Source organism: Patagioenas fasciata, chromosome 5, assembly GCF_037038585.1.
Source record: "Patagioenas fasciata isolate bPatFas1 chromosome 5, bPatFas1.hap1, whole genome shotgun sequence".
In the NCBI taxonomy this organism is placed as follows: domain Eukaryota; kingdom Metazoa; phylum Chordata; class Aves; order Columbiformes; family Columbidae; genus Patagioenas; species Patagioenas fasciata.
In genome coordinates, this window is record NC_092524.1 from 26,586,318 (window position 1) to 26,874,675 (window position 288,358).

General features: G+C 44.1%; 3 protein-coding genes across 8 annotated transcripts; 2 read left to right on the forward strand and 1 right to left on the reverse strand.

Annotated features, from left to right (window-relative positions):
• Positions 1-14,387: 14,387 nt before the first annotated feature.
• ACCS (1-aminocyclopropane-1-carboxylate synthase homolog (inactive)) lies at positions 14,388-76,384 on the forward strand. 4 transcript variants are annotated; one of them, XM_065839148.2, is made up of 16 exons: positions 14,388-14,823; positions 47,605-47,880; positions 63,462-64,075; positions 65,397-65,456; positions 68,127-68,197; positions 68,721-68,790; positions 69,930-69,996; positions 70,455-70,552; positions 71,097-71,174; positions 72,158-72,258; positions 72,944-73,033; positions 74,044-74,089; positions 74,239-74,380; positions 74,937-75,079; positions 75,463-75,616; positions 75,793-76,384. In XM_065839148.2, the coding sequence occupies exons 3-16, from the start codon at positions 63,479-63,481 to the stop codon at positions 76,089-76,091; spliced, it is 2,016 nt and encodes a 671-aa protein (XP_065695220.1). In that variant the 5' UTR covers positions 14,388-14,823; positions 47,605-47,880; positions 63,462-63,478; the 3' UTR covers positions 76,092-76,384. The 4 variants fall into 4 exon arrangements, with proteins under 4 accessions (XP_065695220.1, XP_065695219.1, XP_065695222.1 ...); XM_065839147.2 differs by lacking the exons at positions 14,388-14,823; positions 47,605-47,880 and adding an exon at positions 61,119-62,336; XM_065839150.2 differs by lacking the exons at positions 14,388-14,823; positions 47,605-47,880 and adding an exon at positions 62,378-62,790.
• An 8,591-nt stretch (positions 76,385-84,975) lies between these two features.
• EXT2 (exostosin glycosyltransferase 2) lies at positions 84,976-162,148 on the forward strand. 2 transcript variants are annotated; one of them, XM_065838615.2, is made up of 14 exons: positions 84,976-85,087; positions 86,994-87,553; positions 87,728-87,817; positions 92,715-92,831; positions 94,737-94,932; positions 98,289-98,428; positions 99,260-99,353; positions 118,802-118,933; positions 130,373-130,562; positions 142,490-142,656; positions 151,012-151,155; positions 151,679-151,807; positions 152,977-153,059; positions 159,313-162,148. In XM_065838615.2, the coding sequence occupies exons 2-14, from the start codon at positions 87,018-87,020 to the stop codon at positions 159,449-159,451; spliced, it is 2,157 nt and encodes a 718-aa protein (XP_065694687.1). In that variant the 5' UTR covers positions 84,976-85,087; positions 86,994-87,017; the 3' UTR covers positions 159,452-162,148. The 2 variants fall into 2 exon arrangements, with proteins under 2 accessions (XP_065694687.1, XP_071665211.1); XM_071809110.1 differs by lacking the exons at positions 152,977-153,059; positions 159,313-162,148 and adding an exon at positions 152,759-152,923.
• A 5,169-nt stretch (positions 162,149-167,317) lies between these two features.
• Positions 167,318-214,030, reverse strand: ALX4 (ALX homeobox 4). 2 transcript variants are annotated; one of them, XM_065839626.2, is made up of 5 exons: positions 213,960-214,030; positions 212,311-212,715; positions 182,336-182,646; positions 174,985-175,113; positions 167,318-172,860 (listed from the first exon to the last, which is right to left on the reverse strand). In XM_065839626.2, the coding sequence occupies exons 2-5, from the start codon at positions 212,711-212,713 to the stop codon at positions 172,537-172,539; spliced, it is 1,167 nt and encodes a 388-aa protein (XP_065695698.1). In that variant the 5' UTR covers positions 212,714-212,715; positions 213,960-214,030; the 3' UTR covers positions 167,318-172,536. The 2 variants fall into 2 exon arrangements, with proteins under 2 accessions (XP_065695698.1, XP_065695699.1); XM_065839627.2 differs by lacking the exons at positions 212,311-212,715; positions 213,960-214,030 and adding an exon at positions 207,247-207,469.
• Between the last annotated feature and the right edge of the window lie 74,328 nt (positions 214,031-288,358).

The following is a 288,358-nucleotide window of genomic DNA, read 5'->3' on the forward strand; positions in this document are numbered from 1 at the left end:
CTAACTAACATTTCTGTGGTACAGTTTTCTGAGGATTTACAATTTTTTCTTATGTTCTGGCTCGAAGTGTGATCATACTGATAAACAAGGATAAACATTATTCTGTGAATTTTTCAGGGGAGGTTAGGGCTGGGGCAGAGGAAAAAGATGAACGTGATGCAGATGGAGAACAGGGTGCCTAGTTAGGGCTGGCAGCTATGGACTGGCACCCTTTGGGCACTGAAGTACAGCGGATGAGCTGTGTGAGGAGCCCAGTGCTGGCTCCTGGCTCTGGACACAACTAATGCTTGTCTCTCTCTACCTTAAATCTGAGGAGAATAAGGATGGGGTGCTTGGTTTTGGACAGTTCCTTTGCCAACATTCGTAAGTACAGGAAGAGATTTTAAAGCTCCCTTGCAGTAGGAGAGCCAGCTGACCTCTAGCATCAGGGGAGAGTTGTGCACACGATTCAGCAGGTAAGGAAACAGGTCTGAGCTCTGACCTGATGTCCTTGTAAACAAAGCATTTAAACCATCCCATCCTCCCCCCTGCATACAGTCTGTGAAACAGCTTGTCTCACTTTGCTGTTAGACCCCGATGTCTGCTTTCTGTGTAGACTGAGTACAAACATAAACAATATCCACATGCAAACCATCTTGATCTCCAGAACAGCTTTTGGCCAGGCAAACTGGACCTGGTAAGAAATAATAGGTTACCAGCAGCTGGGCTTGTTTTTCTCAACAAATTCCTAATGTTGTTACAAATCTTGAAGTTTTGGGTTTTGAAAAGTTTTGAAACGTTTTGAAACATCTATAGGAACTCTGTACCATTGTGCCTAAATGTCGAATAATGTACACAGTGGACTAATGAGCTTCATAAGATTTCCGGAGGTTGTATAGCATCCTCCCCATGCTGCAGGTTTCAGTCTTGATTTGCTTTCAGCTCTGAGCTTCAAGAGGCTGTGAGCACACAATCTCCTTCCCTGCTCATCATTTCTGTTTGGCGGCCGGGATTAATAGCAGCCCATTTACCATTGCCCTTAGCACCCCTGCTTTAGCATACAGCTGTGTTGCCACTATGCAGGAGGCAGAGGAGGCTGTGCTATGCCAGCCAGCAGCAGCACACAGGGAAACCGCTTCCTGGAAGGGAGAAATACCCATATTCCCTTTTCTCCTCTGAGAGACAAGTGTGGATATTAACACAGAGAACAAAGAGGGTTTGAGAATCTGTTGTAGCATAATATTGGAGAAAAAGCCATATTCCTGTGGTTAGGCTGAATAAATAAGTTTCCCTTTGACTGTTCTTTGTTAACATTTTTCTGCTCCATCTTAAAGTGAATAACATGGGAGATGCCAGCGCTAAAGATAGGCTAGCATTTTTCTTCCAGACAGTTACAATTGAGGCAAAAGGGTGAAAAGCCAGAGTGTTTTAGCTCTGTACTGGAAAGGCCCCCCCGAATGCAGCTGGAAAAATAAATCTCCCTTCCATTCCTCCTGTGCTGCTGATTTTGAAGGTTTCTCTTGCAATGGTTTTTAGCACCGTAGACATCTTTCCTGTAAGGATTTCAGGAAGACCTAACAAATTCAATTTACTGAGGGTAATGACTGTATCAATAGTTTTGAGTCTGTCACCCACTACCCAGGCTTGAGATGTGGGCTGTGTGTGTATTTCCCTTCAGCAGTTGCCACTTATGGTGATGCTCAGGATGCCAGTGAGTGGGCACAAGCATCCTACGTCTGCACAGGAAGGAGCTGGGAGCCAAATGCTCACGGAGCAGCAGGATGGGTCTCAGGGCAGAGGGGCAACTGAGCACCCCAGGGTTGCCTTCTGCCCTATTTCTCACAGGAAATCACACAGCAGAATTTGTCTTTAATGCAACCTGTGTTTTATTCTTGTATCACTTCATATGTAAATCATCCTGTCCTCTCTGGTGAGAGGCACACCTGGTGGGGTAAGTACATGCTCCAACTTGAAATCAGTTATTTAATTCTATTCCTTATTTGTGTCCAGTCCTTTTCAAGCTCATCACCGTTTTTCCTCTGTGCTCATGTTGAAATTCTGTGTTAGCATAACGCTACTTGCGCTGGTGTGGCAGAGCTGTAACCCCCATGCCTTGTGTTGACCTGATGTGCCTAGAGGGGATTTGAAGGTGCAATATCATTGCTCTCCTTGCTTCAGGAAAAAGAGTCCTCTCTGTGCATCTTATGGGTAAGCTTTTCCTCCTTTTTTTTTTTTTTTCCCCCAAACATTTTAGTTATATTTGGTTTAATAAATTCATGGAGGATTTCTGGTTGCAATTTAGTGTCCACCCCAAGGGGCTGAGGACAGTCTACTCTCCTAGTGGCATGTGCACTGTTTCTGCTGTTGGGTGACTTCTGTCATCTCTGGGTTTCCAGTGACTCACCGGGAACACTTCAGAGTGGAGATGTCAGGAATGAATATGAGAAGGTGCTTGTCATTCCTGAAGGTTTCTGTGCTGGCATCCTGCAAATTAGTTTGTTTTAGGAGCTGGTTTATGATGACATGTCTTCTGATCCTTACCAGTTTTGTGGGTCTGATCCTCCAGAAGTGTGGTGGATGGGCTGTGGGAGACAGCCCTGGGTAAGAAACACCACACAACCATCGTTATCTACCCTCCAAAGCAACAGCAGAGCCGTGGGACAAAACAAAACTGAGGCATCTATTTAGCTGCCAGGCTGACGGTGAACAAATTGCTATGTAACAGGCTGACAGGCGAGCTCTTGCAAATCTGGTTGCTGTGGTTTATCAAACGTTAGCAGTGCTGGCGGTTTGCTGGCTGCTCTCCGAGGGGCTGGAGCTTCCCGGCAGTGTTAGCAGAGCACAGTGTGTGCATGAACGTCAGACTCTGTGTCTCCTGTCTTAGGTGTGGGCTTTTGAAGCCAGGATCAGCTTGGTTCTCCAGGCTGCATCTAGCCTTGCTTGAACCGCATCTCCCATGGCACGGCTCAGACTGAGCTGTCTTTTGTATATGTGCAAGATGGACATGGGGCTTGCATTTCTGTGGTGGAAAAAGCCTTGGGGAGGTGCAGATAGCTTGAAATCCCTGAGCAGCACTCAGGCTGCCTGTGCAGTGATGCACCTGTGCCCTGGATTTGCAGTTTAGCATCTCACAGCCGTCTTAAATATGCAGCGCTTCAGCAAGCTTGGCTCCTAACTTTAGGGATATTTTATAAGCTGTAAAGATGCAAGATTACATCCTGAGCAGGAAATAATCCATTAATAGCACAAGCAAGGGGAACTCACCTTCTTCTGAAGTAGGAGGCCATGGCACAGTATGGAGAGGTTGCCAGCTCAGCCCTTCAGGCTTTGTCAAGAAGTGGTATGTGGTCTTACACTTTAACTTGAGCAGCCACCTGAACTTGGCAGAATAATTAGTTGGGGGAATGAATTAACTCCCAAACAGCATTTCATCACATGTATGCGTGTATGTGTCCCTGTGCCTGGGCTGCCTAGTCTAGAGTGAGTGCTGTGAACAGAGCAGCCCAGCTCTTGACTGTAGAGCAAAGCAGCTCCACATATTTAATTGACGGTGCAATTAGTTTGACTGGTGCCAGGGGAGAAGGAAAAACTTCTTGCATAACCAATAACTGTGTTGTCAGAGTCATGTAACCATTTCTTCTGCCAGAGCATCAGCTTTAAGCGTATTAAATGTGTGAACTCATTAATTATGCACTTAAAACTAATGTGTTAGAAAAGGTCATGATATGCTATAAATAACATAGGATCAGATCCTGATTTTGGCTGCACTGGTGTCAGGCTGGCTTTGGTCCAACTGTACTCTGGAGCTGATCTGGATTTGCCCCGTGAGAATTCATGCTACTTGCCGATTTCACTGAGCACGTTTCTGGACTGGCTTGAAATGTATCCCCTGCTTTGTCATGCCCAGGATGCTTGGAGGCTTCACACAACCCTACACAAGTTTAACCAGCCTTGTGCTTTGGAAGCAGGGTGGATGATGTGTGCCCACCTGGCTGGGGCATTTGGTCCCTGCTCCCAGACAGAGTGGGAGCTGGCGGCAGTGATGGGGAGAGGCTTTGGGAGCTGGGACAAGAGGGAAGGGGCTTTGCCTTGCCATACTGATGTGAGACTGTGGAAGACTTTCTTTGAAAGCAAACCAAGATTTGCCTGTATCCAATTTCAAACAAAACAAAGCCACCATGATAATTTATGACTCTGTCTTGAACAGAGATTCTTTGTTTGGAAATATTTGCATTGAAGAGGTTGAAGTTATTTATTAGGAACTGGTGAAAGGGAAGTTTTCTTCCTTGGCTTGATTTAAAACCCTGTTGTTGTGGAAGATTTTTTTTTTTTTCCTTGTGAAGAAAATGACCTTTCTTGGGCAGGAGGGAAGGGGACTGGCGAGAAGGAAGAGAGGGAGGGAGAGAACACAGCTCGCTTGTGAAATGGCTCTTGGCTAATAGAAAACCATGTGAAGGATGTTTATGTGCTTGTTACTTTTATTCTTGGGTTCTGGCAAGGCAGTGTTTTCCCTTTGAGAAGTATTTGGAGGTCCTGACCGTGATCATTAAAGACCCATTTTTGTCTCTTTTCGCAACAACTTCTGATGTCTGAGAGAGCCTGCACTCTGCTGAATCTTTCAGGGAAATTCAGTGAGATGACATGGTTTTTCCACCATTCCTTCTGTAAAAGTAAACAGAAGGAAAGCAGCTTTGGAAACATAGGTTGTCACTTGTGCTTACTGTTAAACATTTGTTGTTAAGCTGAGTTGGTTGCATTTCAACCATATGTGGCTGGCATTTATCAGCTGGGAATGTATGTAAGCGGGTTTCACAGAGGCATGGATGTGATATCATGGTGACTCACACAGCTTCAAGTTACCCTGTGTTTTGGAGGGAGGCTGGATGGTTGGGTTTTGAAGAGTGGAAAGATGTAGAAGCACCAAACCCTGGAAGGACATTGCTCTGTCACTTTGCAGAGAGGCAGTTAAAGCAGGAATTGAGCTGCTGGAGCAGAACCAAATGGTGCAGGGAGAAGGGAGAGGCAGAAAGGAAAGAAACACCCAACTTCAGAGTGAAACTGGATGCACCCCACCTGCCTAAGGCGGCAAACAAGAGAGCCTGTTTTTAATCTACTTCCATTAGTAGCACCCCTGAGTTTACCCACCCTTGGGATCCAATGAAATGAAATGAAGCTTTGCCTGCTGCTTCTAGTTCTGAAGCATATTGACATTTTTATGTGACATTTTTGTTTGTTTCTCAAAATAAATATGAGAGTTATCAACCAACTTCTCCTTTCCCAGAAAAACAACCTAAAATAACCAATCCACTAGCTTTAGGAGTTTAATTTTATGACTGTATCTATGTGTGGTCGCACTAGGGAGGGTGACGACCTGTCCTGCTCCTCTGAGGCTGCAAGTTTCTGCTAAAGCACAAGGAAACCACAGGCACAGGTCTCCTGGGGAGCTGAGCAAGGAGGGGACTTGGAAAGCTCTGAGAAGGGAGGGTCCAATACTCTCAGCAACACCGGGACCTTCTCCGGCGTTTCACTGGCCTCATCCAAACTCAGCAGATAAGCAGTAGGAAACATCCTGAGCCATGAGGATCAGCCAAGACCTTGCACACATGTATGAGTGTGTTTCTGTAGGAAGCAAGGGTATCACATGGTGACAAGACCTTTCAGCCCATCGTACGTGAGCTAGGAACGTACTTGATAAAAATAGGCACTGCACATTTGGTAACAGCAGGGAAAGGTACAATCCCGGCTTTTCATGTACAATCCCAGTCTACCTATTAGTGTTGTCTGGGCTCCAGCAATGAACCTTGAGCCAAATTCTGGGGAGATTTATTCCTCACTCAGTATAATTCCATTTATTGAGTGGAGCTGCTTAGTCATTGCAAAATGTGGCCCAATTGTTTTTATTTAGACATTAATTTTGTTTTTCTAATCCTGCCCCTTGAAATGTTAACCCTACAGCCTATAAAAATAACCCTTTTCTCAGGCAGGACCAATATGGCATTTGGAAAGGAACCATATGCTGGCACTCGACTTCTGCTTTATTTAGATATGTTCTGGAGGTGGTGTTGATGCTCACTTGAAGATTAGTCTCCAAGTGCCTATGCAGGAATTAAGGAATTAAGGGTAGGAGATATAGCACACGTCCATAGAGACACGGACATGGGAGGACAAGCACGGAAAGCATGGGGACATGCAGCCTTTTGCCTCAGCCCACCTGCCTGTGGTGCCCGGGGGTCCTGCCTGACTCCTACCAAAAATTTCCATCAGTCTTTGTCTCAAGATTTGTGCAGCAAACACCACAGCCTTGAATGCTTCCCTCCACACCAGTGCTTGCTTCCCAATGGAGACCTGAGGCTGCTGGGGAAGCCTCTGTCCCCTATCCCCACGCAATTGTTACTAGATCTGCATAAACTTTTCTCCTAGGAATGTGCCAAATTGCTTTTTGGGCAGGCTAGAACTTCTGGCATCCACAGTATCCTTTGACAGTGAGTTGTGTGGTTCTGTTATTCCCTGTGCAAGAAAAATATTTCCTTTATTTTTCTTAAACCTGCTGTCCAATAACTTATATACTGCTCCAGCTCTTGTATTGTCAGAAATAATTAAGAAGTTCCTCATTGATCTTTGCAAACTATTCATGAACCTCCCTCCTATCTTCCTTTTTTCTTATCTTCCAAACCATAAGGTCCTGCTCTATTAAATTTCTGTTCAATGGCAGGAAATATAGATACCTTTTTTGATTTTTTGCTTTTTAATAACTAGACCTAAACAGAATACTCAAGATACCCGAGCACTGTCATTTTAGACAGTTGCCAGATTAGGATTTTTGTTTCGCTCTTGATTTCTTTCCTAGTAATTGTCAACTTTCTTATAACTTGATAATTACTGAGTAGCAAGTTGACTTAAGACTATCCCAAATTACTCCAGCATCTCTTTTACTCTCAGTAATTGCTGCTTTAGAGTACTTTATATTGAATATATAGTGAAGTATACGTAGTTTACAGTGTTGCAGGGAACAGACTTCATTTTCTGATATTGCCATATCCTGCTTGACTGTTCACTCTAGTCTCTGTTCAGCCAGAGGGCCAAAGACTTTCTAGCGAGCTTCCTTCTTCCAATGTGTTTGCAAAAGTTTATAGCGGAAGCTTCTAGTCTTTTAAAAGCCATTCTCCAGAATACTTTTTAAAGCATGTCCTATTATGATTTAACATCCCAGCATTTATGATCCTTTCTGTTTTCCCCCTTTGGACATGACTTATGCTTTTTTCAGGATATCTTTTTACTTATAATAATATTATTTAATCTACTATTTAACTATGCTAGCCATTTTTATTATTTTTGAAAAGTCTTTCTGGTAGTTAAATTTATCATGGACTGCTAATATCCGAAGAGTCTAGATATCTGCAATCCTTTTTTACTCTATAGACTTCTTTTAATTTTCTTCCTTGAAGCTAAGGCTTTACTGTAGAGTATGTGGGGATGAAGTTTCACCCTACAGAGCCATGAAATTTGAATGCTTGATTATCTCTGTTACAAATTGTTTCCTGATTGCATCTGTATACTCCTTGAGCTAAATCAACAGCCCCCTGAGGCTTCTGGGTGCTCAGACTTGCTGCTCTGGACAGCACTGTTTATAGTACCAAAACGTAGCATCCCCATCAGGCCTTTTCATAATATTTACCTGACCTGTATGAGGTTAGGTGAAATTTCTCATTATTGCTTTATTGACTACCTTTGTACACTCTTTTTCCATCAGAATGGTTCATCCATTGCAGCATCCCCTCTGGGCGCTCTGGATCACCACCCTAGTCATATACTGATCCTATGGAGGTGTGACATCTCCATCTGCAAGGATTTTATGGTAATTGCTGAAACTGTTTACTTAGCTATGTTGTTCAGCTCAGGGTTTTTTTCACATAAAGTATTGCTCCTCTCTTGGTTGTTCTACTCAGCCATCATGTACTTTGATGTCTTGTTGGTCAGCTCCTTTTCACTAGGCTCCTGAAGCAACCATGTTTCAGCTCAAATATCATGCCACCCTCTTCTCTGGGATGCTCACATTAAGCTCTCTTACCTCCCTGATCCAAAGACATATTCATGCTGACAAAATAAGTCCTTTCCTAAGGCAGAAACAACATGAGATCCCTGTATGGCAGAGGGAGGACAGCCACCAGGCTCAGGTTGCTGAGCAAGGGGATGGGACACCTGAGGCCATGTGCAAGGCTGGCAACATGTAAATATTATTCATCAGCTTTCTCAGCCTGAAATCCTAGCACAATTCACCAGCAAGTGGCAGGACAATTTTTTCTCCACAGTTCCCAAAAGTATCCACTGAGCAGCAGAAAGCATGTGCATGTCCCTGAAGGGGAGGTACCTGTGGTCAGCCAGGGTCTGCACACAGCCTCCGATGGGTGACATGGGGAGTTGGGACCAGAGGGTCTCGTGCTCTGGGCAAGGCTCTCCAGCAAAGCAAATCCTCCTTCTTTGGCGCAGGTGACCTCACCGTGCAACTGTGCATTTTATAATCCATAACATCACATTGCTGGGCATTTGTCCTCTGAATAAATTCATTCACCAATCAAACGCATCTCCCATGGCTGCAAACCAACAGACCTCCATCTGCAGGAATTAATGGACCAAGCCTTATCAATTTCCAGCTCTCCTACAGGGAAACTGAGGTCCGGAGAGAAGCAGCTTGCTCAGGGCCGTGCAGTGCACCAACAGCACTCTGTCCCCTAACTCTTCATCTCTCCTGTGAGCACAGCAGCATTTTCTGTCCCCAAACAAGTAGTAAACCCCAGGAACCCCAACCTCCAGTGGCCCTGTTCTGAGCCCTGGACCACCTTCACATCTAAAGCTGAGCAGAAATCAGCAATCCTGCCCCTTCCCCTGCTCTATCCTCTTGCTTGCTTTACCTGTACTGTAAAAACACACAGGGACACTTTATCCAGGTCACCCCTATTCTGGGGCTTGAAGCCTGTGACATGCTGCCATGTCCTCTGTGAACATCTTAGGACTGTCCTGGACCTGAGGGGCATAAGGAAAACACACCAGGTCACACTGCAGTGAGCTGGCTCCTCTGGGCTTTGCTGGGCTCACTGCAGACTGGGAGCTACATGCCAGGCTCCTCCTGGACTGCTTCAGGTCGTTCCCTGCACCTCTGCTGTGTGGAAAAGGAGGGCAGTGCCACTGCGCAGCCTCATCTAAGTGTTCCTGCTCCAGCAGGGGGATTGGACTAGATGATCTTTGAGGTCCCTTCCAATCCCTAACATTCTGTGATTCTGTGGCAGGACTCAGGACCTTTGAGGGTTATTTTCTTGCACCCCTAGTGATTGTGTCCCTGTGAAACACCAGTTTTGGATCACTTAAGGAGTCTGGCCCACAGCAAGCTACCTCTTTCACTGTGTTCCTCCAAATATAAATAGGGTTGACATAATGTTTAGCTCGGCCTTCCCCAAGTACATTTTTGTTTTGTGAAGCTCTGGTTTGTTAGTGCTCCCAGCTGAATAAAACCTGCCCCAAGGAAGCAGTGCTGTGCCCGCAGAGCACCCCTTTCCTACTGCCATGCACCCCATCCATCACACAGTGCTCTGCTCTTTTGCCATCATGCTGAAGTAAACAAACTTCACTGAAAGCTGTAACTGTACTTACTGTTTGTGCTGCCTGCCTGCTGCTCCCTAGTCTTCCCTGTGCTTGCAACTTTGATTTACAGCCCGGTGACTGCTTGTCTCTGTAACCTCAGCAGATTCACATTTTCCATTTTGCTATATCTCTCAGCATGATGTGCGCTCAAGTGGGACAGCACGTCAGACTCGGCCTCCTTAACAGCTTGTAAAGTACATCATGGTTCTCAAAGTGAGTGTTATTTTTACTGTCTCCCTCTGCTTGCTGGTGGCACTGATCTGAAGGGAACTCTCACAGCTGTGTCCTGGCTACCCCAGGCTTTGGTCAACAGCTTCCATCACACCTAATGAGGTGATGGCATCACGTAGGCTGCCTGGGTGAGGGATGCCTGCGCCCCGGAGTGGGACGAGGCTTCTCTGTCCATCCTCAGCCTTGTTTCATGGTTCCCTGGACACGGCCCCAGCCAGAATCAGGCTTTCCACATGTTTCACTTTGTGCATGCCTGCAAAAACCTCTGTGTTGGATTCATTATGGAGATCTCTCCTCCTACCTCTGAGTGCCACAGCATGTAGAATAATTAATTAAAAATATTAATAAATATTTCCTGTCGAAATGTTGTGAGGTTGTTTTTGTGGGGTTTTTTTTGTTTGTTTGTGTTTTTTTTGGCCAGGAAATTGCTTGCTTATTTTTTGTGCTGTGTTGTTTTTTCTGTGCCCAGCTTAAATACTTGTTCTTGATTAAAACTGGAAAACTCTGAGTTTGTCTCTCATGCAGAGATGCCTCACAGGAGGCACAGCTCAGCAGCCTGACACTGCCCTTTTCTCAGCTGGGGTGGGTGAAGGCATCTCCCTGCTCGCCCTGGGGCTGTGCCAGCCCCCTGAGGCAGGGCTGCTAGGATGGGTGCTGGCAAGGCAGGGAGGGCGCTGGTACCATTTTGGGGGGACTCAGGCAGAAGGGAAGGGAGAGATGCCCAAGCAATAGCTAAAGTAAACATTTCAAAATGCTCTGCTTTTGTTTCTTTTACTAGACAGAGAGCCATTTCTGCCTCTTTTTCAGTCTGACTCTAAGAGCTGCCGTTGATTTCAGACCCAGCCAACAGAGCCGGGTACGGAGGCAGAGGGCTGGAAGAAAACGCGTCCTGCCGCACATCAGCCGCGGACCGAGGTAACCTTTTCAGTCGCTCCTGTAAAAACTGTTCAAGTGCCTCTGTCAGAGTCTTCAGACTTCAAAAACATTGTTAAGACTTTTTAGTTAATGATGCTATAATAGGAAAGCATTAAGGCTCCCTTGTTATCAGCAAAAGGCTTCTTGAGGACAGTTGTGTGTGAGCATGGGAGCAGCCCATGGCACAGGCACTCGCCTGTCCCAAGGGCACACGTTGTTCACTCACAAGCTGTGGGACCACGGCTCTGGTTAAAGTTTTCTAGTGCAGACAGCTAAGCCCAGCGTGCCTCAGCCCTGCCTGCCTTTGAGGATGCTTTAACCTGATTAAAACTCAGGAAGAGCTCTGACCTTTTTGTGTTGCTCATCTAGCATGGTTAATACAATCCCAGCCTCAGCTGCTCTCACTGTGTTGCAGCTCCTTGGAGATCTTCCAGCCACCTGCAAACATGCCCTAACACCCACACACAACACTTGTAAAAGAGGGGATACAGCCTACCCGTGATTACCTGAAGAAATCTGATTTTATCTGTGATTCACAGATGTGTGTGCTAAACACAAACCCAGCAGATCATGTGTACCTCCTGCTCGAGTGCACCAAACACAAACTCACAGTTTTGTTTACCTTGGCACTGCACGCATATACTGAATGCAAAATGTGTTGTCACAGCACAGGGTTAGTCTTTCAAGCAATACAACTCTCCTGTGTGTGCAGTAAAAGACAAACTGGACAAGTAGCTCTGTGAGAGAAGCGGCAGAGGCCGAGAGCTGCCTCCAGCACAGTGTTGCTGCTGGGTGGCAGTGCTGCTGAAGCATCTTCAGCTGGCCCCCGCACAGCCAGAGCTGCGAGCGGAACACAAAGACTCCTTGTGGTCTGGGGCTGTTGTGGTCCGACTGAACTGCAGAGAAAACTGTTACATTAATATTTACCTGAACCACAAGCACAGCTCCATGTGCTGCCCAGTAATGCATGTGCTTAGCGTATGTCCTGCATGCAGATTTCTGTGTGTTTCCGTATGTAAATCCCTAAGAGTATGCATGCACTATGCAGCACCCATAAAGACACATGCAAACTCTGACGTGCCTCACACACCTGTGTGCCCACACTACACTTCACATTGAAAACTTCACTACGCGGAGGAAACTGCAGTCTCTGGCACTGGCTGGAACGCAGGAGCGGGCAAGGGTCTTAGGGATGGCCAGTGTATAGAAGGCAGATTTCGAACTGAAATGCCACTGGGATTTGAAAGGTGAGACTTCATGACACTTTGGTGGCTAACAAGTGTGTTAGTTTCTGGTTTCTTGGTTTCATAGTTTCTGGTTTCTCGGTATCTGAATACTGTATATACATCCACTAGTAAGTGACAATTACCATAGGATATTAGCTGGCCAGCACAGGACAACTAGAGGGAAAAGGTGATTGCCATTAATGGCGGTGGCACTGAGAGTCACTTCTGACAAGTCAAAGCCAGCCCTTGGCTTGCTGGGAAAGGGCCTATGAATAACACACAATGCAAGTGCTTGTTGTCCGTAAAACCGAAATCCATAAAAAGAGCACCAGTAACTCTCAAATTATGACTGCTTGTTCTTGGATCATGCTCACTGTGTTTCAGCTGCAGTCTCACAAGGACATAGCCTAAGGCTCTGGTTTAATGTCTACCCAGGAGTTTGCAGTGACCATGTAATAAGCTGAGGGTTTTGCTAAGGCACAGCATTACAAGCAAGCTGGGCTACTGCTAGCTTAGCTGCTGTCATGGTTGTGCCCAAAGATGCTGAGGCAGGAGGTTTGGGCTCCTCTTGACTTGCAGAGCCACTGTGTCAGCCTGTGAGCCAAGGTTTCACCTCAGGCTTCTCATTCGTTATGTACATGCTGGGGCAGGGGAATGACAAGCAAGTCCAGGACAAGGCTGAGTGTGCCAGGGGCTGTTAGTAGCCCTCTAAATCCTTGGAGGAAGCTTGCAGATGTGAGTTAATGCATTTATTGGAAATAAAACATTTACTAGAAAATAAATAACAGGAACCTCAGTTGTGATGTTGTAAGCATAATCACACAGGTACCACTCTGGCCCTCTCCCATGAAACAAAATCAGAGCAGGATTACTTTATTGTATTTTGTGGTGCTGACTGCTGGTGCTCAAATATTTGAGGTTGGAAGGGCCAGCTGAAGTGCTATTTGTTCCCCAAAATCTTGAGCATTTTGAGGAGGATTCTTGCTGGAGGCAACATGAATATATCAGAGCTGTCTTTTCTGTCTCCCATCAGGAAAGCTGAGGCAGAAGAAATAGTGTAAGATTAGAGGAAAACAGGGGTGAGTGTTGAAAGGCTTGGACACCATGGAAATCTTTGTTGACACTTGACACCCAGCAATGCTGAGCGTGTGACAAGCTGTGCAAGTTGGTACCGCTCTGGATCCTAGGGAAGCCAGAGATGACACTGAAAAAAGATTATGCCTGATAGCGTCAGGATGCAGAAGAACTAGGAAGGGCAGGCTGGGCCCTGGAAGTCTTGTTGTGCAGATGGGCAGCATGGTAATAAACATGGTGAGGCCGCACTTCAAATATTGTGTTCAGTTTTGAGCCTGTCACTGCAAGAAAGACATTGAGGTGCTGGAGAGAGTTCAGAGAAGGGCAACGAAGGTGGTGAGGGGTCTGGAGCACAAGTCTGATGAGGAGTGGCTGAGAGAACTGGGGCTGTTTAGCCTGGAGAAAAGGAGGCTGAGGGGAGACCTTATTGCTGTCTACAACTACTTGAAAGGAGGTTGTAGCATGGAGGATGTTGGTCTGTTCTCCCAAGTAACAAGTGATAGGACAAGAGGAAATGGCCTCAAGTTGCACTAGGGGAGGTTTAGATTAGATATTAGGAAAAAAAATATTCACTGAAAGGGTTGTGAAGCAGTAGAACAGGCTGTCCAGCGAAATGGTGGAGCCACCATCTCTGGAAGTGTTTAGAAGATGCATAGCTGAGGTCCTTAGGGACTTGGTTTAGAGGTGGACTTGACAGTGCTAGGTTAATGGTTGGACTTGATGGTCTTAAAGGTCTTTTCCAACCAAAACAATTCTATGGTTCTATGAAAGAGTGTTCTCTGTTATCTGTTTTGCCCTCAGTCGTACCACTGAGCCTGCTGTAAGCTCCCCTTTGTGCTCCCCGTGCTTTCTGCAGGGCTGTATCTGAGCTGAGGTCAGGCTTTCTTTGCAGTTAACTGTCCTGGGACAAAGAGACACCAAATAAAATCCAAAAGATAAACGATGCCTGTTAATCCGTTCTGTGTGTCCCAGCCACCTGGCTTTGTTGTTTCATGGCCAGCAGCTTTCCCTCTGTGCGATGTTCCCTGGAGACCAAATGCATAAACCCTCAGCTCCTCACATATCAGGTTCCAGCAGACAGAGATCCAAAAAGGCTTTTAGAAGAGGGATTTCTGCTAGCTTGCTGACTATTGATCAGTGCAAAGAACAAAATGCTCTTCATGCAGTGGAACCCTCCTATCTCTATATCTTTAGCAATAAAACCAAATACTAGCTTCTGAAGTGCAAAGTACAGCCAGGGCACTGCATGGCCAACCTAAGGCTGCTGCTTTTCACTGGCGCCTTGCTTCTGACTTCTGCTTCTAACAAGTGAGTCAGCAGAGAAGATTTTGTGATGAAATGTGGGATGCAGTTAATATTTTTTTGTTGATTCTGCAAAAGTCTCTGCGTGAGTGGGAAGCACACCCCTCCCTGCCTGCATGCTTCCTTTCCCAACAGCCTCGTGCCTAACTGTAGTAATGTGTGCCCTTGATGCACCTCAGTGTCCTGTCTGTAGGACATCAACCTAGGTGAGCAGGCTGGGGCTGGATGTAATTCTTCTTCCATGAGTCTGATCCAGGGCTTTTTTCCTGGGTAGGAAGACAGTCATGGAAACAACTCATAGGAGGTGCTGATATTCAACAAGTAGGTGATGTGGTTGGAAGCATGTTGCACTCTCCATAGGGGACCGGCTTGCAGCAGAAGAGCTTTACTCCGGACTGGTGTGACAGGGTGTCCCAGCCCAGACAGGATGAATCTACCCATGGATCAGCACAACCTTCAGGTAAGAAAGTCATCTGTCTGGATCAGTGTACCTTGCCTGGATAACCAGCAAAGGGGAAGTGTGCTGGGCATTAGGGATTTATTCTGTGCTATCCTGGTTCTCTTACACATGAATGTATGGCACATGAGGGTGCAGCAGTTGTTTGCACAGCTGTGCAGAGCAGCAGAAGCTTTCAGTGTGGCTCTGGGGCTTCCACAGACCTCTTTGGGCTACTGTGGTCAAACAAGAGTGGCTTTTGCTTGCCTGGGACCAACTGGCAGGGCTGTACCAAAGCCACACTGCAGGTGAGGGACACTCCAGCTTGCTCAGCTCTGGGCAGGTGTATTATTTAGGCCATAGCTTCAGAAAATAGGATTGCAGAACCAGCTGTATCCAGGAGATGTTATTTAGTAACTTATTTAATTATTTATTGTAGGTCTATATTAATTTATGCATTTATTTTTAATACATTTTCCTTTTTATTTTATTTATGCATTTTATATTCCGGTATCTGCTTACTGCAGGAGTAGAGTTAGTCATGTCAATACCAGATATTGAATCTGTTGTACTGCCAGATCTCAGAAGACAAAGCCAAGGCTGAACATTCACCCCAAAGTCAGCACTTCCTAGTCCTGAAGACCTAAATCCAAACCAGGACTCACCATATCTTTAGGAACCCGTACCTAACTTTTCAGTGTCACAATCACTCCAGTTTAAACCTACAGATGCTCAGCTATTTGTAGAAATCAAGTTTCTGGTTGTCTGCCCAACAGTGCTGGCTGAAGTCTCAGAGAGGACTGGCCTGACCCCATAACTGTCCTCAGATCAGGTCTCCTAGAATAGACCTCAGATAAATGTCAACAAACAATGGCATTTATGTGTTACTTTATCCACCATACAGCCGATAGAGCATTAACTTTTGGTAGGACAGAAACCAAGGCTTATGTCCGTCCTTACTCTGCCTGATTTGACTCTGGGAATCAACCTAATTTCTCCACATCTTGGAGGACAGCGTGGCTAGGGGCGTCTGCAAAGCCCCTGGCCACAGCTCTGTGGCTGGTTTTGTCACCCTAGGCAGGGTCTCAGACTTCACAGTCCTGAGGACAGAGCTGCTGCTCTTAGCCAGGAAGCTGTCATCCAAGCCATTCTCCTTGGCCACTCATGTTGGCTACTTTAGCCGATTTCCAGCTTGCTCTGCTGCTACCTTAACAACCTAAGAACCTCCCCACCTTGTAAAGTAAGCCCTGAGAACCTAATTGTAGGCTGTTCCTGTTCGTGGGTGGGAAGATGCCTGCAAGCCTGGCATTGCCATGCAACTGGGCCTTTTTGTGAGTGTAGCCCTGCTTGCTGCCAGCTGCAACCATGTCTTAGCACAGCAGCAGCATGTGGGGAGCTGGTGGTGAGGCAGCAGTGTGCAACTATTCAACACTCTCATGCCTGCTCAAAGCATCTCAGAGAGCGGAGATGATTTCAAAAACATCTTCAGATCCCAGAGCTCACAAGCATCTCAGGAGACGCTTACAAGACCAGTTCTGGTTTCAATCAGTGGAGGTCTATGGTATACACCTTATGGGGAAGGTGCTCTTGAAGGAAAGGGTACAGAGTTTTGAGTTGCTCTTTGAGATTTATAATCCTAGCAGTTTTTAAAAGCAGATCTTCAGGTGTGTTTAATACCATGGACACACAGAGGGCTCAAGGTGCCTAAGGCAAGAGTGAGAGGATTACTCTTTACATATAGGTTCATTAGAACAGTGTTCTGATGTAACAGAATCAGATACTGATTCTCTTCTGGACAGAGGACTTGGTGGCAATCTGTGCCACTCACCTCTACCTGCTCAACCATGACTCCAGGCTTTGAAAAACACGAATTATGTGCAGAAAAAGTTTTGCGACTAAACAAAGAATGCGTATTGGTTCCTTTTCCTTGTTTTCAGATACAGCCTGTATCCTATTGGGTACAATTAGGTCAGTAGTCTCAAGCACTTTTCTATACACAGGAGGAGTAGAAACATGTTTTCTTTCCTGAACAGAAACTGAGAGTCTTGTGCAAAACCAAAAGCCAGGGTTTAAAGATAGTGATAAATGTATCTTGGTAACGATAAAATCTGAAACAACAGAGGACTGGATGAAGTGCCAGATGGGAGTGTGAGCATTTTGTGGCTGAGTGGTGAAAGGAAAGGGTTTGCTTGTGTCCAGACCAGGTGTAAGCCATAAGCCAGAATTCTTGTGCTTGGAGTTGTCATCCCTGTTGCAAGGCCTATAACTTCCACCTTCCTCTACGCAGCACCGTACCTTCTTTCCCACTCTGCAGCTGCTCCTAATGGGCTCTCATGGATGCTATGCAAGCCCTGTGCTGGAGGAGTCCTGGCAGAAGTTACCTCTCCAGCTGTAGCCCTGAGCTGTTGTTGCTCCCCCATGTTGTAGATTCATCACCTGTCATGCATCTTGATGTGGTTTCATCTGATGTCCTGCAGAAGAAGGCACCTGCAGGGCTGTTGAGGTGGGAGCTGCGTGTGCTGTGACTTCATGCTCTGGGCCAGGGTCTGCCACCTCTGCCCACAGGGTGGCCGTGCTTGCTGCCCCTCTGCCTCTGGGAGCTGCTGTTTTGGGGCTGCCTGGCAGCTGCACCCAGCAATTTTTCTCTTTTAGCTTTCCCCTCTCTGTGCGCATCGCAGGGACGTCTTTGCCCCTATGCTGACTTACTGCCAACAAGTGTACGTATAGACCTCGCTATATATAAACAAGCAGGGTCAGAACTCTATTTTTAGTCTATCTCAAAATATTTCCCTTGCTGTGCACTTCTTGCCACTGATTTCTAGTCCTGTCTCCTTGCTGCAAAAAACTCCATGAGGTGAGTGAGGTCTGTCAGCCCCGCGATCAGGGTGAGGGTACTGGGGAGAAAACAGGGCTATGGGACATGCCCAGCACCAGGCTTCCCATGACCACAAGCTCAGGGTCAATTCTGCTAAAACATCCCCTTGGCATTTCAGGTGAGGAAGTCTTCAGAACAATTTTTAGCATTCAGAGTTAACACACTGTGAAACGAAAGCCCAGCAGCTCACCTATACTGGAGCCAGCTGTGTGCACAGGCAGGGAGTATTGGGATGAGTTGGGCACTGCAGGACACTTGCCCCACCACTGTAAGTCTCTCCTGCAGTACTGGGTAGACACAGTTTTTGCCCTCTCTAGGACTGAGCTTTGCTTCCTCTTATAGCAGGTAGGGTTGGGTTAGTACAGAGAAAGAGCAGTTCATTTATCTTGTGCTGGTACGTGATGTGTTTGGTGCTGTGCGGTGGCTCCTGTCATGCCTCAGACATTTTCTGAGAGCCATCACAGCAGTAATGAATGAAGTGCTGCCTCTGGGCTGCAGACCAGGGGGATTTTTGGGAATTTCCTTTCTGCATTGGCTTTTTATCTTCCTGAAGCTTCCTTAGGAGTTGTTTGCAGTACAGCTGGTGTGTCACTGCTGCTGTTTAACCTGGCTGCATGGAGACAGGCAGGCAGTTGACCTAAAGCTGGAGAGGGAATGTTTTTGTGGATGGAAACAGATGAGCATAAAAGGGAGGGCTTGGCTGTGAGTGGTATGGGAAGGGGATGGAGGAGACGTGTGAGAAGGCAGAAGGGGTGAACCCTGGGGACTATGACTACTCCTCTTGCAGTGACAGCTCTTTCCCCTAGCTGCATGCTCCCCCTGCCACCACAGCCCCTCTCCTCTGGCTCCTTGGGGCACCAGTTTGAGGGGTGCACACCCAGCCTGCTCTGGGAAGGCCCAGCAGTATCATGTGGTCATCTCTCCTACCTCGGTCACTCAGTCTGACACCCAGCGACAAGGACATCCCTGTGGGATGGTTTGCTTTGAAGGGCTCCAGGTTGTGAAGAGCTCCCCTTTTCCATAGCTTTGCTAAGCCATTGCAAGCTATGGTGATGCTGCTGAGCTGGGGCAGCTGCCTGTGTGTACGTGCTGCAGCCCAGGATGAACTGATCATCTTTTATTATGGGCTGAGCTCAATTTCATTTGTCTTGCAAAAGTCCTAGCTCATCCTGTGTGCATGGTCACTTACTCATGGTAACTCATGTCACTGTAGCTCAGCTCCAAGTCCCAGCTCTGACTGTAAATCCTTTTTTAAGGATTTTTTTTTTCTTACTATCTTGGCTCCTGGAAGCCTCTGGTCTGGCAAAAATCTCTGCTTTTGCTTTTATAACACTTTCCGTACTTCCTGTCTATGGAAAGAAAAAGCTTGAAAGTGGGATTCCGGTATTCTCAGTAGGCTTGGAAAAGAGAGGGGAAATGTATCAACTATTAAGAAATAATAATGACTTTCTTGCAGCTTCATATCAGGAGTTGATTTGAGAAAACAAGGGCCTCACTGAAAGAGGAACACCATAGCTTTTTTCTCATGGTGGTAGCTGTTGTTTGGTGTTGTTGTTTTGGTTTTTTTGTTTGTTTTGTTTGTGGTTTTGTTTGTTTGTTTGTTTTTAATGTGTGACAATCTTGTGCTTGAGAAGATTTTCCTAGAAGCTCCACCATGAAAATCAGGTGCCACAACATAATTTTAGTTTGTCTGCCTATTTACATGTTCTTATTTACATGGCTTCAGCTATTTTTAGTGCCAGTCACAACACGAAGTTTATTATCGGTGATGTGAAACCGCAGTGTCACTTTTTTTTTCCAGCTAAACCTTAAGGAGAAGCAGGAGCAAGTGCTCTCCCCTGGGAGCAGAAGATGCACGTGGAAATCACACATCCACGGTAGTTCCTTATAGTTACCACTGATGCTTTCAAGGGAGAATATTGTACATTCATTTATAATTCATTACTTACACAGGTGTAATTTGTTAATTTCTTATTTGTTACATGAATCTCTTTCTGAGTAATGAATGTGTAAAGCAGAAGTATTTCAATACAAAAATATATTTACATGGAGGCAGAAAGCTGTTGCTATTAAGCAGTAGAATACTTGCCACCTTAGGTGCAGTATTAGTATCAGCAATAACCAAATTCTTTATTCATGGCTTGCCAATTATCAGAATATCAACTAGGAGAAGAAAAGGCTGGTCATGTAGGCTTGCTACAGTCCCCTGTAGCCTAGAAAGAGTCTGGAGACTGTTCAAAAGTGGGAAAGAGAGCAAAGCTCTTGAGTCATGGTGCACCTTATTGCCATTGAGTGGGATACCCTAAAGTCTGGAAGGGCACATAAGAATTCCCTGCCTGCACCCTGTGTCCCTCCCACCGTGGATCATGGAGCACTCTCTGCCCACAATGCTTTTATATTGAAGTAGCTTCAGACCTGCAGCACAGAGGACCAAAAGTCACAACAGCTTTGAGATGCTGCAGGAACAGGACATGAGAGACACTAGGACATTCCCGTTGTCCTAATTCCTTGCTGCAGACGGGAATTTCTTAGTACAAAACTCTGAGCTGATTCTAAGAAACAGACCCTAACTCACCTCTCTGTGAAGTCTGAATATTGCTTTGTGCGAGGATGCTGTGGCCTCTGACAAGGTACCCTAACCCCCAGGAGATGGGGAAGAGTTAACCAGCAGTTTGCTGGGAGTGTAATGGGCACCTGACCTACAGGCGGGGGAGATCTGTGGTGGTGACAAGGTGTGGTCACAGACCAATCACCTCAGGAAATGAAGGCAGGATCCCTATCTTCCTCTTTTTAGGCCTATCTGGGGTCTGGTGGAGTTGTCCCATCTGAGAATCATTAATTTGCAGAGCTGAGCTGTGACAGCTAACCATGGTGACTGTGAAAGCATTTGTGGTGGACATTGGGTGCAGAGACTGGCTCTGTTCCCAGTGCAATTCGTGGCAAAACCCCCTCTGTTGCTGTCAGCTTTTGGGATGAGCTTTTGGAAATCCTGCCCTGCTGCTGCCACCCAGCTCATCTTCTAAGACCACAGGCTCTGTTTTTTTCACCAAGCACCTGGCTCCTAGCAGCCACAGCTCACCTCTCCCTCCTGGTTTAACCATTTAATTGCATATGACTATTTAGTGATTGAAAATGATAGGAATCTTGAGTTTGAATTTTGGCCAGGGCCTGTTTCTGCTCCCATCAACAGTGCCCCAAGTGCTAATTATAAACTCTTTATTCTGCATTGGTCAGGGCAAATGACAAAGTGGGGTGAAACCCAAAAATAAGCAGCCCTCAGAATAGCCCTCTCCACATCTTTCTGCTAATGGCATCTCTGAACAAGACTGCTTGTTCCCTTTCAGACAAGCTTTCAGAGGCTATTTTAATCCATTTTTAGTTGCAAATAGCATTTATCAGAATAAGAGTGGGCTGGTCGCCAACTCCTTCAGATCTTTGACAGCCAAGAGGGGAAAGTCTCTGAAAAATAACGGAGTGTGCTTCTACTGCTTGTTCTCCTGCCCAGGGGATTTTGGGGACACAGTAAGGAAACATTCATCTGATAGAGCAGAGCCCAGGAACCAGCACCTTGTTAAGCCAGCGATTACCCTGTCATCAACACTTGTTCCCTGGAATCAGAGCTCTTGTTCCTGTCATCAGTATGGATGTTTTCAGATTCAATTTAGCAATCGTTAGGAGGCAAGAAGCAAGGTTGGCAAAAAGGTTAGAGAGACACTCATTTCTCAGTCACTGCTTAGAGCGTGACCATGGCTAATTGTGTCCAGAAATCCTCGCTGACAGTCATCTCATGGCCACTCAGTGGTCTCTGGTGAGTTCACAATCTTCACTGAGTTCATAAACTGTTCAAAATACATTTTAGAAAATGCCATACTGAACACTAATTGGCATTCCCAGGAAAGCAAACATGGAGCAGGCCTCGAAGATTAAATTCCACCTTTCCCTGAAGGCATTTTGATAACGGGAAGTATCTGGGCAGCTTGCCCTGCTGCTCTATCTTAGTGATCTGTCTCAGGCTCTGGGGCTGTCATCTTTCACCAGTTCTAAATCAGTTTTAAAATATCTTGGGAATAATATGTGTGGTGACCTTCTGCCTGATTTTCCTGGGCAAGGTGTGTCAGGCAAGACAGAATGAACTGACAGAAAGATGGAGGGCATCATGAGAGATCTTGGGGTCTGATACAAATTGACTTAGGAGAAATTTAGGAAAATCTTGCTACATTCATGGTGTCTTGCTGTCCTCTAGCATTTGTCAGTGGTTTTGAAGACCACTTGATCTGGTCTTAATCTGTTGATATCTCTTGTATTCAAAACCAGGCATCTGAAATGTAGATCAGAAGGAGTTCATGAGCAAGTACTATTCAGAAGACCTCTTGAGTGTGTGATACCTGAGGCAGTTTTGGGTCCATGATCCTGGCCAAACATCAGCATAATAATGATAAATTATTTGCTGTGCTGAGGGAGATGGTTGCACATCACCCATTCATTTTTCTCTCCCTCCTGCCACCTGAGGCCCAATTATATATTTTCTCATGCAAAATCATGTGTTTTGCCCATCACATTAAACATTTCAGGGTGATATGGGAAATGACATAAAACTGCTAAATTCTGTTTTCTTCATTATTTAGTATGGTAAAGCCTGATAGTAACAGAACTGGTCAGATATGTTAACATGTAGATGGAAACAAGCTTTTAGGGAATATTAGCCAATCTTATTCTCCCTATTTAATTTCACTGGTTCTGTGAGAGGAAAGGAGACTCAATTGGAGGCAAGCAGGTAGCACATGTTTCTAATTATTACAAGTTTGAAGGCTGACTACACCATCCTATGGCTTTTGTCGAGCTCCGTCAGAGTGCTGTTAGGGTCTTGTGACCTGTGCGCTTGCTGCCTGAAAAATGCCAATAAATGTGACTTAGCGGTTGTGTGATATCCACTCAACACCAGTAAGGCAATTACACTTTTCCAATGAAATACAGTTCCTTTGACTCATTTGCATAAGGATACCAGCAAAAACTAAAGAGCAGCCCTTACCTACCAGCATCTGTCAAGTTTGTTTCACTCTGTTTCAACAGGCGTTTGGCTGTTGAGTGGGGAAGTTTTTAAACTTTGCTATGGGAAGAGTATATGATGATTCACTCTGTTGCAGGGAGCTGGGATGCTCGCTGCCTCTAGACTAATTCATTCATCATGAAGGTGTAAGAGTTTTAGTCTGCTGAATATCACCATGCTTGTTTTCCCTGCCTGGGCTTCCTCCATTATTTCTAGATGGATCTTTAATGGAAAAATCTGATCTGTCCCCTGTAAACGCACCCATTTTTGTGCTGATGCTGCAGTCCCAGGTGGGAAACCCCAGCAGCATCTTCCCTTGTACGCCATGATGGCAGCACACCCGGCACACTGCAGGGCCCAGGCTGCTGAGAGGAAGCGGCGTCGGTACCTGCAGTCCCATGGAGGGGGCAGCTGCCTCTGACTCACTGCCCCGCTTTCTCGGCTGCTCACGCCTTGGTGCCTTGCCTGTTGTGCCAGCTGGAGCCTTGGGGAAGCTGCTGCTGATTTGCTAGTTCAATAAATATCCTTGATGCGAATGGAGCTCAAAGTTGCTCCATCTCAGGTAGGGCTGATGCCAAGAGTGCAGAGAGCAGTCCAAATGGTGGCAGGAGGAGCTGAAAAAGCCATTTCATGTCCTAGCAACAGGTTTGAATCACAGAGATGCCCTTCTACCCATGCACTCCTGCGTTCACGGCCTGAAGTGCCAACTGCCTTTTCACAGCCATTCCTCCCCACTACACAGATGAATTTACTCTGATGCAGGTTTGCCATGAAGGCCATTTGATAGGTGTGTTATGTTGTAAAGTTTGGGCACCCTCAGTATTACTAAAAGCACCACAGTACTTTTGACTGGGAGAATAAACCCACCTTGTCATCTTGGCTCAGCTGTGTTCTCTCACCTGTATTTTCATGGATAGACGTTACTCCTCACTTTGTGATGGGGCATTTATGACACTGAATTTATGTAGTGTATTTAACATTTAGAGTTAAAGGTGGTTTGCATCTCTGCACATTTAAAAGCAACAGCTGATGAATTAAAATCAAGTACTTGTGGGAAAACTCTTTATAGGCCAAGTGAGCAGAGGATGAACTTTGCCAGAGTTCACACTTGACAGCACCATTTTCTGATGGACACTGATTTTGTTGTTGTGTTGAGGAAGTGCTGAGAGCAGACTGTGAGAAGGAAGGAGGAATCAAGCAGCGGCTTAAGGAATAAAGGGAGAGAAAACCAGAAATGAGGCTTGAAAACAGGAGACTGATGCAGAATGTCAATTAATTACACCCACAGGATTGCAGAAACAAAGGGTTGGTCTTACCTAAGCAACCAGAGGAGCAATGTCTGTGTATCTGGGGGTTGTGTTGTTGTGTGGTTTCTTTTGTTTGTTTTTGTTTGTTTGTGAGTTGTTGGTTGGTTGGTTTGTTTTTTGGTTTGTTTTTGTTTGTTTTATTTTTTTGCAAATGCACTTAAGATTTGGTTTTGTCTTTGGACACTTACACAAAACCAAAGACAGAACTTCTCTAGAGAAACTTACATTACAGTCTAGCAAGCAAAGATTCCTCATCATAATTTCCCGCAATTCCCTTGGTGGAAATCAGTTCCCAAGGCAGAGGCAGTACATGGTGTGCGCACGTACCGCGGGTGGTAGTACAGAAATGAGTAAGCAAAGGGTTGCCTCTTGCCCTGAGCCCAAAGCACTTGAACATGCCGTCTCGGTGGCAGGCACAGCTCAGAGGTGGGGGGCAAACTTTGCTCTTGCCCCACAGGCCAGAGTTGCTTTTAGCATCTGCTTTCCCACCCTCTTTCCTCCGCCCTCTTGTACAGGACACTTGGACAGAACACTGTTTTGGATGAGCTTCAAGAGACCTTTTAAGGCTGTGGGGTTTTTTCTTTATTATAGCTCCAATTTGCTGGTAAAACTTGTCTGAATTATGCAGGCTTTTTACAGTGAAACTGGTTCAAGAACCTCTATTTTTAGTCCAGCTCTAAACAAGTGCAAGAATTACTCTCTGCTCCTTCTGCAGCCCTCTGTGCCCCCCTCCATCACTAGGCTTGTCAGCTTTCCATGCCAGGTAGCTGTTTGATGGCAGGAACAGTCAGAAAACGAGACTATTTAGTATCAAAAAACCCCATAACCTGCTTTTCCAGAATCATAAAAAGCTAATCGATGATCTTGATTTTTCACAAGATGATGTGCCATTAACTAGCAAGTCCAGGCTGCTGTTGGAACAGCATGCAGGCTTTTAGAAGTTTGTTTACCAGGAGAGAGCATGAGGTAAATGTAACCAGGAAATGCAGGAGTGTTGAGGGGGGTGTATGTATGTATGTCTGTACTGTTTACAGTGATGTATTTGTGAACAATACGTTACAGATATTTAAAATGCACATTCCTTGTTGTGAAGAACTGTACTTGAGAAATCACTTGCAATCATAACAAGGACTCTGGTTGACCTGTGGATATGTTAACCGCAGCAGAGTTTCTTACTCCTGTATCTGTTTATATAAAGCACATATGTACTCTCCCTCTGTTTTATATACAAATTCACGTGGCGTCCATCCCAGGAAGCTTATGATTTAAGCTTAGCACTAAATGATGCTGACTGTGGCATGGGTACAGCACACAGGAGCCTGCCCTTATGAGAGACGGTGATTACCACACACCTACTGTGCTAATCCCTACCCTCGTGGCCTGTCCTCATTCGATGCCAGGTTCAGCAGTGATCAAACAATCCTGCAGCACCCCTAAGAGCTGGCTGCCCCAGGAAGAGTCCCATGAAACAGGAACGTCAGGCTACACTTCAGAAAGGAAAAGGTTACCTCTACAGCATGCACACACACACGTGCCCCATCCCAACCCACCTGTGACCTCCTCCTCCTCAAGGGCTGAAGGAAACAAAGGCCCTGCTGTAACTAATTGGCTTGTGCAGCTTCCTTGTATTCACCCCCTTAGAGAGAGAATTTGGCATGCTCTTCAAAAGTCATGAAAGCAATTCCAGCCTCTAGGTCCGCTTTTTGGCCCAGGAGTGGTCCCTGGGTATGCAGGAAATGTGCAGCCATTTTGCAAAACCAATTTACTACTTGCTTCACTTCCTGCTGCTGCCTTCATGGCTGAAGCTCCCTGGGCTGCTGCTCCTCTGGGCAGATCTCCATGGCAGACGATGGTGGCTTGAGAAGCTGTAAGTCCTGGGCAGGGGGTGATTTGCTTTGGCTGACTGGACTGTGTCCAGGGCTTTTGTGTGTCACTTGATGTAACTCAAACCCTTGTGGTTCAAAAAGCAACTAGAGCAGGGCCTGTGCATTGTCGGTCTTGGGGGGTGCTCCCTCCTTTTTCTGAGAAAGGGAGGTTTTAGCACATGGAGGAAGGTGTATGTGGAGGCTGGCTGCACTTGGAGGTAGATGGTGTGCTTCCTGAGAGCCTATGGCACTCACCTGTTTCCCCTTATGTGTAAGTTGTGAAAAAGTTCAGAGGGTTGAGTAGGTAAAACCTGTAACTGGCAAAACAGCTTTGCTTTCTGTCTCTGAGAGCCCAGCATGGGTCCTGTTCTCCCTTTTGCAAGGGGACCTGTAAAAGGTTTGTCTCCTGTTGCTGTCCCAAGCCAGCTCTCTTTTTGTGCCTCACTCTGCTCTTGGGCTCACCAGCAGCTCCAAGGCTGTGAAAGGAAACGACAGCCTTTTCTTCCAGCTCCCACAGCCCAACCATGTCCTGTGTCCCCCCAGAGGGATGCACACAGTGGCTGGGAAAGAACCAGCAACAGGCATCGGCAGGGTGCAGCTTCCCTGCCTCGGGGCCAGCTTGACATGACCACAATCTCCTGGGTTAGAAGCCCCAGGGGTGAGTCCAGTGTGACAGCTGTCTTTCTGCTTCCTTCCTGTATGAAGGCATCTGTTGCTGCTTTTCTGCTTGAAATCTATTAATCTGCAGGCTGCAATGAGAACCAGCTGGTGGTTGTTTGGGATTTATTTTAGAAAAAAAGTCTTCTGTAAAGCATTATGCTGTTTAGAGTTCCTATTTCCTTTCCCATCTGTCTGAGCAACTGAGTTTGTAAATCTCCCACTGTCCGTGTGTCCTCACTCACAGCATGGCTCCTCTGCTCTGGGTCCCAATGTGGCTCCAGTGGGCAGGCGTGAGGGTACATTTCTCCCCAGACTGTGTTCAGGGGGCTTTTGCAAACTGTTTGTTAGTTGGGTGTGTTTTCATCTGCTTATGGTTTCTGTTCTCCTGAGATTCCCAGATTTGAGTGAACCCAGAAATCTCAAAGCAAAACACCTCTGAAATGCCATCTGGTTTCACATCAAAACAGCACGCTTCCCAGCCATTTCTCTGCCAGCCCACTTGACTCTTCCTTGCAGGCTGCAACTGTGAGTTATCACTGGCATCAGCACAAAGTGGCTGTTTTGGTGGTATTCTGCACCCACAAAGCCTCTGCAAAGATGCAGAAACACAAAGCAGAAGGCCAGATCTCGAAAACGAGGCAGAGCATACCCAAAAACATGTAGCAATCTCTAGACTGTAGTTTTTACACCTTTCTTTGCTTTCTGTATTTGATTTTATGAGATTACAAAATTCTACCACATTTGTTTAAAAGGAGAGGCCAGATGGTGCTCTCAGTTGCACCAAAATTAATCTGGATTTACTTACTTTTGGATTTATGTTCAAGTTTTGCAGACAAGGAATACTACTTTGTGTCTTCTTTTTTGATTTTCTACAAATGTCCTTTCTCTTTCCCTGAGTTGTTGGCAGTTACATGAAGGATTGTCTCACTGTATTTTTATCTTTATTAAAGAAACTGCGGCTTTTAAAAAATGATTTCACTTCCGTTTGTAACTTCTAAGAGTAATTAAAATGTCTTCTGTAACAAAACACAATTTGGTCTGACTTTCAGTACTTTTCAGTACTTTCAGTACTTTACCATTCTTCCTGGTCACTTTTCATATTTTGAAGACTAGAGGGAACTTTATCTGTTCTGACAGTGAATCTTGTCCAATAATTTCTGCTTCAGCATTTCTTGAGATACAATGTGTCTGCGAAAACAGGCTGTTTAGCCTTACAGTTCAAGACCTTGAACTGTGGAAGCTCTACCCCTAGATAAATTTACTCTAGGTAAATTGTTCTAATCGTTAATGGATTTTGTTAAACAGTGCTCCCTACAGCTCATCTGAATTTGCTTGGCTTCTGTTTCCAACCACCACATCAAATTATATTGCTGTTTTTTTTCCTCTCTGCCTGATTAAAGAGCCCTAATACTAATAATTTCTTCTGTGCTGGTAATTATAGATGGTGCTCTAGTCATCGTTTGACCTTTTGTTGGATAAACTTGGATTGACCTTCTTAAGTTTCTTGCCAGAAGTATGTTTTCCAGATGCTGAATTTTTCTTGAAGCTCTTTCTTGAACTCACGACAATGTTTGTGTTGTTTTTAAACTATGAACACTGACATACAAACACACGTTTCTCTTTTGATGTAGTGTAGCAGTTTCTGTTGTTGTTTCAATGGCACTGTGTACTGAGGTAATGCCACCTCTCTGCTATTACATGATACTCTCCTGCTTATATGTCCAAGAATCACATTTGTCCTAGTGACAGTATCATGTTAAGGGTGTGTTTAACTGACTACATACCATGACCCTGGGGTAGAGTCAGATTTGTAATGATTATATGGAGATGCTACTTTGCAAGTGACTGTCTTCCACTGTACATATGTAACCATCACCATCCTTTTCTACTGTATGAATGATCCCAATTTGGATATATTAACCACCATGTTGTACAAATCAATTTGTCATGTTGGGCAGTCTTCTAGGTGGGAGATTTCTAGCATGCTCCTTGTCTTTCTAAGGCCACCATTCTTGTCTCAATGCTACCTGCTTTCTACGAGCAATACTAATTTACAGTTTACTGTTGTTATATGAGAATGCAGAGCCAGGCTGTAAAATGCCTCCAGATGTATACATACTGATATAGTTATCTACGTTAAATAAACTAGACATCTTGCCAAATATGGGATCAAGTATGTTTTAATAAGGCCTCTTCCCATAAAAAGATATGCACATTTCCCAGAATGGGGAACTTCTGTCTCTGCAGACACTAAAATCTGAACCAGACAAGTCTCTGAGCAAACTGACCACCTAATCACACCTGTTTTGGGCAGGAGCTTGGATGAGATAACTTCCAGAGGTCCCTTCCAACCCCAATTTTTCTGTATTTACATAATTATGTGACTAATTAGGTTACTATTTTTAATAACTGTCACTCTTCTTTACAGTCACCTTTCTGTGTTTCACCCTGCTCCAATTACAGGTTAACTGGAGTAGGCCCTGCAGATTTAAATATCTTTTATATCAACATCTACTTAAAAAAAAAATTTGGATAAAATAGAGAGCACTTCATCATCAGGTAGTCCTACTGGTGCCAAATACAAAGCAAGTGTGCTTGCAGAAGATGTCTTTCTCCACAGGCTGATGACATTACAGAGAGTGTCTGTTATGAGGTGTGTTTCTTGGGGAACATGCCTGGCACTGGGGTACCTGCAGAGATTTGCTGGCAACCTGTTTTGTGTGCTCTGGGCAAACAGAAGCAACCAAGCCAGTGGCTGGGCTTCTGCTGTCCCTGGAGTGGGACTACTGGGCTGGCAGTCCCCAGGAGAGGTCACTCCTGTCTGCCAGAACTTGCCCATGGGGAGCTGTTTCCTCTCAGAGTGGGTCCTTTCCTTCACCTCCTGGATGTGTAGCAGTTTGATAGGAAGAGAAGTCAACTCTTGAAGGTGGAGAAAGTTGCTGCTCCTTTTCTCCCCAGTCTACCTTTCCCATCCTGGATGCATCCAGCAATACTAGGAATGTCAGGCATGTGACTGGCCTGTAATTTCAATAAGACCTATTTGATCATGTTTATTTTAATAATGAATTATTTCCAGGTCTTCCTGCTTTCGATTTCTTTACCTGGATCACAGTTCCCTTCCTAAATACTGTAAATAGCCATTCCCAAGCTTCTGGTTTATTCAAATGCTTAATGGTAACTTGTGATCAAACACAGTTGTAGAATCTAACTTAGGTTGGAAATGGTCTCTGAAGATCACCTGGTCCTTCCATCCACTCAAAGCAGGACCAACTTCAAAGCCACATTGCATTGCTCAGGGCCATATCTAGTCGATTATTGAATATCTCCATGAATGGCAATTTCACAGCCTCTCCAGGTGCCTGTTGCACTGCTTGACCACCCTCATCAGGATTTGGGTCTTGGCTTAATGGAAATTTCCTTTCTTTGTCCTGTGTTGATGCACTTAATCCTGTTGTTGTACCTTTTATTGAGATCTTCTATTCTATTTCTGTCCAAGCCTTCTCTTCCATTTCCCAGATCAGTCTTGCTGCCCTTCATGAAGTGCCTAAATTAAAACGTGCCAAGTGTGTACTTACAGGACTTGAAGGAGCCTGGGGGCACTGCATCTTTGCAAGTGTGCTTTATGTTGAAAAATGTGCTCTGGTGCTAGAGAAGAGAAATGTGACAGAGGCATGAGGCAGCTGGGACCCCTGTCATTGCCCAGAGGGACCTCTAGGGTGGCCCAGGGACCACATGCCCAGGTCTGTGTCTGGGCAGCCCTTGGCCCACCTCTGTGATACAGCTACCACTGCTGCCTGAGCCAGACATTGTGCTCTGGCCGCTCTCTGTGTTGGTTCAGTTGTTTTGTATCTGCAAGGTTGAGTGGGTGGTTTGTAGTTTCTGTACACTCTGTTCTTTTGGTGGGTTTAGTTTAGCTTCTGTGTTTAAATGCAGGTTGTGCTTTGCAAAAGGGACATTTCTGTCATTGAATGGCATCATCCATCTAAATATCTAGTTTAGCTTTTACACTAGAAAGATCTGATAAGATGCAAGCTGACATCTTCTTTTCTTCATCTAGTTAGAGGAAGTCACGATGTTTTTTTTCAGGGAAATCTTTATTCGAAGATCTGAAAGTGTATAAACAAGTAGATACTTCCTCTGCTTTCCTTGTCAAACTGTCAAAATTTTCCCAGGCCACCCTGGTTTGTGGTTTTCACTTGTTATTCCTTCTTTTGGATGACAACAGAAAAATGAGTTGACAGGCGTGGTGTCTGAGGCAGGGAGTTGCTCTGGGGAGAGAAACGCTTGTCTTTAAAGAGAACTTTGCTGTGGTTTTGGCAAAGCTGGATCAGTGACCCTGACACAGAGCAATGGCGACTTACTGGCAAGGATACTCATATTGCTAAAAGAGACAAAATGCCTGAAATAGCTGCTCTCTGGGACTGTCCTTTGTGGCTGGGAAGGTGTGCATGGATTTTATCCAAGGGATATAGGCTATGCTTAAACCTGTAAACACAAGCATGTGCTGGCTTATTTATAAAGTCAGTTTCCTGCCAACAGTACAAATAGCATATAGCTTTCCAGACACCTAAGTATAGGTCCATACCTTTATTCTGCTCTCACTTAGCTTTTATTTCAGAACTGTAAAGTGTTGAGTCAGTAAAAGTGCAGGCTCAAGTCCAAGGTTGCTCATCAGTTTGTTATATTTGGACCCAGTCAGCAGCTTGAAGGCTGGGTGCAGGGAGATGTTTAGGAGACCTGAAGTCTGTATGGTCTTTGACTTTTAGGATCAGGCCTTAGCAAATCACAGCAGCTAATAAGAGGGAAGAAGGAGGGTATGCCTGAGACTTGCCTGGTTGTATTTTGTTGAAGCTTAAAACAGTGAAGTGTGGGGAGCAGTGGCTAGTGGTGGTTGTACTGGTGTGTAATATGTCCATGCTGGCTGGAGTGGGTGCTGGAGGCAGCAGTCAGTGGGGAAAGGGACTTTTCTGGGTTCATGAGAGAGGAGCAGGGAGAGCCTTAGCCATGTGATGGAAAGCGCTTGACTCAGATGTAACTGGTCCCTACATTTCGAAAGTCTATTTGGTGAGTTGGGAGAGGTACAAGCTGTGAAAAGAGAGGAGGGTGGGGAGTATCAGAACATGAGGGCAGTGAAAAGGGAGTGGGAAAGCAGGATGGGAAAAGCTGGAGTGGTGTGGCCTCCCTGCAAAGGGAGAGGTCAAGTTGGTGAAAGATTGCCTGTGTCGCTTGTTGAAAATTGTGACAGCATCCAAGTTCTTCTAAATATTTGTTGTTCATTCAGACACAAGGGAACATGCAAAGAAGCTCAGGTCTGAGAGTTATGACTTGTCCACATATGTTGTCTCTTCTGCTTTCCTTCCTTCATCTGTCAGCATCACACTATGGTTGAACAAAGCTGGATCTTTCCAAACTGCTGCACCCAGTCCTGTGTAGAGCAGAGAGCAGGGGAAGAGCTGTGCTACTGGCAGCCACTTTGCCTGCAGCTTCCCCTCCTTGTTCCCATGAAAGAACCCACCATTGCCATGAGATACATGAGAACACAGGCATGCTGGAGCAGCCAGGCGTCCTCTGATCCAGGCAGTGGCTGATCAGTTATGTGTATGAGAAACCGGTGAATGAGAAAGGGTGGGAAAGAATGGATATCAGGAGCAGGGAGAGACAGCGGTGCATTGTGTGGTTTTAGTTTCTTGAGGTAGCCGGTGAAGTGCTCAGCAAAGTGCTATTGACACTGCTTTGCCAACATCCACGATAGATGCCAGTGTTGCCTGGGAATCATAGGCATGGCCATTCCTCTGTTGACCTTCATCATCCTTTATGGGATTATGTATGGGAGGGAATAAAAGTCAAAGGTGCACATGTTCTCCTGTGGTGGACGTGAAGTTACAGATAAATGTTCTGTAGCCTCATAAGTTTACCTGGCAGCTACCTGACAGCATTTCGTCCCCGTAAAGGCAGGTGTTGGGTTGAAACTCCAAAGGCAGAGTAATGCTCTATTAAGCACCTGTACTGGTGGTCCTGGACACCCCATGCCCTGCTGAGCCCAGGCTGCATGGAGTGGGAAGTCCAGTGTGTCTAATGTCCCAGTCTAATGTCCCTCTGGAGTCTGTACAGAGAGCCTAGCTGTTGATCCCTGGGGGCAGCGGCTGCTATTTGGTAGTGGGTCCTTTAAAAGGGGCACCCTGCTCCCTTTGGTGCACCAGCAATCAGCACTGCATTTCTGTAATGCCCAGGTGAATCTTTCACGGACTTTTTTCTTTCCATGCACGAAGAGACACCTTCCTGGTATAGACTCACAGCCAGTTGTAGTTTGCAGCATGCATCAGCCTGTTATAGTTGTAACACTGCTCATGCATTTCCTCCTGTCACCCACTGCATTTCCAAGGGGAAGCTGTGATAATGACAGGACTTCTCGTTCTTTGTCAAAGAAATTGGGTGTAATTGCTCCATTTCAGCAGCTTTAAGAAGTGCAACAAGGGAACAGGCTGGATTCTTTCTTAAGATATCTGTCATCTGAAGCATTTGGTAGATGGCACATCAGGGCTGGGAAATGACTCAGCTGTCTTTGTAAAAGCAATCTTTGGGCTCTGGGAATAAAATTAGAGGGAGAGAGCTGAAGGAGGATGTGGGAGGGGAAAGGAGACTGGAGCAGCGGAGACACTGTGTTCTGTGCTGCTGTTGTAGCATGAGGGTTTCCTCTCACCAGAGCTGTATCTGAATCATCCCTTCAGTCAAGAAGCTATTCATCAGCCAGCCTCCCCACAGTATAAAGGCCAAGGTGTCCCAGAGGGGAGAGGTGGCTGGTGGGTGCAGGTGGGCTCCGCACAGCCACGCTGCCATGGTCAGCAGCACAAGGCTGCAGGGCTGCAGCTTCTCCAAGTGTGTGAGGGTGCTGAGGAAAGCCTAGATCTCTGTTCTAGACCTCTAGGATCCCTTAAAGAAGTGTGGTGAGGTGAGCACTCTGACATCTGCTAGGTCTCATATACCTCTTGCTTTCAGCTTAGTGTTGAGCTCAGCAGAAGAATCCAACTTCCCAGCATTGTCAGAGCCCCAGATGGGTTGTTATTAGAGGAAAGCCTCTTTGAGAGGTGTGAGGATTGCCATGAATTTGCACAATCTGATTAAACTAGCTCGCTGTTCTCAACTGACACGGTGTAGAGGAACCAGAGTGGCCTTCAGGTGAGACTTCTGCCCAAGGTCAGGAACATCTCCATGCTGGTGAGCTGCCTGGACTGGCCGCAGCCTTGCTTTCCTGTCGCAACGCTGGGAACATCCAGCTGGAGATAATACTAGCCAGGAGCCATTTCTCCTCCTGGCTGGTCTCACAAAAACCTTGTTGTGTTGGTCTTGCCTGCTTGTGAGTCTTTGCAGGTCTTGTGTGACAAACTGCTGATGGCAAAACAAGCTGCCTCTCAGTGGGTGTAGCAGGGACTGGCTTTGTTTGTTTTTCCTGCTGCCAAGGCCTTGCTTATCTAACCTCCGTTTCAGTCCTGTACTGTGTGGAGATATTCTTATTTATGCAGCTGGGGCAGAGGCCCTTTTTGTTTTAACTCTTCTATGATTGAAGTTGTGAAAGAGAAAATCTCTCCTAGTGGCTGTCCTGCTGGATGAAATGTGGTGCCTGATACAAGGACTGTACAGACAAGCATGGGTCAGTAAAGCCTGCTGTTCCCTGGTCACTAATGAGCCATGGTAATATCTTCAGTGCCTTTACACATCTACTTAAAAGCATCTAGTACAACTAATCCAGGCCTTCTTGATCCAAGAATCACCCCAATGATAACATCCAGAGGCTTCAAGCCTGATACAAGCCAATAGCAAGAAACAATCCCTGCTCCAAAGAGCACTCAGAGGTATTAGTGCCACCATGTCTGGAGGACTCTTTCAGGAGTCCTTGGATGTGATCTTGGAGTGTGTCTAGAGGCCGTCTCCTGGGATGTTACCTGCTTGGGCACATTTTTTAGGCTACTCTGCAATCAGGCTGGGGCTGTGTGTGAGGGGACAGGTCACCAAGCAGGATGTGCTCACAGCTGCTCTGATACCATGTGTGAAGATGTAGCTATGCATCTAGGAGGCCCTATCACTTTGTCCTGCTGTTTCTACCTTTACTTTTGGTACCAGCACCCCTGATTACCAGCAATGACTATTGTGACAGTGGAGGTCTTCAAGCACTGATGTGACCTCTTTGATCGTGGGAAGCAAGGTGACTGTTTTTTCTGTTGGGTCATTTGCAGAGCAACTTATGCCTCTTAGGATGCCTACTGCAGTGTGAGAGCTCAGTGGCCCCAGTACTGTGGCTGTACCAAGTACTGTGCATTCCTTGACAGTACTGTAAAAGGATACAGAAATAAGATTTCTTAAATATTGCTTCTTTTTATAGTCTCTCAATGCACTACTTTGTGCTTTTGTTTAAATACTTCAGGCTCTAGGTGTGTTTTGTTCAGCACAATTTGACACAAAGGCAAGTCAGTCATCAGTGGTTAGTTGAAATGTGGTTTTCTTTCTTAGCTGTTCTGTGCTTTTATGGACTATCCAGGTGTCTGTTTCCAAAACAAAATTGATCTTTGTGCCTCTCCTCTGAAAAACATATGCTATGTTATGACCCCTCAGTAGTTAATGAAGTATTGTAGATCTGTCCAATGCTGTCTATTTAGTGTAGCCCAGTGTGTTTACAAGTACCATGACAAATTGGTTAAGGGAGCACGTGTGCATGATTTGCTGCAGCTGATGCAACTGGTGACAGAATTAGACTGTCCACCTGCATGCTCAAAGGATCTGCATTGATAATGTCCCCATGACAGCTCTCATGAATCCTGTAGGAGGAGAAATTGTAATTTTGCAGGTATGCAGAACTGGATAGAGCTTGTTAAGAATGTTTCAACAATGATGATGCAGTTAAAAAATGTGCATGTGCTGAAGTAGAAGTGTTTCATGGAAACGTATGAGCTTTCACAAACTGTAGTTGTCAGTCTTCAGTTGGATAACTAGCCTGTTGTATCATGTGTTTGATTGTAGCATTGCACAGACACACACCTTCCAAGGTTTGCCCTGCAGTCACAGCCCTGGCATCCTCTGGCTGGCTGAGATGGGATTTCTCTTGTCTGGTAGAAGCTGGAAACTTGGCTGTTGAGTGAAACTGAGTGACTCTTCAGTTTAATTGTTGCTCGCTCCAAATAAATTTGCTGTCCCTAGCCAGTGATGAGCAGCAGTGATATTGGAGAAAAAAAAAAAAAAAAAAACAAACCAAAAAAACAACTATGGTAATTTTATTCAACAAGTTACTGAAGTCCTGGGTTACATTTACTATTTTGGAAACACTGTGTATCAGTGATTCTGAAATTAAATCTTACAGGATTTCTGTCTGGTAGGAAACTTGCAGATCTTTTGTGTGTCTATTTGAAATTACATTTCAAGCTATTGAAAATTTCTACAGAAGAGGAATCCTATTTTTCAGCTAGCCTGAGATTGCACTTCCACATTATTGTTACTGAGATTTTGAGTAGATGTGGCTGGAGACATCGTGACAACCACTGCACTCCTGGATAGTAGTTGCTTTTATTGCTGCATAAAATACAGTATATACTGAGTCTTACTTGCACATAGGCTCTGGAGACTCATTCAATGGAGACTAAGCACAGAACGTATTTGGCCCTTTCTAAAACTCTCACAAGAAAGAAAATTGTTTTACAGGCTCTGGCTAGATATTGCTGTGTTCTGTCTCTACAGAATGAGTTTGAATCTCAACAGCAAAAACAACAAAAGTTAATATTTTCTACATTCAGGAGATGTTACTTTCTTGAGAGTTTGATCACAGGTATATTTAGTGCTTAAAGGAAACCTGCCCCAGAGAATCCAAACCTCTAAGGAAGTTTGACTATTGCTTAGACATCCTATGGCCCAATTCTATGCAGTTTTATCCTGTTATGAACAGAAATCAAAGCTGAAATATTATGACTTTAAAGCCATGGCATGCCTACCATCTTCATTTCCAAGTGGCTTCACAGGATATTAAAATTATAGTAGCTGTGGGATGCTTAGTTTCTGTGCCAAATTTTTGCTGCCCATAAGAAAACAGAGACCAAGATCTTAATGACATGAATTCCAAGAACTGCAATCCTCCAAGATAAATGCAAAGCTCACCCACATCCATCAGTGCTTACCTTCTAGATCAAATCTTGGGTCAAGCTGAGAGGAAGTGTTAAGGATTAAAGTCCTGACCTAGGGATAGGCCAACTGAGTTTGAGTTAGCTGCTCTGCTATCAGTTTTATGTGCAAATTTGGGCAAGCAGTTTTTTGTCACTTATTCTTGGCTCCTTTTTCAAAGCGGGAGCGGTAATACCTTTCTGTCTCAGGGGTGGGAATACAATACGGCTTGTAAGGCACTCGGTCATCACTGGTTTGGAAGTACAATAAATCCACTGGTTCTCCTGACTACACAGATGGTAAAGGAAACACGGTGAGTCGGCTTTGTCTGGAGCTGTGATTGAAATGATGGACTAGTCAGTCTAATCTAAGAACAACATGTTCTGATGCCAGATCCCTGCTTTGGCCATCCTGTTGCTGTCTCTGCTATACTTGGCTTTGCATCTGGAGTGCAGATAATTTCCACCTAAGGGGGTAACTGGAGGTAGAAACCTCTAGTTTCTCTCCTTTACCAGCTGCAATTTGTTCTGGACCTGTTTCAGACTAGTTTAGACATTAGACTCTCTAATTCCTTCCAAAAAGCTTTGTTTTTGCTTTCACATACTGACAACATGCTGATGCTTGTCACTCGACTTGGCTGCATAGCACTTCCCATGACCCCAGTAAAATATTTTGGAAAGAATATTAAAACAAGCATAAACTGGCCCTGAAAGAAAGCATGTTTCAGTAAGCATGTGTTGCAAGCACTTACGTCAAGGAAGCTAGAAATCTGTGCAGAACTTTTCTCTCCAAAAAAAACCTTGTCACGAGGTAATTTTCTGAGGTTCTGACTGCTGACACAAAAGGACCTTGATGCTGCTTATGCAAGATCTGGTTGGACATTCTGCTAGTATTTACAGCACCTTCATTGATCCCACATATCAGTGGAACAGAGGAATCTTTGCTCCCATCTCTGGGAGCATTGCACATCTGCCTGGTACTGCACAACTTAAGGTTCTGCCACACAGTTGATCTGTCAGGTTCAAAGGTTACTGGCAAAGTTGCATATGGTCAACAAGCTGCGCATCCACCTTGATCACTGAGCAAAGGAAAGAATAATTAATGCAAAGCTATGAGAGAAAGAAAAACAAGAAATATGTGCATTTTCCTGTTTCGTCCATCTTAGCAATTTTATTTTTCAAAGATTGCAGTACCCAATTGCTCAAAATGATTGATTAGTTTAGGTAAAAATAAGCACATAGTTTCAGCTATCTACGGCTGAAATGTAGACTGACCTATTTTTTATCTTTCTGTAACAAGATGTTTCATATTGTTCAGGTTGGGATCCATAGCAGAGCTGGCTACCAATTGCTGTCAGGGTTTCCAGTCCACTCACTAGGGCAGCAAAGCCTTTAGTGTGAGAGACCCATGTCCAAGCCTCCTTCTGCAAAGGCTGATGCTCACGCAGCTCAGTCACCAGGCTCTTGTGCTATGCTGTCTCCTTCACATGCTGTGATAGAAATGGTGGTTTGGTTTCAAAAGAGAAGCCTGAGAGACACATGTAGCAAATCTGACTCTTCGGTGACTGGGACCGTCTTATGGGAAGGGTAATGGAAGCAGAAAAAGTACATGTTCTGGCTCACATATATATAAGATTTGAACTTGGGATTCCCTCAGACACAATAAACAACCAGTCCTGGGGCTGCTCTGCCCTGTGTAACAGGGCCCTTTGGACATCTCTAGTGAAGCTGCCCTACTTCATTTCTAGTAACACCTGAGGTCAGAGTAAGTGTGGTTCCCCAGCCAGCTGCCGAATGCAGCCCATGCAGTACCACTTTTCTTCTGCAGCCCTGGGAACAGTCCCCAAACCCTTGGGAATCCCGCCATTTCATCTGATTCTTTTGGCTTTTGTAGCAAATGCCCCTCACGGGAAATTATTAGTTTTCCACCTAATAAAACATTTCACTTAATTTGAAGCCAAATGTTTTCAATTTGCGATATATTTGAAAATATGTCAGTCTCTGGGGGATCCACAACATTGCTTTCCTTTTTTTTTTTCCTGTTCCAATACAGAATTAATTAATTAGTGCCTCAGCCCACCTCTGCTTATGCTAAAGGCAAGGTGGAGGAAGTATGACAGCGCTATCTCCCTTTCTCAGTGCAGAGAGCTGTGCAAAATGCGCTCAGGCTGAGGGCACCATCGTGTCTGGAGGCCAGTGACAGAGGAGCATCCACTAAAACCCCAAGGGCTGCCTGTTTGCTTCCCAGGGAAAAACAGTCACCCTGCAAAATGAGAGGTGAGCAGTTCACCATCTATCCTTTGGGCACCTTCCTCTCTACCCACTGACGGCCGAACTCTTTAGATCACGCATCCTGAGGCTGCTGAGGTGCTGCTTCTTGAGAGGTATCTGTCTTGCTTGAACAGTATGGATGATCACAGTTCCTACTGTCATGACAGTGACATTCCTTTAGGCACCAAAGAAAATGTCCAAGGAAGGACATGGTGAGGCTGTGGCCTTGGTTACTTTCCTGCCCTGGCGGCCACTGCCTCTGGCTCTCTTGTTTCCCAGCTACTCTGCCTGCAGGCATGATGCCAGTGTGTTATGGGGACACCTTCACCTCCACCTCCAGTGTCAAATCTCCGCTTTTACTCATTGGTCTTTTCCCTCCTCATCTGGTCCATGATAACGCCTCTACCCTCCTCATGAAGGTGAGACAGAGGGAAGGAGGAACAAGCTGTCTTCTAGAAATGCACGAACATAAAGCTGCAGCCAAAATTGCTGTTTCCAAGGGCATAAAAGCTGTAATTTCTTTGCCAGTGCACAGTCCCCATCCAGAGACAAAGCCTCTGCAAAGCCCTGCTGGCAACCACCCCAGCCAGAGACATCTGCGTGGCACATCCCTGCGGGGGGGTAGAGCGGAGGGGATGGTACATCTTTACTCTGCAATTAAGGCTCTAATTTTCTCATTTTTATCCTCTTCTTGTGGAAGCTGGCAAAGCGCTTTGCTTCTTCCCATCTCCCACCCCCTCTGCAGTGCTTTACAGAGCTTGGGCACTCCCTCTCCCCTCTGCAGAGCAGCTGTCACTGTGTCCCCCTGTCCCCAGCTGCTCCAGCAGGGCTGGGTGACCTGCCACCCTGCCTGCCTGCAGGTGAGTGATGTTTTCCTTGCTTTCCCAACCGCTGCTGGGAGGCACTATTCAGCACAGGACCCTGCTGCTGGGAAAGCCGTGCGTGCAGCCCTGCTCTGGGGCATAATGTGAAGGCTTCAGTATGTTTGTTTGCTTTGTGGTTTCAGAAGGGCTGCTTTTCCCCACTGAGCAGCTCAGCTGTTGTGTACAGGCAAATGTTGCTTTTGGGATATTACTGATCTGGTGTGATCGAATGATTTCACAGAGAATGAAATCTGGACAGACCCTGGGAAGAAGTCAGATCTGCTGCACTTTGCTGTCCCATTACACCAATGTGCATTGCAGTTTTTCTCTCTTTTTGTCTGAGGGATAATGTCGTACATCCTTCTTCCTAACGCATTCACGTGCAAAGATCATCTCCAAGCAGAGCTGTACTTCTCAGTGTCCTAAACAAGGAGTCACCAGCAGAATGAGTCACTAGTGCAATTTTCCATAGTTTAATCTAGACTTTTAGAGCCTGATTTCATGATTGTTCCTTACACTGAGTGGCTTCTTCCTGCATGCTGAAGTCAGCAGTATTACTTGTGTCACTTGGGTGGAAGATTTTTTTAAAAACACAGGTTGTTTTAGGTCAGGATTCAATTGCGGGAGTGAAGTACAGAGAGAAGTGCTGGACAGGTAAACAGAGCTGGTGATGGAAGATGCCTTCACGCAACCTTTCCCCTTTGTGTGTAATTTTATGTTACTTAAGCACTTTTAGGAACTTCTGCAAGCTCCAGGCTGGAGCAGATGGGCTGGAGCAGACGGGCTGGAGCAGACGGGCTGGTGTGGAGTGGAGAGGTGGGATTCAGTGGGCAGCTGAGAAATGTCATGTCTCTCATGGAAACATGCAGTTTTTCAGAGAGCAGTGAGTTGGATGCAGTGCTGTTCTTTACATTTTCTTTCCTAATAAATCCTTGCTCAAGAAATGGAATAACTTCCCCAGACCATCAGAGATGAGTACTCCAGGTCTTTGAAATTACCCAAGAACCCGAGTCCTTACCTCACATGCCCCAAAACAGAACTTTGATACTTCCCAGAATCACAGATTGTTCCTTTTGTCTCCTTTCTTTTCTTCTGCTAAAACAAACCCAGTCCTGCTGCAGGATTTCTTAGCATCTTGGCCAGTCTAACTCAAAAAATATTATTGTACTGAAGCTTTCAGTCTTACCGTATTATATGATTTTTCTTTAGTCATATCTTTTCTTTTTCTTCCTAGTTAAGTCACTTTCACATGCGTATTTTTGCCATATTTGCAGACTTGCTAGCATATCTGTTTTGTCTCTCAGCCAAATGGCAGACACAGCTCAGTTCTGACAGTCTAACTTAGTCCTCTCCCATTTGTTTTTCTTCTCTGAATTCCCACTTTGACAATGCCTTACTGGTAACAAGCTACCCATAATAGCATGAGAGTATCCCAGAGGACATCATCCACAGATCTTATCCAGAAAGATTGTCCCTTCTCTCCTTTAAGACTTGATATATTTTCTTAGATTCTGTCAAAAATCTTTTGCAGAATAGCATCCCTACCCTCACTACTGCAGATTTGACTTCTTCAGAATTTGCTGAGGAAGGTTTTGACCTGGCCAGATGTAGGGTAAGAGACCCCAGGGACAGCAAATCGGGTCCTGGACCCCTGCTGCACTTGTGCCAGAGTACTGGCAAGTCAGGTTGGCTGCTGTGCTCCCCAGTGAGCTCTGTCCTACTTCTTTTCCTTCCTTTATCCCTTTTTCTCTGTTCTTTTTCTCATGGCAAAAGTGGTTCAGCCCCTTTTTCTTGAGTCAGTAACTTTTTTTTTTCTTTTAATTCAATTCCATCTTCCCACGCTGCAGAGATTTTTTTTTCCCCCATGCTGGCTGTGATATCATTCTATACGGAGACCTTTCTTTTCTTGTAACCCCTGAAAGTGTGGGTGAAAACTATAGCATATATTGGAATATTTTTCTAAAGCATATAATAATAAAAAACTGACAAATTATTACGAGAGGCTTCAATGTTCTAATTTTCAAAGCAATTAGATAATAGTGTAGGTCAAGAATATTCCTGTCCCACTTCTTCATTTTCTACTTTCCTTACATCCTATTTTTGTAGCTTTTAATTCTCATAACAGATACTCCATTGGGATTAACGATGAATCCCTTGAAACTAGTGTACTTGGAAGAACTGGAGTAGAGTTTCCCTCCACAAGCACTAGCTTCACCAAACTGCAAAATCTGTGTGAATATTCTCTCTGGCAGCCTATCTGACCCATAGGACTTCTCAGTGTCTTATTTGCAGTAGAAACTGGGGAGTCTAAAGCCTGCATTTCAGATTGAATGAGTCCTAGTCGTTAAGCTGAGGCACAGGGGTGATACATAAGAATTGCCCTTGCACATTATCCCCGCTACTTACAAACACAGAGTGGTATTTTCTGTGAGGCATCTCACATCAAGGTGAAATCCAGAGTGAAGGGAAGGAGAGCAGAAGTCATTCAGGGGAGAGACTGGGTCATCAAGAATAGATTAGAAAAGGGAAAACTCCCACCTGGATCAGCACAGAGCAAACAAGGGATGATGAGGGGGATGAGCTCCTCTTCCCAGGTCTGTGGGCAGAGCAGTGGTGCCTGGGGCTTGGGCAGGTCCCCTGGGGAGAGCAGCTGTCACTGCTTCCTCTTTGGGTCTCTGTGGACTCACAGCTGGAAAAGTCTACAAGCTTTTCAGGCTCAATCTGCTCTCTGTTTATGCCGCGATATGCTCCTCAGGGCCATACACACAATGCATCCATTGAAACACAGGGTCTTCTGCAGAGCAGATATATGCTGTGCTACACGGGACAGGCAAAAAGCTGCCATCTCCTGCCAGGATGTCTGCTGCCTCAGAGCATCCCTGAAAATGCAAAAAGCTCAGGTCAGGGGGTTGTTCTTGTTGTGGGTTTGAAAAAATGTTTGTTCTTCACAGTGTCTTGTGTCTTCAGGGATATCACACAAAGCTGTGAAGCTGTACATGGTGCAGCACCGTCTACAATATTTACCAGGCTATAGAAAGCTCAAAGGGTTATACAGAGCAAATATTCCAGGCCAGGCAGGTCCCTGAGACGAGGCTGAGCTCGGTGAGTTCAAACCCTGATCCGAGGCTTCAATTGGCTTCGTTGTCACTCTGACACAGTTGTATCTGGAAGGGGGCTTTGGGCAGATCCTCCTTGCTTGTTCTTACAGAGATCAAGACTTTCAGGTGCCTGTCTGAACTGTGACCTGAAATTGTGGGTCAGAGCCTGCCTAACGACCCAGACCACCCATGGAACTGGGAGTGAAATTCCTGATACCTCTGTCTGTTTGAGCTGCCTGAATATTTACCAAGTTCTCCCACACAAAATCCTCTGAGAAACAAATTAAAAAAAGGCTCCGGATCTCTCTGGTCTGCACGTTTTTCACTCTCAAAACAGTCAGACTTGATCAAAGCATAACACAGTTTGACAAAACATTTGTCAACTTCAGCAGACCTGGCCTTCACTGCTGCTTGTAATGCACCCTGAAAGCAGTGGTGCCTCAGCTGGTTCCAGGCTGGGTTTGCTCAGTTGCTGGGTTCAGAACAGCCTAAGCCAGTTGGGTTTAATTGCTACAGACGCCATACTCTGTGCAGTGGGACACAAAGTGGAAATCAGGCTTTCACTCCCTCATACTCTGAGCAGACGAACATGAGAGGAGTCCAGTATTGCCAGAGGGCAGAGGGTTCGGATGGGAGTGTCATGGAATTTGCAGGGGGAATTCTGGGGGAACTGGGTTTGCACAGGGCCCAAGCACATTCCTGGTACAACGCTGTTGACGTCAGTGCACCGTGCCTTGTTCAGCCTTGGATCCTCATTAGTTTTTTCTCCTAAGATCATATCGCCTGGCATCTGGTTTGTGCTTTTGTTACTGCAGCTGCTTATTGGTCTGACTGCTTCAATAATCCCCCCTGGTTCCTGGAAAACCCACCCGCAAGCCTGTCTCTAGAGATCATGTGATTGCTCTGTTAAATACATGCTTCCCAGATTGGCTCCTTCTCCCCAGACTAATTCATCTCAATAATTATCCCCTTCATTGGTGCTAGTTTGTCATGAATGCAGAAATTTGGTCATTACAATTTGTTCTATTCTTGAAAATTCCATAGTCGTTGAATAACGATGAATAGAAAAAGTGTTTTGTTAATTCAAATTCGGCAGTGAATAGTAGCAGCCCTTCTGATGGACCCGGAATGTGAGGCTGTCTCTCCCAAAAATGTGAGAATGCAGCAGCAGAAAATTTATCTGCTTTGGGGAAGTTCGGGGTGAGCCTGCCCCATTGTCCCCTGCTGCAGCAGGTACCGCTCACAGGTACTTTCCTGAGCAAAATATTGAGGAGTCCTTGGCAGATTTTTCTAGTGAGAAGGATGACAGAAAACCACAGGGATCTAAAAAGTTAAAAAAAAAAAAAAAGATTTCACTTAGTATAAGTGGTTTAGAAAATGAAATGTCTGCCAAGGTGTACTGCACCTTCTCAGTGCAGTGTCAGTCCAGCAGGACTCAAAGGCAGGAATTGCCACACGGGCTTAGACCAACACCTCATCTCTGCCCACATCCTCTTGCTTCAGAGGACAGCATGTTATTAAAATGGACACTGGGTAGCACCATGTTAATAAACATTTTTAACTACGGAGATTACTTCTGCTGCTTGCATAAGTTTCCACTGGATTTTTTGCATTCTCACAAGCACTTTGTCTCAAGTGAGTTCTCAAGACAAGGGCCGTGTCTTTCAAGTTCCTGTGGAGCCATCTGTGCAACTGTGCTCTGCACATCGTAACTCAAAATACTTTGCTTCAGCTCTGTTATACTAGTGAGTGGCAAGTTCTGTGGGTGAGTGGGACAGTTTTACACTTGGAACTGCTTTAACTGGTTGCTCTCTGGGTCTTATATTTTAAAGTGAGGCCGTTAGGTATGCCTAAATGATCTCTTCCACAGTTACGCATGTCTGACCTCTCATATCCCTGCTTACCTGCTTTCTTTCTCTTCTAAAAAAACACACAACATTTATTTGGATCCCTCTATGTTTTTATACGGAAAATTTTCCAATCTTCCTAGTGCCTCCTTTGTCCTTTTCTGTTTTGAATTGGCTTCCTGTTTTGAAAAAGAAAACTGAACACAGTTTTTTCAGAGGATGGACTACTATAATTCCTGTAATTCTATTGTATTTTCAGTATTATCTTTTTGATCTTTTCAGCATGCCTTGAGATTGACTGGTTTTGGTCACTGCTGAAACTTGAGCAATATTTTTACTGAATAATTTGTAAGTGGTTTAATTTTGGTTTTAAATCACCAGTAAAGGCAGTTTGCCTGTTCTCCCATTGCTTGGTTCTTTCTGCAAGTTAGGGCCTTCTGAGACTCTTACAGTTGCCTTTTCTTGATGTCAGGGATAAATAATGCCAGCTCTAGTTCAGATACTTCCATGCCAAAAATAATTACTTATGCCAGATTTCTATCTGCTGCCTTTTTGATGAAAGGGATATTTTGAATTTATCTGGATTAGTATTCCCTTCCCAATACCACATAATTATGGGGAAACTGAAAAAAAAAAAAAAAAAAAATCAGCACCTATTTATGCATCTCTGAGAGCCACCCCTACAGCCACTCATAGACATTCCTGCTTTCTAGAAGGAATATGGTTACAGTGAGGTTTTGGTTTCATGGAAAGTTAAAGGTATAATTCCCTGAAAGAACACAGCACATTGACTCCAAGTCTGTGAAAGCATTGTTATCTTAGGATGCCTCTGGAACAAGAGCAGATCCTTTTTCTTCTGCCATCTAGACTCTTTCTTGAGGCCTCAGTGATCGAGTTTTCACGTGCTGCTCTTTCATGGCAGATCTTAATCATGTTCTTAGAGGACAGTTCTGCTCCACCCAGAAACCACCACCAGTGCTGATGTCTCCTTGACCATGTCAGAAAGAAAAGTGAAACTTTAAAGAGAAATGGGGTTAACTCCCTCTGATCTGTAGATGAAAGGTTGCTTCCTCTTCCACTTGCCTTAAACACTCAGGATTAAAAGAGATCATTTTGTTATTAAAGCAAAGCTATTAACTTTGGGGCTTCTCTTGGTAGGTCTCTGTTAGGTTTCTTCTCCAATATTGTGTGAGATGCAAAGTAATTTTTGCTAAAAATATTTGCTGTGGTTAACTGTAGACAGGATCTGTGAAACCAGAGTCAGCCAATGGTGGGAAAAAAGACCAGTGAGAAGGTGGTCATGCAGAAATGAAAAGAATTCCTATGAATGGAACATTTCCCATAAAAGGCCACACACTCTTACCTGCTTATTCCCATTGGTTTCCCTGGTAGGCTTGAGGCTGTGCTGAAACGTACAGCATTTTCACATTTTTTTCTCTGTATCGTTTTCTCCTCTTCCTCTGTCCCTTCCCCCAACTTTAATATTTGGATTTGAGTTAAAGCTGGACACAGTGAGAGAGAAATGTGGGTTCCCCCCGCTCTTTCCCTCTGATCTCTCATCACTTATTTATGTCTGTAAATGTTTTGTTTTATTTGATGTACGTTTGCCAAATAAATGCTGGGCCCAGCTCCAGGCAGTCTCACTTCACTCTTCCATCTTGAGACATTCCAGACCTGAACAGCATGAGCTTTCATAGCTAAATATTTAGGAGACAGTGATGAAACTGTGTCACCAAAAAGCTCTGGATATCCCTCAGAACAAAATGAGATTATTTAGAATGTTCAGTAAAAGGTGTATCACATCTTTTATTATGAAGTTTTGGAGCAGACTGGGAAAGGCCTGTGCTTAAAACATCAACCATTGTGATGAACACAGCGTCTCACTTGAGTGTCCTATCAGGAGTAAGGTAACACCATGCTCAACTCATCTTGAAATGGTTTGGGAGAGGGAGGACAAACACTGCACACCTGCTTCCAGCCTCTGCCCAAGACATGAGCTCAGCAACATCAAGCATTCCTGCCACTTGTTTCTGGGTTACAAGCAAGTATCAAAATAGGGCTAGTAGCTACACAGACATTCAACATCTTCGCACCAGCCTAGGCCCAACATTTTACCTGTTAGCTCATCAGTCTTATAGGAAACATCTGAGGCCTGGTCATATGTGAATAAATATTCCCACTGGATGAGAGGGAGGGAATGGGAGAGAGCTAAGCCAACATCTTGACTGAATGGAAATGCAAAAGTGAACCTGGTCTGCATTGCCAAAGTCTGGAATTTTATGTCAACCATGAGATCGCTTTTGCTTTTCTTAATGCCCCAACTCCATGGAAATCAGTGTTTATTCATTCATAACTAAATAATGCATTCCTAGCTTTTGTGTTTGTAGAGTGAAGCTAGAAGTAGAGTGAATCTAAACTTGCTAACATCCTGAAAAAGAACACCCATTTTATTATTATTTCTCAAAAATTGTAGCTTTAAGGCAAGTCTCCTGGAAAAGGGGAAGTCACGATGACTGTTTTTTGAATGTTTGCTAACTCAGAATACTGATAATACAATCTTTGGTGGAAAACAGATGCTGGTTTTAATTTCTGGTTTTATTAATTGGAATGGGGGATACACAGACATCAAGGAATTGCATATTTTAATATATGTTAATATACACATTTTTCCTTAATTGAGCAGCTGATGGAGAAAAATCTATGAAAGCTGTAAATTAAACTTCTTTTCTCCCTCCCTTATTGCAAATTTTTCTGTAAATAACTACAATTTGTTTTGGATCAGAGGTCAGGCCTTGACCACTTAATCAATGGATCACCTGTGCTTTTTCCTCAGCATCACTTGGAAGCATCTGGCGGGTTCTCCACATGGGACAGGCACGTGGCTGGTACCTGAGTTTCGAAGGGAGACAGCAACGATCTCTCGCTTCCAGTGGTTTGGAGCACAAGAGACAGCCTGGTGAGACAGCACAGTTCAGAGCTGACTCTTGCTTTGGAACAGGAGGTCTTCCACATCAGTGCCTTCCACTCCTGGAGACATATAAGTGACCGGTGATGCTGCCTCCTGGGTACCAAACAACTGCTGCCATTTAGCAAAGCCCCTGCCTCAAAGGTTGGTAACACAAATGAGATTTGGGATGGTTTAGAACTAGCTACTACTGTTAAAGAAGATTAATGGTAACTTAGAATCTGCTGCTTTCTGAAAGAAGTATCCTTTGGTCTGCAAAGAGGTTCGTTGTATGCTAACAGGGAGAGCTGGTCTGGGTATCTGTCTCTCTGAACATAACTGTATTCTGATTTCTCTCTTTCTGTATGTTTGAGTTTGGTGAAGTTTAAGGAGTTTCATGGAGATAGAGTGAATGGAATCCTATCTGTCAGACTTGAAGTAGCCTGGGCACAGGCAGAAAGCACTTCCACATATGCTGCCCCTGCTTGCCGAAACATTTCTTGCTTTCAATTGGAAAGAGGCAGGTTTCCTTGTGTGACAAATAGCCTGCTTCAGTCATGACCATTGGGCAGGCAACAGTCTTAACGTTTGGGTGTGGGTGGTGGTTTTTTTATGTTTTTGTTTGTTTGTTTGTGGGTTTTTGTTTGTTTGTTTGTTTCCTGTCAGGTATTAATAATTTCTAAATAACTGGCTTGAAATTTGACTAATTTCCTTCATAAAAGTTACTGTAATTTTGGTCATTTCTGAACCAAAGTGGTTTCAGCCAAACTGAAAATGGGAAAGCAGAGGGAAGAAGATGCTGATAACACACACATTTCAAAGGGAAGCTTTGTGTGCGTCATCCTTAACAATTACCCTATCCAGTTGCAACGGTTCTAAAATTGCAGAGGAGAAGTGGTGAACGGACATGGAATAAATCTGGCCAGTAAGATAACTTTTTAAAAGTAGACTCAAATCTTGGTTAAATTAAAGCACAGTCTCTTAAGGGTGGGGAAGATACTCCTAGAGTGTACAGTCAGGAAATAACAGGGCAGACTGAAAGTCTGAGAAATTGGGAATGGGATGTGAAACCTTTTTTTTTGTAAGTCTTTGATAGTACTGTGGGTGAGATCATGTTTCCTCTCTCCCACCTGTCCTTGATTTACAAAGGATGGAGGCTGCCACTACAGTCTTAGTTCTAGACACCTGACTCAAGTTCAAGCCAAAAAGCTCACGTCTTTAATACTGGCGATCTCCATTTCCTTTCCTGTGTCAGCTAGGCTGGTGATGAGCCTGGACACATTCCAGTAGTCTGGATGAGAGTTTTGGGTGAAACTGGCCTCTGCTCAGTTTCTGCTGCTCAACTCCCATGGCACAAAAGCAGTTCCCTTTCTGAAGTCTTGCCAGATGCATCGAAGACTAAAATAGAGGTTGAAAAAATTTCTTTCATCTCTTGTAGTTACCCACCAGTTTCAAGCTGTGCAATGATGGCAGGGCAGCATGGGGAAAGTTCCCTTGGTCAACTGAGCATGACATGCTCCTTCTAGGATGTGTTCAGGGCATGAGTACCCTGACTCAATTCACTGACACTACACTTACCAACTATTTCTAAAAATTATTTACAAAACTAGAATAGATTTTATTGCTCCCATCACGTATCATATTTGGAAAATGATGTCAGCAGCAGAAACTGGCTTTCAGCAGACTTGACAGTCCCTGCAAAGGGTGACCAGCCTCAACTTGCCAGAGAGTTATTAGCATTGGAAAGAGGGATCCCAAGTATTCCCTTGGGTTCTAGGATGGGAATTTACTGTGACAGGTTAGGAGGCGATCTCTGCAGAAACCCTCTAGTCTCTGCAAATCTGAAAGCAAGGGGTGACATACTTTCTTAGCATTGGCGTTCTGCAGGGCACTGACATCTGATTGTTATTGACATCTGGACCAGTGAGTAGCTGAACAGCTTGTCACTTGAAGATCTAGGAATATTTTCGTAAATGTCTTTAAAACCTTTTGTGAAGTTCCCTAGAATGAATCACTGTTTAACAACAGCTCAGTAAATATCATCATTAAAATGACTGAACAGAATACAGTTTGAACTGAGATTGAGTTCTCGAATAAAAGATTTGCCAAAACCTGCAAAACAAACTCTGTTTGTAATGCATTAAAAACCCCCTGTCAGCCTCTAGGGAATCAGATTTTCAGAAATTTCTAGCAATAGCTGTAATTTCTGAGTGTTCTCTTCCACCCCAGAAGGCTCATGCCTGATGACCAGTGGACATGCTGCTCTTTAAATACTGCAAGGAGGGCATATGACCCCAGCCAGGGGTGCAAGGACATGGCCTCTGATCAGGAAAACCTTGCAAGGGGGGGTGTGATTCTCACACATGCTTTTCTGAGAGCTCCTTGATGCAATCTGAGTCTAATGAACACACCTGACAAAGTATACAAACACAAAATAGAGTGCTTCCTCAGCCTTTTTACAAGAGTTATAACTGCAGCTGTGCCCAGGATCGTAAGGCAAAATCTGATTGACTGTCCCCCAGCCCATTTCTATTTCTGCCCTCTAAGTCCATAGGTAAGAGCAAAATATTAGTGTCTTACTCCAATTGTGTTTTGCTTCAGTTGTAAGGTATGGAGAAATATTTTTGTTTGCTTTAGATGATGGATGTGTTTCATTTCTCAATTATCCTAGTTCTGGATAAACAATGCTGCTGTCATTGTGGGACACTGAACTCTGAAGACAGCCAGCACCTCTCGTTGGTACTTCTCTGCACATGTTCTTTTTGACTTGTGACCAAATTGCTCTTTGCCTGTCTTTCCTAGATGTAAAGTGAGAGCCAGCTGTATGACTGTGTGGTAAGGTTACAGTCATAAACATGCATGAGACACTTGTCTGTTCTACAATAGAAAACAGGATTGGGATGACCAAAAGCTACCTTTTTAAGAGTAAGTTTTTTCTCTCTGCCAACTTTGTTGGAACTGGACCAGTGTACTGGGATGACTGTTAGTCAACTCACCATTATTTGGCTGGTAGGTGAGAATATGCTGGATATTGGGATGGAGAAGCTGCATGCTGGACCAAACCAGCTCAGGACTAGTAGATCTAATTAGCTTTGTGGCAGTCTCCTGGATGGGTGTGCACTACTGTGATGCACGGTAATGCAGGGAGTGAGAAGAAGCTGTGGGGTCTGTCTGGCAGAGATGACGAAGTCAGATCCGGCATTGCACAGATGTGATTATTGTGCTTTGGGGACTGGGTGGGCTCAGTAGCAGCACTGGAGGGAACAGACCTCTGGCAGATTGGAGCTGGCTTTGTGTATTACCTCTCGGCACACAGCGCAATCCTGAGACTGCTCAGGCACTGCTTAGATATGTGTCTTCATGTTCATTTGATGAAGTCCAGCATTGAGGGAACTGGTTGAGACAGCTGCAGAAGTGTCAGGAATTGCTTCTGAGATATCTTGGGAAATGGATGAGATCCCAAAATGTAGGAAAAGGGTGCAGATAATGATGGTCTTTGAAGAAAGGAGAGAAAGAGATGAAAATAACTGGTTAGTAGTCACTCCAGTTTGAATTCCTGGAAAAAGTGGAATAAATGAGCTGTGCATAAGTATATAGAAGATAAAAAGATGATAAGTCACAGACATGCAGGCCTGTCAGGAATAAATCCTGTCAGAGCAGTCTGCCCTCTTTTTCCTGACAAAGTAACCAACCAGCGAAGAAAAAGCAGATGCCTTATATTCCAAGTTGGGTAAGGTTTTTCCATGCTCCTTCACTCGATACTCATAAGGCAGCTATGGGTATACAACTTAGATGAAACTCATGGAATACAGGTGCACAGCCCTATGGAAAAGCCTATTCACTGAACAGCCCTCGGAGCTTGGCACCAAATGGGAAGGGAGCAATGAGGGGGCTGCAGGGTCTCTCCCCGGTCAGTTACTCTAGTCATTAATGGCTTTGTAGGTGCAACAGAGATAATGCTTATCAAATGTGATGACAGTGTCATGCTAGGGGGCATGAAAGCACACAGGAGAACAGGGTCAGAATTCAAAGGGGTCTTTAGGTGCTGGATGACCAATTGAAAAATTATTTTATACAGACAGGAACAAAAGAGGAATGAATGATCCACTGCACAAATGCAAGGCAGGCAACAGTTTGCAGGACAGCAGTTAGGAAAGGTTTTAAAGGTTATAAGGGATCACAAAACAAATGTTTCAAATGCTTTGCTACTATTGAGAGACCAACATCATACTAGGACGAAAAGTCACGAGAACAGTCTCTGAAAGAGTCTCCTTTGTATACTTAGCACTGGTGGGGTTTTGGCTCAAATGTTACGCCTAATTGTGGGTACCACATTTCCCAAAATTTAAAGAGAATTGACAGAAGAAAAAAACAATGAGAAGCCTAAATAAGATATTCTCAACATTTTTTTTTGAGTTTGTTGAAAAGAGAAAGCTGTATGCTAACCTCTCAGCTTGCTGCAAAAGAAAGAAGACAGGTTTTTTGTGTCAGGGGTAGATAGGACAAGAATTCTTTCGTACAACTTATATTGTAGCAGGGGAGATAAGGGTTAGGCAGTAGAAATCCCTTCTTATGTCAAATGCAGTGAAGCACTGAATAGGTTGCTTAGGGAGTCTTTTATGGGAGACTTCAAAAACTTTGCATCCTCCAGGGGTTACGTTGCAGTAGTGCTGCCACAGGTAGAGATGGAAATAACAAAAGAGAACAACACAGGACCCCGATAGTATAGCTGTGAAAACCAGATAAACCTTTGGGCAAATGAGTTTCTCTTCCAGTCTCTAGCTATTGGTAATCTTGCTGTGGAACAGATCAAACAATGCCCCTGCCAGCCTGGGCCAGACAAGTGGCAGAGGCAGGAGAAATTGCCCAATAAGAAGAAAATAATTGCTTGGCAGCCCTTTTAGGAACAAAGGTAGCAGCATCACCTGCACAATTTTGATTACTCTTTCTGCCTTATTTTATTCTCCAAATACTAATGACAGGTTGCAAAACTGTCAGGACAAGAGGATCCTCTCTCCAGCTTCAATTTATGTGTCTGGGGGCCACCGGCTTTAAAGGAATTTCAGGTTCTGGTTCTGAGTCCATGTGGGGAATTGGAAGGATTTCTAGGCTTGGGAGAACTGACTTTCACCTCGACCACTTCCATGTTTATTTCCCTGACCATTTTTTTTCATACATACAGTGCTCTGAAGAGAAGATACTCTTAGCAGCATCGACAGATAACTACTTAAAGGTATCAGATCCTTGTGCCATTCTAACTTCTGGTTATGTCTCCTTTCCAGACTACAATCAGTCCAATGGGGTTGTTTGAATTCAAATGTTAGCACAAAATTTCTGCTAGCCTTACTTAAAAATTTATTTCAGGCATCTCAAAAACCTCCCTGTCATTCACTCCCTTGCACAGCCAGACAGTGATGATTTCCCCAGCCTGTTCTCAGGAAATTTGTATTAAAATAGTACTTAATAATTGGAATTTCTTTTCTGGGCCACATCAAGTTCAGATAAACATAACTTAGCTGAATAAGGCACCAATGAGTTGTACAGGTCAGGCAGCTGGTGTTACACAGTTCAGCAGGACTGATGTTGTCCCACAGAATCTCAGGTTGTCTCCTGAGTATGCTGTTAGTTACACAAGGGCAATCAATGTTCCTAGGAGCAACTACTGACTTTTTAAGCGCAATGTCACTGAAGCTCTAGCAGAAGATGGGGAGAATGAAGGAAGGAGAACAGAAAGGTCTCCAGCTGTCCTGAACTGACTGAAAAAAACCTGCCAAGTTACTAAGAAATGATAGATAGCACTGACAATATGTGAGGGGAATATTCCCTTCTGAGGATTATACTTGGTTCAGGAAAGCAGCAGCTGAGCACAGCTGAGCTGGATGGGTGCTTTGTTGCTGCCTTCATGGCTCTCTGTTCAAGGCAAGCAGTGACATGAGTTTTGTGGCCTCAGACACAAGGCTACCAGTAAATGTTAGCATCATTTGTTATTCTCAGGCCTGGCAGAGCAGAAAAGAAGGTCAGGATGAGGACGACGATCTGCTGTCAGTGCAGCAAGGCTGGAGCAGAATAGCTGCGGGGCTCCAGCATGTCAGGATTGAGTTGTGCTGGCAGAGCCCCGTGAAACCCAAGGACACCCATAGCAGCGGGTGCTGCAGGCCAGCATGACAGCTCTGTGGGAGTCTTCTTTGCGTACATGGTTTCCAACTCTATATAAGTACTTAAATTCTCCTGTAATTGCAAAAAACTATGCTGATGCATCCCCTTCCTTCCAACCCCTCTCTCAGTTAGAAGAGACTCTCTGAATGAACAAGTGTTTCTGGGGGCATGTTGGAAGCATCTTGCTTGGGTTCTAGTGATGCTAGAGGAAATCAGATCTCATTTTCGGCTGATGTAGTTATTTCAGGCAAAAGCAGTGTAAACTGATTACTATTATAAATGAAAATACAGAAGAATTCTCACCCATGCTTTAATCTAGAAATTTAATCTCGGCTGTTTTCTGCATCAGACCAAATATGGAGGTCTCTGTGTCTATATTTAGCATCAGATAAGGGCCAGTTAGCTGCTCTTTTCCTTGCCTTTGACTTTTCTCTTGTGAGGCAAATGGTGACAGATGCTGAATATGCCTTATTTAAAACTGCAGGGACAAAAACTTGTAGCAACTGAAGGGTGCAGTATGGCTAGCCACAGAAGGGGAAAGGGGGTGATACCGAGTTTTATGGTGTCATTACTTGGGGCATTTTTATCTTTAGTGTTAACCTTGGTGATGCAATCTTGGTGTTAGCATGTCCTGATTTTGTAGAGCAATATAGCAACGCATACATCCCTGCAGGTTTTTACTGTGTTCCCAGGCATATGAGCTACTGTTTTAATGTTTCTTTCAGGATAAAGAATAATACCATCAAAATGTGCAACTTTCTGTAATAAAACCTGTAACTTTACCTTATCAAGCTGAGATTTTTGTGGTCTGCAGATGTGAGTTCAGAGGCCATAAAAGGGCCAGAGCGGTTCTTGGACCAGTGTCTCTGGATTCTGAAATGACCCATGTTGTTTCCTGGCAGCAGAGAAGGAGAAAACATTTGCATGTCTCCTTGCAAAGAACTTGCAGTACTGACCAGAGCCAGCCCCAGAAGAAGCAGTGGCCAAAAAAGAAAGAAACCAGAACAAAAAAAGTATGATTGGCTCATATAAATAGCATGTCAAGGGGGAAACAACTGAGTGCTCATTTTCCAGCTAGAGCCAGTACCTTCTCTTTGCATCTACTCTGTTTAACATGGCTTCTACCTGCAGCCCTCTTCCAGTGTCAGTGACTGTGAAGAAGCTGCAAGCAGAGGTCCCTTTGTCAGCTGCCACACTGTGTGTCCTTCATGGTGAGGCCTCCCAGGGTTTCTTTCTCTAGGGCAAGCCAGAATCTCTGTGTTTTGGGGAGCAGAAAGGGAAGGTTCAACCAGCCCTGCAAGGAAATACAGTGTACAAGTGAATCTGCAAGTGACGAGTGCCTTTACTTGCTGTTGCCATCAGGTGCATGGTAAGCTTTAGTAGAAGGATGCACAGAACATGAAGCACCATGAGAACTTTCTCATATAGTATGACAAGTGTCAGTGTCATGTGAAAAATTAAATTTACTTGCCCTAATGGATGTATTTGGTTTGACTTTTTGCCCAGAGCATCAACCACTGATACTTCAGACTGAAGAAGAAATCATAAACCCCATCACTCCCTAGTTAACTGTAGGGTGTTCATCAGTTTAGCAGAAGTGTAATCCACTCCTACTCTGAAATTTGTCACCATCTGTAGCATAGACACTTCTTCAGTCACAACTTACAGAATTATTATGACAGCTGAATCTACAAGAATGTAGGTATCTCTGAAGAAGAGAATGGGTCCCTCTTCATTTTAGTCTGTCCAGACCTGAAATTGCAGAAGTAGGCTTGGTCACAGGAATCTGGATCCATTCCCTTTCTCGAATTCCTCCAACATAACGATTTAGACACTCATTAACTTTGTCTGTTTTTAATCACAGGATTAGCTGGTACTTAAAGCACACCCCCAACCCCATCATTGTTTCCTGCTCCCGGGAACACCAGTAACCAGCTGCATGGGAGGAGTGAGCCAGCCTGGCTCTTATCAAAGTAATTTGCACGGAAAGTAGGAAAACCACAGTTTCTCAATTGTGTGGATGTTACACTGACTGCGAGTGTGCAAAACACTCAGCATCCAATAGCTCTCTCTGTCTGCAATGGGACAGGTCCTGTGGGTCTGCTCAGAGTTTCACAGAAAACGCGATGTGCTGTTACATCAGTTACAAAATTGACACACACATACACACACTACCCTGAAAAGAGAAAGGCAGTCTCAGAAAATCTATGTGCTTCTTCTGCAGTTTGCCTTAAACAGCTCTGCTTCACAAAAGATTTTTGAAGACTGTCCTGCTGCCATCTGGGGGCTTTTCTGTAAAGTACGTTAAACAACCTTTTGGATATGTGTTGGGAGCATGAGTCCCTCAGAAACTTTAGCTTATTTTCTCTCATCTTCATGTGCTGAAACTGCTTATTAAAATGATATCTCAATTTAACAAGGCAAACTGTACCCCCACGCTGGCTACCAGTGCAGTAACAAGCCTAAGAGAAGGCACCTGTTACGGTTGTTGGAGCTTGCTTCCTCTGAAAGCCAGTGAGATATAAATTTGCCTCTAAAGAAGGAGAGAGAGATGGAAAAAAAAGTAATGAGTTAGGAAAGAAGACCCTGGTACATATGAGGTTTGATGCTTTATTTCAGTGATCATTTTGTGTTTTTCAAGGGCTGGGCTGAGGGTTTTTACAGGAGGATTGAGTGTATAATCAATATTACTAGTAAGATCTATACATCAAAAACTCTTTGTGAAGCAGAAAGGGTGTTTTCCAGCACTTCTCTACAATGGTCAGTTTTAAAAGAGTGTAAAAACTGCTGCTTGATGTTTTCAGCTGCTCGGTGCCCCTTGGTAATCTGGGAAATGAAATGCAGAACAGGCAGGGCCCAGGTATGGTCTTCTGTACCGCCTCTGGCAGGGCAGTGGCTCAGATCCAGAGAAACTAACAGAATTAAGAGAGTTAATTAATTTGTTGTTGTTTGTCCAAAAATATGCCAAAATCTGATACTTGCTTATACTATCTACCAAGCTAGGGAGATGTAAGAATGTTTTTGTCTCAATGGTCTATTTGGACTTTAATTTCTAAACTCCAGTTATTGCAAAGAATTTTCACCAGAGTAATCTCTTACGAACTAAACCCAAGTCTGCTCAACTCATCTGCCTCTGAGTCAGTATGTTTGGGCGGCGGAGGAACACGCAGGTCGACTCAATATGAGTGATAAAGCATAGTTCGATTTATTAGCCCGAATAGCATATAGTTATACAGTTCACGATAATTATCCATACCTGTCACCTACTAATTGGCTTAAGCTCTAACAGTACATTTGCATGGTCCTCCTACTTGCAGCTGCTAGCTACGCTTATTCTACATTCTTGTGCTCTTGAAAGCTGTTTGTGAAACTCTGCCAAGGTCTCAGTGACCTTGCTGATTTTACTGAAACAGTCAGCAGTTCCCACTGCGGCCTAGTTTTGCTACTTATGCTAAGGCCTTCAGAATAGGCTCTGCTCGTACAACTGCTCAGCCATTCTCCAACAAGTATGAAAACAGGCATCATGTGGTTTCAGCCACAGTGCTGCTGACCTTCACCTAAAGCTCTGCCAGCAGCCACTACGTATCCCAGGAAAGTAACCTCCCTCTGATCTACAGCATTGCAAAAGCCAAACCAGTGTCCTGTTCCATGTCAGATGATGTCGAAAAGAGTTGTGTTTTACCCAACTGCAGCAGAAACTTCCTTTTGTAACAAACTGGAGAGCTATGTACTGAGCTTCTGGAAAACAGGCCTGCCGGGCAACTACCTCTCCCGTTAAACCTCTTGCTGATGCATTGCTGGCCTGCCAAGGGCCCCCTGCTTGCATGTGCTCCTTCCCACCTGTGGATTTCCACGAAGTCCCACAGAAGGTTGCAGACCTGGTGTGCTCTGTGCCAGCTGGAGGTGCAGCCGGGGTGCAGAGGGGAGGCGGGTCCCAGCAGAGGCTGCTCCTGCCCTGGCTGCCCAGGCAAGGGGCCTGCCAGAAACACCTCCATCCCACCTCCTCTGCTCCCACAGGGTCCAGGGCATGAGCCAAAAGGCCAGAGAGGTTTTGCTTTGCAAAGCTTCAGCTCAGGGTGTGTCAGCAGCGGGAACTGCTAAATGGCCTCTCTGCTGGGAGAGGATGCAAACAACTCTCTGGGAGTGGGGTAGAGAGCAGAATGACTGTGAAGTTGCTAATGCAAACTGCTGCGTGAAGGCCTCTCTGATTTTAAGGGTTTTTCTAATTATTAAAAAAGGCTGCTATAGTTACAACAAAACAATTTATTGTTACCATCTGACATTTAACTGAGTTGCAAGGTCTTGATTTGCTTTTGTGAAAGTTTTCCCAATCAAAACCACTGTGATGGTTATCACATTTCCAAGCTGAAGGCCTTCTTTTCAACACACCACAGCTTGTAAATGCGCTGTAAATAAACAGAAATTTTGACTTCCAGGGCTTTCATTTCAGTGCTGTCTGTGACCATGCCATTGAGCTAGATTCCAAATTTAATGAAAATTTATTTTGAATATCATTGCTTATGGGCACTGGCAGGAGAGCACAGTCCCCTGCTCCGATACCCTGCAATGTGTAGGGCAAACACTGTTGCCTAAGATTTAGCTGATCGTTGACTAGTTGCATCATTGACTTGGAGGCCTATAATCAACTAAACTTAGCAAAATAGTGAAGCTTAACAACATTTTTAAAGGGAGCATTTTCAGGATCACATGTCACATCTTGTTAGAAAAACAGTTGTGGCGCGCAGTTCATTCAGGGAAGGAATGCCCTGTAACTGCGGCACTTGGCTGTCGTCTGCTGAGACAAAACCGAGGCATGAAATTATCTGACAATAAGGAAGGTATTCTATGACAACATTCCTGAGCTTGAAAAGGAGAGAGGGATTTTTGTGAAATGAGTGTCTGTCTTAGATACACCAAGCTAGGTGGCACCTACACTTCTATCACCAAAATAGGTGTACAAAAAAGTTCAGAAAATAGTGTCGGTCTTTTTAGTTTTGCAGTTCTCAGTGGCTTGCACTGTGTACATTTCAACACCGTCACTCCCTGTGCTTTGGGAACACAGCCTCTGTTAGTCCTCTTTTCTATCTGAATTGGAAAATCAGCTCAAACAACTGGCAGCTGAATTATCTCAGCAATATAAGGCCCTGTGATATGTTTGTTCTTGATGCCATACATGCCTGACTTACATGATTGCAAGGGAAGCTCTGTTTAAATTTTAAAAATCAAGTTTCCACTTCATACGGCGTAAAAAGGTGGAAACAACTGAACCATGAACAGTAGTTCAAGACATTATTATTGTTTTACATAACAAATCTAGGTTCCATCCTTTTTAATGCTTGCATTTTGAAATGCTGGTTCTGCCTGAAGCCAAGGCAAATGTTGAGTGACTTTTGAGAATGTTCTACTGCTGCCTGGCTAAGCTATGGCCCTCGGGTATAACAGGCTGCAGGCAGGCTCTTAGGCTTCTTTGAAAAGCTTTTTAAAAAGACTAATCCATGCTGCCTTTAACCTATTTGTATTTACTACTATACTTCTATTATCAGTGTCTTTATTCATTGTTGCCTTGGTCTTTGTGTACTCCAGTACTGAGTCAATGTAAATGTCCTTATATAATTAAGTCTGCATTCTTAGAACATAGAGTGCCGTTCCCATAAAAAGCTCACACATACACGCAAAGAATCACAGAATGTTAGGGACTGGAAGGGACCTCAAAAGATCATCTAATCCAATCCCCCTGCTGGAGCAGGAACACCTAGATGAGGTTACACAGGAATGTGTCCAGGTGGGTTTTGAATCTAGGAAGGTAAAAGCACATCTTTCTTATAAGGGTTTGGAAGTACAAACTCTAGTTAAACAGACGTCTGGAAAAAATCCAAAATACTATCTGATCGTAAGTTGTTAGGAAAGGTAGCATCATTTTTAAAGCTGTCTTGTCTCGTCACCCTCCCCCCCACACCCCCAACAGCATTCAAAGTATTTCACAAAATATAATAAAGCTCAATATTTTTATTTCCGTTCCACAGACTGAGGAATGGGATCATAGAGGCTGTGAATGACTTGTTAACAACCAGAGGCAAGTTTGTGAGAGTTAGATTAAAAGATAGCTTCATCACAGCACTGTGTGGTTTTTATCCAAAGGGAAAATGCCCAACCTAGTGTGTGCTTCACAACCTGCACATTCGTCATGAGAACTGTGATACAGGATAGGGAGACACTGTGGTTTTTTTGTTCTGGTTTTCTCATCCATTACCGTTTTATGTTTATACTTGCTGCCCTAGGGCTCAGTCTTTATCCTGCCAGCGTCAGGTCCAGACTGAAATTTCCAAAACCATGGGCTACGCTGAAAAACACTCTGTCCTGCAGCACGGCTTGAGGCCATCTTCATGGCTGATGTGGCAGGACAGCTCTGTGAAGACTTGAGTTCTGCAATTACAGATGTCTCTAGGGAATTTGACCTCATGATATCAAGTGAAAGGAAGAAGTCCTGCATCCGCTCCCTGAACCCTCCACCTCATTAAGGGGTGTTGCTGTGGATGAGGGGTACTTGGAAAGATTTGAACCACGCAACTAACAAATGCGGGTAGTAAATAGAGGAGTGAACTTATGTCATGTCTGGTCCTTCCATACTTGCTGCTTGGTAAGCTCTCTGGGTGTGGGAGGCAGGACAGCCAACCTGGATGCAAAAGTCCTTCTCTGGTGTCCAGGGACTGCAGGCAGCAACTTGTCCCCGTGCCTGTCCCCAAGCCCCGCCTGAGTGACCCAAGGGGGTGCTGGGGACAGCCGCTACCACCACCGGCTGATGCTTCTTACCCCTCATGCCACGCAGCTCTACCCAAGTCGGGGGCACGCCCGCACAGACCGCCCATCACACACCAGCCGCCACAGATTCCCCCAACCGCTCCGTCAGTGAACCGGGCCCGGGGAAGCAGCTCTGCGGGGGCAGCGTGCGCGGGGTCGGCCTCTTCGCCGGCGGGGAGGTACCCTGCCCCGCCAGCACCGCTCCCGAGGGCTCCCGCCTCGCCCTGTGCGGCAGCCCGAGGGATGAATGCGGGCGAGGCGGTGCCGAGCCGTGCCTGGCAGCGCTGGGCAGGGACGGACGGGCGGGCGGTGAGGGGCGGCGCGGCTGTGGCACAGCTCAGCTCGGCGTGGTACGGGACGGCACATCACAGCACGGCACGGCACGGCACGGCACGGTGCTGCCTGCCTGCCGCCGCGCCGGGGGCGGGCGGAGGGGCGGGGCAGGAACCGCGCGGCGCTGCGCGGAGCGCGGCGCGGACCCGGGAGCGCAGCCAGTGCCCGGCACGGACTAAAGTTATCCCGGAATAAGGCTGCACGCATGTGCGTCACCCCGGATGTGAACATGGGGCCCGGCTCCCCGCTAGCTCGCTCCGCCCGGCTCTAGCGGATGGGCTAAGCCGTGCCGTGCCGTGCCGTGCCGGGCCGGCGGCCGTACAGCCCGCTAGGGGCGGGGACGAGCAGGGTCGCCCGGGCGCTCTCGAGGGCCAAGGTGCGAGAGCCCCGTCCCGGCGGGGGGCCTGGCCCCCCGGGCGGGGGTGGGCCGGGGACCGGGGCAGGGGCAGGGGCAGGTGCGCCGCCCGGGCGGGGCCGGGCCGGGCCGAGCGGCGGACGGAACTCCCGGTGCAGCCCGCCCCTGGCGTCCCCGCCGTGCCGCCGCCTCTCCCTAGCCCCCGGGATCCCTCGGCGTCCCTTCCCGCCGCTGGCCCGGCGGGGCTCGGTCCGGGGGGGCTGGGCAGCGCGGGGGCTGCGCCCCCGGCCCGCCAGCGCCCCCGGACTCGTCCCGCCGCCCGGCGGCCGGGACCCGGGAGCGATGGATTTTCGGGGCAAGAAGTATGAGCGCGGCAGTAACTGGTCGGACCCCGAGGTGGTGGAGCTGCTGCAGCTCTGGGCCGACGAGTCGGTGCAGATGGAGCTGGAGAGCTGCTTGCGCAACCAGCACGTCTTCAACCGCATCGCCGAGGTGCTGCGGGAGAAGGGCATCCACCGGACGGGCGACCAGTGCCGGGAGAAGATCAAGAAGATGAAGCTGGAGTACCGGCGAATCAAGGACAACAGCAAGGCCCCGCGAGGCGGGCGGACGTGGAAGTTCTATGAGGTGATGGACCGAGTGCTGACCAGCCGGCCAGCCCTGGCCTACAGCTCCCTGAGTGGCAGCATGATGGCTCAGCAGGTGCTGCAGGGCACCATGGTGGAGAGCTACCACCACCAGTTTCCCTCCTCGACCCTGCCCTTTGGACACTCCCAGCACCCTGAACTGATGGAAATCAAATGTGAGGAGGTGAACTCTGATGAACACTGCTTGACCCCAGAGCCCCCACCGTCCATGTCTTACCAGCAGGGCTCCCCTGAAGAGCATGAGATGGAGAGAGCGTTTTTGGAGAGGGCCCAGAATGACTCTCCCATCTCCAGGGTGGAGATTCCCATTGAAACCAGTGTTTCACCTTCAGGTAGGGCTAGCCTTTTGCATTCCAGCATAAGGTTTCTGCCTGGTTTCCCAGAAAGAGAGGTTATTTCTGGTGCAGAGATAGACACCTGGTTTTTGCACTGGTGTTTGGATCCTTATTTTTCAATGTCCCAAAAAGCTTTAAAGGAGAAGGCTGGTATCTGCAGTTGTAGTCTTCTGACCATTCCCGAAACATATCTTGCTGCAGATAAATAACATCTAAAATTACTGCACCAGGCTAAATATTGTGTATGAAGTCCAAAGGGATCCTAAATTCTGGCATGTCTGCCATAAGCCAGCCTAGGCATTTGTGCTACATTTCTGCAAATAATGCTGAGAGTGGAAAAAAAATGCATGCTTTTTGGTATTATTCTAATATCAACAGGGCTGTCTGAGGTCCTCATGCTGAGTTGTATCAGGAGACCTTCTTCTGCCATGGCTACACTATAAACCTGCAGGTGAAACTTTCATTTCGTTCTTTTAAAATATTTTCAGGATCTAATCTTCTGGGACACTCAGCAATGAAGACTATTTGGGAATCATCATTTCCTGTTTTTCTAAGCATTCATTAGGACTTGGAAAGAAGATGGTTTTGAAAGCCACTGTCGGAAACAGCTTATTGGTGTACAGGAGATGAGACTCCTGCACTGAAAGTGCAGTTGGTGGTTGCTTGGCTGCCACAAAGGGTACAGTCTGGAAATCCTGGGGATTTCAGACTAGTCTAGTACAGGTTGATGGAGGATAATGGCATGATGGGGAAGAAAAGAGACAATAGCCAGTGTGAGGTTAATGTCTGAGATCCAGAAGAAATGCTATGTCCTCTTTGCTGTGGTGGTCTCCTTGCTACTCCAGTGGAGGGAACTGACGATCATTCAGGTTAATTCAGAGGCCGAGTACAGAGCCAGGGCTGGGGCTGGCAGTGTAAGGAGGAGCCCAATGTGTGAAGTTAAAAACAAGCTTCAAACAAAGTTACAAACTTCAAGATGACAGGTTTTAGTTTGGTTTTCCTGTAAAAGCCTGCAGTAGATTGGTGTTCTCTAGGAAAGGCAGGAGGAGGCAGCAGAGCAAGTCCACGCCACCTTGCTGGCTTCATGTTTAATTTTTCTTCCTTGCTTCTGCATGTTGACAGGTTTCAGTGAGCCAAACATGGCAAACTCATCACGGATCCAGAATGTTGTTCCCCGGCCTGGCTTCTCTGCCTTGCATCGGCTGAGAAAAAAGCGGAAAGGCCAGCGCGTGAAGGACCCACTGGATGATCTCTTGCTGAAGACCCTGACATCTCAGCGGGCCATGGAAGAACGCTTTTTGCAGATGGAAGAACGCCGATTTCAGCGAGATTTGGATGTGGAGGAGCGTCGGATGCAGCTGGAGCAGCGCCGGTTTGAACTGGAGCGGGAGCATGAGTTCCGCATGTTCAATGTCTTTGCTCAGATGCTCAGCATCCTAAAGCAGAGCCATAGCGGCTCCTCCTCCTCCGCTGCGATTCCTCCGGGCTTGGACTTCAGCCAGGCACTGTCTGAAATGACTGGAATGGGAGGAGGAGGGGGCAGCCTACAAGAGATGAGGGCTCGGCTGCTTCCGGAGAGGAGGGTTGACATGCACGGCCTCTGTAACCCCAGCGATTTCCACAGAAGCCCCTACCTCTCTGCTCGTGGCAACATTGCCAACCTTTTTTGTGGCTCCACTGAGGAAGGGTACAAAGCTTATCATGCTGACAAGTATGATGAAGACAAGAACCCCAATGTGAGTGAGAGCCTCAAAGTGTTTTTCCTGGTTTTGTTGCTAGGAAAAAAAACTTTCATAGAGATTTGCTGACAGATCTGCTAAAGGTATGAGTTTTTTTTGACCTCACCTTGTACACGGTGGGTCAAGTTGTTTGAGGAAGAGAAATAAAAAGTAGCTTTGCAGATCATCGGTATATCAAAGATGAATGCCACATTCAGCTCAGGTTTGCATGCTCTGTATTCCGTATCAGGCACCAGTAGCAGTAGTAGACCTTGAAAGATGGAAGAAATCTGCAGGAACAGAGGTCCTGTTCCTCCTTTCACCTCATCACCTCTGTTGCTCACTGAAGACCATCTCTGATTCTGATCTCATTATTGCAAGTAATGGATGCAGGAGAACAAATAAGTAGTAGACTATTTCTTGTTTGGTTGTGGTTTTTTTGTTTTGTTTAAATTACTTTTAACTAATGCTCAGCACTTTTTCTGCCTGTTTATGCTGGGCTGTTCAGTTATAAGTAGCTCGTCAGACCCCTCTTGTGGCACAAAGGCTGAGTGTTAATACTTCATGGCATTTTATTACGGAGTAGCAAGTATAACAAATATAAGTAATGATTTATATGTGGATTACTTTTAAATAGATCCCACATTCAGACACTGAACTACTTGAAACTTTAAAAATATTATATTATTAGCCCTGACTTTAGTCACACTGTGTTGGGAGGTGAAAACTAGGTTTAAAATAGAAAAACGCAGTGAAGTTTTTGATACAAGGAGCATTATGAGGAACAAACTGCCTCTTCTACCAAATGTTGTCTATGTAGGAGGTAGCTTTCTTACAGAAATAACCTAAAATTGTACTTGTGCTTTAGTAACATCGTAAACGTACAATTGCTTAGATTTCCTTTCTTATTTAAAAAAATAATATTTACCCAGCCTCTTCCAATAAAGAAAATCTGGTAGTAGATTTGAACTCTTCAAGATCTAATGGATTGCTAAATAAGCCTCTGTTTTATCAGAATTGTTTTAGAGTTTCTTTTGTAGTTAGATATATACTGGTGAGTGAATTCAAGATTAGGTAAACATATTCTGTAAAGAAGTATAAACTGTTGGTACACATTCATTTACAGACAGTTTCTTGACTAAGAAGCTGAGGGCCTGGTGTATATGTATAAACACACGCACATAGATACACCTTGAGTTATATATGGTGAGGTTTATGTGAGCTGTGTTTTGACTTTTTCTGGGTAAGCTTTTGGGAGGCAATTTAGTGAAGTGATAGCTAAGGTGATGTATGCACATGTTTTTTGTGTCTATAAACAATAAATTATCTATTTTTCTAGGGTATAATAAACTTCGGCACCAGTGAGAATAAACTGTGCTTTGACCTAATGTCCAAGCGGGTAAGTCCTATTCCAGAAAGAAATACTGAATTTAGTGCATAGTTCCTCCTTGGTGCTTGCACTTCCCTGCAGTTATTGCTGTTGCTCAGTTTTCTCTGGTAAAGTTTTTCAGTGTGAGTTTTTTATTTGTTGGAAGTCAATTTTTGATCTGGCTATTTGTATATTTATTGATGTTATTTTTCCGGGAGGATAGGAGCAAGGGTGTTTTTCTGTTTCTCTTCACGATGTGTTTCCCTTTGAGGGTGTACTTGGCTCAGAAAACTAAATTAAAATAGGATGCATTTTATTTTCTCCTGCTGACAGTAGTTAGTTTAATACAGAAGTTTTGAAATGAGTTTTGAACTTTGCTTGATTTCAAGGATCTTCACATCTGTCCATTATAAAGTCACATGGTTGGGACACCCAGTTCTGAACTCACCTGCAGTGTGAGGGTGACAGCAGTGAACGGTGGCAACTCTTGACATCTCTCGAAATCAGACTGGGTCAGCTGCCACCTGCTCACTTGGTTCAGTTGCACCGAGGCATGAAACGTGGCACAACTCAAAAAGTAGTAAAAGTCAAAAAAATGCAACAGAACAGTGCTGTAGAGGAATGTTTCATGGTTTCCATTAGGCCCAGTGTGCAGGTGCAGCCTGTGAGGCAGGCAGGTGGGTTTTTCTCCCACCTGGAGATGTCTGTGGGGAGGGAAGGTGGCTCAGGGTTGGACAGTCAGCATTTGCAGTTTGAAGTTTGTGGTTGCTCCCATTCCACCAATTCCCACCCTCAAGATGTTCCTTGTTTTATTTCTGCCTGCCACTCCACTGCCTCGGGGGGACGCTACCCCACCACTCCACCTTCCAGATAAAAGAACAGGTAAGGCAGGGCTACTGCCTGCACAAAAAAGACACCTTCTAGGCTGTGTAGGTGGTGCCTTCCTTCCTTCACTGTCCTTTTCCCTTAGAACTAACACCAAGCCTGCAGTAAGTAGTGCAGAGGGAGATGGTAGTCAGATGCAGCTTAATTAGCCTTATTATGAAAATGAGCTAAGACTTCATCAGCTGTAGTGAGAGGAGCCATCACGCTTGTGGCATCATGTTGAACAAATACATTGTTACCACCTTCTCAGTCATCACAGCCTGGAGTTACAGTGTGGACTCACTGAGTGCAGGGCCAGGTGGGATTGTAGGGAGATAATTTGTTGCTATTTGGGACCACAAATACTGTTTCCATTGGATAAAGTAATATATCAGATTTCTGTCTTCAACTGTTGACGCTTAAATTACAGAATATTTTGTGGTGTGAGATCTCAGATGGTCTTAGTTTCAGTTGGCCCATCTGGTTTCCTTAGCCCTTAATGCATTACCTCTGAGGGTTTTTCTGTTTATTATTGTATAGTCATTTTTGGCCGGGTCTGCTTACGTTTTATGTTGCATCCTCTAGAAAAGTTTAGGAGAGAGATCTAAAGAGGCAAAGTTCTGTGCTACATAGGCTTCAAGAACATCTACAGCTGAATAAAGAAACTTTAGTTTTATAATATCAGGTTGTAATTCTGCATGGGATAAGGACAATGTCGTTAAACCCCAGAGCTTGGCTCCAGTTATTAAAACACCAATACAGAACATTTTGGTTTTGTTATTATGTAAGAAACTCACACTGCATGTTGCATTTCCCTCTTCCCTTTCACTATCACCTACTTGTCGTGTCCTCCCACCCTCACCTTTTTTAATATTGACTCAAAGATATGATTGCCATTAAATAGTTGGAAGGTATATTGTGTGTAATATTTGTTTATTCCATTACTGTTTATGTAAAATGTCCTCTCTGCTAATATCACAGCTGTGCTTTCCCATGCAACTTCATAGAACTGGATTATGTGAAACACTGATATTTACAACCTTGAAAATTTTGAGATAAAAGCAGTGTGCATACTTTATCTAAATATAAACATTTAGAAGGGCTCCACAGTTCAGGTGATTTTGACTTTGAGATCAGAATGAACTTCCAATAAGGAACAAGGTGCCTGCCCTGGGGAAGAACTATGAAGAAGATAATTTCATTTTTCTCCTGCCTTTTGAAAGCTCCCATTACGCTTTAATACTTATCAAAACTTATCTGAGTTATAGATCCAAATGAGCTGCAGTAACCTGGAACTGAGATGTAAACCAAAGCTAGAATTCATTTAAAAGTTAGTATACTGAAAGTTTATTAAAGAAAATATGTGTCTGACTGTGATTCAAAATGCTTTCTATCTCTTTCTGACAGTCTAGACCTGAGCTTTCATAATTGGGACTTCCCAGCTGAAAGCTGTTGTCACCAGAGCTGAGGCAAAACTCTCTTTGAGACTCTTTGCGTTGCTTCATTTGCTGAGAAAGTCTTCTGCAGGCATCTTGGTCATGGGCATTGTGTGTATTGCCTGTAGATCTCCATGCAGCGAAATTTTGTCTTCAATGACTTAGCAGAAGCCCATACTTCACATAACCTGAAGTTATCGCTGATCAATTTGCTGGTCTTTGCTTCTCCAAGGTGCATTCGTTTAGATGGTCAGTGGCTTTCTCAATCCAGTTTTACAGCTGTTGAAGTTGCATGTGTGTGTGTGTCTATGCAGGTGTGTGCCTGTACTTGGATCCAGTCTATCTCTATGCTTCCAATATGAGTGACTGTGCTTTTAATGGTTCTTCTTGTTGCTCACAGCTGACACAGGCTGATATGAATCTGATGGAGCCTCTACTGCTTCAGTATCCCGACTGGAAGGGACATATGTTGTAAGTCTTCTCTTTTCTTTGGTGCTTCTCTTTTTGACTACTTACCTGATAAGCAGAATGGATGAATACAAATCGCTTCTGCGACACTCACTAGTTAAAACTTTTATAGGTAATTTAATAATATTTTTCTTTGCAGAACTGTAAATCAGCTGCCCTAGCAGTTCATCAAGTTAAAAATCCTGCTGTGTGAGAGAAGATGCAAATTTTCTAAAGCAAACACAGTTTAAAAAGCACTCTATACTTTACCAAATCAGATAACTCCAAACAGTTCTCGAAGCACAGTGAATGCTTGAGGACTTCAATCCTTCTCTTCCGTGCCTTGATTAAAGCTCATCAGAAATATGTACACCTTTGCTGTGTGTAAAAGTCATGTCTTCAGCATGGGCCTGAGTTATCCTGTTTTCTAGCTATTTTCACCAGACTTTACTGTGTCCTGACTTTATTTTTCTGAGATGTGCACATGGGGAAGCCCAGCCTCTTGGAGAATAAGCTGAATCAATATTTACTTTTGTGTCTTTCTCAGTTTACGGGAGGAGGTGGCTCGATTTTTGACCTATTACTGCAAGGCCCCTGCACCTCTTAAGGCAGAAAATGTGGGTAACCCACTTTCCATTGGTGTCTATTCTAATGTATTGCCATTTCATGTCAAACAGTTTCATGTTTGGTTTTTTTTTTTTTTTAACAAATTATTTATTAAGATTTTGTCACGCAAATGGGATTGATTCATAGCTGTTTCAGTAGCTCTTGATGTACACTTCAGCCAAAATACTTTGAGTCTACTGTATAATTGCCTCACTTTGTTTTATATGTCAACTCCTCATGCTTGTGCTCTCAGTGGGGCTTTATGTTTTCATCTCTTTATTCGGCTGTGGGACCTACTGTGCCTGTATCCCTCAGCCTTGACAAAGAGTGCCCATTGTTTCAGTCGAGTTTGATTTCATCCCGTTCTACTATTACACCTCAGGACAAAAATCTGTAATTGAGCGAGAGTAGTTTTAGCCCGTAAAAGCAGACCTTTTCAAACTTTGCAGCAGTGTTGTAAGGAAGGCATCGAGACTCAAAACTCTGCAGGACTTGTTGGCATGGAAAGGATGTGGTCTGGGCACAGGTGGCTGTGGAGCTCAGAGACTCACTCCTGCCTCTGTCGAGTGCTGGAGGCAGCAGGAGCTGGTGCAGATGTTGCTTTTCCGGCTGCAATAATTCAGCAGAAGCCCATAGTTCACGTGAACTGAAGTTACCACTGATCAGCTTGCTGATCACTGCTTCTCCAAGGCAGCAGATTCTGCCCAGTACTTGGAGTGAAACTCAATGGACCTGTGAGCATCTGTCTTGTAGAAGCAGGAATCAAACCTGCTCCTGTACAAGAAAGTGGTTGCCACTTTCACACTAATTCGGCAGGAGGTTGGAGCTGCTGTTACCACAAAAAGACAACAACATATATTAACTGATGAAAAGTAGTTTGCTTTTCTAGCAGTTCAGGACTGCTCCTGAATATTTTTCTAAATTGCTTATTAAAATCAAGAACAGCGCCCAGACAAAGTGTCTCTGAAGCAAAGAACAGGATTTAAGTTATTTCTGGCAGAAATGGCATTTCAGCAGTAGAATTCTGTGAACATCCATGCTAGAAAATTGGGGAGAAAATATATTTCAGTTATATGGTCAGAAATTATTATTTTATAGCATTTTCTTTCTATGGACAGATTTATCACTAGCCTCTCTCTTTCTTCTGTAGGTCATTGTTTTAAATGGTTGTGGCTCTTTATTTTCTGCATTAGCTACAGTTCTTTGTGATCCAGGGGGTAAGTGGATGGTTGGGAGATATTTTTAATGTTTATTTTTACTGGGAAATTGTGTGTTACTCTGTTTAAATATTATTTGACAGAAGTGAGGTAGTGCAATTGGCATTGGCCTACTGCAAAGTTCTTGTTTCCTGCAAGACCGTTCTGTGAAATTCATCATTGCCATGGTCTGCAGGTGTCACGCACTCACGTTTGGTGTCTTGCCCGGTCTGCCTTCACTGATTTCATGGGGTCCTATTTTAGTTTGTTAGGTTAAATGTGGACTATACTGATGTCACTTGGGTTCTTGCAGAAGATTAAAGAATTAATGTAAAAATAAGGTGTAGGAAAAGGCAGTAACATTATGGTGTTTCCGAAGGGCAGAGCTGTAAAAAAGCTTTCATGTTTAGCTGAAGTACATTAGAAGAGAGAGAAGGACTGTGGCCTGTTCGTAACCACGTTTGTTTTCTCGGTTCCAGAAGCTGTTCTGATTGCTACTCCCTTTTATGGTGGTATCATTCAGAGTGTCTTCCTCTATGGTAATGTCAAGCTGGTGTATGCCTATTTAGACAGTAAGGTAAGATGTGAGGGAAGGGAATGCCAACCTCTGTAGTTAAAATATAATTGATACTGGAAAGTGCCAAGCTTTGGGAACCTCTGAAAGCCGTCCTCAGAACAGGCATAGGCTGCAGCCCATGGGCATCTTCCCTGTTTATCGCTGAAAAACTGGACACACAATTTGCAAGAAAGTTGTTCAAGACCATAAATCTGGATTCCAGTCTTGTATTTTACTCTGAATAACTGTTCTTGAGAGGAAAAAAAAATAGCCATTTTGAACCTTGGAGACAGAATGTACTGTCCTGCTTAAGATGGTTCCAGGTGTGGAAGAGCAGATGGAGATCTTGCATTGGTTTAGTTATTCAAGGATAACCGGAGAATTCTCTGTGTGTGGCCAGCCTGTGATGAACATTTCTTCAATTTTATTTATTTATTTATTCTCTCTGTAGTTTTTATTCTCTCTGGGTTTTTATTTTTTTGGGGGGAACATTCCTCAAGGGATTGGCTCAAGGCAGATTCTATTGAAATAACTTAGCCTTTTTTATCTTTGTGATGTCTTTCAGATAACTGGAACAAGTACTCGGCCTTTTCAGCTTACAGTGGAAAAACTGGAAAAGGCCTTGCAGGATGCCAGAGCAGAGGTGAGTGTAGCTGAGCTTCATATGGCCAGTTAAGTCTACAATATGTTTGAAATGGCAGGTCCCAGAAGTTGCCCAAAGATCAAGACATTTTCAAAACCTAGCACCTGGCTTTCTGATTGTCCTTGTAGACCACCTGAGGTTAGGCTGCTTGCAAACTCAGGGGCAATCTTAGGGGGAAACTCTTGCTGTTGTGTCCATCCAGTTTTGGTCACAGCAGAAAGGATGAACTGGGAAACAGTGTACAAAACACTGGACCTCATTCATATCACACAAACAAAAGTACTTGGGCTTGCATTGAAAGGTAGGGACTACTCAGGGTTTCTCCTTCAGGAAGGCCAGCTGAGTTACCTGAAAAGTGACTGCTCTACACAGTAGTGCAGCTGAATCCAGTAAGACCACCAAGAGTTTTTGCAGGAGGGAGAGAGCTGCAAATCTAGAGGACAAATGCAGATGAATATTGCCTTTCTGAAGAGTTAGTCTGTAAGTTTGACATTTTCCTAAGCCCTATGTGTGTTTAGCTGCATATTTAGATCATTACTGGCTCTGAATTCTCCAGCCGAGTGTACTCTCAGTGAGAACAGTTTGCATCCATGTCACCTAAATTCCTGTCTTTCTTCACTCATTGTTACTCCCAAATTACTGATACGGCTCTGAGAAAGCTCTCTTCCATGCTGAGGATATGTGAGAGCATCTTTCTCATTAATCGGTTGACTGGATGGCAGTGGTTGGACCAGACTCCCTCTTTTCAAAATCATAGATTCATTCTATAATCTTTTCCTCAGTTTACTTTGCAAATTATATAATTGTTAAAAAATCTTAGTTTGTGGTTAAAAGTTTTCCCATACAAATCTAATCCTTGAGGTGAAAACTGAAGGTGGAAGCTTAAGGGGAATCTTGTATCACACTCACTGCTGAAGCAGAGTGGCTGATAGTTTATCCCATGATGGGTACTCTCTTAATACTGCATTACTTGTGTTCTGCAGGGTGTCACTGTAAGGGCCCTAATTCTTCTGAATCCCCAAAATCCCCTTGGGGACATCTACTCCTTGTCAGAGCTACGGGATTACCTGGAATTTGCCAAAAGGTATGTTGGTTTGGAAGGCTGAGGCATCCTGAGTCAAATACAGCTTTCAGAATCTCGTAAATTGCTCGCTGTTCCTGAATTTATCTGTAAATATCTTCTAATTCAGGCAGTCTGTTCTTCACATACAGTGGTGGGCTTAAGAGAGGAGAGGGAAATGGTGGGAACAAGGGAGTGTGGACCATACAGCCATCTGTAGTGGCAAAGCAGCTTGCATCAAGGAATGCAAGCTTTATTTATTGGTAGTCCTAGCAAACACCATTGTGCTCTGCTTCTTTGGTAGGAAACTGAGCTCCTTTCCTTGCAATTTCTCTATATGTGCAGAGAAGAAGAAATAGATGAATATGGGCTTCCAGCATGGTTTGTGCATACTCTCTGAAATTTGTCAATTCTGAGCAGATGATGGTACAACTTATTCTAGATGGGTAGTACATGCAGGAGTTAGCTTTCACTAGTGCATTGAGAATGATTGAATGTTAATATTATTGTATGGTTGCAATGTGTGACATGTGCATATATCTCAGTGTACACATAATAGACCTTATGAGTTGTGAAAGAAATGCTTCTGTTGTGCAAAACTTGATGTCCCTCTTCTGTGTATAATGGAAGTCTTTGCAGTCCAGAATTTCTCTCTGCTTCTAAATCAGAAGCAGCCTTCTTTTGTAATCTTCATTTTGTCCTTCTGCAGACATGAATTGCATGTGATAGTAGATGAGATCTACATGCTGTCAGTTTTCGATGAATCAGCTACGTTTCACAGTGTCCTAGGCATGGACAGGTAAAATCAGCTCCTCCTACTTCCCTGGCCATCTTCTAGTGACGGTTCAACATGATGCCTTGCTGAGCACTTGTGACTGGAAGTTAAGTCATGAGCTAGCAAATTCTGAATCTGCCTTAGGCTGATTTATTTTTTTTTGTAATTTCTGAATGGCAAATGCATTTTGTCAAGTGCAATCCAGCAAGTAAAAGTGGTAGTTGTGGTACACTTTTCAATGTGTGCTTTGGTATTTGCTTGTGACAGTTCCCTGAACTGGAAATAGATGTTTCATTTGTTAAGAATGAGGCTTTTCTTCCTACCTAAACATTGTTGCCTTGTTCCCACATTTCTGTTGGTGCCTGTGAAGACTTTCTGTTGCTGTTTACTTTCTGGTTTTTTGTATCATAGTCATGGATCAGAGCACTATTACAGACTGGAGAATGGGTTTTATTAGGTATAAATGTAACGAGATGAAAAATTATACAAATCTCACCTTTAAAAAATATGGTGTGGTTATTTTTTATTTTTTTTTAATTTTTAAATTGCTAGTTTATACCAGTGGTACTATCTCTTTTTCTTCTATCTTGCAAGAAAATAAAATACACTTGATTAAGTGTTAGCTCAGTGTTGCTGGGCTTGCATGTACAACATTGTGAGAGAAGAATTTTGTCTCCTGCAAAATATTGGGGTTTGAAAGAAAGAAAATGACTTTAAATTCTTGGCAAATACATTGGCACAGGTCTGCTTTCTAGCATTATATGTGAAAGCTTCATAAGTGGAGGAAATCTGTATATGAAATATAGCACTTGTCAGTATCTGTATATCTGAAATATTTAAAGGTCCCATCTAAAACTACTTCCTAGCTTCTAAAGTTAGGTTGGATTTGAATTTTCCCTGCTTGATTGATGTTCCATGCTGCACTGTCTGTCGTCGTGTAATGCTGCCTCTCTGTTTCTGCAATGCTGCACTGGTGATCCAAAAGCTTCAGCACCTATGACACTAACTGCCCATCTGCATCCTTCTACATACAGATTGCCTGATCCACAGCGGACTCATGTGATGTGGGGAATAACCAAGGTGAGCGCTGGTTGCCCGCGTGCCACAGCTTCCTGGCTGGCATGGCTGGCCTGGTGTCCTCAGGTTCCTCGTGCTGGAAAGAACAAGGCAGCAGTAATACGATCCTGGTCTTCCTGTGCAATAAGGTCATCTCTTTGTGCCTCCTGCAGGATTTTGCTGTCTCTGGGATTCGTTTCGGTACTTTATATACAGAGAATCAAGATGTTGCTAATGCAGTGGCTTCTTTGTGTTATTTCCATGGGGTTTGTGGACCTGTCCAGCACAAAGTTGCACAGCTGCTTAGAGACAGAGGTGAGTCAGTAGCTTCATGTATGATCCTCTGCTGTTGTCTGTATTTTGGTATCTGGGGGATCTCCTCTTCTTACTTTCCTCAATGTTTGTACAGCTTAATTGACACTCTTTCGTAATCCTGAAGCTACCCATGTAACACGTGGCTGACAATTCTACAAAAAAGGAACATTTCTGCAGAGCTCCTGATCAGCAGAATTAGAGGAACAGCTTTGAAGAGGTGTGATAGCTATTTGTATAGAAATAGACAGTGTTGCATAGAACCAGCTGGATTTCTAACTTTGCCCTGGATGGAATGCTACTAGTCCACAACAACTAAGAGCTTTGAATGTAGGGAAGCTTCCTCAGAAAGGTAAAAAAGATATTATTCTGTATAGACGAGAAACTGCTATATGGTTCTTGCCCCCCTTTTTTGCTTTTTGAGGAAAGAGAAAACAAAAATAGGAGGTGAAGGGTGAAATGGAAAAAGGCATTGTGAGTGTTTTGGAATCTTTGACAGATCCAATTTCTTTGTGAATTTGTGATTTGTTTTTTTTTTTTTTCTTCTCCTTCTGGTCAGATTGGATCAACCAAGTCTACCTGAGGGCCAACCACGCTCGCCTAAAAGCTGCCCATACATATGTGACAGATGAGCTGAAGACACTTGGGGTTCCTTTTCTCAACCGCAATGCAGGCTTCTTTGTCTGGATTGATTTCCGAAAGGTTGGTAGTCTTAGGAAGGGCGGCTTCTCCGGGGATGAGGGCAGGCACATGGTGCAACTGCATCTAGAGGAGAGTTTCGTATCGTGATAAGGGTCTTGTTAAAGCCCCACCTGTTTTCTGATAAACAGAGGGAAGGGCTGCCTGGTATTTCTGTCCATTCTTTGCCTTTCGTCTGTCTGTGCATTTCCCTTCTTGCAGGAATCTTACTGCTCTCAAGCCACTTTCCTCCCCATTTCTTCCTTTATATCACAACTGCTGTACTTCAGAGGTAAAACGTGTCTCCCCTGGCCTTTGCAGACCTCATGGGAATCACAAGTTCGTGAGGATCTCAGTGAGTTAGCCTAGGTGTTACTAACCTCTGACCCTTCTGCTGACTCTCCTAGTACCTTAGGACAGGCACATTTGAGGAGGAGATGCTGCTCTGGAGGCGTTTTCTGGATAACAAGGTCCTCTTGTCCTGTGGTAAAGCCTTTGAATGCAGTGAACCTGGATGGTTCCGCATCATCTTTGCTGACAAGACCCACCGGCTACAGTTAGGTGAGTAGTGTTTTCTTCTCTTTTTCCTCCCACAGGAATTTCTGCAGCACTGTTTCCTCCTCTCCGTTTTTCCTCCCTTTCCTTCCGTGCTCCAATTTTTTCTGGATCTGACAGATTTGGGGACACTTGTGGCTTAAACTAATCCACTAGCATTTCTCCTCTTTATACTACTGCAGGTATGCAACGGATCCGCAAGGTTTTGGAAGAGCGGGAGCAGGAGATACTGGCTGAGGAGAAGGAGCAGCCTTGTCAGTCAGATCAGGATGGCAAAGCAGACAGCACAAATGAAGTCATTTTTGTGTCCCGCCACCAGGAACCTACCTGCGCTGGTAGCTCCAACCTTGGTGACCTCATTGGCCTTCTGCAGCAACAAATGCGTTCATCTGACTGGCTACAGAAAAATACAGCCGAGCAGTTTGCACAGGAAAAGCCAGAGATCTACGATGTGTTCAGCAAACTGGTGGGGAAGCAGTAGGGTTCAGTGTGCCCTCAGGGGGTTTCCTGAACAGTGACTGATCCTGGGCCCTAACAGCTCAGCAGTGACTTCCGGCAAATAATATATTTTCTGTAAAGCAAGAAAATAACTTTGTAAAACCCCTCTTCTCCCTCTGGTTTGAGATCTCTAATTTGTATTATATAGGTGCATTCCTTGGACTGGGGTGAGGGTAGGGAATGGTGGGGATCATGTTCACCTGCTGCCCCCTGTCCTGCGGCATCATTGTATTTTGTATTTCATTTCTAATGAATATGCTCTTAACTCTCTTATAAGGTCCCATGGTGTCATTTTTATGCTTCTTATTTCAGTCCTTCCAGGGAGAAACTTGAAGTTGTTAAAATGTGTAAAGTCTCCCTTTTCCTGAATGATGATCAGATGTAACCAACTATTTCAGGGCCAGAGGATGATGACCGCTTTCACAAAGAGATGTTTGTAGGAGATAGAACCTGGTGTCAGTTCTAACGTAGCCTCAGCTACGGGTGAATAAGTATGTGTATGGGTTCACCTGCATACATGAGACTCTTAGGACTGCGGTCATCTAGTCTGAGTTCTGTAAAACTTTTCATTTTGAGTTGCTTTCCAAGTCTAACCTCAGATTAGACAGTATCCAACATCCTCAGTTGGTGAAATGCCCGTTTTGTTTCTATCCTTCTTCTTTTGTATTCCTATAAATAAAGAGCATCTGTTTGCCTCTTGGCACAGTGTCCTCAAAAGAACTAAGAATGGAGAGGCCATTGAAAGTAGATGTTCTTTCTGCAGCCTTCCTATTCCTGGAAGTCCATCCCTTCTGGTTAGCAGTGAGGTGTATTAGCACTACAATGCAGAGAATGCTGCTTCTACCACCATGCTAGGTCTGCCTACTTTAAGGGTTTAAGGTAATACCTTCCACTGTTATCAGGGTAATTAAGGTATTTTTTTGGCTATGTTTGTCAATTTGCAGGGTAGTTTTTTGACTAAACAGTGTTCTTCAGTTTCCTCCCTCTCTTTTCCGTTTTAAAAGACACTGTTTCTTGTATGATGAAGTATTTACGTTGGAAAGCTTCTTTGACAGATACAAAGCTCTTTAACATCTGGTACTGTAAAATTTTAGGTACATCTTAAAGGAATTTAAGCAGCGTTTTTCTGCATGTGTATTAATCCAGAGTTCAAGGACATTGCCCATGAAAGCTGATTGGAAGTCTGCCTTTCTCCTCCTGTGATTTGTTCTAATAGTAACCAAGTTTCATCCTGAAAACATTATGGAATCTGTTTATTTAATGAGTTAAGAGAGGTGAAATATATTAGGCTAAATTCTGTGCTAAATTCTGTGCTGTTCAAGCAGTTGGAATTTGCTGATCACAAGTGAAGAACTGTTACTACTCTTCTGATCAAGCCTCCAATATGAAATTGGAAAGGCAGGAAAAAATACTTGGTCCCATGAAATACATGCATCTTGCTTAGATTTCTTCTCTGTAGATCATGTAGGAGAAGTGTAGTGTTGAGAGTTAACAGGAAATTAAAATTATTTTTTGGTTCAATCTTCAAGTAAAATAGCTTTCATTGTATAGTTACTTTGTGAGGTGGGATGTCAGTGACTGGAGGCTCACAATGGTACTGTTGTAACTCTGTTGGTTTTGTCCTTAGGCATTGTAGATTTGGGCAGACGGGTGTGCCCTGGTAAGTGCCAAAAGCATATGTCTTTATCATAAAGCAAATTACCAAGGCATACATAGCAAATAATTAATGTGAGTGCACTTGGGTGAGGTGACGGTGAAGAATTGCCTGGACAGTGAGAAGGAGAGTCTGACCAGTGGCCGAGGAGAAGATGGTGCCACATGTGGCAGCTGTTAGAAGCAATCAGTCCCTCTTTGACACCAGCGATGAGGCAAGTGTTGGGGAGATGATTACTAAGATCAGTGTAAGAGGTAGTTACAAGCATCATATTTGCTTATGAGTTGGCACTTGTCTGTGTACAGTATTTTTAAGTGCATTCTTTGATTATTATAATTTATTTTCCATTTACTATTGGGTGTCCACAAATAAAACTATAGCACAAGATAGTTCTCCTTAATGGAAGATGAGGTGAGATGTACAGCCAAAACACAAATGGATTTACTGGCTTGCCCTTGCTTAATTATGTATCCTAAGGAAAGCTCTTCAAAATTAAGAACCAGGTAACACTGTGCAGGCATTGTTTTTTTTCGGGGGATTCCTATAACAACCCATTAATTACTCATTTTCTTTTGGTGTTCTGGTCACTCCTATAGTTGGAGTATGTTAATATACAATAATATATACAATAATAATGATTAGTATAATATGTTTTTCACCCACGTATATTTACTGCTCAGAAAGCGGGTTTATTGTACTGTCTCTGTGGAAGCAGCTACTAATGCACACCTCTCTGTAGGAAAGAGGGTGAAATACACTTTCAGAATCCTCACAGCTAATATAACATGGCCCGCACTTCCATCTGAGCTTGCTGTAACTCAAAATAACAGGACAAACACACATTTTGTTGCATGGAATATTTTCCATGTTATTTTTCAGGTTTAACACCCATCTGAGGAGCTCTCCTCTGAGGAACATTAGCTTGGTCACAGAAACTCAAAATATTACTGGAAATGAGGCTAGAGAGTAATGTGATGTTAGGAGTCTGCTGTTGGAATAAGCAACATTTGTTTTGACCGCACAAACCCCATAAATTTTGAAAATGGCCTTTACTGGTTGAAAAGAATTGGTAAACATTTAGAAAGTCTTCTGTGTATCTATAAAGAAGTTAGATTGACTCATTTGCTGTAAGAACACCCCGACAGAAAAAATGCAGGCTCTGCCTGTACAAATTGTTTGTTCCTTCTGCTGTATCCCTGTTAGATGTTTTCTCTGCTCACTGTTTCTCATCATTATTATTAATAGTCTTTCAATGTTTATTTGTATTTCTGTATGGCAAATCTCTACAGGAAACCAAAACAGGTAGAGAATTTATTAAGGACTCTGTCTCTCACCCTCCCCCACACCCCAATTTATTCCTTTTACCAGTTTGTCAAGTGATAGACAAACAGGGCAGTACCTGAAATGATGAAGCCAGTCAGATCTATATTTTTAAAAATTGATGCACTTTGTCTAAGACAAGAAATGCCATCAAAGATCAGTATAACACTGTCCCTTCATTGCTTGTGCCTATTGTAATTAAACAAGATGATAAAATCTACCTTGCATGCAATTTGTGTGTTCAGGTTATCATTCGGTTGAACACAGAGAGGATCCTAGATGATTTCATGATCATTGCCATGTTCCAGTCTCTCTTTTCCCGCCCCCTCCTTCTCTCTTGACTCCGGAGAAATGATCAGCGTTTTCAGGTTAAAAGTGGGAATTCCAGCACATCACAGCTCTCAGTCATAGAAACTCCCCTAACATACATTTCAGGTCTACCATTGCTGTGTGCATGCTTGTGGAAGGTGAGAATCTGTGAATCTCCAAATTATTAACCTGTGTTATGCCACAGTTAAACGAACAGCATAGGTGAGGCCTATTCTAGATAAATAGTTATGAAGGATCATGCACACTTCAGGAATTAATCTGTAAAAATGAGTTTTCCCTTACAGAAATTTAATATATCCCAAGCAAAATATCTGTAAGGGAAAATATTCACTGAAAATTCAATAGTTCTCCACCTTAACTGAGGAAGGGCAGCTGCTCAAATGTACTGTATGATAGATTTTTCTCTAAATAAATGCTAATACCTTGGTTGTTCTCTTTCTCTATTAGAATGCATCCAACAGACCATACAGCCGGGCTGACTGCTGTGTGCTCCCCTCGCCCCCGCCACCTCCCAGTTTCTTAAAACCGGCCTTGGGCTCAAATTATCATTTATATTGACAATTTCTCTGCAGTCCTCCTCCAGTTACTTGGTTACAGAATCCCTCTCGCTCTTGTGCTGCTGGCAGAATGGTGACTTCATTTCATCAGAGACATGGTGGCACACGAGAGCTGGATAAAAAAACCTTCTCATGGAGGAAGGTACATGAATCATCCCCCAAAAATTTCTGAATCTGAAGTATCAGGCATGCAAAAGGGTAAAGCTGCTTTTGCACTTTTAATTGCATATGCATATATTTTTGTAACATTGACTGACCTAACAGAGGACTGTTTTGGTTCTTTCTGAAGCAACTCAGACCATACCATGAAGAACAGGGCAAGATAACCTGCAAGAATACGCATACAAAAATACGCGTATTCCATCTGGGAAAAGCAGAGTGGCAAGATACACTCGTTCTTCATTCCAATTAATGCTTTGTTTGTTACAGACTTACATAAAACACTGGCAACTGTCCAATGACAAGATCCTAGATTATGTGCAGCTGAGAAACGTACTAAAGAGTCTGAGATGGTTATAAATACTCTACTCTTTGTCCTCAGTTTGCCAGGATCGGTTATTTTTAGCAAATAGCCAGTTGACCTTATCAAAATGAAGAATCAAAAATAGTCTGGAAAAACACTGCAAGGAAAGGCTATTTTTAGCTCTCTGTCTATTCCCTACTGTGACCCAGCAAGATCTAATGGCACAGCTCATGCACGAGTGCTCAGTTATTCTAGGCAAATGCTTGTCGTGACCTGTTCTTTCCCTGAATACCTCACTGCAGAAAGCGTTCAATTGATTAAAGATTAATGCATCTGCAAACTGTGACAGCTGAAAGCTTTAGAGAGAGGAGAATGTGCATTGACAGAGCGGTTTTATCTGCACGTCTCTGCCACATTGTAGTTTCTTTGAAGGGAACACTTGCCTATCGCATTCTCCTCATGTCTCACATCCTCCAGTGGGAGCTGCAGCAACAGACCTCCAAAGTATATTTACATTTCTTTTCCCTTTCAATTCAGGAAGGCAACAAGGGAAGTAGAGTTACATCATGCAGACCACCGTATTGACCAGCACCACCAGTAACAAATCAGCAGCACTGGAGGAGTACAATGGACCGTCTCAAGAGATCAAACCATGCAATTGGCTGCTAGATAAAGTTTATTGATCAGAGTAATTATAAATTCAACTGATACAAATAAGGCTATCATTTGGTTATAAGACATAAATCAGCAAAGTGAACCAAGGCAATGATCTGGTTGTTACATTATCCTGCTTTCTCTTATACCGGAAACGCTTTCATCTAGTCCAGTACCTTATATGTTGGTAGGAGCCATTAACAATTTTTTCAGAAGAAAACACTGAACTATGATATTTTAGTTATGTTATGCCATACCTTGAAAATAAGGTGGAAAAGATGTCCCCAAGACATTAGTTTCCCCCTTCATATTTGCATTTTAAATTTTTCTCCTCTTGTTATAAAGGCATTTTCAGAATATGCTGCTTCCAGCACTGACTGCATAAGGTGTAGCATAATTTCACATGCAGCTGCTTTACATGTCTGGAGACATAGTAGGAAAAGGCTCTCTGAGTGTTTCTTTCTCTTCTGTATAATGATCATCCCAGCAGAAAATACATGATGCTGTATGCGACAGCAGGGAAATGTATGATGTGATGGTAAAGCCCTTAAAAAGAAATTCCCATATGACCCCCAATGAATCATCTAAGGCTGGATGTAAAAGGGCAAAGTAAAGAGTGGTAAAATATCTGATTTCTCTTATGCCTTTATAGAAATTGATAGCCTGTTATCCAGTTGCTGATGAATATTTTTACAAGCTATAAATGGCAACCAGGAGTCTAAAAATAGATGCTGCACTGCAGACTTGTCTGGCTTAGCTACATCACTAGAATATAAACAGGCTCCCTGATGTAGTTTCAGGGAAATCTCTATCAAAATAGACTACATCCTCCGTTTTTCTTGCTATTTTGAAATAAAATAGCTGATGCTGCTTGCACTTCTTTAATTCTAGCTTTTAATTGTATTGCACTGCTCTCCAAATTTTCCTATAGGGATGAAACCACCATGAAGCCTCTGTGAATGTTGCAGCTGCAATTGATGCGATGCCCTTTCTTCTCCTCGGCAGAGCAGGGAGGCAGAGGAAGCGCCTGCGGGCTCTGCCTGGGCTGGCTCAGGCTGCGCTCGGTGGCCCCCGGCCCCACGTGGACCTGCCAGTGTCCCCGTCACGCGGGGCGGCTGCAGACCCCCCTCCCCGGCCCGGTCACATCCAGGCACGGCCCAGGCTGATGAGCCCCATAGCTGCAGAGATCTGGCGCTCATCCCAGCAGCCCCAGAATGAGAACAGTGGCCCTTCTGATTCACAAAATGGGACATGGTCCGTTCACCCTCCAGAAGGAGAGTTCCTGCCTCTGATTTATGAATGGGGCTGCTCACAGCGTTTTCTAGTTAATGAGTTAAGACCAGAAACATCATGTGCTCTAACAAACCCTAGTAACTTGCCCTAGGGAGGAAGAAAAAGCTAGTACCAGTGCTCAGAAAGGATGCTTTAAGATCTATGAGTCCTTTCTGGTTTTGGCTTTGAATGTCATAGACAGGATGAAGAAGGTAACAGTGAATCTGAGGAGCATCCTACATCACCTGCATCACATGTGAGAAGAAGTTGGGAGAAACAAGAGAAAGCACTGCAGTGACAGCGTTTCTCCTTGCTTGTGGGAGTTCTGAGCTGTCTGTGCGTGCGCATGTGGACAGCATTGCAGAAAGCGGGTTTCCCAAGGGCAGGTGAAGTGAAAGAGGATCACTGCTGACAGCCAGGACAGCTTAAGGGCACTGTACTCTGTGTGTAAGACAGTGGGAGAGGGGGAGAGAGAGAGAGAGAGACTCATTTTGGAGGTTTAGAGCAGGGATTGGCACAAGCCCCTCATCCTTTCACAAACACACATTATAGGATAGTACACCATCATCTCACCACTGGACGTAAGATACAAATATATAAAAATGGGTACAAGAAAAACAGAAGAGGCGAATTATACATTTCAGGCCAGCAAAATCTGGCACTGTGAGACACGTGGTGAAAGTCTTTTAAAAAACTCAGGATCACAGAACAGTACCAGAGCTGGCCTGTCTTGTACCCCAGGCAGCAGCAGAAAGCAGGCAGCAGCCTGGTGATGCTTCTGGCCCAGAAATCATGCGACTGAAGGGGCTGCAGCAGGAGAAGTTAGCATGACAGGATGTCACCGAGCTCTGGTAGCTCAATGGCTGTTGCAAAGTTCCCTGGAGACCTGCAGTTTTAAAACCAGAACACTTGCTCCTCAAACAGCCCATATCTGTCCTCAGACTAGCAAGAGGACAGCAAATAAACAGGTGAGAACTGTTTACAGGTGAGAGATGTAAAGTCAGCCTTGTTCCCACCTCAGTGGCACTGCTGGTATCAGCCCAGAGGGCAGGGAGAGGTGGAGAACATGGGTGCTCTGTGCAAGAACACTACACTGCTACTACTGAAACAACTCTGCTGCACGGTTGCCATGTGTGTGGTTCAGCTGTAGCATCTTACTTTATTTTTGCAAATGGTCAGTTTGCCTACAGACCAAGTCACCCCCTGTTCTTGAGAATGAAGCCAGTTGTCTGTGATTCCTGCATAGCTGGAGTTCTGTGCCATATGTTTGTCCTGCTCTGCCTTCTGTCAGAAGAGACGTTGGTTCAAGTAACTCTTGAGAAGGATTTGGGGAAGGTGTGGGGTTTTTTGCCTCACTGAAGTAGTGGGATCCAGCAGGCTGGGAGGTGACACATGACCTAAAAGGGTCTGTGAGAAAGCCCAAAATAGTTTTGGAAAAGATGCACAGAACTGAAAGGGACCCAAGAGTGCAAACACATGGAAAAACAGGGCAGTGGTGGCTCATCAGTACAAACGTTGCACCCCCAGATAAACACTGACGTTGTCCCAGCACCCTTCTGAATGGAGAAGTGTCTTGTCAGCAGGGAGAGGCCTTTCCAAACCCTGCAGCCAGGCTTCAGTCACTGAGGGGGGCTAAATGCTGTGCAGTGTTGAAAGCAAAGTGACTGACAGTCAAGAAATCTCCCCAAAACATAAATCAGGCTTGGGCAGGGAGCTGGGGCGAGGAGGCTGTGCCGTGTGCGGGGCTATACGTGGGTGCTGAGGCTGCAATGTGAGTTTGGGGAGGAGTAGAGGGCACAGCCTTCATAGGATCATAGAATGTCCTGAGTTGGAAGGGACCCACAAGGATCATCAAGTCCAGCTCCTGTCCCTGCATGTGACAACCCCACCTTCACTCCATGTGTCTGAGGGTGTTGTCCAGTCTCTTCTTGAACACTGTCAGGCCTGGGGCTGTGAGACCTCCCCACAGAGCCTGTTCCAGTGCTCCACCACCCTCTGGGTGAAGAACCTTTTCCTAATGTCCAACCTAAACATCCCCTGGCACATCTTCCTGACATACTCTTGAGTTCTGTCATTGGTCACCAGAGAGAAGAGAGCAGCGCCTGTCCCTGCTCCTCTCCTTGTGATGAAGCTGTAGACCACGATGGGGTCTCTCAGTGTCCTCCAGGCTGAACAAACCAAGTGACTTTAGCCGCTCCTCATACAGCTTGCCCTCCAAACCCTTCACCAACTTCGTAGCCTTCTTCTGGACACCCTCCAGTAGCTTTATATTTTTTTTAATACTGTGGCGGCCAGAACTGCACACAGTTTGAAAATGCTATTTTTCTTCCCCTAAAAGGGCTAAAGCCGCAGGTGAATTCAAACGGGTGTCACACCCCGGCCCCGCCCCGCCCCGCCCCGCCCCGCCCCGCCCCGCCCCGCCCCGCCCCGCCCCGCCCCGCCCCGCCCCGCCCCGCCCCGCCCCGCCCCGCCCCGCCCCGGAGCCTCCGGGGCCGCCCCCTCCCCCTTGCAGACGCGCCCTCCCGCCGCAGGGGGGCGCTCTCCGCGGTGCCGGGGCCGGACGGCGCCTCTCTCCGGCCCGGCGGGTGGGGCTGCCTGGGCCGCGCGTGCGCACGCCGCGCCTAGGGCCGGGCGGGGCAGCAGCAGCAGCGGCCGGGAGACCCACGCTCGGTGGGGCCGCCTACGAGCTGGCGGCGCGGGCCGGAGGGCCCGAGCGACTGCGGGCGGAGGTGAGTTTGGGCGGCAGGTGCTGTGCGGGGAGGCTGAGCTGGGCTGGAATGTGATGTGCTGTGATGTGCTGTGACGGGCGTTGCTGGCAGCCCCGGCCGTGCCGCCGCTCCGGCGGGCCGTGTCTCCTGCGGTCCCGGCGCTTCAGGTGGCACGGCAAGCAGGAGGCGAGGCTGGCGGGAGCCCGGGGGCCTGGCTGCTGCCGGTGGTGTCCCGGGCAGTGCGGAGCCGGGGCAGCCCGCACCTCCCGCGACAGGCGGCTGGTTCCGCCGCTGTTACCTCCCGGAGGTTTTCTGCCACCTGTTATCTGCTGCTTAGTCTTGTACCTCTTGCTTCTCATCCCCAAGTGCTAGCAGACCTCCCCTTGTGCCTGCAGGTAGCCCAGGAGGGTTGTGTGCAGTGTGGAAGGTGTGAAGCGGTTCCGTGGATGAAGGGTTACGTCTCATTGAGGTTCCCCCCCCCGGCTCAGGTCTAGACAGCTGTCCTGAGTGACTCAAGTGCTTGCAGCAAATGCATGATCTTTGTCGTAATGCAAGTGGCTCTGGTGCTCTGTCAGAAAGAGGAAATAACATGGTTAACTATCAGAAATGTATGGAAAGTTTTTAGTTATGAAACGGATACTAGTGTAGCATTCTGGCATCTGCCCTGATAACAGCATCACACCTGAATTGTCTTGTACCATACGTTTTAAAAGCTGTCTCCAGAATCCATAGGAGGGACTGATAGAAGTGGAATATTTATTGGTGTCTGAGATTATTTTTGTGCTGCTCTAAGTACAGTCACTTCATGCATTAGCCACCCCATCCTAACAGTCTTTTGTCAATAACTCCCATATAAACATAACCTAATTTGTTATGAAGACCATTTAATGCTTCATTGATACTTCTTTTATTCATATTTGTTGTCTACTGTACAGTTGACTGTCAAAGCAAGAAAACATCCTGTTTGTCCAAAGGGAAAACACATTATTATGCCATCCACATTCTTCTTCAGGAAAAACATGCTTACTAGATTTAAAAAGCTCCCACTATGGAGAGTTCAGGTTGGATTAGTTGCAAACCTAAGCAGGTTTTTGCATGCAACAAGTAAGTGATTCTTCAGTCTGTAGTTAGTATAAATTGCCTCTTGCTGCAGCCACAATTATGTGTATTAAAACCTTTTAAGAAGCATCAAAGATGATGGCAGTTGTGTGATTTTATGATACTTCATATTACGTTGTGGTTTTCACTACAGGTGTTATTCAGACTACAGTGAACTATTATTTAAGTGCTTAATGTGGCTGCAGTGGCAGCTCATAAAACGCTTTTTTGCCCCAAAAGACATATTGACAGAGATGACAAATTAATTCTTTTTTCCGGCCAGAAGCAGTTTAGTATCGTTCTAGTTGGATATGGTGGGGCTTCTGTAAAATTGTGTTTGAAAGCACCTTTACATTAGAAGTGGTGTCATGATCCTAAGTTCTCTATGGTGCCTCATGATAAGCCCATTGCAGGGTATCCATGTTGTTTGTCTTTACTTATAGATGAGCATTTTATTTTTTTATTAGTATTCACTATGAATACACTTAGATGGAGTGGCACCTATGAGGACTCATAACGTCTGTAGTGTTTGAGATTTCTTCTTCCCTCGCCTCACTGCCCAAGCCATGTCCTTTTGTCACTTGTTAACTGGCCAACATAATTCTATTACAGCCAGGCCCATCAGATCAACTTCATGTTGTCCTTGCTAAGTGGCAGTTCCAGTTGGCATCTTATGTTCCAGCGGCACATGTGAGCATCTGAAGAAATTTTGCTGTAATCCGCCGAGGCAAAAATCCTTGAAAAGGCTAACTGGATGTTTCTCTGCGTTGTGATAACGATGTATCTCTTCCAGAGTTGATCCTAAAACCTCTCTGTTTCTGTTTTGTAGAGACAAGAGATAATTGATTCAATTATGTGTGCGTCAGCCAAATATAACACACGGGGTCCAGCCCTCATCCCAAGGATGAAAACCAAGCATCGCATCTACTACATCACTCTCTTTTCCATAGTTCTGCTTGGCCTAATTGCCACAGGAATGTTCCAGTTCTGGCCTCACTCCATTGAGTCGTCCAGTGACTGGACCATTGAAAAACGCAGTGTCCATGATGTGCCTGTGGTCAAGCTTCCTGCTGATAGCCCCATTCCTGAGCGGGGAGACCTCAGCTGCAGGATGCACACCTGCTTCGATGTCTATCGATGTGGCTTCAATCCCAAAAACAAAATCAAGGTATATATCTACTCACTGAAAAATTACGTGGATGAATACGGGACGTCAGTGAGCAACACCATTTCCAGGGAATACAATGAGCTGCTAACTGCCATCTCTGACAGTGAATTCTACACTGACGATGTCAACCGGGCCTGCCTTTTTGTGCCATCCATAGATGTCCTCAATCAGAACGCGCTCCGTATCAAGGAGACAGCTCAGGCTTTGGCACAGTTATCCAGGTACTTGTTGAAACTTCAGTGTGTGAATTTAAAGAACACAAAGTGGAAGAAACAAAGGTTAATGCTGGAGGGGAAGACACAGCAAGTCAATGTAGAGCTAGACTTTGATGGAATTTACCGTCTGTGTGTAGAGAATGCCTTTCTAATTGTTGTCTATTTCTTCTTTTGCCTTAGGTGGGATCGAGGCACAAATCACTTGCTCTTCAATATGCTGCCTGGAGGACCACCAGATTATAACACTGCCCTAGATGTTCCTAGAGATAGGTATGTGTTTTGTGGTGTTTGAGTGCACAGGTCTGGGTTTAAATGCCATTGAAGAAACAACAAGCTCAGAAGTATAGGTGATAACAAAGAATGTGCTCCTTAACCTTTACAAAGCTGGAATACAACTTCATTCCTTCTCAAAAAAGGGAAGTAGAAAAGTCCCTGTCTTGTATAGGATAAGTGTTTGCTCCTGAAATCTGATGGTTTACCCCGTCCTTAATTTTGTACGGGATGTGGCTGGCAGAGTTTGCTCTTAACTGTTGGGCTTGCTGTAAGGATGGAGAGTCTTGAGGTTAGATTTGTATCTTGTGTGTTACCAAACCTGAATGCTTCACAAAACATCTCACTGGATGCAAATTAGAAGTTCAAAGATTGATTGTAGCTGCAACTTTTTGATGATACTTCAAGGGCATCTTAATGTAGTTGCTATGCTTAACAAAACTGTGGTGAATTTCAATAGTTTTTGTTATCTGAACAATTACACTGTATTAGTAATTGGACAAATGCTCTTAGTTACTCTCTGGCAAGTGTGTTTTGAAATTATTTGTCGGAAACTTAAAAGGTGTGAATCTTGAGCTTTATTTTCACTTGCAGAATAGTTTACTTTTGGAAGAGAAAAGGAGGTTATAAGGCAAAGGAAATTGTCATAAGAGTAAGACAAACTTATTTAGCTTGGATACTGTTACTGAATGTGTTTCTACTAGATTAGCCTATATGTGCGTGATTTTGCTGAGTAGCCAGTGTAACCAGTCACTACCTTGAAGATCGAGGTTAACTTCTGCCAAATGTCAACAGAATCTTGCCTGAGGTATGGGATCTTTGCTAAAATGATTTTGTATGAAGTGTTTCTTGATTTCTTTGCACCAGAGACAATTTAAAATGTTCTTCACTGCCAGAGCAGAGCATGCTTTTTCTGTACATGTTCAAAGAGTAAGTTTACTGACTGTAATTACATCACTGACCGTGAAGTAAGGCTTTAGCGTTTTACTTAGAATCATAGAATAGTTTGGGTTGGAAGGGACCTTTAGAGGTCATCTAGTCCAACCCCCCTGCAATGAGGAGGGACATCTTCAACTAGATCAGGTTGCTCAGAGCCCCATCCAGCCTGGCCTTGAATGTTTCCAGAGATGGGGCATCTACCACTTCTCTGGGCAACCTGTGCTGGTGTTTTACTACCCTCATTGTAAAAAATTTCTTCCTCATGTCTAGTCTGAATACTTCATCTCTATATGAAATATGTTATAGGCATGTGGGTTAGCCGAAAGAGGGCAGTCAAGCATCATTTTTGTGTAACCAAACCTGTTAATGTGTTAGTAAATACTTGTATTTGATATCTTAAGATTTATGCTTCTTAAGGAGAATTTTCACTTGACAATGCTGTTTTATGGAATGGACTCGTCTGGGGCTGTGTGTTTGTGGATTTGTGTGTCTATCAAAGAAATAGATTTATTAATTGAATGCAGTAGATTTCTTACACTGCACAACTTTATTCTTTTTTGTCAAATGTTTATTTATATTTGGCCTTATGTGTCTTAGCTTAGCATGCAGGAAATACATTATTTTGGTAGGTGTTTGTTCTAAGTGTTTGTCATGCTAACATGGAAAGCCGAGTAATTTGAATTAAAAATCAAATTTTTTTTGGCAAACGGCTGCTGCTGCCGTAGCTTGCCAAACTGACTCACCCTGCAGCTGTGCAATCACCAGCTGTAAGACAGAAGAGAGGCAATAACAGTGCTTGGGACAGAGAAAAGGTAGAAACTTTTTTTTGTAGGCAGCAACAATTAGACTGTACTCAGTGTAGTACAGAACTTGTACTACAGGTCACAGGTGTAAACACTGTGAATCTGTGAAAACATCAGTAATGTGGACCTACTCCTGGAAGGGCCTGAGTCGTGCAATATGAGCTTACAGGATGATTTTGGAGTCCTCTGGAGATCTTAGTTCATGTCCAACAGAATAAGTGAGCTGGGTGTGTTTTCTCAATATGAGAATGTCTGCACATGTTACAAATGGGTGAAGGACAGTTGTAGCATCGTGTAGCGAGAGTCTGCAGGCCAAGAAAAAGATGTGCTGTCAGAGTTCAACTGCTTTTGAATAACTGGTCCAAACTGTACAAATACCCCACCAGCAGGACTGGATTGTTGGTGAACTACACAGGTAATATTTGTGAAGTTTGCACAGGGAATGTGACCTGCTTTCTCTGTTTGGTACATATCAGAGATCATACATAGCTGAATGACAGTGAGTCATGGGCTTTGATAGAGTTGTGTTCTGTTGATTTGCTGTAGCACATTAATCCAGGTAAAATAAGACTTTATGCTCAAGGAGGAGTTCAGTTATAAGGTATTTTTACATCTGGAAAAATCTTTAGTGAACTTACCTCGCTAAAGGGTTGTTTGTTCATGAGATCTTTAAATCCAGTTTTCAAAAAGAGTATAAAAGCTTTTTATTCCATTTTTTCAGAGATGGAAGTCTGCCTTGTGGGCGCGGAGGCTACATTGCTGGTATTAGCTGCCAAAACATATGTAACCTCCTGACATAAAACTTGAAAAAAAACCCCCTTTGTTATATGTTAATTTAGTGCTATTGAATTTGGTACAATAATGAGGATGAAAGGATTTCTTTTGCAAAGCTGCTCTGTAGCTCTAGAATGAAATGTATGAATTATGATACTTTTTCGTTCTGGTTCAGTTGGTGAATTGGGTTTCAGTGACTTGTGAAGTTTGGCAGAAAGCTGCTGCTGATGGAAGCTGGGCAGAAACATTTGGAGTACAGACCAGTTGGGGCACTATCTGGAGAAAAAGAAGGATCAATATCTGTAGGAAAAAAAAAAAATCTGTGAAGTGGTGAAAAGTTGCTCAGGAACAGGCTCATTCCTCACTGATCAGTGCAATTTAAAGATTGTTTGTCTTGAGTACATTAGGAGATAATATCTCTACTCTGTTACTGCCCCAAACAATGAAAATCTGAGTGGAGTTATTTAACTGGTGTTGGTTCCCTGTGGGTTTATTTCAGTAGAAGTCTGCATGACACACACCTGCTTTCTGTAGGCTGATGAGGTGCTGTCATGTTTTCACCAGATCCAATTAAAACAATCTGGTTGTAGTTTCCCAGTTAGGGGGGGGAATAAAAAAAGAGGAAGGGGATATGAAGTGCAAGAACAACAACACCCAAGCCAGCTTTTTTTCCCTGCTTGTGACTGAATTAATATGGGTAAGACATGGAATATGCAGCTTCAAGGGTGAGACTGAGTCATAGCATTGTACGTGTCACCAAAGGGGAGGTATTGGAAGGGAATCCAAAATAATCACTTGATTGGGAACATAAATTCTCACTCAGCACACACTTGATTTATCATCCTGTTCTTGAGTTGATTTCTGCTCCTACCATAGTTTGTGTTCTGAGTGAAGAGTGATAAAGGGCAAGTTGTTTTGATTTTGTAATTGTCATCAAGGGGGAACGTGTCTGTAATGCAGACTCTGAGATTTTCAAAGAGCTTCTTAAATGACATGACTGCTTATTTGACTACTTGGGAGAAGTCATGTGTATAGCAAAGTGGGATTGTGGTGTTTGAACACTGAACAACTGTGCTACAGGTCAGAGCAGGAAGCAAAGTACCCATGGGACATCTGATGGGGGTTAGAACAGGCAGAACATACAGGTGTTTATCTGGGGTGTCGTGTTCTGATGGGAAAAAATGATAGGTCTTGCATGATAATTAGGTATAACAATAAACTCTTGTATAACAGCTGTGGAAAAGCTGCTTCTGCAAACACTATTCTAAGGATTTCATTCAGTGATACCTGAAAACAAGCATATCAGCTCGTGGATTGTCAGTGCCTCTTCCAGTCTTGCCTTAACTTTTTGCTCTGATGTGTCTGTTCTGATTACTAATGAGACATGTCTGCCTTGATCTGAACTGTGACAGTATGCAAGCTTGGGTTAATAAGGTTTTTGGCTATAATCATACCTGCTACAGTGGGTACACCTTCTCAAGATCCTTTCTGTAGGGCCTAGTGTAGTGGTTTGTCTGTGTTCTGCTTCTTCCCACAGAAAAGGAGAGAAACTGGAATTGGAGAAATATTTTTCTCCAAATTGCTTTGTATGGTACCTTAAGCAGACCCATCCCTGGGGCAATTTAAAGTACAGCACGGCCTGCTGTTTGGTGACAAAAGACTGAAAGTTTGTTCATCTGTTTGAGAAGTCTCACTAAAGCAGCTGAATCCAAGCTTCTTTTCAAAATAGGATTATGTGTTCATGGTGCCACTTGGTCACTGGAGATGAAATGGCAACTAAAAAGCTGGTGTCCTCTACTATCATATTTCAAAGAAGCCTGATTTTGGATAGGAGATAGTAACAAGCCATTTTTTTTTTCTGGCATTGTGAATGATGAATTGCTTTCTTCTGTACATGTTGCTGTTTTCTGTTTCTTAAAGCTCTTGTGTGTGGCAAAAGGTTGTCCCATCTAGAAAAAGCCACAGACAATCAGTATCATCTTGTTTGCATCTTAATTTATCTATCTTGATTCCCCATGCTTTCTAGCCCATACTGTCCCAAGCAGCCTCTATGGTTGGAAGTTAGCTTCAGAACATATGGAGTTCTTGTTGTCATGTGTTATGTTTGTAGTATTTCTTATGTAATATAAAAATGAAATAAATTTCACTAGTTTGTATGATCACTTTGAAAATACAGTTGCAAATGACTCCATTTTATTATCCAGTTCATGAAGAGTAAAGTGAACCGAAAAACTGCATGAGAAATGTCACCAACAAAAGCTGAGGGGAAAACCTCAGTGCATGCATCTTCTTGATGTTCTGGTAATGACAATCATTAAATCGCACTCAGAGTCTGAATGGTGTATGTACTCTGTTTAAAATTGCTTTCTGATATTTTTCAGAGCTCTGCTGGCTGGTGGAGGCTTCTCCACATGGACTTACCGACAAGGCTACGATGTCAGTATTCCTGTTTACAGCCCATTGTCGGGGGAAGTGGATCTGCCAGAAAGAGGACCAGGGTAATACAGTTCCCATGAATTGGGCAAGCTATATTCAATATTGTGTTTGTGATTGCCGATGAAATATAAATATAGCTGCTAACTTGATGGTGGTCTTGGGCAATTTTGTAACAGTTGCTGTGATCATACCTGGCTTGTGCTATTAAAATTTATGAAGATTCCGATGCTAACAGCCTTGGCTTGTCTGCCAATGTGTGTTTTAGCTATGAACTGAGGATTTTTTGGGGAGTAATTCTGTTTTTTTCCTGTGTGAAATATGACAGCATGACAATGTTTCTAGTAGAGTTAGATTCAATATTTCCAGTTAGCTGACAAGATATTTCGGGTATAAATAAAACTAGGTGTTAATATGTTTGGTTTCTCTAAAGTAAGACAGGGCAGTAATTCAAAGCAATATAGATTCCCTAATAAAAGATTGCTTTGGACAATTTATTTTAGGATGCTTAAAAACAAACTGATAGCAGAAGATCACTATTGCAATGATAAAAGAAGCGTGCTGTGCCTCTGTTGTGACTTTAAAAGAGACAGAAGGGATCATGGGGATCAACACAAGTGCCTCAGATGGTATCAGCCACCAGTGCCTCTTCCAGTGCAAACTTTGAGTAACAGGAGCGAGGATGTGATCTTTACCTCTGTATGTCTTATGGCTACATTCTGTGTAAATCAGTTTAGATGTTTTTGTGATTCTGAAGTCCTTTCAGAATGACATTGAGAGTTTGGAACAGTAGAAGCCTGTACATACAGCTCTGAAAGGAAGAAGTTCTTGCAGAATGAATCTTAAGGAGGTTAGTGTGGTTAGCTCATGAAAAAGAAAAACAAGAGGTGATTTGATTATGAGAATAGTTGTACCCAGGGCTTAGAACACTGACTTTATTTTTTCTTTTTTAAAGTAATGGAGCAAGACATAAACACTAACAACCCCTGCACCCTTGTAGTTGGAAGTAAAGCAAGACAAGTAGGAAAAAACCCACCAATTTCAACAAGGAATGTAATTAGCCATTAAAATGAGCTACATGGGAAAGTGCTGGTTTCTCTAGTCCATTTGTATCTTCAGAACAAGAGTCGGTAGAAGTCTGGAAGACATGTTTTAATTGATTATGGAAGACTGCTCTTTTAATATTTCATGAGTCTCTTAATTACATAGCTGCAAATATTTCACTGGAGCAAAGTCTTACCTCTGTGATGGTTTAAAAAATAGGCAGACTGAGGCAATGGGGGTAAATTACTTGTGTGCTGATTGTGAAGGTAAATTTAGAAGCGCAGAAGCTTTAGGTCCTCTTTTCTGACTGGGACTTAAGAGTGAACGGGAAGATGGACTTTCAACTTTGTCCTGAAAATGTTGCTTTATGTTGTCCAAAAGGGACAGGACTGAATCAGAGATAGTGAGGTGAGCTTGTCCTGTTGTTGCTGTCACCATATCAAAACTAAAGAAGCACAGGGTAGCTGAGTTGTCAGTTCAGTGTCTTTTTTCAATTAAAATTGATGAGAAAATATGTGGGAGGAGAAACTAACAGCAGCATTCAGTGTCCTGTCTACTTTGTTATAGTACACAAACACCAAACACAAGGACAAATAATCCTGGCATCAGTAGCAAGTTGTTTTAATATGTAGCTAAATAATGTTTATTTCAGTCTATAACAGAGGTTGTAGTGCAAGTGTGTATTCTAATGTAATAAGCACTCTTTTCAAGTACAAATTTATTTGAAATCGTAAGTAACGCTGAGCCACTTACTATCCAAGATTTAATTACAATGCATCATTGCCCTTTCCAGCTCTTTCTGAAAATATGATCTTAGCAGTGTGTCCACATTTAGTTAGTCTGGCGCTGCTTTCCTGGATGGAAGGAAATGTGTTCTAGACCATCTTGGAATTAAACTCACAGGTAACCTTGCTGTGGGATTTCAGTCCTCGCAGGTATTTCATTCTGTCATCTCAAATGGCTCTGCACCCAGAGTACCGTTCTGAATTGGAAGCTCTTCAAGCTGAGAATGGGGAATCAGTGTTGATCCTAGACAAATGTACCAATCTGTCAGATGGGGTCCCTGCTGTTCGCAAGCGCTGTCACAAGAATCAAGTCTTTGATTATCCTCAAGTGCTCCAGGTAAGGCTGTCTCTCCTGCAAACTTCTCTTCCCCTTTGTGATTGCCTTAGCAGCAGAATGGCTCCTCTTCAGCCCTGGTAGGGTACTTCCTTGTGTTTAGTTAGGGTGCTGGCTATGTTTTGAAATGGTGTAATTCATTATGTTAGCTTGGATACTATATTCTAACTTTATTATTTTTAAGAGGGCCAAGAACTATGTACTGAAACTTTTATACAGACTACACTGCAGTTTGAAAACACTGCTTATATATAGATCAACTTAATAAGATTGGTCATCATAGACTTCTAGCTATACATGAAAATGTCATGTAAACTTAAAGAATGATACAAAGATACTACCAAATCCAGCTGCAATGGGAGGAGAAACTTTTGGAGGCCAGACAAAATTGCTTACTTTAAATGGAGGAAGAACATTGGAATCTACAGCCTCCAGAATAACTGGAAAAATGACCTTCCATAGACATGAATTTGGAATTGATTTCTTACAGTCCAAGCCTTGCTAGGTGGAGCTTGGAACAGAGGATGGCTTTGTCAATTGGAGGGAAGATTAAAATGAACTTTAAAGACTTTATGCCTGGACTTATTTGGGGACAAAAAAGAGTGCTACATTTAAGGAGAGTTGGTCAGATTATATTTTTTATATGCAGCTTAGTAGTTAAACCCTACAAAATTCTCTGTATAGACATGACAGACTGAGCTAGAAGACTTGTCAGCATACAGCTATGAAAACATTTAGGTGAAATGTCTTTCATGGCCTTGGCCCAACTTCCAGAGTCTTTCTGATGTGTGAGTGAAGATAAAACTAGGTAGCGTTCTCAGACCCCTGTGTCTCTTGGCAATTCACTGAGAGAGAGGTGCTTTGGCATGCACTATGGTGAAGGGAGTTATGCCATAGGCCACTGTGCTCTGTCTGTGGCCACCAGCACATAATCTGTCTTTGAACTTCGCCAAATGATGATAAAATAACAAACAAGCTGAGGAAAGGCCAAGTTTCCACCCCTTCTGTTATGTTTTGTAGGAAATATGTTTAAAATTCCTTGTGGAGGAGGGGGAGAGGGAGGAAAGGGTCACTCCGAGTCCTAAACTTCTAGCTGAAAGAAATATTTGCTTTATTTCTTTAAATACAGACTAGATTGCTCAAGGATAGCAAGTCACGGAATCTATATCTATATCTTGCTATATATGATTTTATAACTCAGAAGAGAGCTGGCACATGCCGAGATTGTTAAAATACTTTCCTTTGCAGAGCCCCGCATCTCCCTTTGGAATGTCTGGCTGATAACAGTGGTGATGTGAGGAGATGTATTTATAGTAACCTTTGTCTAGACAGGAAAAATGGTTATCTGGGCAGATGAGCATGTGTGTCCACATCTGGGCTTCTGTTTTTTTTCTCTCCCAGGCTAGAGACTGAAGTCTCTTCCACCTGCTGCTGTGTGATCTAGTGAGTCAGTGGTTAAAATATGTGTTCATTCTCTCTGCTCCTTCCATTCCCTGCACCCTCTTTTCCTTCTCTTCCTGTCAGAGTGGGGGAAGGGGGACTGTGATCCCAGTTCAGACTTTCCAGCACTGCCTTTGCAGACTTCCTCGTAGCCAGGCTCTGGGGCTTCTAGGTTGTTAAGTCTTCCTGTTCACAGTCTTACCTTGGAGCCTTTTAGTGCTCTATGAGTATGAACACAGCTCTCACAGTTGCTTTAGGAAACAAGTGAAGAGCCAGAAAACCCTCTTGTGTTTCCTAGTTCCATTTTGATGTTTTGCTGCCTGCTGAGCCTCCTGGCTCCTTTTCCTCAGGCCACAGAACACAAGTGGGAAAGATGTTTTCTTATCTGTAGGAGTGCCTGCATCAACTTTAGAATTTCTTTCTTAGACCTAGGGATAATAGTGACTTGGGCTTCTTCCTTGTTTGTGTAGCTGAACTCTACAAGCATTTATTTTGCAATCTTGAATCTGTAGCAAGGTTCCTCGGTGGCAGTGAGTACTGAAGTCGTTATTTACAGGGTGAGTGCAGCATAATCAAGAAGTCTGCTGCAGTTTAAACTCATGACTGTTTGTCTCGTTTGTTGTGGACATGAGTAGGCAGATTATATTCTTTCTTTTTGCATCAACTTTTTATATCTTTGGTGCTCCCTTTAGCCAACTTCCTCCTGCCCTCACCCCTTCAGAATAAGTAGTATCAATATAGTCAGTCTTTCCTTGTAGATCATACTTTCAAGGTAAGTAATCATCCTTTTTTTTTTAACCCCTGGAAGTGCATTGCCCAAGACTGAAGACAATACTCTGATGTCTTTTATTGCTGAGAAGAGTGAGTGATTTCTTCAGCTCTCTTATATTGTACTTTTTTTTTTTTTTTTTGCATTCTAATACAACCTGTGGGTGGAGTGGTTTGTTTTTTCAACAACACAACATTGCCGACACATGAATATCCTTTATTTTTTCTGTCGTTTTGTAGGAAATGTCCTCTTCTGCAAAGTGCAAAATCCAGCCAGTTACTTCATGCTTTATATTTGTGCAGTTGGTTATTTTTATTGGTGTTGAACACTACATGTATTGATAATTTTTTAGTCAATTTGTGCATATAATGTCAAACTAATCATGTTATCCATTATGCTTGTTAATCCTACAAAAGCCTAGGTATTTGATCTAATAAGAACGGTCTTAATTCTGCTCCTTGATTAACTGGGGGATCTACTGGATACTGTTGTACCTAGGAAAGGATATTTGGCCATCACTGTTTTACCTGTGAGCCACTGCTAACTGCTTTATACTTAGAGTTCTATAACTATAATTTATGTAACTACGAAGCCTATAACAGCTTTATCTAGCCCATTCTGTCTGAATTTGCCTATGAAAATGTTGTCAAAGATGATGTCAGAGGCCTTTTGAAGTTGAGATATGAAATCTGTTACTTGCTATCCTGGAGTTGGATTGCCCTATAAAGGAAGAAAATCAGGTTGACTGTATACAGTTTGTACTCAATAAGTTCATATTGATAGTCGCTCCTCTTGTTAGGCCAAACTTTCAAAATGTTTAACTTATTTTTACCCTGGAATTTTTTCAGGTAGAGAAATCGGCCATTAAAGCAAAGCATAGAATAGCCCCTTTAGCCGATTTCTCATCTCTCCACTCATATTTTTGAGCATCTGAAAGATAAAGTTGCGCAATTATGTTGACTTAGCTAATAATTCAGAATACGTTGCTTGCACAGAGCAAGCCAGTTTTTCTTTTGACTTTTTTTTTTTTTTTTTTACGAGGGAGCTGGCAGGAAAGCATAATGCATACACGCACACACACACACTTCTAATACAAATCTAACATTTTCTTGTTTTCCTCATCTGTGTGTTGGATACCATCTGCTGACAGGAGTCTACGTTCTGTGTTGTTCTACGTGGAGCCCGCCTGGGGCAGGCTGTGCTCAGCGATGTTCTTCAGGCTGGATGTGTCCCCGTCATCATTGCTGACTCCTACATTTTACCTTTCTCTGAGGTTCTGGACTGGAAGAGGTCTGTATCTTCACTATGGTACATCAAACCGCTACATAAGAGACTTCATTGCATTCAGCGATTTGAATAAAATCTGTGTGGTGCATCAAGAGTACTGGGGGTTACAGGGGATAGAATATAGAGTAAGATACATGCAGTGTTTGCCCTTAATATATTACGCATCGAAAATCGGAGAGGAAAACAAGTGAGTCAGAGATGACAGCGCATTTGGTTATCCTGTAGCCAATTATATTTCTTCTAAAACAGACTTGCTTTATACTGTATTTGAATTCAGTGGGGGCTGGTCTGCATTCAGGCTGTTTTAAGAAAAGTATATGCTAGAAATTGCATCATGTAAACGCTAAATTCTCTATATTGTATCATGATTTCTAAGTTCATCTGAGACCGAAAGGTAAATTATTTATAACTGAGTACACTGTTACTTGATCTTAGGTTAATACGTACAAAAATTACTAGTTTGTATGCGTAGCACTGTATATTCTGTTGCTGTTTGGTCACTCCAAACATTCAGCTAGCAGCAAGTCATTGGCAATCCAGATATGAGAATTCAGGATTTCTGGATCTCCTTGTCTTCCATATTTATTAAATTGTCTGTACAGATGAGTTTAGGCTTTCATGGCGTTATCTGTGGTCAGACTGGCTGGTGTTGTGAAGGAACTGCTACAGAATAATTAATTACACTGACAGAAGACTGTTTCTTTTTGCTAATATCTTCTGAATGTGTCTTATTGCAATAGGACAAAATTCTGAGTTTGAAAAGCTGTCGACATCTTTTATTGCAGAACTTCTTTCTTCCCATCTTATCATTTGTTTTCTGATGTTTGTGTATAGGGCCTCTGTTGTCATCCCTGAAGAAAAGATGCCTGAGATGTACAGTATTCTGCAAAGTGTCCCTCAGCGACAGATTGAAGAGATGCAAAGACAGGTAAAATAATGTACTATATTTAAATTGTTTTCCTTTATTTATGGTTGGAGTGTAGATTCACACACCTGCCTTACTGTGAAATTGGTTGGAATGCAGAAGCATCCATTGTACTCTCACGTTGATATTTTGGTAACTCAACCCTCTTCTTTCTTTATGCTAAACACACTGATTCACCCTTACTTTTCAATGTTGTGTCTCTACCCATCACTGGTGCAGCTAAATGTGTTGAACAGCAGCTGTTGGTCGGTACTACAGTACCCATCAAGTCAGGAAGTTAAGAATATTCTGTATGATTGCAATTGCAGGAGAATGCTTCAGTTGGCACATTTCAGTTACTCTGAGTGAATTTTCTCCCAGCTGCTATGTTAATATACGTGCTATTGGGAAATGTATTACAGGATCTTTAGCATCCACAGTCAGCAGCAGCTCTCCTGAAATGTGAAACTGAGTTTTTGACTATCTGCTTTTTCATATAAAGATCATATGGTATTTGCGATGAGTGGAGACTGACGGTTTCTACCAATGTAGTCAAACTCCACTTTCATTAATTTCACTTTTTCTTGTGTCACCTCTGCTTTCTTAACATACCGTGGGATGGAATCTCTCCCTGAATGCAGGTGTACTGCCTGCTGTCATATATTAACACGTTTCTAATGAAATCACTGTGTATTTTTGATTCTTTTTATTCTACGTGGTATTTAAATTGTATGAAAGAAGTTCAGGAGTCTGGCTTTATCTCAAGAGCAGCTTTGGTTTGTAGATAAATTTTAATACCTCAAAACGTGAGAGAAGCATTAAGCGGAAAAATGTTTTAAATATTTTAATTAAGTTGACAATTCCTGTGAGAGGGAAATTTTACTTATTTGGTGACTGAAAGAGTTGATACCATGAACTGTCCGAACTCGTGAATGATGTCTGTATGGGCTGGGTGTATCGTCAAAAGTAAATGTCTTCTAGTTCACTCCAGTTGGTGCCGATTCCTGTGTATTAACTTCGCTGTTATGGACTCTGTCATCATCAGTTGCTTTAGTTCTAGAGCTCACATGTAAAGTGCAAGCTCAGCAGATAAGGATCGTTATCCATGTGAGGATTTTCACAAAGTATGAAGAGTTTTGTTCTCAGGTTAGGACACAGGATTCAACCATGTTGTTGTTTTGGTGTCTGGAATATATAGGTGATGTTTTTAGGCTGGAGAAGAAGAAAGATGTCAACATAGGTTGTAAACTTGTATCTAGGATGTTTCATCCTTGTCACCTTATTGTACCTGACCAAATATCGCTATAAGGTAGGGAGATACTGTTATTGTTTTTCGTGATGAGTAACTGAGGCATAGAGAAAGTAAGAGCTAGGTATGGAGGGAAAAAGTAAATTATCTGATCTCAGGTGACTTTTCAAAACACATGGTATTTCTGTCATTGAATTTCTGCAAAAATTATCAAGACATGTTTCTGAAATGCCCTCATACAACCTTAGTGACAAAGTCATCTTTTGTGTAGTCCTTACAAAAAAAAACAAGCCTACAACACTCTAGTTATTTCTACCTAGACAGTGCAAAAGCTGCACAGTGTATATTAATGCTGGGTACGTGTGGAGAAAATACTATCAAATTTACGGGTAAACCTTTTCGTGCCTGAGCTGGGTTGCCAGCTTCACTTCATTCTCTATACAGAGAGTCTGCAAGTATCACAGCAACCATCAGGGGTCTCCTTTCTCTTTAAGTCCGTTCACCAAATGCACTACTGTATTTTGGTGAGGCCCACTGGCAGCATCAAGTTGCCACCAGGGATGGCAAGTGAGAAAGTATCTTTGTTGTTACAGCTCCTAGAAACATGATTTTTTTTTTTTTCTTCTTCCTTTTTTTTTTTTTTTTCCCTCTGACATGAATGTAGAAATGTTAACAGTAGGGAGCTTTGCTTAATAAAGCTTTAAAGCTGACATTAATAGTCTGTTAAAGTGTATATTGATTTTTCTTGTTGTTTGTTTCACTAATATAATGAAATAATCAATTCAGAATAGTGTTCTCCTTCTGCAGAGGATGCACTTGACAAAAAAATGCAAACAGAAACAGACAAAGAAAACCTCAAACATTCACAGTGAAACAAACCAACAAAAACCCCCTTTGATTCAGGTGATCTATAAATTACCTATATTATCTATAACTCCATAATACTAAATTAAAATAGAAGAATATTTTAATACCAAAACGTAATTCTAGTCTGTGTCTGCAGTGAATTTTTGTGGCGCATGGAATTCTGTGAGGGGAGACAATATGTTTTCGATAAAGACTTGTGAAACACACTTTGTCAGTACCTGCTGATTAACATACTTTTTCAGTAAATTAAGAAACCAGTTGACATATTCTGACATGAGTGTGTTTGAGATCATCTTCTTTTTAGCCAAATAGAACAGGTCCTTGCTCTAAATTTCTCCTGGTTTTTAGTAAGTTGAAACATGCATTCATCATACCAATCAGACTTTCTGGGTCTGATAACCTTTGAGGGATTGGAGCCTTGCTGTCCCACTACTGTGGTTTCAGTGGTTGTCTTGATTATGACATAATTCTTATCCTTAGTTGGAAAACCTCGTAATTAAAACAAATTTTATTGTGAATGTTAACTTGCCAGTTTTCTTTGTTGATAAGGTACTCTTTTTGTATAGTATTTTGTTGCAGCTGATTCTCTGGAGATCAGGTGTCAAGGTTAATGTGTGTGTGTATAAATATATACACATATATAGGTATATATAATTTTTTCCAGGTTGAAAAAGATTATGTGTGTTTAATGAATAAACTTTTCTCTATGCTTAATTTTTGCTTTGTTTCTGGAAGTACTTCTAGCCATACATCTGCTGGAGAAGAGAGGAAGGGTCTTAAAGAGAAGTTGTTACATTTAAAATACGTAAGAACCTGTATTTGAAAATACAGCTTGTATATTTGAAAATATAGTTTGTGCACTGATCATGAGCATCGCACAATACTGTAATGAAGAGGATGAAATACAAGTGCTTTAGCTTTGAAGTTATCATCTGCTTGGATCTACAGCTGGTATGACCTGGGCTGTGATTTCCTATGATGCAACTTTGTTTTGCATGATTGTTTTGTCAGATAGTACATGGTATAAATCAGGAAAGAGGTTTATTGGTTTAAGCAGAGCTGGAATGTGGGAAACCAAAATTAATTTCTGCTGTCCTGAATTACGCCTGATTGTGCTGAGATCTCTGGAGATTAGCCATATTACCTTATTTATGCTTTTATTGTTCAAACCTGCAGAACACTTTCCCCTCAGCAATTCCTGGTTCAGGTCCCTGTATTTTGTCATAAGAACGAATAGTTTCTGTGCTCATGGCCTAGTTGTGAGAAATGGTTACGTATTTCCAAAACTACATGTACAGGCTATGTCAATGAGAACTGTAGACTAGCATATGATAGCTCTTATAAACTCCAACATACTGACCATCACAAAGAGCCTCTGCTAGTTGAGCTGCTAAAATTAATAGCAGTCTGGATGAAACTTATGCATTTCTGGGATTGCTGTCTTGTCTGTTTTCTACAGTAATGTTGTCATTCTCATTTTCTTTGAAGCTTCCTTGAACCATCCCCCTCTCACAAATAGTTCCATATGGTGTCTGAAACCCTGGCCGAAGCTCCCCGAGGCGAGTTGATAAGCAGCTTAGCTGTACAGCTACTGATCAAGCAGACTTGATGCTTTACCCTTATTCTTTCATTTTCTCTGCACCACAAAGTAGCACCCAGGTAATAGCAAAGTTGTAGAAGTGGAGGGACACAAAATAGCAGTAAGTGTAGTAGACCTCTGATAGAGTGAAATTTGAGATTTCCTCTTGCTCCTGAAGAAGAATAAAATAGGTAAAGAAAGAAAGGAAACAAAACGAAGCTTTGCCAGTATCTGTTTATCCCATGCCTTGTATAGTTTCCTTCCCAACAGAGTTTTTCAAGTGCTTTGCTTTGAAAGCCTGTTAATCTCTGGAAACATATATCACTGCTGTAGCTGATACATAAATGTCTTTAACTTGTATGAAAGTTTTTCACAACTTATATCTGAGTCTCTGTGTCTTTTTTCCTTTCTTTTAATGAAATGAAGCTGTCTATCTGAATATACAGACATTTTATAAATGCTTTTCCTCACTAAGTATCAACAACTTGGAAGTCTTCACACAGATAGGCTTGTAAAGGCATAGGATCAGAGTACGAAAGTACTCTGCTATGGGAATAGAAAAGTTATTCCTCTGTTTATTTAGGCATTCTTTCTCACTGAATGGATTTTAGGTAAGGAGTTTATTTTCAAAAGAAGGTTTTGTGTGCCTGTTCCATTTTGACTTTATAACACTCCCCACCTCCCAAAAATAAAAATTTGGGTTGATACCTAGTCTGAAAGACTCTATGACTTTGTGAGCTCTGATAGTACAAGAATGAAGAGCTAGTGTTCTTGGGTGCAGGAATTCTTTTCATCCTAGTTTCCTAGGGAAACAGGGGTATGATCACATCAAACATACATGCTCTTTTCTCTTCTGGTTTCTGTTATTGTCCAGTTTTGACCCAACTTACAGAGAGATGTAGCTCTTGGAGATAAGAAATTCCATAAAATTAAGTAGCTGTGTGGAAGATGAGCACCCCAGAAGCGCATGGTTTTGAAGGAAGAAGTTGCAGCTTCACCTAACATTAATAGAAAAACCCCTTGCAGCTACCCCTTATGAATGATTCTGCTTTGGCAAAGGTTTTGTTTGGAACTGGCACATCTTAGGCCAAACAAATTCAGATGTAGCATGACCAAATGGTAAAGTGGCAAGGGGATATTTGAAAGGAAAACCAGCTTTCTCATAGGCAGTGATGTCTTGTCAGCTAGGTACGGTCGTTGGAAAAGAATTCTTAGAGCTGTAATTAATAGTTATGTGGAAAAAGAAATTTAATGGTCAGTCATGGTCAAAAAAAAGTAAAATAAAGAATTTTTAGGGAAGTAGTGGAGAACAAATGGAAAATACTGTGCCACTGCACAAGTCTGTTGTATGTCTGCACTCTGAATACAATTCATAGTTACAGTGCTCCCATCTTAAAAAAGGTATAATAGATGAGGGTGATCAAAGATTTCAAAAGCAGAGTGATTGAACATGAATACTCTCCATCTTGAAGATGAATGATTTGGGATAAAATGAGGAGCAAGAATATGATACATAGGTATAAAATAAGAAGGTCATGAAGAACACATAGAAACGTGACTGTACATTGTTTGAAATTGTGTAGGAATTGTGTAATTGGGAATCTGGTCTAAAAAATAAAGGAGATGATCTTTTCCCAGAACTCTTAGTAGGTAGTCTGTCGGACTCACTGCTTCAGCATTTGGTATGGGTGAAGAGTTTTTATTGGTGTAAATAGTAAATGAAGAAATCCAGAGAAGCAAAATCTGTCAGAGATGAATGCAAAGGCATCCCTCTGGCTTAGGAAGTGCCCGAGTTGCAGACTCCCAAAGGCGCCAGAGGACTTCGGGGCAGTGATGCAGCTTCAGGACTCAGGTTTGATATTATAATGCCTTGGGAAATAATCATGTCAGATCATCAGTGTTGTTTTAAATGCATCTTAACTTCAGTGGTTGCCAAACACTTAAATGAGAGAACGTTGACCCTGGTGTAAAGTTTCCTCCTTTGTATGAATGGACAACTCACTTTCCTGAAGCCCCACAAGATACTCTTGTCAAATAGTGGCCACGCAGCATTCTTGATTTAGATAATCACGATCTCTCATTGTTTCAACCCATGTGGACAATTAAAAGCTGAAAAGGGAGGTAAATGAAGTTTAAAAAAATGTGGATAGAAAACATGTAGTTTGCAATGTTTGTTCCCACAGTCGGAATACCTAGACAAGCTATTGTGGTTTTTCTAGTGCATGTCCCATGTGCCTCAGCCCTGACCTGACAAAACGTTTGGACTCTGGGTCAAACAGAGCTGAAGACACATGCATAAATCAATGACTTGTTTTAGTGCCACGTTAAAACAACATGAGTGGCTGGCTTTTCTGACCCCTCCTCTCTTTCATTTAATGTGCTGCTTTGGCTCTTCTTTAAAGAGGGCTCTGTAGAGTAATTTCAACTCTTATCAGCTTGCTGACAGCTATATGAGCCTTTCTTCTGGCTCCAGGCAATCGCTGCCGGCGTGTGAAACATCCAATTCTTACAGCGGAATGGTCCTGGCTAGAGTTAAAGCAAATGGGTGGTGGACTTTTCCTGTGGGTGGTGCAGCTCACATGAAAGGGATGGGATTTAGTTCTTGTTAGCCAATTAAACAGAACTTCATTTCAATATCTGGACACTGGGAGCTCTTTGAGCATGGTTAGATTTTTACAAGTGCTTTTAATGAGAATATTCAACTTTCAGCTGCAGTTCTTGCCCTGATGGGGAAGAGCTTCTGTCTTGGGGTTTTTTAGACTCATCATTATCAAATTTAAATGAACTTTCATCTGTCTGCCATTTGTAGCATTTTAAGGAGTGTGATTGGAGAGGCTAACCCTGCTTTAATCCTCCCAGAGTGCTTCAGTGGAGCTCTGGGTCCTCCATAAATGTCAGGCCTGGACAATTTGCTGTCTTATCAGATGCAGTGAAGTTAGTTCCAACCCTCTCACCCCTCCCCCAGAGGAAAGATTTGTTGCTGCAAACAGCAAAGGGAAGAGAAAATTTTTTCCTGGCTTATTGCCAGGATCACCAGGGGAGTTGCAGAATCCTTGGCATTTATATATGAGACTTTCATTGCTCTCCCTCCTTCATTTGTTGCAGAGAGTATCCTTATCCTATATTTTTTTTTTTTCTTTCCTATTGTCTGTCGTGCCCTGTTACTTTCCAGGATCAAGAAAACTGGTTTTGTGCCTCTCGTATTACAGAGTGGTCTGCATGTCATTTCTGAGAGCTCAGAAGTTTGAGAGCAGTCAGCAACTCAATTAGTAATTTTTATTGGATGCAGTTGTCCTGCCTTTGTATCTAGATTTGCATCCTCTAAACAACAAAAGGATAAACTTCAAGTCTAAGAGGGAAATTACGCTATTTTAAGACAAAATTATTTTCTGGTTAAGATTAGATTTTAAGAGTCTGTATGTTGTTGCAAAGTGGGCTTTTGGTGCTTATCCTTTGCAGATTGCTATGCATAGCTTGGATATAGTACGGATAGATCCAGATGATCCAAAAATTGGAAAGGCGTGTACTTCTTTTAGAAAGAATGTTTGAAAATATTTTGCCATGCATGTGAAGCAGTTAGCTGCAGATAAGTGGATGATTAAGCATCTCTCCTGGTATGTCACTCATTCTTTGTTACTCTGTGCTCTCCCTCTGCTGCTGCTTAGTCTTTACCACATCACGTTTCTGTATAAAATTCACTTACCCCTTCATTACTGAAAGTGTTACAACTTTAGCATTTATGAATATAATATAAATACTCTGCACTGCTCTGGTAATTGGCATGTGAGTATATTAAATATTAGTAGTAAATACACCTTGGTCTTGTATTCATTTTACTGATGCATGGATAGAGATATAATTAATTTGTACAAGGTTAATAATATTAGTAATGGAATTTAGAACTCCTGGATCCTGTTTCAGTGACTAAATCAAATGTATCTTACAACAGAGTAGGAAAGTTTGGCTTTTAAGTTGCAAAGGTTTTACATGTTCTATAGAAACAGTCTGCTGCCAGATAACCTTTAGATGGCTTTTCTTTTAATCTTTGTCTGTAAGTTGTGCAGAAATATCTAACAGTTTCTTGGATCCCTGTCTATAGGAAAATTATGTAAGTTTGTTACAAATGGAAAAGTGGGCTGTGCTAGGGATATACTGTAATGCGCTATGGCTTGCAAATGGTGTAACTTGCATCTGGGGGTTGGCTCTTTCTTTTCCTCTCTGCTCCTCTTTTTTTTTTTTTTCTCCCCATTACCTGACAATTTTGAATGCTCTTTAGAAATGAAAATGGCACCTGACGTATTAGTTGTTTTTGAATACTTATTCTGTGTTGGTGACTTAGACCTATACAGATATTCTGGAGAGGAGGATTATAGAGGGTGTGCATATTCCAGGGTACTAATAGTGGAGTAGGGAATTATGGATAGAAGTTGTTAGGTTATGGTTAAGCTTAAGAAATACGGTTTCCTGCAACTGGACCTAGCCAGTAATGGAATTCTGGTCTCAGGGTGTCCACAAAATTCTTCATCTGGGTTCCCCCACACAACACCATTAAGTGCTTCCCGATGCTGTAGGAAGCAAAAGCAAAAAATATCAGTGGTGCCTGTTGAGACACAGGGAAGAACTCTCCTGATCCTCAGTTTGGTGATTGGGTTAAGCCTTAGTGTGAATGCAACAGCCATCTACCAGCTGTCTGAAATGCTGCAGTCAGCCGGCAGTGCCAAGGCCGGGCTCTGCGCTCTGCCTCTTGCCGCTATTTCGTTTCTGGACTGATTCCACCTGTGTTTAGTAGCCAGTTCTTCAGGGAATCTCCCAACACGCGAGTTCCCTCTGTTGCAGAGGCCATGTTATCTGTGAGTTGAGGGGAGAGGGAAAACAACTCCTTCCTCATGTTTTCAATTACTTAGGTGAAGCAAAAGTTTAATACAGAATAAATATGCAAATGATGATCACTGATGTACTTTCCATCTTTTTTTGGGGGATAGCAAGAGCTTCTTTAATAAGCTTTATCTTTGAGATTACTATATGAAGGCAAATTTTGTAAATAAGAAAAGCAAAGAATATTCCTCTTCAGCATGCTATTTCAGTTGTTTGGCAAGATAAAATAAATAACCCTTGTTGATGTCTACCTATTATTTTGTCCATGTAAAATTATTTTCAACCCTATTCCTTTTCAGTGTGACCAACACATAGTATTATCACAACCAGCAATTATCAGTTAACTTCCCTACTTCATCAGACAGTCATACAGCCATGCAGTTTGAGTCATGAAGGATGAGGTATTTTTACATAGCTTGAGCTTACATCACTTATTTTTAAGGTGGGGAACTAAAAAGCAGCACCATGTCCTAAATGGTGTTTTCCCAATAGATACTAAAAAACCCCCAAACACTTCAAACAACAAAACACCACTGCCAGTCGTTCAGCTTTTATCCTCATAGAAGTCAGCAAGATATATCTCTGTTCAAGCAATGCTGACAGTAACATCTGTGGTTAAAATTGTCCAGTGTTGAGAACTCTGTGTATGGGAGTATGTGTATGTTTATGTTTATATGAAATAGAACTATATAGCTTACAGGAAATGGAGTAAAACATCTCTTCATCAAAAGGGCAAGTTCTTCCTGAAGTTGAGGGATGTAGTGATTTTTAACTACTGTAATATGGTGGTAACCCTACCTAGATTTTTCTTTTGCTTATTTCAAAAAGCTGTCCTTTCATGTGTGTGACTGGCACTACGCTTGCTTTGTGTTTAACTTCTCTAATCAAGGGAATTTAAGCTTCTGTTCTCCCAGCATTAGTACAGCAGTCATGGGAAATCTCAAACAAGACAGATCTTGTTGCAGCAGTTGACACAAATAAGAGCAGTTGTGCTTTTATTTATTTATTTTTGATGCTGGATGCTGATTAAAAGTTTCCAAGCATCCTTTAGCCATGTCATAAAGCCAACCAGCAGAGAGCAGGGCAGCTGCTGAGGAAAGGAGATGCCAGCAGACATAGGACAAGATCACAGTGGGAAGCATCAGTGTGTGTAACTCAGAAAGCTGGGAAAGGTGTAAACAGATCCCCAGTTTATCTGTAGAGTGGGCTCTCCAAACACTGTTTTATTGGCCAGTGGCTCCTGCTTTACTAACCTCTAACCTCTGCAAAACTCAGAGGTGCTGCCCACCAGCCAGCCTTGTCTTTGAACCCCCCTTGGCTCCTGCCACCTCAAAGGCTTGCAGTCAGATTCCTCTGTTTTGCTTGGGACCTCGCCTCTCAGCAGGATGCCCGCAGCAGGGAAAACTGATCTACCCTGAGAACATAGACATATTTGAAGGCAATACCCCTGGGACTAGAAACCTATTGCTTTCAGTTTCAGGAGCTGTCCATCATTTGTCAAGAAATGTGGCTAAAACATCCCCCCACCTGCCAGCTTGTGGTCATACAGTAGTTGAATGTTCCCTGCAGTTACATACATGTATTTGTTTTCTATGATTTTCTAGACTGCTGTTGAATCAGTGATAACATAAGTCTAGCCCACTGTAGGTCTGTTTTCATGTTGTTAACAGGGAGTGTGTAAAGGACAAACATCATAGAAAGGGTGATACAGATCCAAGTAATTTTGGTGACACCTCAGGTTAGGTGTGCCTGCCCCTTCACAGCAACAGCCTGGAGTAACTGGATTAATTTGGGAGCCCTGCAAACTCCTGGGAACTGGAGAGAAGAGAGTGGGCTATTTTTTGTGTCTTTACATCGTTGTCAGTGATGATTATGTAGGTACAACTATCTGGAAGCCACAATAGGATCTATATTACTCTTACAGCTGTGTTATTTCTGTGGTGTCAACATGTCATTTGCCTCCAAGTAGGAAGACAGAACTGAAAGCTCTTTCGGAGTGAAGGAAATTCAGTAAATGGTAGCCATTTTTACATTACCTGTTTTTAAAGCTCTAAGTGCTTTATGAAACTTAGCTTTTTTTCCCCATTCTGCTGTTTTCTTTGCTGACCCTGTCTCAGTGCTTTGTAATAGTTTTCCCAGCTGCAGCTGAGAATTGGGGCAGGTCCTTGCTGCTCGTAGTGTTGCTATCTGCTTGTTGGCTCCATCACTGAAGTGTATTTTGGCAGTGAATTTGTAGGGTGCCAGGGCAGAAAGTCAGGTTTCCTGGCTGGTGCAATGTTACCTTCTGCAATAGAGTTGTGAGGTTGACACACTCGTTAATCAAAGAAGCGAGTCTGAGGTGCAGAAATATATGGAGGAAGGGGAGAACACCAGTGTTAAGTGGTATTTTTATCTCTTTAAGTCTTGTGTTCTTGCTATCTTTAAAGCTAAGGACAAGGAATAGTGGAAGTCTGTATTTTAGGGGTCAAGATAATGCAGGATTTCAAAACCATATAAAATGTTACCATTTCATGAGAGAGAACTAGAACTTGTCTGTTGAAAACAGCTTCTTCTATGTCATATATTTGAGCCATATTTTAAGCAGAACAAGGCTCTTAAAAAAAAAAAAACCAAAAAAACAAAAAAAACCACCCACCAACCAATCAAAAAACAACCAAAAACCAAAACAGCATCCCCCAAACAAAAAAAATCAAACCCCCATAAATTATCTGAAAGTATGGAAGCAAGACTCAAAATGTTGACTTTGACAGATATGCTTCAAAGAACCATTGCCATATATGCATGGTATGTGTTGTTGTACATATGGATTGCTATAATTTATACAAGTGGTTCTTTTCAAAGTACGAAAGAGGAGAATCTGAGGAAAACTGCAGTGCAAGAGGCTTAAGATTAATATCTGAGCTTGCACTAACATTTTCTTTTACCTTTAGCTCTTATGAGTCAGCATTTGTCAAGTGGTTCACTGCAATAAAACTGAGAGCCGGTAGAAGTGAGTTACTCCCAAGTGGCTGGTATCTGAAGAGTAAGATTAGCATTTTGAACTCTGACCTCTATCCCCTTATGAATCGGCAGCTTCAAAAAGAAAAAGAAATTTGAATAGTGGAAAGATTTAGTTTTCACTCTCTGTAGCTGAAGTAGGCAAATGTGCTTGTTTCATGGCTGAAATTACTATGGTGGAGAATATTGACCCAGGTGATTAAATCTACCTACTGCTTTACTTCTGAAGGGATTTTTTTTTTTGAGGCTGAATTATAGTAAAAATTTGCACCACCAAATGTCTGTCTAGAATCTCTTTCTTAAAATATAGCACTGACATGATACACATTATTGTTTTACTTGCTCATCCTGCAGAAACATCTTGTCATTAAGGAATATTCCTCTATAGGCCACTCCTATAGATTAAGAGAATATTTTCAAGGCTTTATGTGGGGATCATGCATACGTCAGAAACAGGAGTCAAAAAATGGAATGAAAATTCAGAAACAATATTAAAAGAACAGCTCTATATACCCTGCATTGTGTTCTACTGTTCTTCCCTTGTAGAGAAACTTCTAGTTTGAGGTTTGGGAAAACCTGATGTTAGATTATGGATTAGTCTTCATATGAAGTGATCAGACACCCACAAAGGTGCAGTTCCTTGCTGCTCCCATTTTTTAGCTTTAAAGGTGGCATGCTAATGTTATAAGCACTCTTCATAGAATTCCTCCACTGCTGCTTTGCTTGGATAGGTCCTCACTGACAAACAGACATAATACAACCAGTTTAGGATGAATTTGAAATGTGCTTTTAATCTACTCTTCTATAAAGCATGAAAATAATTCAGAAAACTTTTGGTTTTAGGCAAGTTAGCATGATTTTACCAGTATTCAATTGATTTAATGGATTAACTCTTAAAATTCATGCATAGTAGTCTGTGTATGGGGACAAGAATCTAATTTTTACTTTGATTGTGATTTTCTCCAGTTTGGGGTAGTTGTATTGGCAGCCCAAAAGTAAGCCAACTTTTCAGAGCATGGCTGTCATTTTTTTGTAGCCTAAAACACATGAATTTTTTAAATGTAGCCTACATTCTTGTTTGTTCTTATTTCAAATCTTTGTGCCTCTCTGGGAAAATGAGAGGGCCCTCAGGTTAATTTTGAAGATGGGGCTTTCAGGGACAGAAGGATCATGGCCCACAGCTGGCCACTTACTGTGGCCTCTCATGCTCCCTTAATAAGAGAGGAACAGATTGTTCAGGAAGTATTTTAAGGTACTAGAGCTCTAAATTTCTCTCCCTATTGTTTTTACCCGCTGATTACAGAGAGAAGATTGGGCCAGCCAGCCTTAGGTGTATTGGACTTGATTGTGTGATATCGGGTCCTATACCAAATAAACACCTTTTTTTTTTTTTTAACCTAAATTCTTATCACTTTCTAGAAACAATAAATTACTGTCTAATTCTTAATAGTATAAAGTGTTCTGAAGGTTTCTTGTAAGCCTGTGTAAAGAAACAAAGGTGCACTGGTTTTAGCTGGGCCAACTGGTATCATCTTTGCTGAAGAACTGTGTACTAGAAGGGATATGTATGACCAGCAAGGAAGTTGTTGGAACAGGGAACGAGCTGTAGAAATGGTAAGGTGGTTCAGAAAGAAGGGGCGGTTTACAATTCATAGGCAGAAAAATGTGGGAATTTGGAGTTAGAGGGGCCTCAGTCTGAACCCAGAATTTGTTTTGGGGAACTTTTTATAAAATGCTTGTTTCTCCAAAAGGGGAACTTATGCTCTCTTGAGTCCTATTTTACCTTGGGGTGGGGGGGGAGTAGGGGACTTAAGAGTTCAAGCTTGCTATCTGATTATTATATATCATCAGCTATCCTCTTATGCGTCTTTAGTATGGGGCAAATAAAAAATAATTCTGTTTACCTTGAACCTGAGTAGCCCATCTAATCCTACTGCACAATGGAAAGAGGTTATGGGGGGGTGTTGCCTGTGACCAATCATAGTAGGTTGCTTGATGGCCAATAACTTGTTAGGTCTCAGTAACTTTAAAAACATTTGGTTATATTACTGTATTGTGTACTTTAAGAGCCTGAAGGTCTTAGTGGACAAACGTCAATGCCCAGAGCTATTAGATAGTGAAGGTACACATTTTAGCAAAGTGTTGCCACAGTCAGTTACTTTGGTAGCATTGATTAGCTATTAGTTTTTTTATGTTAAGGTTTCTTTTTACAAATAACAGGAGGATAAAGTTAATTTTTTTCATGTTTTTCTAGAATGGTTAAGTCTCACAGCATCTTTGTGAGTTGAATATTACACATATTGCTGCAAGGCTGAAGTAGAAGCAAGAAATCAAATGCAGCAGCTAGGCCCCACTCTTTTTTTCAGCAAAATTCCCTAACCTAGCTGCTCAGGGAGTAAAAATCAGGAGCACCAAGAGCCATTGAGGAGGAAAGGCATTTGAGTGTGAAAGTAGTTATATTTCAAGGCCTTGTAAACCTTTTCAAGGCATTTTGGAAACACTGAACTCCTGCAGTGGGGTAAAATCTGACAGCATCATGGCACCTGACCTAAAAGCTGAGAAAAGTGGTAGTGTATGGGCAGTTAACTTTTAGTATACTTTTTGCAAATCTTGTTGCTTTTTTCCCTTTTTGCTAGCTTTACCAACTCTTACCAAATCCTGGGCTTTCAAACGACATGAGGCTAGAAAGTTCCTTTCATGGACTGTTTTCCCCTTGATGTAACTGTTACAGAACGTATTCCTTTCCTTGCCTCATGCCCCGTGTTTTTCTTTTCACAAACTAATCAAAAGATTTACGTTGATCTGTCTTGCACTCTACACTGGAGCACCATTAGTGGCATTAACACTGGAACTTATAAACATTATATGAATGGACTTTGTAACCTGATGCTATGCTGGCTTGTAAAGAGCTTATAAAGAGATGCTAGGCCCCCGAGTGTATTTATTTCTAAGGAAAATAACACCTTACCTAAATAAATGTTACTTTCTGTGAGTAGGCTACCCTGTTGCTGTGTACTGCTGCCTGTTGTCTCCTATGAAAATAACTCCAAATGCTTCCATTGCAAGCTCTTGCCTATACCAGTGTGTGCTGAATATTGTCAGTTTAGTTTCTTCATAGTCCACCTAAACAAAATCCTGGAACTGTAAGCAAGTGGAATTGAACTTTTGGGTTGTATGCTTGCTTACTTGGTTGAAGGAATGCAAATTTCCCAATCCATCTACAATTTTGAGGAAGAAAACTACACAGTTTCTGAACTTTTTCTTTTTTTCTTACAGATGTTGCTAGTGTTCCTTGAAGTGTGCATATGTATTTGTAGAAATAAATTAATACCTCTGCATTTTATTAAGTGATTTTAGCCTTTATATAAAGTGGTAGGTTTTCATAGCTGATCTCATGAGGATGCAGCAGTTGAAACTGGGGTTTGGAGTAAGGAAGAGAAACAACTTAGAGCTACCTACTGGTATGCCCAGGTTGGTGACCTTGGTCTGCAGAGCTCATCTCTTGGAGGGAGAGTTTGCTCTCTGATTCCATCAGTCTTTGGCTTTTGTGGTGAGGCTGTCTTGACTTTGTAAAATTTTCTGCAGACACTGAATTCAGGGAAATTAGTTTCATGGGGAATCTGTTGTATTTTAAGAGATTCCAGCCACTTCCAACCCATTGGGCAACTCAATAATATGTATTTCTCATTCCCAGTCAAGTCATTCAGTACTCTACATTTGACTCTTCCACACCTTGGGAAAATTTATCTAGACATTTAGAAGCTGTATTTCTTAAATACTTGCTCGCAGTTCCTGGTAAGCCATACACCCAGATCCCATAGGTTAACATGTTCATCTGTGTCGTTTTGGCAGTTGTACAAAGTACATGTTTGATCTTCGTTTACAATTTAGAGTGCCTGCAACCTGAGCAATATTTAGATGTATACAAAGTTAGCATTCTCTACAAGTCTGTGGTTCACATAATGTGTTTCCTTAGAACATTCTGAAACCTCATCAAATAGACTAGTAGAGTAGTAGGAGTTAGTTTCAGTTCAAGTTGAACAGAATGGTAGCTTGACCATATCATAGTTGTAGGCTGGATAATCAATGCCTGTGAAAGACAAGATCTGTAATTATGGATCATTTATTTCAAGATCCTGAAAGGCTTTCGAGTAGCTTTAGTTAGTATGTTACAGTTGCAATACCTTACAAACATTACCCACTGTATTAAAGCTACTCTCAAGTATATAACCGTTAATCTTCTGAATTCATGGATATTGAAAAGAGAAATGAACAGCTCAGAAAAAACTGTGTAAGAATACTAAATAAGTTGGCAGAGGAGTCAGGAACTGATCTCTCTCTGTCTTTTTTTTTTTCCTTTCTTTCCTTAGTTGTTGTTTCTCCTGTATCTCGAACGTGTTCACAGGATTCTTATCCCTCCGAGGTATTTGTTACATTCCAACATAAGCTTTTCAACCACACCAAGTAGAACAGAAAATACATTTCAAATGGAATCGACATAGATCTTCCTAATAGAAAACTTTCCCAAAATATTTAGTAACTTAGCATGCTGAGCAGCCGACACTAGCAAGCCATGTTAATCAGTTCTGCTTTATAAAAGCAAACAAGGTGGGGAGGAAGTAATGAGACCCTGAAACATCTGTTCAGAGACTTTGAATCCCCTTAGAAGGTTTTGAGTTCTGCCTTAAAGAAACACAACTCCAAAAAATTACAACCAACTGTGGGAACATTTTCTAGCTCTTTACAAAAAATTAATTACATAAATATTAGTCTATAAAAAGTAAATTCCCTCTGCCCTCTTCTCCAGTTTTGCTTCTAGTATAAAGGGGTAATCTTGCCTGACATTGCAAACATTCTTTCAGCAAAGAGAAGCTAGATCAGATCCATTCTAGTTTTGCCAAAGGAGGAAAAATAGCTTTGATTGCTATGAAGCTAGATAATCATAGCTATTACCATATTAATAAACAATCAAAGTTAGAACAGTGGAATCTAGAATGCTGTCATTTAATAACAATGAAATACACATTTCTTTGTTTGTTTGACTCAACTAATAGCTACGTAATTGCTTTATAAAGTTATATGGTAAAATATTTTCTCCTTCCTTCTTAGTGCCACTTACAGCAGTGGTTCTGTTGTGGTTTACCCGTGACTGGCAGCTGCTCACCACACAGCGCTGGCTCGATTCCACCCTGCATCCCCGGTGGAGCCGGGGAGAGAATTGAAGAGTGAAGTGAGGAGGCTCATGGGTTGAGATGAGAACAGATTAATAATTTAAGTAAAAAATAATAATGATAAAAGAACATACAAAACAAGTGATGCATAATGCAATTGCCAACCTTCCACTGGCCAATGCCCAGCTGGTTCCCAAGCAGCAGCCCCTTGGCCAGCTTTTCCTTAGTTTATATATGAAGTGTGTGGTTGTATGGTGTGGAATATCCCTTTGGGCAGCTGTCCCCTCCCAGTGCCTGGTGTGCCTCTCAGAGCATGGGAAGCTTGACTTAGCATAAGCACTACTTAGTAAGGACTAAAACAGCCCTGTGTTATCAACATTATTCTCATGCTAAACCAAAAACACAGCACTATACCAGCTACTAGGAAGAAAATTAACTCTGTCCCAGCTGAAACCAGCACAGGTTCCAAACTGTTACCCAGTGTGAAAATGAAATTTGAAATCTGTGTTCTTATTCTTGTTTATTTAGGATACTTTAATAGAGAGGTTTAGTGTTCTGCTCAATTTTAATTCTTGATCTACTTATGGTTTTCTTTTTAAATCAGTTGTTGCTGAGTTCTAGGGCATAGGAAAAGGAACACTTAAGTCTTTTCTTAGCACATGTTGTTTGCTTTATTTAATGTATTAGTGGAACTTTTAGAAGGCAGACATTATTTATGCTTACCTGTTCATAGATTTTGTTCTATGTTCTTGGTCATCAGCCTGTTATCCAGCTATAAAGTCATACCAGAGAGAGAAATAAGGAGAGAGAAGTGATTCTTTTCTACAGTGGAATTGCTTTATGCTTTCTCTGGATAACAGGCTCCAAAGAAGTATAACTTTTGGACATACTTATCAGTGTTCCTTAACAAAATTTTGAAATACTTCAAAGTAGTAAGGCTTACGGTTGTTACTGTTTTCACGTAATGAAAGTAGTGCTCCAGAGAGCACTTGTCGCTTTCCTACTTTGCTTCTTTAATTATAACATGGATTTTTTTATCTTAAAGATTTACAGAACTATTCTGATAAACCTGTTTTATAAACTACACACAGAATAGTGTTTTAGGGCCAATGTTTCAGCACCAGGTCTTTAGTTCGGAATCCCATAGGTTACTCTCAGGGTAAAGTACAAGGTGGCATATGCATGAATATGAGCACGTTTGCTTGTGAATGTGCGTTTTCCCTACTTGCAATCTTTCCTGTATACTGTTATTTAACCTAGAGTGCTGCAGCATGAAGTGTACACGTAGGAATCACTCTCTGTTGTCTGTTTAAAAATGACCTGCGGGGTGAGACACACTGGCAACTTGTTATCAACAGCTAAATGAAAGTTATTTTTGGTTCATCTTAAAGTCTGTACCTCTGAAAGCTTGGTATTCTTCAGTAATTTAATAGTCTATATTATATTATTTCCTATTCTAATAGCATGTGATTAAGACCAGCCTGTCTGTAGAGCCTTTTTACTGTTAAGGAGTCATAGCAAGTGTAGAATAGCACTTGCCCAAATTTGTAGGTTGTCTTCAGTTGTATTCTAGCTCTGAAAGCTTCTTAAGCTTCCAATTATTGAAAAAATGTCTTTTATTATAATTGTGCCACAACTTACATGCAAACACCCATTCTCATAGTTGATCCTGAACCATAGGGACACCGCAAATTACATTATCTTATGTGCACTTCAAGGTGCTGGCATTTCCTGGAGAAAAATTAAGTTGGAAAAAATTAATATCTCCTGGGCCGAAACACTCAAACTACATTTATTGGCAAAGCGTGTTTTCTTCTGGATTGGCTGGGGCTCTACAGGATCATTTGATAGTTGTAGGCATTTTAAAAGTATGTTCAGGTCTCTAACAGAGAATCGGATAAGTCAGTGTTTTCATTTCCAAAACCCTACCTTTCTTCCAGCATTTCTGTCTTATGTAGAAACTGGGACAAGATTAAGACTTGCCATACAAGACCTTAACTTGAAAGTGACTCATCTGTGAAAATCAATGCATCTGTGTATAAGAGAATCTCAAGCTTAATTTCAGCAGTTTTACACTGCCTGCCTTGTAAATCAGCCTAGATTAACAGTTATAACAAATTCACCTATGCGTGTACTTTTATGTAAAAATCTTAATATTTACATGAATAAATAGTATTTGTTTTCTGGAAGACTGAAGAAGCTTGTAGTTTGGTAGGGTTCATGAGTACTGAAATTCTCTAGCTGATCAGCTGTCTCTAATACTGATGTAAAAAGGTGACTTTCAAGTTCCACTTTTGAGGCTGCATGCTGTTATTTGGCTATTTAGCTGCACTGTGGTTTCCTTTGCGTTGGAAAAAACGAGTATAACAGCAATTTTTTCGGTTCTATGGCCAAACAGCTTTTGACATTTTTCAACAGGAAAACTTATGATAAAAGCTTGAAAGTAACTGTTTCCTTCAAATATTCTGTTCAATCTATTGCAAAGTAATGCTGCTGCTTCTTTTTATTGGCCATAAATCAGGTTGTTTTGTTTTTTTTTTTTTTTTTTGAGGATTAGGGTTGAGTTTGAAGCCTTCAGACTCTATGGAAATATCCTAGCCACAATAAGCATGCCTCCTAATTTAATTTCCACCTGACTTGTAGGCTGCACAGGGCAGCTTGTGCATGGCAAGCCAAAATTTATTATTAAGCACTGGATCTGTGCAATATGAAAGTGAACTTATTCTCTTTACAGGCGAGGTGGTTCTGGGAAGCATATTTTCGATCAATGAAGGCAATTGCTCTTGCTACTCTTCAGATTATCAATGATAGAATTTACCCATATGCTGCCATTTCTTATGAAGAATGGAATGATCCCCCAGCTGTGGTAAGTAAATTCGTTTGATTCACTCACAAAACAAATTGTGTGTTTGGTTTTTTTCTCATATAAAAGGTATGTGCAGTGAAAGTTGGTAATAATTCTGTGTACGTGTGTGTGTGTGTATGTGTTGTGTTGGTAACTTGCAATACATTTTATGACAACTGGCAAAATAACTAGCAGTTCATTTTATGTCCTGGCAGTGAAATATGAACTTTTAGCTTTTGCTGTAGCACACACTAAATTGCTTGCCTGTTTATATATTTATTTATTTTTATGCAAGCGCGCATACACACACACACAGATTTCTTTATGCCTGTTGACTTTAGTGTTAGTTTAGTGCTCTTAAAAATGAATAACTGTAGTGGAAATAGTGAAAATACTGAAGATCTTAAACAATCTGCAGGGCTCTTCCATGTAATTCTGATGAAATAGATAATTATTGCTGTGCCTACAATTTTCTCCATGTTATTTCTACATAATTTCTCTTACACAGAAACTGGTGATCAAAGTTTTGCTGTGGTATTTTTTTTTATTTTAAAAAAAGAAAAAGGTTTCACCAGTTGAACCCACCTCTGTTAAGAAGAAACACTGGAGTATTAATTAACCTTCTGCACCAGGCAGCTGGTTCTGATTTTTTTACTATATAAGAGACTGTGGATGATTTTCACTCATAATCAGGTAATTTTCTCTGTGTCAAAATATAAAAAATAGTTTTGTTTTAATAATAAAACCAACCTTGTTAACTGTGTCACTTCATGATGGTTTAGAGAGAGTTTCTCTGAAAGTTAGACAGAAGTGTGTTCTACTTCAAACTTCTTGGGCCAAAAGAATGTGAACATTTGCTGACAAAGAGTTAGAAGCTCATTGCTGGGTTTCAGGAGATGATTTTTCCATTGCCTGCCCAAAGGCATTAGTAGTCTGCTGTTGTCATTGCCTAGAGAGCAAACATGGCACATGTCAATATTTGAGGAAGAAATTAAGCTGCACAAGAAGTAATGTGGAGCAGAACATCGTAACACTTTCAGATTATGCTAGCAAAACAAGCACCTTGAAACACCTATTAAAATGAAGAAAATGGCTTTAGGATTGCTCAGTCTTCAAAGGGGATGCCAAAACATCTTTTCCTGAGTTCCCTCCTATACTGGAAACTCATCCATTTCTAGGGAAGCTAATCTTACTGTGAGCAACAAACAGCACCTCGCTCCCCCCTTTTTTTTTTAATATATATGTGGAAAAAGAAGTTATATTAGTCGTTCAACCTAGAGGTCCTTAAGCAGAAGGTTTATGATCACAGACACAGCAGCATACAGAACAGAGCTCTGGAACTGCGGAGGAACACGTAACAGCGGTGCCGTGCTGGGGCAGTGCAAGGAGCAGGCAGGAATATTGTCTTAATGTGCCATTGCAAGGAGAAGCGAGAAGGCTGACTGCAGCCAGACGAGTTGGAATTTGTCCAGGACGTTGGAGTTAACACCTCGTATTGTGCCTCTCTCATGCCATGAACGGTCAGTTCCTTGGTGGTTTTGTGTCTCAGTTGAAAGAATTTGATGTTTATCCTAGTCTATGAAAATTGCTTAATATGTGCATGAATTCATTTCTTGCTTCAATATGAAACAGAAATATCATTAAAAGTTCCTTTATGGGCTGTGTAAGCTCCATATTAGCCAGCAATGCAGAGTGCTTGTGACCCTTTCTCAGAGGGTCAGTTAAAGAAAATAGAACTTGGATTGGGAATTGTTCAAGAGCAGTTAAATTTGTAGAACAGCAGTACACAACCCTGTGCTATCTTTAACTGGGGATTTTGATAGCTACTCTGAGCATGTAAGCAAATTTCCTTCCATGAGGCTCCTTTTTTTTTTTTAAGCCAGCTAATACTGCTTGGTTTCAATCCTTTTTCTTTCATTTGAAGCAAATAATGGGAGCCTTCTCCAATTTATCTTTGAGGGTTTTTTTTGTTTGTTTTTTTGTTTGAATGTATTTTATCTCTTTGAGATGAGAGCATATTACAGCTGTGGTCTATAGAGGAACATATTTTTCAGGACTGAGCTAATTTCTAGCTTCAGACAATTTAGAAGGTGATGATATGTACAGTATTTGCTAGGAAATTTAATAAGTCGATAAATTTAATAACAGTTATTTTACTGTTGTTGCTTTGTTAAATAATTTTGCTAGTTGAAATTCCATAGTTAGTGTCCGCTTGTCAGGGGAATAATGATGCACTTGAGCCTGAGTATGTTTCTCATCTAAGCTCATGCCTAATGTCCACTCATAGCAGTGTAATGATTTCTAGTAAGCCTGGATGAAACATCCAGGAAAAGATGGAAAGTAGGTATATATTTGAGGTAGCGGAAGATGGCAACTGTATCCTTTAACTCTGATAGGAAGACAAAATAACTAAAGATGACTAGAATGTGTTCCTCATTTACAAGAAAATCACCATATTCTTCTCTAAATAAAGTCCTCCAAGACCAAAGCATTTGAAGCGAATTCTTTCAGGTTGGCCTCAGGGCCGGGGTATTGGTAACTGTTAAAATGAAGCACCTGTGAGTTAACATTAGTACCACAGTGAAATGTGTGAGTAACTGGCTGTCGTAAAAGCTTATGTTCTTGGCTAGAACCGTACCTCCAGAACTTGCCATGTGTGTTCTGCCTTCAAACTCACCTGGCTCAGCATCTGCCTCTGCTTGTTGTTCCTCGTGATGTTGTGGTCAGTTGAATTAAATGCAGTGCTCCTCTATACGCCCTCTTTCCCCTTACTCACTTTAGGTAGGACTGCAGACCTGCAGAAAGAGGATGTAGAAGCTGCAGGCAGGTGACCAGAAGGTGCAGAGGTGCAATCACCATTTTAAGACAAGGTACTTACTGCAGTTAACCAGTGATTTCTTTAATCAGTACAAGGCTGTAAATAGAGCTCAGACCCCTGTGTTCTGAATAGTAAGGTTTTGAAAATGAGAGCATTGGTTTACCTGCTGAACATTTATACAGAAAAGCCAGCTTTAATGGTTTTACGAGCTTACTTGCTCAAATACAAAATACTTGCTAACAGATAAAGAGCTTGCTGTCTGTGCAGGGTCATCATGCAGAGAAGAATCCTTAGCTAGAGAAGTTCCTTGACCGTAGTTGGTTACCTGCCTGTTTCCTTGGTTTAAAGTTTCTTTTTCTTTGTGTACTTACAGGAGTTAGTTTTGCTTAGTGTGTCAGTAGGATCCTGGGAAGTAGTAGAAAAACAGAGCTTGATAAAATGTCTTTGTTGTTAATTGTTTTGCTGCCCAATTGTTACAACTGCACCAGCTGTAAAATAAAGCAGTAAAAACATTATTTCTACTTTGACAATTAGGGTAGCTCATAACTCTCTCAGGCATGCATTTTGCTCTGCTTTTGGTTGAGCTGTTGAAGCCTCATGAGTTTGCTTCCAGTTTTAAGATTCATCATCTAATTCCAGTCTATTTCCTATGATTTTTGTAATATTGACTTTTATTATTTTGATTATAGTGCAGTAGAATTGAATGTGTTTTGAGTTAGCAAACATTTAACAGATTACAGCCTGTAAGTATGGTAGATAAAAGAGATTTTTAGGACCCTCATATATATGATTAAGAAAGTTTGTAAGAACAGCGCCTATGAAGAGTAAAGCTGCATCTTTCACAAAAGGCTGCCTCAAGTTTGATGTCACTTGCAAAGCAGGACCGGTAGGGACTTATGGCTATTTTCTGAAGATTTTCTCTTTGCTTTATTTTGAACTCTGATACTGCAGTGCAGGAATTAAGACATATCTGCAAACATAATAATGTTTATTCTCTTTTGAGCAATGTTACATTGATGTTTGTATCTGAGGAGATGACTATTGTCTTGGACAGTCAGCATGCAAGTGATATTAATGCATTTAAAAGCAGTGAGGCATGCTCATGGCTAGATCTGCATATAGATAAGCTTTATTCCTATTCCCCAGATATTCCTCAAGTCTCAACACAAAGAAACACCTTGTGTTGAGTCTGTGGTTTCCCAAACATTTGAAACCACTATAAGCAGGTACTCTTGCCAAAAGAAACAGTTCTGCACTCTTCTACAGCTGGATGACGGTTTCTGTCTCTGTGTGCTGCCTTCTTTTTGAATTTTCTAATTCACTTGTGGTGATTTAACTGAAATAATTTTCCTCATGTAGAACTTACCCAGCAAAAGAAAAAAAATAAGGGGTTTGGGGAAAGAAGGGGAGAAAGGGAGGGACTGGATGGCTGGAAAGCTGCTTTTTTTGGCGTTAGTTTGGCTTATATTGGCTCAAAATATTAGTGAGAATGTTGCCTGAGTATCTTCACCACAGTGTGGATACAGCAGCAGTGCAGAAGGGCGTTTTTCCAGCAGGGAGGAGTATAAGGTACACAGAAGATAAATGCATATGCAGTTAACTCCGTACTTAGTACATTACATTGAGGAAGCGATCCAAAAATGTAATGTGTTTGTGTGGGTTGACTGAAAACTCTTGGCTTTTTCCAAAGAAAAAAATTACTTTATAAAATGGATTATTTTCCTACTCATCCATTATCCCGTTGAGGAACTGGAAGAATAGGATGATATAACATGCTAGTATGTTATGGTATAGTACTTCCAATAAAAATGCACTTCAAGATATTTCTTCCTTTTAATGAAGAGGGGCAAATGGTATTTTTGGTGCCTGAAAGCAATTCCTGGACCTCTTGAGTCCTTTATGTCTCAGACAGTCTTTTGCTGCAGGCATGAGAGTTTAATGCCTTTTGTGTTTCTTGGCCCAGCCATTACCCATTAGGCAGAGACAATCAGTTACGTTCAAGTAAGCCAGAAAATGACCACTTTGACAGTGTGCATTCCCATGGCTACCAGTTTGGGCTGGAGTCGAACTAATGACCTGGGTTTGATGGTATCTTCAATTAAAGACTTTGTTATACTCTAATAGACATAAATTGCTTTCTCACTTGTGCTTTTTAGTTATTTAAATTCTCCTCTTACTCTGCCTTATACCTTGCTAACATGTACATGGGTTTCTGAAAAATGAGTGAGACAGGGCTTTTTCCAGATTTCTGTAGTTGCTTTGGTTGAAATTCTTTCAAGCCTGTTTATATGTAGAGCTATAAAACATTAGAGGTGTGTTTTTTTTTTTTTTGTCAGGGGCTGCTTTTGAGCTTTGACCTTGGATGATACAGACCATAGTTTAATAATCACTTGAGAATATCACTATGCCGAACAATAAACATACCAGATTTCATTTCTCCCAGTGAGGCAGAAAACAGCACTGTCATTTGGTTTAAACTAAAATAGCCAAATTAACTTAGTGTAAAAGTGCCTTTCATTTAATGAAGCCTAAGTAGGATGTTCAGTTATAGAATACTTCATGGGCTTCTGCCAATTAGCAGGCAATTGACACTTGTTAAACAATTAAACTATTTCTAAGCTCTTTGACTAGTATTTTACAACCCTCAGTCTCCAGATAATGCCACTGTTGTAACAGTACTTCCATCCTAGTACCATTCATCGTCTTTAAAGCATTAAACAAGTATCAGCATACACTTTTTTATTTACCTGTAAATGTGAACAAGTTAGCACTTTTTTGGGCAATGCACAGCTGGTATTTTTTTCCATTGAACAGCATAAATTTCTGTTCCTGCTGTGTTTACAGCCACCCTGTGTGATGGTTCGAATCAGCTGGGTGAAATTTTGCTTTATTTACTGTGTTGGAATATAGATATTATTTTTTATGCTAAATAAATTTCAGTTTATGGTTATGCTTTTCCAGTGTTGATATTACAGACAAGTAGAGTATACCACATGTATTCAGCTATAAATATTGGTTGGTGTGCACGCACGTAACATGATTTAACAGTTGGTTATTTAGCTTATCTGCCCAGAGATAAGGATTCTTCTCGCACGCAGTGGTAGCTAGCTTCACAGTTATATGCTGTGTGGCTAGTATCTTGTGTGTAGGTTTATTTCCATTGTAAATTATATCCTTTGAGGCATGAACAACAAATTTTTGGCTTTGGTTGACAGAATCGGAAACTGAATTTCATGTATTTCGCTTGAATGACATTTTAGTTCTTAAGACTAGATCTAACCATTTAATACTGTTAGATTTTATTTTCTCTATGAGATTTTTGCTTTGTCTTTAGCTTGGAAGTAGATACCTAAACATACAAGTGAGAGACACATTTTTAATCTTAGCAAAGCTGGTTTTGAGATGCACCCAAAGAAACTGTACAGCTTTGCTGGCCAAAGGCAAGGCTTTCATTGCTATTGTTCTAACCTTGTTTGTTGCACTGCCTGATGCCTCCTGTGCCTTCATAACTGTGCAGCTATATTTTATGTAATGGGCATCATTAACTTAAAAAAAGAAAAAATATAGGACCTTTTTGCTTTGGATTCCACAAGTCAGCTTTTCAATGCTGCCTGTCCTTTCTGGCTTTGGGAGCATGAAAGGTATGGTAACCTCCATTTTCCCAATTCAGATTATGTCATATCCAGAGTGTTTTGGGTCAGGAGCTGCTATGTTGACTTACAGCAGGGGAAGGAAAAAAAAAACCACACGGAGGAAAATATGAATCTTTTTCCTGGTTCTCTTTCCAATTATTTGAATGTTCTTTTTAAGGTTATAATATTATTACTATTATTCTTACAAAAGAATGGCAATAAAATTGATGGAAGGATTAAAAAAGTGTAAATATTGTGGCACCTGTAAATATGAACTCAGTTCTTGATAAGTCTCCTCACTGCAAATTAATTTCTTTGACAAGTTACTGAAATTAAAGAGTTGAAGAGATGAGCCTGAAGCTGAGTTTTTTTGTCTAAGAATGTGTTCAGCCGATAGATTCTGCCAGAAGGGCTCGGACAGCTGATTAGATTTAAGTGGCTAAAAAAAAGAACGTGCTGAATAACTTAGTTACATGATGTATTTTGGCAATCAAAATTCATGATTCATGGCAGTATCAGATTTCATCACTCAAGAAGGAATAGGTAGAAACTCCTGTTTGTCCTGTGGCTAAAATGTTTTTGAGGACGGTTTATAATATTAATGGAAACATGGAATGCTGGCCACTGCAGCTTGGCTTGTGATTCTGCAGAATGTGAGCGCTGTGGCCGGCGCTGGAGAAGCAGAGAGGGTTAATTCCTTTGCTTTTGCCCTATGACCACTTGAGGATGGGAAGCATGATGAAATACTTTCTCAAAGTATTCAATAGAAACTTATCATGAATAATTGGAGCAAAATAGAATAAATCAAGGCTTTTTTTGGTCTGGTAATTCATAATTGAAACCACATTGAGGTTAGGTTAATATTCAGAACAACCCAGCTGAAAAAGCCTTACCCGCAGAGGAAGGGGATATACATCCCTGCTTAGCTTGGATGTGTAGAAGAACTGCTTAGCTACTGTTTTAAGTTCAACACACTGTTGTTCTTACCTCTGTGCTTTTAAAAGTCAGTGGGTTGTTGTTGTTCCAACAATGTGTTTTCACTAATATGATTGTTAGAAAAAGCACTGAGTCTAGTTGTTGGAAGTAAAATAGACAGGGAGGAAAGTCCATGGTCGTCTTCAGGGGAGCAGTGAAATGTTATTCTTCTGAAGTGCTGTTGCTGAGTTTTCCCACTGAATGAAAGCTGGGATTTTTTTTTGCTCGCTTCTATGATATGGAACATCTTACACAGCCTTGTTTCCTGGAGATCATTCTGGGATGCAGTTTGTAGTGTGTCTGCTGTGTCTTCAAGTCTCTTTCAGTGGTACTTAGTGTACACCCAAATGAGAAGTTTTGGAGTAGGACCCTGTCTTAGTTATGTCTGATATTTTTCCAGTACCTTCCATGCTCTGTAGCGTTTATAATGATTGGCCAGTTCTCAGGTCAGTTGTGTTCATTGATGCCGTGAAGCTCCCATCTATCTCACTTCTGTATCCTGTGAAGAATAGTCTGTTTAAAACTTCTCTGCTAACTTGTACCTGAAAACTCCACATCAAGCCCTGTCTTAAGTGTTCCACATAATGAGAATCCAGCTCCCTTGATAAATTATCCTTAATGTATTAACTTTTTCTAAAATAGAATAAAGTTGGTTTTAATAACCAAGAGGAGAGCAATATGTGATATATGTATAGCAAAGTGTCTTATTTCTAAGACATTATTACACATGCACCCTTGTGGAAAGCATGCACAGGACAACTGCAGCAGTCTGAATCCTTTCCTGTTCACGTGCCGATTCCTGAATTCTCTTTTCTCCCCAGCGTCAGGCTAGCCCTGAGTTCTCACTGTCATTCAGGTCTCACTACTTTGACTTCTCATGTGAGCTGCAAAGAGCTGTCAGACAACTGAGACTTCAAGACTTAAGTGACATGAGATTACTCTTAGGAAACTGGCATTTGAACTTGATCCTTTTTGCACATAAAAATGATTCACAGCAAACTGCCTATTAATCTTAGATTAATTATCCTGCCTTCTCTAATGGTATTAGCTGGAGGGCAAGAGCAAAGGGTTCTCTTATCCGCAGCTGAAGTGTCACCACTTTGTCAAAGAAAGCTAATGGATGATCAGTCTAGTGCTGCTGTTTGCTCTTCTTTCTGAGAGTGAAAGTTCCTGTGAATTTCCATCAAGAATGTTAATAAAGATGGGACTGGAGCAAATATTCCTTCATCACTTGGTTTCTTGAGCAGTGACTGGGAGAACCCATCCTTATGTCATTATCCATTTCATGCTTTGCTGCCATAATGGAGATTTAATTAGGTTGCTGTTGAATTAATTGCCTGTATGGTTTGCTTTTCCCAAGCAGAAATCTGGAAGACTTTAGCAAATTATGGAGGCTTGAATTTGCCCGATTTCCTGCAGAAAGTGGGGTCAATAGGTCTCAGACTGTAGACACACTCTTCAGGCAGGCAGCAGGGGGTTGGCTCTTAATGGCACTTGAGAGATGCTTAATTGCCTTTTTCAAATGTTTTTCTCAAATGAGAGGCTTGGTTCTCCCATCCGTTAGTGAGTGTCTACAGGCTTTTCCCTCCCTCCATCATCCTTTAGTAGATGCATGAGCAGAAACACCCCAAAAGATGCCTTGTTTTTCCTAAGTTACAACCAGCGAGGGAGAATTTTCGTGCCTTTCTGAAAGCAGTAAAAGTTGGAATTTAAGTCATGTGCCTAAAATAGTTGTAGATGGTAGGAAAGGAATAATCGTTTTCTGAGAATATTATAACAAGTAATTTGTTAGGAAATGCTGTGAGCAGAGAGAAAAGGTTGCTAGATAAACTTCAAGTGGGAGCCATTCATTTAGGCGGCAGTACTCACCTGTAAGTACTAAATACAGCGTTGCCCATAGGTTACTCTGTTATTTTTTTCTTTTGGGGCAGAAACGTAAGGTTTTATTGGCACTCTGCTGAGTATGATGTTAAACCTCTGCTTCAAGTGTTAACGTGAAGAGGTTTCTGAAAGTTGTTTTAAGAAGCTGCTCGACATTATTACAAGGGTCATTTGGGTAATAACAGTTTTGGGGTGGGGATTGTGTGGAAATGAGTCTGTGAAGCTTTAATGAGATGGATTGTGCTCTGATAACACTTAGATTGTGATTTGCTGTAGGAATTATTGAAGCTGGAGCAAAATCAGAGGACTGTCTCAGTCTAGTACTGGTCTTCTTGTAAAATTAGCAGAAGTATGTATAAAAGCTTTAATTTTAGAAAATGGAGTAATCTGAAAGCAGATTTATCTCTGCACATATCAGTTGCTGAAGTAATAGATATATATTTTCTGAATGTGTAGTCCTCTGCTATAGCAGCTATATCCCTTCCATGAACCGAAGTTCCATATTATGCTGTTACTATTTCTACATTATCCTATTACTCCTGTTGGATAAAAACTAGAACTTTATGCTTCCCATTAGAAACCTCACAAACAGTTTAAGTTGTACTGGACTTGATAAAGTACGTGTAGCTGAAGACTAGTCCCTCTTTCCAACTATTTCAGGAAGTCTACTGAAGAGTATTACTCCTGCTGACAGATTCCTGCCTGGAACATACCCTTAGACTATCCTGGATAAAACAGTGTGCCAGTGCTGTGCTTAACTTCAAGTGTCCCTTTTTCACCTCACATATTTATTCCCTTTTCGGTGTTGATGTGTTTGTAGAAGGAAATAATATATCTTTTTTTTTTTTCCTTTACCAAAATGGTCAAAATGTTATGTTCTCTTTTAGTAAACAGGCTCTCTATTCACCTCATCCTATAAATTATTCTAGTAAGAGGTGTCTAACCACTAAACACGAGGAGGGTGATTGGTGTATAAAGTAACCCAAAGACTAAATCAATAAAAGGAAAATAGCAAATATGAGATGATAACTTTGAGTCTGCAAAACTTACTTTCCTCCTGATACAAACAGGCTCGTGGTATGAGTTTAGCTGGAGATTCTCACAGTAGTTCTGTAAACAGCTGGCAGTTACTAACCTCTTCAGAGTGTTCCTAGTTTTTACAGGCTAGGATTCAAGACTTTCCTGCAAAACAGCATCACTCTGTTTCTGCTTTCCCAACTCCCGTTTTCACTTCATCCCAAAATGTCTTGTTTTTCCCTTTGCTTCTCTGTCCGACCCTGCTCAGAACATTACCTGGAATGGAAAAGTTGGGACTGAAATGCCGGCGCTTTCAGTCCTGTTGAATGGTCCCTTCTCTGCTTTCTCCCCTGCGTTGTTGGCTCCAAAGGAGGTTGGCACAGTCAGTGAGAATTTAGTTGTCTGTCTTGCCTTTTGCCAGCTGAGCTGGCTTCCTTATTCTGGCAGTGTATCAAAGTAGGACCTTTAAAGTCTCAAAAGAGATGCCCTAGTTAAAACTCACAAGGAGCAGATAACTCTCTGAAGTTCATATTTGCATCTCATGCCTTTTTTTTTTTTTTTTTTTTTTTTAATGCAATAGGTGCTATTTCTACCATAGAACCAACACAGTTTTGTGGAAACTAGTACATTATTCCTTTTAGTGCCCGCTTTTACCTTTTTTTTTTTTGCTTGGGTACACATTTTATGTCAGGTTTATGTTTTTGCTGCTTTGGTTTTGTTGTTAACTCTTTTTCACTTCTGAAGTTTTACTGCTGGTTTCTCTGTATTTGTTGAGTCCTGACTATCAATATAAATGTCTCGAAACAATGACTAGTAAATGAGAATTGAGTCATGCTAGCTGGGTTCAAAATTCACCATGGTTTTCCTTCTCTACAAATCTATCTGGCTTTTCCACTTTATTTTTTACCTAAAACCCCTCTTGTTTGCAATGTTGCAGCGAGGCAAAAGTTATTTAAGAAAGAGACTGGAATAAAGTTTTTGAGAAGTTACTGGAGTCCAGTTTTGCCAGTATTGGAGAGTCAGCCTGCTTGATTTGAACCTGACTAGGTTAATTACTCACTGCTGTAATAATTACTCCCTACTTTGAGAATTCACTTTAATTGAATTGTTTTCCTTTTTTCTTGTTTTCTTTCACAGAAATGGAGCAGCGTGAGCAACCCACTCTTCCTGCCACTGATCCCACCTCAGTCCCAAGGTTTCACAGCCATAGTCCTGACCTATGACCGGGTGGAGAGCCTTTTCCGAGTCATCACAGAGGTGTCTAAAGTGCCGAGTCTGTCCAAACTGTTAGTTGTCTGGAACAACCAGAATAAGAATCCACCAGAAGGTAATACCTCGTGGTAGGTGTGGTGAAGGAAGATATAACTGAGGATAGCATGCCTACTTGCATCTGTTACAGAATGACCTCTTTTCTAATTCATTAATATGTCTTTGAAAACTATTTCATGGCTACTTCAAAATAATAAATTTCAGAGGGGCTTTTTTATGATGTTTTTTTGTTTGTTTGTGGGGCTGGTGGTTTTTTTTTTTTTTGTGGCAATGTTTTTGAAAGCGAAATGAGAAAAGCCAAAGTAGATTAAAAGAAAAAAGCGAAGCATACCAGTTGTTTTGCTGCTAAATTCTGAATCAAAGGTAGCAGATACAATAGTTACAGCAGCATTTCTGTACTTTATTTTGGGGAGTGGTAAGGAGAGACCCATCTTTGATTCATCAGTGCTTGGTTTTATTTCTCTATAGACACTCTCATATTGCATTGAACACTGCTTCTACTAGACTGTTTTCTAGGACAAATGAGGTTCAAAGCAGCAAAGTAGTTTGAAGCTGTTTGAGCTATAAAACAAGTAAATATTCTAACTGATTAAATGAAAAATTTGGACATTTTGAGTGTCTGAAAAGAAGGTCCCACACCACTAGACTATCTTGTGAAAATACTAGCCCAGTAAAACAAGACCAAGTGCCTGTGTAATCCTCTCCAGTGCCAGGCAGCCACTCCAACACTGCTCATTTTATTTCCATACTTATTGCTTCCTAGGATGAGCTTCTTCCAAGTTCCAAACACAAATACTAAAATCCTGAGCATTATTCTGGGCAAGTAAAGCCTCCTCTTCATATTCTTGATTAAATACTGTAGCGGCAGTAGCTGTAAACGAGTTTGTTTCCTGTATGCTGTGCATACGTATGTGTCATTCTCATCTGAAAACATGGTGATTTTGTGGAAGAATAAATGTTGCCTTCTAGAAATATGAGTTCAAAAAATTGCTATTTTTGGTGGTACAGAACCTTGTGGATTCTTCTGTAGTGAATGAAGCATGTCTTTAAGACTCTTTGCTTTGTAATTCTCTCTTCACAGGCCTCAGCTGCTGTCCTTTTCCACTCTTCGAAGTTAGCTATTCTTTATAGTGGAAAGATGCAATGTGCAAATTAATCCCTGACCACTTGTCTCGATTAACCATCTTCTAACAGCTTCTCAGAGCCAAGCTACTGCTATCGTTCACTTGGCTCATTTGCCATTTTGGCAAATTCCTCCAGCTTAAAGCAGAGTAGTTTTATTGTTGGCTTTAAAAAGTATTCTGTAACACTGCTGTACTAAATACCTTTAGTGGGTTTATTAAATGTTTTGCAGTCCTTTAGAGTAAGAAGTGTTGCATATAAATTGGTGATAACTGAAATTTTTGCACCAATAAGTTTTTTCTAAAAGCTGAATTGCTTAGTGTTCTATTTAGTTATGTGAGCACTGAATTCAAATCGATTAAACCCAAATGATTTGCTTCCACATTTCCCTTGAGGGGGTCTGAGATATAGGAGAGTCAAAGCAAATAAATCATTAGAACGATGTTTTTTTGTTAAATCATTCTATTAATCTTGCATTTAAAATTCTTGAAAAATGAAGTGTGTTTAATTTTTTTTCTGCCTCGATTGCCACTAAGTCATAAACTAGGTGTTTTTTAAAACAAACCTAAAATCTTTTACTTGAAGAGCATAACATTGTGGATTTAAAAGCAGTTGAACTGCAGTTGAAAGCACAGGCAGTTTTGCATTGAAACAAATAACTATTTGTTTCTAGTGTCCCTTGTGCCTTTATTACTGCCATAACCATTGTAATCTCTCGGCTAAAGAGAGGTCAGTTTGATTAAATTAACTTGTTTTATTCCAGACCCATGCAGGGCATTCCACTTGGCTCTTCAGCCAGTCTCTCATTCAGTCTGTCTATTAGTGATCCTAATCCTTGGACTTCAAAGCTTCTGCTGTTTATAGCCTGTTAAAGCCAGGAAGTTTCTGATGGATTAGAGCAAGGAATGAGTTTGAAGTTTGTAATGTGCACCACTGTCACTGATAAAGTCTGGTTTATTACCCTACAGTAGGATCTGTACTTCTATGGCTATTCACTTTTAATTGGTTATAGTGAAGCTGAGGTGCTTAACCTCATAGAGCATCAAGTGCTGGATTTCCCAGCCCTGTCCATGTAAGGAACACGTTTCTGTACAGAAGCACATCTTGGCTTTTGTTGTTGCAACCCTTTGTGTGTTTGTTTTGTTTTGCATGTGTAAGTGGGAGGGCTGGGTCAAGGACATCCAAGTTGTCTTCCTTAGTGGTTATGTATGGTAAATGGAGAACTTGATTTAGGTCTCCTGAGATGTAGCTGCCGTAATGCCACACAAATATGACATGTGGCTGCTCCTTTCTTTCCTCTGCCGATGCCAGAAAAATATTATAATTGAAAATGATGATGTCCTTGAAGCAATATGTATTGGAAACACAGGGAATCTCTCCCTAGAAATGGAAAGTTTTGAAGTACATGCAAACTCTCAAATTAATGTTGTTGGTTTTTTTTTTTTTTTTTGGGGGGGGTGGGGGAGGTGTTTTTGTTTTTTGTTTTATTTTAATGAATGCTTATGTACTTGTGATAATGTTTTTGTTTAATGAACTCAGCAAACTCAGGACTTAGGAGGAAAACAGAGTAAAAATGAAATATTCTATTCTAAATATTGTACAAAATTTGAGATGCTGCACCCCTCATCAAATGTAACATTCCATAAGATAATACTCCTTTTTTGCTTGTCCTCAGCATTTGGTAAAGTTTGAGTGAAAAGATATTTGTGAACATGACCTGAAAATGACCTAATGGTGGTTTTTGTCAGATGAGTGACAGGACTGAATGGTGGTCACTGTGCCACCAGTGCTGCTGAGCATCACTCAGTGACGGTGAGAGGCTGTCGCTGGGCTGGTGTGCTGCAGAATGGTGACAGATGTGGAGGGTGTGCAAGGTGCATGGACAATAAACTCCTTGACAGTCTAGATCTGTCAAGACAGATGCAGCCCTGATACAACCAACAGTTTTTTGGCACATTGCCTGATAATAAATAAACAGCTAAGAGGGCAACTGATTAAATGAACACCTGACTGGAAAATTTTCAGCTATATAATGTACAAAAATATAAAGTTGTTGAAAAAGTAGCTACATGTATATGGGCTAGAGATCAGTAGCAATTTAAGGAGTATTTTTCCCTTTGTCTTATGAGTTTGCAAGGACCACTATTGTAACTTAAAATGTTTGCAAGCTGCTTGTGCAAGTCTGAGCTCATCACTCTGCATTTCCTTTAGTCGTCGAAAAGAAACAAGCACCTCAATCTAACCTGCATTAGGTATTCATTTTAGTGTGAACTAAATAATCCCTCCAGAAATACCCTTTTTTCCTTCATTGAGTATGCAGGAAACACAAGGTGACAAGTACCAGTTTAAATAACTGATCTTTAGTTACTTGTCTGCTCCGAGTTCCTACTTGTTTTGCCACACTGGTACCTGAACACAGTAGAGGACACACAGGCTATCTCATAAGATTCTTGAGAAATAAACAAAAATTAATGAGAACTAAAAAATGCAATATTTCAATTATTTTTCTTGGGCAGACAGTTCTTATAGCTAGGGCACTACAACACATAAATCTGTGAGCAACACAGATATCTTGTGCACACGTTTTGAAGCTTTCACAATGCTTATGATGGTAAAAATGTTTGATCTCATATGTGAAATAGCAGAGAGAAAATACCACATATGATGATGATTTTAATCTGGAACCTTAAAGCTTTATAGAATAGTCTTGCTGATCTCAAGTGCTCTATAGATTTAGGGGATGTGATCTCTGCTCTGTGTCTTTGGCTGAGTTTTGCACATAGTCTCAGCCGTACAGGGTATGCAAGGAGCCTGTCAACCCAGCAGTAATATCAGCAGGCACGTGACTGCATGTATAATATTAATACAAAGATTAGAAGCTTTGAAACATTGTAGGGAAAGAAAACCACAATTTTTTTTCTCACTCACTCTGCATCCATTAAAATAAACATTGTGGTCCAAGTGTCTACTGCTGGGAATATTTGTGTAGACAGGATGTTTTTTCATTTTCTCCATCAGCCAAGTACTTTTGCTCTGTCATTTGTAGTTGTATAAATTGGTGGTTCTGAAATTCAGGAACATAGTCTGTGATAGAAATTTCCACTGACATTTTATCATGTTTCAGTCACTTGAAGAAAACATTTTGTCTACCGCAAAAATGGCATAAAGATTTGTAAATGCACTACTGTTAGTAAATATGCAACAAGCGAGAAGCGTGTGGTAGCTTGATTCCTTTTTAGGTTCAGTTTTATAAAAATGAAAAGTGTATTTTAAAGAATGTGTACTTTCTCTGTAGTTGTATCTGTTCCTTGGAGCTGTGTTGCTGCTAAATTCAGAATAAGATACAGACTATAATGCTTATGGGTATTACTGCAATAATCACCTTTTTTCAATTTGGTGCTATTAGTGGACAACGTTGCTATAAAACACTGGGAATAAGGAACCTGAGTGTCCTATGGATTACTGTATCTTAAGAAAGTATTAACTTAAAAAAAAATCTTCAGTGGCAGGTTTCTTTTTTTTACATATTGTGCTTTTAATAGCACTGGTAGGAATGTTTTTTTTTTAACTTCTCTTTAGGTTTTGAATTAATTTGGTGTCTTAATGATGGATTAAATGCCATTTTCGTTTATTTACTAGAGGACTAATTAATGATGATTTTAGTCTTACATGAATCATCTTACGAACATTTTGCAATCTTTTTTTCCTAAGGAGGTCTAGGAACTTATCTTAACAAACCCAGCTTAACAAAACTAGGCTCTAAATAATGTCATAGAAAACAGTATTCTATTTTGTTCTGTATAAGAGGAGTTCTGTGCATTACTGTAGACCAAGAAACATTGTAATATAAGCAGAAAGCGCCTGTTTTGAACAAGTAGATCTAAGTTGAAGCAGTTGAAATGCCTGGACAGACATTTTCAGTCAGCCATTGTTGAAGTAATTCTGGTAGTAGATGTAACAGGATTGATGATGTTGTTTCTGAAGCTTCAGATTCCAGTTAAGTTCTGCCATTCAGTCTTCGAGACTGAAAAAGTACTTGTTAGGCTTCCATCATCCGTGTTCAGTTACTTAAATTCACACAGACCACTACAGACCAATTAGAATGAGCAGCAAATAAAGGATTTTATAAAAGATCAGGTATGAGAGTTGAGTGTGGTGTATGCGATTCTGTGCAACTGCAGGTACATACAGAGGAGCATGTTTAGAGATGTTTTCTGCCAGTTTTTTAATTGATCTTAATCTATCTTCCACAACTTCTAGAAAGGTTTTTCATTTTTACAGTTCCAAGTGTGCTCCATAGAAGTCTGAACTTATTATGAATTGATACTCTTGTGCCAGGTTATCAGCAGTCATGAGATATTCCTAGCTGTTAGTACTGAGGAAGTAAAACAGGAGAAGCATGTTAGTGTGAGAGTCTTTGTATGAACCATTGGAATGCCATTATTTTAGCCAATAAGTGGATTTTTTTTTAATTTGTCATATTGCTCATAAAACTGGCAAGCATCCAGTTCTTGCCATCAAGAGTGTACACTGTATTTCCAGCTCCTGCTCATGATCTTCACCTTCTGCTTCCAATTGCAAATTCAACAAACCATCTGCATTCAAGTATCACTTGCTATTTTTGATCTTATTACTACTTAGAATGGGTGTCCCAAGAATACTGGTTAGCTCTGTACAGCAGCTGTATTGATTCTCACTTTCCCTAGGTTGAAATGCTGAAACTGGAAGTGAATGGTGAATAATTAGAGCAAGTAATTTCCCATGTAAATACACTTCTGTGTGCTGACTAGATAGATAATAATGCATCTGTTGCTACAGGACCCCTTCAGATGCTATTAACTTGCCTGTTTCTCAGAAGCAAGGATACAGAGAATGGTGCTATTTAACAACATGATGGTGTGGTTTCTCTTTGAAAAGAGATAATACACTCCATAGAAATATTACTCTAGTATTTTTAGTGAGAACTCTTTTATGTATGATTCAACAGTTAATTTAGAGCTGAGAAGTAGGGCTGGATTTCAGACTAAGAATTCTTTCTCATATATAAGCATTTTGCAAGCGTATGTTACTTACCTTTTTGTTACAAACATCTGATGGCAAGCCTAGGAAGGTGTGGAAAGTGAGAGGCTTTTTTGGTGTGAGAGGGTATTCCTTTGGGTTATAATGGGGTCGCCTCTTTCTCATGTCTTTCATGTAATCCACTGCGAATTGTAGCTGAGAAATGCATATTTCTAAGATGTGGTTTCTTGCTGCTCTTCTGTATATGAGTGTTTTAAATGGGAATGTAATTACAGGGCTTCAATCCTGCAGTTTGTGGAAGTCATCATGCTTGAAAAATCTGCTGTGAGATGTGCACTTGCAGGAATAATGGTAGGATTGTGGCCTGACCTGAAATACAGCTATCTGTGTGGTTGGTGGGGATTGTAAGCCCATTGAAGTGAGAGCTGCATTTGGAAAAGCTGGGAAACTGCTGATTTTGTGTTTAGAAGACCATGTGCTGTTTTCTGTGGGCAGTGCCAAGAATGCCCTGAATCTTCTTGCCAAAGAGCAAGTGTGTCACTCAAACACTCTTCTCTTGCAGTTGTTTCAGTACAATGTGCGATAGGAGGTGCATGTAATTATTTTCAGACTTTGTATATACATAGGCTTTTATACCCTCCAGAAGGCTTTATTTTCATGTTTTACCTCTGTCTTCTGCTGCATCACAGAAAGTCCTCCCTGGTTTTAAAAGATGTAAGAATAATTCCCAGTCCAGACACAGATTTTTACCTTTGTGTGGTTAAAAGTTCTCCTTCTGTCTTGTGAGCCTTCATCTGCCTTCTTGTCTTTGGCTCATTTCATCTTTGTCATACTCTGTTAAATGATGCAGTGCCCTCCTACTGTGAGATTGAAGCATGTGCTTTTACCTTGGTTGTAGTAGAGTCTGCTAAACTGAGAATTTCCCCCAAATAAGTTTTGGTAGTGCTGAGGTTTCTCATAAAATTACAGTATCTGTTAATTCAAACTGTGGTATTACAGAAGTGGCAGACTCTCATGATCCTTTAAAATAGACTGTTTTAGCTTTCCTGATGAATTCTAAAACCTTGAATTCTGAAGTAGCTGTTGTCTTTTTTGATTGACTACATATTTCTTTTGAAGTTCCTGCAGCAGGGCTAATTTAGAATACTTGGAAAAAGCCTTGCTTTTCTGAATTATTATTCTTCAATCCTAGTGACTTTTCAGTTCCAACTTTTGTTTTAGTGTATTCCTGTACTGAAATAAGATATTTGTTGCACTTTGGTTGTCTTTTTTTTTTTTTTTAATGTGTAGCAGACATGGAAGAAAATAAAGCCCAAATAAATAAGTACTCAACATGTATAAAATGTAAGATTTGTTGATACTGATCAATACAAATTTACAAATGCATAGATATCTATGGCAATTCTGATTGCTACTGAAACACTTGTGACAGTAGAGTCTTTTGGGGATCTAGCATGCTGCCTAAAATTATTTTATACTAACACTGGGATTATAATTGGATAATCCTAGGCAGTTAGCCTAAGGTCTTTAAGTAGCTTGCAAATGTTAAGCGATCTGCAGTCTTTATGAAGCCATGGTATGTGTCTTTGTGAGGTACCTGTAACTATCTTATAAATAGGGATACTTGCATGTGGTATGGTAAACCAGTAAGAAAGCAGGGAGTTGACCTGAGAGTACTAATTTGCAATAAACAGTTTCAGTCATTTAGTGTTACTGCCTTCTGGGGTTAGGAGGACTAGTAAGATGAAAATTTTGGAATTCCAGTAGTGTCCTACTGGAATCATTGTTCCAGATTGTTTCATGACTCAAGCAGGGGATTTCAAAGACCTTATAATGCTGAGAATAAAATGAGCTCATTGCACTGTAGTTGTAATCTGTTGCTCTTGAACACTTTTGTGTGGCCCCAAGGCACTTGCTGTGTCTCCTCAGCTGCTGGCTGATTGTGACTTCCATTGCAGCCCATCAGTAGCACAGTTGAATCCTTCCAGCTGACTGCTAATCAATATCACAAGCCACTCAAGTGTGCATTGGTGTTTGGGGTGATGCCTCTTGCCTTCTACTGTAAGGAAAAGAGGTGAGCAAAACTGGATGGGAACCTACCTACATGTCAAATACAGGCCATGGTCTACAAGACCACTCAGGTAAAGGTAGATTTTACAGTCACTTTTGACTCTCGCAGGAAAAGCCTTGGGATAGGAAACTTAATACAAATTTTGCCAGTAAATATTCTGTATTTCTTCTCCTTTCTTTTGGCCAGCCATACATACCAATCCATCTTTCTAAAATAGAGCTCAAAGAAAAACAGGCTGTTGAAGACTTACTGTGGTTTGGAAATACTGCTTTGTTTTCCCAGTGAAGCAGTGTTTGGACTCGGGTGTCTTTAAGAAATGTGCAACTCTGTGTTTTATTTGAGGGTGTAGTGTGAGCTGTTAAATCTGAGAGGCCCAGTGGCAATGAGAACATGGACACTCCTTCCTGGGAGCAAGTTTTACTTGTACGTGTTCATAGGTTCACAGAGTTTGAGGCAGAAGGGACGGTAAGAGCCTTTGGGTTGACCTGTAAGTCCTGAGTCACCACATCATCTTTCTTTTCAATCCAGTGACTTCTATCTAACTTGAGCACATCTTCTATAATAATACCTAGTCTTTTTCAAAGACAAGATGTACAGAATCAGCTGCTGTCCTTGTTAACTTCCTCCAGAGGTTAACCATTGTTATTATTTAAAATGTCTGCCTTATATTTTGAATTTGCCTGGCTTCGGATTCCAGTAATTGCTTTTTGTTATATCTTTCTCTAACTGATTGAAGATATGTGGCATTTTACTTCCTGTGTAGATACTTGTGCATGTTAATCAAATCCACTTTTTGTTCCTTCTTTTAATAAGCTAAGCAGATTGATCTCCAAGTTCCACCATAATGCATTTTCTCCTGCTGTCAAATAACTTAAATGGTTCTTTCTTCACTGTTTCCAGTGTTTTAACATGCTTTAAAAAATACAAATACCAGAATCAAACAGTATTTTAGCATCTATCTGACTGTGTCTGCATACAGGGAAAATTTCCCTCCACTCCCCACCCCATTTCTTACTACTTACCCATCTACATACACAAGAATTACATTAATTCATTTTGCCCCAGCAGCATGACGAGAACTAAGACCTACTCTGACCCCTTTGTCCTTTTCAGCAGCTGCTTTTAGGGAAGAAATTGTCTTGTTCCTAGTATTTAACTGCGTGTTGTGTTGAGTCAGTCTGTTTTTTGTTCAGGTGCACCTAGTTTTACTAAGCAGTCCAGAGTGCTCTGTAGGACCTTATTGTCCTCACTGTTTTTCATGTCTCCAGACTTTGTGTCACTTGAAAATTGCACTGGCAACTTATATGTATTTCTCATCACTGGTGAAAATTTCACTGGCTTCAGGCCCAGTGTCAGTTCTCATAGACTCTGCCTGCCACAGTATCACAGAATGGCTGAGCTTGGAAGGGACCTCTGGAGATCATCCTGTCCAAGCCCCCTGCACAAGCAGGGTCACCTGGAGCAGGTTGCATAAGACCATCTTCAGATGGCTTTGATTATCTCCAAGCATGGAGACTCCACAACCTCCCTGGGCAGCCTGTGCCAGTGCTCAGTCCCCCTCACAGAGAAAAAAGTGTTTCCTGATGTTTTGAGGGAACCTCCCGTGTTTCAGTTTGTGCCTGTTGCCTGTGGTCCTGTCACTGGGCACCAGTGAAAAGAGCCTGGCTCTGTCTTCTTTATATTTTCCTTTCAGGTATTTGTACATATTGATGAGACTGTCTCTGAACCTTCTCTTCTCCAGGCTAAACAGTCCCAGCTCTTTCAGCCTTTCCTCATAGTGTTGGCCCAAAACCGGAGTTCTGCCACCTAGTGCACAATTAAGCCAAATTTTAGCACACAGTGATCCAATATTGTTTATTACAGAGTTGCACAAGCCTGGATGCTGGAATAAAGCCAGCACACCAGAAAGCAGCCATTATATACATTCACACCCTAAAGAGCCAACTGATGACACATTTGCATATTTGCTACATAATAATTTTAGCATATAATGAGCAATGTTCAGCTAAGGGACACTTTACTGAACAGTCTTGAGATGTATGTTAAAGCAAGACAATTGTGCAGGCTTCAAAATGTCTAAAGCCGCAAGGTCAGTAGTCTCTTAGTTTCTTGTTAGGTGTTTTGCAAGTCACTCTCATCTTTGTTAGAACAGCAGACTGACCTAAAACTGAAAGGATTTATGTATCTTTAGGTTAGCAACTGCCAATAGGATTCATTCTTTTAAGAGGTAATGACAACAATAGGAGAGATGCTTCAGTCCCTTCATCATCTTTGTGGCTCTTTGCTGTACTGTCTCCAGCATGTCCATGTGTCTCTTGTACTGTGGAGCCCAGAATTGGGCAAAGTACTTCAGGTGTGGCCTCATCAGTGCTGAGTAGAGGGGAAGGATCACCTCCCTCAAGGTGGATCCTTATATATGTTTTCATTTGACATGGAGAACAACTTACAAATTCTCTGAGCAGTCACTTTGTAGTTGATTTAATTTATTTTTGCTTATTTTTCTTAACATATACTATTGCCATCCCCTCCATTTCACCAGTGTAAGAAAGCTCAAGTGTCCATCTATCTACTGTTCACAGGGTACTTAGAGTCATCTTACAATGTTCTTTTTCCCCTCAAATTTTCATTAAAATGTGTGTTTATTGTGAAAGGTGGGAGAAACCAACAGATCGCATTTGTACTTGTTTAGCAACTTGTTAAGATATTAATTAAACTACTTTTTGATGAACTGGTGCTTTTGGGATGCACTGTACTGTAATGATGGCTACTTTTAAGCTTTGTGCTAGAAAACAGATATGGTAGAATATGTGCATTTAGAATAAATGTTTTATATTAATTCCTTAGTTGTGTTTCTTTTATCTTAGTGCTCTATAGTTATGCCTGCCATTACACTTTTGTAAGAATAGAATAGGATTTTCAAAATTTTTGAATAAATGCAAAAATCTGCTGAAACTGATAATGTGACACTTGGGGTGCTACATTTTAAACACATAGTAAGGAATGGTAACCAAATCCAGTTGTAGGGTGAATTGAATTGGGTTTTCTATCTTCAGTTTTTTTCATTACTATTTAAAGAATCATTTGACTTGTGAATTTTCATTAGTATGTACTCCAGGACTCTGTTCTATGTGTAAGGATGATGTAGGGCACAAGTAGAATTCTTTTGTATTTATGTATCTTAATTTATCAGTGTCACTTAAGACTTTGAAGATGGAAGAAATGACTCATATGCAGAATCTACTTCTTAACTGTCAGTAGTGATTAACGTTGTGAGTGTGTCTAAATTTGTAATGGATATAATAAAATCCATTTTTCTCAGCACTTGAGGGAAGTATAATAACTTTCTGTTCCAAATTCTTTATGGCCCTAGACTTACTGTCAGTGATTGTATACTGCTGCTTCAAATTCTTTCAAATAGTTGTAGTTGAGTCAAGTATCTTTTCTTGCTGTATGTCCTAAACCAATACATAGTATTGCTGACTCTTGTCATGTGATTATTGCAGACTGCTGTTTTGAGCGAGTTGTCCCCCATACAGCTGTCTGTGAAGCTCTCTGTAGAGAGTAACAGAGGGAAGTGTAGCTGGAATTCTGTCTATTACCTTCATATTCATACATGTTTGCCTAACTAAAAGTCAGGTGTAAATTTGCCATCAAGAAGCTTTTGTTTAAGATGTGAAGAAGAAGAGAGTAAAGAGAAGCAAAAACAGATGTGCAGACTTGTTCAAAAGTGAAGTATAATATTGAATTCCATTTCTTTTAATTTTTCTCTCTAGATTCCCTCTGGCCAAAGATTCGTGTTCCCCTGAAAGTTGTTAGAACTGCAGAAAACAAACTTAGTAATCGCTTCTTCCCCTATGATGAGATTGAAACAGAAGCAGTGTTGGCTATTGATGATGATATCATTATGCTAACCTCAGATGAACTCCAGTTTGGCTATGAGGTAAGAGAATTGGTTTTTTTCCTGTCTCTTAGGCTGTTCACTTCAACATTGCATGTGTTTATAAAGTGGAAGAATCACTGCACAGTCTGCTGATTCATATTGTTGCATCTCTCTTTACCGTAACAGTTCAGTGCTGACTGAAATATTTTTTACAGATAGTCATTACTTCATGGAAAGAACTACCAACTAACAGAGAATTTTCAGTAACTGGAACAGTAACGCCAAGAGACTCCAGAAAATATTGTGTAACTGGTGTAATGGAGGCAGTCTGGAGACTGTCAGTTGCGTTCTTAACAGTTTCAAACAGTTTTCAGACAAATCAGAAGTGCTATCCAAGTTAATGTGTCTTGATGGACAAGACAAGTTTCAGAGATTAAGTGTTGAGAACAGAGGAGGCCTCTTGAGGACATGCCGCAGTAAGGTGGAGTGCAATGAAAAGAGGAACTGAAGAATGTCAGGGAGGGGACGCATGTGTCATATACTTGAAATGGCAAAGCTTCAACAGCTGCCATTGCAGTGAGCGACACAAAGAAAGTTTGTCCAAATCAGTTACCCGTGGCAGTGTGAAGAGGTGAAAGTCTTCATAGGCGTTTGAGTTTTGTTAAAAAGTGCACTTAAAGTAACGTCGTTGTCTTCCTTCCAAAACTTTGGTTTGAATGAGTTAATTTTTGTCTTCCGTTTGTATTTGAATGTATGACACAGTTCATAATCTGACATTACCGTTATATGTGTGTATTTAAGACAAGCATGCTATATTTCCAAATAAATCAGAAACATTAGGAAAGGTAATATCATATTTTAAGAAAGGTTTGAATCATTTATTTGCACCTGTACCTGCAGTATCAAGAGCAAAACAACACTGGGCTTCATACCTAAATTGAGTGGAAAAAATTAAAACCATTTTTGTAGAGGGTAGAAAGCAAATGTGATAGTTGTCTCATTTTTAACAGTATTAAGTGTAGTTGTTAACAAAAGAAGATATTTTTTTAAGAGATGTTGGAAGTATTTGTTTAGTGTGAATACATATGTGGTAAAATACAGCTCTCCCTCACAAGGGAGAGAGACTGTTAGTGAGTAACGAGCTTTTGGACTCAAGAAATGGCTTGCGGTAATGTAGGTATGCTGATGTAATAACAAAGATGTTAAGTAGTGGAGACAGAGGTTTAATCTATCATGTGTATCTCCGGAAAGGAAATATTCCCTTGCCAGTTTAAGAATAACGGCTTGGTACATGAAGTGTGAAAGATGGAATAAAGAGAAGACAACTGAAGGAAGGGGTTTTCTGGCGGCATATGCCTTCTCTATACTCTGTTGTCTGCGCTGAATGCTTTAAACCAGGGATGTTAAACTCATTTTTCACTGGGGACCACATCAACCTCACGCTTGCCTTCAAAGGGCCGAATGTAATTTTAGGCCTGCATAAATGTAGAACACAGGCCTAAAATTACATTCGGCCTTTTGAAGGCAAGTGTGAGGTTGCTGTGGCCCCGGGTGAAAGTGACTTTGACACCCCTGTTTTAAGCACTGCACCAGAAGAGCAATCAAGTGTTGGCAGTTCCGCAAGCTGGCTTACTTCTTTTCTGTGTTGGTGCTTATAACTATTGGTTTTGAGGGTGAACTGAAAGGATGAAAGAGAGCAAATCCATAATGTGCGTGCCATGTAAATTCTGGCTCCATTTGCAGTTTGATCACAGAATCACAGAATGTTAGGGATTGAAAGGGACCTCAAAAGATCATCCAGTCCAATACCCCTGCCAGAGCAGGAACACCTAGATGAGGTTACACAGGAAGGTGTCCAGTTGGGTTTTGAATGTCTCCAGAGAAGGAGACTCCACAGTCTCCCTGGGCAGCCTGTTACTGTGTTCTGTCACCCTCACTGTGAAGAAGTTTCTTCTCATATATAAGAGAAATCTCTTGTGTTCCAGTTTGAACCCGTTGCCCCTTGTCCTGTCATTGGTTGTCACCGAGAAGAGCCTGGCTCTATCCTCGTGACACTCACCCTTTAAATATTTATAAACATTAATAAGGTCACCCCTCAGTCTCCTCCAAGCTAAAGAGCCCCAGCTCCCTCAGCCTTTCCTCATAAGGGAGATGCTCCACTCCCTTCATCATCTTTGTTGCCCTGCGCTGGACTCTCTCCAGCAGTTCCCTGTCCTTCTTGAACTGAGGGGCCCAGAACTGGACACAGTATTCCAGATGGAGTCTCACCAGGGCAGAGTAGAGGGGAAGGAGAACCTCTCTTGACCTACTAACCACCCCCCTTCTAATAGACCCCAGGATGCCATTGGCCTTCTTGGGCCCAGTGCTGTCCACCAGGACCCCCAGGTCCCTTTCCCCTACACTGCTCTCTAACAGGTCATTCCCCAACTTATACTGGAACCTGGATTTGTTCTTGCCCAGATGGAAGACTCTACACTTGCCCTTGTTATATTACATGAAATTTTTCCCTGCCCAACTCTTCAGCCTGTCCAGGTCTCGCTGGATGGCAGCACAGCCTTCTGGCGTGTCAGGCACTCCTCCCAGCTTGGTGTCATCAGCAAACTTGCTGACAGTGCACTCTATTCCCTCATCCAAATCATTGATGAATATATTGAATAGTGCTGGTTCCAGCACCAACCCTTGAGGGACTCCACTGGATACAGGCCTCCAACTAGACTCTGCCCCAACTCTCTGGCTTCTTTCCTTCAGCCAGTTCACAGTCCAGCTCACTACTCGATCGTCCAGACCTCACTTCCTCAGTTTAGCGATAAGGATGCTGTGGGAGACTGTGTCAAATGCTTTACTGAAGTCAAGATAGACCACATCCACTGCTTTACCATCATCTCTCAGCCTGGTCATTTTCATCTAACTGTCTCAAAGTAAATAAAAAAAAGTTTTATAAAAACCCAAGTTTCCTATGTAAGTAGTTCCAAATGAATCTCTGCTACTGGCAAAACAGGCTTGGAGGGCTTCAAAGCGGAGATTCAAAGTGCAGCTGAGTCTCAGCTGTGTCAGACAGAAGTTGTGAGAAGTACAACTGTGGTGCTCATGTGTCTGAAGCATTCATTTAAACATCCTCAGTGTAGAATATCTGTAACTCCACATTTATTGTGTCTGGTCACTTAGGCAGGAAAGGGTAAGAGAGGCAGAGAAAAGTTGATGTGCGTTCCCCTGTAGTCAGTGTGATTAGGTGGTCGTTGGGACTTAAACTCCTCATCCCCAGGTCTGGCTGTTGGACAGTGCTGGCTAATTTATTTGCCTTCTGTGAACCATATGCATTGGTTGCAGGGACTGAGGAACAGTCCTTATATTCAGTGTGTGAATGAAACTGTTTGGACACAAGATTGTTTAGTCTGGCAGACTAAAAACTATGGCTTTTGCAGTTTTTTTTACATTTTATTATAAATCCTATTCTGTTTTGATTCTGGGAATTCAGCTTACTATACAGCCACATGGAAAATTAAAATGCCTTATTGAGCAGATAGTTGAGACAAACCTGTGGTTAGTTTGAATCCTTGTATTTTGAGATTGCTTTTTTTTTTCCCCTGTAAAATAAATTAATAGAAATGTTTTTGAATACATGAACACAGCGGATTATTTTATAAATACACAGTTTTCCTCATATAGAAGGTAGGTGATATAGTTCCTACTCACTGGCATAGAAATCATGGGCTGAAGATTGATCTTTCCTGTCCCTGAGTGTCTGTGACTTGCTTGACAGGCCTGAGCTGGCTCCCAGATGTTTAAATTGTCCTCAGCCTGTGATAATTTATTTATCTGTTTATGTGTGTTACCAGAAAAGTATCTCTCAAGCTCTTGACTCATTTGCTAGGGAATCCAGAGGGAACAGTAGCAGCATATAATGTTACTAGAAAGTTTTCTTTTAGAAGTATGTCTGCTGGTGCTTTGATTATAAAAAGGGCTGGAAACGTGACATTCGGTGATTTTCTTTTCTCCTCCTGACATCCTTGAGACTTTACATTTAAACACGTGGCAAAACCCTCTCTGTCATAGGCTTGTCTGAATGTATAGAGCAAGCCTAAAAAAAACCAGAAAACTTTGATCTCTGTACACTTTCAGCCATAAAAAATTATAGTAACACTCAAAGTGTCAGACATTTTTTACTTGTTAAAAGTGAACTATTATGGTACAGTGATTTATGACATTGCATAAATCTATTGGAGCAAGCAGAAAAATAGTCCCTGTGTGCTGCTCTGTTAAAGTAGCAGAAGAATACTCATGACATTCTGACTTTGAAAAACGTATTTCTGTTAAGTTACACAATGAAATCACAAGTATAACTTGGGGCACTGGAAAAAAAACGGTTAGGACTAGACATCTTTTCCACCACTTACTTGTCTTTGTTATTCACAGAGGGACAATCAGAGAGACCCAAGAAAAAGAGTGAATATTTAGATTGTGATAATCTTAAAAACTTAAAACAGAACTGTTGGCTGCTCCTGACGTGTTTGAATGCGAGACTGAAAGCACACGCTGCAGTGTTCCCACCTCTGTATCTCAGCTGGGCTCGGGGCAGATGGCTTTGTATTGCTGTCACCCTGAAAAGTGGGGATAACAGTTTCCAAGTACAAAGTTAATGAAGATTCCTTATTATGTACTTAGGCAGCACTTTGTCCCTATGAAGACAAAGTATTTTTGTTACAGCAATAATAGAACTAATCTAAATTAGGATTATTGCTATGAGTCCATGTTTTTGTTCATAGAAAATATTGTTTGCTGAATTGCTAAGTTTGTGGGTTTTCTGTTGGAATCTCTTTGCCTTCTGCTGGTAGATGATCTTATTCTGTCTCAGAGCTGTTTTTCAATGCTTCTTGTCTCTGGCATTCTTTAAAAAAAATCAACGCTCTGATGAATTGCATATTTCACTAAGCTAAAATCATAATAAATCTTCTTTAAAAGAATTCTTCTTTAGAAGAATCTTCTTTAAAAGAATTCTTCCATACCCATTTTAACTGTTAAAAGTGTATTTTTCAGCATTCCTGTGTTGGAAGAACAGTATAACCTGCTTACCAAAAGACATCTCTGTGGGTGCCTCCTTGTCACATTCAAAACTCTTCTTCACATTTAAGATATTTTGCAAATTGTGTGCATGTGAAGGATCTCTTCTCTTCTAATGGGCTTTGTGTTTACATTTTGCTTTTTTTTTTTGCTACCAACACAAGCCATCCCTTTGAGGACTAGGGGAGAATTAAGCGTAGATGGGGCTTTAGGAGTCGAGAAGGAATACTCATTGGTTGGGTTTACTTTTGTTCATAGGTGATAGATAGCTGTAGCATTGCCATGGTAGCTCTGAAAACACTGATTATTTTTCTGTTTACTAAAAAAAAAAAAAATAGTTTTAATTAGCCAATTTCTGAAGCTGCCTGTGACTTAATTTGATAAATGTGATGCATACATGCTGAAATATATTCTGGAAAAACAAGAGCTGCTGTGTCCTGTGTGTCCCTGGAGAAGGAGCAGTGGCAGCTGTGCTGGTGGCACCGCGGAGCAGCTGAGCCTAGGGAGGCAGAGAGAACTGGAGAGGGGAGGCGGGAGGGTGTTCCAGCCAGGCTGGTTGTGCCACTTGGGGAACTTGACTTGGAAACAAAATTACTGTTATGTTCTCTTGGTGTCTTTTACAAGATTTTTAGTAAAAACTACCAGGTCAGAAATTCTGTTTGACATTTCACCTGGGAGGTGCTTCATCCAAAAACATGTTTTTCAGGGTTGTCTAGCAGAGTCATTGGAAAAGTGTCTGCAAAGAAGCGTACCTCCTCTTCACTTGGCAATATGGTTTTCCTTGGATGTGTCCCTTACCAGTATTAAATCAGGCTATCCTTCTTTAGTCTCAGAACGCTAATAAGATCACTGGCTAAAATGGAATGTATTCCTAACAGACTAATAAATTATAGGCAACCATCAAACAAGAAAATGGACGGTAGTATGAAATAGAGAGTAGTATAAGAATCATTACCGCTATTTTTATTCTGAAAGTTTCCTTATAAACAGTAGCTGTAGATATTAATTTTGGCACAAAACATAAGTATGGATTTGGGCAATGAGCTGGATGCAGCTATTTGGAGCCTTTCCGGGAGTTACCATTGAATGAGCTAGTGATGAACACTATGAAAAAGCTAAGCTTTTCCACTGACTTTGATAGAATTATTTTTAAAAGGAAACTTTGTTTAAAGCAACCAAGTTATTTTTTAGATGCATCAAACTGACAGTTTTCAGGGGCCAGAGTCAGGGTAGGGCTGAGCTTTACAGTGACACAAAGAAATCTGTATGAGTAACATGCATTATAGTTGGCTTTTATTTTATGTTGTTTGGACTCTTAAAGATGACACCAAGGGCAAAAACTAGAAGGGATATGAATCTATGGTTCTGTGTTGCAAAGGCACTGAAGTCCCTTGGGAAGCAGTAGCTGAGTTTAATCTTTCTTTCAGCTGCCTTTAATACACATGCCATTCCCTCCACAAGAATTTTTAGCCCAGTACAGTGCAGATCTGTAGTGTTCTGTCAAATCATTTGTTGAGCCTCAGTAGCTTAGGTGGCGTTGCCTTCCAACAGCTGGGAGATGGACATTTTAACAGTTAGGTTTAAAAAAAAAAAAAAATTTAATTTTGGGGACTTGGAAAGTGAGGAATAAAATTTTAGAAGAGGGAGCAGCCATACCTTTTTTTTTTTTTTAAAGTAATGTTTTTTATGTCATGTCGAAGTAGGTATCTCAAGACCTCACTGGCTTGCCTGCCAAAAATCTGTATTTTTTTTTTTAATTAGCTGATGGCACCAACTTGTAGCAACATCCTGAGAATTATCTTCCTTGGGTTCCAAATCACGTCTGCTTTCAAAAGCCCTCTATTAGAGCATTGTCCTAACTAAATACTATCCCAGTACTTATGCCCTAGAACTGTCTAGAAAGATTGATTTCTGGATAAAGTACAAGTTGGAGAGTCAGAAGATCTGGTTCCCATTCTTGTTTCCTGTATGATTTTTGGCAGGTTTCCTCATCTGTACATTTTAAATAATAACCGCTCTCATCATGGGATTCTGAAGCTATATTAACTGACAGCAATAAAATGTGTTGAGATGTACAGATGAAAAGGTATATAGTGATGCAGAATCACAGAAATGTAGAAACAGAAGCTGTAGCTTGAAGCTGATTGTTTTATCCTATTTACTTTGACAAAATACTTGCATAGAGTCCTTATAGTCCAGGCCTTGCAACTGAAACATACTGACACATCAAAAGTGCCCAAAGTGAACTGCTGGCGAGATGAGGTTTGCAGGCTGTTGGAATTCCAGATAACACTTTCTTTACTGCAAATTAAACTGTAGAGTTCCCTTGCTTTTTATACAGAGCAAAGAGGTTTGCCAGTGAAGAGACCATTGGGGATTTATGAGATATTTAGTTGTTGTTGATCTTGCATACACAGTGAAATTTGGGTGTGTGTTTATTTAGACACTACCAACTTGAATAATGCTGTGTGTCAGTCAAGATCCTTCCAACAAACCTACCAACTATTTGGATTAAAGAACAAATTTTGAGTAATTTGTCTGCAAATACTGCAGATAAATACTAACTTCAATATTGATCAGCAAAAAGACAAACTGTATTTAGCAGGTAGGTAGTGTTCAGACCCTTCTAAATAGTTATAATGCTTTCTCCCTTTTTTCCTAATGCAAAAAATGACCATTTTTTAATGTGGCCAGCAGTGTGGAGAACTGGGGTTGCATTAATGATGCCCTTCTCCTTGTTCCTGTCTACTGTGTTTGATCGTGTAGTCAGCTACAAAGTAATGTATGGAGTGACAAGGATGGTATCTTGATTGTATCCAGCTGTCTGGAACAAGTCAAGGGCAAAGAGGCCTTCCACGCAGCAGCAGATCCATCCAAGCACCCGCTAAAGAATACCAGAAATACTAAAATACAAGCCTGTTTTAAGACTGTTCCTATGAAAGGAAGCAAGTTGGTTAGATCCAAAGTCAGCTGTGAAAGTAGTTAGGTTGTAGCCATTATCTACTGAAGCTAATGTCAAAAGTTACATTTTAATAGTGCTTGATTTTAGTTGGTGTTAAAATGTTTTTGAAAAGCTGGTTGTATTTCTCTACAACAAGGAAGTCAGTGTTGCTTTAGTGGCCTTTTTCCCTGGGCTGTGGCTTCCTTGAGCTGTAGGGTCCTTCCAAAGCAAACTTGGGCTTTTTCGGACTTCTTCCAGGCAACTTCCTATTCCAAGAAGTGGGACTTAGAAGAATCGAAGTGATCTTTGCACCACTGTAGCTCTGCCCTCCAATAGCAGATGTGTTGCATTTGCACATTTGTGTTTGCTTGCTGTGCAGGCCAGCTTAGCAGTGTGTCACGTCTTTTCCTCTACAGGTTTGGCGTGAGTTCCCTGACAGGTTGGTTGGATATCCAGGCCGCCTGCATCTTTGGGACCATGAGATGAACAAATGGAAATATGAATCAGAGTGGACCAATGAAGTCTCAATGGTGCTCACTGGGGCAGCGTTCTATCACAAGGTAATACACAACTTCTAGTATACTAATGTGCAACATTAACGTTTTTTGAAGAACTGTGTGTGTTTCTGAGGCTGTTTTGTGGTGCCATGGTTATATGTTCCACAACAATCAGAGAACCAATTGCAAACTTTCTCTAAGCCTCTTTCAGTTGCTGTGAAAACAACTGATTTATCCCTGCCTGTAAAATAAAACTGCTGCCTTCATGAACTGACAGGAGAACTCTTGCCATTTTGCATGACCTGTAACTGCGCAGCAACTTTTACAGTGAATGTAGCTTTGTAGCTAGCAGTTCAAGAAAAGAAAACTGATTGTGAAGAAATTTGTGTACTGGTCAGGAAAGGAGTAATTTTGCAATTAAACACACAAAAATTATTTTCTATCTGCTAAAGTAGTCCTTGGCTGAAGGCAGTATCACAATTTGCCTATAATTTAGGTGCCTACTCTTCAGTGATTGAAATATTTAATGTCTTATAGTTACTGCATCTGTATTTAAAATGATTTTCTCTTTCTGTCTATCCTGCAGTATTTCAACTATCTTTACACCTACAAAATGCCTGGAGACATCAAGAATTGGGTGGATGCTCATATGAATTGTGAAGATATTGCCATGAATTTTCTGGTGGCAAATGTCACTGGCAAATCAGTCATTAAGGTGGGACTTTTCTGCAGCTTAACTTTACAGAGTTTAAAAACATGATGTACGTAGTCATGTAAATGTATCATATTAGTGGGCTTCAATATATTACTTAATATTCCTTTTTCTCTCATTTGCCCCGATATAATGTCTTGTTCTCCTTCCACGATAGAAAAGCCTTTTTACTAAAACTTTTGTGCTAACTGGGAACAGAGAATTGTTTCTTTACCAGTTGTTTCTGGTGGTTATTTTAGCCATCTAGATGAGGTATGAAAAAGATAATTTGAATGGTAGTGTATATGTATGTGTGTGTATATATGCACACCCACATACATATATTTTAACTATTTGAGATTGCTAGAGGAAAGAAATTGTCAACTGTCCACAGCTCGCTCTGTCATGGCCTGGCAACAGCTGATTTATAGGAATGTTAATTGCAAGAATGTTAATTGCAAGATCAGCTTTAAATGAACTTTTTATCCCTGAATTAATTTCCTGACATGTTTCGACACGTTTTCAGGTCTGGACATTCACTCTGTACATTCATTTCAAAGTGTGTCAACTTGGAATGAGATTTAGAGACCACCAGGCATTACTTCAATTAGCAGGGTCCATTTTCCCATCTGTCCATCATCATTTACTTGAACTGGTGGCTGCATTTCCTAGAAAAGTCTTTAGAAGATAAAGTGTGTATTTTTGCTGAAAAAGTTTTTGAGCTGTATGAGGGCACAGCAAAGTAATTTGGCACCTCTGTGCAATTCGGAGAGTCTTGCAGAGTTTGCCAGTCAGCTATTAACTGGAGTGAGCAAAAGAGCGTCTGTTGGATTAACATTACGGTGAAGTATGGGAAGCTATATTTCATCGCTGTTATGGCTGCAAGAACAAATGGTGTTTATACAGGGACCTTGGCAGTGAGAAAACAGTCATTAAACAGGAATTAAGGAGCTTGTCATCACCACTTCTTTTCAGTTACAGAAGGAAAAACCCCTCCAAGCCGTTTTTATTGGGCCCCTGTGAATTTTGCAAGTCAGCCGGACCAGATGGAGCTGAATGGAGTGGCTTTTTTTTTTTTTACCCCCCTTTTTGAGTCAGCTCAGCTTACACTGAAGGCATGTTCAGAGATATTGCGCTGCTCTCTGTGCAAGGAGATTAATGTCCCTTCTGTTGATAATTGATGATATATGCAGGTGACCCCACGAAAGAAGTTCAAATGTCCAGAATGCACAGCAATTGATGGGTTATCACTGGACCAAACACACATGGTGGAAAGGTGAGTGGCCACCTTTTATTCCTTTTATTACCTTGTTCTCATCCCTAGAATCTTATCCTATGCCTCATTAAATTAGGATCAAAAATGCTCACTGATTGTATTTCTGTAAATTACTAATTTTCAAAGAATGTTGCATGGATTTGATCAGTGTAAGTCATTCCTACAGTGGATGATGTGATACTGAAAAGTGGACTACTACAAGAAAGGACTTAAGAAGGGCACAATTTTTAACGTAAGGGACACATATGACATTCAGGTTGTTGGCAGTGCTTTCAGTAATACCACATTTCTCTTTTACTGTGGAACATCAACTGTAATGAGTATAAGATTTATTTTTTTTAACCAGACAGTTGCTAGCTTACCAAAAAGTAACAAGGACATAAATTATTAATAATGTATTTGAACTGATGTTTGTACATTATCTTTCTTCCAAAGATTGTGAAGCATATTGCTTCCACTAATGAAGGGCATTTTTCTGCACAATCGCATGTCACATTTTTAACAATGGCAACATTATTACATTTTTGTGAGAATTTAATTTTGAAATGAAGAATGTATTTGGAATGTTTAGAGTGAAATATTGAAAGTTGGTAAGTATAAGAGTTGCATTCCCTGCTTTACAGTAAAATGGCTTCCCAACCTTGATCAAGACACTAAACTTCCTTCTGCCTTGCCTTCTGAATGTGTAAAATAAGGGAAAGTTTTTTCTCTTCTACAAAGCTGTTCAACACCCATGTTTGAAAGGGGCTACCTGACAGTAGATGTGAATACTAGTTATTAGGTGGAATTAACATGGGATCTAAGACTGACAAAGGCATTTCACCTTGGGCTTCTTGGGCTGCTGCATCTCTCCTTCAGACTTTGGGAAAAATAGTCTGCAGCCACGGAATTGATGGGGTAGGTAGGCAGGAGTAGCCATAGTGCTGGAAGACACCAACAGAAGGGGTGACAAAGTAAAAAATAATCTGACCTGCATTTAAAATAAGCCATTTCAGATTTGAACTGAGACAAGTAACATGGTCATCTTACCAGTTACCATGGTTATCATCTTAACAGTGAGCTTTTTTCTGGCCTTCTCTGCAGTACTCAGCAAATTTAGAATGTTGTGTCCATTTACTGGCCTTTAGCAATGTAAGTGATATTTATGTATTGTAATATGTGCAATGAACTAATGAAAACTGGTTATTAGGTTGGAGTCTTATTTGAAAAAAGAATGCATACATGTGTCTGTCTGATGTGTAAACACACATTACACAACACACACAAACACATACATAGTTTGGCTAATTGATTATTAACCAAGCATCGTGCCAGGCATTGAAGAGCATAACTGCCCAGGTTAGTGACAAGGTATTTAGACTGGATGTATACTAAGGCTGGATTAAAAAAGGGAGTATGCAAATCAGAAGTAAAATGTAACCCATAAGCTGGAAAAAATGACTCTGCAGAAAACTACTTAAGGAAATGGCTGAAAGCTTTTTAGATCTTAGATGTTAGCTGAAGGGGAAGCAGAAGAGGTTGTCGCTTGTCCAGCAGTTCTGCACTGGCTTACATGATGGACTACCTAAAGCCAGTTGAGCTTTCCTGTGATCATACTAGTCGCTTTACAACAGCACATAGGAATTTTGGTCATGAACTAGGTTCTCATTAAGGTAAACGCTATAAAAACAGAAGATGAAAAAGTGCGTTTTGCTCTGAAATGCATTATGATGCAGGGTAGAGGTCATGTTTCTGTGTCTGTGGCTTTTTTTTATCCTCAGAGTTAAGTATCATGGACAGTTTATTGAGAACATGTTTAAACTGTTGCTTTGCTTCTCTGCAGTTTCCAGCAGAGGAGATAACTGGGTTGTTGGAAATGTTAGATTGACTGCAAATCCACATCCCTTTATTTGCCCAACCAAAGGACTGCATGCAGGGATAGAGTCTGGGGTCAGGAGAAAATCTGGAGGGATATACAGTTTGGATATATTCAGACTTCATTTTGAAGATCATTAATATACCGAAACTGCATGCTACACCTAATGCCTTCTTGCCCCGTGTTGTTATTATCTACCTTCAATATAAGGGAGTTATTTGAAAATCTGAAAGGGTTTCCTTTTTTGAATCTTCTAGCTATTCATTTTAAGTGGATAATAAATGACAGCAACTCCTAGAGAAATTTTTCTACCTTAGCAGTGAGTAAGGCTTTTATGTCTCATATATATATGTGTGTGTGTGTGTGTGTGTGTATATATATTTATGTATACTGTTTTCAGTATACATCAGCTGCTTTCAGGATCAGGAGAGAACCTGAATGGAAAAAAGTTAATGCATCAGGAAATCCTCGTCATATTATAAGAGAAAAACTTTATTCAGATAACTTTACAGTGTTGGGTACTGAGAATGATACCTGGGGCATAAGGCAAAAAGCCATTATCAGCTTCACTTGCAACTTCCCAAAGTGCCTGGCTCCTTGTTTTTAGCTTTCAGAAACAGCAACTAGGTAGTCTGAGCTAATTAGTTGCCCAGATATTCAGGGATCAACCTACTATTTGTGAAACAAAGAGTTTATCAGGGTTGTCATGGGCATGCACAATGTTTAGTGTTATGCTTCTGGTACAGAAATAGCAGAGAGATGCTCAGCAACTGCCTGATGATTGTTTTGTGAGTGTAAAAGATTTGAGAAGTCAGTTGTGGAGATCTGTCCAGGAGAGACATGTAACTAACCCATTCTGTTGGGCCTTTGAACACTCAGCAAAGACAAAGGAAAGGTGGTCCAGTTGAACTCTCTCTCTTATGAAGAGATTTTTTTTGACCAGTATTGAAGGATATTAACAGTGAATCATGGGAAAGCCAACACTGCTATTCTTCTTGCTGTGTAATTTCTCTGAAATCAATGAAAGACTTCAGTCACCAGTGTTGTCAAGCTCCATCATTAAAATATATTCACTAAAGAAAGCTTTGAACCTAGAATCCCCTTCTTGCCCTAGGTTAACCTTTACCTCAGGTCACAAGAAGCTGTAGGAAGATCTCACAATCCGTGTATTTACAGGTGCCATTTAAGTAGCAACAAGTTTTCTGCCTTTAGCGTCTTTGCATCTGGCTCTCAAAAATGGAGAACTCTGTAAAATGCAGCCTAGAGGGCAACTGCCTGTACAGTAAATACAGCGAAGGGCTGAAGTGCTTCTATGGTGACATTAGCAGCAGTGTCTTATTTAGGACCTGGAAGCAGTTGTTAGAGTCAAAATAGGAAACTATTCCCTTGAGATGCAAACAGACCAGGTAACAGCCAAAGGCTGCAGGTGCAGAGTTACCCTGCCAAAAGATATTTGGGTTATAAGGAAGAGGAGACTGATGAAGGGAGACCTTAACGGACCCAAAGTTCACCCAGTCTGCCAGGGGCAACAGGACTCTCAGTTTCTGAGTTCACAGAATCTTAATTCCTCGTTGAGCACAACTGCATGTTGTCAGCAGAGCACAGAAAAAGAGAAAAAGAACAATTCTTGGAAGCAAACATGCCTTTGTTAGTATGAATTTGCAAACTATTGACACAGCCAAGAAAAACAACTTCCCTCCATATTAAGGTGCGATGTAGCGTTCTCTTGGCTACCTAGCTTTGAATGTTTAATGTTCTAGTTGTCCTAGCAACGGCTTTGGAATGCAAGTGATTCAGTTCAGTGCAGGAGATGAAATTTTTGGAAAGAAGCAGCTTTTTTGAACACATTCTGTGGCTTGTGTATGACATTTTTAATCCAAAAAACCCTGTTTCTGATATTTGAATTTTATATTTCCTGAGGGCTAACTTTTCTGATTCATCCAGAGTGATTAGAACATACTGATTTTTTCTTTTTTTTTTTTATTTTCCTTAACAATTAAGTGCTTTATTCATGATTAAAGATATTGTACTGGTATGCTTGGATGGTCTTGCCACCAGAGCAAGTTTGGCTGTAGAAGTATTCTACCTTGATACTTTCTTGTAAGACCTCATCTGTGATTTAGGAGTATAACCTCTGGAGGGAATAGATCAATTTTGTCTCCACTATCTGCTTAGTTTTGTTATTTGCTCTGAGAGTGCTGCTTCTTTCTGGTTGTGACAACGGCTGATGCGATGTGGACACCTGCCTACCAGGCAGCAGGCTGAGATAACTAATTCATTTCACACCGGCCACCAAGCAGCTGTTACATTACAATGTCTTTCAGTCATGACTGGCAGAGGCAGGATTTGAACCAGTAGCCTAGAAGTCTTCTTGTATTCCAGAAAGCAGTGAGGGCCAGCAGCTGTGCAAACTTCTCACATGCACATCTCCCCCTGCATCTACCTCTTTGCCTGTGAAGTTTGTACCTTTCCTGCTACGAGACTTCTCCAATACACACAACTTGCAGTTATACACGTTTCTGTGGAGTAACAGATGATTTGGAAGTCTGATCTTATCCTGAAAATCAGATGTCTTTAATGTATTTCATGTTGAGCATCTCAAGGAGGCAACAGAAACTGCTTAGTGATCCTGAAGAAAACTCTTGGTTCCTGTTCTCTGTGTTGCTGTAACCTTTCTGTGCCCAGGGCCCAAAGCTCACCCTCCTGATGGTTCCCTGTATTATAGCAGATGTTGAACAGCTACTTGGGTCTCTTAGCTTCAGTCCTGACCGATGGCTTCTTTGCTGGTTCAGATCTGTGCTGCCCGGGAGCAAATTGTGCTTGTGTCAGATCTGGAGATTGCTTCCCACTGTACACGGTTTCCTCTTACACTCTGAATTCCTCTTCGTTTATTTCCTAGTCCAGAGATTTTAATTTGGAGGTAGGGAGAGGTATGAGGGGATGAGAAGGCAGCAGAAAGTAAAATACCTGAATATTTTATTCAAGTATCACCCATATGAAGTAGTTTTCTGTCACTTTACCCAGACCAGAAAATAGCCTGAAATATGACCATTAGAGCTTGAAACAGCTATGTAGAGATGTAGCACTTCAGCGACCTGGGCTTTGTGTCTTCCCGTCATTTACTCTAGTTAAGGAGGGAGATGTGGAATGGCTCACAGGCTGAGGAATTAATTTTGAAAACCAGTCTTGCTGTCCCATCTACTTCAAAAGAGTGTTTGGGGCAGTGTTGAGCCGTCCCCATCACAAAGCTGTCACACTTAGTTGGGGTGATTGACCGGGTCTGTTGAGGAAAATTATCCTGGAGCCGCAGTGACCCCCTCCCACTCTGAAGGGGTCGAGAGAGGGTGTGGTGGCTGGAGATGGAGACCTGCTCTGGGACCGCCTGCAGCACATCAGCCCCTGGAGCCAAGTGCTCATTTCTTTTGTGTTTTCCCTTTTAAATGGCAGAAGAAATGTGACCTGTTTTCTTGTAGCTGTTATTTTATGTGTTGGGGCACTGCTGTCACGATTCTTGGTGTCCGAAATACTCACAAGCTGTTTTATGAAGTCCGCAGCTAAGGTTAGCTGAGCGCTGGCTGAGGTGACCGCTTCCCCTGCCTTGCATCCGCAGGTACTGTGCCTTTCAGTGAAAGAGTTAAAGGAGCGATGTAAGGTTAAACATCTGTTTGCTTGTTTTCTGAAGCACATGGCTGTTCCCTTCCACAGCATTACTGACACCTGACCTTATTAAAAGTGAAAGAGTCATCAGTGGTCTGATCTTTGTTGTGCTAATGTGATGCCTTACTGCTCAATATCTCTTTATTTAGACAAGGAAAGCAAACTAGTTGGTTTCATTTTATATGTTTTTTTCAACTGCACTTTTAAGTTACAGTACAGTCAGCACTGCCTATACACTGAGGCATGTGTATTTTTGTGGGAAAAGACAGAGCTTCTGAAGAAGTCTAAAAAAAACCAGATTTTTTTTTTTTCTTTTTTAAAACTCCGTTTTCACAAAGGCTTGGTTTTTGCAAAACCTTTGTTATGAGCCGAACTGACCCAACAGTGGCCCTTTAAGAGACATGTTGGCAGTTAATCTGTTCTGGTTTACAGCATGTACATTGCTTTAAGAATGACTGGAATTCTAGGGGGAGGGAGGAGGGAAGCTTTGACCTCCATGTGCACATGTGCTGCTGCCAGCATCCCCTTGCTCGTCTCCATGATTAAATGGATAAATCAAAGAACACCAGCTTCTTTTCAGTTCTCTCTGCAGTGAGGCTCTCTTTTTATTTTTTAGTAGCTAGCATGGCTGAACGACTTCCAAGCGCAAGAGGGAAGGTTTCTACTGGTTATGTTGGTATGGGAGCTGGTAGCCAGCCCAGTTGTTGGCATTCTTAATTACACTGCTTTCCCTTTCACCAGATCTGAATGCATCAATAAGTTTGCCTCTGTCTTTGGGACCATGCCTCTGAAAGTGGTGGAGCACCGTGCTGACCCTGTCCTGTACAAAGATGACTTTCCTGAGAAACTGAAGAGCTTTCCCAATATCGGCAGCTTGTAAAGGCAGCTGTGCGACAAACCTGAGTAATGAAAATGATGGCTGAAAAGGTGCTATGAGGAATATAGGACCTGAAGAAAAAAAGTGGGTTACATCTGAGGGAGATGGGAATTAATGTTGTATTCTGCTATCTTATCTTCCCTTTGCATTGCACAAAGATGTAACGGAAAGCTGAATAACTGCTTCTCTGTTGCTCACAGAGGTTTGAATCTATTCATGGGTCTTCCCAGAAATGTCAAACACACACTTTTCTCCAATGGAGGCCATGCAACTGGAAGAATAAGAGAGAATCTTGCTCTCTGTGGTCTGACTGACATGACTGACCTATCGAACATGCTGCACGTCTCAGGTTTGTAAGCATCCATCCTTTCAAAGCAACTATCTGCAATGTATAGCTGTTCTCTTTTGGGAGGGGCTTATGGCCTGTGTGCTTGGTGGGCCTCTGTCTTTTGAGCTTAATTGTTGGCCTAGATAACTGTGTAACTTTTTTTTTCTACCTAGTGAGACAAATGTTTATTTTTTTACATCATTATCAGCAAAAAATCTGTGTGTTGTCATGTGGTTTAAAGGGCAAAGCATTTTGTTTTACTTGAATTATTTTGATGTGAATTGAGATACACAGCAGCTGGGCAGGTGGTCTCCTTCAAAGCACAGACATGCAGGACAGAACTCCGATTGCTGCACTTCTTCCTGGATAAATCTCAGGTTTTCTGCTGTGTCTGTGCAAGAGACTGTGACTCAGTGTCAGAATTAGTTGTACCTTTCAGTCTATTTTTATTTTTGCTTTTCATTATCAAAACAGAGCAGTCAGGTTACAGTTTTATATTGTAGCCATACATTGAAACAACAGCCATGAAGAGAGGTTTTCACATCTGAATCCTCTTCAGCAAACAACTACTTGTTTTAGTACTTATTTGTAAAACACTTCAGTTCACAGAAATTCCCAGTTAACAGCTTCAATGCAGAGGGATGTGTGTCTGTGCAAGACACTGTTAACACATACTTAACGAACTCCTATAAATCACTGTTATTGGAAAAGCTGCTGGATCTTTGCTTGAAATTTAACTGAGGAACCCATTGCCATAGGCTGCCACAGAAACATCCAGCTTAGGAAGGCTTTTGGAGAAGCTTTACATTTCTCATAGACATCAGAATTGTTTCCAGTACTGATATTAGTCCAAATTAGAAAATTAAATGCAGCAAAATTAGGAATAAAATGGCCTGGACTACTGCCTCTTGCCGTTCAATGTTAAAGATGATCCCTAGTTAAGCTGAGAAAGGAATCTCTGTTCCAACTCCACTGATGAAGTGTTTGTTACCACATGGGGTAATTGACCGATATTGCTGTGGGTGGTTGGACTGTCTTTTGGAACCTCCATTGCTACCAGTTACAGAGACATACTTACTTGATGGGCTGTTTTTATCTTACTCTGTGAGCAACCTTATTCCTCGGATTTTGCCAAACCCCAAACAATAGGACAAGTGTTAGGCATCACGGTTCACCCCCTCGCCTAAGCTGGATAGGCAGCAATGACAGGAACCAAACGAAAATCAGGCTGGAAACAGGAAACATCTGCTCCTATTTGTCTCACCCCCACTAAGACTTATCTTATTGCCCAATGCAGTGGATGTGCTGTGAATGAAAATCATATTGGAACAATAGCTCTGAGGGGATGCTTCACTTCATAACTCCCCTGGGATGTGCCTGTAAAATGGATCGTCTGATTCTCTGGGAACGTTTAATTACTAGTAAATTTTTTTCGCTGCAGTCTTTGTTTCATTCCTCAGTTGCAGCAGGAGGGGGTGTTGGCTAGCTGGGAGGATAGCTGTTGCAGTGACAACAACTGCTGGCTGCACAGTGGGTGTCACAAGATAGAGGAAGGTTTGTCACTTGTTGCTTCTCCATTGCAGCCTTTTAGGTTCATTCACATGAACTTTCTTTCTGAATCTTCCTGTTGATTTATGTCCTGGTGCTTAAGCATCAGGAAATACCAGCATATTTCCCTTGAAAATCTTGCTTTAAAAGGGTAGCTATGACAGCATAGTAGTCACTTCAGTTTTGGACTTTCTTTTGGGGCTGATCTCCACTCGGCAGGCCTTTGCAGTATAATTGAGTTTGTTACATCTTCCTTGCATGGACTTGTGAAGCTGCTGTGATTTCGTGGTTCTTTCTCAGTAAGCCAGGATTTTTGCATAGTGTCTTAAAAGACATGGAGGATTTCAAATAGTGGGTGGAATTTTTTTAGGTGACAACAGCCTAACCATCCCTCCTAAACTGATCTATAGTTTAAGGTCCATAAAAGGCAGCAGGTCCTTGTGCCTGCATCCCAGACTATCAGAGTGGATTCCCCTTCCACCAAATGTCCCGTGACCCGTATCAGTTGCGTTTGGTCCTTTTGCATTTTACAGTTGCTTATATAGAGCCATCTCATTTAGATGGTAATTTGTCTCTGGTTTGTTCCATGGAAAAAATTGGGCAATTGACTGTAAAAGAAAAAAATAAGTAAAATCGCCACCTTACCCTCTACATGTATAATTATGATGTTCTTGATGCAAAATCAGTAAAGGTAAGATGTACATGTACGACTGATTTGGAATGCATTTGTTGTCAATCTTTAAGATCATTGTTAACTTTTCATTATGTACATGTTATTAGAAAGAAAAAAGGTTAATATTATTATATTAAAAAGCAGATCTAAAGAGTGTTTGTTGTATTTCACCTCTGGAGTGGCACAAGGAAACATGGATGCACTTAGAAGGAACAATTGCAGTGACAGGCTGTTTTGCTACATAAATCTGTGTTAAACTTGAATATGTGCAGTGTACTTCAGAGACGTCTGTCGGTATTTTGTCTTTGCCATAACTGGAGTTGGATGGTTGTCTTTGAAGTAGAAGTTTGCTCTGCACGAATTCATCCTAGTCACCGTTTTGGAGAGAGTAGTTGTTGCTCTAATTTTCCGCCAAGATTTGACAGTAGCATTTATCTTGGAGAAATAGGGAACAGACCCTTTCTCCTTTTGTGAAGAAAACCAGCAAATGTTGAAGAATTGTGCTTTTGAGAAAAGCTTTGGCCGTGTCCTAGGGATAGGTGATGGCCTTGGGTGTGGTGGCAGCTGTGTGACCGCAGCAGCGCAGTCCCTGCAGAGCGTGCTGCAAAGGGCAGTGCATGTGTGTGGCCACCTTGCTCCTCGTGCATCGCCAGGGCTGCGATGTGCCATGGTGCTTGCCCTGACAATCACGGTGAGTCTTATGCACAGACTTTTAGCATCACCAACTGCCCGTACAATGTGTTGACTCTTTCCTTCCTCGCAGCTTCGCTTCATTACAGGACATGCCAATTCAAGCCCTAATGTACTGAATTACTCGATCCTGCCATCTCCAGCTCCTGTTCCTGGACTTCATGTTGCCTGTCATCCTTCTGCTGGTGTGGTTCAAGTATGCTTTACTGCAGCAACTAGTTTATCCCTGTCAATTATCAGTTCACAGCCCTTTTAAGCTTAAGGGTGTTGGAGATACAGATATCAAAATAATTGTGAGGTAGGATTTAAGAGATGCTCAGCACTTCTGACTCATTTTGCTTTAGGTTGTATTGGTGAATGTTGAGCACTGTGGAAAAATGTTGTACTGAGAAACATGAAAATGCATTTAGGTGGGCAATTTTAATGTTAAAAATACCTTCAAGATTTGGCATGAATGCCCTCCATTATGGGTGTCTGGTACCCTGGATACTTCTCAGAGGTAGAGCACCTTTTAATCAGAAAGTATCTCAAAGTGCTTAATTAGTACTACATAAATCTTCTGTCTGACCCTTTCACACGGAAGCTACTGTTGTAACAGGACTGCAACACAACACAGGAAAGAAAAACTGAAATTGATGGTGCTAATGAGAAAGCGGATTTTAAAAGCTCTAGCCAGCGATCAGATAGAGTAAGTATGGTTTTTTTTCGCCATTCTTCTTAGACTTGCATGTTTAAATTTTACTAGGACTGCTGCAAAGCATGTTCTCCTGTAAACTAAAATGTAAACTGCAGGTAGTTCTTGCAATCATGGATGGTCTCCTCCATGTACTTAAAGTAAGAAAAAAACATTCTACAAAGCTGTGTTAAATATATGCCAGAAAGTGAGCTGGTCCTACTACAAACCTCGGTCTGGTACTGAAGAGCTGGCAAGAGCAGAGCGAATACTAGGCAAATGTTCCACCTACATTGGCCTTTCAATTTTTACACTGAAAAAAATAATTTATGTCAAAAATTACCGGACAACTCTGAACACAGTATTCTTTGCATCTTTCTGTAGGATGTGAGAGTTATCCCACAAGCAGGTAATCATGATACATAGAGAGCATTTGCCTAACAGGGAAATCACCTGGAGCACTTCTGCTTTACTGTTGCGTCATGGATACTTCAGTTGTATCTGATGCTGTTGGCAGCGAATGTAGGACTCTGGAAGTTTTCTGTGATGTTTGCCACTGCTGCGTCTGAACTCAATAAATGGAGCTTCACAGTCCTGCTTGAGTAAGATCAACCTCTTACCTGTTATTGTGGATTAACAAAAGGAGAGAAGCTGTGATGTACCCAAGGCCTTAGGAGTTGTGTGGGTAAAAACAGGACTGAACACAAGTATGGCAAGCCTGTGTTTTTGCAGAATGGCCACACTTTGTCTGAACTGATGTTTGTTTGGAGTTTTGGGTGACTGAGTATCAAGGCAGGGGACCGTTAGCCTTGACTTTCAGTGTTGTCATGCTTCAGCCTGCCCTGGCTTGAAGCCATTTAGAGACATTCCTGGTGCACTGTGTGTAATTTCAGCCTGATGGAAATGGCTGTAAGGCAGTTCCACCTCTGCTGATCTTCAAGATTCCCCTGTCTGCAGCTTCTTGTGGCTGGTTTGAAAGTGACTTATGTTTCCCATTAAAGGATAACAGCATCAATTGAGGTAATTAAGTAGCATGGCATGGAGCTAGCAGTGTGCAGGGAGTTTTCTGACTGAAAACAGTGCAGCTCAAAAGTTCTCCCTGCAAAGTTGCCTGCTTGCTGTCTTCATTTGTCTGGAAAAGGATCCAGTAATTCTACTTCCGATTTCCTTTACTCATTCTAAATGCGTGTTTACTTGCATATGTAGGAAGTTCTCTTGTTCCAGACAAGCATGACAGCTCTGCAGTAACTGTGGACTGAGATCGGGGCAACTTGATCATGGTTTCATTAGGTCTATCATTTTCAATCAGTGCTCAGTACCAGACTGGATGCAGGGGAGGAGACAGCAGTTAAGTTGGGCAAGGAGGGAACCCAGTGTCTCTACAGAGAGAGAATGTGTTTTGACTATTTCTACAGAGTCATAAGAAAAAGAAAATATCCGTTCAATTTCTAAGTCACATCTATTGGATTTTTTCCCCTAAATTTTATTTGGTGGGGGACTGGAAAAAGGTAAAAGCTGGACCATTTGACCAGCAAAGGTGCGAAGAACTTGGGATATACAGACCCACATGAGGTTATCCATGTGTGACTATGAGATGTGGTTGCTGTTGCACCCTGTGCTTTTACAGATGAAGCTTAGCTCTTCTGCCCCCCACCCCCATGCTGTACAGCAGTGGGAACCCATAAAACTAAAAGCCAAAGCTTGGGACTGACTGAAAAGTGTCACTTACAGATATCCACGTGCCCAGTGTGAACATCTCATGCTCATTGAGTAGATAAGCACACAGTCCCTTGGAAAGACAACTGAGGTTTTCAGGCCAAAGGCACTGTCTTCCCTTCTCTGTGTCTGTATAGCCAGACACTCAAGAAAAACACCGTTTCTCATCTGGCTGTTGGAAAACTTAGAGGTCCTTCTTCTGCGAAACTTCTCTTTGGAAGGGAGGGCGAGGTCTCAGCTGTGCACTGGGTGCAGTTAGTGCTGGATGCCTTCAGCCGAAGACTGACGGGAACAATAGCCCCTTTGCCACACTTCATGCGAACAGGCAGGGCAAAAGGTTTGAAGCAGAAAGGACCGTAAAATGAGATCCAGGAATCCAGCAAGGACGCAGCGAAGGAGCAGATTGCTAACTCGGAGCATCTGTCTTTGCCCCGTAAGTTACGAACTGAAAAGCAAGAGAAAGTGGAAGATCCTTTCACAAATAATAAACACTTGTTTGTCTCAGATTAAATGCAACACCTTTACATGTGGACTCCAGCTGGCTGTAAATAGATGCACCTTGCATAGCTGTTACCTTCCATGCCAATGAGAAGATTATTGTACATCCATCTGCTTAAAGATTAATAACCTGCTTTTAAAAAGAGGAAGAAAAAAAGGCAAATCTGTTTAGTTTACAGGAAGAAAAAATTGTTTTTCATTAAAACTGCCCGAACTTTGCCCTGCCTCAGAGTCATATTCTCCAGCAGAGAAGTAACACATTAACCTAGGTGCTATACCCGCACCTCCTAGCGAAATTTTTCCATGTGTTTCAAACAACTCCTGTAATGCCAGTAGGAAAGTGCAGCTTCAAGAAAAGAATGCACGTTTCTAATCTGGGTCGTGCCCCTCTCCAGAGTTTATAGAGAAATGTTTTAGCTCTTTGGCAATGTTCAGGCCAGGAGCAATTTCTGACGTAAACCTGTACAAGTAGGATGTTACTGAAACTGGCTTATAGGCTCTCAACAACCTGAGCTTTGCCAGCATCTGGAGAATCTGGCTTTGAGTGCCTGGGGAGGGAAGGAATTTTTCTCCTACAAGTGAGAGGAATGGATAAGCTTGCAACAGCACCTGCATTATCCATTTCTTTGTGAGATGGAAAACAGCCATGCTCCATCTGAACTGAGCTGATGCTCCCAGCCAACTGATGGAAAGGCCAGAGGGGCTCTGCAGGTCTTGATGAGTTGTTGACAGCTGCTGGGCACCTTCTCAGCTCTGCCTGAACGCAAAAACCACTTTCTGGTTCACCCAGCCTCTGTGTGCAGGGGCTTGGGCTCTTACTGATGCTGGTGGTTCTGTGGAGTCTGAGGGAAAGGTGGTCTCAGCTGACTTATTGATGGGGTGGAAGCAGCAGAAAGGGCCCTCCCACAAGCCGGTTTTCCCCACATCGGGATGGGACAAGAGATGTGCTCTGGGAACGCGTGGGGCTGAGACAAGCCCTTGCTTCTCCCTGAGGCCTTGATCTGCCCTGCAGCCCAGGAGGGTGTGTGAGGCTTGAAGGCCTCTGCTAGAGCAGAGCTGGGAGGGGAGGGAGCATGAGTGGACCAGTGGAAAATGGGAGAAGGAGCGCTTTCAAGGGGAAGGTCCCCCCATCGCCAGCCCTGGGTGTCTTCTCTTTGGACTTTGGGAGACCTCGTGCCTCAATGCCTGGAACATGGCTGTGTTGTGTAAAAGCCGTCGTGCTGTAGCATGGGGAACCAGCTGGCTGAGGCTCCACAGCTCCTCAGCATCTTGTTGCCAACTCACTTCTCCCTGTGTCAGCCATAATGGGTTGTCTGCTGCTGTGTTATGGACTGCTTGGGAAGGGCTCTGAGGCCCACAGGAGCCCTGCAAGGCTGCAACGCTGCCAGAAACAGCATCTTCTAAGACCATCCTCCTCTTCCCTGTGACCACGGTGCCCTGTGGCCCAGCGAGCAGTGATGCTCCCTGAGGCGGAGAGGCCCAGTTAGCCCAGAGCTGGCTGGCAGGACTTTCCCGTGTCCCACTGCTGGCTGTGAACCATCTCTTTGTAGGGGGAGAGGCAGTGGGCCCGTGAGCTGCCACCTGTTGTTAATATACCCCCGGCTAATCCATCCTGCGCTGTGTCAGCAGTTCAAAAGGGCACTGTTAGTATTTTTTGCCAACTTCAATTAACCTGAGATTTTGGAGGCCCCTCTGATCACATTTCATCTGTCAGGAGTCAGGAACAAACCAGCCAGATTGTAGTTGAGAGGAGAGAAGAGAAAGAGTTTATTGCAAACCAAACCAACAACAACAGTACTTGTGCCTCCTGGGCTGGGAAGCAGGGTCCTTTCCCAGCGATGCTGCTCCTGTCGAAAACTGCAAACATAAAAACTGGTGCCCAGAAATGTCAGTCCCTACCACCTCTCCCCCAAAAAACAAACCAAAAAAAGCTGTAAGTGCAATAACTTACTTTAAAACAAAACAAAAAAGGTAAAAAGAACCAAGCTGCAAGACTCTTTGCTCTTTTTTAATATTCCACTGTAATGAACTGGTAATACATGACTGCATAGGCAATAACATTGCATGGCACAAACCTCACATGGCAACATTTTAAATGATTTTTAATTTTCTTTCCTGAACTTTAAAAAATTTTCTTTTTAAGATGTTCTACCCCAGGCCATTAAGCTAAAGAAAAAAAAAAAAAGTTTGCGTTTATACAAGGTTACAATATTTTACAACAAAAAACATCATAATATTGATTGAGGTTTGTTTTCTGTCTTTCTCCCAGTCTCTCTTTCAAACACTGCACACCTAAACCGATATATTATTATACATTGAAAACTGTCCTTCAAAATCAGTAGTATAAAAGTCCTAGCTCTACCTACCTACCTAGCTATGTGGGGGGAGTGGGGGACCATGTTACCAGCAAAGAGTTGAGGGGTGCAAGGCTGCTCCATCGCCTGCTCCCAGCTCCCTCCAGGAAGCTGCAAAGGGCTGAATGACTTTCCATCCAATTCCGCCCCCTTCCCGTTTGGGTTTAATGTTCTCCTTTGGTCTGTTTGCTTTTTGCTGTGTCAGTCAGAGCAGCAAAATAAACACAGGGCTCTGCCTCTGCTTGATTATTTTTTAAACCTTTTCCAGGAAACTACCTTTTTGTCTTTGTTTGGAGAGTGTTTTACAACATGCTGCCTGGCCTGGGTGTACTCTGTGAAACCTGGAAATACACCTCCCCACCCCGAAACACCCCCTCTGACAGAGAAACCTACCAGGCAGCAGGGCGGGATCCGTGGCCTGCGTGGGCTCTGCATCCCTGCGGCTGGTGGGGCAGGTGAAGTCACACATGCTGCAGCTCTGCGACCTCATGTGTGACGTGCTGTTCCTACACACCACCTTCCCCTACACCATGCCCATGCTCACAGCTCCGGCCAGGTGTGCTCTGGCAGGGATGTGCACTCTGACAGGGAGTCGTGCTTGCTCACACACTGCTGTGAGCTCTAGATGAGAGGGACGCTGGTTCTCCTTCACCTTGCTGTCTTGTTCATCTTGCCCTGGGCTCCACCGAGGTAGATGCTACAGCTGTGAGACCTGAACTGAGTAGCATGTTCAAGAGGAGGCAGCTGGAGCCTCGCTGCTGGCTGGCAAACCTGTGAGGAGTGCGGGGGCGGCAGGGCTGGTGGTGGGTAACGTCCCGGAGTGGTAATCTGGACCCCATCTTGCTTCTCTCTATGAGCTTCTTCAGGCACAGCATCCTTTAGAGTTTGGACACCACAAAGCCCAGCAAACCCCAAGGCTTGTTCACCACTGGTTTGCAGTAGCTACCAAAGCACTAACTGCTGCTTGTAGGCAAGAAGTGCCTCTGAGTACTCAGCAGTGAGTGGCACCCAACCACCCACAAGCCAGCGCCAGGAACCTGTGCTGCTCTCACCATTTGCCTTCTCCTAGTCTCAAAGCTCTGGGACATCTCTGTGGTGTTTGTAACCATGGGCAATGCAAGCCAGCCCCCTCGTGGGGTACCTGCTTCACAGCCAGGGCCGGGACTGCTCGGGAGGAGTGTTTTGCTGCCTTTGTGAGGCCAGAGAGAGGCTGGGAGAGCCCAGCTGGTTGGGTGCTGCACCCACAGAAGATGCCACCGTGGGCACTAGCATGGCAGGTGTCTGGGCAGCCAGGCCTGGTGAGACATTTTGGCAGTAGCTGGGGATGAAGCTTGCAGCTTCGAAGGCAAGTCCAAGCCATGGAATCATAACTCAATGTATGGACAGGGGTAACATACTAAATAAAAAATAAATAGAGAAGAAAGTCATAAATAGAGTTGAAAGGTATTAATAATAATAATAATTAAAAAAAGGCATCATTGTGGTAACTTGAGATTGCAAGAACAGCACTGACCCTGTGACCCTTAAGAAATGCAGTAGCCGCAGGTTGGCTAGATTAAGATACATATATATATAAAAGTATATATATATTTACACAGCTTTTCTTGTTAATTTAACAGCCAGTTTTAAAAAAACTTTTAAATTAATTTAAAAATATGTGTAAATACAGATGCACGTGTCTTAAAAACTGCCCGAATGGCTGCCTTCAGAGGCTTTTGAGGGGAATGCCTTGCAGCGTGACCCGCAGGTGTGGGCATCAGGGGCTGTGCTGGTGTGGCGGCAGTGCCCAGTGAAGCAAGGCAGATACCTGTGAGCAGCGGGAGGGAAGCCCAGCAGCAGGGGACCCCAGAGAACGACATCACCCCTCACCTTGTGATGCTTTCAGGCAGACTCAGGGCTGGGCATACATGGTGGTGTTTAAAATAGGTTGAGTGAGTCCAACATGTGCTTTGCACATGGATTTTAGGGTGAGAGAAAGTGGACGCCAAGCCTCTGTGAATGCCGAGCCTGCTGCCAGGAGCCTCTCCTCTCTCTCTAACAAGACAAGGGATATAGCACTTAATTCTTTGGGCTGTTAAACAGCCCAGGTGAAATCTTGGCCCCGTGGAAGTCCATGAGGAAAAGCTACCCTTTAACTTTAGTAGGGAATGCAGCTAACCTCTTGAATGGCTACGGCCTTCCTGCCTTCAATACCTGCAGGCCACACGGGACCCATCCCCATGTGCCTGCTCGCTCCTCAGCTCTGCCTGGTGCTATAATAATGTGTCATGTCAGTAATATTACTGGGCTGTTTGGACAGTGGCCCTTCACAGGATTGCCTGCTGACTGTGGGACATGTCATGCTCCCTGCTGTACTTGGGAAGGTGTTCTTGGCACTGCACTCAGCTGCCTGAACAAAATCCGCTGGAGAAACTGCCTTCTGCCACTGGTGCCTGGGTGTCTCGAGACCCTCAGTGGTTTCTGGGTGCCTGGTGCAGGTGATGGTCACCTCTAACTGGCCAGCGTGATCCTATCTGGGTCAGTGATCAGCATCGCTTTCAGCACCTAAGCCATCATACCCAATTGCTCGGCTGAATGATTAGGCTGGGACATAAGTCCTGGCTGCTTATGATGGGAGAGACCCTGGTCATAGCCACAGTGGGGTTAAAAGTGAGCTGGTTCCCAATGGCTAACAAGGAAGGCATCTCTTCACATTTCTGAGGACAGAAAACAGACAATACTACTGGTCTTATTCCAGTAAATACATATTACATTTGATCTAGCAATGGTGTATCATATATGTCAGGGGTGTCAGGGTGTAGGAGTAGTTACATTTATGCAGTTCTGAAATTCCATTCAGCCCTTTGAAGGCAACCATGAGGCTTGTGGCCCCCAGTGAAAATGAGTTTGACACCGCTGATCTATGTAGTGTATGGCAGTCTAGGCACTGTGGAAATACTTGTATACCTTGTTAACCTAAAACCTGATATTTGGTTATAGCTTATTTGGAGCCTTTTCAAAGACCATTAAAAATTCCTGGCCCTTGAACTACGAGTTCCCCTAACACTGAGCATGAGGAGGGATGGCAGGGTGACATACAAATTTTTCTGGGACTAAAATCCAGTAGTTCCCTTGTGAAATTCAGAGATGGCTGCCCCCCCTCAAGTGGAACCTGACGTGTGGTTGATAGTGCTCAGCTGACCTTTGGCTTCTCCCTGTTGATAATTCAGTAGGGTGAAAGGTTGTTCCAAAGCTTAGAAAATATTTAGCCTTGTGAAGGAGTTCTTACCTAACAGCACTGTGCAGGTAAGAGCACTGGAAGGGAGAACTGGAGGATGCATAGTAGTTCAGATAAACCAGGCAAGTTCTCCTGCTTCCTCTGCAAGGTGAAGAGGATCTGAGGTGGCTGAAGATGAGGAAGCATCACCGCATCCAGCCTTGGGTCCCCTCTCAGCCTGCTCCCTGCACTGCACAGAGATGCCCCCCAGCAGCTTCGTGCAGTGGGGCTCTGGTCAAGGGCTGCAGGGAGAGCCTGTCATTGCATGTATCTGACCCTGGGAGGTGTATGAGCAGTTCAATGGCCTCACACAACCATGTCTGTGTGCTACCACTTGACCTGTTTCTCAGAGCAGTCCCTTTGGGGACCTGTGGATTCACACAGCAGCTGTAGTCCCCTCCCATAGCTGGCTGTCTCTAAACTGAGGATAGTAGTTCCTGACACAGTAAAAGCCAGAGGAAACATTTTGCTGCCTCACTTTGCACATGGGCCTCAATATTGACCATGACCATGGCAAAGCAAATGCCAGGTGCTCCTGGGGCAGCCATCCATGCTGAGAAGCTATCATCTGCTGGTATGCACCTCCAGCCAAGGTGACCAAAGAGCTGGCAAAGACTCCCAGCATGGTGTCACCGAGTCATGTTGGGAAGAGAGGTGTCCCCTTCACAGGCCTCTACGGCTCTGTGCTTCATCTTAGACTGCAAGATGGAGAGAAAGCAGGGTAGAAGGAGATGAGATAATGTCGCCTTCTTTCTATCCACAGGTATCTTCCCAGCCCTGTTCCTTGTTCAGCTGTGGGAAGTTGTGGCCCCTGATAGAAGGACAGGAGCAGCCTGAGAAGTGCCTCTTTGCTGGTGCCAGAGTCCCCATCCAGTCCCCTGCCCAGGGCAGAACAGATCTGAGCAACACTGTTGACAAAATAGGAGGGGAAGTTGTGTATGTGTGTGTGTGGGGTGTGATGGGATGGGGGAAGCTGCTGAAATGCCAGTGGGCTCTTGCTCTTTGGAAAGGCAAATCTGGTGTCAGAGAAACGAGCAGGGAAAAAAAATGCCCAGGTTACTAGGGAGGTGGTGGTAAGAGGGGACACACCCTAACCCAGATCTCACTGGAAGAGGTGCTGCTCCACAGCCTCCCTCTCCCCACCTGAATCCCAGGAAGCCAGGAGCTGCCGTTTTCATGCTGAAAACACTTCACTTACATTAACATATGTACTTTATATACCTAGGGTAGCTAAAAGTGCTGCATTCGAATCCTCGAGGAGGCAACTGCTGTCTGGAGTCCAAGCGGATGGATTTATTCGGCTGTCCCCATGTGCTCTCTTCATGTCTTGCGGGCGCTGGGCTGCAGCCCTGTCATGTCGCCCAAGAGATTGCGGCGCTGTGCTCCTTTGCTTTCATCCTCAGGGCAGCGATGCTGGAGGTCTTGCGGTCCGGCTCGCTGTTCAGCTCGTAGCCATTGAGGCCAGGGCTCATCCCGGCTGTGCCGAAGAGGCCACCCATGTGAGTCTGTCCCACGTGGCTGCCGGGGCCGGAGACGCCGAGGAACTCGGAGACGCCACCAGCTGCGTGGGGGTGACCATGAGGAGACATGCAGGAGGGCACTGTCTCACAGGGGACGACGCAGGCAGGCACGGGGGAGGCAGCGCCATTGTTGCCGATCCAGGAGGGGTTCTGGATCTGGGGATGGGAAAAGAAGTGTCAGGGCTGCCCTGTGTGGGATGCAGGCAGCGGCAGGCTGGAGCAAAGAGAGCGTGTCCAGCCCCAGCCCCTGCCAGCACCTTGCAAGGCAGCCCTGCATGCCAGGGGCAGCCGGTGCCCTGCAGGGTGCAGTACCCTCGTCCCCACCAGCAGCAGCATCAGCAACCCCCCCCCAGCCAGTGGGTGCCCTTCAAAATCTGTATGCCAGCCCTAGCAGGGGAAGGAGTGCTGGAGATGGACAGGGAAGCAGGACTGTGCCCCTGCTCTGCTGTGTTATTTCTCTGTTTATTCATTCCCCTTCTCTCAGCTTGCTTTTTTTTTTTCCTTTCGTACTTTTGGCACTTTCTGGAGCTCTCAGCACTGGAAACCTGGTGTCATCCACAGTGTTCCTGTGGGACTACACACTTGAGGAGGATCAGGCAAAAAGAGATGCTGTGAGACCACCAATCCATCCTCCTGCTCCAGCTCATGGTTGCTTTGCCCTGGCAAGAGACTTCTTGCAGCAGAGCAATGTTCCTGTTGGAGCTGAGCTGCCCACGGTTCCCAGCACAGACAGGTTCCCTGCCCCTCTCCCCAGTGGTGCTTGTTGCCCGTTGCCTGTTGAGGAACAAGGAAGCATCACCCTCCCTGCTGCAGAGCAGAGCCCTATGGGGCCTCCTCATGCTGGGCTCTGGTCTCCTGCAGTGTCAATCATTAAATGATATCGCAGAAGAAGAGAGGAGGGCTCAGTATTTGCCAGTGAAGGTAGGTGTGCCCTAGTGGGGGGATAGGCATGCAGGATGAAAGCAGGGAGAGCAAAGGGCTCTTCATCCCACCAGCCCGCTGCACCACTCGCCCTTGGGCCTCTCTGATCTCTTACCTCCTGTAAGTGCTTTTGATTTTTTCAATCTCTGGGGCTGGGAGCAAAGGGCAGTATGGAGGGAGGGAGCAGTATAAGTTACAAAAGGCAAGAGAAGAGAGTGCTGAAAAGGCTGCTGAGAGTGTCCTCTGCTTGAAAAGCTGCTTTGGCATCTCTCAGCTGTTTCATAAGGGCTTCTTGTTCATTTTGGGGGGGATGCCAAGCAGGAGAGAGGTCAAACGCTCTTGGCTTGGCTGTGGGGGAGCTTTGGTGTGGCCCTGGCTGGGGAGGTAGTTGACAGCCAGGGCACTGCGGGGGGAGGACTCCCAGCAGAACTGTGAGGACAAGTCAGGTTCAGAGCGTCATGCCTTCAAAACTGCACCCTGGAGCAAATTCTGGGTGGCAGGAAGAGGAATCAGCAGGATAGAGAGCGAGCTTTGTGGCAGCACAGCCTAGCCCTTGAACTAATGAATACCCATCCACCCTGGCAGCATCTGAAGGCAGTGTTGTGAAAACGGGGCTGGCCCACTGCTCTAGGAGGCTACTGTGGTGACAGGTTTCCCACAGGGCAGGAGGTTAAGGAGGGAGGGAGCTGTGTCACCTGCCTCCGGGGCCAAGGCAGGAACAATCTTGACAGTCCTTGGGAGCAGCCCTAGATACCCTACCAGGGCTTCTCCCATCCTTCCTTTGGAGCACAAACCCATGAGACCCTTGGGAAGCATCCCCGTACGTCACTGAGTGCACTCTGAGTACCACAGCCCATCACTGGGAGATAGCTGTGGGATTTAGCCAGGCGAAAAATGCTTTTGTCCAGCTACCTAAAGAAGAGGCATGGAAACCTAGGCATGGCAACAGGAAGGCTTCCTGGGAACTGCTGTTTTCAGGGCCTCAAATAGTCTTCAGGAACTTTTCCAAATCAATGGGAAGTTAGTGGGCAGCAGCACACATGATGGGAGAAGGACACTGTAATAGGATGTGCTGAGCAGGGTGACCTGTGCCCAAAGGTGGCTGCACTATGTCCCACAGGGCTGGGCTTGGTCCCTGCTTTAGAGATGGCTGCACTGGGCCAGGGCATGAGGGAGCTGGGCTCCAGCTAAGTCCTTCAGGATTTGGTAATATAACGCCAGCCCCAGCACTCTCAGTCCTGCCTGAAGGCAGGTGGATGAAGTTGAGAAGCGAAGCGTCAGTTTGAGGGGACTGGGAGCAGAGGTGGTATGTCCAGCAGGCATAGGGACGGACAGACCGGAGCGGGGGAATGCACTCACCTGGGCGTAGTTCTCAGCACGGGTGAGCAGGGGCAGCTCGTAGGCGGTGGAGAAATGGGTCCGGACCTGCTGCATCTGGCCAAACCGCTCCCGCTTGCGCCATTTTGCTCTCCGGTTCTGAAACCACACCTGTGGGAGAGGGTGACAGGCTGTGAACAGGGGAGACGGTGGTGGCTGGGAGCCCACCAGAGCTGGGTGCCCACCAGGGCCAGCCTGCACTCCCAGACTGGGAGCACCCTGGGCAAAAGCTGATGCCCAGCTTCTGGTGTCCTGCCTGTCTGAGGACAGTCACTGCTCTTGCTTTCTGCAGACTGGTTTGCCCTGGGGTAACCGATCTTGCTCATGCCCGTAGATCAGTGTTACCCAGGCACTGCACACAGCTCTCCAGTCTCAGCTGAAAAGTGCAAATACATCCGAGTGTGCTGCTGCCAGACCGAAACCAGTGGTGCTGGGGCTTTCCCCAGGCCTGATCCTGGCCGTGATGGTGTCATTGGCTGAGAGCTGGCACTTCTTACTCAACTCTCAGTCTTAGTTTTCTTAACTGTTAAAAAAAAATAAAATGCATAACACCCCTTCCTTTCTTAGCTGCAGGAAAGGGCAAGTGCCCTTTACAGAGTTACGTGTCCTTTGCTTTACCGAGTTTTCTTTGCAGGGTTTGCAGATCCTCTGCTTCACAGTGCTGCTCAGATCCCTTCAAGGCAGAGGAAAGACCGAAACACTGTTTCTGCTCTTATTTTTACTGGCTTGACATCAGTGTGGATTATTGCACTGTTGTCAGCACCATTGCTCCTGATTTGCATCAGCATAAGAGAGATCAGAGCCTGGCCCAGTGTCTTCAAAGCCTCATGAAACTTGTGAGTCAGGGAAACACATCAATCAAGAGTTGCTTTGAAGGCACTGAGAGATGCAGGCTGGGTTGTGCAGGTCACGCCAGTGCATGAAAGCAGCAGTCCAAGAGCCGCTTGGTTCTGCTTCAAGTTTTACACGGTGACTTGCGGGGGGGGAGGTGTGGGGGGGCCGGGGCACTGCTAGGGAGCAGCTTGGCCCTGCCTGTGCCCAGCCGCGGGGCCCCTCCACTGCTTCCCAGACAGCTGAAGAAAACAGACACTGGTTTTGGTTTCACTAGCTCACATCTTCAGCGGGTGCATAAAGCACCAGCAAAAAGGTCCTAATGTTACCCCAGCTGAGCACACACTGCACATGAAGAGCATCCTACTGGAGCAGGTTTGATGCCCGAGGCATCTGTCTGCTTTTTTTTCTATCTCTTCTTGGCACAGCTGCTCCAGCCCAGCTGCAGGCCAGTCCTAAGGCTGGCCCAGATCATGCTGCTTTGATCTGCAGATTCAAAGTTAGCGGTGGTGACCCAGTTCCTCCTTGGCGGAGGAGGCCCTGCTGTGCACAGAGGGGTGGAGAGCAGGTAGGGAGCAGAGTACTGGCTGTGCACAAGGCTGGGACAAACATATGCCAGGCATATGCGGCCATTCCCTTGCCTGGCCAAGGCACCGGCTGGCCAGGCCAGCCCCACACCTGCGCTGTCATGTGGGGGAGCCCTCCTGCGCATCCTTCTCAGGGCACCCACCCGGGGGTGGGGTGGCCAAGTAGAGGCTCCCATGGCACTGCCCAGCTCTGCGGTGTGACCTCTGAAACCACCAGTGCGCAGTTTGTGCGCTCGTCTTCCCTCGACCTGATGGAGCTGCTGGCAGGTTTGCCGGGACCAGCTGAGGTAGAACAGGGTCTCCAGCACGGGCTTTTCCTCTGCTGCTCCTCATTTACATGTTGAACTGGTGCCAGCACAGCAAAAAAGTGTAAGCTGGCAGTTCCCAAATTGCAATCCCCACTGGTGGGCTTGGAAGCTGTGGCAAACCATTGCGTGAGGTTGAAGAGTGTCTTCTGTCCAAGCTCTGGTGCTGGGGGCACTGGAGATGCTCCAAGGGCTGGCAGTGAGCCACTGCTCCAAAACACTTGCAACAAGGTTTGGACCACTTTTTAAATTTCTCCTTTGTCCTCTGGTCTAAGTGCTTTTAGGCTGCTTAGTATCTTGCAGCACAGTTTCTCCAGGCCTCCACAGTGCTCCAGGGAAAACAGGGCAGGCAGGGCAATGTATAGGTGAAAATGTCTGGAAAAAGCAACTCAACCTAAGTATTTCCTGGCTTCCTCGATCTGAGAACACATCTGTTTTTAAACAGCAAATCTAAAACCAAACCAAAGTCCATTTTCTTTTCATTATCTGTCACCTTTAGTCAAGAGAATCTGCTACGGGATGGGGATGTGGCAGGGGAGGTTGCAGCAGTCAGTGCAGAGTGTCCTCTGGGGTCGGGAGAGGGTACTTCATGCAGGGATAAGCAGTCATCATAGGCTGCATCTCAGTGTTACCGATCAGAGTGGGAGTGTAGGGTAGTGTCATGCATCTGACTCCTGCAGACAATGCTTTGATAAGCCCTGATGTACCAAATCAGCCCTATAAAAATCTACAGAACAGAAAATGTTTCATGTCTTCATAAACATTCAGCCATATGCTGGTACCTAAATCCATATGCATACACAGCTGATGTGCTGCAAAGAATGGAGAGGCTGGGAATGACCTGAGATTAAGAAAGCGGGAGGCTCTCGGTTGCTGTCTTGCTGTCACCACCCTGGCACCCGGCTGGTGCTGCCCCTGCTACCAAGTTCCACGTGCTCTGCACAGAGCATGGGTGGTTGGGCTGAGCCAGGACCTCACCCAGGCCCCTCTGGCTATGGCTGGATGGCTGAGGACTGCATTGTGGCGTTTGTCCTTCCTCCAACTTAAAGAAAAAGGCATTTTCCTCTCTGTTCTACTTGCCACAGTGCAGCGATGAGGATGAGGCTGGCCTCTGCATGTGTGACAGAGGGCTGGTGGCAGCCATTGGCCCGGGACCAGCCTGGCACCCCATGCCCTGTGCTCAAGCACCCCTCTCTGCATCACTGCCCGGCAGCAGGCAAGAGCTGCCCACCACATTCAAGCCTCACGTGTTCATGCTCTCCCCTGGCAGCATCTGTTCTGCCTGTCCCTGTCCCCTTGGCCCCTCTGCCCTCCCGCCTCTGCTCAGCTCCTGTCTGTGTATCATCTGTCTCTAGGACCCCATCCCTCTTTTTCAGACCAGGCCATCTCCTCTCTTCCCAGAGATGACCATCAGCCTTTTGCTTTCCAGCCTGCATGAACAGAGCCAGAATTCATCCTTGAGCACTGAAACTGGACACCATTTTATCAGTGGCCTGGAATGGGAAATTGGAGCCTGGGATGAGAGAATTGAATAACTTGAGCTTGTTTTCATTTCATGTTTAATTTCCTGCAGGCTTAGCTCAGTCTTTCCGCTCCTTCCACCAGCCTCCCAGGGTTTTATGGGGGAAAAGGGATCAAGATATATTACTTCTTGCTTTGCTTGCTTTTTTTATCTTCTTTTTTTTTCCAAGGCGGTGATTTTGCTACAGCAGAGTTTGACATTTCCCTCTCACTTTCAAGCCCCCGCTGCATCAGAGGGTCACCGCTGAAAACATTTCATTAACAGTCCCAGCAATCATAAGGCTGGCTCTGAGGGGGGGTGGCTGATGGGTTATATTCCCTGGCTGCAAAGCCTCCTTCCAGCACCATCTCTTTCTACTCTCCCACAGGGCAGGCCAGGAGGCAGAGATACAGCCCAAGAGAGAAGAGCAGCTGGGGCTGTGCTAGCATGGGCTTGGGGATGTGTATGTGCATGCAAGGGGAAGGAGCCATGTGTGAATACACGTGTGTGTCTACCATGTTTCTCTAGTGCCACTGCCTCAAACATCTGCTGCAGCCCTGGATGAGCTAAAAAAACCTCAGGCAGTTGCTTGTACAGAGCAGGAGCTCCTTCTGGGGCTCTGCAGCCCCAAACATGGAACAGGAGGAGAAAGGAATGGAATGTGCATGCTGTGTGGGACCTGCATGAAAACAGTGCCCACTGTGCACCCTTGCAGGTTTGTTTCTGAGCCCTAGCAGCCTCTTCCTGGTGGGGTGGCTCTGCCTCTGCACAGGGCTTACACACAGCTCCCGCTTTGGAAAACGGGGACATGCAGTAGTTTAATAGTGCATGGCAGCAAGGGACCAGATTGTCAGGGGCAGGCAGGGAAAATATTGCATTGCATTGCAGGGGGAATTAGCTTTGACATTGTTGGACGCCAGCACTGACAGCTGGAAACCAAGGCAGCCAGGAGAGGGGCTAGGCTGCGGGATGCCACCACTCCGCAGACAGCATGGCCCACCCCAAGACTGCTGCTGACATGAGCTCTTCTCCAGGCACCAAGACCTACAGCAGCTATTTCACTAATGAAGCGTGAGCTTGGGAAAGGGATAGAAAAAACCTGAGCTGCCCTGTACTTGTCTGGGCTCCACATCTGCTTCTGCCTGCAGCGTGGCGGCTGGCTGTGCTCCCCAGGGAGCCAAGCCTGGCCAGAGGGGATGACCTCCAGCCAAAAGCTGGCTCAGCCATGGGACTGAGCATCACACCTCAAACCTGTGGGGTGCCTCACCTTCCTGCCGCTTGGCTTTGCTTGGTTCAGCCTTGCAGGCAGCTGAAGCTGGTCTCCGTGAAGTTATCAGGACATTTGCTGTTCCTTAGATGACCATACCTTCCTTGGGAGAGGGACGGTTGAGCTCCCCTCAAAACCCACGGGGACTGCAGTAGGTGTGTGCCCAGACACCCCACAGCAGCCAAAGCCCCTGCCAGCTTGATGGAGGGCATCTGAGTACATAGCAGCTATTTGGCTTTCAGGAGGAAAGAAGTAAGAGACTCATGGCTTATTTGTGATTTCCACCCTTTGCCTTGGCCCTGGTTGAGCCCTTGGTCCTTGCAGTGGGTGTTTGCTTCACCATCGGTCTCCTGGTCTGCTGCCCTGTGCCCCGTCTTCGGCTGTAAGCTGATGTCTCTCAGTGCTGCCGTGCTAGCAGGAGGATGCTCCGGCAGAGCAGAGCTGCCCAGAGGGGTAGGAGGACAAATTGAAGCCTAAACAAAATATAATACAACCCAGAGCTGGAGACAAGTGCTAGGGTGATTCACTAAGGCCCCAGCCCCAAAAGCCTCCCTTGCGGGAAGCACAGCCCTGTCACATCAGAAGAGCCCTGTGCCACCCCAGGCTATGTCCCCATGTCACCTGGGGACTGCCACTGCCATGACAAGGCTGAGCAGCTCACTAGCCAGCAGCCCCAGCACCCTGATAACCCACATGAAATACCTGGGACCTGGGGTACTCCTGAGCCTGCCCAGCCAGCACCCACAGTGCTCGGCACGAGCCTGCAGGTTCTGGCTCCCCAGTGACAGAGTCTGCATTCATACCAATGGCACAACAGCCCTTCATCACGAGGCGGTGGCTGAGTGCCGCCCCACAGCCCAAGGGACAGGGTCCTTCCCATCAAGGCTGTGGGAATGAGTGAAATGCAAGTGCTCAGCCCTTGCAGCCCAGGGTAAGCACTCAAGTGGTCAGGCCACTTAGACAAGTCCTTCAGCTGCTCCATTACACGAGCCCTGTCATCGCCATCCCAAGTGAGAAGTGTGAGCTGGCAGTCACTAGAGGAGAGAGGCTGTTATCTCTGCCCGTTGCGGTGGGCTGCTGGGGCACCTGTCTCAGGGCAGGGTGAAATGCCCCCTTCCTCTGCCAGATTTCCTCCTGACTGTCTGGGGAGGTACTTTTGCCCTCAACCGCAGTGTTATCCAGTGTTAAACTGGGGAAAAAACCCTTGAGTTTGTGGGTCATATGTAATAAACTTGTGGATTGCATCTGCCTTGCCTGCCCTGGCTCTGCTCGCCAGCTCTGAGGCTAGCTAAGTTGTGCTAGCTGCACAGCCTGGCTCAGAGGCGGGCAGGAGGAGCTTGCCACTCTCCAGCACCTCATTCTCATTCCTGAGCATGAGGAATTTCATGCACTGTGTGGGTCGGTAACCCGATGCTGTGCCTGGCCTCCCAGGAGACCCCATCAGCACTTGTGATGTGTCCCTGGGAAATCAAAGGCTGCATCCAGCGGCAGAAGTAAAGAGCTGACGTTTGTAGTGCTGCCTTCTTTTGCCCATCCCGCAGTGCTGAGCATGCTACGTGCGGGACCAACGGGAATCACGCTGCTTTCTACTGAAAAGCAGCCGTGTCTGGACTGAAAAGAAACAGCTGTGGGGAAAAAGAGCACATCAGCCCTGCAAACCAATTTAGGCAAGCAGACAAGAAAAATCCGACAACTAGTTAAAACTGGAAGTAAATGTAGAAAGAAAAATGAGCTTATGCAGGGATGCTAGCCTGACTGCTTCAACTGTTTGCAGCAACTGCTTGTAAAGGTTAGACTGGAGGGAAAGCTGGGCCGCCTGGGACCTGGAAGTCTTCCTGGTACAAGAGGATGATCAGATGCCTCCACACACCAGCAATTCTCAATGCTAATGCAGATTCTGGGGTGGTGAGCTAATAAATGCCTGCAGTAAAAGTCACAGGATTAGCATGAGAGCCTAAGCCTCAGCGGGACCTGTGATGGCCATCAAGGTGTGAGCTGCAGTTGTCTGCTCCAAGTGATGGTGCTCCTCTTTGCAAACGCCTCTGAGCTCTGCCAGACCTTTAATTTAACCCTGACTCAGAGGAAAGAACAGCATTCAGAGAATCATTCACTCCTTCAACTTGGAGTTTGTCTTTGCTGGACCCCCAGGTTAGTTCAGGGGAGCTAGTTCATGGGAGCTGGCACCTATGTTGGTGGAGGCAGTGTGACTGTTTGACTCTCCTGCTCCTCTCAAGATGGTGGGAGCACCTTTTTCCTCCAGATCACCAGTGTTCATATAGTCTCAGCACCTGCTTAGCCAAGCAGGCAACAAGACCTGCCTCTCCTGTATCATCTCATGTTCTCTGGTACTGAATGTCCTGGTCACCTCTGTATCCTCTTCTTGCCAGAAAGGACCCATACTGTGGGACAGGTTGCTCCCACTCAGAACTATGAACCTGTTCCCTCCTAAGCCTCCTGAATTAGTTTTTATATTAACTTTGTTTAGGGTAACGGTGAGGCTTTCCTGCCTGCTGCCCTGCTAGCTAAAGGACAAGAGGCCTCTCTGTGAACACTGCAGCTCAGGACACCAGCCCAAATAAAGGGGTTGACACTTGTGTCAGACATGGACATACCTCCCCATCTTGTCCTACCCCTCAGCGTGCTGGAGAGGTGAGCCAGCCTGTGGCATGGGCTCTGGGTCAGGCTCAGGTGCATTCATGTGCTGGTGGAGCTGCAAGTGATCTCAGGCACAGCAAGGGACAACAAATTTGCCCATGTTTGGCCCACATTTTCATTCCCCAGAGAACAGAGGCTTGTTGCAACTCGCCCACCACTTGCCCAGCCCCAGGCCATCCCCTGTTACCTGTACACGAGCCTCGGTGAGGTCTGTCCTCATGGCTAGCTGCTCCCTGGCATATACATCTGGGTAGTGGGTCTTCTGGAAGACCTTCTCCAACTCCTCCAGCTGGTAACTTGTGAAGGTGGTGCGGTTTCTGCGCTTTTTGCCCTTGTTGCTGTCCGAGTCGGCCTTATCCATGGGGCTGGGGAGGTCCGTGCTGGCCCTGTCCTGGGGCACTTTGACCCCGGCTTCCTTCACGCTGAGGTAGCTGCTGTCCATTCCCGGAGGGTCGGAGCTTGACTGCAAGTCAGCCTCTCCCAAACTGCTCTCCTTACCTGTTTGGGTGGGAGGGCAGGGAGGAGAGAGGAGGGCAGGGTTTGAGCAGGGTGGGGAGGGGGAAAGAGAGAGATAAGAAAACAGATGTAAATCTTTCGACCAGTTAATTGGTTCAACCAATTAAAGCTAGCCATGTCAGTTGGGCAGCAGCCCCTAAATGCAGGCAGAGAGGTGGTCAACACCATGGGCAGAGCCGGGAGGAGAGGGCTGCCCTGGCTGGGCACAGGAAAGCTGCCGGCCTTGGCCTCCGTGGATGCTGGAGCTCAGCTTGGGGTGGTGTGAGTGCCTGGCCAGTCTGTATGCAAGGGAGGAGGTGGCTTTTATGCCAGGGGGGACTCATCACAGTCCATGGATGCAGACACAGCTGGGGAGGGGGAGATTGGGATGGACTCTGCCAGCTCCTTCTGGTCTCTTTCCATGAGCCCAGCAAGACCATCCTTTACCCTCCCACCACCCACAGTGGGACTGAACCCCATGGAGCACTATGTTCCTCAGTCCTGGTGACAGGAGAGGTCCCTGAGGTTGAAGGGACCCAAGCCCAGGACTCAGAATGGTCCCCAGTCATCAGCTCATCTGTGCTGAATATCACATGGTAGGAAATCCAGAGGCACACAGCAGCCACGCATGGCTCACAGTGGGATCTGTTTTCTGGTCGTGCATCCCCAGGCAATGGCGATGTATCAGCAGAGGTGTTCCCGACTGACACCCCATGGTCACCCCCACAGCCTTCTGTGAGGACTTGCACTGCTTTCAGCAAAGAGGCTATGAATGGTCCTTAGTGCCACGTAAAAGGCTGGTGTGAGACACCTATGCCCCAGCCTGTGTTCAGGGCACAGAGACATGAGAAGAGTCTCATAGAATCATAGAATGTCCTGAGTTGGAAGGGACCCACAAGGATCATCGAGCCCAACTCCTGGCCCTGCACATGACAACAGTTCACACCATGTGTCTGAGGGTGTTGTCCAGTCTCTTCTTGAACACTGTCAGGTTTGGGGCCATGACACCTCCCTACGGAGCCTGTTCCAGTGCTCCACCACCCTCTGGGTGAAGAACCTTTACCTAATGTCCAACCTCCCCTGGCACATTTTCCTGCCATTCCCTCAGGTTCTGTCATTGGTCACTAAAGAGAAGTGTTCAGTGCCTGTCCCTCCTCCTCCCCTTGTGAGGAAACTGTGGACTGTGATGAGGTCTCCCCTTAGTCTCCTCTTCTTCACACTGAACAAACCAAGTGACTTTAGCCGGTCCTCATACAGCTTGTCCTCCAAACCCTTCACCAACTTTGTAGCCCTTAGGGACACTCTCCAGTAGCTTAATATCCTTTTTTATACTGTGGCTCCCAGAACTGCACACAGTGCTCCAGGTGAGGCCACACCTCCCCATCTACTCTGCCCTAGTGAGACCACATCTGGAATATTGTGTCCAGTTCTGGGCCCCTCAGTTCAAGAAGGACAGGGAACTGCTGGAGAGAGTCCAGCACGGAGCCATGAAGATGATTAAGGGAATGGAGCATCTCCCATATGAGGAAAGGCTGAGGGAACTGGGTCTCTTTAGCTTGGAGGAGACTGAGGGGTGACCTTATTAATGTTTATAAATATGTAAAAGGTGAGTGTCACAAGGATGGAGGCAGGCTCTTCTCGGTGACAACCAATGATAGGACAAGGGGCAATGGGTGCAGACTGGAATACAGGAGGTTCCACTTAAATATGAGATGAAACTTCTTCTCAGTGAGGGTAACAGAGCACTGGAACAGGCTGCCTGGGGAGGTTGTGGAGTCTCCTACTCTGGAGACATTCAAAACCCACCTGGACACCTTGCTGTGTAACCTCACCTAGGTGTTCCTGCTCTGGCAGCAGGATTGGATTAGATGTTCTTTTGAGGTCCCTTCCAATCCCTAACATTCTGTGATTCTGTGAATGCAGAGTAGAGCGTGAGAGTCTGACAGCAGCCTGGGAGGCTCTTTCTTCCTGAATCCCCTGAGCAATTAATAACTCAAGGGCCATGATATACAAGAGCAGTATGGTGAAGCAGGAGGTAGACAATTTAACCACTGCAGTGAGCTGATTCCTCTCTAAGGCTTAGCAGCTATGAGTGAAACCAGGTAAATGTGCCCTTAGACATGTGCAAATGATGCTGTGATGGGGTGTCCTTTCCTGACCACCTCCTGCTTCCAGCAACAGTGGTGTTCCCTTCATTAACAAGACCACTGCCATGCCAGCAGGATCCTGCTGGGGACTCAGTGGCATGTAACACCTGTGACGACAAGTGGCTGTGGGTCTCCTTTGCCTGCTACTACTGCTCTGCACAGTGGGCTGTCTCCCGGTCAGAAAAAGAGGGATTTGTGTGAGTGCCTGGCCCACTTGACATGTGCTGCACAGCCCACTGTCACACCTGCACACATTTCTGGCTGGGATCTTTGGACAAGAAAACGTGGTAGCCCTACTGCATGGTTTAACCTTGAACTGCTACACTTGGCTCCTAAAGGTCCAGAAAGGAAAGGGTGGAGCTGTACTTCCTACCTGTGCTCTCCTTACCAAACCAAGATCATGCCAACTGGCTAATATTTTCATTTAAATTTCACATTAGACTGCTTTTAGATATTCTCAGTCCTGAATCAGTCTTTCTGGGAAACAGGTCCACCATCTATGTCCCCACTACGTGATTTCCCTCAGCAGTGTTATATCCAGGTTCATTAATGTCAGCTCAGGCAGCTTAGCCTGTGCCTTTGGAAATCACCATTTTTTCCGGCATTCATCCTTCATTACAATATCCTGCCACCTAATTCACTCTATATTTACAGTTTAGCTCTTCTGTGAACAACCCTATCACATTTTCACAGTGAAAAGCCTTCAAGCCGGCTTGTGAGAAGGTATACATATCTTTGCTCTTTTCTCAGTCTCACAGCTGAAGACTGTGTTAAGGTGACTGGGATGAAATGTCACTGTCACTCTCGGGCACAAGGGCAAGAAAGGCCCAGGCTTACTTGGGAGGATCCCTATGAAAGGGGTTTGAGAAAAATTACCCAGCTAGTTCAGAGGAGTTGAGGGCAGGACTGGGAAGAAGGCACTAGATACAAAGGAGACATCTGCCATTGCCACCCTACTGTATTTTCAGATTTATTGCCTTCTTTAATATTGTTCCCTCAGGCTTTTGAGGAGCTCCATGTAAAGCTCAGCAAAGCCTAATGGTGTAGATCTCAGCTCTCTTTGCTTTGATCCTTAGGAACATTTTGTCAAGATCTGTACTCCCTGGGTGCTGGGGCCACTGTCCCGTGGCTGCTGTCCTGCCTGCTCTTCGCACCTGCACTCTCCAATGGGCTGAGCTGCTCTGATGTCCTCAGCAGGTAGACAGGCCTGTCCAAAATGAGCTTGGACAATGCCCTTCCCCACAGCTGGGATAAATTGTATTCTATGGCTATAATATTTACTATTTTCAAAACTAATGGTAATACAACAGTTCCAGAAAGTCTGCAGCAACTGACTACCACCTATGAGAATCAGTAGAAATAGAGTAATAAATAAAGATAAATATTCCAGGAATTTTTCTTCCTTTCTTTCTATTTATTATTTATGATGTCAGGAAGCTCAGTACATTTTCTCCTGTGCCTTTGTGCTGCCTGCCTCCCTAACTCCCAGGTCTCCTGCGACTCCAGCGGCGGCAAATGACACCTCTCCTCGGGAACTCCTCTGCTGTTTCTTATCTGCTTAAGTGGCTCAGCTAGGTGGGGAAGGGTCTGCATGAACACACACACACATACACAACGCAGAGAGAAGTTCTGGGTCTGATGTAATTTCATTGACTGCATAGCTCAAACTGCAGCTGGGAGCTGGGCCCAGGGCTTTCAGCAGTGATAGTTATCTCCACCACAGGCTATCAGCCCTGAGGACCAAGCATCAGTCCCTGCTGCACATATGGCAGGTGTCCCCATGGCTGCCTGCCACTAGCCCAGAGCCCTCCTTGCCAGCTCAGCCAGGCTGCTCTCATGCTCCCACGCTGCAGCAGACACGGGTTCCTTTAGCTCCAGCCCCTGCAGCACGGAGGGGATGAGCTGTGTCTGTGAGAAGGGCAGCAAGAGTGGAGTGGAGGGCAGGAGGCAGAGAGCATGGCCCGCGGCATGGGGAGGGTGGCCTGCATCCACCCTTGGCTGAGAGTCCAGAGGAGTAACTGTCATTCCCTAGGAACAGGCTCCCTGACCTCAAAGCAGTCATGCTAACTGCTGAAGTGAAACAAATTGCATACATCTGCATATGGATATGCCCAGACTTCCTGTAACTGGAGATGGCCTCAGAGTTTCAATGCAAAGTTTGGGGTGTCTGTTTCTAATCAAACCTAGAGAGACCTTGAGTTACATATTGTGAAGATCTCCATGACAAGGAGGTAACATGAGTATCACTGCACTCTTACAAGCCCAACAGAACCGCTTGGTGTCTCTTTCATCACTTACAACTCCGTCCTTGCCCTCATAGCAGTAGAAGGAGGGTATTTTCTGGTTTCCGACACTGATACCCTGCTCTCCCAGTGCCCTGGTTGCCTGCTAGGCCAATGGCACCTCTGAGACTGTCCCAGAGACTGTATCAGCTGCCAATGGGCAGTGGTAGGCTAGGACAGCTGGGCACATGGGCCCCACCATCACACTGTTCTTTTTCAGGAAGGAGAGGTGCCTGTACCCTAGTTCACCTTGAGGGGAAACACCTTTCTCATCTCACTACATCTGTCCTGGGAACCCCTTGCAGGAGGGAAGGGGTGCAGGAAACACAGACCTTGATGCATGCATGGCCATGTGGCAAGCCCCCAAGATGTCCAGGCAGCACACTGCTCTGCCTTGCTAGAGGGAACAGGCATTTTCACCACACTGTCACATTTGGATTCACAGCTCGTATACGTTTTGTTCTTGAAGTGTACTGTTTTGGAAGAGTGTGAAGTAAAATTTTCTCTGTGCACAGTCTTAACCAGGAAATTAAACTCAGTGCAATGTCAGCTCGGTGCATCCACACAGCAAGGGAGAACAGGATGTTTCAAACACCCAGCTTTGGGCTCAGCTTGAAATTATAGGTTTCCTTTGCACAGCACATACATGACAACCCACAACTCCTTTGTGATCGACTCCTTCACATACCCTGTTTCCCTGAAAATAAGCCCAGCCTGAAAATAAGCCCTACCTTGATTTTTCAGGATTTTTGAGTATGTTCAAAATATAAACCCTACTCCAAAAAGAAGACTCAGTTACAGTTCATTTTAAAAAGTCCATTTAAATAGTGTCCAGGCAGCTATACATGTAAAAAAGTAATAACATTTGGAGCAAAAATTAGTGTAAGATCCTGTCTATTTTCAGGGAAGCAGGGTAGATCCTGTGATTGCAGCCCACAGCCTGAGGGACTGGAAGACAGCTACAGAGCCAGCAAAACCCAGGGTCACAGCCAGCATAGGCCTGCTACCCCCAGGCCCCAGGCAAAAAATGCTGCTGTGTTTGGGCATTGCTGATGTACAGCATCTATTCTGAGCTGTTGTGGTCTCAGTGAGGACCCCCGCACTATCCCAGTCCGAGGGGCTCTGAGAGTAGCCCGGGACCCCTGGACACCCACCAGCACACAGCAGCTCACAGAGGTGCCCGCTGTCAGCCAACCCATGTCCGAAGTGCATTTCACAGGCCGTGTGGCTGCACCAGGCAGCCTGTCTGCTCCCACACCAAGTGTCATAGGGGCCTTCTGCCTTCCCACCCAGACATGGGCACAGGGATTTTCTCCCCTGCCCATCTGCAGATCCCTGTGACCGCCTGCACTGGCCATTTCAGGATGCCTCCACCTGCCTGCACAGCCATGGTCTGACTTCTGCTTTGCATAGCAACTTTTTTTTTTTTTTTTTTAGGCCAAAACCTCTGATGTAGATGGTTAAGAAAGCTTTTAAAATCCAGTTCTGGCTCTTAATGTCATTCTCTCAACTCTTGCTTAAATATCAGTCCTGAAATTTTGCCTAGATAATGTTTAGGCAGTGTATGCTATACTTCTTACCAGGGAAGATTTGCACAACAGCCCAGCCAGCACATCTCCAGGAGTTGGCCAGCTGCAGTAAGCTTATCCAGTCCTTGTGATCTTACCTTAACACATGCTGAAACCATTATACTTGTTCCCAAGTTGTCTGTTGAGCCTTCTGCCTCCTGTCTGTCATTGCAGCATAGAAGTCAACACAGGGCTATCACTTAAAAAATGTCCAGATTTTGGGTTATATAGGACAAAACAGGGAGTTTGGATTTTTAGACGTACAAAGGCCCAAATCTTTTGGTTTACTCCTGTTCAGGGAGTGGGCTCTCTTGCAGTCTACAGATGTAAAGAAGAGTTTAAAGATGGAGAGAAGATCCAGAATTCTGTGATTGAATCTGCCATCACTGACTTTATTAGCAATGATCAGATACTTAATCATACCTTCACTCTTGGGCCCAACCAAAGTATAAAACTGGGCAACATTCAACTCAATTGCGGGTGGTAGAATCCTACACAAAACATAAGCTGTTGGCATCATTCTGGAAGCTGCAGTTACCCTTGCTGCTAATCAGAAACTGGTCGGGCCATCTCCATTTTAACTCTGGATAAGGATAAACACATGTCCTTGTGTCCAGCCTGCCAGCAGTTCCCCAGAGTTTGCATAAAACGGAGCCGGTTCCTGTATGAAAGCAAGTCTGTCCTTTTATCCAGTCAGGGTGCTCATTTGGTTCATCCTGCAGAACCTGAAAGAAAGCTGGAATATGCTCCAGGCATCTCCTCTGCTCACAGCATTGCACACACTGACTTCCCGGTGTACTGAGACCACTGCGTGAATGCGCTTACCTGCACGGACTTCGTCCGTCTCTGCTGAGCCTGATCAAAGCTGCTGGTGCTGCTGCTCTGCTGCCTGCAGGCTCCTGAGGCTCTGCAGCAAAGGAGGGACGTAGTGAAATCCACAGGCTAAAAATAGCTGTGGAATACCTGGCCACCTTGGGGAGTTAATTACAGACAAAGCAAATTCCTACAGAAAAGCCTATTCATAGAAAGATAAAAGGGGGAGAGGAGTGTTTCTCTCTACTGTGCTGCTCCTGACTACACCTAAGGCCCCTCTCTTCAAGAAGAGTCTTATTTTTCTGAGCAGAGCGCATAGTAGGAGCAAAACTAAGGCTTGGAGCAGAAAAATCTCAAAAACTCTTTCTGTTCCTGAAAGGCAGCCTGGGGACAATGCCAAAGGTGCCACACAGCTCTGGTGGCTCTACAGGCTTTTGGTGGCCCTGCAGGCAGTGTGCATCGTAAGTCACTGGCTCTGTCTCCACTCTGCGTGCCTCGGAGATGCTTCCGTGGAAGTTGAAACCACCTCAGCCCTGGTTGCACTTAGGCCTTATTGTGCCTGGTTGGTTATATTCCCCTCTAGTAAATCACCATGTGGATTTAGGAACAGACAGTTTGATAAACATTAACTCCAGTGCTCCTGAGAAGCTAATGTCACAGCAAGCCTTGGGAACGTGTGTGTATCCACATGTGTGTTATTTGTTTATGGAAGTTGCTGTTCCTCTTGCTTTTTTTTTCTGCACTAACTTTTTTCCCCCATACAAACATCTGCTTTTGGGGGCACTTATTGCTTTGTTGTCTGATTAGCCAAATTCACACACCCTGTGGGTACTTGAGGAGAGTTCAGCACCATCTGTATAACTACAATATGCACTGCTTGCTCCTCTTTCATGCTATTTAAAGGATGCTAACAAAGCTGACTTTTATATAAACAAATCAATTCTGAAAACTACGCATAGAAGCTGTGGCTAGAGCAAAAAGGCACAGTTTATGCCTCAAGTCCTTCTTCATGTGGCATGTTCATTTGAACAATTGGAAAGAGCTGACTAGCAAATGTTGAAGGCACACAATACCTCTAGCAACCTGCTGTAATTACAGCTCACTTTCTGGCTCCTAGAATGTGATCTAGGAAAAAAGAGAGAGCAAGAAAATGTATTGCCATTGCCTCCACTGGGACAAAATGCTCTGTTGGCTTCCTCACTACTGAACATGAATATTTGTTTATGTCAAATACTCTGAGGCTGGGGATCTTGGCTCTCTCTGAGGAACCCATGAATTTCTTAGTGACCTGGCTCTCTTCTCTCTGACACCCGAAGGTCTTTGGTGCCTTGGCGAAGTGCTCTGCTGTGCCAGGATCAGCCACAAGATGGCTTTTTAAGTGACAGCAGAGGGATGTGACAGTCGCCTCTGTGCAGCTCAGTGGCAGACCCTCAGTAGATCCCACAGAGGCAGCCTCAGGCTTAGGGTTGAGGTTGGTCAGCTAAGGATTTTTACCATGCCAGGCTACGTGCAAAGTCCTGCTTGAAAGTACGACAGTCAAGATTGATCAGCTACTGCGTTTTAAAATTTCCTGCTGTAGGCATGTCACAAACAGCTGGGAAATAATTCGGAGTTTCTGCTCTGTCCTACTTGTGTCTCCACCTAAAACAATGCCTATGAACCAAAAGCTACCTAGTACCTCTGAACTGATACGTGACCAGTGCTTGTCTGCCGAGGAAGATGGACGAGGCAGGCAAAGATCAGAATGGGCTTTCAGTTTCCCTTTAGCTCTGAATTTGATACCTTTTGGGTAAGTAGTCTACTCCTTCCAAGGCAATCTTGCATTTCCTTGCCATGCCCATGGTCACCTGAGTGTCTTGGCTTTTCTCAAATCCCTCAGAGCTGGATGTGAGCACCTAACTACTCTGAAAACCTGGCTCAATACTAAACAGGACAAAATATGGGAGCTCATAAAGAAAATAATCAGCGTTACTAATATAAGACAAAGTATTTAATGGGATCATCTCAGTCATAGACTCATACCTGCTCACAGGCCAGGAGCTGTTTATTGAGAGTTAAGTCCAAAAGAGTCCACAGACCCTTGGGTAAATGAAAGGCAGAATATGCGGCTGTTACTGAAGACTTTCATTCTCCACAGACAAGCACTACAGGCATTGTGCGGTTTTACATGCCCTGATGCACTGACCAAACATAGGACCTCTATCCTGCTCCCATCTGTGCTGAGTGTCACTAACTGGCCCTCAGCATCTGGGGCAGCATCTGCCCCATCTGCCTGTCTGCCTTATTTTAGGATCATCCAGTTCTCTCAGGATTGTGTTTCTTTTAGAAAGTCTAGATATAGCAAGGTTGTTCCCTCTCTGATTGGAAATTACGTCCAGCAGAGTTACATGAGGATAGTGTTTAAGGTAGCCAAGATTCAACCGCCCTCTGCTCTGAGGCCTTATAAAGCCCTGTACCTGCAGCAGGGAAAGGTAGGCGCTGAGGAGCTCTGGGGCTGATGTCAGGCAGTGCCAGTGGGAACACTGAGGGTTGTTCAGATGTGAGTGACAGATAAGGGTGATGCAGAGCTTAGGCCTAAGCTCTCACTCTGAAATGAGGAGCATAAACCTCCCCATCAAATGCAGATTTATGTATTCATCTTAACCTCACCCATGCCCTTTGGCCACCACAAAGATCTAAAAAGATCCCTTGCCTGAGCACTGCAAGATAAAAGGGGGCTCTTCACTGCAAGTTGTCATCTGCTCCAGAGCTTTGCCCTGCAGCCAGTCAGCGCCTCTCTCTTCCCCACAACATGCCTCAGACATTTTCCCTGCAATTTGGGTCCAAGGCTGAGCACTGGGCGAGCAGGGCACCCACTCTGTTGGGGTGAGAGGGAGGGAGACACAAAGCATTGTTGCAACCTTCTACAGCCTCAACGTATGTTGTCTTCCACGTTAACCCCCCACCAGCCATCACATATGACAGCAGACATAAATCAGCCACTGAGTTAGAGGAGAGCAGGGGATGCTCCTTCCAGCTGGTGGGCATGACAGAGGAACAAAACCACCTGAAGGGAGGTGAGCCTTGCTCTAATGTCTGGCTATGGCACAGTTTCCCTGCTGCCAAATTAGAGAGTGATTCATCCCATCCTATGTGTCCAGGCCTGCCTGGACAGTGTTCATGCTGTTGGTCAGTCAGTCTCTCCGTCAGTCTGTCTCTCTCTGCATTCTTCTGTCTGTCTGCTTTGCAAAAGCAACCTCTTCACTGCAGAGGCAAGCAATGCATTGCTGAAGTTCAGCTGCCTCCCAGAGGTGACTTCCAGTTGCCTGTTTTGTGCTGCTGGTAACAGGGCTGAAGCTGCAACCTGAAATAACTGGCAGGGTAGAGGGGCAGGAAGAGGGAGATTCAAGTCATTTTGTCACGAACTGAGCAAGAGCTCAGCTGCCTCTGCATTATGGAGTCCTGTTTCAAATTAGTGACAGATGAGCTTCAAGAGGCTCGTAGGCACTGGCTGGGGAGGTGTTTGAGCAGGTTCTGCCTAGCTGAAGCAGCCAGCCTGCAGCCCTAATCCAGCAAAGCACTGCAGCATATGTATGTCCCCGGACTACCCTTATGCTTAATATGAAGTGTTTTGTACTTCAGATGGGTGATCAGACAAGCCCAAATAAATCTGCCCAGTGCAGCTCCTGTGCTGCTTCTTGTGCTTCCTGATTTGGACCCCCAGGTGACCCCACGGAGAAAAGCTGGGGACTTCAAGTCTGGATGAGATGCTGCAGCAGCCCCATTGATAGGCAAGTATAGTGCATTTCAGGGCAGCTTGGGTGCTGCCATTTGTGACCGGAAATTGGAAAACAGTAGGGGATAGGAAAGCTAGGAAAGATAGGAAAGTAAAACCAGAAAACAAACAAAGCTGGCTGAACCTCACTGTACCACAGAAAGGGTTGATTTTAAAACTTGGGCCAAAGTTTGGGCCAGGTTCTTTAAGAAAATAATTCTACTGTTCTTCAGTTTTATACAACTGATTAACAAAGAAAGACTCAGATGAGGGAAGAAAAACATTCAGCCATCCCTAAACCTGCTCATTCTTAGAACCACAGGTTAAACTTATTTCCATTCTGATTGCACATTGCAAAGCTCAAGGCCAGCCAGGTCTGCGAATTGCTAGTGTTCCTACAAGCACGAGGCTTTTAGAAGTATTCTGGAAAGAAATCAGGTTTTTGGCTACCAAGCCCATCAGTTCACAGTCATTGAGGCTGGGTGACAAGCTGGCATCACCTTTTACTGGCAGAGAGAAAGAGGGCAGCAAAATCAAACTGAAGCAAGAAGCAGCACAACCAAACTGGGAACTTGCCAACCAAGAATGAAGACAAAATAACTGACAGCAAACCTGACAAGGGCAGGTTGTTTCTCCCAACATCTACACCCCTTTTCACTCCGTTGCTCAGGTCATCTGCTGCAAAAAAAATCTCTGTGTCCTGGAGTCAGGGGCTGAGAACAGTGCTGCAGTCCTGTGGGGTTTTCCTGCTGAGCAGACACTGGTGGCCAGGGAGAGGTGAAAGCCTGGAGTCTCAGTAGGATCTGAAGGCACTGGCCACCCCTACTAACTGGGGGCTGTTGCCCTTGATCCCCATGAGTCCCCATGCAGTACAGGGGGGACATGGTGGCCTCAATGTCTCACTGACCAGAAAAGCTATTTCAAGGTATTGAGGTGCATAGCTGTGCGGCGTGGCCATGAACCACAGCATGTCTATGCTGTAGCTGGGGAGAAAGGGCAAAGAAAGAACAATCCATGTAAGACTGACCTGTCTGGAAACTCCAACTGGCTCTTAGACAGTCTAAACAAATATTTTTTTAAATTACTCAGAATACCCCAGTCTTATATGTATTCCCGAAGAGTGTCATAAAACATCTACAGAAAGGACTCAGCTAGCCTCTGCTGCCCTGCATTAGAGGGACATGTTTCAGCTCCAGTTAAACTGAAGGTTAATAAACTCTTGGCCTCCCTATGAGCCCTCCAGCTTCTGCAGCAGTCAGTCCTCCCTTGCCCTCGCCTGGCTCTGGGTCTATGTTCACTGCTGGCATTTGCGATGAAGAGCAGCTGCCAAAGTGTGGAACCATCAGCACTGCTCCACCCTCTGAAGGGAGCCCACCATCAGTCACAGGCGCTACACTGTCATGCCCTGCTTTTCTTTCTGTTGGGGAGGAGGAAAACGATGTTCAAAACTCTCCCCCCTTTCTCCTCGGCCCCAAAATCTAATACCCAGCCTAGTGCACTTTTATCTCTGGAGGGCTGGCTCCACATCCTTCATATCACAGCAGAAAGAAGGTGTGCGTTGCTCGTGGGAGCCAGGGTAATCTCTGTCTTTTGAATTATATCAACTACTGATGCAAGCTGCTGTGCTCAGGAAAATACTGGCAACCCCTACTTGCTTCATGGTTTAAGTGCAATGCTTTCTTTATCTAAAAAAATACGTATGTGCAGTTGAATAATCTCCTTTTAATGAAGTTTTGCCAGCTTGTCAAGGAGTAAAAATAATACTACATGACTTAACCAATTACTCTCATGCGACATTTGTGCAAGAACTCAAGCACATGGTTCACAAAGGAAACGGATGAAAATTATTTACAGAAGCAGCAAGGCAAAGGTTTATTGATAATAAGGCACCAAGAGGAAATGGGATGAATGTGCCTAATATTCCTCTAGTAAATGAGTAATGAACAGTATTCACAGCCAACAGCTTACGTTTTTCGTTTTGAGCTGTGAATAGCAAGATGCAGGGTAAATGACAGTTATTAAGAAAAAAAAACACCCATTAGGTAGTACTGAACAAGAAAAACATCTACAGAAGTGTGCTCTTACTTGCGAAAGGTGAATCATGAATTGCTCAAAGGGTAAACTGTGCTTGTCAAGTAATTCATTGTGCTACGCACTCTGAAGCCTGAGAAGGGGGATTTCGTTTCACTTGAGGACTACTTTGCCTTGTGACACATTTAATTGTCACCAGGGGAAAAAAAGAAAGAATCATGTTTGCATGAGTAAAGAGAATTTGATTTACTTTCTTCTCCCCTCGTTCAATTCACTTCTCCCCCAGACTACCCATGCCTGGTGAGCAGCACTCCCGCAGTGCCCACCCTGCGGGTGCTCTCCAGCCTCTCCACCCTGATCACTGACCAGCTGCAGCACTAAGTCCCTTTATTAAGCCACTCTAGGACCAAATTTTTCTGGGGACAGACTGGACCAGAGAGGACATTTGCCCCACATGCTGTCACAGCTGCGGATTGTGCCAGGAGCAGTGTGGCTCCACCGGTGCTGACAGACTGCAGCTGCCCCTGCTAGTTGGGGTGGCCCCTGGCTGCTCTGCACCACAATTACACTCGTTGCAGGAACCAAACACATCTATAGGACATAGGAGAGCAGGGAAAGCACCATACAATGGCTTTTGTGTCCTCCCTCATATTTTTTTTCTAAAATCTTTCTTGCTTCATGGGTCTTTGGGTCATAGATATTGCATCTCTACTGCCAATGAACAGTCCTCGGTTTTCTTCTCCTCATCCAGAGTGTGAAGGCAATCCTTACTGCATCTCATCCAGACCCTGCCCAGCAGTGTCGTCTGGATTTCCTGCAGCATTCGCTAGGCCATGGTGCAGGGTCACACAGAGATGCCTGAGCCACAGGGAGCTCGGTGAGACAAAGCACCCCTATTGCTCATGTTGTACGGATGGCAAACCAAGACGGAGAGCCAACAAGCACACAACAACTGCTCTGAGACACCTAAACCTGAGTTTTAAAAAGTACTCAGCAAGGTCTAATATTTTTGTTCCTTTGAGGCAAAGGTCCTGTTGGCTTGAGTACACTTCTCAGTTGCCCTAATTCCTTTGTATCTTTACCATCCTGTCATAAGCCTCTGTTCATTCCAACACATGGCACACTCCCCAGTCTTCAGACTGTTCTGCCACTTCCAGATTTCTTACCCAAGCCTTCTGCTGTGTCCCCAGATACAGCTTTACTTGTGTCTGTAGTTACATCAAATGATGTGTTCCCACACTTTGTCTGGGTCCAAGGAAGCCTGGACCATCTACTGGAGTAAATGGCCACTGCAAGAAGAGAGAGTTGAGCCTGGCTGGAAGCATACCCAGGACATGGGAAAACTGCAGTGTATTAGGTGTGAAAATCAAAGCTGTCACTACTGAGTGAGTGAGAACCACAGCTCCCTAAGCCTTGTTCTTGGACATCATTTCAGGAGAAAGACACGAAGCACATTTCCTACCCAAAGCCCAGCTCCACTGCAAGTCTGAGGTTCTTGCTCCACAGCACACTACACCAGAACTTTCGAAAAAAAGATATTGTCAGGTTTTCTTGACAAGGAGAAAACAAAATGGTTAGTTTTAGCTACGTTCTTGGAAACAGCTTAGTTGATTCAGATGAACTTTAAAAAAAATAGTATTATAAACAGCCAGAGGCAAACAACTGCTGTGGGAGCATTTAGGCCAAATTGTTAAGTTTTGATTTAGTTAGAAGCAACTGGAGGCAGAATTTTGGTAGAGAGTGTCAGACAGTAGACACAAACAACAGTGACTCTGTTAACACACTTCCTAACAGAGACCAAAAAAATCATGAATCTCAAAAAGAGTGAAGCTCCTGGAGCACCACTAATTCTCAGCAGAACTGGATGATTGCATGAAAGATGATGACCATGAATATCAGCCTAAATTAAAAACTGTATCTACATCAGCTGAGCTCTTGCCCACTTCTGTGTTTGTTTCCACTTAACATTCCAGGATGGGATCATATTGACATGAGGGACTGCAAATGTCAAGTAAACATTAGCAAATACTTACAGAAATAATCTTTAGGAACTTGTGAAAAGGATTATTTGCCCCAGAAACCTACTTCTACCAGTGATGCTTGGTCCAACCAGGTAACAGAAAAAACTCTTATGTGTCTGCCATGTACCAACCTTCCACTCACCAGCACAGATCACCTTTCTGCTGCCTACTTCTTGCACTGATTGACATACACACAGTCTGCTGACCAAAGATCACTCACAAACATCATCCCAACAACAGTCCTGGAACCCAGACAAACCTGAAAAAAATCATACCTTGCTCACAGATGATATGCAAACAAAACACAAGGGACATTTGTTCCTCCTGCCCCCTGTCTCCCAAAATACTCATTAGGGCAGCCTTTGGGAAGGTTTCTGATCTACACATGGGCATCCATGTACTGACACAGGCCTCAGCTCAGAATGACTCTGCCTAAAGAAGGTGCCATCCTCACACCAGTGCCACAACCAGAGCTTTGTTGTTTAAAAATTACATTTTCTGTCAAAGGCAGGAAGCAATGGGAGGCCTTACCAGTCTGAGGAAAGAGTACCTTCAGGCAAGATGTCCGAGAGAGGAGAATAAAATACAGAACCATAAAACATGGACTGTAACCAATTCATGTCGGAAACACAGGTCTGAAAGGTATGTACTGTTTCAGAGTTTCCTAGCTGAGAGTAAGCAAGATACCTTTTCACCCAATGCTGTCTTCCTCCACTCTCTGGAAATAAGCCTATCTGCAAGGGTCTAGAAAGAATGAAATTAGGGAGAAAGATTCACACTTCAGTTTCCAATGTCTGAGAACTCCTGGCACTAGTGGGGCCACTAGGCCTCCCAAGAGCTCGCCGCCGCTTCCCAAAGCCTCCCAGCTCCTGGGCTCAGAGCGCTTGCAAGGAAAGCTGCTGGGAGCTGCAGCGAGTTGCTTTCTCCTTCCTTCTCATCTCGGACTGGGCTTCCCCTATGCTGTGTTCTCAGATTTACATTTGAGTCATGATTTCGCAGTCTTCACGAGAGTCAAACATGCCTGTACAGGAATGTGTGATTTCTGCTGCAATTCATTTTGTTCATAAGGCTCTCAGGAGAAGATATACAGTCAGACATAAATAATGGGGCTCCAAACTACAAAACTCCCTCAGTGAACACAGTTGCGAGGCTGTAGCTTCCAACAAACCATGGTTTTAGAGCTAGGGTTTTAGCACTAGAGGAAACTGTGGAAACTCTCTATCCTGAAGAAGGGGTCAAAGAGCCACTGTGCTGTGCCTGTTGGGACTGAGAGGCTTGCCTGGAATCAGGGACTCTCTGATTATTTGCAGCTCATATCCCCTGTTTTCCAGACCAAAGATGCAGCTTCCCAAATCAGCTTAAATCACACTGTCCTTCCCCATTGACACCTCCTACAGCTGATGAAGCTGAGGCTTATAAGCAGGCGTAGCATGACTGCTATACAGTCCAATTTACTTCAAACTGCAGTACCTACTGGACTAAATAATCCTCCCCAGTAGGTAACTCCTTTGTAAAATAACTCCCAGCTAAGAGAGATGAGGGATGTGTGTGTGTAATTTTATCAAGAACATTATTTGATGTAAATGGAAGAGAAAACCTAAGTGCTCCATCTTCTGCCAGTAGATGGGCTGTGAAGTTCAGATGCCACAGTAAGAGGCTCTACAGATCACAACCAGCTGGGGGTGCTTAGGAAACCAATGTGTTGTCTCTTTATTTAATGGGCCTTGTCCCCAGGAGAAAGCTCTGCCAGTGGGGTGGCTGTATAACAGAGCTGCCTGCTTGAGGAAGGGGTGGTCTGTCCTGCTGTCTCTTCATGCAGGACAGGGCGAGGAGCAGGCAGGGACAGCCCTGCTGGGCTCACCCATGGTGCTACGCTGCTCTTGCTGCTGCATGACAGGGTCCCCTGCTTACGCCGTCCCCCCACTCTGGGTGTACCAAGCCTGCTCTGAGTGTGCTTCCAGCCATCCTCAGTGTTTTGGTGCCTTCATCTGGTGGTTCCAGTGGCTTGCCCGTACTCACACCGCCATGTCAGTACTTCTGGCACAGGGCTGAGTAAAAGGGAACCACTCCATTCACCACAGCCAATCACTCCTGCAAAACTACCCCCTGCTCGGCCTCCTGCCAACACAGCTCAGACCCATGAACCCACTTCATCTCAGAGTGTGGAGAAGTGTCAGAGCAACAAATTTAACTATTTACGTATTTATATTGCATTTTCATAGAGTCAGCTCAGGCTGACTGCTTCCACTGGGATGCCACTGCAGGTTTTCAGCTGCTGCTGCCCTGAGGAGGACTTCCCACCATAGCTTTTGTTTTAATGAAACCTGTGGGTTGAACCATGCCATTCTCTGTTTTTCCCTGCTAGGGAAATAGTTTCTGTCAGACTCAACATCCACATTTGCATTCTTGGCTTTTGCAGCCCACTCAGTTCCCCTCATAACTCCTCCAGGGAGAGGACCCACTGGCCTCTTACATGTTAACACGCGCATGTGGTTGCTGCTACACACCATGGTTTATCTGCTTGGGGCTCCTAATCTGTCCATCTCCACGAGATGTGGAATCAGCCAGGTTTCCATACATGAGACTTCATCAGAGAACATGCATGTTACCTGAAGCAATACTCACATTTGTTTGTCTCTAGAAAAACCTGAGCCATGCCACTTTAAGATTTTTGCAGAGTCCAGATAAGCCAGGTTGGTGCCACCAAATGGCTCAAATTTAGGAACTTCTTGTGAATGTGCTGTTTCCTGGATAACATCTGAAGAGGAGACCTGGGGTCATGCTCCACTTTCCCTTTCTACTTCTCTGAAAGTCATTAAAATCAACAGAACAGATGAAGGGCCAGATTAGTCCTGGTTCTTTTGTTACTCTCTTGTAAATTGTCTGACTGGTGATTCAGTTGTCCATTCAAGTTTCTGGTGCTGTGCAAGACACACTAAGGTCTCTTAGATGGGGCAAGCAGGTACCAAGGCATTGAGGGGCAGCACTGGGAGACCAGGCAGTGAAAATAGGGGCACCTAGGCCAGGTGTCATGCAGCTGGCTCAATGCCTCCTTCCACCACCAGCCAAGCTTCCTCGTTCAACCGCCTGTAGGATGCCAGGTACCTCCTATTGCATTTACTAGCATTTGACAAACCTACCAAAATACTTTGGCATCAAAGCCTCTCTGCCTTTTTGTACGCTCTTTGTGTCTAGGTCCCCAAATATGGTGAAAAATTTATCCCTTAGAAGCTTGGTTGCAATTGCAGCCTCTTGGTTCCTTTTTGGGTAAACTTCAGGTCATTTTCTAAAGAAATCCATAGCTACCAACAAATATTGTCTGGCAGATTCTATCTCAGGCAAAGGCCCAACAACATCAAGAGCAATGAATCGCAGTAAGGTCCCCAGGAGACACTGCTCACTAGGGTTTCTCCCCATCTTTGGGGACCTACTTTTGAACTACAACTCATGCAGGAAATGCATCGCATTCCCTGTAGTAATTTTCCATCATCTGTCTGCATTTTCCTCAAAACCAATTCTCTTTTGGCTTGACTAAGGATTTTGCAACCTCTAGATATCCAATGGTTTTGACATAATAATGAAACCTCAGAACATCCTTTTTGAGTGTTTCGAGTAGGATGAGCTCTCACTAATACTTATCACCTGATGTTTTATTTCTCCATCTCCTATACAACACTTCTTCAAATTCCAAGCTTTCCCACTATGACCAGAGACCTTTTGCCTTGCTACTCTGAAGAGTGTCTATACTCCAAAGAAGACAGCATTGCTAAAGGAGTTGTTTTTTTTCAATCACACCTTGTTCTGATACCAGGGGGCTTTTTGAGGGACACTTTTAGCTCCCTGAACTCTGCTTTTGCAAACCTGCATCTACTGGATGGAGCAGGAGTGTTTTCATTCCTGCAGACTGTGAAAGGAGAAAAAATAAGGATGCGGTCTCAGTCTTTTCTTGATGTCCTGCTGAGGGAGGTGTCTTCCTCCCCTAAAAAAAAAAAAAGGCATTTGAACAAGGCATTGGAAAAACTAGTCTTTGGTGACTACGGTCTCATGCCAGTGCTGTCCCCACCCCACAGACACCCCCAGCTATGTTCAACAGAAACTGTTTCAACTCTGAAAATACCCAGCTGTTTGCTCCGACCACCAAGGTAGGTTTCTCTTCTCACAAGGAGCATGTGGAGCTTTTGTCATCCTGGCAAGTCTGCAGCTGAGCCTCCAGCAGCAGAACCAGTGTCCCACAGGCCAGGCAGGCTCCCAGTGCTGTGCTCCCTTCCCTTGCATTGGAGAAGCGTTGCCCCATGGCCCCTGGCTGAGCATTTGCCCAGAGTGCGTGGTACACCTCTTTTCAACAGTTTACCTTGCTCTGGGTTCAATTTCAGATCAGCAGCCTTCAGCTTATGACAGCCTGTTTGTAAAGGGTTAAAGGGTTTCCTGTTCTTGTTAAAGGGTTTACCATACACCAGATATCCCCAGCTACAGTGCAGGGACTGGGTGTCTGACCATGCAATTCCTGCTTTGTTGGTCTCTCAGGTTAGGGCTGCCTTACACAGGTAATGGGAGACTCACGCTCCACTCCACTATGGACTCCTGCTAACACAAAAGCCATTTTGACCTCCAGATATCCACTGTGGAAACCAAAATGAACCTAGTAAGGCACATGACAGATATCATTCATGAATGGTGAGGTGCAAGCACAATTTGATTAACATATTGCACAGCAAAGCTCTTGCTGGCCATTTTTTTCTAACCAGAATAAAAGATGAGATCTGAGAACTGGCTACAAGCTCAAAGAGACAGCTCAGGGACCTGCCCGTGGAGGTAGGTGCCACAGACAGATTGCCCAAACCTCTTTATTTCATATGAGCTGTGTCTTTAAAGGAAAACACAACAGGTTGAAAGCCCTGGTGCTTACTGACCAGGTCCCAAACACAGTGAGGTACATGCTGAGAGTTAGTTCATCTCCCACCTTGGCTATGCTGAGCATTTTCTTGGATTACAGCGGTCCAGTCTCCTGCAGACATTTCTCCCCAGGAAGGATGCTTCCCCCAGTCCCTGCTCTCCCTCATACCAGTGGGGTGTCTCTATATTGGATTGTTCCATCATCTCCCTCTCTGCCTAGTTTCAGTTAGCAGCTGCAGTACCTGACTGAGCATCTGCAGTGCCTATAAATTACACAAATGATAACCACTCTCGTGCTGCTTGGCTTACCCCATAGCCCTTCCTCTTAAGTGGACCACTGACAAATGTAGGCAAATAGGTTGTTCAAGCAAGAACTCCAATTTTTGCCTCCAAGGCCAAGGAAAAGGGGATTTCTACTACAACCAGCCACAAAAGTACCCTTCCCAAAGGCAAACTAAGTAAAGGCCACAGGGGAAGAGCAGGGTTCTCTGAACACTAACTTATTGTAATATCCAGCCCTGAGTACCACAAAGCTTTGCTACAACCTCAATTCTAACTTAAAACCAGCATCATTCAGCTTAGGATATGCAGCTTCGAGTCAAGACTGGGCCTTTCAGTACATTTTTATGACTCTCTGTCCTGACTAGCCACATAGTCATTAAAAACCTCTCTGTGGATGTTTACCTCTCCATCAGAGCTGCACTTAACTGAGCTGCTGTACTCGTGTTTGGTGTTGTAGCAAATCCCTCATTGCTTTCTATGCTGCCTAAGTCCCTTTTTAAAATAGTTTGAAGTGGTATGAACTGGCTGGAAATATCTTCTCTCTAGCACAGGACCTTATACCTCTATAAAGCAACCAGCTTCCCTCTCTTCCAGTAGTGACTTTCCAACTTCAGTTCAAGGGCTGAAATGCTATATTTAAGCTCTACCATAAATCCCACACCTTCATGGAGCATTTCTGGCCTCCTGCGCAGTCTGCCTAAGTGTCTAGCAATTGGTCCATCAGCTATTTATCTTGGAAATCCTCACTGCTGTCTGGAGGCATGCGGAACACAAAATGTCTGCAGGTTCTCTGCCAATTTAGGTGAGTCTCTTCTTCCTCTTGCCTTCTAGCATTTGGCTGTGTCCTATCTAGCTCAGATGGATATCTGGCTCCAATCTGCTTACAAAGGTTCAGACCAAATCTTGATAAGCAAGGTTATGTCTATAACACAGTACTTCTCAGCTCTCAGGTATGGGTCTTTGCCACAGCTGTGCTCCTGACTCCACTCCAGGAAGAGGTCTGGGCATGCTCCATCCTGGGGAAAGCTGGAAAAGAACCATACAGTGCTCCAGAAGGTCTCACAGCCTCCTGAACCAGAGACTATCACTGTGGTCCAGGCTACAGACTGTACCCTTGCCTCAGCATTTGGCCTCAGGTTCTTTTCTGTGAACAAGCACTGCAGAGTCAGGCTCCATCCAGCTCATCTTTCCAGCTGGCCGTGTGGTGGGAATGGATATGTGTTAGCCTCCCATCAAGTCTTTTCTCACGTGGCATCACTGGGGCTGCAAAACCTGATGCTGTGGGGCTCTCTGTGCTTCTAGAGCACACACACTGGAAATGGCCAGTCCTACGAGTGACCCAAGCCGTGCCTGGCAGACCCAACAGCCTGATACCAACTCCATGCCCAGCAGGCTGGTACCCTGGTGAGCCTTTGGCTCCCTTTTTTAAATGGTTTTCTGTTCTTTCAGAAACTTTGCTGTGGCTCAGGCTACTGTTAAGTTTCAGGCTTAATAAAATTTTCCCATTTCACCTGTTTTGTGAAATGTCTTCTGACTTGTGTCATGCGTGCTCCCCAACACCTCGCAGAGTCTGGGTCTTGCAGCTGACCTTTTAGATCTCTCTGGACACTGTCCTGCCATGGAGTCATTCTCTGATTGTTTTTGCCCCTTTACTGGAAAATTCCCAATATTGCCCTCACTCCCTGTGCACAGTTTACAACTTTGGTTTGTTTTGGTTTTATTTCATTCTAGTGTGAATTCCTTTCACTTTCCACTGCTCCTGAATAGGTTAGATGTCTTCAAGCACCTTTGTTATCTGATCCCTCTTGCATCAAAAGAATGAACACAATTTCCCATTTTCCCCTTTGGAAACTGCATCCTACCCAGGGACACCAGCATCACTGCTCCTGACTGAAGCAGTCAGCCAAAATCCCAAGTCCTGAGGAAGCAGCTTCCACTACAGGGAGGAGCTGATGAGACCTGAGGTATTTCTTTTATGCAGCAGCATTTGCTCACAAAGTCCTATCTCCCTAAACAAAACAGCAATCAGATAGGAGTTATTTCAAGACAAAATTATTTTATTTCCCTCAGACAGAAGCCCCCCAAAATTTTTGTTCTGTCTCTTCCTTGGGTTCCTCATTTCCTATCAAATGCAGTTCTCTGATGAGCCTTGACTTTCTGTTAACTCCCCTCCTTTAGTTTCATAGCATTTCCAGACTCTTACTGAATAAAGGCAGTTGCCACCTTCATCAGCTTCACAACATTTTCACCCAGCCTTAATACACAGCATGTCTACCAATGACTAAACCAGTTTACCTTCAGGCTCAATCACCAGCTAAAAACTCATGTGCCTTACAACTAATGAACAGAGTTGTTGCTAATGAAGAATATTCAACCATCTGTTTCCAGCAAGCAGATTAACTGCAACAGGATAAACCCTTAAACTGCATCTTTACAAAAAAAAAAAAAAAAAAAAAAAAAAAAAAATCTGATGTAAACAGGCTGCTGAGTTAGGCGATGCAACGGTCTTTGGCCAATGCAGATAAGGAGAGACCATAGCTCATGACATAACAGCTTGTCATGGCTAAATCCTGCTGAGACCTGAAGACAGCAGCTACTAAATGTTGAATCACAGCTATTCTCAATGGGGAGATAAAGAATTTGATGTAGGCCATAAAATCAGTTACAGACCATCCTCCATAATAGTGCTGGGTCTGCCACTGCTCATCACCCTTCTAAGATATTTCCTTCCCTCCCCCGCCTCCCGACTTGTCTTATTCATCTCTGTTGCTTCCTCTCCCCATCCCTCTCCACGATTCCTCACTGACCTGTCTCTCTTTGATAAAGAAATGACCCTAGAAATATCATGGTAATCACAATTGCTCTTTCACATCATGTCTACTTATCTAACAGTCAAAATATGAAGATAGTGTGCAAGTATGAATGAAAACACAGCCAGACAGAATCACCAATGTATATAATAGCATTGATTCATCTGAACTTACGCAGAAAATAAAGTGCATGTAATTTGTGTAATATATGTAGGTAGCTTTCCTCCTTTACTTATGAACTTTCATTTACAAGTTGAGGCAGCAGAGAGACATGTGAGTATAGTAAATTACTGTAATGCTTTATTCATATGAAATGTTCTCATCCATCTCTTTAGTAAATTATTCTCAAGTCACAAGAACCCTATATTAGCTGCATCACTGCTCAGGCTTCTAATGCAGAATTATTTCTCTTCTGCTCTTGAAAATATATCTACATTAAGATATTAAGATATTTGCTTTACAAGCTGATTAACAATTGAGGTGGGATTTTTTTTTCTCCAAATGTTTGGGAGGAATACCTCAGACACACATGAATTTTGAGACAGGGATTTCTCAGCATTTTCTGAAAAGCAATGACCAACCCATATCTTGTTTTGGACAATATAGGTTGCCCACGCTGATGAGTTGCTTTTTAAAGATCAGACCATTAATGTGGATCGGCAGGTTAAGCCTATTTAATGCACTGAGGAACCTGAGCATATGATAACACACCAGTTGCTACAGCTTCTTGCACCCAATAAGGACCTGGCCGTCAGGAAACCTATGTTCGATCCCCTCCAAAATCAAAGACAGTAGCTGTGAGCTACCCAGCTCTGGCCGTGGACTGCTTTCTCCAGCCCCGCGAGACCCTCCTTCTGCAGGAGCCACGGCCCTGGGAAGGTCACACTGATGCCACTGAGTGGCGACAGCTCCACCTTTCACAAACCACTAGTAGGTTTTGAGTCACTTTTTCCAACTGCAAAGTGGGAAGAAAAGTCTCCTACTACCACAGGATGCATCACACTTTTAACCTGAGCATTACTGCAGCTACTCAAACGCCCGGAACAGGATAATAAAGTGGCTTAAGGACATCAAGGAGCGGCAGTGGTTGAAGAGCTGGGAACTAGCGCGATCGAATGGATAGTGTTGTGGCTGGAGATGTCCTTTAGCAGCAGACCCTGGCTCCAAGCCTCCCAGACACCACCTCCCTCTTACAAGGGAAACTCATCATGGCTTTGAACGCAGGGCTTGGAAAAGAAATATATCTTCAAGATCTGAGGGATTGAAGTCTGCACATTAGCCCCCCTTAAACCCTGAGAGCATTTAACTTGGGAGGTTAGAAACCACAGCCAAAGAAATCTCTTTTGATTCACAACTTGTTTTGAGCAGTCACCCATAAAGCAGCCAGTGAATCACTCCAGCCAGTTAGTCATGCAACCACACTGAACGTACACTCAAAAGGCAGCACAAAATAAACAGCCTGCAGCTCCAGATAACACACACACAGCTCATTTGCGCTATCTGGCATCAGCATATATTGTTAATAGGACTCCTACACTAAACCCTTAGGAAAAGATGCACTCAATAAGCATCTCCAAATCTCTCGCCCCATCAGTATTTTTCTCGTCTGCTTCGCACTGCGTTGCTTTCAAAACAATTAAGACTAGTAAAAGTTTTAAGACTGTCTCTTTCCGCACCCTAATAACGTCCCGTCGGGGTTACAAGCGCGCGCTGCAGAAGTGTAAGGCTAAAGCGGAGTTAACCTCAGTCAGCAGCGGACAAATCGAAAATAGACAGCTCTAGTGCGAAAAGAAATTTTCCTGCAAGAAGGGAGAGGCAGGAAGAGAGGGGAGGGAGGCTCCCAGTCCTTTGACACATGAGCGTTATAAACAGCTCGGGTCAGGAATCCTGTAAAAGTCTCCAGCCAGATCTACCGTCCAAGTCAGAAGAAGCGCGAAACATCTTTGGAAAAACCAGCGAATAAATCTTCCTGAGCAGCCGGGGTAAGGAGCTTGAGCCCTACCTTCGCGTCCTGCTCCCTGAGGAAATCCCGCAGGTTTCCGCGGAGGAGATCCCGCACCTCCGAGTGTCTGTTCAAACAGAAGCTTAACCAAACTCCTGGTGAGAGCTCCCTCCCCTCCCTGGGAGGGTGCCGGAGCCCTTGAATGGCAGATCTGGTGGCCCTATTGTGAAAAAGAGAGGGCAATTGCCAGGGCGGTGTCAGCAGCACGCCGGGAGCCGCCGGCCGAGCCTCGCAGGGCAGCCGTCCCTGCAGCACCCGGGAAGGGGCCGGCCTCGCCGCCCCGCTCCCCTCCAGCTCGTCTCCCCGCCCTCACTGGCTCCGCTCGCTGCCGCTTCGCCCTGATGCCCAGCAGGGACCGGGACCCGTCTCCCCTTTCTCCCTCCCGCATCCTTCTCCCCTTTATACGTTCCTTGTTGCCCCCCGCGGGGATCAGGACAGCAGCATCTCCCCACTTCCTGCCCCCCCGCACCTCGCCCCACCGGGGTGCGGGGGGAGCCCACGCACACCCCGCCTGCCTCCCCGCCGGCGCTTTCATCCGCGGGGAAGGAGCCCGGGCAGAAGCCGAGAGCCCGGATCAAAGCTGCGGGGTGAAGAAGGCGTGGGGCAGGGCCTGAGCGTCCGCCGCAGCCCGGGATCCCCCCCCAAAACACTCTGCACCCAGCGGCCGAGCGAGGGGCAGCGGTCTCCTCCCCGGGCCGGTGGCGGAGCGTCTCCCGCGGAGATTCGCAGAGGAGCGGGCGGAGGTTTGGGGGGACCATGACATTCCCAGACCCCGGTGGGGAGGCACGGCATCACCCGATGTGGAAGAGCCCTGCAAGAGTATCGGGGCGAGCACACGGCCTCAGGTGCCCCCTCCCGCCCCGGGCTCGGGGCTGCGTCTGGAGCCAGGGGGAGTGGGGGGATGTCGCCGGTCCTCCCCGGCGCACGGCGAGCTCCGCAAAGCCCTTGAACATCGGCGGGGGCTCGGCGCGGCGGGGAGCCCCGAGCGCTTGGCAGCGAGCGGTCTCTCACGGGAGGCGGAGGGGGGACCGCCAGCGAGCTCGTTCCTGCCGTGCCTGCAGTTTACATTTCATTAGGGGGAGGAGGAGGAGGAGAAGTGCATTAAAAGTGTCAATTTAAAAAACCACGCAGCGAGTCTCTGATTCCTACGGCAGTTGCTTTCTGCACTTCTATTAATAACACACTTTAGGCGGCACTTTTTATTTGCTCACTAAATAAAAGAAATGACCGTTATTTGCATAACTCGGCACTTCAAGTATTTCCTCTGTTAGAGAAAGCCCATTTCCTTTCTCCTGTCTCCGTTGGGCGAACATCCCCATCACATTCGCCTTCACTCCCTAAACGATGTTTTTTTCCAGTCCGTATTTCTAGACAGCAATATACATATATATTTGTGTGTGTATGTAGATATATGTACACATATGTTTCAAGACATATAACTTACTGCAGGTCCATGCAGTAGAAATAGCAAGTCAGATTACTACAGCACATAAATCACTCGAAAGCTTTTTCCCCTCTTAAGCCAAGATATATAACCTGTTCTGTGGGCTTTTATTTAAGATTTCGTCTATAATTGCCGGTGCCGGCCTGCGGGATAATTCGTGCCCCCCCTTTTAGGGCAGGGAAAGCGAGGGAAGCCGTGCGAGGCCGCCGGCCCGTCGGGAGTGCAGGCAGGGATGTGAGCGGCGGGGCAGAGGGGAGCCCCGCCGGACACCGTCCCAGGGCCATGCAGGCAGCCGCCGCTCCGAGGGGACCGCGGTGAGCCCGGCCGGGAGCCAGGGCCGCACAGTGCCATCGGCCCTGCCAGCAGCCGCTCTGGAAGCTCTTCAGCGACTGCCGCCCGTGTCCTCCGTGTATTTACAGCCGCAGCTCTCCCTGGCCTATATTTATCCGTACAATGCAATGGAAGGGCTTAGATCTAGAAATAGAAGCCGAGAGCAATAGATGGCAGGCACGGGCTTTTTATAACTCGCAACGACTTGTTTATCAAAGAATTATAATAAAATAAAACAAATAGGGGGAGCAACGGCTCCCGCCGCCTCGCGGGGTGCCTGCTGTGCACGCCGTGCCTCCTCCCGGCCTGGCCCCCCACGCTGCCCGGCCACTCCGTGCTGGGCTCCTCCGGGTGCTCTACAAGCGAGGAGGAGAAAAGTGGAGGCGAGAGCCGGGTGCGAGGAGGGCGTCTCCTGGGCAGTGCGGAGACTGGCCCGGGGGATGGGCCCGCAGCAGCTCCGGGCGCATCTTCGGGCGCGGTGGGAAGCCGGCCGCCTGGGCACTGCCCGTTTTGTCGGCCTCGGGTTTTCTTTTCCATCTCGCTCTCTTTTTTTTCTCTCTCTTTTTTCTTTTTTTTTTTCTAATTCTTTTTTTTTTGGGGGGGGGGGGGGAGTGGGGGGAGGTTGTGTTGTTTTTTAAATTGAGCCCCAGCATACCCCTCAGCCCCGGCAATCAGGAGCCTGGGGAGCCACAAGTGCCCACCGCCGCCGCGCTCCTTCTCCGTCCGCACAACGCGCACGGCAGCAGCAGCACCGAAGCGGCCGCGGGGGCTCGGCGGGCGGCGCAAAGCAGCGGGGCAACTGCCTGCACCCTGGCTTCTCGGGCAAAAGCCTGCGCGTTAGCTGCCGCCCTTGTGCCCGCTGCGAAGGAGGACGGGTCTCTCTTCCCTCACTCTAACCCACGCCGAGGGTATTTATCCAGGCACAGTGATTTCCCGATTCCGGTACCTTTTGGCGGGTGCGGGCGTTCCTGGGGCATAAGGCCTGTGCCCAAGGTTTTAGCCGGCCGGGACAAGGCAGAGAGGTGTCTACGGGTGCTGCAGTCACTCTGCGAAAACCCGATCTAGCTATCATCAGGGAGTCTCTTCAATCACTAACTATATTATTATTATTATTATTATTATTATTATTATTATTATTATTATTATTACTGTTAATTATCCTCGCGGACCCCTGTGTCTCTTATTACAGCCCATCGTCCCAAGCCACATCACACGGGTCTCGGAGCGAGCGCGGGTCTGGGCCAGGTCGGGCCACCCGCCGCGGGGTTCCCACTGAAGTCAAGCCCAGAGCTCTGCTTAAAAGTAAATCCGGGGGGACCTCAGCGACTTTAAGCAGGGTGACAAATTCGTGTGGCTCTACCGGGGGTTGTAATGTGTCATCTCAGGCAAAGCCGGTGCCCTGGCCTCTGCCACTTACAAAAGCAAGAGATCCGGTTAGCACGGAGTAGGTGGCAGAGCGGCGGGCACCAGGGGCTGCCCGCTGCTCTCACCTTGTCCCACGGCCGATGGGAGCGGATCCGCGGAGCTCCCCGGCCTCACCGTGCCCTTTTTCCCCCTAGGCCCCGGTTTGACTCCGAAGGCCTCCGCGGATGTGGATGGAGCCTTGGCGCAGGCGTGGGGTTGTCCACGCACGGGGCTGGGGAAGAGAGAGAGCGTGCAAGAGGAGAAAACCCCAGCGTAGGCCGCGGCCAGAACAAACGCGAAAGCTCCTCAGCCCCGCGGGGCCAGAGGCGGGAGAGTGGCCGCGCCTCCCGGGTGCGGGCAGGAGCCGTGCGGCCGCGGCAGCAGCAGAGCGCGGCCCAAGGTGCGGGTACGGGCCCGATCCCTGCCCGGCCCGACAGAGAGAGAGCAGCGTGGACGGGCGCAAGGCGGACGGGCTCTGCCTGCGCTACCGGGCACGGCTGCCGGGCAAGGACTTCACGGGTGCTGCGGGGAGCATAGCCCACGGACCTGGATCCAGGAAGGGGAGCGAGGTCCCCTTGGCTGTACGCAGCAGGTGATGGACGGCGCCTGAGCGCGGCCTGGCACGCCGAGGTTTGGGTGACGGGCAGAGAGAAGACGCCTCTGCCTCCTTTTAAGTCTAGAAACGGGGAAAAGGAAGGTGTGTGGGGAAAAAGAGAAAGCGAGGAGGACAAAGAGTACCCAAAACTACGACGGGAGCCTGGATTGCGGGAAATGTGATCACCGGCCCGACCTGGCCTTCTCCCGGCGCCCCGCAGTCATCTCCCGTCTTAGCGACACCTCGGAGACCCCGACCCCACCTTGTCCTTGTCCCTGCCCGGTGGGGTCGTGGTGGATCGGTGCACCGAAGATGGGGACACGGCCACCGCCCTTCAGCGGCGAGACGCTTCATCCAGATCGGGGCAACCTTTTTGTGTCCTCATAGAGAACATCGGGGAGGCAAGGAAGAGATTTCATTCCCACTTAACTTCTCAGTGGGAAAGAAAAAAAGGGCTTCTTGTTGATGGGTTGTGTTTTGTTGTTGTTGTTTTTATTTTTTTTCTGTCTTTTTTAGTTAGTTAGTTTATTTCCTAATCACCTCGATACAGCGCAAACCTCCCGAAGAAACCTTTTAAATCCACGCCCGGACGAGACATGAGAAGCGACCCTATTCAAGGCTGTCCTGCCGAGCGCCAGCGCAAGGGAGTATCTTAATTGACGCTAATGATCGGCGGAGAGAATGTGAGCGGGTTATCTGCAGCCCGGCAGAAATCAATCAGGGGAGTGGCAATTAGAGGAGAAAGTGAGAGACAGGAAAGTGGGGGAGACCGTTACAGAAGATTTCGGTGACATTTTCCAGAAATTCTCCCTTTGGAAGACGGTCCCCGCAGAGAGTATTTTGCGCAGCCCTGCGGTCTGCTCTTTTCTTTCTGTTTCTGTCCCGGTTTACGACGGGTTTCCCTGCACTGCCAAAGAGCCAGTGCTTTCCGGGAGCGCATGGGGTCCGCTCAGAAATGACGATTAAAATCACGGCAAAGTAGGACAAGGGGGAAAAGCGGCTTCCCTCGAACATTGCGGGCTCCAGACCCGTCTAGGAATAGAGCTGCTCGGGGCGGGCGGCTGTCCCCACCACAGCGGGATGGGGCTGCCCGCGGGCGAGCTGCGCTCCGCCGCCACGGCTGGCAGCGCTGCTCGGCGCGCCGAAGCCGGGCAAGGTCTCCTTGACCCCGGGAGGACTTGTATGTCGGGCAGCCGTCCCCCCCTCCCGCCCCCGGGGGCCCTTTCCAGCCCCGGGCGTCTCTCTCCCGTTTCGCCCCCGGTGCTTCCCCCGCCGCACGCCAAGGACTCACCGTAACAGGAGACCTGCAGAGCTCCGTTGTGGCCGCTGCTCTCCTGCAGTTTGAGGTTGCTCTCCGGGGGGGTTTTGCAGGGACCTCGCTGCATGTAGAGGTGCGGCGGCTGCTGCTGCTGCTGCGGAGCGTATTTGTTAAAGGCGACCGGAGCCCCGGCGGAGCCTGGAGCCTGCACGCTGCCATCCAGGGACTGACATTCCTGTTGGCTGTAGCGGCTCCGGCACTTAGTGCTGCTGTCACCAAAGCCTTGTCCTTTGCTGGCCAGGAAAGTAGGGCTGAACTTGTCACTTGCTTGAAATGCCCTAAAAGGCGAGGAGCCTTCTGTGCCCTGGGAGGCTGCGTTGTAGTAGGAATCCATGGCAGCCGGATCACAATAAGAAACACAAGTATCAGCATTCATTCCTAAAATTAAAAGGCCCGAGTGTCCTTAATGCTCTTGGAGGGGCACCAGGAACCTCTTTTTCTCTCTCCCTCTCATACACACACACAGCTGGGCCGGGGAGCTCTAAGAGGATTCAGATGTTCTTGAAAGCTGACCAGATCTCCAAGCCCCCTTAAGATCTCGCACAGTAAAAGGGGTCTTTTTCTTTCCCTCCCTCCCTCTCTCTCTCTCTCACACACTCACACACACACACACACTCACAGACACTTGCCCTCCGTCTCTCCCTCCAAACTATCTAGACACTAAAGAGGCTCTTCTCTGCATTTCCCCACACACACATAGGAGGGGGGGAAAAAAAGAAAAAAAAGAGAGAGACCTCTCCCCCAATTAATATGTAGATGATGACAGTGGAGGGGAGGGGGCCCAGGAAGGGGGGTGTGTGTACGTGCAGGGGATGTGTGGAAGCAGAGGGGGGTGGAGGTCATATCTTTTGCGTTAAAAAAAAAAATCCAAAAGTTTTTATGATTAAAAAATAGAAAATCAAACAGATGACATGAACGCCATGAAGGGATGGATGTGGTATCCGCGCAGGCGGAAGCACCGGGGACGATTCAATGGTCGTGACATGACACGCTCTGTTGGTCCCGGCCCTCTCCACTCCTCACTGCCCCCAGCTGCGGGGACCGCCGCCTCCGTGGCCCCCTCCTCTGTATTAAAAGCAATACAGATTTCCCCCGCAGCTATATGCCTTTAAGCCTCCCCCCGTTAACCCCTTCAGGGCCGGCAGCTCCCCAGCGCTGCTGTGAGCCGCTGGCCTCCCCGGGCACGGCGGTGCCGCGCCCGCCCCGCACATCGCCAGGCGAGCTCTCCGCGGCGTCTCGCCGCACGTTTATGATCGTCATTACTTATTTACCTCTAAAAACGTTCTCTCTCCAGGTGTAAAACGACTGGATCAAAAGCGGAAAGGTAGCAGGGTGGGGATTTTAACAGGGTCACCAAGCGCACAGAATTGGCCCCGGCTTCTGGGACTGCCAGAGGTGAACTTGCAAAGGGACAGAAGCTGGTAGGAGCCCTTTTTGGTTTGAAGGGTCAATTGAAACCCCAAAAGGGCTTAAAAATAAATCAATACTCACCTTCCGTCGTACCCCCCTCCAGCCGTTCAAACCGATTCCCCTCCTCCCCCGGTTAACTCCTGCTACCCCTTACACTTACTCTTACCCTGCCTTCCTCCCATCCCCACATCTGGTTTCTATTGCTTGCTTACCTTGAAGTTTTCAGTAATAAAGATATTACGCAAACTACATCCACAGTCCTTCAGTCAAAAAAGAAAAGAAAAGAAAAGAAAAGAAAAGAAAAGAAAAGAAAAGAAAAGAAAAGAAAAGAAAAGAAAAGAAAAGATTAAAGAAGGAAAGGAAAGGAAAGGAAAGGAAAGGAAAGGAAAGGGGAAGAAAATAAGGCCCTTAACCCTTTCGGGAGCGCGGGTCGCGGCGGAGCCGGCTGCAGACGGGGACCGGTGGCCTCTCTGGGCTCCTAGCGGGCTCCCCCCACGTCCCGGCCCATATGTCCTCCGTTGTCTTCCCTGCTTCTCCCCTCCGTGCAAAGAGGGGGGAGACTCGTGTCTTTAATCTGTGTATGTGTATCTGGGTGCGCGGGGAGAGCGGGATGCGGTTTGCGGGGGGGGGGGGGGGGGGCAGGGCGGCAGGACCGTGCGGCTCCCTGGTCGACTGTTCGGGGGGGCCGTGGCTGCCGCCGCCCCCAGGGCCTTGCTCCAGGCACAAAACCAGCACCGCCGTTTTCATTACTTTCGATCTGTCAAGAACAACCCCCCAACTCCTCGACCCCCAGATGCAGAGGGGATTTCTAGCGAGGTCGTCGTTAAAAACAGCAAAGATGGATTCACTTACTAGATTTTTAAACCATTTTGCGAATCTCCCTCAGAGCAGCGCCGGGCTCGCTCAGCTTTCTGGTCCAAGAAAGCTTTCAGCGGATTTTCTTTCCTTATTCTCTTTATTACCTTGCTTAATTCTTTCCTCGTCGTTTTTCTCTCCCCTCCCAAACTCCCCCACCACAGGCGCCTTTCTCTCCGTTCTCCACGATTGAATAAAAAGCAAGCCAACTCAATACATAAGAGTATTTCCAAAAACCACTTCGGGGGTACCAGGGGAGTCGGGGCGCTGCTAGTACCCGGGATCCCGCATCCCCGGCTTCGCCGCAGCGGATTAACAGCTGTGCTCATGAAGGAGAATATTTGGGTGTGCGAGAGTGTTAAATACGGGTTTTCTAGCCAGTTACGTCCCGATAAATTATTTTGGCGAACGAAGAAGCAGCCTGAACGAAATGATGTGAAGGCAGTCCTCGATTCTGCTGCGGCGCTCTACTCGGCCTGGGGATTTCTGTTCAGCAAGGTTAAATACAGCAACAAAAACTAACGGAAGACATTCTTGGATCGGTCAGGAAATGATTTTTTTTTTTCCAATCTGTTTGGTTTTGTTTTGTTTAGAGAAACGCTGCACTCCTGCTTGGCCGAGCCGAAGCAGCGCTGCTCGGGGTCTGTCTCGGTCGGAGCGCTCTGCCAGCCCCTCCTTACATTAAACTGTAACGAAAAGTCCATTAGTTCCCAATCAGGACTGATCTGCAGCCCCGCGGAATGGACCGCAATAAAACCCTCTCTCTAATGGCCAATTTGTGTCCCTGGAAGCGGGAGGTTAATTCGGGAATCGTTGCCGGGGGAAAGGATGCTTGCAAATACCTGGCGATCTGGCGGGAGAGAGGGGTAATAGCCAGTAATCGCTTTTCTTGACAGTTTTCGTTTGACGGGATTGTTTTTTACGTGGAGTCCTCTCAGCCAGTTTGACGGGAGATTCCCCCAGCCCCCGGTAGCTGGGAGCGGAGCTTTATGAACATAAAAGCAAACAGGGAGTCTGCAGCCGCTTTCCCCCTTAAACAAGGTGCTGGGGCCGCGTGTCGCGGCGCTGTGCGGGGGGCCGTGTCCCTCCGGCTGGTCCGGCGATGCGGTTCTGGTCTCTGGCTCCCGCCGCACCTCCCCGGGACGACTGTCGGGGTGACGGGAGCTTCCCCGCGTGAGGGAGTGAGGAGCGGCACAGCAGGAGCAGAAAAGGGACACGCACCACTTGAAACCCGATGTCACTCCATGTTTTTCCTCCGAGTGACCCCAAAACTGCCCTGTCTCTGCCCCAAAGGAGTCCGAAAGGGAAGGGCGAAAGAGCGGCCGAAAGGTTTGGCTCCGCAGCAACCGGTTGCCAATTCCGTACGTCTGTGTGCTTTATATTCAGGTACAGTCACTGCTGGTTTTGGAAGAAGTACCTCCCGAGACTCCCTTCCCACACCAGACTGTGGGGCTGGCGAGCCCAGGTGAGAGCTAACTGGTCCCGCGTTTGGGGGCGGCAGCACCCACCGAGCAAGTCACTGCTGGGGGAATTCCCTGGTCTCCATCGGGTGATTCAGGTGCCCCTTCCCGGCGACGCCCGCGGGAGAAAGGAGCAGCCCAGGGCAGCCCTGCCTGGCTTGTTTTCGAGAAACCTTTTCCTTTCCACTCTGAGAGGAGTGGGCATCGCTCCCGGGTGAAGACCCGGTGCGACAGGCAGGCGATAGCGGGCGGATTCTACATGTCCATCTCTACAAGAGAAAAAAAAAAATCCCGTGCGATTTAAACACTGAGACTTGTGCCATGTCCAGGGAAAATGCAAGCAGCCCGCTGGTCCCTGCGCCCCGGGTGCGGCAGCGCGGGGCTGCGGGGAGCGGGCGGTGGGGAGGCGACGGGGACGAGCCCCACTCTCGCAGGGGGCCGGGGGGAGGAGGCAGAAATGCGCTTTCTCCGCTTTCCCGGCCACCGCCGAGAGAAACCCGCCGTGTCGCCATCAAGTCCTCCCGGGACTTAGGTCGCTCGGGGCCGGTCCGGAGCTGGAGCCCGAGGTTGCAAGCGGCGCGGCGGCGGGGTGAATGGACCGAGTTACGGCGGGGCTCCGAGGTGCCGGGCCCAGGACCCCAGGTCCTCCTCCCTCCGGGCGGTGGGAGAATAAATGCCGCGGTTCGCAGTGTGGGCTCATTTTGCTGGGGAGTGGGCTGGAGAGAGACGGGAGACTTTCACACCGTTCCCTACCGTCTCTTTGGCAGAGCTCTTTTCTTGGGAACTGCGTCGAGTTTGTTTCCTCATTGGATTGGTTTGTGTGGTCACTTCAGAGCTGCGGGTTTCTTTCGTACCGGACCAAGATCTGAAGGTGACCTATGTATAACATCACTGCTTATGGGGAGAGAGGGCAAAAAGGTATTCGTGCTAATCTCCCCACATTTTTTTCTCTCTTTTTTTTTTTCCCCAGCGAAACGGGAGCTTGCTTAGTGACAGTCCCGCTGGTACGTGTCGCCTTGCGCTCTGGTTCCCTCCGGACACCGGGCTGGGGCATGAGCTGAGCCGAGGCGGGGGCTCTGATCTCCTGCTCTTGGCGCCTTGCCTCGGGGATAAACGTATATATACCTGCCCATGGCTTCTCCCAGCCCCGTTGTGGAACCCGGCCAGACCTGCCGCTTTGGGGACGGTTTGCTCCTTGTGGATCCATAGGTGGCAGAGCTGTGTGTATCTGTATATGTGTATGTTTTCACCAAAACCCGGCACCTGCTTGGTCCCTCGGGCGCCGGTTGAGGGGCAAGCCGGCTCCGAGATGCTCCTCCCCTCTCGAGAAGGAGCGGGCGAGGTGAGGGTCCCTGGGTACGGTCGCTGTGGGGCACCGGCGGTGGCGGCCGGAGGGGAACGGGCCCACATGGGCTCCGCTCGGGCTTTATAGACAAGGTGTTTTGTTTTATTTTTTTAGATTAATTTTGATTTTAGTTTTTGTTTGCTTTCCTAGGAAGTGGCGCACTCGCTCTCGCTTTAAGCTGCAGACGGAGGAGGCCATTTATTCACCCGCTTCTGCACTCAGACCCCGAGGCCGCTGCTGCTCGGGGAGGCAGCGGAGCCTGAGATCCCTGGGGCAGCCCGAACCTCTCGATCCCGTCCTCCCCCCACAGTCCCCAGAAAAACACGGAACCAAAAATCACTGTTTTTGGCATCGCACTCGTGGGGCCCCCGATGACGCCACTACGTGAGAGCCAATGGGAAGGCGGAGTAGGGGCAGCTGAGGCGCCCCCCGCGCCCCGCTCCGCGCCCCGTCTCGGCGGAGCGCTCCCAGCCGGCACGGGCGGCTCGGGACGGGCTTGTCCAGGCGGGGGGGACTCGAGCCGGCAGCTTCCTGCGGACCCTGGCCTAGGGTCAGGCGGTCGCTCTGGGCTGGCTGAAGCCGTGCCGCACACTTCTTCCCTCTTCCAACTACCCCCAAACGCGATCTAGAGGAGCTGCCTATATTTAATATGTCATGCCAGGACTGAAATTTTTAGTGGTTATCTGTAAATTCCTTCTTGCGGGGGAAAAATCCACTTAGACTTCGTCCCGCTTGCAAGTACCCCCGAACGTGATCTAGACGAGCTACCCATACTTAATATGCCATGCCAGGACTGAAATTTTCAGTGGTTATCTGTAAATACTTTCTTGCGGGGAAAAATCCATTTGCTATTAGTTCTCTCGATACTTTCCGTTTGCATGTGACCTTGCCAGACCTCGCTCTGAAGTCAAGGGCTATTTTTTGCTTTAATCAGAAGCCCCCGGCACAGGGAAAGCGGAGCGGCCCGCAGGCTCTCTGGAAAGAGCATGGCGGGCTAGCGGCCGGGTTTGCCCCGCCGCTCCTAACGGGGCCTTCCTCCCGGGGGCTGCACGGTGGAGCCTGAGGGAGCCGAGGGAGGCGGCTGATCGGGCGTCTCGACGGCAGCGGGGCAGAGCTCTGGGTACTCTCCCGGCTGTCCCGGAGGATGTGCTACGGGATCGGGGGGGAACCCACCGCCCCGAGGGCCATGCTCCGGGCTTTGCTCCCGCGGAAAGGACAAAGGCAGTCCTCGGAGCTGGTGACCTTTCGGGGCCGAGGACGCGATGCGCCACGGGGGAGGCGTTTCCCCGTGGGTTGTTCCGTCCTGGGAATGTCCTCTTTGCCCTGCGCTCGAAACAAAGAGGCCGGGGAGGAGGAAGCTCCGAGCCGAAGGCATCCAGTGGTATTTGGTGCACCTGTCAGCGCGGCGAGAGCGGCTCCCCCTGACCTTTTCGAGCAGGGCAGAGCTGGGACAGCCCGCGGTGGCGGCGGCGGGGGGACGCGCTGGGGTAGGCGGGGAGGCCGAGAGAATGTGGGCTGTAAGGGAGCTCGCCCCAGGGCCTGTGCCTGATGCTGAGAGCCGGCCCCGCCGCCCGGGCCCCGGGGACGCCTGTGCCCCAGCCCGGAGACCCACCTCCAGCATCCCTCGGTGAAGAGCAGCTGGCGCCTGCTGCCGAGAGTGAATGAAAAACGCTCTCAGGGAAGTGTGGGTATTTTAATCACAAATACGAGGCACTCCGGGCAAGGCGAGCCCTCGGGTCGCCGGCATAGAGAGGCCGTCTCAGCCCCATCCCCATTACCGCCCGGCCGTTGAATTTAGTTTGTTCCTCTCCTTGCCTTATATTTTGAGAGATTTTTTCACCCCGGGTTGTTTGTGAAAAGTCCATCTTTCTCTTTGTAATCTCCAAGCAGCTCCAAAAACACCCCTAAATCAAACAAGAACAGATCTCCCCAAACAGAGCAACCCCTGACCCACTGCTAAGAATAATAACCGTTATGATTTTTTTTTTCCTGATTATAATCGCTTCCCAATTACAGAATTCACAGCAGCATATTAGGCGGTCAGTGTACCACGCACAAATTTATTTTCAGTGTGATTTGTGCCGAAAGCTTGACCCACCATGGATAAGGCGCTCGGGGCCAAGGTTACAGCGTTGCTCGGAGTTCCTGGCTCCCGTCCGTGTCCCGGTGCCGCGGCAGTGGCTTTGCCCCCGTCCCGCCGCTCAGAGCATGGCTTTCCAGGGCAGTGACGCGGGACAAAACCCCCGCTTTCTTCAGCAGGTTCCTTCGGCATTCGGGGAGGGGTACAGGAAGGGGAACGTGGTTGTTTTTTGTGTGTTCCTTTCCTTTCCTTTCCTTTCCTTTCCTTTCCTTTCCTTTCCTTTCCTTTCCTTTCCTTTCCTTTCCTTTCCTTTCCTTTCCTTTCCTTTCCTTTCCTTTCCTTTCCTTTCCTTTCCTTTCCTTTCCTTTCCTTCTTTTTTTTTTTTTTCTCAGGCAAGCCATGGAAAAGCCCTTTCCAGAAATGACCTGAAAAGGGAGCGGAGCACGACAAGGACGATTTGCAGGCAGCGTGATCGGCTTCTTCGTACGGCTTTTTCTCTCGGGACACTCCGCCCGGCTCTCGGGCTGCCCGGCGCTCCGACGGGCTTTCCAGCATTGTCGGGTCTCGCAGCCGCTGCGGCGGGATCTCCGAGCAGATGCGATTCTTTGTAGTGGCTTAATGCCGCTCTTCGAGTCTCCGGGACCGTAGCTGTGACCTTTTCTTTTCTGTTACTCGTTTGCTTGTTTATTTTTTAAAGCCTTCCAGGAACGCTGTTGTTTTTTTGTTTGTTTGTTTGTTTTTTTGTGAACTCCCACAAATAATTGATCAAGGCCGATTGTGTCAGTGCCATGCCTCATCAAGGGGCAATCGGTTCACAGGGCTCAAAGATTCCCTCCACAGGATGATCCAGGTCCAAGAAGTTTTGCAAGCTGTGGTGGAGGCTGAAGGGTTGAGGAAGCCACTTAATTATTGTAAAGCCTCACTCTGAGAGAACCGTCTTTGTTTGAAGGCAGAGAAACTGAGTCTCAAACAAATGATTGCCTGAACTCACACGAAGCCACAAAATCTGCTGTCAGCTGGGAAAGAGCCCAGGATCTCTGCAGGTCTCTATCACTCTCATCAATGAGCAGCTCAGCAGCACCAGCCATCCTCCCAGGTGAGCAGCTCAGCCAGCCCCCGAGTTTCAAGCAGAAGTACCGTACCTACTGAAAGACACAGGGACACAAGTGTCTGGGTTTTTCCCAGGTCCTGATCATCTTCAGCTTGCCCTGGAGCCAGCAAAGGCTGCAGGGACTGAGACAGAAACCAGGCCACTGTGATTTAGACTACTGAGTCAGAAACCATGGTGATGGGCACTCAGTCTCCAAATTGCATGGCCAACAATCTTGCTCAGCCACAGCAAGAGACCTCTGCCCAGCAGCCGCTCTCAGCTTTTAGGGGTCATCCACCCATGAAACGTTCCCATCAGGACACTACTGCAGCCAGGGTGTGAGAGAAAGTCCTAAGAAAGCCCAGGGAGGGGAAGAGTCTGAACGATGTAGTTAGGAAACCCACTATAAAGGCAGGAGCAATGACTCATTGTTACCTTTGATGGCTTAAAGTTCAGAAGGACAAAAAAGAGAGGGTAAACCCAATAGCAACCATAACAGCAGTGAAACAAATGCAGAACCTCCACGGCCATTGCAGTCTGGGATGTCGACAGCTAGTGCCTGCGCTGATGCTGGGACAGGGTGAGGGGACAGTCAGACAGACCTTCCCAAGTTAGAAATGACAGTCCGCTCAGCTGAGCCCCAGGGCCACCTGTGTCCTCCCTGCTGCTCAGATTTATAGAGTGTAACATTTTAATAAAAAACACACACACCTCTCCACTTTGGTGCATTAAGAGATTTCTAGCAAAACACAGTAATGTTGCTATAAATTTCTCTCCCAGCACCCTCACAAGTAATAACTCAAACCCCAGCATTTTGTATTTAATGTTTATTTTGATGGCTGCATTCCAGAAAGAAAAGGGAAAAAGAGGCAAAATCTACTCAACTACTCTCCCCATTGCTATTAGCCCGATGTTTTCAATAAAATTTAGTGCAAACTGGGAAACAAACACTTGGAAAAAGAAAGGAGGAAAACAAGCACACTTGGGCAAAATCTTCTAGACATCTGCCAAGGTCTGGGTTCAAATCCTGACTTAAATTACAGATGTCCTGCCACGGGTTCTCATTATGTCTTCCTCCCTTGGCATATTTGAACAGCACTCCAGGGAGCTGTACCTGTGTTAAACAACGGTTAGCGGTGGGATGCTCTGAAGGACTGAGACACATGGAGGCTCGAGATTGAAATAGCCAAGTCTGGAAGTTAAAGACTGAGGCTTCTTGGCCACATAATGTAGGGCAGAATACTAGGGGTACTGCCAATCAGGTCTGAAGTATGTGACAGAGCTACTTAAAGCTTTCAGAGCACCTGCTTCTCTGTGAAGCCACCAGTCCTTCACTTACAACTTGCACTAAGCCCACACTTGCCACCCAAAAAGGCCAAAACCATGTGGACAGATGTTGGTACACCCAGAAAAGCCACAGACATTTCCTAACTAGTGTCCATGCACCAAGACATGACTTTCAGCTCCGGTAAGAGTAGCTTAAACCCTCATGCAATGGTGAATATTTGCCCAGATGCAATTTAAACTTCTGATTGGTTACCCAGAAGTAGCAATCCTTGAATTTGGCTTGATTCAGATGTGGTTAACAAAAATGTGCTGAGAACAGCAGCACCACGTAACCAGGTTGTGAACTAATGAGAGATGTGTCCCAGGCTTGCAGTGAGCTAAGCCTAGAGAATATGTGAAACTCATCTTTGTGCATCAGACCAGAAGAAGCCAATGGGCTTATGGAGTAATGAGATTTAAATGTTGTAGAAACTTTTGGGTTGCCCTTTCTGCAAGGCACACTTTGCGTTGTGTTCCCCATCGAGTGGCCTGGGAACATACCGGTATGATTGTGTCTCTGCCTTTGTCTGTATTAATCCAGTTGGGGCTAGATCTGGATTTTCCAGGTTTCCTCCTCTTCCCAGATCAATCTAGTCTCCAAGTAGATTCAGAGACTGACCATATTGCTCCTGTGATGTTTTCCTGAACCGTCAGTGCCTGCACATCCTCACTTAGGCCAGACTCCACTCGTCACTTAAAGCTCACCAGCTCAACCAGTGCTCTCCTTTCTACCTGGTTTCTCTGGCCTCTGAATACGTGTGTATGGTATTCACTTCTCCCTATTTTTCAGGAAGGAAATAAGAAAGATTCACTGCCCTGGGTCAAGGCCACTGAATTGTCACCAATCAGTTCTGCAATAGTGGAACAGGGGTGATTTCCATCCCTTCTTGTGGCTAGGCCAGCCTTGCCGTTAACCTCATGCCCAACACTGTCTGTATAGGCAAAATTATCTTCTGCTGTGATGCTTGGCTTATGAAATTAGGTTCATTGAGTAAGTGTTATCTAATAAATCAGGTATTACGGTCATGATTTCCAAAAGTGGAGGGATCTATCATCTCATATTAATTCTTCTATTTTGACATAAATTATCATTTTTTGAATAAGTATTCACAGCACCTTGCTAGGAATAAGGCTTGATTTTACTAAAAGGAACTTTGTTCTGTCCATGACTCCAAAATTTCCATGCCATCTAAGTGGACTTGTGCATTGCATCTTGTAATATCAAACAATCAAAGGCAAAAACCCCCAAACTGCAGATGGCCAAAAATACATTACTCATGCCCATGGTGTCTTCCAGTGGGCCTTTTTTTTTTTTTTTTCTTTTTCCCAAAATCATGAAACAAACATCAAGACTTGGTCCTGAACACACTGACAAGAGTGAAAGTGTCCCTGCCCATAAGGGTCGATGATGCTTTCTCATATGTCTTTTTGAAGCTAATGCGATTATTTCCATTTGAATTAGTCCTAGTCACACATCATATGAGATATGCGTAAGGTGCATGTGAACTCATGCCTACTTTGCTGGAAGCAATAGACTCACGGTGATTGCAAGCTGCTCACCAGCAAGCTCTCTGCTTGCAGGAATGGAAACTGCTCTTAGTTGCTTGCCAATGATTATCAAAACTGTATTTGCAACCAAAAGAGGGCTAGAAAACTTCAGAATTTTCCTTACTTCAAATCATTTGGTCTATTGATTTTGGTGTTACTGAGTGGTTTCAATAGTGTTAACGCTAGTTTTACACCTAGAAGCTGGTCTTTTGATTTTATTTTTTTTCAGTCTTCTCTCCAACAGAAATTTAGTTGAGTGGCCTACAACTCTGTAGGGTGAGGCTGTTAAATATGCCAGCATAACAGTATTAATCAAACATGTCTTCGCTATGAACTGGAGAATATCTGTTTGGTGAAGAGTATTCGGGACTTTTGACTCATCTTAAGAAATGCATCAGTCTGTGACCTGTGGGTCTGAAATACAAACTTGCTGTTATAAGAGGAGTTAAGACAGATCTTTTTACCTGTTCTATATTTTCCCACCTTCCTTCCCAGCAGAATTTTCTACAACAGGCTTACTACACTGAATACCCAGGCTGTTTTTTTTTACCTTACAGAAAATGGTGTGGCTCTGATGACTGCACTGTGATTTACACAAGGCATTCGACTCCTCGGTATTTGTCTCAATTCAGAAAAGGAGAATAATGATGCTTAAAATGGATAACGCTGTTCAGAAGGAGGGCTGCCTAGGTCTGGCTTGATTCCATTCTAACAGTCAGAATCAACAAGGCTCCCAGCCAGGCTGGACAAAAGCAGAGGATTCGGGGATGTGTCCATCTGATTTCCTTTTTTATGCAACATGACACTGCAAAATGTTGGAAGAGGTATAGTAGTTCCTCTTCAAGGCCTCGGTCAGCACAAAGGAAATATATTCACTAAAAACCTTAAATTGACCCAGTGGACTGATAGCTAGTTCCAAGAAACTCAACATTTTATTCTGTATCATTATTATTTTTTTTACTAGGTTAATATTCTTTTTATAAGGACAATGGGAATAACAGTTCACTCTGGATGACCAGTGTAATTTACTTCAAATGCATCAGCACTCTTCCAACTCATATTTGAGGCAATTCTTGAGGGCAATGGAGTGGTGTGATGCCATTTAAAAAATCAAGAAAGTTGAAATATGACTTTTTTAGATTTCTTGAGGGACAAGTAGAGATTTGTTTTAAAAACCTTCAGTCGTCTTAAATCCATAAATTTATTTTACCTTGGGACAAGCAGCAAGGATGAGATCACTGAACTGCGCTGATGATCAGAGACCTCACAGATACCACAGAAACAAGACTCTGGTTACTTCCATGGTGGAGGATGAAATGAAACTCTATCCGTAGCCTTGTGTCCAGCTCCCCTTCCCCAGGGACACCATTTCTGTGTTACCCTGGGTGCAAGCCTGGCAGGCTGAGATGCTGCCCTGGTTCTGGCCACTGCCCAGCAAACCTGCTGCAAGAGGCAGCAGGGGTGATTTGGTGGTGTCCTCTTAGATGCTTGTCCATGACCTCTGTTTCATACTTGCACATGACAGGCTGTGAGGTGCTCTCTTGGTTTGTTATCAGAAGCTAGCCTGAGGTTGCTAAGCTGATTCTTTCAGGCCCTGTCCTTCTTTGAAATCCCTGGATAACTATGGTAGCAAAAGAAAAATGGTGTGGTTTTGGCTGGAGCTACAAGACCACATCCCTGTTCTTTGCATTGTAAACATGCTCATGAAGAACTGAATTTATGTGGAAATTAAATTAATCCACTGGAGAAAAAAAAACCCAAACTCTAGTAGAGCTAAATGCAATGATGTTGCTATTTAGGTCTGCTGAGGATACGCCTCTTGCATTGTCTCCTTATAGAACCAGAGGCCTTTGTACTGTTTTTTAAAACTCTTGAGAGATTGCTCTGGTAAGAGTATGAAGGACCACATACAGCAGTGTGGCCTCCTCACAGCAGTGGCTGCTCATGGTATTAAACCAGTGACCTCTAAAGAGGTATCTGAGCTGAAGGGTGTAAGAACACGCAACAGTTCTGACAGTGTTCAAAAAACTTGTTTCTCCATTCCATCTTTCCAGCAAAAGTACACATGTGCACAGTACACACTAGTATAGGCACGTGGACTTTGAAATTTGCTTTTATACCTGCTAAAAAGAGAAATATATGTATTTTTGGAGCTGTCCAAGAAACATACATCCAGATCTGGGAGGGAAGTTGAGTTTTGGGAACTGTGTCCTTCCCTTAGCCGTACTGAAACTCCAGCGTTTAGGAGGACGTGTTTCCAAAGGGAAACCTTCTCACTAGCTTCCTGAGACTGCTTTATTTTGGCTATACAATTTAGATAGTGACTTGTCCCAGTTTCTGTGTGCCTGGGTCCAATCTGGCCTACTCTAAAGTCAATAAAAGTTTTGCTGTTCAGCTTCTTGGCAGCAGGATTTGGCTTTCTGTTTGTATTACTTTTTTATCTGTGATTTAGTTTTTCTGCCAAGGCCTTAAACCACTGATGTTAACACATGATAGGAAAGGTGAGAAGAGAGGGAGAGAACATATTTTTTACTTGAAATACTATATATTGAGCATTTAGGCATCTTACCAGTTATGTACAAAATTTCCCACCAATGCATACTCTCCCAGACTAGAATAACTCTGCAAAGTTAGTCTGTACTACAGCTTTTCACAATAGCTCTTAAAGATACTTGTACAACTTGAGTCCTTTGAGTACTATACAAATAATTTAATAGCCAAGAGCAAGAATAGGCCCATGAGTTGTTCTTCAAAAACTGGGTACAGAAGAGTCTAAGGTTAAAGTCAACTTTCTTTCCTCTCTCTCTGTGCCTCATATAGGCCATAAACATATATCTTCTGTTCTCCAGAAGCAGCAGGAGCAGTGGCTAGTAGCATAAACACGCAGATATTAAAATTTGAGCTCGTTCAACCATAATTGATGAAAAAGAAAATGAAGTGAAAACAAAAAGCTTAGTTACACAGCTAAGAAACAAATAATGTCTTTCCCAAACACATAAGGGTACCTTTCTCTCTCTGACTGGAAATCCTCAGGAGATTCAGGTTTCAAGTGGGGTTAAAAGCTTTATGATTTGTTTAGCCAACACATGTGAACCCAGAGTCTATTTTTGACTGGGAGGGTATCCTTGGTGCAGGGAGCATTTGCAAACAGACAGTGACACTGTCCTCTCGGTGCTGCTGCCCAGCTGGTACATGAACATCCTTTCTGTGCCACGCTGGGAGGCAGCGGCTGGAAAAGCAGCTTGGGAGTGGCAATTGTGGGAGTGGGGTTTCTGCTCCGGCAATCACTGCGAGGGCCTCGTGCCATGGCAGGGACAGCTGAGCTACCCTTGCCCCGCACAGAAGAGAAAGGAACACCAAGTGCCTGTGGGTCACCCCTGGCTCCCAGTCCTCCCTCCCTCTCACGCAGGAAATCCTTATGGCTGGTGCTGGCCTGGAGCCTCAGTGCAGCCCAGCTCCCCAAACCTTTGACAGACAGATGGTCTTACAAAAAAATCAAAGGACAAACCCAATTTTTTCTGGCAAAGTAATAGACTTACAGGCACAGGAATTTCTTGTGGGTTTGAGTCATTGCTGCAAAATATTACTGCAAAATTATCCTTGCTATGTCCCTTCTCCAGCACGTACGGTTAGGCAGAACTGCTCCCAGTTGTCCAGACTGGGCTCTCAGTTACACAGAGGTAAATCTAGGGCAAATCCACAAGACTCCAGGAATAAACAATGCAAAGTCTGGGACTGAAAGAGAAGATTCAGGGAGCTATAGACAGGGTGTCTGATATCGGTCATGGATTAAATAGTGCAACGGTTATGGTAAACAGCATGGATGAGAGTCTTTTGCCAATACATGGCTTCACAGGAATGGGTCTTGTAAGAGGAACTGCTTGTCTTTTTCAAACAGGAATACGGCCTGCTTGGTAAAGTCAGCTTAACATTAAATCTGTCTACTCATGTTTCTTGACAATGGCTGTCTTAATACTACCAGATTAAAAACTTGTAGTATGTGGAATTAAGATGGAACTTTTTAAAATAAAAGCAAATTTGTTCATGGATTTTAATGGAAATATTATCGGTGTGACACCAGTAGTAATGTTGCATATTTCTGGGACCAGAGGTTGTACAACACCTGGTAAGGCTGTTAGTCAAATGTGGCACCCACTTATGCCTCCTCTGGCTGCACAAGTGCTGGAGAAAGCTGAAAAGATTTTTTGACAAGGCAAGCAAATAAATATCATAGTGGGAGGCTGTGCAGAGCACAGTCCAGTCATTTTATTGGAGAGAAAAGTTGAGAGATCACCAGCTGCACCCACTGGCAAACAGAAATGCCTACACACATGGGGCTTTTCCATCCTGCAAGCAAAAATGCATCATAAGATGCAATGGCTGGATGCTGGAGTCAAACAAATTCACCCTTGGAGCAAGGTATCATTTCATTGCCACCAGAGGCATCTCTGCCTGTCCTGGGGGCAGAGGGGCTTCCTGGTGCTTGGAGGCTTTAAGCTTGGGTAGCTTTTGGAAAGACATGCTTTAACCCAGCTTCTGGGAAAAAAACTATTGCCTGTGTAATACGGGAAGCAAACAAGATGATCACAGCAGTCTCCTCTGGTCTGGGAGCCTAGGAATAAAAGAGTGGAGGTGCTTTGCTTTTGCAGTGGCATGTGGTGATATGAAAGCTCCTCGGTCATTTAAGTACTTTGGGGTCTTTATTTTATAGGCAGGGCTAATGTCTAAATACACATTATTTTTTAACACCACCACCCCCCTCTTGAGCTTTGTAGAGTCCCAAGCTACAGTTGCAGAGCTGTGGTCAGGATAAAAGCCGACAGACCAACCATAAATCAGCCAGAACCGAGTTCCTTAACCTTTCATATTAACCTCTTGCATTGACTTGAGTTAGGTGCTACGCTCTGTTGCTATAAATCATCCTGCAGTGAATTTATGAGCTTCAGCACAATAAAGGGGTTTTTCTTTATCCCCCCCCTCACCCCTTTCTCTTAGTGCAGGAAAGGCCTAATGACTGGGATCTGTGAATATTGCTAACTCTCCTTCGCTACCAAAGGGATCTGGCAGGAAGATGTGGGGGTTGGGAGTGGGGGAAGAGTGACTCTTGATTTCACTTACTCGTGACATGATCAGGAAAGCCTGTTCTAAAAAACCCAAGAAACCATTAGCTGCCCCTTGGAAAAAAAAAAAAAAAAAAAAAAGAAGCTAAGAAGCTAGTAATGAAACCCATTTGGGGGTTAAAATAGCAATTTATTCACTTGGATGCCATCATCACCCCGCTTCCCTCCTCCCCAAAGCTCTCGGTGCATAAGGACAGTGGGTTGCTTTGCCCTGCTGAGCACTCTGCTTGGAACATGCCTGCACGCTCCCAGAGATGAACTATGTGACTCATATCTGCATGCTGGCACCTTTCAGCCTGTCTATCTGCAGTATTTCCATGGTGCTGGCAACTGCAGCATCTCCCTGGAGACCTAAGATGTTCAGTGTCACTACCACTGAGTTTGCTCTTGCCTCTAGATCTGGTGTTGCAAGTCAGTTAATGCTGATGAACGTCACATTGCAGGGATGCCCCAGATCCACTTGTCCTTGCAAAACCAGGCTCTCTGATCTCATGGCCAAAGGCAACACATTGTGCCCTGTGAAACTTTTTGGGGCTTCTTCACCCTGACATTTTGATGCCTGATGCAGGAGCTGCTCTCCCATGCAGGAATACTGTTGGGTCTGGGAGGGGTGGAGGCATAGCCTTGTTGTTTCCAAATCAGCATCCCTGGGCTCCACATCATGAGGTGGTGGGGATCAGAGGTACCTCAGCTAACTCTGACGTAGCCACCTCAGGAGCAAAGCGTTTGCGTCAGCACAGCTCACTGCCTTCCTGTAGTATCCACTTTTCTGCAGTCCTGTCGAAAATGAGCAGCCTTATGTCCTACCTTTGGGACACTGTGTTTCAGTGACTTTTTCAAAAATAAAATGGCCACTTCAGGGAAACATTACTGAGCTTCAGGAAGCCTTCTCTTTTCCCCAGGGGCAGTGATTTTATTCTGTTATTTGCATTTATCAGTACAGCTGGTGTTCCCTAACACCACAGTGATTTACTGAGGTGCAGGGAGCCAGTGGTTTCTTCTGCCCAGGGGATAGTGGGAAGCGGTGGCTGCTCCCCACACCCAAGGACAGTTTGGGGGATCAGCATAGCACAATCCTGAAGGCTCTGTTCCCAGCCTGAAAAAACCATGCAGCTGTCCCACAGCTAACCGAGCAAGCGAGGCAGTGCTAGGGAGCAAAGAAAACACCCCACAAGAAAAAAATTAAAAGGAGCAGGTTTCCTGGTTACCTGTGAGGTGAGGGGTTTTTTTTTAAGTGTGTGAAGAAATAGCTCCCGTTCCCCTGTTACACGTTGGTCTGGGTTTGTATTATTCTCCTAGGAGTGCTCAGGAGTGTCTTGCATCTAAAAAGCTCCCAGGGTGATCTATGCATGCCTGCCCTGGGTTCTTCTGTCCCGAGGCACGAGGGAGGGGAAGGGGGTGCCCTCCTGCCCCACTGGGCTGCTGACGGAGGACAGGCTGGGTGCCCCCCAATCTCCCCAGATCCCCCAGTCTGGCAGCCTCTGCTCAGGGCTCCATGCACCCTGGCATGGGGACACCCCACCTCCCTGCCCTGCCAATGGGGGAAATGGCACCAACAAAAGAAAGGGAAAACAACAAAAGGTTGGACCCTGCCAGCCAGATCATTCATGGGGATATTTCTAGTTCCCCATTTGTTTGCCTTATAGAAAAGTTAATTGGCTCCTTTTGATCTTACAGTGAAAACCACAAAGGAAATTTTGTTAGAGTAGGAGCAAACTGAAGCCTGTGAGTTCCTCTGCTAGCTCTAGATATTCATTAAAACAATTCTGTTTGAGTCTTAATTTAAAGAAAACATTAATTTCCCCCCCTCCCCTTGCTTATTATTAAGAGCTCACTACGTCCCTAGGCTAAAGCACTCGCTCCACAAATAACCTTCCCGACAGCTGCCAACTTGGTGCAGTTTATAATCTGCCTTTAGAATGTACGTGTATGTGTGTGTATAAGGAAAGAGCTGTGTTAATAGTGGTGTCGTCTTTAAAAATTGCCAAATAGGCAATTCAAGATAATTAGAAAGCTTAACGGGCTAAACGAAAATCATGATAAGTTTAGAGAATGCTACTTTATTTTTCAAAATATGAGTTTTCCCAGTGTGCGGAAATTAAAACAATTTTTAATGCCAGGTTTGAGGCAATTAAGCTGAAGATGTTAAAAGAAAATATTTCTTTTTTGAGGTTGATTTAATTAGCAGAACTATATTAGGAAAGCGAGTAATGCCATCTGTTTATGGACAGATGTATCTCTACATAATAAGACAATAAAAATAAATTAAAGAGCATCACAAGGCAAAAATAGCTGATGCTTTTTCTCAAGTCTCTTCTAATAACTTCTTGGGGGCAGTAGGTAGCAGATCTTCGCTATTTGCATTATTTTTGTTTCAAACAAAATGATTCCTTCCTCTTTTTTTTAGGAAATCTCTGTCTATTTTTGTGAAGATAGTTGAGGGCAAAACCAAGCCACGTAGCCGCTCTCCCCCCACCATTTAAAACTATATATAAAACAAACAAACAAAATTGGACCACATGCTCGGAGGAGGAAAAACTCCACATTTAAACCAGATAAAAATCTGAAGGCACAAACTCAGAGGAAGTTTGGGTGCTGAACGCACAAGCCCTGATGGTAAAACGGCACAGCTGGAAGGCAGGGAATTAATGGAGTGGGTTCCTGAAGGATTTTTTTCTCATTGTAAAACTTAGCTAAAAACGCTGCCTATTGATCTTTCTGTGTATACACTTCCATGGCGACAGAGCGACACGTATTTGTAGCTCTTTGTATGTATGTTACCATGCAAATATAAACCCTTGTTAGAGGAGAAATACTCCAAAGACAAAAAATAAATTACTGCATAGCAAAGCCATCACTTTGTGATTATCAGAGAAGAACAAAGCAGGGAGTCATTCTGGAACACGAACGAATGTGCTGCGCATAATTACAACATCATGGTCAAGACAATTTGTTTTCATTTTAAAAAGCTACATAATTATTAATCAAAATGTGACAAGTAAGCACAGCATAAATACCTAACATATTAAAGAGAGTTTTATAACTTTCTTGTTACATTTTTCAGTGGTAATTTTTGAATCAACAAATGGGACATATCAGCCATTCAAAAATAAATTGCAATATTTCTCTCCCTTAATATAGTTTGAAATAATTAAAACAATAAAAGTTGAGCAAGTTCAACGTTTTTTGTAGCAGAAACAGACTCTTTAGAAAACATTCTATAAGATGTTACAATTCTTATAAATTTTTTTTATGCTGCATTTGACATTTCCAGTTGCCTTTTCCCAACCATGAATATTTATCTTTTTCAGTCAATATAAAGATACTCACAAACTATTATGTCAAATAAATAAGGACAATTAAATATTTTTGACTGGCAAAATAGGAAGGTATTGTTCCGTTTTTTTAGTGAAGAAATTGTAGGAATGCATAAATGTGAATGTTGTCTAATAAGAAACAAAGCCTACTTGACTCTTGTTCTGCTTAAAATGAAAGGCAAATAAAACCAATCAGAGCTCTTCAGATTTATCCTGTCCAGAACACTATTCTAAAAAGCATAATTTTTCCCTTTTTCCCCAGCAGAGACAAGTTTGTAGAATTATGAATAAATAATTTTTTTCTTTTTTTTTTTTCCTTTTTTTTTTTTCTTTTCAATAACAGTAGAAGAAAGAAAGAAAAATAAAAATTTCTGCAGGTTGGTGACTAAAATGAGATAGTTCTTAAGAGGGAGGGAGAGAGGGGATGAGAGAGTGTTGAAAAGCACAATCAGACAGCAAAATGCAAGTGTTTCTTTTGCCAAATCCAGCTCAGCATTAAAGCAAATAAGTTACTCAACAAAGAAAGAAAAGTTCGGACCCTACCTTTGTCAGCTGAAAAGTAATGGGGAACGTCTTCCAAAAGTTGGAATGACCTGCACTGGCTATACCGTATGCCTTACCTTAAAATCTATACATTTCTAACCAAAACAGCTTGGAGCAATTCACATAAAACAGACCCAAATGTTGCCCATTCCATGTAAAAGATCAGGTTTCTGTCTCAGCTCAGCCTGTGATATCAGACTTTGGCTTTTTTTTTTTTTTTTTTTTTTTTAAAATATGTATTCTTATGTTTCCAATCCTCTGACACACTTTTTTCATCTCAGTAAAGTTCTCTTTTTTTGGAAAGGGTGTTTGGGAAGGATTTCCAACTTGTCAGGGCTCTCTCTTTTCAGTACAATTAAGCTTTCACTTGATCATTTTGAAGGCCAGAATGATTTGCTGTGGTCACCAGCTCTTTATTATTAATATTGTTGCAGATACATAAAGTTTACTGCAAGCTGTAAATATGTCAGGTTTTGCCATGGAGTTTACTAATAAAGAACTCTTAGAGTGGGATTATTGATGGGAAAGATAATCTTTTCAATAAGGGTCTCTGCTTTTTTTTTCCCCGGGAGATCTCGGTGCTGGGGCACTCCCCGCTGGGACGTGCCGAATCTCAGCTTGCTTCGCTGCCGCCAGCACGGGGGACACGGGCAGGGCATGGCTGCTCCTGCCTTCCTCCCAGCCTGACATGGTTCTGTCTTTCAGCAGGATTTTAAATGCCCTATTAGTTTTATTAATACCTTTGGTGCTATGGTTTTTTAGACTGGCCTGTGACTGCAAGGAACTGATTGATTGTCAAGTGACACTTCCAAGTTATTTCTGTAGGTGTCACCTTGGGTTAGTGCACCAGTATTAAATCTAGTGAATACTTTTGTTTCTTTCAAATTCTGGCCACATAATTCATCTAATTAGTTCCTTTTGTAAACAAAAAGAAGAGGCAAATATATTCAAGTTTCTCTTCTGCCAGAATTTCTTTTTCTTCTTTTGAAACATCCTTTTATTAAATATGTATATATTTGGTCAAGTCACAACAAGTGTCCAATCAATCATTCTTAATTCATTTTGGTATTCATTGTAATAACAATAAACAATTTTGGGCTCATCTGGTGTTAATGTGGCTGTCATATGGTTGCCCAGAAAACTTCTATGCACATTTACTATTAATTAAATACATCATTATGAATTGTAAGAGAGAGGAGAGGAGAGGAGAGGAGAGGAGAGGAGAGGAGAGGAGAGGAGAGGAGAGGAGAGGAGAGGAGAGGAGAGGAGAGGAGAGGAGAGGAGAGGAGAGGAGAGGAGAGGAGAGGAGAGGAGAGGAGAGGAGAGGAGAGGAGAGGAGAGGAGAGGAGAGGAGAGGAGAGGAGAGGAGAGGAGAGGAGAGGAGAAGGGAAGGGAAGGGAAGGGAAGGGAAGGGAAGGGAAGGGAAGGGAAGGGAAGGGAAGGGAAGGGAAGAGAAGAGAAGAGAAGAGAAGAGAAGAGAAGAGAAGAGAAGAGAAGAGAAGAGAAGAGAAGAGAAGAGAAGAGAAGAGAAGAGAAGAGAAGAGAAGAGAAGAGAAGAGAAGAGAAGAGAAGAGAAGAGAAGAGAAGAGAAGAGAAGAGAAGAGAGAGAAGAGAGAAGAGAAGAGAAGAGAAGAGAAGAGAAGAGAAGAGAAGAGAAGAGAAGAGAAGAGAAGAGAAGAGAAGAGAAGAGAAGAGAAGAGAAGAGAAGAGAAGAGGAGAGGAGAGGAGAGGAGAAGCAAAGCAGGACACATGTGGAGCTCTGTCTGGGCAGAAATGCTTTCCTAGTTGGCTTACACAGTATGGGGAAGGAGGGGAAATGAACAGTGAAATAAGGCTGTATTGCTTCAGCAATTGCTTCAAGTCCAAATCTTAAATGGTACTGTCATCTAAATAAAGCTGTCTAGCACAACAGCCTTTAGATTCTGCAAGTCTATGAGAAACTTCTTTATATTCACATAAAACAACATCAGAGACTATAAGACAAGGACAGGAGCGTTTTTGTTTGACACACTTCCCTTGGTTGCATGCGGTTGATTTGTTGAGAGGTGGGGAAATTTTAAAACTCACAGGGCAGGTGGAAATCAGCCGTCTTTTCCCAAGAATGAGGGACAGGCTACAAAATAAGCTGCTTTAGGGTAGAAAGGGCTCTAGGGTCCTAAATGGGTGCAGATAGGACCGTGTTGCTGGTGAGTAGGGACTGTCGGGGAGGCAGTGGGAGCCCTGGTTCTCTGCCAGTGAGACAGGAGGGCAGAAGAGGGGATGGGATATCGCAGAAGACCCTGGTGCACCTGCGTCCTGCAGTGCCCGTAGCTGCCTCTCTCCCTCAGTGATCTGTGGCTTTTGTCTTCGCGGGGCACTCGGAGTGTTGGCAAACATGCTGAGAGCCCTTCCTTGTGTCTGTGGCTCCTCACCCTGATGCTGCCTGTGGCCAGGAGATACAGAGTGGGGGACACAGCCCCAGGTGGCTGCTATGGGGGTGCAGGTGAGTGTCCGTTTGCCAACCCCAGGCATTCCCACTGGAGTGGAGCAGCTGATGCTGCAGGAGGAGCGGGCTCTGGGTGGCTGAAGGAGTGGGAGACGTGCTGGAGCTCACTGAGCAGGGTGAATTGGCAGGGGCAGGCATGCAGGGGAGACAGTACGGCTGAGTTTGCCATGATGGAGAGGGAAGCGGGGTGATTGGGAATGCAAGGCAGGAGGGAGCTTTGCAGGCAAAAATGCCAAACCTCAGCTGTCATCGAGATAAAATAATGAACGGTTGAGATCTAGGCTTGGTAAAGCAAGAGTTCAGGAAAGCCTGTAACCTCATGCTTGCTTTTAAGCCCCACTGGTGTCAAATCAATGCTGTTCTGGAGAACGATAGATTTAAGCATGTACTTAAGAGTTTCCTGGATTCATGGCCTGGTACGGAGGTGGCTGACCAGAGTGGTTGCAAGCTGCGGGCATGGGTTTTCTCCACATAGTCACAGCCACAGAGGAGCAGAGCTGAGCCTGCTCAGAGTCAGCTCTGAGTTTTGATGTATAATTGCATGCAATTCCCATCTAGGCTCAGGAAAGTTGAACAGGGGCCTTGTTTACTTTACCCTTCTTGTTTTTTCCCCTGAAGGCAAGCAGCCAGGGTCAGGTTTCAGCCTGGTGGCTGTTTGGGCCAATGACGCCTGGTGGCTCGTTTGCGCGTCCTGCTCAGGGCCGTGATAGTCTCTGGGTACTACAGCCTGGCTTGTAATGTTAATGAAGTCCCTTAACATAAACACTGCTTTTGTAACATACTCCTCAGAGGACATGGAAAAATCCCTTGGCTTCAGCTCAGGAAAAGGCTGTGGCAAAGAGATACATAGTGGTATAATCAACTGAAGAAAAAGACCTGATTATTTCCAACAGGTCTAGGTAGTTGTTTAAACATAATCTTCGTCTTGCCTCCTCTCTTCCCAGTTGCCTTGTGCCCATCCTTGCAGGCAGCAATGAATTGAACTGATGCAACAGGTTGGCTTCTTTGCATAGCCTGCTTACTCCCGATGGGGTTGCTGGTTGCTTTGATGCTCTCCTGGCACAATGATCACATGGAGGTATCAGGTCAGAAATGCCTTACACGAGAAGTGCATCCTGCCCTTCTAAACCAGTCACTGAAAGTCTCTGTTGGCAGACAAACTGTTTGACAGACAGAGATTGTCTGTTGTTGTCTCAGACAAAATGGCATGCATTGTTTTTAGTGGAGTGAACCCGGACTGTCTCTTCAAATGGTAAATTATAGAGACAAGGGAGTTCTGCAAGAATCAAAATTGTTTCAGTTGAAAAAGCTGGATGGAAAAACATAAAAAATGTCAAATTAGGACTATTTTAAAAAAACCTTTTTTTTCAATGATATGAATAATTTTGGAAGTATAAAACTGTAAAGCAGTTTAACAAAAAGATGGAAGTTAAAAAATGAAAGTGGGAGAAAAATAAATTAAATAGATCCCAATTGCTTTGAGTTGGAGGAAGCATTTGGAGCTGAAGCAAAACAAAAGATGGACAGCTTTTCCATTGTTCCCTTGGAACTTAAAAATTTTTAGCTGCATGCCAAATCACTAATTTTAAGTCAGTCCAAATTTCACTGGGCATCTGAACTAAAAAAAATCCTCATGCCGCACTAGCACTGAGCTAAATGATCTGTCCAGACCTAGTCAGATTTAGGATTCACTCCTCTAAACAAAACTTTTCCTGAGGTTTTACCATATTTGACTTCTTCCTCATGCTGGTGAACCTTTCCCTGGTCCAGCTATTGACATCTGTCAAAGTAGAAAATACCTCTTCTTATGTGCAGTGGCCACAGTGGGGCAAGGCTGAAGGTCCTTGTTCCATGGGAGGAAATTGGGCATAGGCATGTCACTGGAATGCCCTGGCATGTTGGAAAACATTAATATTTCCCAACACAGAAGGCAAACCTTCATCTGTGAAAGTCCCATTATTTCCCTGGTCTTGTACATATCCACGTGGTCTTCCCAGAGACATGAGAGCAGATAAATTAGAGTCTTCAGTACAGTGTGACAGTCTTTTACCATCTTGCTCACTGCTCTGAATGTAGTCCATCTGGCAAAATTAGGAACAGTGCAGGGCAAAATAAGGTTTGTTGTCTGGGGATGAAGAGCAGAATAAAAAATAGTGGGGTCTACTACTAGTTTGAGCCCTCGAGTCTGAGAACTGTGAAGTCCTTGCTTAACTGTACCACATCGCCATCTCACCTACCTGCAATGATACCTGCTGCTGAGCCGGGAGCCTGACCAGAGCTTGATGTCTGTGGCCAGTGCAGAGACCAGCACCCCCACCAGTAACCCATCTCCTCCTGAGGAACGTGCCCCACTGGGACAGGGGGATGTGGGGAAGGAGTGACCACTCTCCCCATGGAGGTACTCGCTTCTCTCCATTGACTGGACAGGGAGTGTGCAGGGGGCTCCCAAGCTTTTGATCCCTTATGTCAGGTGAGGTGACTCCCTGTTGATGTGATTGAAGGGAAGAGACATAAAGACAGATGTGACCAAATAAGAGGAGGATGAAGTCTTGAATATGAAAAGACTTCTCAGCAGAGGCTAAATTGTCTGGTATTATGACCTGTAGAGGTTACAGTTTGTGTCCTGGAAGTTCATGTGTCATTTCCAACCTGAACAGACTATGTCTTCAGTGGGTATCTCCAGTATAGCAGTGACAGGGCTCTGTTTTTCATGACTGATGGGTTTCATGCCTCTCGGGAAGAAGAGCTGTGAAATTTATCTTCTCGCCAGAATCCGCATGAAATTGCTGCATTTTCCCCTTTAGAAGGCCCCTGAAACTGATAGCCATCGCCCAAAGAGGCCATGAAATTCTCAAGCTTGCTATAGCACATTGGTTCTTCCCCTCTGAGGGAACAAGTGATCAGAGGGAGCACGCGGCGCAGCCCTGTGTGCTGTGCAGCCTGACTCGGCAGTGCCAGCAGGCAGGGAACAAGGTAGTCCATCCCTGCAGCGGTCAATCCCCAGAGTGGTCCATCCCCACAGCGGGGCCATCCCGAGCCTTGTGTAACGCTAAGAAGATTGGCACTATTTTGCCATAACAAGTGCTGCTACCACTTCTCTGTGGAGGGCACCCGCTCTCCACGCCGTGCTCCCTGGGGAGAAATGGGGACTGTCACTGGCAGAGCATCTCTGCTGCAGCAGCATTAGATCAACTCAAGATAGCCAAGTATACTAAATATTTTTTAATAACCTTATTTGTGAAAAAAAATCTAACTAGATTTCCTTTTGAATTTTGTTTTATTTCAAAATAAGAATTTTGAAAAGAACCTGATCAAGTGCCTGAAGTAGCTTGTTAAAATTCAAACCCAAAGCTAAGGGAAAAATAACCATCATCAGGGTCTTGCTTTAACTTCTGATGTTCCAACAGGCTCACTGATGTTTTAGGTTGTTCCTTTCCTGTGATATACTAAAGGGACATCACGGAAATGTATTCTAATGTTAATTAATAATGATATTTTTGTGATTGAGATATTAGACTCTATGCTTTGGAACCTGGAACAATTTCTTTACCTGAAGACCTGAGGAGTATACCTGACATGTCACTTACCACCCCTTCTCCTGACATACCTGTCAGTTTTGGAGCCATGACAGGAGGGTGACAGGACTACAGACTGTTATAAGATGGCAATTCCTACAAAAACATTGAAAGTGTAAAATTAAGATGTAAAATAGATATTTTCTGATGAGCTTGAGCTGTGTGTTTCTAGTACATTTGGCAAAAGAATTATAAATTACCTATTTTTGAAATAATAAGATCAGGCAGACAGTTATTGAAGGAAGCTAATGAACAAAGTCACACTGTATCACTGCAAAGCTCTATAGATCTACAGTTAATCGCCTGTTCTGTTCAAATCCCCGCCACTGAAGAAGGATTAAAGGTGTCATGGGAAGCAGCCAGCTGTGGGGACACTCTGTGGGGACACCTCTGCTTCTCCATCGTTGGCAGCAGAGAGGTCTGCAACATCCTGCCAAGCTGCAGGAGCCACATCAGCATCTCCTGTGGGTGATGTAGATACAGTGCAACAATGTCATCTGCACAGATGATGGCTCTGAGCTGTCTGTGCTGAGCACAGGACGTGAGGGCAGAGGCATGGGGAAGGTGACCCAGGAAAAGCATGGGACTGAGGGGCCAGCAAAACTTGCCTTGAGGGGATATGTTTGCTGGAAAGCAAAGCTGATAAATGTAATAGAGACAGTGAATCGGAGCAGGAAGGAAGGCTGGGGGATGAAGTACAGAGCATAAAGGGAGCAGTTTTGATTTCTGTGCTTTTTCTCCTTATGAAGATTTCTTAATAAATTCAAGGGACATTAATTATCCTTCTTGCACTGTTCCAAAGATCTGATCTTGAATTCCTGCTGCAGTGAAAGTCCTTGAGCTGACACTCAGTGCCTCCCAGAGGCAATGATAAGCATCAGAGTGAATTGGGATGCCAGCTTTCATTTTATCCCTGGGTCCCGAGGTGCTTCTACTTGTTTGCCTGGTTTCTGACTGTAGAAATTTTTGTGCTAGATCTGATGAACTAGCTGCATGAACAAACTGGGTGGTGTCCAATGCCTACTGCTTCATAAGAAACTGGGAAAAAATAATTTATGGACAATTTTTGGGCTAACTTTTTAAAGAGATTTCTTTTTTCTCCAGACCTCAGGCAACTGAAATTTGGCCTGTCTTGAAGCACGCTGTCCTTTATTGTTAATTACCTTAGTGCCATCTGGATATTCTTATCATGAACATTAAATCTCACCTTTATAAAGGGGTAGATAATACCAGGCATTTGAATTGGTAGAAAGTGTCCACCAAATCACACTTATCTGCAGAGAAGACCTAGTAAGAAATGAAAATAGGCACCATAATAATTTTAATTAAGAACTGATTAATAATCTACAGGGTATTTGAAGTTCAAGCTTTGTACAGTTCCAAATGGCTGGAGAAGCCACCTCTTTACCCTTTGGTAGGAGAACACAGATGTACTTTTTACAACCTCAATTGACTAAAGAAAGCCACAAAGTCAGATTGTGGCACAGGGGATCACAAGCCAAACACACCAGAACATTTTGTTCTCAGAGCACCGCATTGGTTTCCATGATCATGTTTTCTGCCCTGCAGTGGTGGCTGCAATGCATTCCCACACATGGGCAGAAGCCAGCACTTGACTGTTCCTCTACACTCTGACTGTGGACATCTCCCACCTGCAGCAAAACTTCATGTTTAAGTTGTGGGCTCTGCACTCCCAGCACTGCCAGAGTAGTCACCAGTCCAGCTCTGCAGCTCCTAGTCTAATACAGCTGCTTCCCTGGATGTCCCTAGGAAATAAACCGATAAACTGCTATATCGAGGTATGCAGTATATGCATAAACATGTGCACAGATAGGTAGCGTTAAAGACCAGAGCGCAAGCCAGCTGAGTATGAGTAAAGTAGTGCTGAAACTCCCAAATTTGATGAATGGAAACTCTTTGCACCAGCACCCAACCAACACACTGTTAACATGGGATGACCTTCCCCTCTGTAGGTCTTCGGAGAAGATGTCAGGGAAAAAGGCAGAAGCTGCTGGTATTTGAGAGAGTCGTGTTTCTTTTCCACACTTGGGCCTCACCCCCATGTCAACGTCTCTGCAGACCTTAGCCCAGCATCTTTGGGCAGACCTTCTATCATCTACTGGGTTTTCAGCTGTTTGAGCTTCCTTATGATGTGGGTGATTGTTTTCCAGATAAGACATATAGTGTAGGATGGGTATATTATTACTGTGTCATTTTACCTCTGATCGTTTCATTAAAAAGCTTTTACAGCTCCATCACAAGCTTTTAGGTCACGGGTTAAAGCAGGAGGATAATATGCCCTGGCTTGTGGGAGATAATTTGTTTACAGGGTAAGGGGAAAGGCAGGTGCACAATGGGGAGGCACCAGCCAGATGAAGGGGAACATCTGGAAGCAGTGCAACGCCGGCTTGTAGACTGTGTACAGAAGTAACTTTGTTGGTTTTGTAGGAGCTTTTACATCTTTAGAAGTGCCTTGTTACCATTTTGCTTTTAGAAAAAACTTCATTACTCTATGTCTGGAGGTGGGGGCAATAGCAAAATTTTCAGTCCCAGCTGCCTGGATCTTGGAAAGTTTTGCACATTTTGAATCACATTTGTGTTTTCCTGAGGGATTAGAAGAGACTTAAGTACAAATCCTGTCCTGGTCTTGTGCTGATTTTCTGTTTCATGTGACATTGACTGTGTTGCTTGAGACAGCCAAACCTAGATGAAGAGGACAGTTTTGTGACCCACCTGTCAGATTAGTGGTAACTCTTGAGAGGACAGTGGGAAAGGTGTAGTAGGAAGGAAAGAAATGGAAGATAAGACAGGTACTGGGGTATTGTTTGTACATTTGCTGTGGAATTCAGCCTCAAGCACCAATCCAAACCTACCACCTGATCTTCTCATATTTTTTTTTTTTTTCTTTATAATTTAAAACCTAACCAGCCCCTCAACCCTGTCTTTTAAAATCTTGGATGTGGATGAATCACTTGCCTCTTTATTGGGCCGTGCCATAAATGTTCTGTTTCATAGTAGGCAATTGGCCATAAAAGACGAACTGTTACAAGACAGACAGCCGTGGGCTGTGTTCCAGGCAGTCCTCGAGCTACTTAGAGCTGTTTAACACACCGTAGCATGAACTATGAATTGACATGTTTGTTCTGCCACTTAACCACCAGCTCCCCCACAAGAGTTTTCGGCCCCTCCTAACCCAATATGGCTTAGAAAACCAGACGATGGTCAATGCTCCTGTGTTTAGCAGAAATGGACACAGGGGATTATTTTCTCTTCTTACAAGATACCTATCTTCTTCTTCCTGCCCTCCACTAGCCTTCATCTACAGAATTTGAAAGCAGTAATGTTTTGTCCCCAAGGTCATAGGAAGACACACAGTCTCTGTGTGGCTGATCTTCTCCCCTTTTTTTCCAAGGGTCTTAGACCTTCAAAAAATGCAAGAAGTACCTGTGAATGAGAGCAGCTCATGTCAGAAGGGATAGTTTGTTTAATGGCAATGTTCACTTTGAGTCTAAGTGGTTTTTACATTCGGTCTTTTTATCCCAGTGAATTTCAGGTTTCACGAAGACATTTCACTGGCAGATTCCTTCTGGCTTACCCACCCTTAAGGCTAATGTGATATTCCCTCCCTCCCTCCCTTCCTTCCTTCCTTCCTTCCTTCCTTCCTTCCTTCCTTCCTTCCTTCCTTCCTTCCTTCCTTCCTTCCTTCCTTCCTTCCTTCCTTCCTTCCTTCCTTCCTTCCTTTCTCCCTCCCTCCCTCCCTCCCTCCCTCCCTTCCTTCCTTCCTTCCTTCCTTCCTTCCTTCCTTCCTTCCTTCCTTCCTTCCTTCCTTCCTTCCTTCCTTCCTTCCTTCCTTCCTTCCTTCCTTCCTTCCTTCCTTCCTTCCTTCCTTCCTTCCTTCCTTCCTTCCTTCCTTCCTTCCTTCCTTCCTTCCTTCCTTCCTTCCTTCTTCTGCATTCACAAGTAAAACAGGACTACAGCCTCACTGCTCTCACCTCCTCCTCCTCCACCTCCCACCTTTCTGGGGCAAAACCTTTGTTCTGCCTCCACAGTAGAGAAGAAGGGGTAGAAAAACCTTATGGCATAATTTAACTACGTCAAATTTTTCTGTTAACGAATACAACATGTTCAGAGCTTTGACTTTGTATAAGCACATTCATCCACAGGAAAAGAGACGTTAGGAAAAAACAATTGTAAAAGATAAAGGAGTCACTTGAAAGTGATCTGGCCACACTGTACCATGGCTGCATCCAAGCAAAGGAGAGCCTTTCTGGGTCTGGAGAAAGTTAGCAGTGTGTAGCACTGCGTTGCGGGAGGCAGATGCAGAACCACATGTGTTAATATCTGCTCATGACAGAGTGTTGACCCGAACGGCAAAATTCATATGTGGATCAGAATCATCACTAAGACACAGTGCTATAAGAGACCCCAGTTTGATTTAAGAGTGCTTCTGATGGAAGAATTCACATTTAAACTTTAGCTGCAAACTCAGAAGCTCTGTTAAATATATCCAGGGTTGTGTTTTGGTGACCATCCGCAAATTTGACAGAAGCTCATCAAAAGGCTCCCAGAGCCTTTTTTTTGGAACTGGCTGAGTGAAACCTGGAGAACTGGAAAAAAATGACACAACGTAATCTTTAAATGTTGTGGTTCAGCCAAATCCCTTCACTAACTGAAATAGTGAAGCCTGGAAAGTTGCACACCTTGGTTACATAGGCAATAAAGGTGCCATCACTGCCCTGGGGAGCTGACATTTGAGGCCTGTCACCTGTTTGCATTTCAGAGCTCTTACTCATGGATAGATATGAAATACAACATTAATTTATCACCCAGGGGTTGGGAAGACAGATCTGATAGTGCCTGTGGGGGGTGGTCCCCTATTACATAACGCATGATGTCAAATAAGGGGAACAAGCTAATTGCATCAACACCTACCACAGATTTTCTATTTACTGGAGCTCTAGAAAGGTGGGGGACATATTAGGATCAATTAACACTAGTGGGGATATGATGTGATACTGATCAGCCTGTTCAAATTTTGGTGGTGTCTGTAAAAGTGCTAAGAGAAATTAAAGAAGCTGCAAAGGAGGAAAGCACAATGATAAGAAGGAATTTTGTGCATCCCCATGCTTATGGAACAAACATTTTAAGAGAGTGCCATGGAGACATTGCATTGCCAGATCCCATACCTGACTGTTTCTTGGTGCAGCAGGACCCACGTGTTTAGTTGTGGGCAGTTCTCATGTCAGACCCAGCTCTTACAATGCGTGAAGTGGACACACTTGCTCAAGTGGGAGTGTCAGGAGAAGAAGAGTCAGAAGTGAGGAGAATGGTGCAGAGGAGCCACCATTCACCCAGCAGTCTGAGACGAATTCTAACAGGTGTGCTGATCTGATGGGTACCCTTATATAAGTCCCTGAACATAACAAACATGACATCAGCCTTTAGGAAAGGTTCCAAGCAGATTTCATGAATTTCCACAAAAATCAAAGGAAATTAATATGCACAAGAATAAATTAATATGCACAAGAATAAGCATAATACAATGAGCCACGTGGCTTTTGTAAAGGGAAAGAAAGTTCTGAAAATACAGCAGAGTATTTTAAAGAGTCAGTAAGCACACAAAAGAAGGTGTAGCAGACCTACACCATTCGAATTTCTAAAAGAGACTTTATGAAAACTAACTAATGAATATTGGGGCAATCTTGGGGCAATAGGGAAGCTCCTCTCATAGATATATAGCAAGTTAAAGAGAACAGGTAAAATGAATAGGCTCACATAGTCATCTTTCACAATAGAGGGAGGTTACCCACAGAATCCTTCAAGAATTCTTCAGGGACCATGGTTCAGGGTACTCAGAAATGATCTTCCAGAAAAAGGTATGAACAGTAAGGTGATAAAATACAGATGATACAGTACTGATTTGGGTCATTAAACCTAAAACTAAATGGAAAGGGTTGCAATATGACTACAAATGACGAGCTATAAAATAGGAAATTAAATGTTGCAAAAGTAATATATATCGAAAAAGCCAGTCCTGACCAGACAGATCCAACAGTAGGCTTTGACTGGCCTATGATCACAACAGACAGTCAGATATGACAGCTACCTGAGAACAACAGTGTCAGTCAGGAAAAAAAAAGTGACTATTGTATGGATTGCCCTGTAGGGGATCTGCAGCCTACTGCTTCAAGGGAAAAAGTCAGACAACTTGGCTGGAGAAAGGGGATGGAGTGGGAGGAGATGCTGTGCAAAACAGGTAAATGTTGCCTTTTCAGAAGGCAATAGTCTTATTTAATGGATTGCAGGCTCCTAACCTCTGCTGCATCTGATTCAGCAGAGCACATGCAGTAGGGCTGTAGAAATAGTTACTACTGGCTACCCATCTCCCCTCATGGAATGAGCAATACTGTCCTTGCCTTCTAGCAGGAGAACCAAGGAAAATGAAGTGACTTGACCAAGACCTTGGAGGAAGGAGGGAATGCAGTGGAGTGGTAATGCTACACTCTACATTTCCCAGTTTTGGGCCCAAACCACTGGATTTCTTTACTCCCATTGCTCATCAGCTCTTTCTCTTAATGGCTGGAGACTGTGGGAGTTGCTTGGCAGGAAATTTAGCTCAGCTGCAAGATGCCAACTGAGAAGGACCCTTGGTATCATCAGTGATTTTCAGTCCTGTAAACTGCTGAGTACTTCAGAGGCATCTGGAGCTATAGACGTGCTTTCTGCTCTCTGTGTACAAGTTCTGTGAGCTGTGCCCTGGCTGTATAGCTGCAGACATGAAGGATAAACTGTCGGTTTTAATATATATAGATAAATCCCACTGGTTTTCAGTGCTGTGACATCTGCCTTTATCAGGTCTGAAGTGTCATCTTCTGGGACCTTCTTTCATCTGAACTAGAGTCCTATCAACATCTAGTGCTAGTAATGTGTAGAAGAGTTGTGCACAGGGCAGACTCTGGGCTTAGGCAAAGCTGGCAGCTGCCTGCAGCACACTTTGGCTGCCATATCCTTTGCCTGTGCCACAGGTTTGCAGAGCCAAAGATACTGTTGCTTTCATTTACCAAAGGAGGTGCCCTGCGTGTTCGTTGTAGGAGTGTTGATCTCACTGCCAGCCATTTGTGCCGAACCCCCCACCTCTTCCATTCCTGTGGCAGCAGAAGCAGCCAGCCCTGCCCTGCAAAGCACAGCCACCCCAGCTCTACTCTTTTCACCAGCAGAAAAATCAGATTTAGTTTCAGCCCCAGATCCATGAGGCAAGAGAATGCACTTCGGTCTATACCACCACAAAGCCTTGAGCTCCTCTGTTACAGCTGGGAGGACCACCCTTGCAAACTGGACAAGCTGCAGCATTGTAGAGCTCAGCACAGGTTACCACTGACACTCAACCTGCTCCCCAGGCTTCCTTTGCATCCCAGACAAGCCTCAGACTGTTGCAGCTGCACAGCCACCAGTATTTGAGCTCAGTGGTTTAACTTCATGTTGGAGAGTTACACATGAGCTGCAGTCTCAGTTGCAGTGTGGCCTAGATGGGGGACAAAGAGGTGCTCTGTTTCCCTGAAAATAAGACAGGGTCTTACATTGATTTTTTCTCCAAAACTTATTACCTTTTTTACATGTGTAGCTGCCTGGAAACTGTTTAAATTGACGTTTTTAATGAACTGTGACTAGGGCTTCTTTTTGGAGTAGGTCTTGTATTTCGAGCATCCTCAAAAATCCTGAAAACTCATGCTAGGGCTTATTTTCAGGGTAGGTCTTATTTTTGGGGAAACAAAGTAGCAGCTGATTCAAATGGAGGCACGCCTGGAGGATCCATATGACCAGGACTTCATGAGCCACCCTAGGCAGTGGCAATACCTCCTGCATACTAGATCCCTGCTCAGCGAAGATGTAGCTCACATTACCACAGGTCATGTTAACTAAAGTGCTCAGCATCCAAGACCTCCCACTTACATCATCAAGTTTCCAAAAATACATGCATTGTAGGGGAATGCTGTGAGCTGTCTGAGATGTCTGGAAATCAGGTCACTTCTTGAATGGCTGTAACTGCATTTCTGGACAACTGAGCTGCTGCTGCTGTTGTTTCTGAAAAACTGAGCCTACTGTGTCCAGCTCGCCTACCTGAAGTGAAGCAGAGCTGTGGGAAGAGGCACACCTCTCCCCAAACTTGTCTAGGCAACATGAGACTGGCGTTTTTCTCATGATGTCATTGTCCTGGAAACTTTTGAAAGCACATTGCAAAGGAGGAAGCCTTGTGGGTCTGAACTCTCCATGAGCCTCTCCAAATGGGCCAAGCTTTGATGAAACCCACTCATTATCAAAAGCAGGGAAAAACATGTTGGATGTTGTTTACCACTGAGATCACCCTGGTGGTTCTTCCAGCTGCCTGAGGATATTGGTGAAGAAAGAAGGAGGGAGAGATGGAAAGAGAGAAAATGCCTGTTTTGAAGTTTCCATCCTCAAGGTGACATGTTTTCTTTCAACTTCATTGCTCTAAAAAACTGCTTGAGAACACATCTGTCCATGCTCTCTGCATCTTGGGTTCTGGGTGAGCTCAATAGTCTGAAGTTGCTTCTGGGGAACTTTGTTTACCTTTGAATCTTTTTTATGACTTTACTTTCCCTGTTTGTCTTGGCATTGGAGTGGATAACACTGACTATAAGAAAATGGATATAATTATTCCCATAAAATTAGGGCCAACTCCAAGTTTCAGCTTTCTTGACATTATGGTTCAGGCCCAGGAATCTGAGCTCTGTAGTGCTAGCAGTTGCTACATTCTCATGTTGAAACTCTGGAGGATTTCACAATCTATGGAGCCCAGCACAACACGAAATGGAAGGTTTTTTTCTCTTGTATACACTAGAAATTACGAGAAATGCAAGCAAAATCCTGCTAGAGGTCTCCAGTCATCACACAGTTAACATCTTTTGTTGTCTTCAAGTTGGTTCGAAAAAAAGAACATGATGAGGCTTTTCCAATTCTTTCGTCAATGGTTATCTGAACCACAAGGTGACTCAGAAAGGGCCACGCCATGGCTCTGTACTCTAAGCAAATCCGCTGACATCCGTGGATTTACCGAGCATATTCTATGTCTGAAATCATTATCTGTATCCAAACCTCCTGGAGGGTGGGAGCTTCCAGACTGACCTGTATTCCACCAAAGTTTGAGCTTTTTCCAGCAAGGACCTGAGAGATGAGAACTTGAAGGAAAGTCAGTAGATGGAAAATCTGATGAGGGCTCAAAATGTGATCCTTGAAAAATTATGTAAAAAGCAAAAGGTTTCATTTGGAATGATTAAACAAAAGCCTATCTAAGAGAGAGGCGATGAAAGCCGAGGATTGACTTTATTTTTGATTCTGATTTCTCTTCTCTGGTCAGGATCAGAACCAGACAAGCTTGGTTCTAGCTATTCCTCATCAGACTGGAAAGAGTTGGGCACCAAACTTCCATTTCCCAGAATATGTCCCCACTACTTTACTAGGAGACCAAGTAACAAGACTCAAGAGTGAAATTTTGAAACTTCTGGGGACATAGCAGGGGTGAATACGCTTACTTGCATTAAGGAAGGTGCCAAATCCAACTTCAATTGATGGGCTGACATCTGGCCAGCTGGGTTGCTGAAATGGGTGGCACCAAACTGTTACCCTCTTGCTGGGCTCATGGGGATCTCACAGCAGTTCTGATAAGAGGAATTTGGTGACAGGTGGATCATACTGCTTTGCATGTTCATTTTACATGTGCTCTATGACTAGAAAAGATCATTGAAGAACGTTTAGTTTGAAAGTAAGCCAAGAAATGTTACAATCATAGAATCATACAATATCTGAAGTTGGAAGAGATGCATAAGGACCAACGAGTCCAACTAGGGCTATCTAACACTAAACCTAGGACTATGAGCATCATTCAGGCACTCTTTGAACTCTGTCAGGCAATGACTTGGCTATGTATCTATTTTTTTGATGAATGTGCTTATAACACTTTGGGATTTATCAATAATGCCACACAAACAACCTTCCTCCTGGGATCTCAACTGCGGGTCCTCTTTCCACTGGGAGCTGTTTAGGGGATCTACAGATTTTTTTCACTCTCTCTGTACACCTATTTTTCACCTCTAGATTTTGGGACCTCTGAACTATTGCCTTTTAGAACTTTGTGTAGTTTATTTTACTTCAATTTGCATTAGTTAGTACTTAATAATCAGTAGCACAGCAAGATTTACAGTGCTTTTGTACTAAGCTCTGTACAAACACACAGGAAAAACTCGTGGTCTAAGTGGTAACATTCAGAAAAAGTACTCAATTTGTACTGATCAGGAAACTCTGTCATTAGGAAGAGAGGAGATTTTTTGATATGCTGAACCATGAACAGACAAAAGAATACAAAGAGACATAAGAAAAAAACCCAAGAGTGACTTTATGTACCAAAAAAACTGTCTGAATTATTTTACTTTTTTCTTAAGACACAAAAGGGTCAAGTGGAAAATCTTTGTAGTTTTTCTACAGTGCATTTGCTTATAAGGCAGAATGTGCTTGATACACAATATGGTTCTTAAATGCATCACTACAACCTGAAAGGGATTTTTCTTTCACTTGCGTTTTCTCTTTTTCCCTTTTCCTTTCTCTTTCTTCTCACCGCTTCTCTCCCACCCGCCCCCCGCTTTTTACAAAAGGAGTTAACTTAATTTCAGGAGCTTGTGTGGTTTTCATTAGGACTGCAGTCTTTTGAAATGTCATCAGAGTGCCCAGCAGAAACAGAAATTTATATAAAAGGGGTTGACTCAGATCACCCTTTGCATCCCGTTATCTTGCTTCAGCTTGATTGCTTTTGGGTTGGAAAGTAGAGGAGTGGTATTTTAGGAAAAAAAGAAAAGGAAGGAGAGAAAGGAAGGGGAATAAAAGGGATGTAAACAGTTTTATCCAGTCTTCATTCACTTTCTGAACCAGCACGTCTAGTATTTAGTGCTGTGAAGAGTGCATCACCACTTTGCTGATCTTTGAGGAAGAATATTCTGGGTGAGAACTCTTCGGGTAACAGGGATACAGCATGCAGGAACAGAAATGTTGTTATGCAGCTTAGGGCATGCAGGAAGGACATAATCTGACAGCTGTGAATCCTACTGGGATGAGACTTCTCTGAGCAAAGCCTTTCACCAATTCGTCTCACCTAACTAGGATTTGCTTCCTCAGTTTGGCTGGAAATCAGGTACATGGTGTGATGACTGTGACTGGTTTGGTGGGGTGTTTATGTGCATGCACATTTCTTCAACTGTTGTCTGAGCTGTTTCTGTTGAAAAAGAAGAGGCTTTTTCTTGGCCATGCCATTTTTCTCACTTTCCACTGTCACCCAATAGCAGGCACATCTCCCCCTCTGACTGGGGAAATAGGGCTCCCTACCCAAGGGCTGCAAACTCCTCCTGAAACTTAGAGCATAGTGTCCCAGGCATGTGAATAGGGCTGGATGGGTTTCAAGTTTCTTTTTCCTTTCCACCCTAGAAAACAGCAGAGGTCCATCTCAAAAACTAGTGCAGCTGAGGTGCCATTCTGCTGATACTCTTTAACAACACTTCTTTTCTTGCTTGAGTGTGTAACCCAGAGAACACTCAGAAACCCACCCTTGTCTTGGCTGCAAAAGATGCTGAGAATCTGCTTCCAAAGAGCATCCCTTTACAAAAATTAAAAAAAAAAAATCCAGCAGGAGATTCATCAGCCTCCATAAGAGAACTTGAAGAAAGATTTCTGAGCATGAAGATAGAATCAATTTGTTACCTCCCCCATAAATTTTTAGGGTTTCATTTGCAGCTTTTTCCATGTCCCTGCTCCACATTGCACACTCATTAGGCAGTGCTCAACCATCAGCTCAAAGACCAGTCCCGGACATGGAGTAAAATAATTTGATGCAATGTGGGCCCTCTATTGCTGGCTGGTCAATGCTGTCAGCTGGAAATGAAGGATGCTCAGGTCCTTCAAAACTGGGCATCAGCTGAGTTCAAGCCACTTGTGGTGGAGGGTACTACTTAGCCTTCAGCCTGCCCCCATAATTGTGAACACGTAACTTTGGCTTGGTGGCAGCTGGGAAATCTCTTTGCTCAAGGGTGAAAGAAAATAAGACTGATGGTTGATGCTCAGAATTATAGAAGAAGCTTCATCCCTCTCCCCACTCACTATATTAATGGAGTATCTTGGAGGTCTGTATCTAAGAAAAATCCTTAGCTGAGTAAATATCAGCAGTTCTGCCCATGGAGGTCTTTCCAGTACCATCACCTAAGGCAGAGCAGCCAGAGCTAACAAGGGAGTATGAAAGCCAAAAAATTTCTGCCAACAAAGAACCTTAGTGCTACTGGCCACTGCTGCAGTACAAGTATCTTTTTTGGACCATGTGTCCTTCCATTTCTTTTTTTCTTTTTATTTATTTACCTTCATGGTTTTGCCTTTGCCTTTTAAAATATGAAATTTTAATCTTGCAGAATTTGAGCAGATAATTGATTTGCTCATTCTTTAATTAAGTGTTGGCCAAAGGTTCCTCTTTGATGTCCCCAGAAGCCAAATTCCCGTCCACAGAGCAAAACCAACAGGGTAAAATAATACCCACCTCTGGGCCCATTCTCCAGGATTTCTTCAGAGTTGATGGCTTGAGACTGATGGTTATGATGACAATCTCTCTGAAAGTTAGCCCCCAGGTACTAAGACAGACCTAAAATCAGAGGACAATGCCTTGCTATTTCCATTTGCACCTCAGGACCTTATTTTGATATATCATTGCTATTCTTAGCCCTAGAACCAGCTCACCCCAATCACAGGGAGGAACTTGGAGCCCATGTTTCTTCATAAACAGGAGAAATTAGAAAGAAAGACCTCCAGGAATGCACTCCCAAGAAAAGAACCTCTTAGAGGCAACTCTTGCCTCCACTGAAGGGCCCAAGCTTTCACACATGGGACCATCTCCAACTGGGCAGGTGTGCTGGGGATGCGTTAGAGAAACACAGAGTTCATTTGTTTTTATTCCAAAAGCAGATGGTCACTAGCATGATTTTATCACTCTGGTGAATGGTGTTTGGGTAATAGGACCAGGAGCATGTGTTTGCACATGGAGACGCAGATGCTGGCTCTGCACAAATGAGTGCTGAACACGAAAGTAGCGTGGCCGTGCTGGCCTGGGGTAACAGCGCAGAGGTACTGCTCTGCTTCTTCTGCAGGTATGCTCTGTTCTGGCCCAATGCCATATTGTGCATGTGTGCGCACCTCCAGGGACTGAGGCAGGTTGAGGATCTCTGTGTCATGCTCTGTTGCACACAAAAGCCACAGCCTTGGATGCCATTTCTCTCAACTGGCTGAATTTCAGAGAGAAATTTGCACCCTTAATAAAAACTTGCCTCTCTGAACACTGGGTCTCGCCTCAGGAGCATACTCAAGCTGCATGTTTTCATGTTCCAGGGTTACAGATCCAGTCATTTCCACTGTGGAAAAAGTCATTTGAGATGGCGTGTTGTTCCTTCCAAACTGTGTTAGTCATGGGGAGCAGGCAGCATGTTACCCAGAGAACCCATGGCGTGCTAAGGCAGAGAAGGAACAAAGTAGTCCTTCTCTACAGAACATACAAAGAAACATTTACTCCACGTATGCCTCAAATGCAGCAAGGGTACTAAAAAAGAGAGAGGTGAAGAGACGACATAAAATATAGGGAACAGACCAAATGAGAAGACAAAAAAGGGGAAATGAGGTTCTTAAAACCAACCTCTTGTCTTCTGCCCAAAGCTTTTAGGCTTAAGACCTCTCTGACAAGGTGTTCTCTTCTCGAGTGGTCATGTCCATCAGCTCTTCAGGCCTCCAAATAACAACTGACACGGCCTTTCCAATGAGAAGGCCTTCTTATAATTGCAATTCAACCTGTGATGAGTTGTCACATAGCTTTTCTTTGGGGTCTCCTGATGGACCCATGCTTCGTCAGTTCTCAGGCTGAATGAAAAATAAGCACTTCAGGAAAGAGGATTTAGGAATCTGACAGAGAGGGCAAGACAGAGCTGCAGCAGAGTCTTTCTTTTAGTAGAGATTGGAGAAGCACATGCTGACAATGAGGTGCTGTGATACAGAGACCTGTACCCTGCAGTATTTTTGTGTGGGTCTGTGTGAGACGCAGGAGAGAGGCTTTGGAAAGCCACTTAACACTAGGGGCCTGCATCTAGCCAGCAGAGGAGGATGGATGGGCAATAACAGGACTAATAAGGTTGCTATCTAGCACGAAAGAGCTTAAACAGAAGCATCCCATGGCATTTATCATTCATTTGTCCATACTCATTCATACAAACCCCAGCAGGGCTAATAACCTCTTCACTGGCTCCAGGCATCTCCGAGCCACCACAAAGGGGATCGTGGTCAGTGCCTTTACACCATACAGGCTCATGCCTGTGAGGCCAGGAGAAACCCCATTCAGCCAAAAGCTGTCGCCTGGGGAGGTTGGGATGCACTGGTGGTTTTGATTATGTTTGAGCTTCCTCTTCAACAATTGACAATTGCCATAGTCTGGAAATGTTTCTTCCTAGCAGTGCACTAGGCAAAAAAAAAAAAAAGATAAATAAACTATTTTTGTGGTTTGTTTTAGTTGCTGCTGGCATCTTAGGGGTCCTGAAACAGGGGGCACGGGACACAATAGGGAAGAGAACAGACCAGCTTTCAGGGATTGGCTGACCTTTCAGACCTCTTGAGCCTTCACGAAAGCCTTGCCAGTTACAAAACAGCTGTGGAATCAGGAACTCCTTTTGACGTCATTGCTGAAAAGTCCTAATTAGATAATTTCCCAAACCATGTGGGTCTCAAGTGCCTTAGCTTCACCTTTAGCCCAGGACCAACTCTCCCAATTTAATGGTTAAAGGTTCAGTTCTGTGTCAGGTCAAAGGCTTTCTTGAGAGGACACCTATTGTTTCAAAACGGATTTTGCCATCTAATACTATTTCAGGATATCTCCTTCCCCGTGTGTTTGCAGTGCCCCAGCATTCAGCCCAGCTGCTTTAAGGAGAACGGCAGCAGTCCTGAACTGCCTCTCACCTTAATCACCCAAGCAACCTTCACCTCCTAGGGAGCTATGAATACAATCCAGCTCCCCAAAAGGCATTTGGAAGTGCTGCAGTATATTTATCTGTATATGCCACTGCAAGGAAGCTGATAATAACAAATAATAAAAGTAATAAGCCTATCTCTTGGCACAAAGTCTAGTGCTGTGCTTTAGAAACAGTATCTGATTAACTATAAACTTCCGGATGCACTTAACACCTCTCTAGCAGCACAGTGAGCCTCTCACGTGCCCTGAAACAGAGCTATGGCTGAGATGGAAAATGCAGCTGTGATCCTGGAGACACAGAAGTTATGGCATAAGGGAAGGAAAGATATCGACATTAATGAAAGCACAAGGATCATGCTTCTTGTGAAATAAATATGCAATAGCATAAAAAGATGATTTTTGCTTCCTTCCACCCTATTTTTAATATTTCAATTTTTATCACCAGGTAGATTAAGTCCAACCTTATCAATTTAATTTTAATTAATTACTTCACTCTAATTTAAGATTAATTCAATGAAATAATTAATTTTACTTTCCCTCCCAAAACAACACAGAATAAGACCCCTGTTTTTAATACATTGCCTTGTTTACAGTAGTGGTATGAGAGGTGTAGCGTATGCTGCTTTTGTGCTAAATTCATTTAAACTCAATTCCAGTATAAGCCACAAGACAAAGAGGAAAGGTAAAACTGTTGTGATCACAAAGACAGCCCTGGGTCTTCATGGGGCACAGGAATAAAAAGGGAGCTATGTGATGGCACCATCACCATGTTTATTTGGGGATTTTCTTTTTAGTGAAAATGAGAAGGGCCTGCCAGACCTCTGTGCTTCAGGTTAAACATATTTCTGATGTTTATTCTTGTCTGCATTCCACTCATGTTTTCTGTACGCCCTAAAATATCATTTGAAGTTTATTACACTCACTCCAAGAAAGGCCACATGGTAGGTTTGGCCTGATGCCTGATTTTTCTTATTCCCCCAAACTGTGGTATTTTGTGGTTGACCTGCCTCCCATGAATCTTTGCTTCATGGTGCCTGAGGTTATTGCAGATAGGCAATTGCTTTTTTTTTTTTTCTTCAGTATGACACTCATTCATCTTGTCCACAAATGGATAAATGGCATGAGACACTATTACGTTGCTCTAAAATAACAACTTAATGATTTTCTTCTTGACACTAATAAAATCTGAGTCAGCATGTAAGTTTTAGCAGTTTCGAAATTTTAGCTATGGAATCAGAAAGGTTGTTTTTAAAGCGAAGTCTCTACAAGGATCCTTGGATCATGCAGGCAGATCCCGTCATTTTAAAGAGCGTAAAAAGAAAGTCTCAAAATCACTGGGTGGAGAGATACCTGAATTTGTTCCTCACAGTGTGGTACTTCAGAACAGACTTGCTCTGCCACTCGGGGCTCTGCAAATGTGCCAAAGAGAAGGAAAGTCCCAGGCTCCAGCACATGCGCTGTGGACCTTCTTGGGCTCACAGGATCCCCAGACTCACCTCAGTATGGGCAAACCTGAGTTTTGCTGTTCAGGAGTGACAGCCTGAGTCTCTTCTGCTGCAGGAAAGGGGAGAGACAGAGTACCATGGAGAGACTTCAATGGCAGTTTCTACAGGTTCCTGGGAAGCAGCTGCCACTCCCCATGATCCAGCCCCTGCCCAGCATCTGCACTAGCCTGACCCAGCTGTGAAAGGCAGCTTCTCCCTTTGCCTGGACTTACAGGCCACCCCTCCTTGGGTGGCTCAATTTATATCTCCAAGAGCTCTCAAAAGACAGGATTATTTTTTTTTTTTTTACACAAAAAAGGGGTAGTGGAGATCAGGCACCGAGTCCTAAATGAGTGAGATGGTGGGCAGGATCAAAGAGGAGGTATTAGCTGTGCAGAAACCTCTGTGAGATGGGTGCAACGCTGTTGCTGCAGTATCTGGGGCGGGGAGGGGGGGTTTGTCTACTTATTCAAAGGCAGAGGAGGCTGCACTTCCCCAGGACCCCTCAGGGCAAGCAATTTTCAAGAAAGTCTGAGTAAGCACGTGGATTTTCGAAGCACTTAGAAAAACTGTCTGTAAAACAGTGAATCTCAATCTTTAATTATGGTGGTGTTATTCCCTCGTTATAGCTAGCGGGGTGTGCGTGGGAGGAAAACTCTTCGGTTGCATCTGTCTACCTTAACTTTAAAAGAGAAATACAAGAATAAATGTATGGAGCTGTAAGTATACAGAAATGCGAAAACTAGCATTTGTGTATGTGTATATATTAACACACATGCATACATATTCTGATTTGCTTTACTATCACTTTTATTTTTTCTCCTGAGAAGATGGTCTTCTCTTCCAGGCCCCAACTGTAAACTTCCTAAGGCACTGACTTAATCTTCCCTCGATCTGTCCTCATCTCTGGGATCACTGGGATGGAGGCCTGGAAGCAAAGCGTCCAGGACCTCACAGCCAAAGCAAAACAATGGCTCCTTTCCCCAGCCTCCTAATAAGTTCAAGAAGTTATGCGAAAACAAACAAAGCGGTGGCCTGGTCACATAGCTGAGCACTCCAGCTCCCGCGCTGCACTGCCGGGGCTGGCAAGCCCTCGCCAGTCTGCAGGGTGCAATGGCTGTGGGAGCACACGTGGGGTGAGGCTGCGAATCCCACGCTCCCATGGACAGGTGTTCTGCCCAGTGGGCTTGTTCTGAGATACCCCAAGGACATCAGACTCTGCATTGTCCCCGCTTGGTGCTGCTGCCAGGATCCAGGCTGGGGGTGACGTCACTGCCCACCTGCCTGAGGACACATGCGGTGTGGAGGAGCGATGGCACAGCCTGCATGCCCTGTACTGCTGGGCCACCAAGGTCTCCGGAAGTGGAGAAACATGTCCTTGAGGAAGTCTGGTGTTTTCTAGTGACATAATGAACTTTCCAGAGTAATTATTTGCTTTATTTTTCTGTAAAGTTTGCCTGATTTACGGCACTTTGAGGTTATTTAGTCATAAGGACTCAAATGAGTTGTTTGAACATGGCAAACCAGAAGATCAGTATTATTGCATTGGATGGTTTTTGGAGCATGCAGATGTTTTCTTACAGTTGTGTAAGCCATCACAACACAGTTAAGTTAGAGTTACTTCAGCTGGTGTTCCCACCAATATTATATGTCTTGGTTTGTTCTGTGTGTGGTTTGGAGGAAAACTTGTATCTCTGTGAAGAAAATCCTTTCAAGCAGGCTTTTTGTGGTGCTTCCAGACCCACAAATCTCCCAAGAAGAATTCGTTGCACTCTGCTGTGTCACCCCTGTGAGCAACACACCCAAGGAGTCAGGGGGACAGAGCCATTGCCTCAAAGTTGAACAGCTCTGCGGGGTTATAAATGCAGCTCCTAAGGCAAGTTGACACATCGAGGACATAGCACTGCTGACAGCAGTAGGAATTTTTCTGTTTTTAGCAGAATTACAATTGAAGGATCTTTTTGTTTTGTTTTGTTTTTAGCATTCACTTTGAAAACTCACACTTTTAAAGAAGCTACCTTTCTCTGAAACAATACTGTTGATGTTCAAGGCTTGTCCTGGCTGCTCTGACCTGCTCATAAGTCAAAGCTTCATGCCTAGTGACTACAGAGCAGATGCTGTGGCGTGGTACAGGTTGTGAGCATGCTGAGCTGCCCTGGGAACATGTGGATTTGGTGTCTGCATGGAAACAAAGGGGTCCCCAAAATTTCCCATTATTTTGAAGTGCTGAGCATGCTTTAAAAAAACATGTCCTAATACAGCTGACTGGTCAGCCAATGTTCAGATGAAGAATTTGCTGCCTGGCCTGGCTGCCAGCTGCACCTTTCCCCAGGGTGGCTGTGCTGGTGGGACCTGTGGGGCTGGCACTGTCACCGGCACAGTCACTGTCACCATCACCATCACCATGCAGGTCTCCTGCCCTCGCCTCGACCTGTACCAAGCATCCCCATGCTCAGCCAGGTGTACCCTCATGTGGGACTCCACTCCTGCCTTCATGAGAGTGGATTTACCGCAGCAAAAACTGAATTGTGAGGCTGAGTTTATGTTAAAAAATGTCATTTGTGCCTGAAGGAATGAATCCTACATTGTTTTTTCACTTTCCTTCTGTGCTGCTCTTTTTTCATCTTGTCCCTCCTTAAGCATCTCCCTGCAGCAGCACAGGCAGCCCTTTACTTCACAGTTTCCAGCTACGCGATGCACTTTATAGTTATTCTTAACTACTACATGAGGACTTCCAGATGAATTCTTGGAGTGAATGCTGCCTTCAAAAGCACCCATGAGATTAATTAATCTTTCCTGTAACCTCACTAGATGGGTCAACACTGCTGCTCCTGCTGTACCAAGGGCAAGAGGAAGTAGCTGGGAGTCCAAGCAGCTTGCCCAAAGCTGGGGAAGAAGTCACAAAGCTTGGTTACCAGGCCTGAGGTCTCACTTTCTCATTTGGTATGGAAGATACGGCTTTCTCCAACCTGTTTTTCCTTCAGCACCTCTTCTGAAGTGCCTCCAAACTGATCCAAGGGGTATCTGAAACATGGTAGGACATTTTCCTGTGAGTCCTCATATTCAAGCCTTATTTCTTTTTTGATACTTGCCTATCACACAACTTCAGCTTGCTGGGGACAATAGTGGCTTTGTTATTCATTAAAGGACTTAAATTAACTGAAAAAAATATTCAGGCTCTTCCTTAAGAAGCTTATAATTTAATAGGTGAAATGTCAGGGAAAATCAATGCAAGTCTGTTTCCTCTCTGCTTCATTACGCACTCCATTAAACAGCTTTTATGTTCTGTTTTATAGGTTGGTTGTGTGTTTCTTCTCTTTTTTCTTCATCTTTTGTTTTTTATAAAAGAAACATTTTTTTACATTTATGATGTAAAGCAGGCTGGGCTGAGAACCAGAACTACAAGAAATGTGTTTGGCTTGAGCAAAGAATCTGCGAGACCACAAACATCAAGCTGTCCCTAGCAAGAGGCTCCATGGTGGGACACCACAGAGGGTTGGCGGGTGGGGAAATCAAACATGTTCCAAGCAATTTGCTGATTGCAAATCTTCAGAGGTATAAAATGTCCCTAGATTGCTACCTCCCCACTGCAGAGGTCTGATAGCCCAACCTGGAAAGAGAAAGCCACAACAAACTTGTTAACGTTTTTGTCTCACCCCTACAGTGAGGAGCGAGAAAATGCCTTTTCCAGTTCGTAAACACTGCCTGGTTGACTGGAGGGATGTTCTCACCCGGATGTGGTAGATTTTATAGCCGTGTGAATAAGAAACAGAGCACGCAAAGGAAAGTATTACAGTTTAGGGGGTGATAAAACTTAATGCCACCCTGCTCCATTCCCCTCCCACCTCGTGCTTTTTCAAAATGTCCATTGGGAACCTTTGGCTTTGGTGAGGCTTAGTAGGTAAAGAGGACAGTAAAACAAAGTTTGGAGACCAGAAGAGATGTCATCCAGGACAATGCCTTTGTTTTCCTTGAGCAATGGAAGATAGTGGCTCATGACTGGATCATGAGGTTGGGAGTGAAGGATTTCTTTTTTTTTTTCCCGTTTAATTTACCACAGGACTGTTTGGCAGAGCGATTTTGTTGCTGGATGTCTCAGTTTTTCCAAATATACTGTGCGGAAGAATCTTGCCCAGTTTGGACCAAGGCTATGAAGGTTAATTTACCATTATTTGTAAAGCGTTTTGCATCACCAGGGACAAAGCCCTGCAAAAGTGTCCCAGGGGAGAAACGACACTGATAACTACTGTGGTTATGTTGCTAAGCCATCTCCCACACTGCAGGGCCAGCTTCTGTTTTTTCATGGCTCTTGCCTTCATACGTTGCTGAGAGTATCGTAAAGCAGTGGCAAAGCCTCCAAAGCTTCCTACCATGGAAGGACAACTGAAGGAAGAACACTACTCAGGCAGCTCTAGTTGGGGGAACCAAGAGGTCAGGACTACCTGACAAACAGGTTCCTAAGCAGAAGAAAAGACACTGGAAATTACTGGGTGCCACAGTAATTCTTGCAAGGAAAGTACATCATTAGGATAAGTTGGTCTCTAAGCTTAGAGAATCCATCAACAGGAGCAAAGTCTCCTGGTGTGACATGCCTTAAGTAATGAGTCAACAAGGTACCAGGGAAAGATTCAGCAGAGGTATTACTAGAAAAAGAGGGCAAAAAGCAAAGGAAGCTACAGAGAGGGCTGGGGAGACCTCTGCTGATGTAGAGAGGGTTGGGAAGACTGCACTGCTGTCACACCACACCATCAGGACCTTTTGTGCTATGACAAGTAGCCATACTGGGGAATACATGGTCTATAGCCTTCCCCACCAAATCTATGCTTGCTGATAGCCCTCTCCTACTGGTGAGTAGAAATGTTTGGGACCATCTTGCAAATTATATCTGAACCCAGCTCAGCCGAGGGAGCTCCAGCCAGATCTCTGATTTAGACATCTCCAGACAAGGAGAGAGGGCAATCTGTTGTTTCCCAGACCCTGAGAAGAAAAAACAAAGAATGGCAGGAAAGAATCACAAATTTGAAGTTCAGAAGTAGAAATACACAAAATAAGCCTCTTCTGCATGATGGAGTCACACCAAGATTTTTTTTTGTGAGTTTTAGTGAATTGATAAATCATTCAGAAAACCTTTAAAAAAACCCAACTGACACTAGCAAGTCAGGCTAGAAAGAGCCATGGTTTTGAAACTGTCAGCAGTCACACAGCTACGCTTTTTTTGAAGGAGTGAATTTTGGATCATAAAGGAGCACTGAACATCCTTCCATAAGATAATAAAGTAGGAAAAATATACAAAAAGGACATATTAGACTATATTTTATGTAGTATATACTAATGGGAAGTTACACAGATTTTCTAGGAATGGACACCAAAATATTCAGGCATGTCTCATTAGTGTTATTTATCTGTTTGGCTTTCATCACATCTTCTTTATTGACTTTCTGTTAGAGGGAAGATACGTACATGTTCATGAACGGAAAACACATCAGAAAACTGCTCAGAACTAATTAAGCAAATGTGATGGAAATAGATCATTCTCTGATTCCTGTCGTCTGGACCATACCCAGAGAAGTTCATCTCTGCCAACAAAGAGATGATTAAATTGGTGATCACATAAAATATTTATTAGGAATGCATGCCCTTGGTCTGATAGGTACTTGGATGAAAATTCTTGTTCTTCAAGAACATTTACCAAAATGTTTAGTTCACTTTTTTTGTTTCTCTGAGAAAGACTACAAAATCAATCAGTTTTATTTTGTTGTAAATTGCATCTAGAACTTTGATTCAGATCAGAATATAATAGCTTTGTTTTGAAACCACTTTATTTGACTCTGATTTTCTAAAACTAAAAGACCTTACAAATGAAAGAAATTAACTGAGACATATCTTTTAATTTTAAAGCATTCTTTTGTCCTTACTGACTCTTCCTCTTCCTTCCCCTTGAACAAGGAGATCAAGATTAGCTACATTTTCTGATATTAAAAAACAAAAAAAACCCACCCCAAAAGCCTTGAAGGGCAACCTCGCCCCGGTGACTAAGGGTGAAAAGCTCATTTTCCATAATATCAATCCATTTTCCATAGTTCTATTCTATTTTAAAGGTACAAAACCTGAGTCCATACTGCCTTGTTTCTGTGTTTTCTGAAATACCTACTAACAACTTCAGGCTGTAACACCTTCCCATGTGTGTTAGCCATGGCAATGCTGTGAAACTGTCCTTGCAGTTGGGGGCTCCCGAGCGTGGGAAACATCCTTCCTACTGGATAAGGTCCAAAAATCCAAAAGCCTGGTTACGTGATCTGACAGTCAAGGTACAGTCCAAATCTAAACAACTTCTCTAATGCCTGAAATGGCCTTGCTCATACACCCCAGAAATATGGAAACACTGGGAGGAAAGTTAATTGAATTTTCCCTTCTTGTTCCTTCATTCTCAAACCCCACTGCATTTAAAAAAAAAAAAAAAAAAAAGCAACTCCTTCTTTAAAAATAACTATTGGAGCTGAAAATTAAGTTCACATGAAATGAGTTAGTCAGGAGAGCGAACTCCTGATTAAATTTACTTGGGAAAAAAAAGAAAAAAAAAAAGAAAATACAGCTGAAGATGGGGAGAACATTGGCTCCACAGCTGGTGGGTACTGAGCACTGGGGTAGCCAGGCATCACGCTGCCATCATCCATAGCTTTCTCTGTACACTGGGATGAGTCCTTATCTCCTCTTGCAGTATCTGAACCTAAATGGAGGCCTGGCTTTCTGTGGGAAACAGGTTTCCCACTGCCACAGGCTGCCTGCGTTTGCTGGTGTGAGAACTGGATTCCTGCTTTTTGATAACCAACACTAGCTGAGGCAAAATTTCTGCTCAGTGTGCATTTCTTAGTGCTTTGTCACTATGATTGAAGCAATATTCTTTCCATTGCTTTTCCTGAGAGACTTCCCAGTGCTTCATACATCTGACTGTTGAAGTGTTGCCTTCAGCATCCCCTAATTATAGCTTGAAATTAAGCTATTTTATTCCACCCTGGCTTCTGCTGGTCTGCTGCCGGGATGATATTTTCTGGAGTAATTCACAGCAAACGAGTTTCAGAAGGGCAATTACTAGATAGAGGAGGGTGACAAACCCTGAGCAGACACTTTCCAGCCTGGAATGTTCCCGTCAAAATGCAAGCAGTGTCTCTGCTACAGTTGTATGGGCATCGTGCACTTCTCCTGGATTAGGAATAAGTTTGAGGACTGCATCTCTGTGTCTGTCTGTGTCTTGGATGATAACTGTGTCTGTGTGACATCCCTGAAGCACCCACCCTTCCTGTTGGCTTTTCTTCCCCCGCTACACACACTGCCCAGATGTAATCCCAGCCACTATGCAGCCCTCCATTTCAACCTCTTAAAATCATTGCATCAGCTTTCCCTGCAGTGTTTGAGAAAGGGTACAAGACTTGGTTTTTGAAGTCTGAAGATGAGTGCTTGGGATGTGTGTCCCATAATGACACCACATAGCTGTAGTCTGGTGTCCCCAGGGTGGCTGGTGCATGCAGTTGTGCACAGGGACACACAGGGACTGCATACCTGTCTGGGACCATCTCCCTAAGGTGCTGTTGGTGAGAACTAGGTAGGAAACAAAAAAATTTAAACTGGCCAAACTGAGAGCTTTCCCTGAAACCAAAATGTTTCAGGGCTTTAACAATGTGCTTGGCTGTTGCACAGCCAAATGGAAAGTAGGCCACATAAATATTTTTTTTCTAAAACTCTTGTCTACCTTTTTGCTCTTGCTCTCTCCCTCAGAAACACAGAAAAGAGCCAAACATTTTCAGTAAGCCTGGTGGCGAAGCGCCCATCTATTGTGGATTTAAATCCTTGCTTAATCATGGAGCCTCAAGTCCATGTCTTTTGCTTTTCCAGTGAATATTTCTTCAACATCTTACAGCTTTGGCAGGAGAGAGTGTCAGCAGACTGGAAGTAAGGGCAGTAGCTATATCCTCAGGTATATGGAGAGGGGTCACACCCCACTCTGTCCAAAGGAGAGGAACTGAAGTTTTGCCGTGGTTGGGGCTATGCAGTTGTCCTCCCTTGAACTCCTCTCTGTCTTTTCCTGACTGCCATCAGAAACACCATCCCACTTTTGAGAAATGCTCTTTGTAAATCAGTCACTTCTGATGAAAACCTATTTTGCCTCTCAAATTTCCAGCCAACCATCCCATGACCACGAATGATACGACATCATCAGCCTTGGTGTTGGTTTCTCATTCTCTCTGCAACCAGACAAAAAGATCTTGAGTAACAATCTGAATGGCCTAAAAAAGGAACAAAAATCTAATTTTAAAGGGATTATGGTGAACCTCTTGTAAACTGTGTTCAATAAGAAGAGGACTTAGAACAGGGCTTGTAATGGGTCTGAGTGACTGTGCTGGGAAAACAGGTCATTTCCTGATGGTTAACAGCTAATTTTTCTAACAATTGAAATGCAGGGATCGTGCATATAGGTTTCTAATGGACACTAGTGAAATGGCAAGAAGACTGATGAATACCAGGTGTCCAAACTTCACTTTCTTATTATCCAAAACTCCATTTAACTCAGCAGGCAACAGGATCTCTGACCACCTGAATCTGTATGGTAGTTTACAGGCAGTTCATAGCCATATACACTTTATATCCACCCTCCTGGGAAATAAAAACCATTGATAAATGGTGTCATTGCAATATCTCCATTAGAAAAAGTACCATACAAACTACTGGGTCCTGGAACTCATTCCCTTAAGCATCCTGGAGTCAACAGAGACACCACTGTCTGTTAACTCTGTAATTGCTGACCGACTGTCTTTGTTGTGGCGGTCCCCGCTGGAACCAATGAGCTGGGGAATGCGTGTTCCATGGCATCACCAGTGCTTGGAGGGGTGGCCTGCAAAACTCACCACTGTAGGACCAGTAAGACAAATAAATAAATTAGTAGGGCTCTTTGTCAAACTCTCTTATCATTCTGTATGCTGTCAATAGTCTTATTTTAGAGGAGCAGCATTGCTTATAAGGTCTATGCACTGCTGTCTGCTATGGCACAGTTTATTATAATCAACATTTCTTGTAATGAGATAAAGTTTGTTGTTGTTCTTGTTGTCTTCCTGACAAAATCTGGTTGTTTCTTGTAAAGAAAGACTTTTCCTACAACTTTGAAATGTCCCATCAGTGCAAGTTTTCCTAATGCTTTACGTCACGATTTTGTTTGAAAAAAGATTGGCAGGTTCAGCATAGTATTTTTCACTCAAAATATAGAATATAGACCCATTCTGATCCTTCTGCTTACTAGTTCTGGAAGTAGTGCCTAGCTCGGAAAGGATTTTTATTCTGGAATTCAGAGTTCATTCAAGGTCTGGTCATTCAGATTTACAATTTGCAGCCATTTTTCACTTTTAGTGACTATCTCCCTAGGATTAAAATTTTCCCTGTTTAGTGGCAGTCTGGCTTCAAGTCACGGAGGTGGATCTAGGGAGATTTCTCTTGAAAAGCCTGTAAAATGTGTCCTTCTCCTGGTACCAAATTGTACAGGTTTCTCCCTTTTGCCATATGGCTCCAAATGAATTTCCAGAAGCTTTTAAATACGCTATGATATGTAGCTTCTGAAAATCCCCCTGAGATATCTGCAGATTGAGAAAACTGGTGACACTGGCTAGACTTCTTTGGACTAGGAATACAAGGAGAAATTAATTTGTGATGCAAATTCTCTGTACCAAGCAGGTGACAAAGGTACAAGATACTGTACAGTTTTATTATAATATACTACATTATAAAATCAATGGGTATTCATGCTGGGATTCAAATCCACAGTGGTTAAGAGCTTGGCTTCCTGGGGACTGCGATGTTTCCAGATGAGCTGTGTTGCCCTAAGCAGCTGGAGAGCCACAGGCATTTCAGGGCTCTTCCCCAGAACTCTGAGTTACAAGAAGATGTAACTGGGGAAAAGACAAGTTTCCCTTTTTAAGGGTGTGAAAAGACAAACATCTGAGGAGGCTGTGGGAAGACAAGGGGAGACAGGAAAACTGGCAAGGAGACAGAAGATCAATGAGATCCAGGGCAGTTGTAGGAATGGGAGACACATTCTGCTGGCCATGAACAGTAAGGCAGCAATCACTGCAGAGCCTGTGCTGACTATAACTTGCTCCTCTGCTTCTGCCTGTCATATATCCCTCCAGAGGAATTAATTCCTCATGTTATGTAGATGCCTCTTGGTCCTTCCTGCTTTTTCTGATATTGTACAGATCATAGTCTGGTGGTTAACACTTAAGATCAGGAGCTGGGTTTCTTGGAGTCTGTTTGCAGCTCTGTGACTGATATATCGTGTGGCTATAGGCAAGTTACCTCATCTTTCTGCACTTTGGGTCCCTCATCTTCACAGGATAACTGTACCAACCAGCCTGCCAGTGGGATTATGGGGCTTAACTAAAGCGTCTTTGAAAAGCTATGTCTGACATCTTGGATGAAGAGCAAATTGGTACTAATGTATATTGCTCCTTATGATGTAATGCAATTATTGAGAAAAGATGTTTGCAGGCTCTCAGAAGGGTTGTGGAAGCCCCAAGGAAAATTATCTAAAGAAAGGTCACTCACAGGCATACCAAAGGCCAAGTTAAGCTTGTTGGTTTGTTTGTTTGTTTGTTTGTTTGCCAGATCTTATGAAGGGAGGAACATCTGGACAATGGACTCCAAACAGAGCCAGGGCCCAAGTGAAATAATGTAGTGTAGAGTCTCTGGGAATGCAGTGGGCATTTTCTATCTTACACAAAAAGAGCTCAACCAAGGAAGAGGTTCTGTGCTTTTATGCAGGAAGACACAAATGAAGTCCAAGAACGGCTGTCAAGACCTTCATGTGCCTGAACTAAGGATACATGTCCTAGTCCTCATATGCCACCAGTACTGGAAGTCTCCATTTCCCAAAGCTGGAAGCTGAGGTTCACAGAAATAGAGCTGGACTTTGAGAGTCTAATAACAGAATTTCCTCCATATGCAAGTGATGAAAAGAGCCAAGAACAGCTGCCTCACACCAGCCCTGCAATAACAGCCTCAGTTTCTCTAAACTGTCAGCAATAAAACTATATTTTCTTTGAGCAACACCTTGGAGAATGGAGTGAAATGATTTTTTAAGGAAATAAAACCTATTTTACAATATGTATTTATTGTACACACTACCTTCTACTAAGTAGTATGGAGTAATTCTAATATCAGAGTGCTTTGTACTCTTACAGTGCTTTCCACTGGAGGATCCTCTACTCCTGACCTCGCTTTGCTATTGGGAGATCATGCTCATGGCTTGGTCAGGGTGCTTTTCGCCCTTCCCTAACATAAGTCAATCCAAGAGCATATGCAGGCCATGCAGATCACCCGTGATGACTGATGATTTACCATTCAAAGACTAGGATGAATTTTTTTTTCCTCTCTTGCAGGGATGTGCCCAAACCTTCAGTCCCTGCAGTGTCCCCAGGCCCTGGGAGAACTGCCTCCCTGGGTAGCAATCGTGGGCATGTTTGTATCATTGTTCTTTTTCCAGAGGTGCATAACCTTAACACAAGGGATATGATAACGCAAAGAGCACATGCTGATGCTGATATCACATAGGGCACAGAGCATTCCCTGGGTATATGATTATGCTTTTGTGCTTTGTAAATGTTAACAAGATAAATGTGTACAGTCAGAAGTGCAAAGAGGACATGTAGACAGATCTTAGCAGGGAAATGATTTGAGGTTCTAGCACAGCAAGCTTGGATTTAATGAGGTATATGTGTTTTGCTGAGCAGAAGTAGCTGCCCCTCCACCTGGGAGGCTGGCTGTACTGGTAGGTAAAGTAGTAGATCTCCGTACTAGCTGATTTTCCTGCACAGGTGTGTACTTTGTGAGCTGTGGCAGTTTGCTTTATATCTCCTTCACAGAACAGGAATGTCAGGTACCCAGTTTCCCCTATGGACGTATTTCTGATAATTAGGGGCCCATACTCCATGACATATATTGGCTTGAGAAACATATCAAGTCTTAATTTTGTATAGGGGATTTCAGATTAATAAACCTTAAAATAAAATTCTTTCTTGAATATCGTAGCCGGTCTGGCAGGCATAGATAAAACCTGTGTCTATAGCAAGAAAACTTTCAGATATCCTTCCATGTGAACAAAAAGTATGACCAGGTTCAAGATAGCACACAACCAGTTAAAAAAGCCCAAGATCATGAGTCAACAACATGATGCAGTTGCACAAGAAAAGCCCCACCAAGCAGATTTTGCAATGTAGCAAAATCAATGTTTTATGCAAGGTAATTACTCTGTTGTATTCTGCTTTTTTGGCTGGAGTACTAGCAAAGTCTTGGTAAGGCTTATAGACATAAGGTCTCACTCTGTTCTGGATCTTCTTAAATGCTGTGCTGTGTTAACTTAGCTATAAATTAGGCTCCTGGCTCCATCTGAATTCAGGTTCCTTGATAGAAATCATACAATTTCTTTACTCACCGTTAGCTGAGAGACACTGATGTGCTGTAAGCTGATGGACTACTTATATATGGCTTTTGATTTACACTCATTTGTTTTAGGTATTGCACTTCAAGATAGAGGTAGTGAAGAGAGCCCAGAATAATGAGAGTTAGAAAACACACCATTGGGAAGGAGAAAGGGAATTCCATGTGTGTGCTTCAGAAGAGAGAGAAAAGTGAAGGTGATGTTTAAGTCCTCTGATATATAAAGCTTCTTCTGGGAAGGAAAATGATCTTTTATATTCCCTGATACTCTGGGAAAAGGTAGAAATTAATGTGTCCATTTTGCAGCTAATAAGTTGTTGAATACTGAGTGAAGATATCTAAACACTTCCAGTTGAGCACTGCAAGAGACTGGGGAGACTGTGGATCCCCTTCTTGAAGTGTTATAAGAAAAAGTTAAGCGGCAATTGGTCAGGAATAGGTCTGTTTAATCTTGGCTTAGATATGCTATGGGCTAGACGAATTCCTTGCTTCCAGCCCTGCATTTTCATGTCCTGCTTGACCCACTGATCTAAGAAACTGGAGAGGCCTAGGGGCTGGGTTGGCAGAAGAGAGCCCCTCCAAGCTGTATAGTCTGCCCTGATTGATCTGTTGCCACTGCAGTGTATTTTGCCTCTTCTCCTTGTCCCTTTTCCAGTATTCTTTTCTAAGCAACACAGTAAGTAGCCAGTGTCGGTCCGTTTCCCAGGCAGAACTCCCAGAGCGTCTTTCAAAGTCAGCCTGATATATCAGCCCATATTGAATACATGTGAGTACACACATATAGCAACACACAGAGCTGGGAAACTGCCTATTAGTAAGTTTGACTAACATTTTCTGTTATAGGGTCCTTCTTTCACTTGTTTATAACTTTGACGGCTTCAACTGTTTGGGCTTAAATTTTACGTACAGAGTCTTTGCCTCAAACTGAATTATTTACAGAAATTTCAGCCAAAATGCCATAGTGCTTCTGAGGAGAAGCCTGGAAAATATTGTTTGCCTTGTTGCCTTTTTTTTTGTTTTACAACCTTTTATTTGGAAAGTCCTAGAACCCCTGTGCTTTGGAAGTGCAATTGGACACTTGGCAGAAGAGATAGCTTTTGTGTTGGGGATGGGCCTTGTCTGTTCCTTTGAAAAACTACCCATGTTTGGCCAAGTTACAAGACTTAGAAAAAACACGTAGAGAGGATTTGTTACTTCTGTTGGCTTAACTCCTGGCACAGCAATATGCAGAAGAAAATTGCCATCTTGATGACAAACCCTGTAGATGTCCATGGTATAGCCACATTGGCATGCCTGTGCTAACACCTAGCTTTAAAACATAGGAAATTAGGCATCCCCTGTATTAAGTGAACATTAACAAGGTTTTCAATTTGATCACTCAGAAGTCAGGAAATACCTGGATTAGGTCTTTCTGCACAATATTAATTCCACCCTTTTGTCCAGAACATGCAGTGCATGCTCAAACCCTCTTGTCCACAGGTCTCCTGCCTGTGCTCCACCAAACAGGCGAGGCTGCCAGCTCTTGGACTCTTGCTGCGTTTGTTGCAGGAGAAGGCAAGTGGAAGGCAGATGAAGCAGATGAGCAATGGGAGGGCTGGGGCTGTACCTGACTGAGCTGAGCAGTGCTGTGAGGAGTGAGGGTTTTGCCCTTGCAGATGCTAAGCCATGCTGCCTACAGACAGCTTTTCACAGAGGGCTCCTAATTGTAGGTTCTCATTTTCTGTGGGCTCGACATGGGACCCTGTGGGTTCAGCTGGGACTGAGGTTGGCAGGAGCTCTGCTCTGAACATCTGCAGTGCTGGTTAAGGATAAGCAAGAGGAAAAATCAAGACCTAGGCATCTCAATGACAGGATTCAAAATTCATGCCTACCATAGATCTTGTAGACACACTGTTGACCATATGGCTATGTCTATACTGTCAGAGGCCCCGAGGCTGCCTTCAAGACTAGATTCAATTTTGTAAGCTTGCAAGGGTGGCCAAGGGGTCAGGCAGTGCACACGCTGAAGCCAGATGTAGCCTGACAGACCATGCAGGCACTGCCTGAAGAAGCCATGCTTCCCCAGAGGACAGTACTTCTTTAGCGGCTCCGTAAACTGCATCCATGACTGTATAGGCAGGGCTTATGCTTTCAGTTCAACATTTGGAAAATGAAGAAAATACCAACTTGCCTCCTGGGGTTGTGGCAAAAATAGATGAATTAATCTTTGTGAGGCACTTTGATACTATTGTCATGAGTGCTATAGAAAAGCCCATGAGAAAACAAAATGATGTTGTTTTCAGAGCAGGGTTTGAATAGTGCACAGTCAGTAAGGCTTGAGGTCACAAACTGAACAATGAAGGAAAACCAAAATCTTGAATAGCTGTTCCTGTAGTGAACAGCATCCGTCTTGAGCACATAGTGAGGCAGCCATTCCGTGGAAAAATACTCCGTGTCCTCATGCCATGGAGGGTTGTGTCATGAGTAATGCAAACACATGAGGGAGCCCTCCTAAAGGTGCACAGGTAACTGGAGTAGGTAGCTTCCACCTACATGGTTTTGCAACCTTGATTTCACAGGTTTACACACACACACAGCCCCCCCCAGTCATGTGCATGTATACATTCCACATGCATCAAAGGCCAACGGCAATGTGGTTACTAGGCAAATTTTCCCCATTAAAATATTGCCAAAGGCAGATGTTTAGGGGCCTACAGGATTTACAGATTTGCTCTCCAAAGAGCAAACTAGGGAAGACGACTCTTCTCCTGTTGGGTCGTATGCTGTGTTTTTGAAAGCCTCAGTGCCCACCCCAAATTAAAGCAGCATGTTGCTGGAATACTGGGCCTCCAATGAAGATGCCTTTCAACAACGCAAAACCACTAATGAGAAAACATAGACAGAGGGAGAGCCAGCCCCTGCTGGCTGTGCTTCTCAGCTTTGAGTAGCTTCCAGGGCCATTGGTGGCACTGGCCTAATGGAAGAACAGGTCAGAGGAAGATGAAATCTTTGCTCTCAGTGGCTCTGGTGTTTGTCTATAGTTGGGACACAAAAGGAAAGAGGGAAAGAGAGCAAGTGAGAGAGAGAAAGAGAGGGAAAGATCCTGCTTGGCCACATACCATACATGCAGATAGTGTATTTCATTTTTCCAGACTAGGGAGACCTCATCTTCAAAGTGTTCCAGTAATTAACCTCACTTTCTTGGCTGGTGTTAATTTGTTCCAAGTATTTGGGCTTTAGATCTAACCATGGGAATCTCATTCCCTGAAGAAGTCTTGCCAACTATTACTAGACATTTTACCACACACATGCAGGCCAAAAAAAGCAAGGTTAATTACACTGTTTTTTTTGTGAAGTGATGTGTATTTGTTATGAGTTCAATGTCTCCTAATAAAGGAGAGAAGGAGGAGGAGAAGACAAGGCAGCATCTTTTTGTGTCTGGCCATGGGAGGAGGGGGCGGAGAGGAGCAGGGAGCTGCCTTTTGCTGTGTGGTACCCACAACATAAATCCTCTGTGAGGCTTTAGGAGCCTAGGTGTGATGATCCACCGTGTGAAACCAGAGAGGAATGGTGTTACCAAGATTTTTAGCTGTGAATAACGGAGTTAAATTATTCAGTACCAATGGGAGTTCTCTAAGTAAAAATTTAAATAGGAAGAATTATTCAAACCAGATGTTGATTTTCCAATACATTCTTTTTCTCTCCCTTCTGTGCTGTATGTGCTACCTGTTAAGGAAAGAGCGTGTACAGGAGGAAAAGCGCGTGTGTAGGAGTGTGTGTATGGGCTCTCTCTGAGAGCGTGACAAACAACAAAGTCATACGTGACAACACCTACAGCAGAGGAAATAGATTATGAAAATCCCTATGAATTTTCAAGTCCAGGTGCCTGCAGTTTTTGGACCTATTCCACACTGAAGAGGTTTAAAAAGGGCCAGAGAGGTAAGAAGGGCTGGAGAGGCAGTCATAATGCCAGAGTGTTGACGTTTGGGATATTTCATCAGGTTAAGTCCTTAATTTTATGGAAAGATTTTTTTTTCTTGTTGTTACTCATTTTGTAGCGTTTGAAATTAACAATAAAATGTAATAATACCTAGTACTAACATAAACCCTTTTATCCTTAGACCTCAAAGCAGTTCATAATGGTGAGTCAGTATTATTATCCACAGTTTAAGCCCATCTGCAAATAAGTTTCTTCAGGGTCTATCTCTAAATCTGATTTTGTAATCCCTTGCTTAGTGCATTTGAATTTATTTATTTTTAAGTGGGTAAGTGTAAGTTGCTCAGACAAGTTTCTTTGTAACTTCTCTAGGACTGAGGTCGTGGAGTCTCGAACAAAAACTAAAGCAGACATCTTTAGTGTTTGGGAAAGCTAGAAAGTAGTGAGCAAGTAGCAGGCAGCATTCACCTTTTTTCCTACAAGAAATCCAAGCTTTCTGACTAATAGGTTGGTGGAGCAGATGAAATGCTTGCTTCAGGAAAGAGTTCAAAATTTGGAAACTTTGTTCTGCTCCAAATCTGAGCAACCCTCCCCAAGTTAAAGTCTCTATGAAAGAAAATTCATCAGAAAAAGATGTTTGGGATTCATTTAAATACTTACTATTGATTTTTGATTTCTAATTTTTAAACTGTTTTCTAATACAAGCTATAGCACAAATTAGGAAAAAAAAACTCAGTAAAACTTTGTTTCAAAAAGGAAAGTGGGATTTTTAGGAGTTGGACTCGATGATCCTTGTGGGTACCTCCCAATTCAGGACATTCTATGATTCTATAATTTTTCTGTTCCAAAATGTTAAAATATCTTGTGTTTTTTACTGGCATGGTTGAAATTCCTCCCCTTCCCCCAACAGCAATACCAGTTTTATCTTGATGGACAGGCATACTCACGCAGAGTGCAGTTCCATCACCTTTCTCTGACCAGCACTGGTTGCAAACTTTGCTCTTCTGTGATTTATATTAGAAAAGAGGCTGAGGTTACTCCCCTATGATCCTAATTCTCTTCACCTTTAATTGGTCCCCAGAAGAACATCAGACGTATGACTATTTTAAGTTAGCACAGCTCCCTTGAAAACACAGTGTCACACCAGCTAAGGGTTTGGCTCAATAGCTGCAGTTAAAGTAGCATATTTTTGTGTCTGTAAAGACTGAGACTCATCCAGTCAATCTGGTCAAACAAGGCCTAAGGAGAAGTCAGAAAGATTTTTTTCTTCTTGATAACCTTTTAAAATCAAGTGTGTTCTGAGCTTTCCAGCTTATTTGGAGCCAATGGTGAATCCAAGATGAGCCAATGGTGGTGGAGGTTGTGGGCCAGCAGTCACACCAACTTGCAATGTGAGAGACTGGTGGATGTGCCAGATTTCAGCACAAGAGCCATCACAGGAGCAGCTACCCCAGCTCTCACACACAGCCTTGGTGCGCCCTGACCTGCTGTTGAGGAAGAGACACCTTTGAGCAGGAATGGGATAACCTCTGCCTTCCCTCAGTGCTCTCCTACTTGTTGGTAGTAAGCGCCCTGAAGTATATTGATAAGTAGGAACCAGTCATGTCTACTTTTCCACATATCTGACTGCGTATTGAGATGTCCTCACCCACGTCTGTTTTGCTTGTGGAGTTTCCAGTCTCTCAGTTGATGCCTGGCCACAGAAACAATTGATTCAGTGTTGTCCCACTGGAAGGGGCAAAAGGCACTTTTATGAAAGGCTAGGAGGAAAGGGGTAAACCTCTTGGATCACATACGTTCCCTGGAGAATTTCTTCATCAGCAGTATATCCACAGCATGATGTTCCCTAGTCCTTCTTCTTTACCTCCTCTTCCATCCCAAAATTTTCATTCCTTCACTAGTGCCATATAACTGCTTCTCTGGATGAACTTGAACAATGAGGTAGAAATGCTAAATGTTTTTCCCCAGATCACAAGCTGGGTCTTGAATGCCAGGCCGAACAAGCCCTCTCCTAGAGCATTCACACTAGGTATTATCTTTCGAGTAATTCTGCTGTCTCTAAAAACACCCAGCCTCTTTTGAACCTTGGCATATGCGAACAGCCAAGAGGGACACACGTTGACTGCAAAGATGTCTCTTTTGTACAAAACATTGCAAGGGAAGGTCTCCTATAAAACACGTGTCTCCAGACACGTGTACCTGGGAAAGGCACAGCCCCAGAGCCTGGTGGGATGCTCAGGTGGGCAGCTGCTAACTGAAGTGGTGTCCCACCCTGGCAGGAGCAGGCCAGCAGAGTACACTGGGGAGAAGCAGAAATCCTGTGTGCAGACAGAAGTGGAATGGTTTGAATGAGACAGCCCAGGGCCATCAAATGGTGAGTGCAAGCCTCTGGAGCCTCGTATGGCTGAGCTGAGATGAGAGGAATTTTTCAACACCCAAAGCTGGATCAAACCCTCATTCCTGCCTCTAGTTCATAAAGCTTTTTAACTTTTGAAGGGGAGAAAAAGTGATCCCAGATGTACAGTCCTAATTACATACTTAGATGAAATTGGATTAAGGTGGCTGCTGCCTGTCCTTTTCCTCTGAAGATGGCTGAGCCTGGCGAGAGACTGTGGGTCACTGATACCAGGGCACAGACAAGGGGGATCAGACCCAGCACTGCACTCCGTAAAAGCTCCAGCAAAAGTTCCCCTCTGACTCAGGACCTGGGTTCTAATCATTAGAGTCATTATCTTTACTGTGGAGTAGATTTGTACTATTTTTCTAAGATCTACCCTTTCCCCTGAGGAAGCTACATGTAGGCATGGAGGGGGTCTGCTACAAATTGATCTTCCTAATGGCACAGACATCTTCCTAAAAAAAAAAGAAAAGAAAAATATAATTACACAGTAAGAGTAAGCAGAGGCACAATATGCACCAGTACTTTTAATGTGCTTAGCATATGTCTAGTTATTTTCATTTCCACTAAATCAGTCCAATGTTGTATATCTCTATGTTGCCCGCCTCGCGCCCATGTGCAACACATTTCAGTCAGCATACATGAAACGCCTGGGAACTGTTTTTTCTTGCTGTAAGCTGAATGGCAAGTCACTGTTGAGCTGCTCAGTGCAAGCCCACAGCTCCCGGGGGGACTACGAGATTGCTGACAGCAGGAGGACGTCAAGTCAGCCACATGGATCTGATAGGGGTCTGACAAACATGCAGTACTGGGGTCCCCTTGCCCACTCACAGCCGGATGGCATTAGCAGGATACAAATCAGTCTGCTCTATGCTCCCTGTCTGAGCAGGATTTTCTCAGAATGAATATTTATGGTGTTTTCATATTTCAGATAAACCCCTCGAGCCTCATAATGTCGTTTGAATCCAAATGAGGCTGATGGCCGCGGCACAGTGCCCTACCACAAAATAAACCAACTTTTGCAAATCTGACCCAGTTCATGGAGGTTTAAAGCTAAACCAGTGCAGAGGCTTGAACGACCCTGTGATCACTGCCAGCCAATGTATTATTAAGCCCCCTAAGGAAACATGGATTTCAGGTAGGTGACCTCAAGACTATGGTTGTCAGTTCCTTGAATGTAGAAATAACTCCTCCTCTCACCTCCTAGTCACTTGTTCTGACACATATTTCTATATTATACATCAAAGAAAGGTGAGACAAGCTCAGAGAATCTGTTAGTAGAAGTGAGTGTGTTGTGATGGCTTCTTAATGTTGCTTCAGTGTCTGTTTTGATGCTGTTTGAAGCACACAACTGTCAAAAATGCTTTATTGGAGAAAATTGTTAAAGTAGAGACAAAGACAGAGAGGTGAATAGATTTATTGAAACACAATCTAAAGTTCATAGTAACAGGGTCTGAGGTGGTTGTTTGGTTTGTTTGTTGGTTTGTTTGTTTTTTGAGTGAAGGGAGATCTCATCTTGCATTCTGCATAAGTTTCTGGAACTTGTAACCTGGTAACAGCTTTGAGTGAGGAAAATTCAAGTGTCTTTGGAGGTTGCAGTGCCATCACACTCATCCCTGTGGCAGCTGTGGCTTCAAATAACTTCTCATGACAGGAACAATAATTCCATTCTGGACAAATATTCTGTTTTACTGCAACTATCCAGCTAGCATAATAGAGGACAAAAGATAGTCCTGAGAGCCTGAATACATATTGCTGGTGGCAGTGGGACAGTGACAGAAATTCAAGAGGCTCAGAGTTTCTAGAATTAAAGAGTGCTGGAAGGGGCCTTTGGAGATAATTTAGAACAGCGTTTCTCAGCTTTTGGTCAGGGGAACAACTGCCGATCTGAAAGGCATGACAAAGCATTTCACAAAACGATTGGGGGAAATAAACCCTGCTCCCTCCTTATATTCTCTGGCATCTGAGAAAGCAAGCAAATGCAATGAGCAGCATTACAAATAGCTAAGCAAACTCTTAAAGGTCAGCCTGATTTGTATTTGGTTGGAAATGGGAACCACTGCGACTGATGAACTTTTTTTCTGGAAGTTCAATTGAGCTAAAAGCCACCAATCTAGCCCAGTCTCCTGCCAGAGTGCAACCCCAGCTTAGCCAGTCATTTCCTTTTGACCTTCCCAAGTAACTGCTGTAGCTGTCTCCTGTAAGCCCCCTCCAGGTTGATCTGCCTGTGCACCAAGAAGCAAAGCCCTGCTCTGATATGACACAGCTGCATAACCTTGACTCAGACTGCTGAGGAAGAGCTGTAAGAAAGTCTGTAAAGAGATAAAAAAAATAAAATTACTGGCTGAGGTAGCATGGTTGAGATGGGATCATACGTAGCTCAAGAATTCAATAGGGAAAGCACCACCGTGAAACACATAAAACCCCAAAGCAAAAAACCCAACAAACAAAAAACCTAGGGAGGCTTGTGAGGAATTGTAGGATCCCTGTGTGGAGAAGTCAAAGTTGTCAGAGCCAGTGGAAGATGGCAGCTGAGCAATGCAGAGGAGGTAGTTCCCAGGAGCTGCAGAGGCCAACCCAGCCCCTCCTGGCTGGTCCCTGCCTGCTCAGCCAAGACTCTGCGTGCTCTCTCAGGGTCGTGGGCACGCTGATGCTTACCCTAATGGCTTATTAAATCCCAGTGGTCCTCTCTGAGAGCTGATAAATGATTGTGTCACACTCCTAAGCTGCGTGTATTCTGCTGTGCCTGGCTCCAAGGCGGGGTTACCGCCAGGTGTCTCCATTTGGTAGGTGAAGAGGCAACGGCTGGGGAGATACAGTTCTGGTGGACTGAGCTCTGTAGGGTGCCGAGGCTCAGTGTCAGCCCCAGCACCCGAAACGTGAGCTGTGGGAACCGGGAGAGCAGTGCCAGCACTCTGCTCTCCATATGGCTCCCAGCCTCTGTGCGAAGAGCACAGGATAACTGTGAACACCCAGTGGATTTGTCAGAACTTCCCCACCTCAGAGGGGTGCATTGTGAAAATTAATCAGTTTGTGTTTGACTTTTTAACTTGGCACTCCCTCAATAACTTCTTCACACACAAACCCACAATAAACTAATTAGGCCTATTTCTCTGACAGGCTGTTAAAGAAGAAAGGGAAAAAGGATGTGTCTAAAAGGCTTGAAAGACAATATTGGATATATACGCCAAGTAGCAAAAGGCATCAGTAGCTCTTTAAATTCCTTCACTCTGAAGCTCTGATGAACAGAAATAGCAAATGAATGGCTTCCAGAACTGATGGGAAATAGTTCTTGTTGCTGTTTGGCTTGTGTTTCTCTTTAGGGGGTAGGGAGAGCTGGAAGAGGGGGAGAGCTATGAAAGAATTAGTTTCAAAGAAATAAAGTATGTTAAGCCTCTTTTGAAATAACTTACTCAATTTGCAATATAAGGTAATAGAGGCCATGCTCACAGCTCAATTTATGTATATAAATATACATACATGTATATTGTGAAGAACACAAAATAATTCCATCTGGAGAGTTGGGTATTGTCTTGCACAAAAGGCTTCTACTTGAGTCATTAATAGTATATTTTATTAAAGGAAAATTGGCTTCAAAAGTGGTTGGGAATTGTGTGAATAAAATTGGGATGAAAGTAATTATCCCTCTGCCCTGTCTCTTCCCTTGTGTTCATTTTTCTGTTCCAGACACAGACAGCAACAGCAGCTCCTCTGTCTTCTGTTCCTTCCATGTTTGATCTTCTGCCTGCGCTTTCTTCTGCTGGGTCCTGGAGCCCGTAGGAATGAGGGTATTGTGTCCATATTGCATGTGATGACATGTGTTTGAACTACTACCAAGGCAGCCTGGCAAGAAGAGCTTGAAATCCATCAGGACTGAACAGTAGGCCAGGTCCCTACTGGTGAACAGCCTGGCCACTTCTTTAAAACCCTTTGGGGATAGAAGACATAGGAAGAAAACTTGAGCCTGCTGTTACACCTTCTTTTTTCCTTCTGCCTAGAGGCTTGAGAAGGTCAGGGACGAAACAAGCATGAGCATGTCAGCTGGTCAGTGGCTGCAGCACGTTAGTATAAAATAGGATACAGAGGGACATGGGGAAGCAACCTGGGAAACCCCACATCAGGATGGGTGTGTTGAGTACCGGAGAATGGTGGATCATCCCAAATGCCTTTAAAAAGAAGTGGGAAGCAACAGGTGACAATGAAGGTCTTCCTGGGCTGCATCTGGGCAAGGCATTTTGTGCTCAGCTTTGGTAGCTCATCTTGGCTGCCCCAGCCCAGGAGACAGCCAATGCAAAGGGGCTGAAAAGCCATTGCCAGAATTCAAGCAGAAAGTGAGTGCAGTTCTTGGGTGGTAAAATGTCTCTGTGCTTTAATAATTAACTTGGAAAGGCTACAAAATGTTTTGTATTTAACACAGCTAACTCTCTTTTGCTTTTAATCAATACAATGACTTATGGAGTGAAGTATCTTTCCAAAATGTCTACCCCATAGATTACTGTTCCTTGCTGAGAGGGCTGGTCATGAATTCTTGACGCTGGTGGCTTTCATTTCACCCAAAAAAACATTGTGTGTCATAATTGAGGCAATAATTAATGCTTACTGGGAATGCTGGATACTGGTTTTAAACAATAAAACTGTAAACTAATGGAGCATAATATCACGTGGGAAAGACTATTTGGCTCAGCAAAAAACAGGAAAAAAAAGGGAGAGACAGAAGAGGAAGAGTTCAACAGAGATAGTGATTCCTATAAAGGCTCAAACCGAGAGGAAAGTGGGGAAAATCACTCTTCCTTTTATGAAAATAAAGTAATCCATTCAGTTAATATTAGGTCAGGACAAAAGGTCAGGGATCTTCCCGTTGTTAAACATTGTAGTTGGAATGCAGTGTCATAGCTAGGGGGAATATACAGCAAGTATGTAGAGAAAAAAATAATCTACTCACAAAATTAAGTAATAAACAAATAAATAAAGTGTATGTTAACCTAAATATCAGTGTCCTCATCCTGTCTCTGCACTGATATTTTTATTCCTAGCACAGTCGTACCCAGAAAAATCAAATGAGATCAAGACCCAGTTTCTCTCACTGCTGTACAGAAGCACAGTCAGAAATAGCCTATGCCTGAAACAATTGTGTCAGCTGTAGTGTATGAAGAGACTCAGTTATCTCCCTTTTACAGATGGGTGAAGTGAGGCAGAAAGGCATCAATAAACATTTAGGAATCAAATGCCTCGGTACACTACAGATCTGGTCTTGCCTGATTTTGCCGCGAGTTAAGCAGGAAGCCCATGGCAAAGCTGAGAATTGAAACCAGATCCCTGGGATACTCAGCCAGCGCCTTTTCTGAAACACAGCTTTATATGTAAATGTGTTAGCCACTGGAAACTTTAAGTGAACTCTCATTATGTCAATTAATTTTTGCTTAATTAAACAAATCTTTTGCAAACATATGTGTGATGTTAGCCCCCTTTCTGTGTAGAAAATAAGACAGACAGCTATATGCACAGAGGGACTGGCTGGTAATTAACTTTAGTAGCGTATTCATTGATCAAAAATACAGCAGCCCGGTTTTCACAGCTAGAACTGCGTTAAATTTTGACCTTCTATGCATAGAACATCTGGATTATCTAATGCAGCCAGGGCAGCTCTATGAGGTCCCAATTATTGAGCAATATGAACTCGCTTCTCTACAACATAAAATGCAGCAGGCAAACACTTGCAACTGTGTGCCACTTGCAACCAATGTAGCCTTTATGTGTTGTCCGCAAAGGAATTTTGCAATTGTCACCATGTCTGGCAGAATCAGCTGGTTGTTTTAGGGCCAGGGCTGTTAGCCAAACATGAAGCTCATGGCTAGACAGGGTCTGGAAACCCCCACGGTTGTAATCCTTCTCCAGACCACCTCTTTATTGGGGAAGCCATTGCAGGGGTCTGTTCCATGGCTGTCTTGTTGTGTAAGTGAGCGAGGATCTGTTTTAGAGGGTGGCGGGAGAGACTAGGAACTTGAATTTGCTGTCTGGCCTCCATTTGATGACCCAATCCTCTAGCTGCTCTCCCTGAATGAAACTTGGATACTACTTGTGACAAATGATGAGACTTATGGAGATGGGGGTTGTGGTGAATCTACTTACATTTTTTATGGGTTATACCTAATTAAAACAAATGGATGGCAAATGTAATCTGACCTGAATATCTACAACTCTGCCTTAGGATTGAGCTAAAGATCTAAGTATTCACAGATATTATGGGCTAGAGCAAATTCCTCTATCCAGTCTCCTCTGTACTGATTCAGAGAGAGCAAATCAGCCCACAGGAAGCATGAAGCCCTGTGCCACGATGGCAAGACTGCTCCTGGTAGCTAACGAAGAAAGTCCATGTTCACTTTGGAAACCACTAACTTTACCACAGTGAAGGCTTGTTTTCACTGTGATTTACAATCAACAAATGCAACTGAAGTTAACATAATCATACCATGACTTGAATCATGAGCAAAACCACATCAGCATCATATGATCCATGTAGCTTTGCACATAAACTTTGCTAGAGTTGTGAAAAGACTGCATGGCACTCAGCTCATGTGTGACTGTACAGTAACAAACACACAAAGTCTCTAGAGCATAATTTTGCTAAGCAAAGTGTAGGAATGGTCTTCATGCTGAGACATACAATTAGAGTACTTGTAGGTGCCAAATTGCTGTTGTTTATAAATGGGTATGCTAGACCCCTTCACGTGTGGCTGTAATCATATTCATCAACTGTGTGAAGGTAAAGCTGCAGACTGATGATGTTTTTGCTTGTGTTCGGTACTAGATAGGGAAGAAAAAAAAGTTCAAACTTCATAAAAAATTAATATTGGATCCTGGAATATTTTGCCTTAAAATAGATATTAGAGACTAATATCTTCATCAACAAATAACTATAAATGCAAGAAACTGAGAGAAGCTTTTTTCAAAATCTCCATCTGGCTGATTCCATCCTTCTCCCTTCCTTTCTGACCTTTCTCATACTATGCTAAATGAACCTTCCCATTTCTTGGTTTGGAAACATCTTCCCACATGTGTCACTTTTTTTAAACTCCAAAATAAAACCAAAGAACTATAGCACTCACTAAAACTTCAGCGTAACTCCTCTTCTCAACTGATTTAAAAGGAAAATATTCTGCTCAGATCTCCTTAAATGAACTGTCAACAAAGTATGCTCCGGGCAGCCAGAATTCAGAAAAGTCACTCAGTGTGCTGACTGGGGAGTAGAAAAACAAACCAAGGAGTCGTTCCCCCAAAACAAGAGGAGACGAGCCTCGTCCCACTGGAGCAACTCTGAATGCTGAAGGTTTCCCTACGTGCCTGGCTGAGGAATCCAACCCCTCACCTCACTAGCTTCGCCCTCAGAAAGGTTATCTTGCAATCAGAAATGTTGCGTTGCGTGACTTGGATCCATTGTTTATAGAATCGTCTAACTGACTTCATATGTATCTGGTCCAGGGAAACTGATGTTATTAAAACACAACACTGAGGCATTGAGCTCCAATAGCAGTTCAACATGAACAAATAAAGTGAGAGTTTTCCCCAAAGTAAAGCAAAGCAAGGATCCCGGCCTTCGTGTGAACTGCAGGGATGAAAGGAGGATGTGATACCATCATCTGAACGTTGACCTTTTCACTGTTGTTTCTTTTTTCAGCTCCAAGCCCCAGGCCTGGGTCTCTCCCACTCTCTTTTATCCCCTCAATCCAACCCTAGGAAAACCCTGGAGCAGGTAAGCTATAAGCTGAAAAGGTTTTTCTCCTGTTTTGACTCTATTTGTGGCTTTTGCAGCCCAGTCAGAGAAATGCCTGGATTGTTAGTTGTGAACTTTAAACCCCAGTATCAACTCTTCTTGAAGAAAGTTCAACAGCTATGGTTGAAACAGACACATAAACTGAAAGGTAAAAACAAACTACTTGACTGTGAAGTGTTGATATCTTATCAGAAGCATCTGACATTTTTTCATACACTTTGCTCAATATTAATATCAGAATTTCTGCAATAAAATGTCTGTTATGCCTGATCAATATAGAATAATCTCTCAGAAATCTCTGATACTCCTACCCTTCATTAGAGACACATCTAACATTAGGCATTGAAAATATCAGAGAAAAACCACAGTAAGATACTGCCCATGTAGCTGTACTGGAAAACAGAAAATATTTGATATTCCACAGAGAGGTGCCACAACTGTTGAGTGAGAGCTTTTGGATGACTGAAGAATTTGGTTTGATAAGAATAATTAACTGACACATATCTAGTTGTAGCTACCAAAGGGAATGGCTGCGCTGTTTCTGCTTTGTGGCAATTGGAATTTGGTACTCAGGGCTGCTCTCTATCCCCATATCATTTTAAAACAAACCAAACATAAACCCAGTCAAGACTGAAGACAAAATGGAAAGTTGTCATGTCAGAGTCCCCTGGACTGAAGAATGTAGGGAAGAACAGCCATCCTTCTGCATTTCCAAGCCTGTGCTACAGTACAGGTTAGATAGAGGCCATGGGGAGGGCAAGGATAACCCCCAGTGTTTAGTGTAATTTTGTGCCCAACAGAGAAGAAGAGTAAGATAGATGAAGACCCTAATTCTCTCTTAGGAACAGAAGCTACTCTGAAAACTCAGCTTCCTTCTGTGCTCAAAACCAGATGGGTTGTAATGGTAATAAATGAATTAAATCTTTATCATCTGGCAACAAAGCCAAGAGGAGAAGGAAGACTAAGCTCAAAGGGTTAGAAAAGGACTCCACATTCCCCATAGAGGAAACAGATGTAAATCTGGTAAGCTGTCATTTGGAGATCCAAGAACTGTGTGTTGAAATGAGGTCTGGGTTATTCAGCCAAGTTTATTGTCAAGCCTGATGGTAATCCTCATTTTAGTGTACAAAAGATTTCAGTCCTGAAAAATCCAGAGTTCTTTCTGCACCATTGAGGGGTTATTACAGCACATAGAATGACTACTTTGCAAACTTCTTTGTGTTGTGGTATGACAACTTTTCAAAGTTCTTTGTTGCTGCCTGATGCACTTGTGAAAGGCAGATGTCGAGATTTGATAATTGGTGAAGCTGCAAATGACATGCTGCTGTTCCAACATTATTTGAGAAGTCCCACAATATTATGGAGAGAAAAAAAAAGCCCATGATTTTAGTAAATGAAAAGGCATGCTGAGAAATGTGTAGGATGTGGAGAACCAGTAAATCAAATCAGTATTTCTCTTGAACTCACTGCACGAAGTCTAACAACACCTTTATTAAGCAAACATTCTTAGCTTCTTAAAATGTACTGTCATAATTATTTGCACTCACAGAAACATGTGTCTTGGTCTCTAGCCTTCCCTCAAATATTTTGCCTCATTGTTATTGCACCTTTGTACTACACCAATAAAGTAGTTAGGAAGATAATTCTTGCCTCCTTGCAAGCAAGAATGAGGGATCCCGAAGGATGCTGAGTTAGTTGACCACATTAGTGGGACTGAGATACAGAGATTTCTTTGTGTGCTTACAAAATGTCAGTCCTTCACCATAACCATTAATATGTATAACCATTTCTGTAGGTTTCGTTGTTCTTGTATTGCTGCCTATAAATTGACAGGGTGCTGGGTTGGTGGACCTTTGGGCTGGCCACTGTTATTTTTATTGCAAGTACATGGAAATTGCTACCTGAGAGATGTTGGTTATTTGCTGTTGCAAGATGCCTCATTAAGTCCTATGGGGCTGTGGCAACTCAGATACTGAAAAAGAGTTAATCCAGCTCTCATTCATTCCCTACCCCTGACTGAGCAGCCTCCCAGGAAGAGTGTATACATATATATATATACATATACGTATATGTACACATATACGCACACATTGCCAAGTATTCACGCCGTATTCCAATGATGAGCAACTTGGCTGTAAGGTAAAACCTAAAGGTAACGAAAGCATCATTTAAGTTCTATTTCAACCCTCTGAATAGGGCAACAGGCTGGCCTTCTACTGCTTGAATGTAGTATCACCCTTCTTTCCTTGACCTGTGATTTTGCAGTGAGTCCCTGTATATACATGCAGAAAGTCAAAGGGAAACTGATGAAGGACACACAACAAAGGCTAAAGCATTTTGGGAGGTAAAATAATACAAGGCTGTCCAGTCTGGCAACAGCTTTGGCTTCCTGTGCTGGTGGCAGGGAAACAATGGTTCTGTAAAAGCATTTGAAAAGGTGGCACTGGGAGTGCTCCAAAGATAAGGATTGCTTCTGCGAATGTCTCCTGGGCCTCTGGGGTGGGATGGCTGGACACCGGCTGTGGACCAGCTCTGCCCTCCTGTCCTGAGGTGCGGAAGCTCCCTAACTTGTCTGCATGTCCATGATCCACAGGAAAATCACACACAGTTTTGGACGATTAAAATGTTTTGCTTGCATCTTTGCTTTGGTTTTATATCAATTAACTGTGGGAGAACCCCTAGCTTTTCCTGTTGGAGATGCTAAAAGAGGATAGCATGAACATAGTTTCTCCTCAACGTTCTGGTCTGCAGACCAGAAGAGTCTTTGAATTTAGCCCTTTCCTGTGACTGAAATTGCTCTGAAAAAACTGAAGCCTTCCAAGTGGGGGGGTGAGGGGTGGTGAGTTTCTTCAGAAAATTCTCCCTGAACATTTCCTCAGGGAGGCATCTATCAGCTAAAGCTGCCCAAAGGAGACTGTGTCCCCAAATTGTTCCTGTTTGTCTCCACAAGTGCATCCTGTCTCCCTGCAGCTGAACCGGTCTGTCACTCTCAAACACTATTTGCCTTTGGCTCCATTGTCCCTGTCATGGCCCTGGAGGCAAGCAGGGCAGGAGGGGGCAGGAAGGCTAAGGAAGATACAGGAGGAAGAAAGAGCTGTTGCTGCGCTTCCTTTGGCTCATGGGGCAAAACAGTTCTCTCACGGCACCAGCTCCTGTGGCTTGCATGCTGGGTGGTGATGGAGGCTCTCAGCAGCAGACAGACATCTGCTCCTATCAGCATTATGTCCAGAGCTTTCCAATGACTACACGTATTAAATACCCTCTCCAGGCTATTCCATCTGGACAAAACAGTGGGTGGTGAAGCAAAACCAACATTTACAATGTTTAAGTTGTATAACATACCTTCTAGAGTAAACCAGGGCTCTTCTCCTCACTTTCCCTTACCCTGCACATCTCTTCAAAATTGCTTTTGTCAGTCAGCCATTGGTTTTTTTAATATTCATGCTTTTCCCTCTTTGACCTGGTTATCTTGGCACTCAAGGCACAATTGCTTGCCAAGGTAACTAAGTTTAATCCATGGATCAATGCATCATTCCAATATGTCAAGATTCAGAGAAAAAAAGAGGCGTGAGAGAAATTTACTGAATATGCGCTTTAAAAGATATATGCTTGAAAATGCGATTTCATTAAACAGAATTATTTCTAGGAAGACTTTGTGAGAGGAAAGATAATTTTTTACCAGCAGGTGAAGAGATTGCCAGGTATCTGGGGATCTGCTACTATAGCAATGTGGTGACCTTCTCAATAAAAGAGAGCCCCATGAAGATGTTGGCACTCTGTTGGCCCAGCAGATAATCCTACTTTAGTGCTGCCATCCATCCCAGCATCCATGGAGCTTGACCTAACTCGTATCCCAGAAGTTGAGACTGTAGAGGAGGCAGTATGCTAAAACTAGGCAGAGTCATAATGCAACATCATTGCATGGCAATGCACTTTAGCAGGACAAACTAATTATCAGATTACTTGGCATATCGTTTGGGGTGCTGAGGCATCATGCTGTAAAGATGCAACATGATATAAGCTGTAGTGGCATTCTGTTGCCCTGTTGGGTGCAGACAAACAAATGGAGGCTGAAATGGTTAACATGACTTGGACTACCATCAGGGTCAGTCCCAAACAACTGCCTTGTCCCCAGTCTGCACCTGCTGTTTCGTTAGTTGTTAGGGGAGACCAAGGCAAGAGGTCACTCACTACAGTGAGGAACTGGAGAGGACACCAGCATTTGAGGCTCCCACAGTTTTAGAAAAAAAAAGTTTTTCTGTAAACCAAATCAATATACTGGATAGAGTGTGTATTTCTCCTTAGGTCAGGAGTGAGTCAATACAATATGTACTTGAGGAAATGCAAAGAGCAGGCTAGAGAGAAACTCAGGGGAGGACAAGACAGTAAGTGAGCTTGACTGAGCTTCTTCACAGTTTGCTTCCTTCATTCAAAGGGCAGTCATTAATGACTTACCCTGTGCAAGGCGTGGGGGGCACCAGCCTGCGGGCTATCTTACATCCACTTACTCCTGTTGAAAGGGCTCCAGGCTGCACCTGTGGGGACAAAACAGCTATCAGATGGCTTTGTGCATCCTGCGAGGAAACACTTCCTTATGTCTCCTAAACCTCTTGAGGCTGAAGGCAGCCAGGGTTTCTTCTGACAACCTCTACTGCTTGTTTGTCTGTCTCTGAGGAGGTGTAAGCTGTTCCCACTATACACCCTTCAGTTCAGCTAAATAACAAACAAACCTATGCATTGAAAAGGCAACTGTCTTCTGGCAAAGTGAAGGTTTAATTTCTTGGTTATAAACTTGGAAATATAGTTACAAAAAAAAAAAAAAAAGAAAAAAACATGTGAAAGCAATGAAATGCTGACAAGTAACCTGCCTCCTACCTATTCTGTCTGCTATCTCTCCAGCAGGCTATGCCATCTGTAGAAGCACAGGTATCATTTGGAAAACACTGACTTGTTACTTTTCTGAATCTAACTTCCTTAAAGCTTTACTTGTCCATGCAAGCTAGAGCATGTCAATATTCCATTCCTTCCTTTCAGTGGTGAGTTTTAAATATAGTTTTGGGGGAGCCATTGACCTTGTCCCACCTATTCCCACCGCAGGAAAAGCCTGCCTTGGGAAGACCTCCTCAGAGCTACCTCCTCCCTTGCCATTCAGCCAAAAGGAAACTCTCTCATTTCCCGATCCCCTCCTGTCTCCAAAGGCTCTTTTCAATTCTTTTGTCCAACAGGAACATAACTACTAGAAAGCAGGACTGTGGTCAGTTGGACACTGAGATGAAACCTTTCCAGTAGCAAGGGTAGTGAAGCGCAGCCACAGACTGCATGGGGAGGCTGCAGAACTTCTACTGCTGTAGTTTTTATGGAAAACGTTGGACAACTGTCTGTCAGGAATGCCACAGAAATAACCTGCCTTCCTCTGCCACGGGTGGTTGGACTGGATAATCCTTCAAAGCCTCTTCCAGGCTACTTTGTTATGGCTTAAATTTTTTTTTCTCTTTCGGTTTCATGTGATAGGAGTGAATCCAGGAGTGTTTTGCCTTCAGACTGACAGAATGCGTGTGAAAAAAACCCTGGTGTTTATCTGACAGGAGTACATCGCAACATCTTCCTGTCTGGCACAATGCCAGTAAACCCTGTATTGTATGATACAGCCGTTATGCATCGACCTTATCAAACCCACAATCTCCAGGTCACCATTAGCTCTTCATAAAGACCTGCACATGACATATTAATCATGCAGATGACAAAGTTGGCTTTCAGAGTGTTTTACAAAGTCTCTGCTTTTTTGTGAGTTTCAGGGTTAATCTCACATAAGTGAGGTTGTCTCGCTTGGCCCTACTGAAGGACTCCAGCCCAGCACATTATGTTCTCAGGAGACTGAATGTTGCTCCCAAGGAATCTGTTGTATTTTGAATACCAGTATCAATACTTGTAGAAAATATACATTTACCATGTAGCCCAATATAGATTTCCTGCCTTCTTATCCGTTCATCTGCAAAACCACAAATAACACAGGCACAAAATCCTAACCTGAAGAAGTTTGTGAAAAATATCCTGATTTTCTGGGTTTAAAGGCATGGACAGTGAGAAGAGTGCAGCTTACTTTAGAAACTTAAAGTTCTTCACATGCACTAGTCTACGTGAACATTTGTATAGGTGTACCCATAAAATAAAGGAGTGCTGGGAGGAGGCACATACATGTAAATATAAGAGGAAGGGAAGAGAGAGACAGAGTGTGTGTTTCATGTGTATGCATTTGAACCTATATGCATTTATCCATATTCACTCCAGAAAGATCAAGTTAAAAAGAAAATACCAAAGTCAAGTTTATAAAGGAAAAAATTACACCTTTTGGGAAATGAACCTATTTATTTGACTGAAACGTTAAATGCCATACAGTCAGGCAGTCTATCAAGAATGGAGCAGTCATCAAGAATTTTAGAAAAGAAACCCAACAGAAAAGTGATGTGCTAGTGGAAAATAAATAAATTTAACATGAGGCCTTCCTGCTTCCAGACTCATGTTAATAAAGCAGCTTTTAGGTGAAGACACTTGTGATGCCTGAGTTGACATGGTTGTTTTTTCCTTTTTTTTTTTTTTTTCATTTCTTGCAAGACCTTAATCAGTGTTACTCGAAATTATTATGTGGGGTTTAAAATAGCAAGAAGCAGTAAATTTTAATGGCACATCTGAATGCTGTTCCATTTAATTTCTATATGGAGCAATATTAAACCTCTAATAAATAACCTGTATCTAAAACAGCCTCCCTCTCTCC

Bases quoted from the DNA above. Each gene is read 5' to 3' on its own strand.
- ACCS (XM_065839147.2), top strand. From the start codon at position 61,700: ATGGATTTTCGGGGCAAGAAGTATGAGCGCGGCAGTAACTGGTCGGAC. The intron at 70,553-71,096 runs GTAAGATGTGAG...GATGTCTTTCAG, and splicing joins ATGCCTATTTAGACAGTAAG to ATAACTGGAACAAGTACTCG. The intron at 74,090-74,238 runs GTGAGCGCTGGT...TGCCTCCTGCAG, and splicing joins TGATGTGGGGAATAACCAAG to GATTTTGCTGTCTCTGGGAT.
- EXT2 (XM_065838615.2), top strand. From the start codon at position 87,018: ATGTGTGCGTCAGCCAAATATAACACACGGGGTCCAGCCCTCATCCCA. The intron at 94,933-98,288 runs GTAAGGCTGTCT...ATCTGCTGACAG, and splicing joins ATTATCCTCAAGTGCTCCAG to GAGTCTACGTTCTGTGTTGT. The intron at 151,808-152,976 runs GTGGGACTTTTC...TGATATATGCAG, and splicing joins CTGGCAAATCAGTCATTAAG to GTGACCCCACGAAAGAAGTT.
- ALX4 (XM_065839626.2), bottom strand. From the start codon at position 212,713: ATGAATGCTGATACTTGTGTTTCTTATTGTGATCCGGCTGCCATGGAT. The intron at 182,647-212,310 runs GTGAGTCCTTGG...CCACCCAAACAG, and splicing joins TCTGCAGGTCTCCTGTTACG to GTAAGGAGAGCAGTTTGGGA. The intron at 172,861-174,984 runs GTGAGTGCATTC...TCCCATCCCCAG, and splicing joins GTGCTGAGAACTACGCCCAG to ATCCAGAACCCCTCCTGGAT.